The sequence below is a fragment of the Manis javanica genome, chromosome 15, assembly GCF_040802235.1.
Source record: "Manis javanica isolate MJ-LG chromosome 15, MJ_LKY, whole genome shotgun sequence".
Taxonomy (NCBI): Eukaryota; Metazoa; Chordata; class Mammalia; order Pholidota; family Manidae; genus Manis; species Manis javanica.
Window position 1 is genome coordinate 28,390,946 of NC_133170.1, and position 243,138 is coordinate 28,634,083.

The 243,138-nt window shown below is 45.4% G+C and overlaps 2 protein-coding genes and 1 long non-coding RNA gene across 9 annotated transcripts; 2 read left to right on the plus strand and 1 right to left on the minus strand.

The window, feature by feature from the left end:
* Positions 1–5,406: 5,406 nt before the first annotated feature.
* PARP11 (poly(ADP-ribose) polymerase family member 11) lies at positions 5,407–47,924 on the plus strand. Its single transcript, XM_017670488.3, is given in 11 exon segments — positions 5,407–5,591; positions 28,386–28,499; positions 30,041–30,169; positions 30,768–30,888; positions 32,694–32,737; positions 32,739–32,766; positions 33,207–33,282; positions 36,294–36,366; positions 36,447–36,577; positions 43,377–43,528; positions 45,015–47,924. Coding segments are annotated over 9 exon segments (1,068 nt in total). The 5' UTR covers positions 5,407–5,591; positions 28,386–28,499; positions 30,041–30,043; the 3' UTR covers positions 45,332–47,924.
* A 53,155-nt stretch (positions 47,925–101,079) lies between these two features.
* Positions 101,080–234,368, plus strand: CRACR2A (calcium release activated channel regulator 2A). Of its 7 annotated transcripts, none has more exons than XM_073222714.1 (19): positions 101,080–101,566; positions 117,949–118,238; positions 161,094–161,341; positions 169,143–169,254; positions 170,325–170,508; positions 173,728–173,874; positions 186,116–186,206; positions 188,265–188,360; positions 190,251–190,438; positions 195,273–195,344; positions 198,962–199,007; positions 200,991–201,097; positions 204,865–205,198; positions 208,855–208,987; positions 214,691–214,772; positions 214,861–214,975; positions 222,463–222,564; positions 224,712–224,788; positions 226,261–234,368. In XM_073222714.1, the coding sequence occupies exons 3-19, from the start codon at positions 161,126–161,128 to the stop codon at positions 226,343–226,345; spliced, it is 2,187 nt and encodes a 728-aa protein (XP_073078815.1). In that variant the 5' UTR covers positions 101,080–101,566; positions 117,949–118,238; positions 161,094–161,125; the 3' UTR covers positions 226,346–234,368. The 7 variants fall into 7 exon arrangements, 5 of the variants coding, with proteins under 5 accessions (XP_073078815.1, XP_017525981.1, XP_017525983.1 ...); XM_017670493.3 differs by lacking the exon at positions 101,080–101,566 and adding an exon at positions 117,698–117,853; XM_017670492.3 differs by lacking the exon at positions 117,949–118,238.
* On the minus strand, positions 161,381–174,511 carry LOC140846436 (uncharacterized). Its single transcript, XR_012125525.1, has 3 exons — positions 174,363–174,511; positions 166,924–166,999; positions 161,381–163,176 (listed from the first exon to the last, which is right to left on the minus strand). It is a non-coding gene; the product is annotated as an uncharacterized lncRNA (long non-coding RNA).
* Positions 234,369–243,138: the final 8,770 nt, after the last annotated feature.

Genomic DNA, 243,138 nt, shown 5'->3' on the forward strand with positions numbered 1-243,138 from the left:
TTGTTCTTCAAAAAAGAACAACATAAATTCGTCCTAGGAGAGCCCCTGAACTCCAGCCACAGTTGGGTGAGGGGGGCTGCTATCAGACGTAGATGGGTTGAGACCACACTGCGCGACAGCAGAGAAGTGAGATGGGTTGAGACCACACTGCGCGACAGCAGAGAAGTGACGAGGCTCACGGGCCCTGAAGCCAGACACCTGGGTTTAGATCTTTGGTCTCAGGTGAAGTTCATTCATCTCTCTGGGTCTTAGTTCCTCTGTATATGAAAGGGAGTAATAAGAGTACCTACTTTACAGAGTCTTTGTGACAATTACATTTGTTAACATATATAAGGAGCTTATAAGAGTGTCAGGCACATACTTAGTACCATGTATGTATTTGCTAATTGTTACACCAGGCCCCGTTCAATTTGCACATCTGCTTCCCTCCTCCCTCCCCAAACAGACATACACAAACACACTCCTTGGGAATTTTGCACCAGTTGTTTCCTCTGCACGGAACACTCTTTGCCCAGATATCCACTCAGCTTGCGCCCTGACCCCCTCTAGATTTTTCCTCAAATGTTACTTTCTCAACGAGGATCGCCCCGACTACTCTCAATACCCCTTACCCTAATCTGTTTTGTCTACAGTTCTCATCACCTTATAACGTACTGTACAATGGACTTCCTTATTCCACTATTTGTTGTATTCCTAACCCCCCAGCCCCAGGCCTGCTCGACCCCCTAGTATGTAAATTCCACAAGGGCAGAGGTTTTTTGTTTGCTGATGCACCCTAAGAGGATGGACAGTGTCTGGACCAGGCAGGGTGTTTGGTAACTATTTGCTGAATGAAGAACTGAACAGTAATTCATATTAGATAATCTGTTGTCATTTCTTGACCTCCTGGATGTGCTCATTAGGAACACGAGAGCCCCACTTTGTCTGCAATGACCTGCCAGCAGGCAGCACACCCTCCAGCTGCCCTTTCCACCACCCAAAGCTTTTACATGCCTCCCTCTCTCCTAATTTTTTAAATTATTGCTTATGGATGTGTTTTCCTGCGTTCTGCTTTTAACCTCAAAAGCTTCTCACGCTCTTTTCTAAGTCATTTCTGTTGTCTCTCTCCTGGTCATTTCCATTAAGTCCTTTTTTTTACAATGTGATGGCCAAAACCCTCATGTGGCATTCCTGGAAGGAAAGCCCAGCCAGGAATGTCACAGCTCCAGAGCCTTTTCAGAATTCTCCATCCTCTAATTAGGATGGCCGCACATCTCAGCTGCTGCTTTTGACTGCTGTTGTGAGCTGAATGTTGATGCTGATCATTGTGCCTAGATAATTTCCCTGAGCAGCTAAAACTAATAATCAGTGGTATTTTCAATAGAGTCTTTCCATTTAGTGTGGGTGAGTTATTTAGCACTTCATTTTTTCCCGTTGAATTTAATTCTTTGCCATGTTTCCTAATTAGGAAGATTTACGATTCGTTTTGATTTTCTGGAAAAATTCCTTCCCAGGGATGCTTATCTCAGCTGCAGCAAATGTTTCATCTGCTTATTTCACCTCTTAATTTCTGCTGGGGTTGTTAACGTGTCAGACTTCAACAGCAGGGCTGACTCTGGGGCTGCCTCATTGCTGGTTCTTTTTCAGACTGAGGCTGGGGCTTTATATTCGAGGCTGATGGGCACAAATGCAGCTTTTTCTCCTGTGCTCCCTCCCCTCCTGTGGCCCCTTGGCTCTCCTTTTGGGCCTTCTTCTGGTGTGTTCCCCCTTCCTGTCGAATCCTGTCTATCTTCCACATGCATGCCTAGGGCTCCCCATTTCTCGCTGTCAACATGGCCTTTAAAAATAAAAACAATTATGCTGATAACATGGAAATAATAGGTAAAACTATATTCTGCATCTCACCACTTACTTGGTTCTCTTTTCTCCTATTGTTGTTAAGTGAAATTGATTTTTTTTTCCCCACAAATTTACCTTGCTGCTCAACTACCTGTTTTCTGAATATTTTTGTGCTTCCTAGTAACAGTTCTCCTCTGTTCCCCTCAGGCATTTCCTCCCTCCCCTCTTGGCATTTAAAGATCTAATAAAACTCAACCAGGTAGGAGAGCAGGCTGCAATCCCTCAGGATCCCTGGGCTGGGATTCCCATGGCTTAAGACCTCTCTGTCCAGAAGCCACAGAGGAAACATGAAAGAAGGTCAAATGTCTTTCATTTGTTTGGTCTTCCTGGGAGAACTACTGACCCTGGTCAGGATCCATAGTTTCTACTGCTGTGGCACTTTGCCCAGAGCTATGTGCAGAGGGAAGCATTCCCAGTGCCAGACCCCTTAAGAGGGAAAATTTCAGGCATTGCATGAAGAGAGTAATCTATTGAAAGATTGTGTGTAGAGATTGAGCCCACCCTTGAGAAAGCGAGGGGAGAGTGCAATGAAGCTGTTTTCTCAGACATTTTAGAAAGTCTCAGGTCTATTACATTTCCTCAGCAAAATTCAAGGTGGGTTATCATGAGTAAAACCCAAGTGCCTTAAGAGCCCATATAAGTAACTTAAATGAGGAGGAGAGATACCAGCCTGGTAATGCAGGCAAACCTGAGAGCCCATTCCAGTGCAGAGGGATCAGCAGGCCTTTGGCCAGGTGCTGCCACAGGAGAGTACAGCGTCTGAGGGAAGCTGGAGATCCACATAATTTAATGTGAAACTTCCCAGTTTTCAAATGGTGGCCACTTATCCCAAAATTTTAATACTCTATGTGCTAAAGCTTGTTAGGCCACGGTCTGTGACCCAGGACTAAATGATCACCAAGTCTCTGCCCACCCTTGCTCTCCCAGTGGTCATAAATAAACAATAATAAGAAAAAAAGTTCTTACTAAAATCTGCACAGTTATTTTTGTTTTATGAAATATACTCTCTTCATATTACTTGGGATGTAACAGTATATTTTAAAAGCGCATTCACTTGGTATATGTCCAAATCAGTTGTATTATTCCCAGCCCATTCTCTGACCATCAGCCCAGGCAACCACAAGACTTCAAGGAAATGAAGTACAACCCAACCCCCCAAAATGTGGAGGACCTGTTCCTAATCTTTTCAGTTAAACTTGCTTTGTAAAAAATGCACTCCATCTTTAAGGAAGAGATAATTTCTAAAATAACTTAAACTGCTACTGTTCACTTAGCAAAAGTTGTTAAAGAAAATCACAAAAACACAAGTAACAATGGACTGATTTCATTAATCCTAAATATAAAAGCATCAGTGTATTCAAAGACTTGAATACATGATGAAGCAGATGTAAGGGGGTGTTGAACATTAAGACATATATTAGTAAAGTTTATTTTTCAGTAAGTCAGAGTGAAAATAAATACAGTAATAGAGCTTAAGAGACAGTTGATAAAATTTAACATCTTTTCTCAATTAAAATCTCATGGTAAATGAGGAATAGAAGGAAATTTCTTTAAAGATGATGGTGTATTAAAGAATATCAAGTACAAAGGCAAATTCTTGTCTTACTGCATTAAAGACTAAATGCCCATTATCTTTTCCTGCATTCTTCAAAAATTTTCTGAGGCTTTGACCATTGCAACAGGAAGAGACAAAACTGCATTATTTGTAGGTGATATGATTATCGACATAAAAATTCAAAGATCAGTTGACAAGCTATTAGAACTAATAAGACATTTTCACAGTGTAGTAGGATACAAGAGAAATACACAAAAATCAATAGTTTTCCTAACTTACAGCAAGGAAATATATCTCATTCACAATAATAACAAAATATTACAAAAACAATAATAACAAAAATATGTAGGAACAAATTTCACAAAAATTGTGCAAATATTTGTGGAAAAAATTTATGTACTTAAAAAGATAAAATTCATGAAGAGTGTGTTCGTGAATAGTAAGACTCGTGATTTGGAAAATATTGAAAAAGAAGAGAATTAGGAGATGAATTACTTTGAGAGAGCAAATACATTACAAAGCTATACTTAGTGTGCCAGAGCACAGGAATAAAGAGATAGCTAATAGAATAGACAAGAATGTTCAGCAACAGACACACACACACACCAATTTAGTTTGTGATTAATGGTGGCACTTCAGAGTAATGGGGAGAAGAATGGATTATTCAATATGATATTGGAATAACTGGTTAACCACTTGGCAAAAAGTAAGTGAAAAATAAAAGTGAAGATCCCTGTCTCAATCCATGTACAAGGATAAATTAGAGACTGCAAACTTAAATACTACTTGTGAGTGCTGTTTGGTAATTTGTATTAAAAATTGAAATTCCAGAATCTCCTGAACATTTCCATTTCTAGGAACTAATTCCAAGGAGGTAGACAGACAGATGTACAGAAATGTCTGCACAAGAATGTTTATCGCTGCATCTTTTTTGGAGGGGGAATAGTAAAAAATACAAAACCCCTTACATGTCTAGGTATCACAATGGATAATTTCGTGTGTGTTGTATGTGTGTGTGACATACACACAAACCATGGAATGCCATAAGTCTACTTCAAAATGATGAAATAGATTTATATGTATTAGAATGAAGGATATCCACATCATATTAAGTGAAAAACTCAGGTTCTAAGTCTGTAGGTATTCTTTGATAAATTTTCTTAAATGTGTGGAGGTATATAACAAACTACTTTTTAATTTTTTTTCATTTCTCATAGGTACATTATGCTTTTGTCTAGAAGATTCTTTCCCTCTCTAAATTCTCTTTACTTAGGTAACTTCAATATGAGTACATCCTTGACGTCTTAGCTTAAGCCTCTTAAAGGGGACAGGGAAAGCAGATACTCTCTCCTAGGTAAGCATGCTCTCAGGGAACCCTGTACTTGCCACGCTACCTATAAACCATACTGTTCTTTTTCATTTATCTAAATTCCTTTTTTTGTCGTTGTTTTCTCTCAAGCCTCTAAGCTCCGTGAAGGCATATGAGTGTCTTGTTCACTCCAAAACCCAGCACAGTGTCTGGCAGGTAACTGTCACTTATTGAGCTCTTACTGTATGCAAAATACTGTGCTAAGTGCTTTCAATAACCTCACTACACCCCTGGATAGCTGCTATTATGATCTCCATTCTGAGGATGAGAAAACTGAAAGTCAGATTGTGAAATTTGTCCCAAGTGCTGTCGGCCCCGCTGGGATTAATTCCCAAGTCTGCCGCTCTTGGCCACTACACTCACCATATGGTGATCGGTATATCGGAGGAAATCCTCCCAGCCATGGGTGGGGATGCTGCACTGGGGGTTGAGCACTGGAAGGGCCTTTGAACCGTAGGCCCTTTAAACTCCATTGTAACAGCAAGCCCCGCCCATTGCGAGCCTCCCGCGGAGCACGTTAGGGAGCGACAGAGGCGGGGCGAGCTTCCGGGGAGGGGCGGGGCCAGCGCTGGTTGGCTGGTTTCGAGCGGAAGTCGTGAGGTTCGGTGGTCCGAAGACGCTGGCTTGTGACCGGGAGGGGGAGAAGGAAGGCCAGCGTAAAGGTTGCCGCTCCATCCGATTTCTCCTGCGACCATCGAGAAAAAAACCAGCACCTCGGCCCAGCGGTTAGCCCCTTCCCCCAGGCTCTCTCCGCCCGATTTCACCACCGTTATGTGGGAAGCGAATCCAGTGAGTAGCCGGGCGGGACGGGGCGGACCCAATGGGCGGGGCCGGTGGGAGAGGGGGTTCCCGCGAACTGCTCCCACTCACCCGCGCTAGGCTGGGTGTTGAGTTCCGGGAGCCTGAAGATCCAGCCCTTGAGGCTTTTACAGTCTCTGGCTTTTTGCGTGTTGGAGATGGCTCGATTCGGTATTGCTTTCCTATTACAATTGTTATTATTTTACTTGATGTGGTTTCTCCGCCGGCCTCCCTTCACCGTTTTTTTTTTTAATTTTGTGTTTTGCTTTCTAATTGGAGTCACTGGGCTTTGAACCTGTACTCTTCTTTTGCCTCCGGTGTACTTGCCAGTCCGCCCCATCTGAAGCTTGGGGATTCGACCCCTGTGTCTTGAATGGGCCTCGGAGGAACCGTCATTACTCCTTGTCCCTCCCTGGTGGACAGCCATTTAATACTTGGGAGACCAGGTGTATATTCGAAGCCTTTAGATCGTGAAGTTCTTAGAATTTCTTTTTCCAGTGGACAGAACTGATGACCTGGAACGTTTCAGCTGCGTCTTGTTTCCCTCGTTTGTCTTCTGTATTCGCATTCTGTCTGCATGTATTTTGTCTGCTATGCTTTTATACATTTGTTTATTTCATGTGCAGCCTTCTCACGGTGGAATCTACTTGCCAAGAGTATTCCACTCATCTCTTACCAGAGTTGAAATCGCCTGGTAACAGGGCAGATGTACACTGTTTACACCTTGTGAGTTGACTGAAAATAATGGCAGAATCATATTTCAGCAAATTGACTAAATAGAGGAAACTACCCCATACGCAGAGATCACTGCCTACATTTACTTCATGACCCTGTTTCCCACTTGCAACCACTCCTTTGCTGTAATCAGTGCTGCTTTTCTTTTTTCCCTCCCCGGAATACATTTCCAGTGAACTGATAAAAGAGCTTATCAGTTTATTCTGTTACATTTTCAGTTTTCATCCAGTGGAAACAAGGCCGTTAATCTGCATTTGTTGGTCGCACATTGTGGTTCCATCCCAGTCCACCATGTACTGATGGTCATTGTCTAGGGTTTGTTTTTGTTGTTTTTTATTCAAACATGAATACTGTAATATCAGGCCACATCAGAGGAAAGTAAGTAATTGCTGGTATTTGATTTTGTCAAAAATAATTTTGAGTTATGAGAATGTGCTCTCTGCTTATATATTCAGACTGTCATCACAGTCTTCCTTTTATATCATTATATATGTGTATGTATCAATTTTTATTAGCAGTCCTTTTCATCTTGATTTCTCCAAAACAAACCTTTTAGTCACCCAAGTACATGTCGTGCTCTAAATCACATGTTTTAAGTTTTTTACTATGTTGTACGCTCCATATGGGCAGGGATTTTTGTCTGTTGTTTATTATGGCAGACTAGAGAACAAACAGCACATGGTACATAGTAGGCACTCAGTAAATATTTTTGAATTAACAAAGGTGATTGGATTAGTACTAGAGAGAGTCCTTTGCACCAATGCTCATCTCCCTTTGGTGTCACATACACATCAGCATTTGCTATTGTATCATATGTATGTTTGTGAGGGTTATAAAGTCATTAATGACTCATATATTTGGTTTGTTACATTGTTATCTCATTTCTTTATAAGAAATGCTGTTTTCTCTGAAGTTTTTCTAACAATGTTGCTTGATTTCAGTGGAGCAGACTGACTGACTTTTCTTGGTAGTGCTGAAGCTTCCACATAAAAATCCCATATTCTTCTTTCAACCCTTATTCTCCTGCCACCCTAATGTGTCTCAGTGCTGTGTTTTCTTACTGATACTGTTTTTCTTCCTATGAGCCTATGAATCCTGTCAATATGGACAGTTTAATTTTTTAAAATACTGTGACATTCTTCATGTAGGTTTCTCCATTGACCTGTTAGTTTCTTTTAATAGAGGAGACATCTGGATAGTCCAGCTGTGCTCATGGAATAAGTCAATTTTTGTTACCCTAAGCCAAACAAAATTGGGAAGATTTAAAAACAAAAATCCACAATGCATCCTGAAGATAAATGCAGGTGACTTTTGCATTACCCACCAATTTAAATAATTATTCACCATTTCTTTCCATTGAATGAGAGAATAAGTTCTGCATTGTGAAGGAAGGGCATTCTGAGCCGCTTTAATTAAAGATTTCTGCCTAGCTTCTCCCTATTTCTGGTAGCATTCATGACCTTAATATGCCACCTATAATCTGCAAATATACCTCCTATTGCAATATACCTTCTGTGTGATACTGTATCCCCTTCACAAGTATTTTGAGGAATTAGCACATTGAAGCTGGGCCTGGCTGTACTCAGAAGCAGCTTCCCCTTCCAAGTGAAAGTGTCCATGACATGATTTGGTGTGGAAAATCACCACTGAGCTTGCAACATTGCTTTGTGGGAGCAGAGGTGACCCAAAACGGGATAACCAAGGAGTTATAAATAAATTTTATCTCAGTACACAGTTTTATTATATTTTTCAAGACAGTCATGAAATCAGTGATGATTCTGCTCAAGGTTTTCACTGGCTAGGCATGTTGGGGTAAGCATAATGTCCCTGCCAAGGCAGCCCAGACTGACAGAAGCACCAGGCACCTTCAGTTCTGATATGGGCAGTTCTCCATCCACCTGCGGGACGCAGCCCTTGTCTGACCTTTCCCCAGTTTAAGAAAATGGCAAAGTCTGTAGAAAGGAGTTGTGCGGGCTACCATTGCTGCCTTGACTGTGTACCCTGCCTTTATCTTGCCTTTTCCTGTCTCTCTGTTGTCTCATCCCTCTTTGCTGGGATTGGAATAAGTAGATCATTATTACCCATCTGTTTGAGATCACAAACCATCTATTGCAGTAACATGACCTTACTTTCCATGATGAACTCTTCCATAGTTCCTTTCCATTTATTAACTCAAACCATTAGAATAATCTGAAGAGTTACTAAAGGAGGAGAAAATGCTTTTCCCAATGTCACGTAGGTGAGTCAGCAACAGGATTCTATTAGCTCCTGAGTCCTCTTTCAGACCCTTCTGTTGCTTGGTGGTCCAGTGGTAACATTTATATATTGGCACCATGCTTGACCTGCTGAGCCACCCTGTCCTCTGTTACTCTGTATTCACAGCTGCCTCCAGGCTCCCTTGGCACAGTGATTCTCTTTTTTCCTGTTAACCTTCTTGGAAGATTAGTCTACACTTTCGCATTCTTACTCATACCTCACTCCTTCAACTCCACTTCTGTGCCTGACACCTTACTTACTAGCTGATCACCAAGAACTTTCAACTCACCATTTGCAATGACAACCTTTACACCTCTTATGTCTTTCTATAACATTGATGCCATTAGCAGTGTTTCACAAATCTCTTTTTTCATTTTCCTGAGACTGTACTCCTTTGGATTTCTTTCCATGGTTTATCTTTGGATCATAATCTCGACTTAGCTTCACTGCCTTCTTCTACCCCTGAAATGTTGTACATCTTTTCTTGATGAGCTCCAACGCTTCAGATATCACTGAAGTGTAGTGAATATGCCTGCCAAATGTACACCTTTAGTCCTGAACCCTTCTCTGAGTTGGGTGATCAGCAACTGATTGTTGCTCTGATAGTTCAAAGTTAGTAGGTCTAAGCCAAACTCAGTCATAATTCAGCCAACGAATAATTAGTATCTGCTGCATGAAACACCACTCTAGACAGTAGGGCGGAGACGGGGGACACTGCGAACATGGATCAAATCAGCCTGGCCCTCAGAGGCCTTGCCATATAGTTTGGGGGGAGAAAGTGATACCAGTGGGTATCGGGGGTTTGTGGGTTTGTTGAAGTCAGGTGTTTGAGCTACAGACATGGTCTGGGGAAGTCTAAGGAAGCAAAATGGCCAAAGTCCCCAGAAGTGAAGGAGCGGCAAGCGCAGATGGGACAGAGGAGTGAAGCGGAGAAGGCGCTTATTGCTGTACAAAGTCTCAGTGTGTTCTCAGCACCTTCCGAGATGAGGGCGGAGGGGTTGTAGGCGGTGGTGACCGGTGTCTATGTAATCTCTCTGCTGAGTCAGGTGGTGTCTGTTATCGACACCCTCAGGCTTCCGGGAGGATGGAGGTAGGACGTGTTCCCAGAAATAAAACATCTGTAAGAGCTTGATGTCTGTGGAGATGTGTTCCTAGGGTCAGCACAGAATCCGGGGTTCACATACTGATGCCTTCATTGTCTTGGCATTCTTTGTAGAACAATAAAATTGTTCTAACAGTGGAGTTAGTAAAGCGCGTGACGTGCCAGTGTTTGGTGGCTGGGACGGTCCTAACAGAGTATGCCCACACTTGGGATATCTAATACCTCTGTGAGGTAGGAATTAATACATTACTATCCTCTTTTTTTATTTTTTTAGTGATGTTACTAAAGCTAAAAGTTTGGTGAACTTTCTAAATAAGGATGGAACCAGATTTAAGTGTAGATCTTTGTGGCTCAGGATATATGCTCTTTCCAGTCTAACTTAGGATATAGGATTTAAAATGAGTAGAAAAAGACCTGTGAAGAAAGGCACAGGGAGTCAGAGAAAAGGAAGGATTCCCGAGTTGTAGGAAATCATGACCTTTGTGTGACACCAACTCCCTTGATTTTAGAACTTTTTCTAGTGGTGCAACACCTGAGCAAGAGTAGAGAAGCAATCCTCCACAGGACTGGCATGGCAGACGCAGCGTCAGGACAAGGAAATGAGTCTGATGGGTTTCAGTATCAGGGAGAAAAACCGGGTTCGAGGTACAGGGTGGAGGCATATGTTTGTAACAGAGGTCTGAAGGATGGGTTGAGATCAGATGCTTAGGGTGACCTACCTGGCCTAAAATGCACAATCAGAATGGTTAGAGGTCTTTAGCTTATGCAACTTACCTGCCAACAGTTAGACCTGTGTTTGAAATAATGTCTGATGGCAGTCATTTATTTATTAAGCACCACTGTAAGCCAGTCGGTGCTAAGTCCCAGGGCTTACAGTGGCCCCTGCCCTTGTGGGCTTGCAGACTGTACAGGGAGGCCAACATTAAGCCAGTAATTACACAGATAACATTTAACTCCAATTGTAGTAACAGCTCGGAAAGGAAAGAGTGCAGTGACAGCATATAATAGGAGGAGCTAGGCCTAGACTGGGAAATCAGGTAAGGCCACCACTTTTACAGAGTCACTTTTACACAGGTCTGAAGGATTGAGTGAGAGTTGGCCAGGTTGAGGTTGGATGGGAGGCAAGGAGGGCTGATCAGGCAGCAGAAGCCATATGAGTGGAGACCCCACGGCATAAAGGAGCGTGGTGTTGGAGGAACAGAGAGAAGCCATGTGTGGCTGGAACACAGTGAACCAGAAGATGAGGCCAGTAGGTAGGTAGAAACCGCCATGCATGGCTTTGTGGCACATGTTTAAGATTTTGAACTTCATCTTTTGAGGAGCGGAAAGCCATTGAAGGATTTTATATAGGAAGTGATGTGAACATTTGCGTTTTAAAAATGACCACTCCAGCTGCTGTGTGGAAAATGAGCCGTTTTAGAGAGTGCAGTTGGCAGAACCATGGCTTCCAGAGATACCCACATCCTAGTGCCCAGAAACTGTGAATCAGTGTGGTGTTACATAGTAAAGGGGAATTGAGGTAGCTAACCAGCTGACCTTGAACTAGGGAGAGTATCTTGGATTATCCAGTTGGACCTAGTATCACGAGGTACTTAATCACGAGGGTACTTAAAAGTGGAAGGAGACCAAAGAAGTGGGTCAAAGGGAGCGGACTAAGGAACAGTAGTTGAAGAGATACAGTACTGCAGGCTTTGGTGATGAAGTAAGGGGCCCCGAGGCAGGATGTGGGCAGCTTCCAGAAGCTGGAAAGGCCAAGGAAGGAGATCCCCCAATAGTCTTGAGAAAGAAATCAACCCCAGCTTGATTTCCGCACAGTGAGACCCATGTCAGACTTAAACAGAACTATTGGATAATAAATTTGTACTGTTTTAAGCCACTAAGTTTGTGGTAATTTGTTCCAGCAGCAATTGAAAACTGATACAGAAGGGCATCAGAAGGGCTGTTGGAAGACCACTTGGAAGTTCTAGGTAGCCCAGGGGGAGGTAGAGGTGACTTGGACTAAGTGGGTACTAGCGGAGAGAGGTGGATCAGTTCAAAATGCACTTTGGTGAATGCTAGGTTTCTGACAAGGGCAACCGGGAGAAGACATCTCCACTGAGATGGGAAGATCGGGAAAGGGGAAGACATTAAAGATTAGAAGTTTGGTTTGGGGCCTATTACAGGTCTAATGTGTCTATGAAACAGTCAAGTAATAAATTCAAAGAGGAATTGAATAGGGAAATCTGGAGCACAGAGAAGGCTGGGCCGGAAATTGTAGTTTCAGCCTCAGCCTGTATAGATGGCTTTTAAAATTGTGGGAGGGAGTGAGATCCCTAGGACAGAGTTTCTTAAACTTTCAGCACCCATGCAGATTGCCATTTTGTACTATTTAAAAGGATATTTTTATATCTATCTAACTTGTTGATAAATAGCTTGAGATGTAACTTAGAGCCAGGTGCTTTTTTTTTACTTTACATTTCTATTGAAGTAGGAAATCCCATGCTATAATTATAGATTGTCAAGATTTGCAACTGGTGTTTGCTGGCTCTCTCAAGTGTTTCAGAATACCAAGGATCAAACACAGACTGAGAAGTTATAAGAAGATTTCTCTCTAAAGACTATTCCTAGTGTTCTATCAGTTGCCAAATTGACACACTTACAATGCTAAATAATATGGGAGCAAATGTTTCAACCAGACTGCATGTTTAGAAGGTAGCAGCAAATGGATTGGTAGTCATTCTTCGATTGCTTCAGTCTCTGGAAAGTATCTGTTCATGTTTTGTTGTAACATTTGCATGTGTTCTTTGTATATCTACAGTAATAACATCAGTGTCACTCTCTGAGGAGTAAAGAAAACCATCAGATTCTCGGGAGGAATCACATCCTAGCAACTAAGCCATTTGCAGCATAGTTTGATAACTGGAAACTCTCATATCTTACTATCAGTATTAAAAATTAGAGTATTTTGGCTTTGAAGTAGTAGGTTCAGGTTATTTAAGATTCTGAATATATTTCAGGTCTGCGCTTACACGGGCCTCTTTAAATCCTGAATGACTATTGATATTATCAGCCTCATGAAGGAATGTTTTTATTTCATTCCTCCTTTCAGAAACTCCTGTCAGCACTTTTTTCCTTGGCACCCAATAAACCTGAATGGAAGGAGTGATCTTGCAAACCCTGCCATTTCTTCCCACAACAGCTGAAAGCACATACTCTGAGTAGTCAAGATTTGCTGATGCTCAATTTTCATTCTTTCCTTCAACACTCAGCCGCAATCAGGAGGCATATTGTTGGCTTTTAACTGTTCCATATGTTTAAAATATCTTTTAGTAATACAGCAACACCTTTTTTTGCTATATGTGCAGCTTGTGCTAGTCAGTTTTGAATGTGTCATACCTTTTCAACCTATGTCACAGCTTGCAAAAGTACCATTGTCTAAATGAAAACTGTCATCCCTTGTACTATGAGTTTCATTGAGAAGCAGAACCAGAAGTTGAGTACTTCTACCTCATTACATAGTATATATACTGTAAGAACTAATTCATGTATTTTATCCACAAGTAATTTGTTCAATTTTAAAACAAAATATATGCTGAAAAACTCACGTGATAATAATTGCTCTTCCGTACATGTGCCATTAGTATTATGTGACTTCCAACAGAGTCATTGAATAAAGACATTTTGTTAATAGCTTGTTTTTTCTCACAATTAAATTGGGCATTAAATTCAGATTGAGAGCTCTCAGCAGTATTGAGACGTTTATAGTTGTTACAGCTGAAGAATGCCTCTTTAGTCTTGGTCTCTTCTGTATGCCTATCAACAAAGCAAATTGATTTGAGGCTTTGAAAATTTACGTGGCTTTACACCATCTAATTTGCTGAACACTAGCTGATAGGAACTGATCAACACAGATTGAACATAATGAGATATTATAGCAAGTTGGTAACTTTAAAGAAAATAAAGGGATTTTCATGTGAATCATTATTACTCTTAAATTTCAACTTTGCAGAATGTGTATGAACAAATTTCTTTCATTACTTTTTCCTGTGAAAATGCCTGTGATCTACTTCATAATTCTTGAGGACCATGTTTTGAAGATGCTGAGAAGGACAGGAAAAGGGGCTAGGACTGCACGTAAGAGTCCCTAAAAGTTACAGGCTGAATGGAAGTCAGGGTGCAAAAACGTTTGAGAATTTATAGCCAATAATCTAAAATAGTTTGGAGGGTATGATTTCATAGAAACCAAGAAAAGAGATTCAGGACCAATAGTAAACTGTGGAATGTTACTGAGAGGTCAAGTAAGATGAAGACTGCTAAAAGTGCGTAGGATTTAGCAATGTGGAATTCACTGGATATCCTAGCAAGGGCTCCCCTCTTTTTTTTTTGGTGATGAAACAGGAGATACTGTGCCAGAAGCTAGAAAAGCTAAATTAGAGTGGGTTTTAGAGTACATAGGAAATGAAGAAATAAACGTAGTATGTGTGGACAAAGAATTACATACAGTTAGTAAACCACCAAAGGAGAAAAAATGGAACCCTGAAAGTATTCAATCCAAAAGGGAACAAATAACAGTTGGGACAAGTAAAAAGATAAGATGATAAACTTAAACCTAACCATGTCAATAATCAACCAAAATAAATATTCCAAACACCCCAATTAGAAGGCAGATTGTCAGATTGGCTTAAAAAGCAAGACCCAACTGTAGGTTGTCTGCAAGAAATGCACTTTGAATGTAAAGACACAAATAGGATGAAATTAAATGAAAAGAGATAGACAGTGCTAACACTTATCAAGAGAAAGCTTAAGTGGTATATTAATATTAAAGTAGATTTGCGAGATAATGATATTACCAGGATAAAGGATATCATTTCTTAATGATAAAGATGTTAGTTAATCAGTAATAATCCTAAACATTGATATGCCAAATAATAGAGCTTCAAAATACATGAAGCAAAACTAATAGAACTGTAAGGAGGAATAGACAAATCCCATTATAGTTGGAGATTTTAATATTCCTGTCTAAATAATTGACAGAATAAGTAGATAGAAATGACCAAGGACATAGAAGACTTGTACAAACAACACTGTCAACCAACTTGACCTAATTCACATTTATTGACCATTACACCCAACAACAACTGAATACAATTTTTTTCCGACTACACAGAGATTAACATTTAACAGGATGGGTCAAGTCCAGGGCCATAAAATAAGTCTCAATATATTTCCAAGAATTTAAGTCATCTAAAGTATGTTATCTGATCAAAATGGAATTAAATTAAAATTCAATTTAATTTAAATTGACATCTGAAAAATCCTCAAGCATTTGATAAATAAATAATGATTATAAAATAACTCATTGGTCAAAGAAAAAGGGAAAATAGAGAGTATGAAAATACATGAATTTGTGGTATGCTGCTAAAACATTACTTGGGAATTTGTGAATCGATGCCTGTATTAGAAAAGAAGAAATGTCACAAATCAGTGAGCACAGCTTCCTCTTTACAAAACTAGAAAAAGAAGAGCATATTAAACTCAAGCAGAAACAAGGAAATAAAGTTTCGAGTGGAAATCACTAAATGGAAACAGATAATCAATTAAACCAAACATTGAATTTTTTGGGAAATATCAGTACAATCAATAAACCTCTAGCCAGACAGATCAGGAGAAAAAGAAAATATAAATGACCGATATTGAGAATGAGAGACAAAATGTCACTACATATTTGGCAAACATTTAAGAATAAAGGAATGTTATGAATAACTGTCAATCAATTTGAGAACCTAGATGAAACGGACGTCTTCTCTCTAAGACAAACTCTCAAAGCTCCCTCAAGAAGAAATAACAGCCCAATATCTATCAAATAATTTAAATTTGTAGAAAAAGCCTTACTGACAGAAAATCCAGGTTCATATGTTTTACTCATGAATTCTAACAAACATTTAAGGAAGAAATGTTCTGCACAGTCTTTCAGGAAATTGAAGAAAAGGTAAAAATTTAAAGAGAGGGTACTACTACACAACTCATTTTGTGAGGCTGTCATTTCCCAGATAGCAAAAACAGTCAGAGATGTTACAAGAAAACTATAGCCCAATATCTCTAATGGACAGAGATGCAAAAATTCTTAACAAATTTTAGCAAATTGAATCTAACAATATATAAGAAGATTAATGCATCATTACCAGATGATGTTTACCCTCAAAAGTCAAGGTTAGTTTAATATTTGAACTATCTATACAATTTACTTATAAACTAAAATGAAAACCATATGATCATTTCAGTGCATGCAGAAAAACTCTTTGAAAAAATCCAGTATTTAGTCCTGATAAAAACACAGCAACCTAGAAAAAGAAGAGAACTTGCTTAATTGATAAGGGATATGTGGAAAGGGGTTAGCCCAGTAGGCCTGGGTTGCTCAAGCCATGTATATTCTCAAGAAAGGCCTGTTTCCAAGGATGTACTTTGCCTAATTCCAGAGAACTGAGCTCTTAGAATGGGTTTATTTGCATGTTTGAAATCTGGAGCTATGCTATACTAGTTGTCCAGTTATGTTATACTAGCAGTGTGATTTATGGTGAACACTTGCTTCCCCTCTGGAGGTCTGGAATTTAGCAACTGATGTTTAGTCATACAGATGTTATATGCTTCCATGACTAGATCCCAATAAAACCCTGAACACCTGGGCTCAGGTGAGCATCCCTGGTTTGCAACATTTTTCAGTTGTTGCCACACATGGTTGCTGGGAGAATTAAATGTGTCCTCTGTGACTTCACTGGGAAAAGACATTTGGAGGCTTGCACATGGTTTTCTCCAGACTTTATCCCATGTGCTTTATTTTGTTTACTTTTATTTTATTCCCTTTATTCTGTATGTTTTTACTGTAATAAACTGTAATCATGAGTAGAACAACTTTTGAATCCTGTGAGTCCTTCTCTTGTGAGTCTGAGGGTGATCTTGGGGACCTCTGACAAGGGGCATCTACAAAATACCTACACCTTACATCAAACTTAAAAGCAAAAGACTGGAGACTTTCTCACCAACATTAGGAACAAGGAATTGATGTCCGTTCTTTATTCAATATTGTATTAGAGATTATAACCAGTGCAATAAGGCAAGAAAAAGAAGGCATGGAAAATAAAGAAAGGGCATCTATGTGCTAGAAAAAAGAAATAAAGCCATCTATCTATCTATCTGTCTGTCTATCTTATTTATCTATCTAATGCCTATATAGAAAATCTGGTGGAATGGCCAAAAACTCATAGAAATAATTAGTTTAGTAAGGTTGCTGAATACAGGATCCATATACAAAAGTCAAGTATTTCTAAACTATTGGCAATAGGCAATCAAACTGAAATTAAAATGGAATTCCATTTACAATTGTATCAGAAAGGGGACTGCTTACGACAAACAACAACAAATGTTGGGGAGGTTGTGGAGAAAGGGGAACCCTCCTACACTGTTGGTGGGAATGTAAATTAGTTCAACCATTGTGGAAAACAGTATGGAGGTTCCTCAAAAAGCTCAAAATAGAAATATAATTTGACCCAGGAATTCCACTTCTAGGAATTTACCCTAAGGATGCAGCAGCCCAGTTTGAAAAGGACAGATGCTCTCCTATGTTTATCGCAGCACTATTTACAATAGCCAAGAAATGGAAGCAACCTAAGTGTCCATCAGTAGATGAATGGATAAAGAAGATGTGGGACATACACACAATGGAATATTATTCAGCCATAAAAAGAAAACAAATCCCACCATTTGCAACAACATGGACCGAGCTAGAGGGTTTTATGCTCAGTGAAATAAGCCAGGTGGAGAAAGACAAGTACCAAATGATTTCACTCATCTGTGGAGTATAAGAACAAAGAAAAACTGAAGGAACAAAACAGCAGCAGAATCAGAGAACCCACAAATGGACTAACAGTTACCAAAGGGAAAGTGTCTGGGGAGGATGGGTGGGAAGGGAGGGATAAGGGTGGGGGAAAAGAAAGGAGGCATTACGATTAGCATGTATAATGTGGAGGGGGGCACAAAGGGAGGGCTGTGCAACACAGAGAAGACAAGTAGTGATTCTGCAGCATCTTACTACACTGATGGACAGTGACTGTAATGGGGTTTGTGGGGGGGATTTGGTGAAGGGGGGAGTCTAATAAAAAAAGTGGACTGCTTAGGCAAGAATCTTGCATAAATTATGTGTAAGATCTGTACGCTGAAAACTATAAAACATTACTGAAAAAAAGATAGTGATCAAAACAGTGTAGTAGATAGAGAAAATAATTATTAGAAGAGAATAGAGTCCAGAAATAGACCCACAAACATATTGACAACTGTCTTGTTTTGTTCTGTTTTGTTTTGCTTTTATAAAAGTAAGATTCGTGGAGAAAGGGGACATTTTCAGTTGTTTGTTTATTGTTCAGTCATTGTTTGGTCAGAGGTTGTGTTTGAGCCCTTTGTGCCAGTGAGGCCTTGATGGATCTTATGCAGCTTAGGAAATGTTTTAAAGTCTGCCCCATGACCAGCTCTGTTCATTTCTGGGCAGATACAGCCTAGTGCTGGTGAACAGCTTTCCTGACTCCCATGGTTGACCATAATACCAGGAGGGCTCTTCTTGGCTGTCCTAGTTCTCTGTATGAAATTCCTCCCTACTCTGCCATTCTGCTTGTGTTCAGAGCTTTGAGCCTTTTCTTAATTGCTTTTCATCAATATTTCCATTTTCTTGTTTAATGTTCTTAAGCATGAGGTTCTCTACTTTCTGTTCCAAATAAAGTCAGTTCCTTCAGGCAGAGATGTAGAGCTCTTTGTCTTTATGGTGTATCTTTCCCCTGCTGTAAAACTCCTGTGCTACTGCACCTGGGGCTGGGGATGGGAGCCCACTTTTCTCAGAGTGACACCCACTCTTTAAGTGGGCACTGGGTGGGAGGGGTGGTGGCACAAGTCTTCTTGACTTACTCCTCCTAACATGAAACTTCTACTCTCTGAGCAAACTTGGGTTGTAGCAATCAGGGCCTTTATTCTTAGCCTTTGGGGCCTGGAGTAGAGCTTCTACCAAATGAGTGGGGAGGAATGGAAACCAATCCTTTATGTTGCTGGCCCAGAATAGACCTTCTGCATCTCTAGGATAAACGGGATGAGCGCATCAGCTGCCCACCCTTACCAGAGTGACACTAGCCCCAAACTGGGAGATGAGGGAAAGGGAAACCCTGTTGTCTTGTCTACATATGCCTGAAGTAGAGCTTCTAGAACACAGAGCTGGCAGAATTGGGGTAATGGAGCAGATCCTGGCTGAAATGCTGCACGCTCTTGCCTATTCTGAGATTTAGTAGATTTTCTTGGATAAATGTTTCTCCATTTGTTGTATGCCCTTAGGACAATTTCCAGAAACTTTAAATGTAATTTTTTGGTTTTGTTTTGTTTTTTAAAATGATCTTCACTTGTTAAAATGTGGTTTTGCTGGTGAGAAGTTCCACTGAGTTCCTTACTCTGTCATTCCTGCAATTCCACCCTATTTCTAAACTTTTAATATTAGGTTGTAGATCTTTTTATAAAAGACAAGGAAGTTTTCATTACCAAATATGATTTCCTCAAGGTAATTATGTTTATACTAATAAAAGATATATTTTGGGGGGCGGAGCCAGGATGGCGGCGTGAGTAGAGCAGTGGAAATCTCCTCCCAAAAACACATAGAGCTATGAAAATATAACAAAGAAAAATCTTCCTAAAATAGAGACACAGGACAACATCCAGACCACATCCACACCTGCAAGAACCCAGCGCCTTGCGAAGGGGAGTGCTTTTTGGAAGTCTTAAAGGGGCAGGACAGGTCACTTAGACCAGAGGCAGGGAATCTGGGGATCTCTGGGCCCTCTAAACCCCTGGGCAGCAGGGAGCACAGAGGCCCCTTACAGAGATAAATAGCCTCCTGGCCGCTCTCCCTCCAACAGGGCTCCACCATTTTGGAGGAACAGCCCCAGCCAGGCCAAGCCCACAGCAACAGCGGAGATAAACCCCAAAGCAACTGGGCAGGAAGCAGAAGCCCTGTCTGTGCACAGCTGCCCAGCACAAGCAACTAGAGGTCGCTATTCTCCCAGGAAAAGGCTACAATCCAACAAGAAGGGAAGCTCTTCCAGCGGTCACTTGTACCACCAGCTCTGCAAACTATCTCTATCACCATGAAAAGGCAAAACTACAGGCAGACAAAGATCACAGAGACAACACCTGAGAAGGAGACAGACCTAACTAGTCCTCCTGAAAAAGAATTCAAAATAAAAATCATGAACATGCAGACAGAGATGCAGAGAAAAATGCAAGAGCAATGGGATGAGATGCAGAGAAAAATGCAAGAGCAGTGGGATGAAGTCCGGAAGGAGATCACAGATGTCAGGAAAGAGATCACAGAAGTGAAACAATCCCTGGAAGGATTTATAAGCAGAATGGATAAGATGCAAGAGGCCATTGAAGGAATAGAAGCCAGAGAACAGGAACGTATAGAAGCTGACATAGAGAGAGATAAAAGGATCTCCAGGAATGAAACAACACTAAGAGAAATATGTGACCAATACAAAAGGAATAACATTCATATTATAGGGATACCAGAAGAGGAAGAAAGAGGAAAAGGGATAGAAAGTGTCTTTGAAGAAATAATTGCTGAAAACTTCCCCAAACTGGGGGAGGAAATAATCGAACAGACCATGGAATTACACAGAACCCCCAACAGAAAGGATCCAAGGAGGACAACACCAAGACACATAGTAATTAAAATGGCAAGGATCAAGGACAAGGAAAGAGTTTTAAAGGCAGCTAGAGAGAAAAAGGTCACCTATAAAGGAAAACCAATCAGGCTAACATCAGACTTCTCAACAGAAACCCTACAGGCCAGAAGAGAATGGCATGATATACTTAATGCAATGAAACAGAAGGGCCTTGAACCAAGGATACTGTATCCAACACGACTATCATTTAAATATGATGGTGGGATCAAACAATTCCCAGACAAGCAAAAGCTGAGGGAATTTGCTTCCCACAAACCACCTCTACAGGGCATCCTACAGGGACTGCTCTAGATGGGAGCACCCCTAAAAAGAGCACAGAACAAAACACACAACATATGAAGAATGGAGGAGGAGGAATAAGAAGGGAGAGAAGAAAAGAATCTCCAGACAGTGTATATAACAGCTCAATAAGCGAGCTAAGTTAGGCGGTAAGATACTAAAGAAGCTAACCTTGAACCTTTGGTAACCACGAATCTAAAGCCTGAAATGGCAATAAGTACATATCTCTCAATAGTCACCCTAAATGTAAATGCACTTAATGCACCAATCAAAAGACATAGAGTAATAGAATGGATAAAAAAGCAAGACTCATCTATATGCTGCTTACAAGAAACTCACCTTAAACCCAAAGATAAGCATAGACTAAAAGTCAAGGGATGGAAAAACATATTTCAGGCAAACAACAGTGAGAAGAAAGCAGGGGTTGCAGTACTAATATCAGACAAAATAGACTTCAAAACAAAGAAAGTAACAAGAGATAAAGAAGGCCACTACATAATGATAAAGGGCTCAGTCCAACAAGAGGATATAACCATTCTAAATATATATGCACCCAATACAGGAGCACCAGCATATGTGAAGCAAATACTAACAGAACTAAAGAGGGAAATAGACTGCAATGCATTCATTCTAGGAGACTTCAACACACCACTCACCCCAAAGGATAGATTTACCGGGCAGAAAATAAGTAAGGACACACAGGCACTGAACAACACACTAGAACAGATGGACCTAATAGACATCTATAGAACTCTACATCCAAAAGCAACAGGATATACATTCTTCTCAAGTGCACATGGAACATTCTCCAGAATAGACCACATACTAACTCACAAAAAGAGCCTCAGTAAATTCCAAAATATTGAAATTCTACCAACCAATTTTTCAGACCACAAAGGTATAAAACTAGAAATAAATTCTACAAAGAAAACAAAAAGGCTCACAAACACATGGAGGCTTAACAACATGCTACTAAATAATCAATGGATCAATGAACAAATCAAAATAGAGATCAAGGAATATATAGAAACAAATGACAGCAACAACACTAAGCCCCAACTTCTGTGGGACGCAGCGAAAGCAGTCTTAAGAGGAAAGTATATAGCAATCCAGGCACAGTTGAAGAAGGAAGAACAATCCCAAATGAATAGTCTAACATCACAGTTATCAAAACTGGAAAAAGAAGAACAAATGAGGCCTAAAGTCAGCAGAAGGAGGGACATAACAAAGATCAGAGAAGAAATAAACAAAATTGAGAAGAATAAAACAATAGCAAAAATCAATGAAACCAAGAGCTGGTTCTTCGAGAAAATAAACAAAATAGATAAGCCTCTAGCCCAACTTATTAAGAGAAAAAGAGAATCAACACAAATCAACATAATCAGAAATGAGAATGGAAAAATCACGACAGACTCCACAGAAATACAAAGAATTATTAAAGACTACTATGAAAACCTATATGCCAACAAGCTGGAAAACCTAGAAGAAATGGACAACTTCCTAGAAAAATACAACCTCCCAAGACTGACCAAGGAAGAAACACAAAAGTTAAACAAACCAATTACGAGCAAAGAAATTGAAACGGTAATCAAAAAACTACCCAAGAACAAAACCCCGGGGCCAGACGGATTTACCTCGGAATTTTATCAGACACACAGAGAAGACATAATACCCATTCTCCTTAAAGTGTTCCAAAAAATAGAAGAAGAGGGAATACTCCCAAACTCATTCTATGAAGCCAACATCACCCTAATACCAAAAACAGGCAAAGACCCCACCAAAAAAGAAAATTACAGACCAATATCCCTGATGAATGTAGATGCAAAAATACTCAATAAAATATTAGCAAACAGAATTCAACAGTGTATCAAAAGGATCATACACCATGATCAAGTGGGATTCATCCCAGGGATGCAAGGATGGTACAACATTAAAAAATCCATCAACATCATCCACCACATCAACAAAAAGAAAGACAAAAACCACATGATCATCTCCATAGATGCTGAAAAAGCATTTGACAAAATTCAACATCCATTCATGATAAAAACTCTCAGCAAAATGGGAATAGAGGGCAAGTACCTCAACATAATAAAGGCCATATATGATAAACCCACAGCCAGCATTATACTGAACAGCGAGAAGCTGAAAGCATTTCCTCTGAGATCGGGAACCAGACAGGGATGTCCACTCTCCCCACTATTATTTAACATAGTACTGGAGGTCCTAGCCATGGCAATCAGAGAAAACAAAGAAATACAAGGAATCCAGATTGGTAAAGAAGAAGTTAAACTGTCACTATTTGCAGATGATATGATACTGTACATAAGAAACACTAAAGACTCCACTCCAAAACTACTAGAACTGATATCGGAATACAGCAAAGTTGCAGGATACAAAATTAACACACAGAAATCTGTAGCTTTCCTATACACTAACAATGAATCAATAGAAAGAGAAATCAGGAAAACAATTCCATTCACCATTGCATCAAAAAGAATAAAATACCTAGGAATAAACCTAACCAAAGAAGTGAAAGACTTATACTCTGAAAACTGCAAGTCACTCTTAAGAGAAATTAAAGGGGACACTAATAAATGGAAACTCATCCCATGCGCATGGCTAGGAAGAATTAATATCGTCAAAATGGCCATCCTGCCCAAAGCAATATACAGATTTGATGCAATCCCTCTCAAATTACCAGCAACATTCTTCAATGAGTTGGAACAAATAATTCAAAAATTCATATGGAAACACCAAAGACCCCGAATAGCCAAAGCAATCCTGAAAAAGAAGAATAAAGTAGGGGGGATCTCACTCCCCAACTTCAAGCTCTACTACAAAGCCATAGTAATCAAGACAATTGGGTACTGGCACAAGAACAGAGCCACAGACCAGTGGAACAGATTAGAGACCCCAGAAATTAACCCAAACATATATGGTCAATTAATATTTGATAAAGGAGCCATGGACATACAATGGCAAAATGACAGTCTCTTCAACAGATGGTGCTGGCAAAACTGGACAGCTACATGTAGCAGAATGAAACTGGACCATTGTCTAACCCCATATACAAAGGTAAACTCAAAATGGATCAAAGACCTGAATGTAAGTCATGAAACCATTAAACTCTTGGAAAAAAACATAGGCAAAAACCTCTTAGACATAAACATGAGTGATCTCTTCTTGAACATATCTCCCCGGGCAAGGAAAACAACAGCAAAAATGAGCAAGTGGGACTACATTAAGCTGAAAAGCTTCTGTACAGCGAAAGACACCATCAATAGAACAAAAAGGAACCCTACAGTATGGGAGAATATATTTGAAAATGACAGATCCGATAAAGGCTTGACGTCCAGAATATATAAAGAGCTCACACGCCTCAACAAACAAAGAACAAATAACCCAATTAAAAAATGGGCAGAGGAACTGAACAGACAGTTCTCCAAAAAAGAAATACAGATGGCCAAGAGACACATGAAAAGATGCTCCACATCGCTAATTATCAGAGAAATGCAAATTAAAACTACAATGAGGTATCACCTCACACCAGTAAGGATAGCTGCCATCCAAAAGACAAACAACAACAAATGTTGGCGAGGCTGTGGAGAAAGGGGAACCCTCCTACACTGCTGGTGGGAATGTAAATTAGTTCAACCATTGTGGAAAGCAGTATGGAGGTGCATCAAAATGCTCAAAACAGACCTACCATTTGACCCAGGAATTCCACTCCTAGGAATTTACCCTAAGAACGCAGCAATCAAGTTTGAGAAAGACAGATGCACTCCTATGTTTATCGCAGCACTATTTACAATAGCCAAGAATTGGAAGCAACCTAAATGTCCATCGGTAGATGAATGGATAAAGAAGATGTGGTACATATACACAATGGAATACTACTCAGCCATAAGAAGTGGAAAAATCCAACCATTTGCAGCAACATGGATGGAGCTGGAGAGTTATGCTCAGTGAAATAAGCCAAGCGGAGAAAGAGAAATACCAAATGATTTCACTCATCTGAGGAGTATAGGAACAAAGGAAAAACTGAAGGAACAAAACAGCAGCAGAATTACAGAACCCAAAAATGGACTAACAGGTACCAAAGGGAAAGGAACTGGGGAGGATGGGTGGGCAGGGAGGGATAAGGGGGGGGGGAAGAAGAAGGGGGGTATTAAGATTAGCATGCATGGGGGGAGGGAGAAAGGGGAGGGTGGGCTGCACAACACAGAGAGGACAAGTAGTGACTCTACAACATTTTGCTAAGCTGAGGGACAATAACTGTAATGTGGTTGTTAGGGGGGACCTGATATAGGGGAGAGCATAGTAAACATAGTATTCTTCATGTAAGTGTAGATTAAAAATTAAAAAAAAAAAAAAAAAGAAAGAAAGAAAAGGGGGATTACTCCTTAACAGGATAAAACTATTGGTAAATCAAAGATCAACGCATGCTTTAAATATCGTTAATGTTGATCACTTAAAGGGTGTCAGATGATCAGCTATGGAGGTACTCTTTTCTGATAATATTCCTTTCTCTTAATTAAAAAAAAAAAAAAAAAAAAAGCAGTTACTGTGTGCTGACCTCCAAAGAGTTCTGCACAGTGGTATAGAGGGCATGTCAAAGTGTGGGCAAAGGGTCTGTTTGTTTCTATGCAGAAGATCAAGGCCTAGCTTGGATACCCAGAAAATGAACTAAGATAGGATATGAGGAGGAGCTTCCGGCATCAGCACTCTCTGGAGGACTTGTGCCGGGGGATGATCATCAAAAAGCCTCCACAGGGATCCGGACGATGCTGCGGTTGTGGCTGCATCCAGCCCACCGTCTCCTGGACTTGCCATAAGAATGAAGAGGGAGATGTCTAGGCTGGCATGTGCATACAGTGAGACAACGAATTTGACCGGATCTGTACTGTTGGAACTCAACCAGGAGTTGGGAGGGGTGCAAGTTGTAGCACTCCAAAATCTCATGACTATAGACTATCTATGGTTAAAAGAACATATGGGATGTGAACAGATCCCAGAAATGGGCTGCTTTAATTTGTCTGATGGTTCAAGTACAGTTGGACAATATCCATCATATCATAGATAAATTTTCACAAATGCCTAGGGTGCCTAAATGGTTTTCTTGGCTTCACTGGAGATGGATGGTAATTATAGATTTGCTTTGTTTATGTCACCGTATTCCTATTATGTTAATATGTGTGTGCAAATTAGTTAGTAGTTTAAAACCTATACATACTTAAGGTACTCTACAAGAAGATATGTCAAAGAAATAATCAATCCTCCCATGTTTCCTTCATATGCTACATCTATAGCTTTTCTTCTTCCTTCCTAATTACAACCCTTAAATAGAATTCGTGCCTCATATATAATTTACCAAGTATCATAATTCCTCCAGGTGGTAAAGATACCTCGAGACAAGTGCTGGGCATAGAAGCCACAGGGCATAAATCTGCAAAGAAGTAAAAAGCTAACCTTTGCAAACAATATGGCTTCTCTCTCACTTACCAACTTTACATTTCCCTGTATGGCCCCGGAAGATGACTGGTTAGCCAGAGTCGGGTAAGATTCCTCAAGGGAGGAACAACCTAAGACAGGCACAGTCGCAGGGGGGCCATCAGGTGAGAATTTGGGGATCAACAGAGGTGAGGCTCAGAACCTCACCCCCCCTGCTTTGAGAGAAATCTTCTGCATCCGTGTATGTCTTGCTGCCCTTGTCTAGCCTGGATTAATACTTAGTCCATAGGCACACACCTGATCATCTGATCATCTACATTTGCCTTCTTACAGCACTAAACTATGTTTTCTACCTTTATCTTGCATCTACCTACCACTTCAGCATTTTATTAAAAATAAAAATAATAATAATAATAGGAGAAATGTGGGATCAACATATAAATCAAGTACAAAAATCAAACGAACATTCATATTTGACCTGATTGTTTATAGGTCATAATGCGTGATCAAAACCGAAAGTTTCTGTGATGAATGCCCTTGTACTGTTCACCATGTAAGAATTTATTCACTATGTAAGAATTCATTCACCATGTAAGAACTTGTTCGTTATGCTTCAGAAGATTGGAGACTGACGAGAATTAGGCTTGAGATGGATTAATGATTGTACATTGAGCGTTGACCCCCCTATACTGAACTTTATTGTTGTTAACAACCATTTGATCAATAAATATGAGAGATGCCCTCTCAAAAAAAAAAAAAAGATATATTTTGTTTATTGTAAAAAACTTATCAGAAGGCTTTAGCCAATTTGGAAGGCAGCATTATTTTTCTCCTATAGACTAAAATTTTGACATTAAACTCACTTTCCACATAGGCTTTCAGTTTGATGATCTGGACTAACTTGTTCCCAGGCCCTGTAAGTAAATATTCCCTTTAGAATGGATAGAATTAAGGACAGGTTCCATCAGTATATCCACTGCACTTGAAAATTTACAAAATGCTTTTCCACTTTATACTAGCTTTTTCTCTTTACAGCCTGATCTACAGGAAGAATCCTTATCTGCCAGTTGAAAACTGGAAACTCAAGGCAGAGCAGTGTGACTGTAATTCATGTAGCTAACATTTATTAATTGCCTTCTCTATGAGAATCAAGTTGAACACATTCATCTTATTGCCCATAAATGTGCTCTTACCTAGGTCCATTATTGTTATAGTGTTTTTAAGTTATTAAATTTAAGTTGGACTTATTCTTTGAGGCTAATTATACAGAATAGCCCTTTCTTTGGATGGAAAACTTATGGTGGGAAGGTGTAAGATTTCCTTTTATCATTTGAGTCATTTGGAGAAAACCTATAGCATCTGTGAAGCAAAACAATCAAAGAAAGCTTTTGCAACAGGAGAGAAGGAGCAACTTTCTCCATTTGAGAATGAGGCAGTGGGGTCAGCAGCTTAGGGAAGAACTGACACTCGTGGGGCTTTGGGTGTTTCTTAAACTTTGTACAGCTAACTCTGTTCTAGACAAAATAATGGTATTTTCTGTGCTTTGGTTTTTTTCTGGAGAAGAACAAGTTCTTCTGCACCTTGGGTTATGAAGAAAATAATGTAAAGTGACAAAGAATTTTACAAAATTGGAAGTGGCGTAGGAATGTTCACTGCAGTGGTCCCTGTGTATCGTGCTCTCAAATAGGGATGAGTGTGAGTCTGTCTGAGGTTCCACCCAGGGCTTGCTATGACAGGAAGTTCAGGAAGGACTTTGGTAAAGCACTTTCACTTACAGCCTGGCTGAAAGTATGATTGTAGGGATGGTGTGATGGAGCAAAGCACGCATGGACATGTGCCGTACAAAGGGTACTTGTCTATTTCTCATCCCCCTTTGTAAAAATTCTCTCTTCTAGTAGAGAAAATATAGAACACATAAGCCAAATATTTATCTTAACTATTACCTTCAAACTCATCCTTTCAAATTTTTCTGGTTATTTTCAGAAGAAAAACTAAATTTAGTTCATTCATGCTTGCTTTCTCTCTCATGTTAAAATGGACAAATGATATGAGCAATAGAAGGAAGAGCAATAATTGTGAATAGTTAACCTGTATAACTGATTTTCAACTTTATATCTTTGCCTTTATTATCTGGATAAAATATATCAGGTAAATAGTGGGTCCTATATCTGAAGCTCCTGATCCTAGGGTGTTCTATTTTTCATTTCTCAGCAGCCGGTCAACTTTAAAACATGAAGGAAAAAAATCTGAAAATAATCACAGCATTCCTTGGAGAGAGTTTCCAAACATCAATAAAAAATAACAAGCCCCCTTCATTGAGCTCAGGTATTGTATTTGGTACTTTACTCCCTTACTTCATTTGTCTAACAACAACCCAGTGAAGAAGGAGCCTTCAATTTCCATTTTGTGAAGAGAAAACTGTTACCTAGACAGGGTAATAGAAACTCATCCCAGATTAAACAGCCCCTGGAAACAGGATGGGCATTTTAAATAGTGAAATTAAAAATGATTTATTTTCTAAATTACCCAAGTAGTACATACATATATTTTTTAAATCAGATCTATTGGAAGTAAAATTTTTAATGAATCACCAATAACCAAATATAGTTCGTATGTGCATATTTACATTAAATATTAAACACAAAAGTCTGAAAGTTGCACAGTAAGTTGATAGCATAGGTTAGCCCTGGAGAAAGGAGGTGGGAAGATACCAGCAACAGAGGTAATGTCTGAAAAGTCTTCAGTTTTATCTCGAATGTTCAGATGTTTTTGCAAGAATATTTTCAAATCCAAATTAATAATGGAAAAAAAAAACCTTAAAGAATAAGGACAAGTTACATTCCAGATAAAGTTTAATCTTTTTTGACTAACTTCTTTGCCCTTTTTCTGGTGACCTAATTTTCATCATAGTCTCCATCCAAGAATATTCAAAATATTTTAGAGATAATGTGTACAGTAGCTACTTGATATAGTTAAGATTACAAAATCATTGATAATGAAGTATAAGGCAGTACACCATAGTGGTGAAGTGCATAGACCCCAGATCCAGACTGACTGGGTCTGAATTCTGGCTTTCCCATTGTATGACCTCTCTGTGCTCCAGTTTCCTCATTTACAAATTTGGGATAATAATAGTACCAGTCTTACAGGGTTGTTGTGAGACCTAAATGAGTTACTATCTGTACAGTACTTAGAACAACGCATGGCACATCACAAGAGTCATATTAGGGCTACTATTATTAATATTCTAACGCTCAAGAGAAAACTGTGATGAACTGAAGTATGTTCATCCAGACTATGTATGTACATACATACATATGCATACATTCATGGGTAAACATGTAGATGTATTTTTTCTTAAAATTGGATCATACTATTTGTGTTTATTGTAACCTTTTGTACTCAGTATTATATATTGTAAACATTTTTCCATGCCACTAAGTAAAATAATTAATGCATAAAACCAAACTCAGATGTCTCTTATCTTAGTGATAGCATAGATCCTTTTGACCAAATACATGAACATGTGATAAGACAGAATTGTTTAAAAAAAAGAGCTGTCTTGGCACTATACTGAGGACCCACATGCTTGTATGTGTTGGTATAGCTTACTTAAATGGTTGAATGGACATTGATACATTCTACCTAAGTGTGTTATTATTTGTCTTAATTGTTGAACAATGTTATTCAAGGCTTTTTAAATGTGTATCTTCAGAGCCAACATACAAGACAGAAGGCTATTTTTAAAATGTCACTGTGGGAAAGACAATTGGAATGCAGCTCTTTGTAGAAGAAAAATGATGTGTCAAAATAACCTTGGTTACAAAGAGAACTATTTCTTCCTCTGCCTCTTTCTGGTTTTTCAGGAGATGTTTCACAAAGCAGAAGAATTCTTACCCAAAACGACAGATAGTGATATGGATGAAATGGACACGTCAGATACCCAGTGGGGCTGGTTTTACTTGGCGGAGTGTGGGAAGTGGCACATGTTCCAGGTATCTCCTTTCCCTTTCCAGGATGTGGCAGAAGGGATTTAGATCACTTAGCATTATTCTGCTGATGTAAAAAATGAGGACCTATAAGAAACCAAACCCTAAGGAAATCAGATAGCTTAACTGAAAAATTAGAAATTCTTCTAGTCCTTTTCCTTTTCCTTCCACCCCCATCACCCCTGGATTTTCACATTAAGTTGTTTAGAAGGAACAGTAAGTTTTCTGTGTGTGCAGAGGGCGAATGTGACTGACAGTCGCATGGTATCAGTACGTCTCAGCAACTTCAAGTTTGAGATGGTGGACAAAGAGAAAGGGAAGAGAATAAGCCCATATCAAAGACCTTGAATATGCCAGGTATTATGTTAGGTTTTGTAGATATATATTCTCCTTTGTTCTCACAATAAATGAAGCAGATGTTAAAGAAAGTCAGACTCAGAAAAGTTAATGTACTTTGTCCAGAGTGGCTTAGCTGTGGTTCTCCCTGTGTGTTGGGAACTAGAACAGGTTATTAGTGTGTTTCCCTCATCCATCCATTCTCTGTCTGTGGCCAAGCCATTAATATGAACAGCTGGTAAATGAAACTTTCTGGTTTGTCTTAAAGCCGGACACCAACATTCAGTGTTCAGTTAGCAGTGAAGATATCGAGAAAAGCTTCAAAGCAAACCCTTGTGGCTCCATTTCTTTTACCACTTTCAAATTCAGCTACAAGATAGACTTTGCAGGTATGTTTTTTTTCCCTAATAGTTGTGTTGTTTTCAATATACTGATATGGTAAAACTACAGTTCTGAAGATCAGGATTAGTTAATATTTGTAAATAGTGAAGTAAATCCTCTTTGTAATATGCAAAAATACCTCTAAAAATCTAAAGATTTAAAATCTTCTTGAGTGACATTCCCTTTTATAAAGGAGTATTTATATGCTCATAGGTACTAAAATATGTGCAAATTGTCATATATTTTGAGCTTATGTGATACATCTTTTCTAAGGAGCACAAAAGACTTTTTAGCTCTTGTTTTATTTGTCATCCCATCAGTTGTCAGAAATAGGTAGGAACCTGTTTCTTTTGAGGATCAATCTGAGAGGTTAAGTGACAAAGTGTCAGGTGGCTGGTAATCGTTTCAAGACCCAAAGTCCAGCAGAATGACCCATCTCTTGGTGTCTGTGCTGGAAAAGTATTTCTTTAACGGACATTTTCCTTCTGCCATTTTCTGACTTGATTGGCTCTTTTACAGGTTAGCCAGCTAATTTGGAAACTAGCTCTATTTGGGCTTTCACTCATGATACATGGGCTTTTTAGGTACCCCATGAAAAACCTGTTGGATTCCATCCCTTCATTTTCAAGCTGCTGCTTCCGCTATTTGTTGCCCAAAGGCAAACAAGATCTGAAACAGGGAGGCTTTCTTAATAAAAGTGCCTTTTGGTTGCCATCCAGCAGAGCTCTCCAGCTGCCCTTTCCCAGGTCCTGTGAGCAGCGTCTGTAGGAGAGCGCTAGTAGTGTGCTGTGAGGGCCAGGGCTGGGGGACCTTAGGAAGTCCCTCTGGACGAACCCGGCCCAGGAATGGTGATGGGGATTTGTCCAGTAAGAGGTTGATGCATCCAGATCTGTAATGATTCTTTTTTTCTCAAAGTTTTTTTTTAATTATCGAGAGTTAAAACCATTAGATTCTTACTCCTGACTAACTGTAACTTCTCTTTTATGACATTAGGCAAACAGGCTGCCTGTAAGGGGGCCCTGCCATTTGTGTTCTATAATCTAGACGGAAGGTGTCTGTTAGATCTTTTAGTCTTGTGCACAAGTGCCAGTACTGAAGCATTACTGAGACATCATGATATGAACAGACATCAGGCTTCATGTCAAGGGTGAAGTATTTGGTAGATAATTCAGCAGGCCACGTTTCTGCAAGAATATTAAATAGTAAGCTGTATATTTGGAGAAGCTTTCTCTCAGACAGTGTAGTTTATTTTAAAAAAATCTTTATCAAAGAAAAGGAGTCTCATATAATAACTCAAGTTTCCTAACCCTTTATATAATGGTACTGTTTCAAAGGCATAGGTACTAACATTTCACATGTGCTATTTGCAAAATTAGTTCCAACCATCCTGCCACAAGGCAACTCAGGTTCTCTCTAAAAAAATGGTGAAAAGTAACCTTAAAATGAGGTGGTGTAAGAAGACACTACAGATGTTGCTCCATGTGCTGGACAATCCTGCTTTTCCCCTGAACAGTGATAACACCTGTGTGTGCACAGCCTAGGCAAACACAGGGCAGAACATTCTTGATCATAGCATTTGGTTGAATGGGTATGGAATGGAATGATGCCAACTAGAAAAGATGAACTGACTAGCATCTCACATTAAGACCCCTTAATTTTGTGGGAATGAAGAAATGGACCTGGTAAATACTGCCACAACTGAGGCATAGAAGAAAGAAGAAAATGGTACCTTTGGTTAATTAGTCTTTTATCACTGGAATCTTTTATATAAGTATGTATTGAGTCTAGCTAGGTTTTCTATTTTTTGGTTTAGGTATTCAATTTAAAGAGAAGGCAAGAAATGTACAAATTTTTGAAATTCTGTGAATTGTGCAAGTTTTATAATGGTAATGTATCTTTTTTATCATTTCCAAAATCTGTGGAGAAGTCAAAGTACATCTTCCACTTAGTAAACCAACCTGAAAACTCAGTACTATAATATCTTTCTCTTTCTAGCACTCTAAATTTTCCTAAGTTTTGAAACTTTTCTATTTTAGTGTCAGTTTAACCTAAGTACGATACAGCAAAGAAAGGACCCTGCATACAGAGTGGTGTGTGAAGTTAGTATCCTTACATGTGACCTTAGATCAAGCAATGTGCCACCTGAATAGCACTTCTATACCATGATAAATAGTTGTATGGTAGAGTGTCTTTAATGTACTATGCTTGTCAGTTACCCACAAAGCTCCTTGATTCCTGACCATCACGTAGTGTGGCTACAAATCTTTGTGACTGTGTGAGCTGTGTGTGTCTGTGACCTTTCTAATATCTTCCTCTTTGTATACAGAAATGAAGCAAATGAATCTCACCACTGGAAAGCAGCGCCTAATAAAAAGAGCCCCCTTTTCAATCAGTGCTTTCAGGTATTGTAAAAAAGAAGAGGAGTAGAAAAAATGGCCTTTTCTTCTCTCTCCTCTTTCTTAATATTTGACAGAGGAACAAATATTTTGGTAGGTTCTTTAATGGTAGGTTAATCATATCCATCTTTTCATTATTGAATTTCATATTAGTTGATGAAAAAGCAGTATTATTATTTTCTGCCAGTGTTTCCTTTCCTGTTATCCTTTTTACTTCCTCTTACATATTTATGTTTTTCAGTTCTTCAGAACAGTTTGTGTGTTAGTTACAAAATGCTTTTTGGTCTCTGCTATAAACCCTTACAGTACCTACTGAGGTAAATGGAATTAATTTGGAAATCCTCTCATGGAACCATCCAGTTATTTGGTAGTTGCCCACTTTGTCTCTACCTCCACTGATCCCCATTGGGCAACTCCTTGGGTAAATTCCAACCTGCTGTGACTAGAGGAGGCCTCAGGAAACTGGCAACGTGGTGGATAGCGGCAGAGAGTGGCCAGCTGCCAGGGGCTGGGTCCCCGCTGCAGGCATCCCCTTTTGCTGTCTCCTCCTGGGTATAGCCTGAAAAGACAGGTATAAAGGCCAGAAGGAAATAAATATTTGTTATTCATGTGAATGAAATTGAAGGGAGATTCTCAGAGCATGTCTGGAGTGATTCCCCAAGCAAATTATGAAATTTCTGCCATTCAGAGAACTTAAAATGAAACAGAAAAAACTAACGCTTGCCTACAGGTTGTAGGGGATACCTATTTGCTCCTTCCAAGGAGATATTTTGAAAGGATTAGAGTAAGGAAGGAAATGTTTCAGTTTCTATCAATATGTTTCTTAAGACTTTTGGCTTATATTTTAGCATTATGATTTAAAAATAATTCAAGTATTTATATAATGAATGTTCTAGTATTTCTGAGGGATTTAGAGAATATTATTTTCTTGTAAGATCTATCATAATCCGTCTTAAGTACAAGGCATATAATAAAGGAATGACTTATCTTGAAAGAGTATATAATCTGGGAGAAAAATAAGACATAATAATGGCAAATGTTATTGTAACCATTTCTTTCTATGTCTGGTGTACTTTGGCTGGGAGAGGAGGCACATGATAGGGTCAGGCACTTTGTTCTCTCACAGACTATACAAACCATAGAACAAAGGCAGGAGAAGGGGGAAGTAATCAGAATGGAGGGCAATAAGCAAGATAATAAAAAGGGGAACAGTTAGGTAGGACTGTTCTACAGTGAAGGTAAGTAGGTATTGATATAGACATGTCTGTTTATAATTACAGGAATAGATTGAGGATTTATTACATGCAATGTGAACAGTACATGTTTCCTGTTGCAAGGAATTTACAATTAATTAAGGCAATGGGCTACGTAAAAATAAAAATAAGATCTTCTCCATAACTAAAAGATATTTCAGGCAAAGTTAAAAAATACTGGGACAATTATTGTTACTCATTATGACAGTCAAAGGTTCATGTGTGTGGTTCACATCTGTAGTATATGAAATACTTCTAGGAATCTCTGAATAGAAGACCAACAACCTATTAGAAAAAGGAGCTAAGATTTTGAATAGTTCCTACAGACTCCCTCATAATAAAAGACATACATGTTATACCAGACTACTTTCTACTATCAGATTGGCAAAAACTCAAAAGTTTGATAAAACACCTTTTTGGAAAGGTTGTTGGAAAATTGTCGTTCTCTACATATCTGGTGGGAATGTCAACGAGTACAGCCTTCAAAGAAGGTATTTGGACATATCTGTCAAAATCTTAAATAAATATATTCTTTGGCCCAGAAATTCCATTTCAAAGATGTTATCTTACAGGTAGACTAATGGACATGTAACATGACAAATGAACAGACTTCTTCATTGCACATTCTTGACGATAGCCAAAAGTTGAAGACCAGCTAGATACCAGCAGTGAGGGGCTATAAAATAAATAGTGGTGTTCCCATGCAACAGAACTCCATGATTCTGTGCAGTAGAATGCACCCGCTCATCGGCCAGTGTTTACTGAGTGCCCACCTGTGCCGAGCTCTGTGGTAGGATGAGAATGAGGATACTTTCCACCTGCTGACATGGAACAATCTCTGAGTACATATTAAGTGAACATACTGAGTACATATTGTATGAGTGAAAAGTAGACTCATGCTATCCTAAGGAAGTTCTGGAAGGCTACCCAAAAGACGGAGGACAGTGATTGCTTGCAGGGGGGTAAGAGGTGTGAACCAGACAGACCGTGCACTGGAGTGGGAAGGAGACTATTTGCTGCTCAGTGCTTTATAGTTCTTAATCCTTACATCGTGATTGTATGGTCTTTCAAAAATTAAAACTATCTTTAAAGAATTAAGCTAAAGATAGCCTTGAAATTTGTGAATTTCCAAAGTAACTGGCAACCCGAGAAGATCAGCACGGCAATTTCAGCCTTTTGCCATTCAGCCCCCCCCAACTTGCTGTCTTTCCCTGTGTTCTCATCTGGTGCCTTAAACACAGTAGACAGTGTTTTTCGAAGTTTTGCTGACTGTACTAGATTAATTCATGTGGGCCACGTAGGGGAATAGTAGGCAGTGCACAGAGAAAGGTTTAGGTTTGAGTTAGTTATTGAAGACCTCTGAATTTGTGGCTGAGGGGTTTGGATTTTATTCATAGGCAGTGTAAGTATATTAAAGAGTTTCTTTTTAAAATCAGAACCGTGATTCTCTGCTGGGAAATTCCTTTTCTTTATCTAAAATCTTCCTTAAATTTTAAAGAAATACTGGCAATTTTATAAAAACATGGCAAACAAATTTTTTTGAAATATTGATGTTATGTAGGTTTGGATGTTTTCAAAATCCTCAGTTCAACACCTAAAAAGTAGCGCACAGTAGATATTTTAAAATGCAAACAAGAGCTACACTTAATTGTATTTTTCACAATACCCCAAACATGAAAATTCGGCTTTGGAGAAAAGGCTAAATCATTGGCAATAATTACAGTCAGCTTCTAATACTTTTGTTTTGTCTCTTGCTGTTTAAAGTTATATCTGTGAAAATGAGGCTATCCCCATGCCCTCGCACTGGGAGAACGTGAATACTGACTTACCCTACCAGGTAAGTGTATAATTGATTAACCATACTGTATGAGAGACTGGAAAGGACCCCAATAAAATGATGCAAACTTCTTTTTCCAGCTTATTCCTTTGCACAATCAAACACATGAATATAATGAAGTTGCTAGTCTCTTTGGGAAAACAATGGATCGCAACAGAATTAAAAGAATTCAGAGAATTCAAAACCTAGACTTGTGGGAGTTCTTTTGCAGGTGAGACAGTTTCTAATCTGAACCCTCTCCTTGGCCTCTAAGACTTTCACAGTCTTAGAGATAGTGAAGCACAAATGTTTAATTCTGTTACTTTTCAGTGGCGTCACATGAACTGGGCAGATGCGCTGTATTTGTCTCTTGCCGTGTTTTGACCTGCTCTCTTAGCTCTCCAGCGTTCTTAGGGAGGAAGGGAAAAGTAGCCTTCTAAGTAAATGCCAGGCATTGTTCTCAGCATGCCCCTAGAAGCTCTCCTCCCTTTCAAGGTTTAGAGCTGGGCATCTTGGCTGAAGTCAGCATTACAGGGGAATCTGGGCACCTGTTTAGTTTTGCTGATAAGACTTTGTTGCCTCAGACTTTTATGCTGCATTAGAAGTCTCTGGTTTGAAGGATACTGTAAAACATAACTTCAAATTCCCTGCTAAGCCCAGAGTTTTTGTTGCAGATTTTAAAATCTCAATTCATTACTCAGTTTAGGTTGAAAATGACCCATTGGATTGCGTAGTGTGCACTTAACCTAAGAATAAATCCCATTGCAGAAAAAATAAGGTATTGAAGTATATAATCACATTTTTGATATTCTGGAAAATTTCAAATAACAAAGTCTGATATAATGAATCCCAATGTATTGTATTCATCATCCTGATTTAACATTTATCAAGATTTATCACATATAATGGATCTCCTTTTTTTCTATTATTGCTGTTGCTGGAATATTTTAAAGCAAATTGCAGGCCTAAACTCATTCTCATATGCTGGAAATTGGGCTGCCTTTTGTTTGATAGTGATACGTGGAGTTGTGTCATCCTTCTGGTCAGTCAGTCATAGGGCCTGAGTACTTTCCAGGTTTTACTCTCTAGGAGTTTATGAAAAATAAGGGGCTTAATTTGTTCTTTGTAATATTGAGTCTTTGTATTGAGCCAACCTCTACTCCTGACAATACTGAGTTTTTTGAGTTTAGAAGGTTTTATTCAGTTTTGTTTAGATGATTCTAAGATAGAAGACTTTATCCCCCTTAATTTTCTTCTGTCAGTGAATAAAGTAAGTTTTTCTAAAATGGTCTAATGAAAAAATTCATTATTCTTACCCAGGCCTCTGAAGTGGAATTCAGTTAGTTTCCCTTATAATTTGAGTTCTCAATTAAATCCTAGTGGTAAAAATGTACCAGTTAACCCCAAAACATGTTATACTAAGAATTTCACTGGAGTGGTTTTACTCTGTCAGTACCCTTCATTACTTTATGTAATGCAGCCTATTGAAATCTGGGGTGGTAAATGAGCCTGCCACCTGCTCTGACAATAGAAAATACTGAGTCTCATGTTAGGACAAGCTGTCATTTTGATAGCTCTCTGAATACTAAAATAACCTAGTAAATCTCATTGTCACATAACCTCTGACTCACTAGAGAGGCAGTGAGGTGCATGTGAGCCCATCAGGCATCAGTTTGCATGTTGCCCAGGCCTTTCTATTTGCCTCCCTTCTTCCAGCTAGTATGTCTGAGCACCTGTTTTGTGGCAGGCACTGTTCTAAGCACACTTGGAATGTAACATTATGCAGGACCATAGCTTAGACAAAGAGCCAGGTTATTACACCACAAAATGTAGGAAGGAGCACAGGGCATCTGAGAGCAAAATGAGGGTGTCACCCTTGTGTTCACCCTGGCCAAGAAAAGCAGGGTCAGTGCTGTGGGGTGGGGACTTGCTGAAGCCAGTATCATTTAAGCTACACGCAGGGAGGTGAGGAGGGCATCCTGGCTCTGCAAGCAGTGTGGGCCAATGTTCAGATACGGGAGGAAACACAAGATACTGTGAGAATTTCAAATAGAACAGAAAATTAGGATGCATTGTTAGAAAGGTGGTCATGAGGCAGAGCATGAGGAGTTTGTAGAACTGGGTGGTTGTGTGATTTTTTTTCAGTGGCTTTACTTGAGTTGGACTGATCCAGAGTTGAAATCAGAGAGTAGGAGGCCCGGTCAGGCATGACTTTACCAGCTGAGGGGTTTGGATCTTTTTCCTGAGACAGTGGAAAGCCATTGTAGGGCTTTAAGCAAGAGAGTGATCCATCTGATCGGCCCCTAGAAAAGTAGTTCATCAGGCTGTACTGTGGAAAGGGATTTAAAGGTGATATCTGCTACTTTGGAATGAAGAGGACAGTGTTGAGATATTAAGGATACAGGATAATATTGCTTGGTGCTCAGCTTAATGTATGCAAAGGGGTGGGTAAGAGAGAGGGGAAAGGTAATAATAACTCCAGAGTTTCTGACTTGTTTAAGTGACTAAGGGAATGTGAGTAAGAACAGATTTTTGCCTTTGTATTTAGTGAGGATGTGGAGTGAGTAGCAGTTGGTATATGGGCCTGGAGCACAGGAGAGCAATGTAAAGTAGAGATAAAGGTTTTGGAGTTGTTAGAAAATGTTGGGTAATAGAAGCCATCAGAATTGGTGTGCTGACCAGGGAGGGTATGTGGATCGAGAAGAGGGCTAAGGACAGAACTCTGGAAGGGATGCAAAGGGGAGAGAAAGCCCAAGGGGCACCTGAGGGGCAATGACCACAGAAAGTAGAAGAAAACCCTTAGAATTTGGCGTCACAGGAGCCAAAGAAAGACAGTGGTTTACAGGAGCAGGTGTCATTCTCAGGGTCACGTACAGAAGAGAAGCCAAGTAAGATAAAAATTGAAAATGTCCTTGGGATTTTTGCAGCAAAAAGGTCATTGGTACCCTTGATGAGAGCTGTATTGGTAGATGTCATGTTGTATTAAGCAAATGTTGGCAACTCTTTCAGAAAGCATGGCGTGAAGAGCATGAGGGTTGTGAGCAGATGAGTCACGTGGAGTGGGAAGGGCGTTTCTGCTTAATTTTATTACTAATTTAAGGGTGGGAGAGACCCAAGCATGTTTACATTATAATAGGAAAAAAACCTATGAGAGGGAGAGTTTAAAGAGGAGAAGGAGAAAGGTGCGATTGGGTGGAATTCAGAGACTGTGAGGGAGACAGACCAGGTGGCCCAAGCGTGTGTACAGGTAGGGGGTGAAGCTAGGGGGTTCCTGCCTGACACTTTCAATTTCCATGGTGGAATAAGAAGTGAGGACCCCTGCAGAGAAGGAAGTGTTGGGAGGTGTGGATAAAGGGGGAGATAAAGGAAAAGGGGAGATTTGAAGTGGCCACTGTGGAAAATGGGGGAGAAAGAGCTAACTTGGGAACCGTAGGAGTTTCATCAGCGCTGTGAACTTGTAATGGGCACTGTGGGGTGGTGTACGGGTTCCTTCAGACGTGCAAGTTTAAGGACAGAGGGGAGGTGGTTAGGTTAGTCTGGGACTGATGAGGATAAGGCAGCAGGAAAGTAAGAGCAGTGAAAGCTGCCTTCTTAAGAATGTGGGTTCAGAGCGGAGATCCCCAGGCCTGGTGGCATTTCAGAACCACCTGTGGGCTCGTTAACCCCACAGGGGCAGGTGTCTGGCACCCAGATTGAGATCTACTGATCACAGCTTCTGCCTGCTGACTTTTTTTTTTTTTTTAGGAATGGTACTGTAATAATACTATAGGTAGGACCCACTTGAAGAAAATGTACTTCAATAATGGATAGGAATTTTTTCCCCTTATCCAACTGACAAAGATGTGAAGACAAAAAACTTAGGTTGAAAAAGATGTAAGTAAATGGGTACTTGGCCTACATGCTGGTGGCAATGTAAGTGATTATACCTGCTGACATTGTGATCTTTAAAAAGTTCTGCAGGTCATTCTGATGTTCGGCCAGGGTGGACAGCCACTAGTCTAAACCTAGGCAGGCTTATTTCCAGAGCATAGAGGTATTCCTGCTGCAGGACTGAGTATGTGGTGTACACAGCTTAGTTCCTGAGAGGGCAGGTAATTTTAAAACATTTTCTAAGTTATTTCTACTAAGTTCAGCAATGAATGTAGGTTTGGGTAAAGGTGGGCAGGGTTTTGAAGAACTTAGTGTAGTTTGTATCCTGTGACTTGCCCCAAAGGTTTACCTGCAGCCCAGGAGGCCCTGAAGCTCCGCATTAGCTTTGCTGGAATATCCAGAATGTGAGTCTCCCATTTTATGGGTGCCAGAGTAGTGGGCACTCAATAAACCATGCTGTGTGGATGCAAAGCTTTGAGCACCCCATCCCACTCTGCCTTCCACTGGTAGATATGCCATATATAGTCCGGTGATGGGGCACATTTGCAATGCCCACACTCTGGGCAGTTCATTTATAATATCTAAGAGAGACGAGTGAATTTTCAAACCAAAATTCATTCTAATGTGTACCTGACAAGTAGTGACGAGTGTGTATCCTGATTTGAGAGTGGATTCTAGTCATTACAGATAATGAAGCTTGACATTAGAAGGATGGATGTTCAACAAATGTTTACTTAAAAAAAAACAGTATGGATTCACTAATGCCTGAGTAACTGAGTGGATTTCTGCAGTGGTAGATGGCTGAATCCCTTAGAGAGTATAATCTGATTTCTACAGAATGGTTAAGAAAGGTTCTTATAATGGAGTCAAGGTCAGAGAAATGTATGCCTGCTGACAGTACAAAAAGAAAAATTAATACCCAGTTAAAAGTCTTATGCCAAGAGTACCTTGAATAGCATACATGCTTCCTTCTTGAGCCCTTCAACATTTTTATCAGGAATTTAGGTGAAAACGTAAAAGGCTTGCTTATCACGCTTGTGAAAGATTAGAAACTAGAAGGGGTAGCTAATTTTTTGTACAAATGAATCAGGAGACAGAAAGACCTTGAAAGATTGAAACAGTGAGTCAAAACAAATATTACCATTTTTAAAAAAAGATTTTTTTCCTTCTTAGACAATCAACAAATGTATACTGTAAAGAAAAAAATCCATAGATGTATAAAAAAGAAGATTGGCATAATTTGTTCTTAGTGAAAACATGCCTTTTCTGAAATAAATACTGTTTAATACACATCCTTCTAAGGTCATGCTTACTGGTCTGAGAAGCCTGTCACCAATAGATCAAAGCATATACATTTAAATTTTGATACATATTACCAAATAGACTCTTAGGGAAGACCATACATACTTCCATTTCTCCCATTGTTTAAATGCAAACATCATAACCCCAGATAGTCACTAAGCTGCATACTGTTTATGAATTCTGTAGTTTTTAAATGACTCAATCAAGATAAAACTTAATTGAAATAAATCTGTTGTTTTAGCTTTATAAATCAATTGTACAAATATCGCCAGCCCAGAGAGGTCTGGTTTGAGAAAGTCCTGGAAACTTTAATTGACTATTGACTACAAACTTGTGTAAGTTAGCAGTCTTAGGCCCCTGCTACAAAATGAACTCAGTGGTGTGCTGGGAGAGTCATTTCTGGCCAGTGATACCTGGGCAAGGTTTCCATTTTTTACCAAAATTTATAAACTAGAAGGTATCCAGTAGAATCTTCTCAACTAAAGGCTGTTGAAGACAGAAAGGCCTGGGGGCTATGCTGTGTGAGGAATAGTTGAGGAAATAGTGTATATTTAACCTACAGAAGTAAGCCTAGATAGGTGTGTGTAGTTATTTTTGGATATTTGCAGAGTTGTTTTATGTGAGGGTGATTTGAACTGTTCTGAGTTCAGAAGAGAACTCAGTGGAACCTGTCAGTTGAAGTAACAGGAGGGCAGATTTCGGTTCCATGTCGCAGTGGATGCCCTTTCTAAGTTAGCCCTCATCACAGAGAGATTATGCTGCCTTGCAGAGCAGTGAGCACTTGACACTGGAAGGAATAGAAGCAGGCATTAAATAGCTGCCTGTCAGAGATAAGGGGAGAGGAGTCTTTTTAATTTGTAAACATCTTTTTGCTATGGAACACTAAATACTTTTAAGAAATGAAAATGCAGCAGGTAGTTCCAGACATCTATTACCTGCCAATCAGATTTAACATTTTAGTATTTGCCACATTGTCTTCATCTTTGTATCTGGATTTTTAAAAAAAGATGAAAAGTATTATAGGTGCAGGTGAAGTATTGGCCCCTCCCCATCCTGTTCTTTCCTCCTGAGGTTGATGTGATGCCTTCCTGTCCCTGCTCTTACATTTTTACTGCCCATATATGTATACCTGTACAATGTGCATTATTATCTATAAACAATATAAACATATCTCTTTCTGCAACATTCTTTCTACATTCAACATTATTTTTCAAGTTAATCTATAACTTTCATATATAAATATATATAATTGTTAATTCACTTTTCTATGAAAGAATTTTAGGCTCTTTCCATTTTGTTTATTTTTTACTATTACAGTTCATTCTGCATTGAATATCTTTTGATATGTTAAGGGAGATCTGTCCATTGGGAAGGGGGTTGAACCAGATGAATTAATGTCCCTCAGATTCAAGATTCATTTCAGTTCAACATTTTCTACTCATTGGGGGAAAATAGATCAAGGCATAGCCTCTGCTGAAAGCATTCACTGTTTAAAGACTCTGTGAACTTTGTATTTTTTAATTGTTTGCAGTGTCATTTTTAGGTATTTGTAAAGTTTGGCTGGTTTAGACAATCAGTTACCTTTGCTTTGATGGGCATGCTCTGGGATATCAATAGTTTTGGGTATCATTTTCAATCTTTGGTCTCAATGTTCACTACGAATTTTTGGTAAGGTGATTATGTGTCCAAGAGCATTCAGGGTGGTTCCATTTCCAGAGCTGCTTTGCCCATTTATAGTTTATGATGAAAAAGTGTTTTCTGTTTCATTCTTTCCTTCGAAGTTCGCTCTTTGAAAACTTAATACATGCCACTGATGGTCTCTTTCTGCGTGTTTGTGTCTGTGTTTCTTGTGTTTTTAGGAAAAAGGCTCAGCTCAAGAAAAAACGAGGTGTGCCTCAGATTAATGAACAAATGCTATTTCACGGCACCAGCAGTGAATTTGTGGAAGCAATCTGCATTCACAACTTTGACTGGAGAATCAATGGCATACATGGTGCGCTCTTTGGAAAAGGTAATTACCCGAATTCAAGGTCCAGTTTGAGTCCTAGGAGAGTATCTTCTCTCTTTAAAGATAATTGTTTTGCATTCAGGGATTTGATAGTCATAAATGAGAAGTTACTGTACAAGGTCCCTGGCACACCTTCAGTTTCTGAGCCACTGAAAAGCCACTTCCTGCATATACAAGGTGTAGGAAAGACTTTTAAACCTCTGTGGGATTCAGTTGCTCACCCAGTCCCGGTCATTCAGATGGGGTAGGCATCACATCCATGTCAGTTGATTTTTGCATTTTATTTAATTTTCACGTATGGGTCCTTTCCATAGAAAAGTCTATACAGTAAATTGTTTTATGTCAGACTTATGGAGAGCTATAAAATGCATTAGTTATGTTGTGCACAGGTCTAGGTACTAGTTTGCTTTGTTCTGTTTTTAGAAAATGGTAGGTGACACTATTAATGAGCAATAAGGAATAATGGGGGAATTCTTCACCTTTTTTCTAATATTGTGATGGTCTAAGTCTTCCAATTTATGCCCACTACTCAAGCAAATTACGGAGAGAAATGAAGGGAAAAGGTAAGGGTTAGACTTTCTTTTCTGGTCCTTACTTTGTACCTTACCTCCAGCAAGAGGACTGGCTGCCACTTAGTATCAGGATGTGCTGCATTCTAAGAAAGTCAATGTATTTTTAAAATAAGTACTAGAAAGGCCGTTTACTTAACTGTCAGAGGATCAGGAAGGTGTTCCATAAATCCCACCAGTATTGGAGAATAGGAGACTTTGCAATTTGTCTCCAAAATTTTTTAGAGGAAGTACTCCATTGGTGGTGTCAGTCCCCAGGCCTCCTGTTTCCAAAGGGTTGGGTGCTTTAGTGAGTTTTCATCCTTAGTGAGCCAGGGAAATTGTTTTTTTAGAATGCTTAGGTGTGAACAGCATTGCACTCTTTTCAGAAATCTTTTCCTGGGTATGGGAGTGTATTATCTCCAGAAATATTACTGAATGGTTACCCTGTATCACGGAAATGTGGTCTCTGGGGTTTGAAGTAATCTTGATAGACCGGTAGTTTGCACTATCCCGTCCAGAGCTTCCATGGGTGCTGGACAAGCGAGCAGGTGAGGAAAGTGATAGGAGGAAAGAGAAAGGAGAGGAGGGCCAACCAATTTAAAAGTCAGGTCCTACCACACCTTTAATCACAGAAAGTTTTATCTGGATTTCTTTGTAGGATTTCTTTTGAAAACAGAAGTCCAGTAACTGTTGGGCAGGGTGGGAGATGGTGGTGATGGTGGGGACGGTTCTGTGGTGGCACACCTCTCCCCTCGGCAGTCCCTATCTCAGCTGTCTACAACAGACGCATTTCTGTATGAGCGCCAGATGGGAAGTCCACACTTACCTTTGTTATATGATTCCATGTGTCTGTTGCCCTACTGCCTGAGTGTTTTGTTTGTGTTCCATACATTCTGCAGAGTAATCTTGGCTTTCATTGTTGTTCCCTTTTGTCTAAGGAACCTATTTTGCTAGAGATGCCGCTTACTCCAGCCGCTTCTGCAAAGATGACATAAAGCATGGAAACACGTTCCAAATTCACGGTGTAAGCATGCAACAGCGGCATCTGTTTAGAACATACAAATCTATGTTTCTTGCTCGAGTGCTAATTGGAGATTACATAAACGGAGACTCCAAATACATGCGGCCTCCTTCCAAAGACGGGAGCTATGTGAACTTATATGACAGCTGTGTGGATGACACCTGGAATCCAAAGATCTTTGTGGTGTTTGATGCCAACCAGATCTATCCTGAGTACTTGATAGACTTTCACTGACTTCACTCCCAAATCTTGGTGGTCAAGGAAGTTTTGTTCTTTCTTGCAGGAAGATTTTCTCTCCTGTCATTCAGCCACTAAAATTTAATTATCTGATACTTTTGAACCAGATAGGAAAAAAAAACGGTCTCCACATAAAAAGACATACTGACTTTAAGGTTGGTTTTAAGTTATTTCGTTTTTGTCCGTTGCTCAGAGTCTTATTTGTTAAAGACTGATACTATGTTCATTTTATTAACATATAGGGGTGAAATAGAACACTCAAAATTGAATCAGTTGAGTCTCAATTAACATGGTCATTCGGATCCTTTAAAGTTTATGTGCATCTGATCAGGATACATGTTTCAGTTTAATAGACTAAGTCATATAAATGTTGAAAAAAAAATATAGGCATAAATGTGTTCCTTCAAAGGAAATGGTCCTTTGTAAATTGCATCCTGATATTGTTGTCCACCAATCAAAATGTTGCCTTGTTGGTCTCCTGAAGTGGGAATTTAAAAACTGGAAGCAGTCTGAGTACCATAAGAGAAATCAGAAGTCAGAAAATTGTTTACAGTGCTGCCAAACGGCAGAGGAGAAAATCAAGGCCAGAAACCCTGCCTCCAGTTGCCTTAGGATGGCAGGCAGCTGGCTCAGCTGCACCCGTGGCCTTCTGGTCTCCCACATCTGAACTGACCAGTGCTGCGGACCGTAAGTAGCCTGCAAGTCATCCACTGGGGTTCTTGAAGTCTTATACCAAGACTTGCTGCACACAGTGTTTATTGCATCTTCAAAATGAAACTTTTATTTATTATTTAAAACATTTATTTCCCCTTTGTGTTGGGGCTTCCTTCAAGGATTACCTTAAGGTATTTTAATCTACTCCTCCCACACACACAGCTTTTCAACAATGATTTATAAAATTCACATTTCTAAGTTGTATTTCCCCATTGTGAATCATTGCAGAAAGCATGGGATGCTTGGAGCAAATCTGGTTTAGTCTTCTGAATGGCAGTTGACAATAAATTAAGTCTCTTGAAAAGTTCGATACAGTTCATAATCACGTTTAATAGTAGTTGTCTGCCTCTTCCCTCTGTTTTGCTGTTCTGTTCTGAGGAGAATAAGTAATGCTGGCATACTGCCTGCCCCTAAATGTAGTCTAGCAGAGACTAGATAACGAGTGGGCAGAAATGTTATAGAGGAGTTGAGGTAACAGATCAGGGTTGGCCACATGATTGTTGAGTTTTTCCAACTTTGATTTTTTCCATGATTCTACTTGGGAAAAAAAAAGAAAGACTTCTATAAAGCTTGTCCAGAATACCTTTTTCTAACTCAGTCTAATACTGAATTCTCTCTCCAATTCTCATCCAGTTTTGGCTGAGAGGTGGTGAACATGCTTTCACTTCTCAAGAAAAATCCACTAAGCATTCATTCCACTGTTGTTCAGTTCAATCAGTTTGGACTGTGAAGGCATCTAGAAATAATGAAAGTAGGGAGTATAGAACAAGATTGAATATGCTAAGTCTTCAACTACATATATTCCCAGATTTTTATTATAGCCCAGAATACATGTAATTGTGCAAGCGAAAGTAAGTTACACAGGAAATTGCACGCACAGTACTTTAAAACCAAGTAACAACAAAGATGTCCTAGCTCAGATGTGCAGACTAACAGCCAGTTTAGATGGAGTGTTGTGAATAATTAGAACATGTTTCAGAAACATGGAAATAACTGGAGGAAAAGTCGCTAGGCTGCTTATGAGAGAGAGCACACCCCTGCTCTAAACTCATTTACAAAAAGCTTTAGGGACACTAGAAATTCAGACTCTGAAAATCTTTGTTTTACTTGTTATTTGCATACAAAAAAGGTTCAAATAGACCCCCCTGTAACATGGCTATCTTCTTTCAATGTTACCTGGTTGCCTCTCCCATCGCTTGAATGGAAAACCTGTTGTCGCATTTGGTGGGTGGTATTCTCATAGCTCAAGGCACCCAGGAGCCCAGAGCTGAGATTTGCAACTTGATCTGTTCAAACTGCGAGCCCCGCTGGCCGGCTCCTGTGTAATGAGTAGAGTGACTGTGGTAGAACTTTGTGAAAAGAACTGTCCTGTTGTCCTTGTGTGAGAATGTGCTGCCGCCTCTCCTTTTATAAGAAAGAGCTGATTTTGGTAAACTTAAATGTGATAGTGTAGAGTTAATTGTGTTAAAATTCTATCTCTTTGTTTTGATCAGAAGATTGAGTTGAGAATCACATAATCAGTATATACTAAGACTGGATACAACCCTTTTGCCCTCTTCTCTTATCACGCAGTATGGGTGGGGAGAGTGAAGAGAAGCCACCCCAGATTAATGAATAGAAGATTTTTAACATATATTGAATAAAGTCCAGCTGATAGTGACTTTTCTTTCTGACTTTGGTGATACCAGCCTCAGGGTAAAAAAAAAATGTGTTTATAAGAAACAGTTTCATAAACCTTGCAGTTATGAACAGGAGGGTTTTGTATTAGTGCAACTTGAATTGCTAGACTTATAGTGATGATAAAGACTTTGGAGCCATTTTTGATATATGAATATGTTGTATTTACATGTGGTGATTAAAGCTTTCTGTAGCAGGTCTTGGTTGTCTGTCTATGCCATAGATTTGTTTCTATGATTTCCATGTCCCACCCCCACCTTCTATTACTTAAACCTAAACAGCTCAAACTTAACGGGCCCTCAAGAAGTGTGTTGTTGCCTGTAACTAACGTAACCCACTCAGATGGGGGATGTCTCTTACTCTCCCTTTTGAATAGTCCTGAGCAACAGCGAATTGGGTAACCTGTGGGAAAACTCTTTGCTATTGAAAATTCAAAAGGGGTGAAGGCCTCCTGCCTCAGGCTCAGAGGAGTGGTGCTGGAGGGTGTGTCCACATTTACCCGCAGGGTGCTGCCTGCAGACCACCCACCCCCCAGCCGTGCCCTCTGTGTCAACAGTAATTCCTTTGGAAGCAAGGTAGATGTTTCGTTAATCCTGAAGCTTCTGCTGGCAAAAAAGGTTATCAAAAGAGACACTAATTTTAGCTCTGAGAGAAATGAAAGACAGAACGATCAAAGCTTACCTGTGAAAACAGTCACTAAAATCCTGTCCCAGATGAGGATGAAGGCATATTGTAATGAAAATTCAACTGATGTAGAAATGGGACATCTTGACAGATTTTGTTCCAAGGCCATTAGGTATTTGAGGTCACCTCCCAGGTCGCCAGGACTGACACTAAAAACAGTCTTACAGTGAGCCTCATTAAGCTTCAAGCCCAGATTGTCCATTCTCCCTGGGCAAGGCGGTTTTGTTTACATTTTATTTACTTAAAACAGATAGCCCATTTCTAGATGAAGTTATACATTCTGTGTTTGTAAAACAAAAATAAAAGGTATTGAAAAAATAGGGGAACAAAAAACAAGTTTTTGTCAAAAATGATTTTGATTAGAAACTTTAGCAAGGTGATTTTACTTGTTTTTACCCTTTTACACTCTGCAGGAAGAGGTTTGGTGAAACAAGCTGCCTGCCTCACTTCCTATGAATAACTTCATGATGTTGCCTGGGGCAACACTGATGGAAGAAATGAATATTTCAAAGAAACATGAAGTAGGTGATAATTTGGGGGCTGCCTGGTTAGTGTAGTATTTACACATAGGAGAGGTGAGCCTGGAACATCTATGGAAGATGTTTGGAGTTCACCTACTGTGACAGGGACCGTGGGTGTAGTCAGAGTAGGGTGAGGGCCTCTAGAAAAAGCAAGGCAGGATATTTGCAGTGAGAGCAATGTAACTACATGCAAGGAAACCCCTACTAAAACTCTGTCATTCAGGTCTAGAGTCATTCTTCCGTGAGATCAGTTAAAGGTCAAAAGGCCAGGAGCAACTTGGCCTGCAATGTTTGAGTGTTCCCCAAGGGTATCTGAGCAGAACCGGTGACTTCACTGTAAACAGCCCTAGCAAACAGACAACAACCCAGCCCACCTTGAGGGCAGGACAGGTGGTACAAGTCCACACCCCAAGCCCTCAGTTCCCAAGTCTTCAACTGCCTGTAAATCCCCTAGACAACGCACCACCCGAGGTCTCTTGCCCTTGAGCTCTTCTCTCTTTTTATTTCTAAATAAAAGCTTCTATCATGGCTCTCCTACCTTGGGTGTTTGCCAAGTTCATTCTTCCACTCTGCAAACAAGGACCCCGGCGTCACTACTAACCTTTTTTGCAGAGGTAGTTTACTTCTCGTGTTTTCAGAGACTAGGCTACATGGTGGTTTGAGAACTTCTGTAGCCTGTTGCCCACCCCCTTCCTGTACTGAACTGTACCTGATACATCCCTGGTACAGAGCTATCTTAGTTGTTGCTCTTACTGGTCTAAGTCTCCTGCTGTAGGATGATAGACTCCATTTTCTCAGCTCTAATTGCCTGGCTTTCATTCTTCAACATGCAAGCTAAGAACTTGGCTTTTACTTGAACTTTCTCTGTGGCTATGTATCTAAGAATTTAGCACTGGTCTTACTAATTTTTAAGTGGCTTCTCATGAGATTGGAACATGGGGTTATGCCAAAGGCATTTGTTTTCTGCAGCTTTTTAGCTTCACTGTACCCTCTACCACAAGGTTACATGGGAAACTGGTTCTGACTCCTTAGCTTATGCCGAATTCACTGTGGTAAGCCAGCTTAGGAGAGTCACAGTCTAGAATTTGATTCAATTATTTTTGCAATAATCATTACAAATCCAGATTATATTTCTTGTATTTCCCTGGTCCTTTTTTAAAAATGCCTTTCCCTGAAGGGTTCTTTAGGCTGTGATGCCTCCTAGATAACAAGTGGAGGATGCAGGCAGTTTAAGTCCCAATCAGAGGAACTTCCCGAGAGAATCTGTTTGAGCCCACCTCCTCCTCCTCATTCCGTAGAGATCACCATCCTGGGAGCTGCTGATCTGAGTTTTCTTTCTAGCTTGACTCCGTGTGACCTTGAATAACTCACCAGAGAGGGAAGATTCACTTCAGGTGAAGTTTATGAAGGACTGATCAGACTCTAGTTAAAAGAAGAAGACCTCATGAAGCATGGCTAGACTTCTCTAGGCCGCATCCGACCTGCTGGAGGATGATTTTTGAGTTTTGAGTCAAGAAAATACAGCTGCAGGGACCCTGATGCCTTTTGAAGCAAGAGTCAAGAAGAGGGAGAGTAAGTGACCTGGTTCTCAGGATGAGGGGAGAATCTGTGCCTGTCAGGCCCCCGTTCCCTTTATGGTTCCCACCTCTAAGTTCCTGCAGTGGGCCAGGCAGACAAGGAAAACACGGCCTCTGCCCTCATGAGACTTAACATCTAGCAGTGCGGACATGTACTGAACTGTGACAAGTGGCAAGCTTACCAAAGAGAGGTGCCAGCCACCAACAGCCTGTGACAGAAGAGTCTGACCTATCCTGGGGAATTGGGGAAGTCTTCCCTAAGAAGTGACATTCATGTGAAGACCTGAAATGAGTGGGTGTTAATTAGGCGAAGGTCCTAGTCTCCCTGGCCTACATCACACACAGGCCCACCTGTGTCACATCAGGTTTGGGGAGGATGAGAAAAGAAAGTGTGATGTGGAGGCAGATTGGAGCATTTTTTATCATTAAAATTTAAGTGGCAGAATCAAAGTCACTTAAAGAATCAGAATGTGTTGCTCCCAACTCCAGCACCTGGCCGTCGGAGTCGGCCTTAAGGGGACTGATGCCGGGGTTCTTGTTCACGAAGCCGAAGAATGAGCTTCACAAACACCCAAGGTAGGAGAGCCAAGGAGAGGCTTTTATTTAGAAATAGAGTGAGAAGAAAGAGCTCCTGGCTCACGCCAGGAGGGGACAGGTGGTGCGTTGTCTAGGGGATTTACAGGCAGTCTAGGACTTTTGGGAACTGAGGGCTTGGGGTGTGGACTTGAACCACCTGCCCTGCCCTCAGGGTGGGCTGGCTGGGTTGTCTGTTTGCTAGGGCTGTTTACAGTGAAGTCAGGGTTATGCTCAGATACCCTTGCGGAACACTCAAACATTCCAGGCCAAGTTGCTCCTGGCCTTTTGACTTTTAATTGATCTCACTGAAGATGTCTATATTCCTAGTCTAGTATCTTTACTCTAGAGAATTAGTGTGACCTTGACTTTGCATACTCCTGAACACAGAGTTTTGATAGGGACTTTACATTGATTGTTACATTGCTTTGACTGTAAATATCTTGCCTTGCTTTTCCCGGAGGCCCTCGCCCTTCTCTGTCTCATCCCATGTCCCTGTCTCATTCCCCCCTCTACAGGTAGAGACCCTAGCTGCTGCTAGGGAAAGGGGGTGATGACTGCTCTGGCTGCTTCATGCTGAGAAAGGGGCGCAGTAAAGGGTGCAGTTAGGTCTCCATCAGTGGTCAGTTGAGAGGTCCTCGGAAGATGGGCACTTCTATTCCAGGTTCCATTTCTGTTACTGTTTGCAGTTTTGTCGCCTCTGGGCAAGATAGACCCAATGGCGTTATTAGGTTCAGTAGCAACATCTGCAGTTGGATTTTCCATTCTGGAAGGACAAACTTGATGAGATTAAGAATGCATGGTTGAATATGAGAACTAGAAATAGTAAAACCTTAATTGAAATGATGGGAAAAAACTAACATATCTGGAGAATTATAGCCAGATATTCTGGGGTATCTAGAATTCTGAATTCAGTTTATGTCCCAATGACTAGTACTAGGATTTAGTATAGATAAAGGCTGCATTATTCAAACAGTACTTTCCTCTAGAAAATAATTAACACTTGGCTTGATTATTTGCATAAGTGCATCAAGAAGAGCAAGTGATTACATAGGCTTTTTAAAATCTGCTTTGCTGGTACTTTTTATAAGGAATTTCAGATTGGACTTTTAAAGGCCTCTCGAGACCAGACAGCCAAGCCAGACTTGCTATCAGGTTGTGCCTGCAGTACCTGTAGATTTGGGTGAATTCCTCTCTTCTCGAGGTCCCCAAGACATCCTGAGGTTCCTGCATCTGCCAGGAAGTGACCTTCTTTACTCACCTGGTAAGGCTGCTGGGAACCCTGTAAGCAAGGTACCAGGCCAGTTCTTCTAAGGGGCTTCGTTGACTTTATAAAGTCAACCTTAGTTCCTTAAAGCTGCCTGTTCATATCTGAGTTTACACACATGTCTCTCAGGTATGACGTTCCAGTCAAAGCCTTGGTAATATAACCAGTGTTTTTTAATTCATCCTCTTACAAGGAAAGTAGATTTACTGAATTTATGCAAATAAACATACTGCCATGAAATATAAAAATAGTCACTGAGAGTTTTTAAATTCTGGAGGGATCAGGTAGAGAGAAAGATAAATGTTTCAATTCTGCTTATAAAGATAGTCATCAGTTACTAAACTGTTGTCAGCTTAAGAGAAAAAGCTTAAAACACTATCAGCAACATTTGAAACAAAAAGCCACAAAATCATCTTAGTTTACTTAATCCTATGTAACCAATACCTGTTCTGCTGAAATCTAGTTCTTTTCTAGTTTAGGAGTAATAAAACAGTGACTATAAATGACAAAAGACTTACAAATGACAATGGTTAAAGATCTGATGAGAGCTTACTGTAAGACAGTTGACATAAGGAAATTTGGATATTTTTATAACACAAAATGTTCAGTAACAAAGTTTAGCATCATTCCCTTTGACAGTGCTTTCCAGGTAAATATGTATCAGATAAATAAGCCAAATTAGCCAAATATTTTCCCCTATGAGGAGAAAATATTCTTCTGACATGTTCCAGGGGCCCTCTGGAAAATATCAGAGTTAACTAGAGGTAAAAGCACCTTTTTGAATTTGATTCTGGGATGCTGTCAGAAGAAAGTTTCTTTGGCACTTGCTTAAATAAGATTATGGGTTGTCACGAAGCAATACTTATCCATTTAACCAGAATGACAACAAAATACCTCAAAGGCAAATACAGGTTACACAGTCATTAGCAAAGTTTAGCTTTTAGTCCTTTTAATATTAATATCTCATTTTCTTAAATACACAGACAACTCATTGAGACTTCAAGCATGAGAAACTGCTTTGATAAAACAAGTAGAAAACCTTTTGCAATCTTTCAACATTAAGAGCAGACTAACAGTTTAAGAAAAGTTTGTCTTTTTAACTGAAAACAAAATTCTAATTTTGCTGTGTACTTGATATCAAGACTCATTTGCTTTAATTTCACACAGAATGACTAAATTTTTCCACAAGCTTTCTTGACTATATCAATTGATTGACTATATCAATTTTTCTACAACTTTCCTTTTGCATTCAGTGTTCTCTCTCTTTAAATAAACAGCTGTACTTTAGAACAAAGTTACTTTCTTTTATCAAAAGACATTTTTTAGCATGCAGAAATGTTTTCCTTATTACTTCAAGTAGTTTTAATTAAAATTTAAAATCATTAGGAACTTTAATTTTTAATGAACACTAAGAAGTAGGCTTTTTGTAAACTGTTACACTAGCATTCTTCAGATTGACAAATTTATAAACACATTTTATAATTTCTGTAATCGGGTGCTTTACAGCACAATCTCACGAAGCCCAAAATATGTCTAAACTTAGCAAAACTAAGATTTTAGGTTACTACAAAAATTCTCAGGCTGTAGGTAGGTATACACACTGTAACACACAATTATTAAGATATTCACTTGCTACACTTAGTTTACTCATTCTTAACAACTATGCTAGACTACTTAAAAAACCTTTACTGAATATTAGACAAAGTCAAGCCTCTAAGCATTTTATTCTTGAAAGATTTAACAAATAACATCAACTTAAATTACTTTAGGTAAACTTAGGCAGTTGATAACCATAAGGACATGTCCGTTTCAGTTCAACTTAAATTGCATTAATGCTTAATATTTTCTATTAGAATTTTCTGGAAGTTTTAGAATGCCCAATTCTCACAAGTGCTTGTCTTTAAATCAATTAATACCATCTGGAGGTAGAAAATATTTCTCATTTACACAGACACACAAACATACAGATGGAGATGTAATGACTACAGTAAGCAATACTTTTCATAAAAGAACATATACACAGACAGATAAACTGATACAAAGATTTTAGTTACTAATATCCAATTACCTTCTTTCCTTTTAGCTTATTTGACTAAAAGTATCTCAGTTTTCAAGAATACACTCTAATGGTGAGCAATTTACATAACTGGGTTAAGATTTCGATGGCCCCAGACTAACAGGGCTGATGAAGGCTCTGAACTGATAGGGACTGTGTGTGTCCAGGGGGCTGGAAATAAAATTCAAGTACAATTCTAGCACCAGTCATTTAAAGTCAGGCTGTATTGCAGAAGATAAATTTCTTCTGTTTCAAGGAGTAGTTTAAAACCTCCCAATTTTTGAAGATAATGAACTCAGTAAGTAGAATAGATTTTCAAAAAATTTTAGAAAACTAGTCCCATATTGTAATAGTTCACAGGACTTTTGACTATTTTCTTTCCTTGCATTAAAATAAATTTGACTGCATAACCTTATTATATTGTATACTTCTCTCAGGGGCCAAGCCTCTCCATTAGAGAGTTCGTATTGAAGCCAGGCTTATGTGCAGAAGTTAAGACACTTGTTCTTTTTCAACGTCTGGGAATCAGAATTGCTCCCAGTTCGATAGAATGCAAACCAGAGGCATGTCTGGCTTTAAACTTGAAGAGAAAGCTCCCACCTGGAAGAGAGAAAGACAGGTGTGCAACACCTGGTCGGCCTTTTCTCTGTGTGAGGGCATCCCCTCGCCTTGGAGCCTGGGTGACAGTGGTCAGTCACCTCTGCCAGGCCTACTGGACTTGACCACTCCTTACCAGCGTGGCCTGCACCTTACCTTGATTCCCCTCTTGCCTTCCCACCCAGCAAGAGTCACCTGGGAGCTCTGGATTTAGTGGGGATCTTACCAGTGTGCTCCTACTTTACGCCTTCTGGGAGTTTTCCTAGTTTTCTCTGCACAAGCTTTAGTCATTTCTTGAGAGCCCCCTGCCTGTCCGATAAGTGCAGGGACTGTGTAACCTCTGGCTGCCAGAGCCTTGGTCAGAGCCACAAGCCTGTTTCGCTACCCTGGGGCCGCAGAAAAGGAAATGCCATAGCCCCAGGACGACTTCCTCTAAGGATAGGAGATCAATAGAATAGAGTCATTTACATGTTGGTCTCAGGTTTCAGCTTGATTACTTCAGACTTCATTTACATTACACAGGAGAAAGTGGCGCAGGCCTAAGAGGACTGCTTTGAATGAGGAGCAGGGGAACTTTTTCCAAGGCCAGAGATAAAATTCAAGGGCTGCCACGGACATTTATGGGGGTGCGGTGGGGTGGTCTATACTCTTAAACACCAGTTTCTGCCACTGCCTGGTGATTATCCTGCTAGTCACTGTAAGAAATCTGACCTGTGAGACAAGAGGTCAGGTGTCACCTGCGACTCGCATAGGCAACAGCCTAGCCGGAGGTTCACTCAGCGCAGTCAGATCAATCGGCCAGAGCCGAGATGCAAGAACCACTGTCTACTAGTCCGGTCTGCCCTTGGAGTCTGCAGATTAGGAGAGGAAAGTAGGAAATCGGCTCAGCCACCCCGCCGACATTCCTGTCCATCTGGAGGCGGGGGTCAAGGAGCGGCAGACACCGGGAAACCTTTCCCCAGAGACTTAAGACTGGTAGCCAATGCTAATCATCTTTTAAGTGGCTAATGGGTGCCCAGACAAATTTTATGAGATAAAGAGTGCAGCATTAAGTCAGGAATAAGAGTGAAGCGTAATCTACCTTGCGGTGGTGAGCATCGGGTTCCATGAAATTGATGAAGTTAAGAGAGAGGTAGGGACGCCCCCCCCGACCCCTGCCTCACTCAGAGAGGCCAAGGCGGCCTGAAGAAGCAGGCTGGAAGTCAGAGAAAGACAGAGAGATGCTCCTCACGGATCCCCAGTCGAGCTGTCGGGGCCTGATTCCAGACACGCGGGCCTTTGAGAAGCCTCAGCCTAGACTCTCACAGGTACCCACAGCCTTCCTCATCCGAGGAGATTCCTCTGAAAGGGAATCCTGGCCTCCACTCAGCTGACATTGCCGGCTCCCAAGGGAGACGGGGGATCCACCGAGGGAGACGCAGGGGAACCTGTCGCTCGAGACTTTGAGATCGGCAGCCGGGCTTGTCCCATTTAAGTGGCTGACGAGCGCCCAATGCTGTGTGCCACAGACGGCTTCCTTATGTAAGGGCAGTGAAAGAAAAGGCAGGCTTGGATGCCGATACTCACCTCCGAAGTCATCCCGGACGAGCCCCCAAAGATAATGCCAGGGTTCTTGTTCACGAAGCCAAAGAATGAGCTTCGCACCCAAGGTAGGAGAGCAAGGTACAGGCTTTTATTTAGAGATAAAGTGAGAAGACACAGCTCCCGGCTCACGCCAGGAGGGGACAAGAGATCCCAGGGTGGTGAGTTGTCTAGGGGACTTACAGGCAGTTGAGGATTTTTGAGAATTGAGGGCTTAGGGTGTGGACTTGTACCACCTGCCCTGCCCTCAGAGTGGGCTGGGTTGTTGTCTGTGTGCTAGGGCTGACAGCAGAGTCATGGGTTATGCTGATACCCTTGTGGAACATTCAAACATTCCAGGCAGAGTTACTTCTGGCCTTTTGACCTTTAACTGATCTCACTTAAGATGTCTATATTCTTAGTCTGGTATCTTTTCTCTAGAGAATTAGTGTGACCTTGACTTTGCATAATGCTTAAGAGAGTTTCAATGGGGACTTCTTTGCCCATTGTTACATTGCTCTGACTGTAAATATTCTGCCTGCCTTTCCCAGAGGCCCTCACCCTACTCTGACTACACCCACGGTCCCTGTCTCAGGACTAGGTAGGGCCAGTGCTAAGCTGTACATGGAGAGAGGGGCAAGGGTTTTACAGATTTATACATGATTTACTAGGTGCATCAAAATATTTGTTAGGGAGAGTTGTTCATTCTTGCCTTGTGTCTGTGCTCACATGTTGCTTCCTCCCCCAGAACACATACTCAGATACCCACTTCCACCTTCAGAGGCTTATTCATCTGAAGCGTGGGCTCTGGGGGCAGATAACCAAGCTGAACCTTAGCTTTACCAGTCGCTGGCTGTGTGACCTTGGGGAAGTCACTTAGCTCCTCTGTGCTTCAGTTTCCTCTTTGGTAAATAGGGCAATAATAATGTTACCTCATGTGAGGAAATACTGCCTGTAAAGTGCTTAGGATAATGGTTGGCATATAGTGAGCCTCAGTAAATGTTAGTGGGCACTAATACATAATACCCTTCTCCTTTCAGGAGGTGTCTCTACTGATACAACCTCCACAGATCTGAGATTCTGACAGAATTGCACTGCACCTGGAGTTAGGGCTGTTCTTTTTTCTTAGCGTTTGTTGGTCAACACCCTTCAGCTAAAGCCCACCAGAAGCAGCCCTGTAGTTAAACACGGGTCACAGCAAGGGAGGACTCAGACCATGGGAGACTGTGGGATGGGCCAGCCAGAGAGGGCTCAGAAGAATTTATAGGAGTTGGGCTTGCTTTGGATGATTTGAGGGGACACCTAAGACATGGGGCTTTGCCCTAGATTAGAAACTCAGAAAGCAGTGCAAGTCTGTGATTGGGTATCTCAATAAATCTTATCAACTGGGGGGAAGACTAGCCTGAGGAGAAGCTGTAATTTATAAAGCAGCAACAGTCACTCATTCTGCCTAAGCGATGAGGTGTTTGGTATTCTGCGGGTGGTGCTGTGGCCTTATTGTGTCATGCTTAGATAAAATTAGGAAGTGGCCTGTCGCTTTCTCATTTTATCATGGTCTCCAAGAAACTTTGTGCGAGGTTGGTATTCTGTGAGATAGTTTATGTTCAGCATGATGATGTGAGTGCCAGGCCAGTTTCTGAATGTCAGGAGTCACTCTTTTTTTCTTTCTCATCTTGTGAAGTAACTGTTTTATCTGAGTTAGTTTTCTTCCTCCAGGGAAATTATAAGTGAATATATTCATGCATTCAGCAAAACACTGGGTGTACCTCCTACATAACGGCACTGTGCTAACACAGGATATGATGGTAAACCCCTGCCTTTGAGGAGCTCATTGTCTAGCAGAACAGACTTAATGATTTCCTGCTTCAGTCAACCATTTCAGTGGTTTAAATGCCTTTGTCACCTTTCCCACAAAGTATTACAGCCTATGTCTGAACACTCCAAGTGACAATAAACACCTGTTCCCACTAGACGATACTAGAATTTCAATGCTTGTTAGAAAAACTTACCTTGATCTGTAGTCTCCGGTCCATACCTCCCACCACTTGGACCTATGTCAGCCCTTAGGGGCACACAGAACAAGTTATCTGCATGTTCCCTGGGGCATCTCTTCATAGCCAACACATGGAAGGTGTAAGAAACTGGATTCTCACATCTCAATGCTGTCCTATACTGACTACCCATATTTTCCCAGAAGAATATTTTCATTCAACAAATAATTTAATGTCAATTCTGTTTCCTGAATGACTTTGCACATTAGGTCTATACAGACAAACTACCTTACTGGGGATTCCTAACTGGATCCGTGTACAAGCAGTTAGATGCCAGAGAGAGTGAGAGCAACGAACACTAGATGGCAGCACCTCCCTTCACTGGCGCCGCAAAGCCCGGGGCCTCAGTTCCTATCCCTAAATTTTAGAGAACAGGGACCCTCCAGAAATTATCTAGTCTCCTCCTCTACCACTAGGTGGGACAGCGCCTGGTATGTCAAATCTACCTGGGTATGTATTTATCCCATTCGTAATAACTGCTAGGAAAAACAGGCCCTCCCCAAAAGTAATGTCTTGCAGTATTTTAGACTCTCCCCTTTGTGCAGGTTCTTCCTGAACAACCTTTTCATATACTGTCATTTAACCTTATTTATTTAATCCAGCAAATAATTACTGGGTACTTTCTGGGTCAATAAAAACAACGATGTTTACTCTTCAAATCTAACCTCCTTGGCATAAAATAAAATAATAAAAGAAAAATAAGTACAGTAAAATAAAATAGAAAGGTAAAAAATAATAAAATTATAAAAGGCACTCGGCCTGTAACTTCTTTCTTGCCCAACCCTCCAGCTCTTGATCTGCCCGTGATGCCCTCTCCTGGGGAGGCTCTGGTTCATTCGCACACTAAGGAGGCCCCAGGTTTCAACACCCTCCTTGGCACAGATCAGATACTCAGTTTCTTACCATAGTCAAGTTAACACCCCAGGACATAATATGCGCATTCTATGCTCTTTACAAAATGTGTCAGAAAGGATGGGCCATAAACTTAGCTTAAAATTGGAATGTATGACATAACAGTGCACATTTCTGAAACACTTCTCTCAAAGTCTGAGAAGCTGAACTTGGTATGCCACAGATTTTTTTAAAGGTGTGATTTCATACTGTTCCTATGAAACTGGTGGGGTCAGATAATAACTTGTCACTGTGGAGGACACAAGAACTGACTCCCTGATCTCATCTGTCAGTGTCAGCCTTGATGTAGACCCAAGTCACAGGCATTGGGATTACCACCAGTCCAGGATGTATCTTTTACTGTAACTTTGTTGCAATATAGCTATACTTGCCTGATCTTACCACTGATACCCTTCATTTTAGAAATATGTGCATTATTATGTCACCATTTAAAAGACCTATGTCATGGGTTTAGTACTGTGTGTTTGAACGGCAATGTGCTATAATGAGAAACAGGCATTAGGGCCAGACCACCCTATGTTGCAGACCCAGCTTTGCCACTTGCTAACCACACAGCCTTGGAGAAGTTGCCCAGCTTTTCTGGATGACTGTCCCCTGGTCTTCTAGTGTTGTTGTGAGGACTGCCTGAGACCATGAGTATGGAAAGCACTTGGCACATTGTCTGGCCCATGCTAGTTGCTCAACACTGAGATACAATTTACTTCTAGTTGAGTTGTTCCAGGAGAAGGGGATCTGTGAGGCCATAAGGAGGGGCCCAGAAGTCTGGGAGCAGCCAGGTCTGTGTCAGATCTCAACAAACCCCTCACCTCTCAGGAGCACAAGAAACATGGGCTAAAGGAGAGAAACACCTAGGCACAGGGAGGCCAAGCACCATCACTCAGAAAAGGTCTATGATTTAGATTCCTTACTGTCCAGCCCCTGGCTGCAGAGAGATCTGTGTCCCATCCATTCTAGTGGGCTGGGAGTAAAGAGCGAGGTCAGTTTGTAGATCCCTCCCAGTCTGAGGACTTTCTGTTGTGAATCCTGTATGCATTTGCATTGTCAACAATAGCAAGAATAGAACCTAAGGCTTCAGCTGTATCTAGATTATCATGGACCATCACTGACTGCCCAGTCCTCAGGGCCAGAGCGTAATTTCTTGTCTTTGCTGCTGGCAGCATCTAGCTCAATGCCTGGAATACCCACATTTGTATTGTTGGCTTTCTAATTAATTGCATTAAGCTGAATCCAGTCTTGGCTCTTCCACCAACCTGGCAAGTCACTGCCTCCTCCTGGGCCTCAGTTCCACATCTGTAAAGTGAAGGGATGGCCTGAGGGCCCTTGTAGTTCTCATTTCCTGTGATACACAGCTTTCACTCCCTCAAAGCTGCCAACAATTAAAATAAGATCAATTCTGGAAATCAATTTATGTTCACGGTTTTCCCAGCTTAGATTCAGACTTAGACTGTAGACTAGAGGGTAGACAGAAAAGTAAATCATGAGCAAAGTATCCTAAAATAAAGGATAAAGTAGCAGTGATTGAAGGTATTTTTCTGTGTGGCCAGAGATGTTTCAGAGGAAGCTGATTCTCTTGTCAGATGACCTCTGAGCATCCAAGCCATTTTAATAAGAAGCATCATACCCCTGGGGACCGTGAGATCCAGCACGTCACTTCCCAGGTGTTCTGCCTACCTTAGGTGACATCCACAGACAGGAAAAATCCTCATACGTAACATAGATTGTGAAGAATTCCCCCAAACATTTGGGTAATGCAATATAAGTTCTCACTGGCACAACTCTGAGTGGTAGGCTGCCCCCTGTAACAGAGAGAATACTCTGGGCTTATAGGAGGCAGCCAGCTGTGCATGATGCTTCACCCCCACAGTGGGGAGCGCAGTGCAGCGGGAGGGGAAGGGACCGTCAGGAGTGACTAACGCATGTCCAAAGTTGCATCGCTCGCAAATAAAAGCTCTCTTAGTAATACCAATTATTAACAACCTCACAACTGCCTGGAATCTTTAGTGTTGAAATACATTCATGTAGGGAAAAGGCATCAGGACTGAGAAATAAGTACTTCAATTGTAGCTGGTAGCCGACTCCACCGCACCTCATTCGTTCGCCCGCCAGGGATGCAGTCTACAGTTTGGAACCCAGGGAGGATAAGATCTATTTACAGTTTGGATTAATATGACAGTGAAAAGCTGCAGAAGTGTATATGACAGGATAGGGTGGTGGGTATTGAAATAGCATTTGTCAAGTTTGAATGAAGTATTTTGGATGGAAATAATGAAACCAAATTAACCCACTCATTGACCTTTAAGTCACTCATTTCCTAAAGAAAAAAAAAAACCTTAGTTTTGGTAATTATGTGGTTTCAGTCATTAAAACTACTGAATGAATTCTGAAAATTAGAAAATGTTCACTGTTGCTTTAATCATTAAAAATTTATTGAGCATCGTCTATGTGCCAGATGACTGCCATTCCCTCACCAGGTCCTTGGCTGGGACTGACTTCAAAGATGGGTAACATTTGGTCCTTGCTCTCCGAGAGCCTGTGGCTTAGTGAGGAGACAAATATGTAAACAAATAAATGATAATTCCTTGCAACAAGTCCTGGCCAGAGATAGGACTTCACGTGTCCTGAAGTACAAAAGGATCAGAGATTCCTGGAGAGTAAGGTAGGCTTAGCCTCAGGGTAAGAGCAAGTTACACTTAAGCCTCAAAGGGAAATGCCAGGTGACAGAGTGACAAAGGACAGCCCAGTCCCAGCCGAGAGATGAGCATGGGTGGGTGGGGCTGTGGGAGGGGGGCAGGACTGATGGAGAAAAGGCTGCCGGGGACCCATGCGGGAGGGGATTGCCAAGTTTTGAAGGAGCTGAGGTCCAGTTTGTAAGATTGGATAGGCAGAGATGTGGTTGGTAGAGGTTAAGAATATGGAGGGCAGGGCAGTGGAGGGCAGGGCAGTGAGAGCTCATGTTCTGTCCACCGGCCACTGTTTGTACTTCCTGGGACAGCAGACGCACCTCTCCTCCCTTGCCCCACTTGCGTACATGAGCCTGTCGAGAGCTGTCTTTTTTTTAATACGACCCGTCTCCTTAGCTATAATGATTATCCCAGGGGTGGACACCAGATACAAGCTGGTCCAGTCGCACTATCTTATTCTCCCCACCCTGTCCTGAGGGCTTGGCCAACGTCTAGGCATGTAGCCCAGTCTTAGACCTTCCCTGACAATTGTGAATTGGCACCACGGGAAAAGGGCCTTTCCTTTGAAGATGAATCTGTAAAGTTGCAAATGCATAGATGCTAGTGGTTCTGTCTCTCAGATGTGGAAAAAGCTGATCGTCAGTAGAGAGAAACTGAAGCTAACGTGTACAGGAGCAGAGAAGAGACAGAAGGAAAGTGGCTTCCGGTGCCGTTTGGGCCCTGGTTCTAGGGACCCCTGAAGCAAGTTTAATCCAACCTTTCCTACTATTTGGTTAACATGAACCAATGAACTACCCTTTTTGGATAAGGTAGTTACTGTTGGTTTCTGACACTTGCAACCAAGAGTCTGGACTAATGAAACCAGAAAGAAAACTCTGATCTTGATGCATCACAACTTAGAAGACTCTTCTGTAGATGGCCGTGGAGCTCAAGAGAAAGGTCAGGGCTAGAGATACAGGTTTGAAGGTCATGTTTGGATAAGGGGTTGCTGGAGCCATGGAGATGGCTGAGCTTCCCCACAGTAAGTGTAGAAAGTGATTAGAGGCCAAGGATGGAACCTCGAAGAATGCCAACATCCAAGAGGGGACAGAGGCGGGAGCAGCTGTTTCCCGCTGAGGTCACTCCCACTCCTGACTGCACCCAGCTCCTCCAGTCTCACGGCCGCCCGTGGGAGAGGGCCATCTGTTCACGTCCCTGGGGGGCTCACTAGCTTTCTTGTTCTTTTTCTTTTTGCTGCTCTAGGCCACATCTGGTGAAATCTGCTTCTTACAGCTTTCAGACATTAGAGTAACTAGTTAATTTTCCCCAAAATGCTCTTTCCAAATTTGAAATCTGTGATCTCAAAACCTTACGTCTTCTCTTCCTCAGGGTTAAAACTCTCGCTTTTTTCAGCCATTACTCATGTGATAACCATCAGATTTTACTGAACTCTCCTAAATGTCTGTCTGTGCTGCTCGGGAAGGGAGATTCTGGAACAGACACCGTAACGCAGATACGATGTGGCTCACCCAGGGCAGGGGAACCGGCGTCTCTCTGATCTCAACACCATACTGGCAGCGCTGTTGCCCTTGCAAACAATCAGTACATTTTAGGTCTTTTTTTTTCTTTTGTAGAAATTACTGGGAAACCAGAAAAATAGAATCTATCATTTCGTGATTGCAGTTGAGCCTTAACAGAGGTCTTCACCTTTGTGCCTGTTAAATTATTTTTAATACGAAAAGATGATCATTTTAACATTATTTATAAGATCAAATAATTGGAAACAATATACCTGGTCATAAAGAGGGGAATTTTAAATATATTAGAGTATATATATAAGATGGGAAATCATGTGTCTGAAAATGATCTTTCTGAAGCATACTTAATGCCATAGGAAAGTGTTTATGACATACGTTAAGGAAAATGCAGGCTTTAAACCCTAATTGTTGAAAGTTCTTTCACTGGGAAAGGGACTGGGACTGGGGGAAAGGGAGGATTGCCCCTGTTCAGTTTAATCTTACTGGAATTAATCCACTTGTTTTGCTTCAGGAAATATTTTTGATCCTAATTCTGTTGCACAACAGTTTTTGTCATCCAAAATTTGATCTGTCAGATACGAGATCAAGGTGTTCATACTGCTGGGCTAGAACAGAGGTCTACAGCAAACATCCAGGAATGCACCGAATTTTTTAATCATAGTAACGCAGACCTACCTGGGTAGATGATGTAATCATTATATTAATTTCTAGGACTGTATTATTAGAAAACACATTCAGGCTGAAAGGCTGACTTAGAGTGGACATACAATATTATATTGATTTCAGGTGTACAACATAGTGATTTGACAATTATATACATTACAAAATGCTCTCCACAGTAGGTTGCCATACAAAGATATTATAATATTATTGATAACATGCCCTGTGCTATTTTTAATCACTGTGTGTTTATAATTACATCCCTGGTATTTTTAATCACCGTGATATATTTGTTTTATAACTGGAAGTTTGTGTCTCTCCCCTTCACCTGTTTGCCATCCCCCCACCTCCTCCCCATGTCAACTATCAGTTTATGTTTATGAGTCTAGTTCTGTTGTGTTTGTTTGTTTTATTTTTTTAGATTCCACATGTAAGTGAAATCATATGTTGTCTGTCTTTCTCTGTCTGACTCACTTCACTAGGATTCCCACTGGTTGCCTATAAGTCAAAAGTCCTGAATTCAGTTTGTGCTTCAGTCTATGACTTTGGCCAAAACACTTAACTAAGAGGTTCCCTTGCCCTGTCTGCAAAATGGGGCTTAGCTCATGGGAAGGTCCTCCTGTTAGTCTAGTCTCTGGGGACAAGATGCAATGCAAACAAGGGCTGTTGGAGAAGCAGCAGGAGAAGAAGCTGTCATGTGCAGCAGAAGGACAATAGATTAGAACAAAGGTGTTTCACCCTGAAGAACTACAGGGGGACATCAAGGAGCACTGGCCGCACAGACTGAAAAGTGGAAGGGGAAAGATGACAGCTCTGACAAAGACATCAAGATGCATGTCCATGGATGTTTTTATCTTGATGGTAGCAAAATGACACATTTGTATACCATGCAAATGCCATGTGTACTTTGCAAAAGCTTGGTTTCCATTCACAGGGCTCTTGAAGGAAAGGAGATGCGTCTATCTCAACACCATCAGGCAGGGGAATGACTAATGAGCTACCTCTGGACACTTCTTCAATTCTGTGTCCATAAAGGACTTGAACTACCAGGAGAGAAGAAGCACAAAACGCAGGGAATCCCCGAGGTTAGGGCAGGGTGGGGAGAGCCACTTTCCCTCTCACTTAACAAGCTCTTGGTTGGGAAATTTGCTAATATGTATGCCTCATGTATCCATGGAAGATATGCAGGGGAAAATGAGTGTCTGCCTGCAGTGGCTTGGACTTCAGGCTTAAATAAATTCTTAACAGGGCAAGCAGGAGAGGGATTAGGCCTCCCGGGGGATTGTGAATGATTTTTGGAAAGATAACTGGGCACTTAGAAGAACAGATGGGGACCGCGGTAGTTGTGACACTGTGTCTGGGTGTGGTGTTGACCTTTAGTCTCCACTCCTGTGACAAGAGTCAATCTTCCCTGGCTGATGAAACTCCCAGGGATGTGTGACAGTTCAGTTCCCTTTGGAGGCTCAGTCTTTGGGCAGATGGGGGAGCTCAGAAAGCCTCTCCCAGCATTTGCTGTATTTCAAGGGCCAGCAGCTCAAAACCATCAACGAACCAAAGCAGCATATTTGGGGGTGGCGGGGCCTGTCCCGAACTCCTACAGCCATATTCTGGGGTGGCTCACTCATTGGCTCTCCTTCCAATATTTGCAAATAGCACAGGAGTTCTTGGATTAGAAGTTTTCACTTCAGCAATGGGCATTAGTACCCCAATATTCAGTACTTTGTGGTTTCAAATCACCACCATTTGAGGCATATTTTCTGAGGATTTGAGAGGTAATAATCATCTTTTTTTTTAATTTTTTATTTATGTTTACTAGGCTCTCCCCTACCCCAAGCCCCCCCCCACAAACCCCATTACAGTCACTGTCCATCAGCATAGTAAGATGTTCTAGAATCACTACTTGTCTTCTCTGTGTTGCAAAGCCCTCCCCTTTCCACTCCCCCCCCACATTATACATTCTAATCATAATACCCCCTTTCTTCTTCCCCGCCCTTACATCTTTTCTTTTTTAAACGACTGTTAGTACACCAGCAAATTAGGATCAAACTAAGACATCATACTGATTTCTCTTTAATCCTTATTTCACCACCTGCTTCTCCTTTCGAAGGTGACTGGATGGGAGCAAACGTCCGTTGTCTCCGGGATGAACTTCTGTGGGCTCTGATGGGATGGTGTGCTCCCAGGGCGCACCATAACCTGTTTATCGTCCCTGGAAGAAAATCCCTGGCCACCTGGGAGCCACCTGCCTCCACATCTTGTCTGCGGACAAAGGCAACCTACACTGTCCTCTGTGTCACTCAGTTCCCATAGAAACTCATTTGTCATGAAAATGAAGTACAGTGTCTGCATCCTGGTATCTTAGTTAGTCCACAGTGGACGATCATACCTCCAGCCCAAAGGGGACTTGGTAGCAGTCTCCAGTCCCCTAAAGGGTTTTTGTGCAGAGGATGGTGGCCAGCTGCTCCATCTTCTCTGAGAACAGACTGGAGGGATCAGATTTATCTACAGCACAAGATGTTCCAGTTAGACACCAAGAATCGCCTGTTAACTGTTTTAAGACACAGAATTGGCGACCAACAGCAGCTATGGAAGTTCTTGCCTTGGGGATCTTTAGTATCAGGAAAGACAGGCAGATGGACTTAGGCAACTTGCCGGAGAGATGTCAGCATCACTGATCTCCCTCTAGGCAGACATGCGCTTGTCCTCAGGGCTGATTGGAAGGTGGGGTCATACCTTATCTCCCCTCCTAAATTCTAAAGGTATTTAGGGCAATGCTAATGTCTGGCATGGCACCTTGTACATAGCAGACACTCAAGAAAGATTTTTGGAGTGAATGAGTTAAATTCAGATGGAATTTGTCTTTGGAATTCCTCACTTCCTCACTTCTAGCCCAGATGTAGTAGTCTGGGTTTATTCTACCATTTCACCTTCTTTGGAAACATAGATCTTGTAAGTCATACCTGAATACAAATTCCTTACTACAGGATAATAGCTTCCAATTATACACATTATTTCAATTGGTCCTCACTGTTCTATGGACTAGGCAACATCATCCCAGTTTTACAAATAAGCAAACTGCAACTTGGAGAGATTGTGACATGTCCAAGGTCGAATGGTTAACAAGGATGTAAACTAACATGTGTCTGAGACCTAAGCCCAGCACTTAAACACAAGGCCACACGAGCTCTCTCAGGCAGGAATATACCTAACAAATATACCTGCTCAAAGACTTTGGTCTCCAGTGGTGGGTTAGCAAATTGCGTTCAGGGTGACGGAAACACAGATTGAACCATGTGAGGAACTAAATCTCTTACCTACATTCAAGAGCACTCCTACCCAGCCCTCCACCAGCCACTACACTACTTCATGCCTGCAAAAAGCAGGCAGGTCCCCCGTTGTCTCCTGGGACGGGGGTCTCCAGGTACCAGAGGCTACAGAGGAGCTTAGTGCTAGTGTTTGGATTTTTGGTACTGCCTTGAAGTCTTGGGACCCTATAGCATTTCATTCACCTCGCAGAGTTAATTTTCAACCCTCCCTTTCTGGCATCTGAACCACTGGAAATAGGATCTCTCTCAACAGTGCAATTTGACAGTTTATTTTTCACTCCTTCAGTTGCATTTTATTCTCATCTTGAATCATTAATCCACTGTGGGGGGACTTCTGGTCAGACTTGGCTCACAGAGTTCCCAGGCATCTGTATCAGAAATAGCAAATACAGACACGTGTCATGCACACTGCCCACAGGCCTTGTGCATTGAGTTCTCCCAATGAATTTTAGGCTTTCTTGCCCAAATATGTTGATCTTCCCACACTCCCTTATTTTAATCTGTATGTAATTTTCTTGGATTGAGTAAATCACCCTTTAGCAATTATCTAGTGAAGTTTTGTTATTCCATAGCCAGAGAAGACTTCCAATTATCATTTAGAGAGGGGCTTGGCCTGTTCATGGTGAGAGGCAGGAAGGAAATGCAGGCTTATTTTTAGTGGCACTCGTCTTGCTTTCCAACAACGGCTGACTTCTGTGCTTAAGAGATGGGAGGGCAGGAGGAGCTGGAACTTGGAGTCCCCATTTGGAAAGGATAATAAACTCTGGGTATACACCCACTAAACTTTTAAATTCTCTGAGGATAAGGCCAATGCCCTACATTCAGCACGGTGTAGTGATTAGGAGTAGGGACTCCAAAGCCATACAGCCTGTGTTCAGATCCTGCCATGAGAACTAGTAGAGTATATGATCCTTCTGGGCTACAGTTTCCTCACTGCTAAAACAGTACCTGTCTCCCAGGGCTGTTGTGATGGTTAAATAACCTAAGTCTTTAGGACACAGCCTGGAAGGTAGTAAGTGCAAATATCTAGCACAATGCCTCGTACCTGGTAGGCTCAATAAACGTTGAGAATCAAAAGCAGTATCATTACCTCTGCCTGGTATCATAGCTGCCGGATCAGAAAGGAAAATCGTGACTAGTTGGAATGACTGATGAAGGAGGGAGTGAATTATCATTCTTTCTTATAACAATATTGACTCTCCTCAGTCAAGGATTCCTGTGCAGTCCTGCATATTTACAAGGAGTAGAGGCCTGGGAAAGAAAAGGGCACTGTGAATTTTGCAAACAGGAGTGACAGTTGTCCTCTGCTCACATTACATCACACTCATCCCTCCTGCAAACAAGCCACTGAGATCCATCGGAGGGCACACTGCAGTCCCACACCCTGAGCCAGTAAATGCTCAGCACCTTCCCGGCGGGTTTGTAGAGCTGCGCGCATCCAGGGAGCCTTCTAGCTGGATTTCTCAAGTACGTTCTTGGCCTCTGTTGCGTTTTTCCTCCTGGTGCCTTACACTACCAGTTCCCCACATGCCATCGTATTTTGCCCTCTTTCTTGGGAACCCAAGCCTCTGGTTAAAAACTATGTAACATCTATTCCAGTATGTTGATATGAAAACATGACTCTGTGGTCCGTCAGAGAGGCGTTGTCTTGGGTAGCCATTAGAGCTGTGGCAGAAGCACTTAGCTCCAGGATGTCTTTAATAAATGTGTTTGTATGCATGGATATGTATGCACATATACACACATGCATGTAATTCATAAGCAATTAAACATATATACACCTAAAAAATATGTCTATGCTCATCTTGCCCTGAACTATAAAATCCCTTACTTGTGCTGCTGCCTGAGGCTTTCTGCTTTCTGTGTGCCTTCTACCTCTCCTGATTGTGAGCTCCAGAACTCACATTACATCAAATATTGGGTGTAGTTCAACACCTAAAACTGAAAGAAAAGCAAAGGAAAAAAATTTCCCATCTCAGACTTTACTAGTATGAGAATGCTTTGCATTTTCAAAAAAGATTAACTTTACCAGCAAATTAACTTGTAATTCCTGCCAAGTATGTTATTTAACCATATTCTATACCCTCAGTTTTGACATTCCTGAGCAGTACATTGTCCCTCATCTCCACGTAAGTCCTCCCTGCCTTCCTATCCTGCAGGAGATGGTGCTTCTCTGTATCCCCACCTTCCCAAACAGCACCCAAAATATAACAGTTTATTAAATGAAGTAGTGATGTTCCTTTACTTGACTGATGTGTGTGTGTGTGTGTGTGTGTGTATGCGGGCTGTCTGCAAAGAACAGAAACTCGGTTCTTTCTCAAGGGGAAAAGGGAGGATATTGTAGGATTGCATGATAACTGGAACCAGAAAATAACAGGATTTCAGGAGTTCTGAGACACTGCCCTCTTTCTCTCTGCTTCAAAGTCTCCCTCATGACCCATTTCCTCATTTCTGCATAACTGCTCTTTTTCCCTTTGGTCTTCTCCATCCACACTCTCCAGACTCAGTTCCAATGAGCGGAGCTCCTCTACTGGACCGCACCTGTTGTGCACACAACCTCATGGATGGATGTGCAGTCGTGACCGGGATACCTTAGGTCAGATGCACACTCTGATCTAATCAGCAGCTACTCCTCCCCAAAGCCCTCCTGGCCTCGCTTCTTTGAAGGATGGAAGGTGGGGGGCTGTGGGCAATAAGCGAAGCATGAACATTACAATTCACAGCAGAGTAGCCCCGGAAAAGAGTGCCAGTACTGTATCAAATAAGCAAAAGGGTGACTAGCTACTGGGTGATTGCTCTGTGCCAGGTTTATTCCAAACCCTTCACACATAATCACTCATTTGAGCTTGTATGTTGTAGCATGAGGGCCCAGATTTAGCAAACAAAAATACAGGGTGGATGACCATGCAATATTGAGACATACTGTTCTTAGAAATTGTTGCCTATCTGACATTCAAATTTAGCTGGCCCTATTGTATTTCACCTGGCAACCCTGTGTATCCTATTTTACAGATGAGGACAGTGAGGCACAAAGTGAGAATTTGCTCAAGGATGCATGGCCAGGAAGTGGCAATGCTAATGTAGCTTCAGATCCCATGCTTTTAATCACTTTACCTTTATAATGGCAAGCACGTGCACACACACATACCTTAATTAAAGAGTCATATTTCAAAAATAAAGATCAAACACCAAATCATCCTTATATGGTGTATTAATCAGGGTCCAGGCAAGAGGCAGAAATCACAGGAGAAATCTGAACAAAGAAAATTTAATATAAAGTCTTGTTTACTGTATAAAGTTGTGTTAACTGCTGAGAACAAGGACCACAAAGGGGTGGAGAGGCAGTAACTGCAGGGTGCAGCTGCTACTCCACTGACAAGGGAAAGCGAACAAGGAAAAAATGCAAGAACTTAGAGAGTGGAGCCCTGTGAGGCTGAATTCAGACCCGGAAGGAAGGCACGGGGGCCTGCTGCCTGCAGCGTGGGAGGAACAATCTGAACTGCCAAGGGCAGCCTGCGCTGCTCTGCAGCCCCACTGGGACTCCTGCCCTTGCTGCGCTGGGAAACAGAGCCCTGGGAGGAGGAGGAGGGGGCCTCTTTCTCTTCCAGCCATGCATTGTCCCTCCTACACCCCTGTTGTCAAAACCTAACATTCAGCCAGCTGGCAAAAGAGAAATATAGCCAGTAGAGTCCAGCTCCAGTATTACAAAGCAGGATAACGAAGGTGGGTTTGGAGCCGAAAGACATTAAATAACGGGCACAGATGGTAAGTACATTTTTCATCCCAAGGATGGAAAAAGGCCCAAAACATCATCTCACAAAAGGAAGACAGATGGGCTAAGTGAGGTATTTGCACCTAAAAAACTGAAGGTTTGCATGAAAACATCTCTTGGAGTACAGCTGTAAAATGTAGTCTCTTGCCAAAGTATTGGGTAAGCAAGACAAGGTGTTATAAAACCTATTGTGGAAAAATAGGCAGAATGCTGAGAGCTTTTTCAACTGAGCAAATGCCTGGTACAGAGTTCATATAGCTGATAAATTCATTCTATAAGAAACTGAGTTAAAAAATCAATCAGAGGATAGATCACTCTTTAGGGAGCCTCCTTCAGAAGGATGGTCATAAACATTTACTATGCAAAACAGCATTTACTCGCTGAACTCTTGGTATTTCTGGAAAGTCTAAGACTGATGTTTGTAGAGGCAGGGGCATAGACCTGATGAACTGTGAAGACCCTATTTGCTGCCAGAAGGGAATAAGTCTGATGATGATGAGAAGAGACAGTTCTCTCTATGTGAAGGGAGTAAGTCAGGCATGGTCTGATTACCTTTAGTTGTGAAACAGTAACCATTCTATAGAGTCAGCAGCTACTTCTTTTTCTATAGAACCCTGACTTTCCTGCTGCCATAGCAGCTTCTCTAATTGCAAAGTGTTCTCTCTGATTTGCTCTCTACACAATCATGTCTGTCTTGCAAAGTGCTGACTCTCAGCCCTCCTGGGCAAATTGAACACATCATTCTCTGAAACGCCGATGTTGCCAAGGTCAGTCCAAGGGGCATTCTTCTATATTGGAAGCATGCTTCACCCTCCTGCCTACTCTAGCAGTGATGTCTCTTAGTATTTATGGAACATCCACCCCACCCCAGCTGCATCTGGTCCACCCTGATTGAGTCAAGCCCCAGTCATTCTGTACTCATGAAAATACCTCCTACGTATAGCCCATGCTTTGCATTCATCCTCTTTTTTAAATTTGAGATCAAGGCTACATTATAATCTTTTTCAAAAATCTAAGGGTGCTTTAGAGACTTTTATATTTTTAATACTTCCTTGACAAGCAATATAATTTAGTGCTTAAAAGCATGGGCCAGACTTCCTGGGTTCAAATCCTATGTCTAACCTTTACCAGAAATATGAGTTTGGATGAGATCTTAAATTCTTCTAGGCCTAGTTTCCTAATCTATAAAATGAGTGCAATAATAATTGTATATATTTCAGAAGTCTCTTAGGAGAATTTATGCACATATAAGAGAGTTAGGGTAGGATCACCTACTTTGTGAACTTCCCACCTGCCCTAAAGAATTAGAAGGCCTTGGGCAACAGGGAGCACAGGACTGTGATCCCTGGAAGAAGAGAAATGAGGTGAGCCCTGTGATTGCCCAGCTTACTAACTGGAAGCAGTTTACAAGCTACAGCACAGATCAAGGGAATCCAAAGGCAGCCCTGCCATCTCATCACACTAATCAGAAGTCAGAGTTTGTGGAGACCCAGCCAGCTCAGGTTTGCAGTGCAGAGAAGCCCTAGACAGCTGCAGAGGGGTCCCCTCAAGTCTTTGGCTAATATTTTGCATTTATTCCATAAGGCTGAGATAATAGCCACCAGAAAGCAGCAGGCCAAGCAATTCCTCAAGCTCACACAAAGCTAGGGACAGTTACCATCCCACAGACCAGAATGAAGAAAAACTGTAACAGAGGACACGGGGTAAAGTTCTTAGAGGGGACATCTTTATAGTAGAGCTTTGCCTTTAACCCACTTTATCAAGCTTAAAAGTAAGCCACTAAAGGAACAAACACATCTGCTACTAACTGGATCATATTCCAGGACAAAATCCAGTATTCATTAAAGGAATCTAAGAAAATTCAGCACTCAACATCGCAGAATTCACAATGTTTGTTATACAATAAGAAATTACCAGGCATCCAAAAAGGCAGGAAAATATGACCCACAGCCAGAAGAAAAACAAGTCAACAGAAATTAATAGTAAAGCAAACCAATAGAACTAGATTTTTAAAAGCGAGGATAATGTAATTAGCAGATATGGATCTTGAATTATAAATGTGCTAAAAGATGAAAAGGAGAACATTAACATAATGAAGAGGAAAATGGAATATATAATTGTGATATTATGAGTCATACGAAATACATACTTGGTTGTTCAGGTGGCCAAATATACATGTCCCAGGTATACTTGGTCTTCATCCTCAGTTCCTGAAAACACTGCAGTCTTAAAGGTGAAACAGGTATTTTGTCATGTTAATGAGAGACTTTGGGCCCCCACCCAAGGGCAGGGTCTGGAGGCTGAATCAGCCAACAGCATCTCAACAAACCCAGTTTTGTCCGTCAGGACTGTGCCATGAAGCCCTCACAAAAAGCCCCGGGGAGAGCTCACCACTCTGCTCCGCTAGGTCGGCTCCTGCTTTCTAGCCGGAGGGAGCTTCTGTGCTTGGGGAACCAGAACGCCTCCGTGTGCCACGGAGCCAGGCCCCAGCTCCACGAGAACAGAAGCTCTTTTATTTGGGACCTTGCCCTCTGTCTCTCTTCATCTGGCTCTTAACTTGTATCCTTTACTATATTCTTGATTAAACTGGTAAACAAGTGTTTTCCTGAGTTCTGTGAGCCACTCTAGTAAATTATTTGAACCTAAGGGGGAGGTTGTAGGAACCTCCAATCTGTAGCCAGTTGGTTGGAAGCACAGGGAACAGCCTGGGACTTGCCGCCGGGCACCTGGAGTGGGCAGTGGAGGGCTGTCTAGTAAGAGGGAGCCCTTAGCCTGGGGGAAATCTGATGCTGTCTCCGGGCAGATAGCGTCAGAATTGAGCCGACCACCTGGACACCCTGCAGGTGTTCAAGAATTGCTTGGTGTCAGTATGTGTGGGCAGACCCCCTCCCACACACTTACAGACACTGGAGTCAGGTCCTAGAACCCAAATGGAGTTACACTACTATTACTGCTGGGTATGATATTGTTATTGTTATATACATATATGTAGGAAAAGAATTCACCGTAACAACAATAAAGACCCAAGTAGAACCTCTGGAGATGAAAAATCATATCAGAAAAGAAAAATGTACTGAATAAGATTGGAAATTGCTGAAGGCAAAGAAGAATGAAAGTGAAGGCATAAAAATAGAAACTACCCATATTAAACACAGAGAGAAAAAAAAATGACCAAAAACCTGAGGAACTATAGGACAATATCAAACATATCTATGAGCTGGAGGGCAGTATCAGTATAAGTATATATAACTAGCATCCAAAAAAGGAGGGAGGGGAAAAAACTACTTGGAGATATAAGAGCCCCAAATTTTACACTATAAATCCACTGACCCCGGCTTCTCACCAAACCTCAATCAGTGTAAACATAAGAAAAAACGGCACCCAGACCTTTATATCAAACTTCCCCAAATAGGTGTAGAATGAAAAGATCTTAAGGTAGCCAGGAAAAGAACAAAAAGGACATGTTAGTTTGGCGCACAAAGGAAGAATGACAGAAGACCTCTCGCCGCGCGGTACTGGAGCCAGAAGACAGAGCAGCAGCATCTTTAAAGTGGCAAGAGGATTATGAGTCAATCCTGCTTTATACAGCCAAGGAAGACATCTTCCAAAAATGAAGGCAAAAGAAAGCCTTTTTTGCATATGATTAAAAGTGAAGAGACCCCATCACCAGGGGCCTGCATTAAAAGAAATCTTAAATGAAGTTCTTGAGGTAAAAGGAAAGGGATAACAATAGAAATTTGGATCAATAAAAAGCGGAGAACATGGAAGATGACAAATGTGTAGGTAAATATGAAAGATGTGTTTCATTACATTCTTCAATCTCTGTAAGATAATTGACAGCTTAAAGCAAAATTCAAAACAGTTGTGGAATTAATAAAATTTGGAACAATAAAATGCATGACAACAATAACACAAAGGTAAGGGATAAGTGGAAGCATTATGTATTTTACACTATAGGTGAAAAAAGTCTAAGATTGTATGACAGTAGATTGTGATAAATTGAAGACTGATGTTGTAAATTCTGGAGCCATTCCTTAAAACAAAAGAGGGATCATTAATAATCTAATGATAAAAATAAAATATGATTATGAAAGCTAATTAATTAAAAATAAGACTAGAAAAGAGGAAAAGGGAACACGGAAAAGATAAGGCAAATAGAAACTGGTAACAAAATGACAAATTGAAACCTCAAAAAACTTAAATAAAATATTAATGTCTGTACAGCTGTTTTAAAAGCCCGAGACTATCATATTGGATAAAAAAGCAAGCCCCAGCTATATGCTGTATACAAGAAACCTACTTTATATACAAAGACACAGATAGATTAAAAATAATAAGGTTGGAAAAAGATGGACTATGGAGACACTAATTAAAATAAAGCTGGAATGGCTATATTAATAACAGACAAAGTTGATTTCAGAGTGAAAATATTATCAAAGATAAAAAGGGACATTTCATAGTGATAAAGAGGTGAATTCACCAAGAAGACAAAACAGTTCTAAGTGTATATGCACCTGTTAATAGAGATTCAGAATACATGAGTAGTATCTGATGAACTGAAAGGAGAAATTGGCAAATACACATTTACAGTTGGAAATTTCAACACTCCTCTCTCAATAATTGATGAAAAAGTAGAAAAAATAATCAGTAAGTCTACAGAAAATTCAAAAAAATCTTGTCACCCAGTGTGGCCTGATACTGAACATTCCACATAGCCAGGGTGCCATACACATTTTTTTGAAGTCCAATGGAACATCCATCACAACAGACAATATACTGGTCCATTAAATTAGCCTCAATAAATTTAAAATAATTAAAACCATACAGAGTATGTTATTTGCCCACAACAAAAATATTAATGTAAATATATCAAGGAAATTCCCCAATAGTTGGAAATTAACACACTTCCAAACAACCCCTGGTCAAAAAGAAAATTAAAAAATATTTTAAGCTGAATGAAAATGAAAATATGAATATTAAAATTTGTGAGATGCCACTAAAAGAGTGCTTAGGGGAAGATGTATTGCATCAAATGATAATATCAGAAAACTTAAAAGGTCTTAAGTTAATAATCCTATCTTCCACTTTACAAAACTATGGAAAGAAGAGCAAGTGAAACCTGAAGTAAGCTGAAGGAAGGACATAATAAGGGTAAAAGAATAAACCAAGGGAGAAAATCAATGAAACCAAAAGCAGTTTCGTTAAAAAAAAAATCAATAAAATCAGTAAATCTTTAGCCAACCTGATCAGTAAAGGGTAAAAGGCACAAATGACCAGTATCAGGAATAAAAAAGGGAACATGATTACAAATTCTACATACATTAAAAAAATAATCAGATGTTTCTTCATACAAATACAACAATAGTGTATTACTGTGGTAATGGCAGTACTTTTCGGGTTCACCAGCAGGTTGTCTGAGAACTAAGCTCAGTGCCGACACTTTCTGCTGGAAAATAGCACCAGATTCCCCCCAGGTTACCGGCTCGGTCCTGCAAGGCTGCCCTCCACCAGCCACTCCAGATGCTGGTCACAGGCCCCAGGCACTTCCCTGGGCTTCTAACCAACTGGCTGCAGAATGGAGGTTCCCACCACCTCCCCATTAGGTTCTATTAATTTGCTAGGGCAGCTCATAGAACTCAGGGACACACTTAACGTTTACCAGTTTAATAAGGGATACAAATGAGCAGCCAGATGAAGAGAGACAGAGGGCAAGGTCCCAAATAAAGGAGCTTCTCTCCTGGTGGAGCTTGGGGCCTGGCTCAGTGGCACATGGATGCGTTTCAGTTCCCCAAGCCTGGAAGCTCCCTCTGACAGAGAAGCAGGATCCGAGAGAGCAATGAGCTCTTCTCAGGGGTTTCTGTGAGGGCTTCAGTGCATAGTGATAATTGACTAAATTATTGGCCATTGGCTGACTCAGCCTCCAACCCCCGCTCCTGGGTGGGGTCCAAAAGTCTCATCAGCAGGACAAGATGCCCATCCCACCTTTAAGACTGCAGTATCTTCTGGAGCTGTGCATGTATTTCCTATGACTCATATTGCCTCAGGGAATGATCAGAGAATATTACGAATATATTTATGCCAATATATTTGACAACATCAATGAAATGAAAAACTTCTGGACGAGCACAAGCTTACAAAACGCATTCAAGAAGAAAATAGATAAACTGGAATTGAGGTTTCTATCTAAAGTTTTGAATATGTAATTTAAAACCTGCCCACAAACTTCAGGCACAAATTGTCTCGCTGGCGAACTCTATCACATATTTAAGGAAGAAACCATACCAATTCGACAAAAATACTTTTGTAAAGTAAAAAATAAGGAACACTTCCTAACTCATGAGTTCACCATTATTCTGATGCTAAAACCAGACAGTTATTACTCCAAAACTACAGACCAATGCTCCTAATGAACATAAATGCAGGTTTCCTTTACAGAATATTAGGAAATTAAATCCAGCAACATATAAAAGGAAGAAACATAATGGTAAAGTGGAGGTTTATCCCAGGAGTGAAACACTTATTTAATCTATGAAAATCAAGCAATGTAATTCATCACATTAAAAGACAAAAAGGAGAACCACATGATCAACTCAATAGATGCAGAAAAAGGACTTGAGAAAATTCAAAACTCATTCATGATGAAAACTCTCAGAAAATTAGGACTAGAATGGAACTTCCCCAAACTAATGAATGGAGTCTGAGAAGCCAACAGTTGATGTCATATATGTCAATGAGCAACTGTAGGCTTCCTCCTTAGGACTGGGAAGTAGTCAAGCATGTCTGCCGTCTTCACTTCTACTCAACATTATACCAAAGTTCTTTGCAATGCAGGAAGGTAAGAAAAAGAAACCAAAGGAAGTAAATTGGAAAGGAAGAGATAAAACAATCTTTGTTTGTAGTTGACATGATCTTGTATGTACCAAAAAGTGAGTCTACAAAAAAAGTGAATAGAACTAATAAGACTTTAGCAAGAGTACACAACCCAAGGAAATCACACAACACATCCATTGTATTTCTATATATAAGCAACGAATAATTGGAAAGTGGAATAAAAACAATCTACTTACAATAGCGTCAAACAACATGAAAGACTTAGAAATGCTAAGGTTACCATGTTTATTTCTAAAATACTTAGAAATACTAAGTTTACAAAGATCCACGCAAGACTTTTACACTACAAACTATACGCTTATGGATCAGAGAACTCATTATTGTTAAGATGTCAGTTGTTCTCAAATTGTTCTATGGATTCAACACAATATCAAGCTATTTCTTAAATTTAAATGGAAAATCAAAGGTCTTAGAATAGTCAAGACAATTTGGAAAAAGAAGAAAATTCGCCTGAGCTTCACTGTTGGATTTCAAGACATGTTAAAAGTAGTAAAGTATAATATCAGAATAAAGCTGGATAGGAAAAACAAATAGACCATGCATGTATGATTGATTGATTTTTGTCAAAGCTGCCAATCCAATGGGAGAAATGATGGATTTTTTTAGCAGGGAATGATTAGATAGCCACATGGGGAAAAAATGAACATTGACTTATGTTCCACCATACATAAAAAAAACAACTCACAATACTGTATACCTAAATAAAGTGCTAAAATTTTTTAAAATTTAAGAGAAACCAGAGGAGAAAAATCTTGTGACCTTGGATAAGCAAAGATAGGACATAAGAAAGCACAAAGCAAAAGTTCGGATGAATTAAACTTCATCAAAATTTAAAACTTCTGCTCTTGAAAAGGCGGCAAACCACAGGTCAGATAAAAATCTTTACAAACCATGCCTTTCATAAAGAACTTGTATCCAGAATAAAAAGAACTCTCAGAATTAAGTTATACAAAGACAAATGACTCAATTAAAAAATACGAAAGATTAAGTAGCCACCATCAAAGAAAATACATGAATGGTAAATAAATAAACACATGAAAAGATGCTCAACATTGTTTACTCATTAGGGAAATGCAGGTTAAAGCCACAGTAAGATACAAATACACACCCCCTGGCATGGCCAAAATTAGAAAGACTGGTAATATGGAGTGTTGACAAGGATGGGGAACAACTGGAGCTTTCATTCATTGTTGGTGAGAGCGCAAAAACCAGACAGCCACTTTGGAAAACAGTTTGGCAGTTTTTTACAATGTTACTGTGAGATTCAACAATGCCACTCTTACCTATTTAGCCAACATAAATTTGAAAATATATGTTTACAACAAAACCTATACCTGAATTTTCTTAGTTTTATTCCTAATAGCCCCACATAGTAGAAACAACTCAAGTGTCCATTAGTTAGTTAATGAGTAAACAAATTGCGATCTACACACTCATTGGAACATGCAAAAATATGCATAAATTCAGAAACATTGTGGTAAATAAAAGCAGACACAAAAGACTACACAGTGTGTGATTCCATTTACATGAAAAAATAGAAAAGCTAAAGTGATCATGATAAAAGACAGAGCAGGAGTGCCTAGGGCCATGGGTGGGAAAAGGACCGATGGGAAAGGGGCAAGGGGCAAGAGGGAATTTTGGAGGTGATGGAAACATTGTGTCTTGCCTTTAGTGGTGGTCAGAGGGCAGATGCCTTTGTCAAAATTCATCATGAAATAGAGAATGAATCAATAATGGAATATTACTCAGGAATAAAAAGGTGCAAATGACAGAGACATGCAACAACGTGGATATAACTCAGACATTATGCCGAGTGAAAGGAACCAGATGCATAAGAACACACAGTATATTATTCTCTGTATTTGAACTTCTAGAATAGGCAAACGTCATTTATAGTGAAAAAATAATCAAAGATGTGGTTGCATCTGAAGCAGGGGCTGAGGTGTGTTGGCTGAGAAGAGACCAGAGTAATTTGGGGGGGATGAGGTAATATTCTATATTTTGATTGAAGTGTGGGCCACACAGGTGTATTTACTTGTCACAACTTACTGAAATGCACCGCTTAAGATCTGTGCATAATTTAGGCCTCCATAAAATTTTCTTAAAAATAAAAATGTTTTCATATGCATTATTTCATTTGTTCTTCACAACAACCGGAAAGAGGAATGCAGTGAAAATTCTCCCCATTTCACATTTCAGAAATCCAATGTTCAAACAAGAAATTATATGACGTGCCTGAGATCGCACAGCTGGGATAAGAATTAGGTCTTTTCGTGCCTGTTCCACTCTTCTTTCTCTACATGTGCTGTTTAGTGGTTTTAACTGAACCCATGCTTTTATAAATAAGCGCATGGAATGTGATGCTCCATTGCCAAACCAAACATGTATGTTTGCTGAAACATAGGGCTCAAATACAAACAGGAACACAAGAAAGTCCTCTGTAGTGATATTTCACGTGGGCACAGTACAGCATTTAATTTGCAATCCACATTCCATCATTTTCCCCACCCTTTGTTACATTGTAAAACAATCTCTGAAACAGTAGCAGATAGCAATTGCTGGTTGACAATATACAGAGGAGCTGATTGCTGCAATTACCCACGTGGGCTTGCCATCAAGTTCAGACGTGTGTGAAGCTCTGGCACACCAGCCACCCGTTTTTACAGGAGCCGTAATGCTCACGGTGGCGCCTCTTTCCTTCCCTGCGGGTGTTTCTCCTGCTCCAAGCAGAGAAGCATCAGTTTATTACTGAAATGATATGAAATGAGCTAAAATGTCCTAGTAAATTTTCAAGGTCACAAATGAAGCCACAAATATTTGTGGCTGCACTGTCAAAGAGGAGCAGCAATTTCTACCTTCTAAGTTCAGCCATAAGGTGACTCAATGGTTTTTCATTCTGATTTGCCCATGAAAAAATTGAGAGATACTTTTTGTTGTTAACTGATTTGTAGATTTTGTTACCATTAGTTGGCTTTTTCAAAAGGTTACTTTGGTCTAAGTTTCAGCTTTGCCTGGTCAGTGGTTTCTATTTTGGGACAACTTCGAAATGGGTTCATTCCTGCATCTTTCTACCGCTAGATGGGGCTCTTCTCATTCCATCCCAGATTTCATCATCTCCAGCAAAACGCCAGGGAAGAAAATGGCCCAGACACTGACCTGTGGTGGTCTTTTCTTGAGGGTTCTCACACATAGTACTCCTCCCTCTGCTGCCTCTCTGCCTCCCTCATCCATCCTTCTTTCCTTCCTTCCTCTTTTTCCACAAACGTTATTGAGAACCTACTACGTGCCAGGCATTGAAAATGCAAAGTTGATCACGACGTATCCTAAGTTACAGCTAGTAACAGAGTCAGGCGTGTAGTCTGCGAGTCAGACCACACTTCAAAGTGCTGGGATGAAGGGGGCAAGGAGCCGGGGAAAGAAAGTCAGGTCTAGACTGTGAAGGGGTGTGTGGGGTGCCCAAGGCACCCGGAATTCTGGAGAGGGCTCTGGAGGGCCTCAGAGTGCCCTGAGCAGGGAGGGGGCACTGTCAGACCTGGGTTCCCAAGGAGGGCTCTGCCCCGATGGGAGGGTGCACCAGGGCTGCGAGGATCAGAGCCCGTGGGGCTTGCCCTCCTTCTCCGGACCTCAGTCACTGCAGGGTCTCAGGACTCAGGCCTGGGGCTTCCCTTTTCTCCCCTTCTCTTCTCTTCCTTCTCTAGCTTTTCCGTGCTTCCCCGGGTTCCACTGCTTTCAGCTGGATCGAGTGAGTGACAGCTCCCAGTTTGATGTCTCGAATCCAGATCTCCCTCCTGACCTACAGCACTCTCCATCCAAAGGCCTTTGCGACCTCCACTTGGCTGTATGAAACCTATTCTTTCCCTCATCTTTCCCAGCAAAGAAAATATCCAGTTAGTGACCCAAGCACTCCCCGTTAGACAGCTAGCTTCCTTTTCCTTGACGCTCCGACACCAGTCCATCAAGTCTGGGCTGTTGCCAAATAGATGCCAGGTCCCCCAGCTCTCTCCCTCTGCTCCACCATCCCTCTGGCCTCAGCCGCTGTGAGCCTCACTGGCACCAAGGAAGCAGCTTCCTGTTTGCTCTCTCTGCCCCTTCCTCCCGCCGCCTGTCCACCTACCACACACCGACCTCAGTGATTTCATAGGCCAGATGACATCACTCCATGACCGTCACTGCCCAGGTCATTGAGAGAGAGCAACCAGCTCCAATCTGAGGTCAAAGGCCTTCCGCTGTCTGGTCTGCAGCCTCACCCTGGGGGCCACCCTACCACCTCCCTGCCCCTTCAGTCCCACCCTGGCACCAACCCTTCCTGCGCTGCCCTGGGCGAGGCGGGCTCCTCCTCCCTTGCACTCAGCTCCCATGTCTCTGTGGCACCCCCTGTCCTGGGTCTGTCTCATCATTCTGCTTATGTTCTTCCTAGAACCACTGTCATTTATAATCATCTGATGAAGTGTTTGATTGTCTGACTCTCCCACCAGAAGAGAAGCTCTGTGAGCCTAGGGACTCTGTCTTACTCGCCTCTTGTCCTCAGGGCCCACGCAAGGGCCAAATACAATCCTGGTTCCTGTGGGGGCTCTGGCAACAGTTCAGCTGGGCAGTTTTGAGGGCTTGGACTAAATCAGTAAATGTCAGGGTGGGAATCAGGGGAGGCTTCAGGCAAGGTGTATGTGGAAGCCACCCTCCACATCAGAAGGACTTGAGAGTGTGAGCAGGTGAGGAAGAGGTGAAAGACCTTTCTTGGCAGGGTGGATAATGATGCTATTGACATGATGCAACATTCAGCAAGAGGAGCGAGAATGAACAGGGCGTGTGTGGGAGCTGCGAGGCCGGCAAGGACTCAGTCAGTAACTTGCTCTGGAGCGTCGGCGGGGGTTCTCAGAAAACTTTACAAGTAGAATTAGATTGTAGAACTTTTCATTTGAAATCTAGGCTGTGCAGTTTAGGCATGTTAGTGAGAGAGTATTTCTGCATCAACTTCCTTTCTCGACATCTATTTCTAATTCTTTGTCTTCTCTTCTACCTTCAGATTGGCCTTTTTTGTGATCCAAAGAAAATGCCAGAAAGTGCATATCCCAGTTTAATTGATCAAGATTCTGCAATTTTCTCATTTTTAATATAAAATTTTCTGTTTTCAAAACATTAAAAATCTCCCGAACCACTTGACTTGTTCAGATCCTTAATATACCTCGAGCCCAGGTAGTGAAATTCAGACTCAAAGAAAGGCAGAGTTTCAAAGGTAGATGGGGCTTCAGAGGTCATCCACTTCCATCGAAGGAAAAAAAAAAATGCCCGAGTTAAATATAGCTTTTGAGGTGGCTGAACTAGGAAAAGAACCCAGGGAACTTTAGTTAAATCCACTGAACAGCCCCGAATCTGAACTCAGCCCCAGATCGTGACAGAGAACGCCTTCAGAACACCGGTGGCCGCATCAGTTTCCATTTCAGGGGTGTTCTGGGTGCTGTTGTGGGATTTGTGGAGAGGTTCCTGCCTTTTCCAAAATGTGCGTTTGGGTTTTTCTTAATGACACTGCTGTAGCCTCCTCCCACCTACGTCCTACCTGAGAGTCTTTAAAGTCAGTCGTCTGCCTGACAGCGTCTCGCACATCTCCTCCTCGGCTGTGAGCCCCGTCTCCCTCCTCCAGGCGGCTCCCAAAGGGCAGGCCTCAGCGGGTGTAGGGTATTCAACGCACCACCAGCCCAAGCAGTTTAGTAAACCCATTGGAAAGAGAACTGATACAGATTTTGCTTGTCAGCCTTCTCCAACTCTTCTGACAGTCTGCCTGGGGCTTCACGGGGTATTACTTAATAACCTTTAGTCTGCACGCTGGATTAAATAGTGATAATAAATAGATCCTGAAACAGCCTGCTTGCACACCTCCTGTTTGCCTGTCATACTGGCAGTGGTGACCAGCCCATCTGGCATTTGAAACACGAGGCAGAACCACCCTCCTGAAGGGGCCATGCATTATGCAAAGGTCATCCTCACTTTCTAAGCTTCCAGGGAGAGACTGACTGCTGAGCAATCCATGCCCTTGGCCCATCTCTGGGAGGCCAGATCCCCCGGGCGCCACATATACCTCTGGCCACACAGGGCATCAAAAGCCAAGAGTTCACTTTCTGTCCATGGCCTCCCAGAGACACTAGCTTTTGTAGTTTCAGACTGGGTGGGGCCTACAGGTCATCCAATAAAACCATATTTTTGTGATCATATTGGAAAGTTCTCCAGATGTACCTTAAGGATCTTGTCGGCATAGAGCCACAGTCTGTGCCTCCATTATTTAAATGACTTTTGAGTCCTTTGAGTCTTCTAGGCACATGTCCATTTTTTCATGTATTTCCCACATTCCTTCAACTATGCCAAAGTTCAATCCCTCCTTAAGGCCTGATTTCAGTAAGACTATCTCTGTAAAAGATTTGCCTTATTGTTCTAGCTAAAAGCCTTCTCTTCTTCAAAACTCTGATAGCTCAGTTTGTAGCTCTGTTAACACGTTACCTAATTAGTTATTTGTGTACACACCTTATCTACCCCCTGTTTTAATTAGACTGTAAACTATTCAAGGGCTGGATGATAGTTCGCCATCTCTGTATCCCCCAGAGCATCTAAGACAGCCTTTTGCACTTAATAGGAGCCCAATAAACATCTGTTTTGAATTGAATGAAAATCAAGAAATAAGTAGTTAAGGAAATATGAAATGAGTAGTTAAGGAATTTTGGAGCCCTGAAAATCTCAGCTGGTGATGGGGGCCGGGCTAAATGAGAAAGACAAGAGCAGGGATTGTGCCGGCCTGGCCTCTCCGGAGGGGCAGTCAGCTGCAGCCCCAAAGACATCCTTCCCTTGAAAAAAAATAGGAAATCAAAACCAGCAAACAGACTTGGCAGAGGAAGCGATGATGTCAACCTCCCATTCCTTCACAGATGTGTCACTCAAGTAAAAGTCACAAGCTCAGATGCTAAATTATGGCATCCTCACCACCCATCCCCCTCCCAGATTTTCTGGAACACACACACACACACACGCACACACACACACACACACACACACACACACACACTGCAAGACAAAATCCAGTATGTTTTGGAAGTTTATCAAGTACTCTTGGTGAGGCAGCAAGTTTCATCCAGCATATGTGTATATACTATCCATTTCAATTCTTTGTATTTTTCTGCAAAGGCCAAGATTGTAGATAATTTATTTTCTAGTATACATGCAATATTACTGGTATCAGCAGTGTCTCCGTATCATGATGTGGAAAAGTATTGAGCAATTGGCTGGGATCCCGGCACACTGTCCCCGAGATCCTGGCAGTGAAACCTGAGAGCCTGTGGGATAATAGACAGCTGGAAAGAGCAGGACCTGGAGGGGGCTGGCTTTGGCTTGGGCCACAGCCAGGAGGAGGAAGAGAGAGCTTATGTCTCAGCAGGATGTCCTTGTCTACACAGATGAGGAGCTTGTCACTCTGGGCTTTGATCTTCCAGAGGTCACATCTGCCTGCTGAATCGGTACTGAGCATCCAATTTTTTTTTAACAGACTTATTGAGGCATCATTTACATACCTTAAATTCACCTATTGCAAGTGTACAATTTAATTATTTTTTATAATTTTTAGAATCACCCAGCCATCATTCCTCTTTTAGACCATTGCTATCACCCTGAAAATTCTATTAAGCTCATTTGCAATCAGTGAATTCCAGCCCTGTCCTCGAAGTTACTGATCTGCTTTCTGTCTCTATAATTTGTCTTTTGGGACACTTACTATAAATGGAATATATAATATATGTAATCTTTGCATTTGGCTTCTTTAAGCATAAATATTGTCTTAGGCTCATCCATGTTGTGACATGTGCTGGCGTTTTGTTCCTTACTACTGCTGAATAGTATTCTATCATACAGATATGCCACAGTGGGTTTCTCTATTCTCCAGCCAGTAGACCTTTGTATTGTTTCTGATTGGGAGCTATAGTGAATGATGCTAACATGGACACTCACTCTCACCTCTTGTGTGGACATGTCTTTGTTTATCTTGGGTAGATTCTTTAGAATGAAATTGCTAGATTCTAGGTAAGTTTATGTTTAATTTAAAGGAACAACTATAAACAGTCTTGCAAAGTAGATGTCCCATTTTCAAACCTGCCAGGAATGTGTGGGGGTCCCTGTTTCTCCATATCCCCATCAGTACTGTCCTTTTGAATATAGCACTCTAGTGAGGATGTAATGGTAGTGCATTATGATTTTAATTTGCATTTCCTAATGATATCGTTTGTTGAGCATCTTTTCATGTATCTGTTAGCTATTCATATGTCTTCCTGGGTGAAATGTTTATTCAAGCTTTTTTTATTCCCAATTTTTATTTGTGTGGTTTGCCTTCTTATTGAGTTAAGTTATTTTGATATTCTGGATATAAGTCCCTTATCAGACACATATTTTGTAAATATTATATCCCAGTCTGTGGCTGGTCTTTTTATTTGTAAGGCTGTTTCTTAAGGGACAAAGCTTTTTAATTTAAATGGAGTACAATTTATATCCCTTTTATTAATGGCTCTGGTTTTGGAGCCTTAAAGACTTTCACAAGGTTTCTCAAAGATTTTTCTCCTAAAACTTTCATAGTTTTAGCACTTATACTTAGAACTATGATCCATTTTGAATTAATTTTTATGTGTGATGTGAGGGATCTATGTTCATTTGATTGTACATGAATAGCCCCTATATCAGCCCTTGTTGTTACAAAGATAGTCAGATCTCCATCAAATTGTCTTGCTACTTTAGTTGACATTCAATTGACCATGAAGGTAAGGTTTTATTTAGGGATTTCCAATTCTGTTCCCATAACCTTTATGCCCATCTTGATGCCAGGACCTCATTGCCTTGATCACCAAAGATTTCTAGGAAGTTATATATAACCATATGATGTAAATTCTCCAACCTTTTTCTTCTTTTACAAAATTGTCTTGGCTACAGTAGGTCCTTTGTGTAGACATATAAATTTTAGGATCAAGTTGTCATTTCTACGATTTTAGTAAGGTGATCCTGTAAGTCTATTTAGGTAGAATGGACATCTTAACAATATTGAGTCTTCCAATCCATGAACATTTCATCTTAATTTATTAAGATCTTACTTTAGATTTAATTTTTTCTTTTTCTAGTTTCCTGGGGTGGACACTCGATGAATGATTTTAGATCTTTTTTCTGTTCTAATATATGCAATTCAGTGTCAGAATTTCCCTCTGAGCACTGCTTTCATGGCGTTCCACAAATTTTGATAAGTAGTATTTCATTTTCATTTAATTAAAAATATTTTTAATTTTTCTTACAACTTCTTTCACTCATGTGCTATTTAGAAATGCATGGTTTAATCTCCAGATATTTGGGGATTTTCCATCTCTACTTCTGTTATTGGTTTCTAGGTTAATTTCGTTGTGGTAAGAGCATGCTTTGTATGATTTCTTTTCTTTTAAATTTGTTAAAGATTGTTTAGTGGTCCAGAATTCAATATGTTGTTGAATATTCCATGTGAGTTTGAGAAGAATATGTATTCTTTTTTTGTTGATCAAGTATTATAGAATGTCAGTTAGATCCAGTTGCTTAATTGTGCTTTTCAGTTCAATCATATCCTTACTGATTTTCTGCCTTCTGACTCCATCAGTTACCGAAGGGGTTTGAAGCCTCCAGCTACAGCAGTGGACTTGTATATGTCTCCTTGCAGTTCTGTTTAACCTCACATATTTTGGCAGTGTTGCTAGGTACATGTACATTAAGGATTGTGTCTTCTTGGAGAACTGACCCCTCTATCACTATGTAATGCCTTTCTTCATCCTTGATAATCTGTTGTTCTGTAGTCTTCTCTGTCTGAAATTAACATAACCACTACAGCTTTCTTTTGATTAGTGTTAACATGGTATCTCTCTCTCCACTCCTTTAATTTAATCTATCTCTGTCTTTATATTTAAAGTGGGAGTCTTACAGACAACAAATAGTTGGGTCTTGTGTTTTCATCCCTTGTGACAATCTTTGTCTTTTAATTTCTGTATTCCACATTTTAAGTGATGTTTTTATAGTTGGATTATATCTACTGCATTTATAACTGTCTTATATTTACTGCACTTGTTCTTCATTTCTTTTCTAATCTTCCCATTTCTCTGCCATTTTCCTTTTATTGAGCATTTTTTATGATTCCATTTCTCCTCTCTAAATATCAATTATACTTAAAAAAATATTTTAGTGGTCTTCCCAGAGTTTACAATATATGTTTACAACTAATCTGCACCCACTTTCAAATATGTCTACATTCATAATTTTCAGTTCCTTCCTCCTGTCCCTTATAATTGCTGTCATTCACTTATTCATATGCTATAATCACTCAAGATATTGTTACTATTATCACTTTGAACAAATAGTTATTCATTAGATCAATTAAGAAAATAATTAAGAATAAGAAAAGTAAAGGGTTTTATTATACTTCACTTATTCCTTCTCTGATGTTTTTCCTCTGATTACATAGACATAAGTTTCTGACCTATACATTTCATTTTCCTTCTTTTTAAAAGAAGGGCTTCTTTTAAAACATTTCTTGCAGGGCAGGTGTACTGGTGATAAGTTCCCTCACTGTTTGTCTAAGAAAGTCTTTATTTCTTCTACACTATTGAAGGAAACTTTTGTGGGATAGAGAATTGTAGACTGGTGTTCTTTTTTCTTTCAACAGTTAAATTATTTCACTCCATTGTCTTGCTTGCATCTTTTCTGATGAAAGAGAGAGATCCAATATGATTTTTATCCTTGTTCCTCTATAGTTAATGTGCCCCTATGCCATCCTGCCCTTATTTCTTTCAAGACTTCCCTTACCTTTGGTTTTCTAAGTTTAAATGTGATATGCCTAGGTATAGGACTTTTTGTTTTGTTTTGTTTTGTTTTTTTGAATTGATCCAGTTTCTCTGAGCTTCTGGTAGTTTAGTGTCTGTCATTAGTTTTGGAAAATTCTCCAACATTATTACTCTAATTTCTTCTGCTCCTTTACCTCTTTCTTCTCCTTCTGGTATTCCCATCATATATATGTTATACCTTTTGTAATCGTCCCACAGTTCTTGTATATTCTCTTCTGTTTTTATCTTTTTTTTTCCTCTTTGTATTTCAGTTTGGGAAGCTTCTATTGACATATCTTCATTCCACTGATGCTTTCCTCAGCTGTGTCCAATCTATTCATGAGTTCATCAAAGGCATCCTTTATATATGCTGTAGTATATTTGATTCCTAGCATTTTTTAAATTCTTTCTTAGGAATTTCCCTCTTTCTTCTCACATTACCTATTGGTTTCTGTATGTTCTCTACTTTTTTATTAGAGTTCTTAACATAATAATCAGTTATCTTTAATTCCCTATCTCAGAATTTCAATATCTGTGTTACATCTAAGTCTGTTTCTGATGCTTACTTTGTCTTGTCACACTGTTTCTTCTTGCCTCTTAGCATGCCTTGTAAGTTTTTGTTGAAAGCAGACATAGTGTATTAGGCAATAGGAACTGAGGAGACTAGGCCTTTAATGTGAGGTTTTGTGTTAATCTGGACAGGAGCTGGGCTCTGTGTAATATTTACGGCAGCTGCCAGAGGCTTCAGTTAAATGTAGGGTCCTTACGTTTCTCAGTTCTCTCAGCTCGCTCAGTTCTGTTATCCTGGAGCCCTGTTGACGTGCTGCTAGGGTGTTGGGGAGGGGAAGCATTCTATAATCTCATGACTGAATCTCAGTCTTCAGCATCCCTGAGTTCCTGGGATGTGACCTTCAGAAGTTTTCTCTGCCTTTTTGTGCTTTCTTTAGGTGAGATAGAAAGGTTGCAGGGAGATGGACTTGGCTAATGCCCTTCCCCGAGATAGGTAAGACTCAGTAAAAGTTGGTTCCTTGGAGAGCAGACCTTTGTTACGGAGAACATTTGGGGCATATATAAAAGTGGGTACTTTTACCCTCTGGTAAAAGTTTTTGTTTGGTCTTCACCTTGAGAATCTGGTAGGGTTCTTGAAGGTAAAGCCCATGCAGGTGTAGGATCATCCCCCAAACCGCACGTCCAGGAGTTTCTCACTTGCAAGCAAATCCATACCCAGCCTCCATCAGCTCATCAATATGATCATTTGAGTGTTCCTACCATTTTATGGCACAGCAGCTTCTCCTCAAGGTAAGCTAACCAAGGCTGTGATTCTCTGAATTCACCTGTCTCTCTAGCTTTCAAGATGGCACTTTTCTCCATGACGTCAATTTTCTAGTGGATCTAACAAAATTCATTTATTTTCAGTTTGTTCAACTTTTACTTTCTTGTAAGGATGGAAGGGATGATTCCAAGCTATTTACATTTTGTAATTAAAATTGGAATCCTCTGTTCTTTTAATCTCTTTGGTTCTTTGAATCTAAGCAGCTCTTCTTGTGGACAGCATGCAGCTTGATCTTACTTTTTTTTAATTCAGTGACAATGTGTGTTTTTTAAGTAGAATGTTTAGTTACACTTCTGCATTCAGTTCTGATATGTGGGATTTCCCCCCATACCGCCAAGCAGTTCTCTGACATAAGCTAGAGATAGCATGAGATTCTACAGGTTAAGGGCTCAGATCCACAAGATTAGAGAATGTAAATTAGTGCAACCACTATGGAAGACAATATAGAGATACCCCAAAAAATTAAAAATAGAGCTAAAATTAAAAAAATTAAAAATCTAGCAGTTCTACTACTGGTTATCTATCCAAAGAGAACAAAATCACTAATTAAAAATGATATAGGCACCTTTATATTCACTGCAGCATTATTTACTACAGCTAAGATATGGAAACAACCTGTGCCCAATGATGGATGAGTGGATAAAGAAGATGTGATATATTTATTCAGTGGAATACTATTCAGCTATAAAAACAAAGGAAGGAAATCCTGCTATTTGCAAAAACATGGATGAAACTTAAGGGTATTATGTTAAGTTAAAAAAAAAGTCATAGAGAGAGACAAATACCATATGGTTTCACATATATGTGCAATCTAAAAAACAAAACAAAACAAAACCTGGACACATAGTTACAGAGAACAGACTGACAGTGGCCAGAGGAGTGTGGGGGGTGGAGGGGGTTCATGCACGGTGGGGAGCCAGATGGGTGAGGGGATCCAAAAGTACAAACTTTCAGTTATAAAATAAATAAGACATGGGGATGTAAATGTACAGCATGGGGAATATATTGTATTGACTCCGTATGGTGACAGATGGTAAGTAGACTTACTGTGGTGATCATTTTGCAATGCATATAAATGTTGAATCACTATGTTGTGCACCTCAAACTAGTATAATATTGTGTGTCAATTGTACCTCAATAAAAAATGATAGTATCACTGTCACCATTTACATTTAGTGTAATTAATGATATGGCTGGATTTATACCTGCCATTTTGCTATTTGTGTTCTATTTTTCTCATTTTTAAAAAATTCCTTTCCTCTTCCCTTACTTTCTTCTGAGTTAAATATTTTTAGTGTGTCATTCTAATTCTTCTATGACCTTTTTGGTATATGTTTAAGGTATTTTTTTTTTTAGTGATTGCTCTAGGTACTACAATATGTATCTCAACTTATCAGAATCTAATTCAGAATAACACCAAATTAATTCCAGAAATTTTCTTAGAATATACATTTTTTTTCCCCTCTCCTCTTCCATTCCATTATCATCATAGGTATTTCTATATATGTTATACTGAAAAACACAGTGTTAAAATTTTTGCTTTATACAGTTTGTCTTTTAAAGAAATTAGGAGAAGAAATGAGAAAATATATTTATAAAGTCTTTTAAATTTACCCACATTTTTATCATTTCTAGAACTCTTCATTCTTGCTGTGCATTTCAGCATCATCTATCACTTCTTTTTTGCTTAAAGGACTTCCTTTAGTATTTCTTAGAAGGTGGGTCTGCTAGCAAAACATTTTCTTGGTCTTTGGTTATCTGGAAATATCTTTACTTTGCCTGTATTTATGATAAATGGTTTTGCAGAATATAGAATTCTTGGTTGACAGATATTTTCCAGTATTTTGAATATCCTATAGCTTTGTGGCCTCCACTGTTTCCAAACTGATTCATTTGTGTAATTTTTTTAGATGTTTTTATTCCTTGATCATTGTTTTCATACTTTCCTTAAATTTTTGAACAGTTTCTTTTAATTCCTTAAACATTTATAATAGCTGCTTTAAAGACTTAGTTTAACAAACCCATCATCTTAAGTATACACAGAGATAGTTTCTGTTGACTGCTTCCCCCCCTTCTTTCTTGTTCCTTTTCCTGTCGTAATTTTTTTTGTTGAACACCAGATATTTTACATTGCATATTTTAGCAACTGTGTATTCCAGTTTCCCCTTGAGTGTTGTTGTTTTTTGTGCTTGTTTAATAACTTGCTTGGACTGAATCTGTGAAGTCCGCCTCCTCTGCATGTGCATCCATCAATGTCTCTGCTGTTCTGTTTTTCTTGTTTTTTATCCCAAAGCCTAGCTCCCTGTAGCCATCCTGTATTTGCCTAGATGAGCATTCAGCCAAAGACTGTCCAGAGGTTGTGCTCAAATATGCTGAGCCAGTAAGGCCTCTGCTCTCTGCTGATAAATCTGTGAATAAGCCGGAGAGCGTTCGAATGTGCTTTTGTTTCAAAACAAAGCTTTGTTTTGTTTTTGGCTCCCAAGTCTGCCCAGGCTTCCACCTTCCACTGGACCCTTGCATCTCCCCTGTGCATGTGGTAGGTTCCACTGGCTGGGGATGTCTGGGTGGCTCGGGCTGCTTTTGTCTCTGCACCACAGGTGTACAGCCTTGGTCAGCCCCTGGTACCTGCAGAGCTGCTCAATCTCCCCACGACGGCTTCACTTCCCTCAATTCCTTGTTAAGTCCCCTGGTCATCTGTCCAGTTTTTGCTCTGCAATTTCAGACCAGCAGAGCTTCTGATCCTCTCTGCATGCTTGCTACTGAGATCACCATTTAAAGCGATAGTGCTCCACTAAATGAGATGGCTCTGAGAGCAGCAAAAGCATGCCAGTTTTTACAACCTTCTCCTACTGACCTACCCGACAGCAGAGAGGTGGGGGTGGGAACAGCCAAGCAAGAACGCTGTAGAGTCATGCTGACCTTATTCAAACTTCAGGAACAAACATGTCTCATGTCTTCAGTCAGTTTTCTGTAGTGTTGAAGTGATTGTTTATGACAGTGTAGCCAAACATTATAGTGGCTTTTTGGAGAAATGATTGATCAAGCTCTTCATATTCTCCTGCTGGAAGTTATTCTCTGAGCGTGAGTTTATAGTCTTTCCTGAGCCTAGAGAAGTGATGTGCAAGGAGGGTGGGAGCTCTAGGCTGAAAGCCTTCCAGCCTGTAGGCCGTTTCCCCAGCAGACCAATGATAGGTGGACACAATGATTTCTACAGTTCCTTCCATTTTGGAAATGTTATGTTTCTGACAGAATCCAGCTAATACACTTGCATAGTGGACCTAAAAAGATTGATTTCATCCATTCCATGATCTCAATTTTTCTGTAAAATTTGTCTCCAAGGAAGGTTATGTGTATGTGTTCCACCCAACAAGAGGCCGTGGTCCTTTGGCTCCAAGAGAAAGGGAAGGCAATTGATTTATTTTTCTCCCTTTCCTTCTGTTCTCAGTCTTTCTCTGTCTTTCCTCTCTTCTCCTGCCCTCTCTCTCATACATTCTTCCATTCTAACACTGTGAGTCCTGACTTAGCACTAGGCACTGTACTAAGTGCTTCCTTTCTTCTAATTTATTTTTTATTTTTTTATTAAGGTATCATTGATATACACTCTCATGAAGGTTTCACAAGAAAAACAATGTAGTTATTACATTCACCGTTATTATCGAGTCCCCCTCCCGTACCCCAATGCAGTCACTGCCTATCAGTGTAGTAAGATGCCACAGAGTCCCTGTTTGTCTTCTCTGAGCTACACCGTCTTCCCTGTGACACCACACACACCATGTGAACTGATCATGATACCCTGCAATCTCCTTTTCTCTCCCTCTCCACCCACTCTTCCCCATCCCTCCCCTTTGGTAACCACTAGTCCCTTCTTAGAGTCTATGAGTCTGCTGCTATTTTGTTTCTTCAGTTTTGCTTCGCTGTTATACTCCACAAATGAATGAAATCATTTGGTATTTGTCTTTCTCCATCTGGCTTATTTCACTAAGCATAATACCCTCCAGCTCCTTCCATGTTGTTGCAAATGGTAGGATTTGTTTCTTTCTTATGGCTGAATAGTATTCCATTGTGTATATGTACCACATCTTCTTTATCCATTCATCTACTGATGGACACTTAGGTTGCTTCCATATCTTGGTTATTGTAAATGCTCCTGCAATAAACATAGGGGTGCATATGTCTTTTTAAATCTGAGAAGTTGTTTTCTTTGGGTAAATTCCTAGAAGTGGAATTCCTCGGTCAAATGGTATTTCTATTTTTAGTTTTTTGAGGAACCTCCATATTGCTTTCCACAATGGTTGAACTAGCTTACATTCCCACCAGCAGTGTAGGAGGGTTCCCTTTTCTCCACATCCTCGCCAACACTTGTACTCAGTCTTTTCGATGCTGGCCATCCTTACTGGTGTGAGGTGATATCTCACTGTGGTTTTAATTTGCATCTCCCTGATGATTAGTGATGTGGAGCATCTTTTCACATGTCTGTTGGCCATCGGAATTTCTTCTCTGGAGAATTATCTCTTCACATCCTCCACCCATTTTTTAATCGGGTTATTTGCTTTTTGGGTGTTGAGGCGTATGAGTTCTTTATATATTTTGGATGTTAACCCCTTGTCGGATATGTCATTTACAAATATATTCTCCCTTACTGTAGGATGCCTTTTTGTTCTGCTGACGGTGTCCTTTGCTGTATGTACTAAGTGTTTTTTAAATGAATGATCCCATTTACTTCTCACAACCACCTCATCAGTTAGGCCCTGTCCCAGCTACACTGTATAGATAAGGAGACTGAAGGTCAGAGAAACTTCTTGGCTTGCTGGAAGCTGGTTAGTTTCTCTCTCTCCATCCCCTCCCACCCCTCAACACCAACACCACAAATAAATTAGATGTAAGTGGCAATATGATTGTGATGAGGTGTCCAAGTGGTGCCTAAGAGGTGACATGACACTAAGAGGTGTCTCTAAGGGGTCAGGAGGTGAGGTGAGAGGAAGCCCCTCCTGGCTGTGCACTATGGATGATGTCTCCCTGCAGTGGGCCGTGTGGGCTGGATCTGGCCCTTAGGACGGAATGGCGGGGGGCCCTTCAGGCAACAAAAACAAAGTTAGCAAGACATTGCTTTTAGAAAGTTAACATGGGGCTCTTCCCAGCCTATCAGTGGGTGAGTAGCAAGAAGCAAGCTTGGAGGTGGGTGAGGGCTTTGGAGGCCCACCTAAAGATTTTTGGATTTTATTTCAGAAAACACAGGAGGGGTGTTCATGGAGGGTTTTTTTGGTGGTCTGTGCAGGAAAGGACATGTCTAGAAGCTTTGCTTTCCATATATATATCATCATCTGGAAGTCGTGTAGGGTGCATTGGACTGAGGAGGGTCTAAAAGTAGAAAGTCAAGGTAATGATCCAGAAAGTGCAGTTAAACCTGAGCTAAGGTGATGACTCAGGAAAGGATACCAGGGGGAGGCAAACAGCAGTGCAGAGAAACTCCCCAGGACTTGGGACTTTTAACTGTGTGAATCAGCAGCAAAGTTCTATTAAAATTCTGATATTTCATTTTAATCTAGTTAGCTATTTATAGCCTCTGTGTTCTTTGTCCTAGAAATAATATTAAGCAGTTGTTTTAATTATTTCTGTTTTCTAATGAGTCAAGAGGTAACTATATTTTTTAAATAGGTCATTTAACTTATGTTTTCTGAAATTCCCAAATGCCAGCTAGTGTAATTTTTGATGTCCCAAATCTATTATTGGTTAAGAGCACCAGCTTAGAAAATCCAAGCCTTTTTTGTCTTTTACCAAAGCAAAACCTCTTCCCCCAATGGTGATGTGCCTCACACACTTTTGTTGAGGAAAGAATTAGGTAATCAGGAGCCACTCCATATGTAAATAGCAGCGGCCTTTGTCCTCACTGTTCTAAGGGGCTAGCTGGCTCCACTAAACCCTAGGCCTGAAAACATTCCTTGGCTTACAGCACCCCCGTTTTACTTTCCTGTTTCTTATTTCCTTATTTATAACATTAACAACCAGGAGACGGTGGTTAGGGTTTTGCACGTGTATGCATGCATGAAAAAGTAAAATTATGGGGACAAAGAGCTGTACCTTCCTTTCTCAAAAATTCTACAAGTAGCAAAATAGTAGCTATAAAACATTGATTTCATCACTCCCAGAGGAGCTAATTCTATCTCTGTTTTCCTGTACTTTTTGGCCAACCTATTACTCATTATAGAGTCTTTAAATTTTTTTTAGCAGAAGTAATGCTATGGTTTCTACTGTCCAGTAAGGGACATCCTTGATTATATAATGTATGATTATATGATATTTTTCTTCCCTGCTCTGTAAACATGGGGTTCAGAAATTCCTGACAGAAAAAACAATATCCGACACAAGGTGGCATCAGGAACTCCGTCTCTCAGAGGCCACCTGTAGGGGAGATGGAAGGAAACCCCACATCTGTCACCACTCCTGCTGGCCAAGTCTCCCGCACCCTGGTCAGCTCACCTGTAATACGTGGGATTGGCTCCCTGACTTTTGGTTCTCTTCCGGCTCTGTGACTATGATCCCATCGGAATGATGAAGTCCATTCTTGCAGCTGGAGAGAAATAGAAAGTTATGCTCATCTCTTGCCCTGCTTCTGAGGAACTCCAGACCTGTGAATTCCATAGGGGGAGTCCATGGATTTCATATATACCCTCAAGAAGGCCTATTTTTCTTATAGTCCAGCCTTCTTTTTCAATAACAGCAATGAGCATGTAGACACAACTGGCCCCTGCAATCTCATGGAAGGATGTCTCCTTCCCACCGAAGCCCAATGTCTAAGGAGAGGAAAGTGGGAGGTGTGGATGCAGACAATCTCCCAGTGGTGTCTGCCTGCTCCAGGAGAGCCAGAACCCTCTAAGCCTGGGCTGCTGGTGGACTTGGCTTTTGCTGGGGCTGCTCTGGGAGGTGGGGTAGGTGTTGCTGCTCTGCATGGAGCCTGAAGAGTCAATATTAAAAGGTTTGTTTGTTTTTTTGGCCTCCACCTGTTGGGAACTGTAATCGTAGACATTCATGATAAGGAAGAGGGGACAGTAAGGGAAGTCCTGTACTGGCACAGTGAATGTTTCCACTGTTCCCCAGGGAGGATCAAGCCAGCTGAGCTGGCCTTCAGTTACAGTGGAGCGCAGCACCTGAGCAGGACAACAGAAACGCCAGCAGGAAGGGTGCCATGAAGCTCAAAGGGGTCCCAGGAGGCAGCCCTCTCTGGGTTCCTGTGCTCTCCAAGTCACTTGCTGCTCTCTCCTATTGGGTCCCCCACCATTGAGAAACCAGCAACTCACAGCATGAGTGTCTAAATGCTGCCTGCCCCCCTGGTCCACCCAGACCCTCCAGCCATTACCTCTTCTCCGCATCACAGAGAAAACAGGGCGTTTGCCCAGGAGCTCCACCCACGGTCCTGCCAGGCCTTGCTCCCCATCCTCACCCATCTTCATCTCCCTTGTCCTGTTTCTGAGACCTGGGGGCTGAAGTGGAGACTTAAGGGACTTAGGGGCCAGGGCCTGTAGCTCCAAATAGCTGCTGCAGTCCCTAGTCCCTTCTTGAACCAGGGCCTTTGCCTGCCTCTTTCCCCATCCCTACTTTGTCATCGGGTCCTTGACCTCAATCTTCAGATATTCAAGTCTCCTCTGCGTTTCTCCCACACTGTCCCCTTCCTTCTCCTGGCAGCTCCCTGAGAACAGTCCATCCTTCCTTGCCCATCTTCTTTCTTCTCAAGGCTCCCAAACCACTGGGTCAAGGCCTCTGGCACTCTTCCAAAAAACAAATTAAACAAAACACAACAAAAAGCCCGGGTTCGTGGGCCAGTGAACTGTGACTTACCTCTTCTAGGCTTTGGCATATGCATTTGTCCTTCATTCTCAACTATGGTGAATCAGATGTCTGTTACATGTCAGGCATGTCAGTCTGAGGGATACACAAATATCCCTAATAAAACCCAGTAGTCCTTTGGATGCACGGCTCATTTGGTTTTAACTGCCACTTGCTTTTCAGTGGGGGTGACTTTCTCTACCCTTTTCCTGAAGGTAGGCAGAGGGAACCAGAGGCCAGTGGAAATCTGAGTGAAAGGTGAGGGGTGGGTGGAGGACACGAGGAAGGCTTGGGGCTCCAACACGTTTCCTGGAATTGTCAGGAATATTAGGATGGTGGGGTCTGCTGCAGCTATTTGGGGCTACAGGCCCTGGCCCCTAACCAAGGCCACTCTCCCAGCAAAGAGGATCAAGGCCAGCAGCTGGCGGCTGGGCAGGCAGCTGGGGAAGGTGGCCTGAGTAAGCCAAAGACTGGCTGAGTCCCTGTCTTGGACCCCAGAGCTCCCCTGCCTCTGCACAGCCTCTTCCCCACACCACTGCATCTGTCAGTCACCTAGTGACTCCTGCAAACTGAGATACTCCAGGGAAGGGCCTAGGTCCAGACTGGCCATGCAATTTACAGGGTCCAGTGCAAAATTAAAATGCTGGGCTCCTTGTTCAAGACTTACTAAGAAATTTCGAGAAGGTGACAGTTGAACGTGGAACACCAAGCATGAGGCCTTTTTCAGGGAGCAGTTTCATGGGACACATGACCCTGAGGTTGGCCCTGCCTAGCTTTTTACTCATCACCTCAGAGCTGCACAATAAATGCTCTTTAAATGAAGGAGTTTGGGTTTCTCCTGCAGCACGGGGTTAGGAGCCATGTGCCCTGGGGAAAGAGGAAGTAGGGCTCCTATGCTTCCTGAGCTCCAGGCTGGCTGCACAGCCTGAGGTCAATCAGTGAATGCCTGCTGTGCCTGTTTCCTATATCCACTCATGAGGAGAGTCCCCTTTGCCTGCCTCTCCTCTGCTGTGCACAAGCTGACCTCTCAGCTCTCACTTGCCATGCTTCTGTGACTCTGAAGGAAGCCGCAGGGGCAGTGCTCGATGAAGGCAAGTGCCTGGCAACCAGACATCACCATCAACCCAGAGGTGGGGTTAGTGTTTGTACCACGAGACGTCTAGGTGTGCTGAGAGGGGCTAGTTGTTTTTTGCTCTGTGAGATGGACCTGGACACATGTGGGGTGGTTTTCCATCTCATGATGGGATCCGACAGGAAGCAGAATGGTGTCAGATGGAAAAAGCAAACTCACACCCACTAGCAACAATCCCGTGGGCGAGTCTCAGCCTTCGGGTAACCCTCAGTTACTTCACCTGTGAAATAAGATAATTATTTTTATATATAATTAATACAATTAAATTAATATATAATTTAAGATAATATAATTCATAATAATAGAAATATCAGTAAGGGCAAACACCTGGTGTTCATGTACCAGCTACTGTTTTAAACCCTTTAAAGACACACACTTGTTTAAATTGTTAGAACAGCCGATGCTGCAGGAACTGGAACCATCCACATTTCACTGATGAAGGGAAGTTTGGTGACTCGCCAGGGCCATGGCCAACAGGCTGGGGCACCGTGGCGCAAGCCCAGACCTTTGGGCTCCAAAATGAGTGGCTCCCCACTGCTGTGTTAGTGCCTCGTGGGACATGGCAACTCTCGGAGTCCCTCTGGAAGTGAAAGACAATCTAAGCCTGCAGGGCCACGGCTTTCATAACATTTAACGACACCCAGGACAATGGTGGACGCCTCTGAGGCCGCTTCACCTCTCCGGCCTCCGTTTTCTCCTCTATAAAATGGGGTGGTTAGGCTTTGCCTCAGTAATCTCTAAAGACTCTTCCATTTCTCAGATTCTAATAAGGAAAGTTCCTTCTTTCCTCAAGCAGCAGGGAGAGAAGGGCCAGGCACCCAGGGCAACCTGTTTTGTTACTGAAGTTGTACACTTGAGCAGCAGCAAGATTCAGAATGAGAAGGCAACCCACTCTGACCTTGGAGCTGACACAAACACACCCCAGAACAGGAAGGGAAAAGACCAGCGCACAGGGCCTGGCACACCAGAAGGAGGGCTGGGGAGGTGGCCTGACAGCCTCCTGACTGGTGCAGAGGGGGTCTGGAACAGCCCTTCCACTTGGGTGGGTGAAGGGAGGTTACCAGCTAGTGGCTAACTGAGCTTCAAGGGAGGCGAGGACACCACGGGGCAGTTTGTAACAGCTGCTCAGGTCCATGCCTTCCTGTCCCGGAACAGGGCTTAGCGTGGAGGGAGGAGCCAGCGAGGAGGAGGGAGAGCAGGATGCTAACATGTATGTCCACCTGCGATCCATGGTCTTACCAACAGGGGGCTGTGTGTTCTGGTGGGGCCAGTGTCTGGGTGAGGATGCACCCAGAAGGGGACATTTCAGTGGGGTCTGGATGCCAAGCAGGATTTCACCAGGGAAAGTAGGAAAGCAAGAGCTCCCAGCAGCTTGTGTTTGACTCCAGCCTGTGTGCCTGGAGAAGGGGTGCATGTGTGTGTTTGGGGGAGAAGGGGTGAGGCTGGAAATTTAGCTGGTGCCCACAAAGTGTGTGTAGAAAGCCCTGAGGGTTATTCTTCAACCTGGAAGCCATGGCAGAACTTTGGAGATTTATGTAATGCTTTATTAATAAATATGTATCAGATGGTTTTATTGCACAAACATTCATGCGCACAGTAGAGTATCGAGAAGAGAAAGAACGGTAAAGAGGACTGAATCTCCAGAGACAGCAGCTGGCGTGGACCTGGGTGCCCACACTGATGCTCCAGGTTTCCAGAAATGTCGGGCACGTTGCACTGTTTGCATCCAGGGCAAGGGGACAAGGGGACTCGGGAGCAGAGGGGCCCAGGAGGCCGACCAGTCAGGCAGGCTAGGTCAGCAACAGCCCCGCCCTCGCCACCCGGGCTCCCAGGCAGTCTGAGGTCCCTCCCGCCGGCCTAGACCCCACCGCAAGGCGCGCACATCCCGGAGGGCGCCCAGGAGGCGGCGGCCCGGCAGCGGGGCCTCCACAGCCTTCCCCTGTGCTGCCGGGGCTGGCCCAGCTCGCCCGGGGTCTGGCGGAGAGCGGCGGGCGAAGCAGCCGGCCGGCAGTCGGCTGTGAGCGGAGTCGGCGGCGCAAGGGAAGGCGGCGCCTCCCAAGGTACGTGGAGGAGCGGGCGGCGGGGCGGGAGTGAGCAGACGTGCGCGCGGCGCGGGAGTTCCAGGGCCGGAGGCTGCGCGGGAACAGCTGGCCCCACCCCGCCCGGCCTGCCGGGGCTCTGCTCCCTCGTTGCTCCCGGGGGAGGCCGGGGCGCCGGGGCTGAGCTCAGGAAGCGACCCTTCTGCCCCGCCCGGACGCTTCGTTCCACAGAAGAGGAAGCAGAGGCTCTGAGGGGTGAAGTGACTTGCCCAGGACCTCAGTCTAGAACCCAGCTCCCTTCTTGCAAGGCAGCGCTGCCGGGGGCCCTTGCCACGTGAGCCAGGACAGAGGGGCCTGTCGCCCTGTGTAGAAACAAAGAACTGGGAGAGACAGAGAGTCATAAATACAGAAAGATAACCTCCCAGAGCAAAGGAAGGAGGTCAGGAAGTGAGCTGCCCCGGGGTGCACTTCCTCACTTCCTCCCTGGCCCCATCTGTGGTGTGGTGTGCTGGGTGACTCAGCTGGCTGTGCTGACCCTGGCCCAGGTGTGTGTGTGTGTGTGTGTGTGTGTGTGTGTGTGTGTGTGTGTGTGTACGCACGTGCGGACATGCAGGTGGATATGTGTGACTGTATGTGTGTATATGTACGTACACATGTGTGTGCAGGTGTGTATGTGTGCCTCTGTGTGTGTGCGCAAAGGTGGTTATGTGTGACTGTGTGCACGTGCGTGCACAGGAGTGTGGTGGATATACCCGAGCATGCAGGAGAGCCCTCTGAATCCATGTACTTGCCCCCTTACACACCCTGAACTTGTCCTGCCCCTGCCCTGTGTTTGGCTCTGAGGAGGGTATCAGGAATCCCAACGGCATTAGTTCTGTGCAATAGATTCCAGAGGGCAGAAAGGGCCATGGGAGGAAGGACCTTACTCCTGAGTCAGTGAGTTTCCTGATGGGAAGACACCTACATGTCCCAAAGAATTGTTATCAAGGATGGGGGCCGAGGGGCCTGAAACTAGTAGCTTACTCAATGTAGAAGAGCACTTTAGTTTGAGCACCCAGGGTTCCTGTCCCTTTTTTAGGTGAAATTAACATGCATGACCTCATTGGGTTTGTGTGGACCACTAAATGCTGCTCTGGGTACATTTCTTGAATGATGAATGAGAGGCTTCATGTATGAGAGATGCCTTCATCTCTCAGGACTAAATGCCGGGAGTCCAGGGGAGTGTGGAGGAGGGAGTCACTCTGTAAGGAGCAGACTGGGAGGGCATTCTGGAAGTGGCACTAGGCTGGGACCTGAGGAGGCAGGCCTGGGCGGTCCAGGGGGAGGGACACCTGAGCAGAGTTGTGGCAGTGGGGTGTGTCTGGGGCCACAGGTAAGCGTTGTAGACGCCGTGCTGAGGAATGTCAGTGTGATCGATGGTGGGAGGCCTGGTGTGCTGGGCGAGGGAGCCTGAACTTTATTATTAGGCCTGGGATATTTTGACAGGTCCTGAGAAGGGGAATGGCGGTGCTGGAGCTGGGTTCAGAAGAACTTTTCATTTGGCAGCAGTGTCTGGGATGCATGACAGGGAAGGAAGGTGCAGGAGGACAACTGGGAAGCCGAAGATTGCAGTGGCCATGTGGGGGCCTTTGGGGACAGAGAGGAGGGCTCTACCCCAGCCATTTCTACGAGGGGTGGGGCGAGGGTTGGGGGATAGTCCGCTAACAGCCAGGGCCCGTGGTGGGCATCTCCACACAATATCTCATTAGATCCTCCCAACAGCCTGATGAGATTATTACTACTGTCCCCATTTTGTAGAGGAGGAAACCAAGAACCAGAGAGGTTAAACAACTTGTCTAGCATTACACAGCACATAAGAGCTGGGTTAGGGATTAGAACCCAGAGAAAGATGGAATAGATCCAGTCAGGTCGTTGAATAAAGTTCAGAGGCCAGAGCAGAGAAAGATACTGTGATGGCGGTGACTCCAGTTCCAGGGCTGGGCAGGGGCCCCTAGGGGCAGGGACAGGGTGGAGGATGCTGGGAGATATGTGAGCCTCTGGTGGTGCCTGGCACTGGCTCAGGGGCTGTCGTGGCCCCCAGCTCTCCAGCCTCCTGCTGGGAATTCTCTGAGCCTGCCTGGGGAAAGAGGGGTGGAGCCTGAGGGCTGCTGGGGTGCTGGGAGGGAAGGGAGAAATGGCCCAGGAGTTGGTGGGGCTTCCCCAGGGATCTGCCATGTCAGCCACTGGGTTCACGGCCCTCCTTCTCCCTTGCTTTTCTTCCACACAGAACAATTGCATATTTGGTCTCCATGCACAGGAGGCTCAGGCATCTGCCATGACCCTTGGGTGAGACTTAGTTCGGGCTCTATTGTCCCAGGTCTTGTTCCCTCCTGTGTTACAGCTGTAAGGAAGGATAGGCCGTCCCAAAGATGTGGTTGCAGAATTTGCGGGGATTTCACAAGTGCCATTGTGGATTCTAAGAATAGGGCCAGGACATCTTGCAATGTTTAGCATCTGGGTGGTCCAGGGACAGTGTGCCCTATTTTACAAATGGGCATACTAAGGCTTCAGAGAATCATGGTCCTGTGCCAGTGGTTAGTGGGTGGCAGAGAGAGGTCAGGGATCCTGACTCTCAGTTTTCTCTCTCCGCTGCCACATGGGGAGACTGCTGCTCAGAGAGCAGCCTCCAGGCTCTCCCCTAAAATAGCCTTTGGGGTGGTTTTTATAGACAGGCTCCAGCACTGATAGACCATTTCAAGCTGTTCTTCTCTTTTTCCTCTTAAATCATACACACACACACACACACAAGCTGCTCTTCTCTTTTTCCTCTTAAATCACACACACACACACACACATGCACAAACACAATGGCACGTTATGTCCACTCATCATCTAGTGGGCAAATAATTACCTGAACATCTCAAATTGTTTCCTTTCCTCTAACAGAAATTTGGTAAGGCATAGTTTAGGTACAGCCAGAAAGTGTCCAATCCGAATGTGCAGGGTTAGGGGGAGCCCTCAGGGAAGTCAGGAAAGCACTAACAGGGAAGAAGCAGGAAGGAGGGGATGGCTGTGGAGAGGGGAGGAAGAGGAGGACGGAAGAGAACAAGGAAAAGCAGGGTTTGTGACCCAAACAACTCGAGGGCCCAGCAGAGCTGTATTTGGGGACCAACACTTTGGGAACTGGGGTCCCCAGTACTCAGGCAGCATAAGTCAGGAAGATAAACAGCTCGGCAGCCTTGTGATTTATTGCAACCTGCTCCCTTTGGGGAGTGAAAAAGAGAGAATTAATAATGACATAATGCAGGATGTCCAGGGCAAACCGGTCATCATCGGGACAGAGTAGGCACTACTGTCATTCCCATTTTTAGGAAAGGTAACTGTGGATCAGAGGGGCAGAGTGCCATGCCTGTGGTCACACAACCAGTAAGTGGCAGGACTTGAACCTGGGCAGTTTGGCTGACCCAGAGTGGGGCCTTCAGCATCACATCACACTGGCCCCCACTCACCAACAGCATCAAGACAGGGAGACAGCCCTACCACTTCCAGGACCCAGCACAGGGCCTCTGGGGCCCTTGTTTGCCCTTCACAGCTGTGCTCAACGGTCAGCTCAGCCTGACAGCATCTGATGACAAAACCGGTTTGTGGCCGAGGCTGCGGGAGAGATGAAGTACCTGCTAGCTCTGGCCCCAGAAGTTTTGTCTCCTTTACAGTGTGGCCTGGCACGCGTCTCTGTGCTCCAGTCCATCCTGGTCTTGTGGCCACTCTGCCCTTTTGGATGAACCCACCAGCTGGGTCAGAACTAGAATGACACTTTTGAAGGCCAGTGCTGGGAAGGGACTCCTGAAGGCCCTCGTCTGCTGGGGCAGCCAAGGGGGTCACTGTCCGATGAACAAAGTTCCATTCAGGGGCCTCTCCCAGCGTGAGGATGTAACATTTTCTTTTGTGACAGATTGTTCTGGAAACAGTGCATGCCCTTCATCAGTTTGCTGTGGCTCCACCTTCTCTGAATGTCAGCAGGTTTTTTCTTTGTGGCCTGTTTGTTGACACATCCTGGATGGGCTGGCCAGGGGAGGCATTCCCTGGGGCAGCAGACATCTGGCCACCTGGCACTGCCTGACCCTGGGGACAGCTCCAGGCATTTCTAGGAGGTGCAGGGAGGTGGGAGCAGGTCACTTCCCACGCTCAGATTCCAAGGGCCTCTGTCCCACTGAGCCTGTGCTGAAGACCCCTTATTCACACACATGGCTGCCCTGCCCTGAGAAACTGTGGGAGGTGGGATCACTGCCGAGGCGAGGGAGCTCCAGCAGCGAGGAGGGGTTGGCTTAGCATCCAGCCCTCTGCTCCTCGTGCTCCCCCTGTCTGGGTAGTTCTCTGCCCTGCTGAGCTCAACGGAAAGGTGACGGGAGACAGCATGCCTGCTGTGGGTGTGCCAAGACCTACAGGATGAGCAGGTCGTGCCCTCCCGCTCCCCAGAGCCTCCATTTGCGTTTCTGGCCAGGCAGCTGCCTGAACTCCTGGTTTAACCCACAACAGCACAAGGGAAAGTGGGAGGCTGGCTGCAAGGGCTTAATTCCCAGTGCGGACGATAGGAAAGTCTCCTCTTACCTGGGCAATTGGCTGATTTTCACTTGATTTATGTCAGAGTGAGCTCAGTGCTGAGCTCCAGGATTTTCAGGTGCCTGAGCTCTGGTAAGTGGCTGGTGCTGTGCCGCGTTGTATCCACACAACCACAGGCCTGCGGGCTGGGATGGGTGGTTGGATTGGCACTGCGGTGGGAGGGAGAGGGACTTCCTGCGGCCCCGCCCTGATCAATATGAACTTCGGGGCCCCTTTACCCCCTGCACCTTGGGGCCAGATGCACAAATACGCCAGGCATGGCTGAGAACTTGGCACAAATGGACCCACCCATTCGATCCTTACCTCAGACTCAGGAGACAGGCATTCTTCCCATTTCACAGACAAGGAAGCCAAGGCTCCAAAGAGGCCATTCAGCTAATGAGAAGCCAAACTGGTATTTGAAACCCAGCAGCCTGGTTCCAGAGCCAGTCCTCGACCATTCCTTAGCCTGCCTTTCAAAATGCCGAGTCGGGGGGTCCAGTTCCACTCTAACCAGTCACTGTCCTCAGGATGCACCCTCTACACCTGAGTATCTTGCCTGCCCGTGCCTCTCGGGTGAACTAATGGGTGTGAAGAGGCACCGCGCAGTGGTGAGGGCTTCCCCGGGGTGCACTGGCTCTGGTGACTTTGCATGTTGAGAGTTTGCACTGAGTTCTGTTGGCTGGGGGTCCCCCTCCCCTGGTTGGTCCTTGATAGCGTGAAGTTCCCCAGAGGGCAGGGGCAGAATCTCTCTCCTAATTAACACTTCTGCTTACCAATCCCCCTCCTGTGCAAGCTAAGGGCCCCCAGGGAATCTGGCTGAGGAGCAGAGGGCACAGACCCTTCAATCAGCTTTCACAGTCGCCTTGGAGGGCTGATCTAGAGAGAACGGATGCTGGTCATTTGTAGGCAAGCCACGTCAAGCATATTCCTGTGGCTTCACCAAGGAAGTGAGACTGGAGCTGGACCTGGGAGAATGGGCTGACTTCTTCCAGGCAGAGAGGAAAGCGGCAGGCCCTGGAGGCAGGGCGCCTGGGCAAAGGCGTGCTGGTGATGGCGAGAGGGGTCTGTGCCACCAAGTCACCCCATCCAGCCTGCAGTGGAACTCCCCACTAGAGACCTGCCCCTGGGGCTTTTTGCAACTGGAAAGTAGGGGGATGGCTGCTGGGAAATGTGGCCAGGCCCAGGCTGCGGGGCATTTGCTGCAGCCATTCCCTGAGGCACAGGGACAGCCCATGGTGGTGCCAGGTGAGCATGCCCTTCTGGGGACATGAAAGAGGTCAGAGGGCTCATGTCAAAGGTCACAGAGATGCTGGCCAGAGAGACTACACCTGTCTTAGTCGAGGGTTTGTTTTTCTGTGGGGAAGAAGGAGGTGGTTTATCAAAGTTACTCTTTGTACAACCTGAGCAGAATGGAAAGTCAGAGGCTTCTTCCCAAAGGCAGGGGTTTTCTGAACCAGACGGCAACAGCCTTGCCCCTAGGTGAGAGCAGAGTAGGGAAGGAGAGGACATCCTTGAGGTTTCATTCTGTTTTGTCTGCATTACGGCCAGAAATTACTCTGAGGGAGATGCTGTCAGGAAAGACAGACTGCTCTGCGTAAGAAGCTCTCTAGCTCTTTCTCTGGCGCCATGTTCTGTGGTGGCTTTGGGTTTCCAAGCTTTTGGGACGTGTGGATGGAACAGACACGCCTGGGAAGGACTGGCTCTGGGTGATGGAGATTGTGACTCAAGGAGCCTTCGTCGTGGTGTCCGGACGCACGGACGCCGCCTTCCCTGCTGACACCCCCAGGAGAAGACCACCCCAGCTCTCCTTTATGCTACTTGAGTTTCAGTGTCTTCAGTGGGCTGGGAATTGGGTGTTAAACATTGTTTTGTTTTTTAATTTTTTTTTTTTGGTAACTTGTCTTTTTTATTGGAGTAAAATATATGTAACATAAAATTTACCATTTTAGCCATTTTTAAGTGTACAGTTCAGTGGCATTAAGAACACTGACAGTGTTGTGCAGCCGCATCCACTGTCACCGGAACTTTCCCATCTTCCCAGCTGATAGGGTTTGGGACCAGCCCCGGCTCCAGCGCTGTCGCCTAGCTGCCTCAGCCTCCCCCGCACAGTGGCCTTGCCCTCAGGGTCCTCTTCCCTTGGCCAGTCTTCCTGCTGTGTTTCTTTGACTTTTCTGGCTTTTAATTCTCCGGTTCAGACAAACGAGCTTCAGTGAGTCTGCCCTGCTTTGGGCTGGGCTCTGTGATCAGCACTTCATGCAGTGCTTTGAATATTCCTCCCAGTGGTGTGATCCGGTGGCTGTTATCGTCCACCTTTCCAGATGAGGAAGCAGCCTCAGAGATGTCATGTACCCAAGGCCGTAGTCATTTCAGAGCCAGGCTTTGACTCAGGACTCTCTGGCCCATCTCCTTCATCATATAGAACTAGCATGGCCAGCCCTCCCTCACCCATGAGTGTTCATCCTAGAGGGTGGCTAGGATCTGTATGGATTTCGGTAGGTCTCATATGAACCATCTTTCATTAGGATTCTTAACTGGAGCCTTTAGCCAAAAAGGATTTGCTTGAAAATAGCGTAATTGCATACCATAGATAAACTGCTAATGGAATTCAGCAAACTGCTAAATTAAGCTTTTCAACTCATTACAAACATACTATGAAAGTGTGAGTTTAGCTCTGACCACGGCTCTGGCCAGCACGGGGCTCGGTCACCATGTCAGTTTGTTCCTGATGGTGCTCCGTCGTGCTTTTCCATCCCCTCTGGTGTCTTGCTGTGGCTTGACCCTGCATTTACTCAGGGCAAGGTAGTTTATTCCTGGGGTGTGGTTGTGCTGTCTGCAGACATGGCTGGGTGTATTTCTTATTTCTCCAGCAGGCATTCTTTCTAGCATTTCTGTCTTCGGTGATGTGTCTCTTTGGCACATTTCTTGCATGTCATTACCTCCTCTGAGGACTGCGTTCACTGCTGTTATGTTCTCCCTGCACTCAGAAATTTGGGGTTTGTCTCTGCTCAGGGCCCAGGGTTCTGCTTCGGTAGATGTTGCTTAATGCTGGGAATGAAGTCAGCTGGAAAAGAAGCAAAAGGCACAGGCAGACCTTCGCAGGGACCTCTGCAGAATCAGGTCATTTACTGAGTGCCTACCATGTGCCAGACACTCTCTAATCTAAGACCTTGAATCCCATTTTTTGGAGGAACTGAGGCTCAGAGAAATTTAATAATGTGCTTGGGTTCACAGATCTTGTTCTGGGGTAGCACCTACACCATGGCCTCTTCACTCATGCTGTCCATCCCTTTGCACCAGACTGGCTCCGTACAAAGGGCTGACCTCTGGGTTGTGGTTCTGCTTGATTTCAGAGCTCTGTTAACACACCTGTAAAATGGGAGCAGGATCCCCTGACTCCTCACTAGTGAGCTGCCCCAGGCGCAGGCCAGTCTGGAACAGAGAGATGGGGAAGGCCAGTTAAAGAGCCTTCTTCATTAAGAAGCTTCTAGAGCTGCTTCTTGGCGAATGCGATGTTAATACATTGAAGCACAGCTTGAATCAGAAACAAAGGCAGAAAAGGAAATGCTAAGTGAAATGAATGTTAATGAAAAAAAAATTACGAGGCCTCCGTTATGTAATCACACATTGCAAACTAAAAATATTTTTTTGAACACACAAGCCCTATTTACTGGAGTTAGAAATAGAATAAAAAGCTCTAATTTGTGCTGAATAGCAATCACATCATACCACATACCACATTTGAATTTTCTGACATTTTGAGAGCTAAATCAATGTGGTGTTATTGAATGTAATGTCAAAAACCAAAGCCAGAACAGACTGACAGATGCTTATTGAGCACCTACTGAATACAGTGCATCGTACCGGAAGGAAAACAAAGGCCGTAATACTTCTTCTGACAGCACGTGCACGTGTGACTCTTGCCAAGGGAGCAGGGCAGACTGCGTGCTCTAGGAGGAAGCGGGCTTAACTCGGTAGTGAGAACTGGGCTGGGCCTTCAAGGCTGGCAGAATTCAGCAGACAGGTGGCGTTGGGGAGTCCTCGCGGGGGAAGGTTGCATGAGGGTCCTTTACTCCGTTCTCATTACCAATGTCTGAGAGCTATTCTGCATGGAAATTAAACCAGTGAAGTCCTGTCCAGGCCATAAGACATTCCTTAACCTTCCCAGCTTTTCTGAGGGCTGCCTCCTCCTTCTGCTGGTCTTCATGGATGCAGCTTACCATCTGAAAGGTGTGAGGGGCCAGGATGTGATTCTGATCCTTCCATTTTATGTAGACAGTGATGTCCTATAGAATGAAGCATGGCTGGCCCTGCCTGGGTACATGAGTGTCTGCTCTGGGAGGTTTCTAGAATCTACATGGGTGTGTGTGTGTTATAGGGACCGAGCTCCATTAGGATGGAGGTGGTGTTCAGGCCCCTGCAGAAGGTGATGGGGCTGTGGAGTGGAAGTAGGTGGGGCTGTGCTCCAAGATTCAGCCTCTTTGTACAAAGCTACCCCCCAGGAAAGCCAGCTGAAGCAGACAGTGAGGAGACGGCAGGTCTTAACAATAGGCTTCCTACTGAATTCCTTTGTGTCTGCTGCCTAATTTCTCTCCCGCTCTGGTTGTAAGGACAAAGGCAGCTTTTCTCAGTTTGCCACATCTGCTGCCTGGTAACGGTGTCTCTACCCCTGCCTGCCTGGGTCCCTGACTTGTTCACTGCCACGCAGCCCTGCCATGCTCTGTCTACAGCCTGCAGTCTCCCGGGCTGGGCCGTCCCAGAGGCACTTTAGAAAGACGCTCGTAAGCGCAATGACAGTCACGGCTGACAGCTTTGCTCTCACCCCGAGAAACTCCAGGCTGCTGAGCTTAATTAGTGCCCCTGAGTGTGTTTTCCTTTTCTGGACTGACACAAGCTGAGTGACTAGGCCGTGCCTCCTGCTCTGCCCACCTAAACACAGATGCCAGTCTGATGCCAGTCCTGGCGTGGCCCTCTCAGGATACAGTTTTCCAAGGACTCCGTCCCCGAAGCTGGAGCAGGGAGGCAGATCAGCCAGAAAGCTCGGGCCGAGCAGACTCATGGCAGGAAGAGCTTTGCCACTTGCTCGTGCCCAATTGCCACGAATAAAATCACTGCCCTTCATCTCTCTTAAGCATTTAAACAGGTTGCTCTTAGTTTTTGCAGTCAAGTAGTTTCCGTCCATTCATCAGATTGGGTGAAATGAACTTTTTGCTCCATTGGTCACTAAAATATGTCCATGTGGAGTTGGCCCAGGCCTCAGTGCCTTTCCCAGTGGGGTGAGCTGCACATGCAGGGAGGGCTGGAGACTCAGCTGGTGTCCCAGGATGCTGAGCCTTCCAGCCAGCGAGAGAAAGTGGGGAGGGTCCAAGCTGATGGAGCCATGGCTGAACCTGGGCTCTGTTTCCATCAAAACACCATGGAGACCCCCCAACAAGCAGACTGGGAATCTGAGGCTTTGCCATCTTCTAGAGACAATCCACATATCCTGTGGATTGTGTCCTGATATCTAGAACGTCAGCCCGCCTTTTGCAAATATTTGCCCAGAGGTGTGGAGAGTTAGAGGTGACCACCCAGAGGGTAGGACGGAGGACAGTGGCTGTCCTCCAGAGCTGGCGTGTGTGGCCAGACACCTGCTGGCTTAACCTGTGTAGGTTCAACTGAACTTCCGTTCACTGAGTGCCTCCCCTGGGCAAAGCCCCGAGCTACAAGGCAGGAGTATTATCCTCCTTAATGCGGAGGGCAGGAGCTTAGAAGTTAAACCACTTGCTCAAGGTCACACAGCTGATAAGTGTGTCATCAGATTTCAAGGGCAGACCCTGGCACTGCAGAGCCCCCTCCTAACAGGGTCAGTTATAGGGCCTAGTGGTGACTCCTCATGTTGTTGGAGCTCTCTGCAGGTTCCACACCATCCCCAACCCTGCTCCTCAGCCCTTAAAGCAACATAGTGAGGTGAGGGTTATGCGGGGTATTAGGGACCCAACTGAGCATATAGATGAACTCTCAGGTATGGAAACAGTCAACTGTAAAATGCTCTATAAATATGATATAATATTTGCCTCCAATTTACAGGTGGTGAAAATAAAATCAAAGTAGTTAAGTGGCTTGCCTAAGGACACATAGGTACCAAATGGCAGAGTGGATGCCATGCTGTGTCTTAGAACTTCAGATCTAGTGCTATTTGTATCCTTCACACCATCAAGGGAAGGTTGGTTCTGCATTTATCTGTCCCCTCCCTTCCCCTGCCCTTCCCCCCAGGTCCCTGCCACCTGCCAACTGAAAATTAGGCAGAAAGCCTGAAGGAGACTAAGGTTACTTTTTGAACAGTTGGGAGAATGTTTTCAGCATACGGGATGGGGTGCAGGAGCTGTGGCAAAGGGTTGTCCGTGAGCTGCTCTCTCCTGTTTGGCAGAAGAACTCCAGGGAAGGGAGTGGGCAGGAGAGGACCTTTTGCTCTGTGGATGGGCCAACACTTATTTTATGACCTCATAAAACTGAGTTACTTTAAATCTGTGAGTTAAACTGGAATCCAGGGTATATCCCTGGGGCTTGTGTGTATTCATGCAGTATTTTTAAAATAAAGAGATCATAAATATTTTGTTTGGAAGATCTTAGGCTCAATACTGAAAAGATGAAAAGGGAAACACTGCTAAACATCAGCTCTGTTGTGTAGATTCATACAACATGGAAAAGCGCCAGAATTTTACCTCCCACCTGAAGCAGAGGGAGTAATCCTTTGTTGTGAACAATGTCTTACTTACTTGTTTATTTGTTACTTTTTGCAGGGATAAGAAATTAACATTTCTTTCATACATTGGAGATGCATAAGCTGTGTTGGGAGCATTTATATGTGTTTGCTTATTTATTCTTCACAAAAACCTTGCCTGAGTGGCATTATTACATGAATTTTTAAGATGAGCATTCAGTTTCCCAGATAGTAAGAAGTAACAGCAAGATATGAATACCTGATCCCAACCTGTATTATTTGCTGAACAACAGACTGAGAAAATCCATTTTCATTCTTTTTGTTCTTCATTCCATCTTTGATCTCAGATCTTCCATCTATGACTCTTTCCTCCTGACTGAAATCCACCTTTGAAAAATGTCCTTTAGTGAGGGTCTGCTTGGGGTAAACTAGTTTTCTTTATTGGTTGCCTTCATTTCTCTTATTCTTAAAGGATATTTTCTTTTAAGTGTAGAATTCTCAGATGACAGTCACTTTTTTTAGCACGTTGAAGGCATTCTGCTTGTAATCCTTGAAAGATAACCCATCCTTTTTCACTGGCTGCTTTTAAGATACTCTCTTTGACTTTGGTGTTCTGCAGTCTCACTGAGATGTAACTGGTTGTGGATTTCTTTTTATTTATTCTTCTTGGAGTTCACTGGCATTGTTGTATCTTTCCTCACTTTTGGAAAATATGCATCTATTTGTTCAAATGCTTTCTCTCTCTCGGAGGCTCCAAATAGGCACATGTTAGATTCTATTTTTCATGTCCCTTTTGTTTTTTGTACTTTTTGAGTCTTGGTCTTTCTGTGCTGCATTTTGGCCAATTTATTTTGACCTAGTGTCTAGTTCAGTACTTCTTTCTTCAACTGTATCCAATATGCAGTTAAGTCTATCCACGTTTGTAATTTCAGTTATTTAATTTTTATTTCCAAAAATTCTCTTTGGTCCATTTTTTTTTTCAGGTTTTCTCAGTTATTTCTCATCATTTTTTTTGTTCCTTGTACATATTTGCAAGCTTGTCTTTAATTTCTTTAATTACATTATCATAATTTTAGTGAGGACTACAGTGAGGATATTCCATTATTTGAAGAAGTCCCTGGCCAATGAATTCCCTACTTTCTTGCCAGTTCATTGACACTTTTACAAACATTGTTTTGTTTTGTTTTTTAATTTTATGCAAGATTTTCAGTTGTTTGCAGAGGAAGGGTTAATCTAAGCACTTAGCCAACCATAGTGCCAGAAGTAGAAGTCTTACATATTTATTTAAAATTGACAGAATTTTGAGAGGGAAAAGTGACCCAAGAGAGGCTGGCCTACAAGACCTATAATTTCCCACACTGTACTGAACGCATTTTATGAACACCCTGAACAGTGCATGAGGCGCCTTCATCAGAAGCCAATCATCGCGTGGCTTTCCCAGCCAACGTGCCAGAAGGATGGAGACCTGTTCTGCTCCTCACTCCATCCCCAGAGGACTTGGCACAGAAGAAGCACTTTCAGACTTCCTATCAGAAGCAATAGCTTGATCTCTAAGGGGTTGGAGGCCCTCTTAGGAGAGGAAGACTTGGCGATCATCCTGCAGTGGCTACTGTGAGCCCTGCAGAGCCACTGGGACTTGGCCTTACCTTTGCCTGGAATTCTGGGGTCATGTGTTCTTCCATCCCAGTGGGCCTTCAGGAGTAACCAGAATGGGTGTAGAGGGACCACAGAGCCCAAGCTGGTCTCAACCTCTCCCTCTCCCCACTCAGCACATCCAGGCCCTCAGTGCTCTTGATCCCACCTTCTACGTGGTCTAGAATCTGCTCGACACCTCCTCATCTGCCCCCACTCTGGTCTAAGGCCACCACCTCCTGCCTGGACTGTAGTATTTCCCTGACTGGTCTCGATGTATCACCCCCTGTTCTTCCCCTCCCCTCCCAAATTCATTCCACAAAAGTAGCCAAAGCCATCTTTTATAAAATGCTGATCAGATCACATCTCTCCCAACCTTTTGGGTTTAACTTCAGGGCTTTCCTACAGCTGCTTGGGGGAAGCCCCACATCTCTAACCTGGCCTGCCAAGCCCTGTCCTGTAACCTCGTCTCTAGCCACTCCCTGCTATGTTAAGATTGTTCTGGCCACCGTGGTTCCTTCCCACCTCCTGAGCAAAAAGAACCTCATTCCCCCTGGGGATGTTGACACCTGCTGTTCCTCTCCCCGGAAGCTCTCCGTCCCCTTGCCTGGCACACTCCTACTCATCTTCTGGGACCCACCTTAAGTGTGCCTTCCTCTGCCTCATATCCCATCTGTGTTAGTCCTGTTGCTCTGCATTCCCCACAGCAGGCTTTCTGTATGCCCCCATTTCTTCATCAGGGCACATATCTCAACTTGATCTCATGATTATTTTGTAATTTCTGTTTATTGCATGTCTTCCTCCAGTACTTGGTAGGAACTGGAGTCATGTGGGTCTTGTGCATCACTGTATCTCCAACACAAAGCACAAAGGCTGGCACCTGGTAGGTGTTGCTCATCTAAGAATAAATCTATGAATGAACCTAGCTTCCCATCCATCCCTCAATGGAACTACTCCTACTGAGTTCTCCTGTGACCTCCTCATTGCTAAATCCACCATTTCCTCACAGTCCTAATTCTTGGCACCTCTACATGTGGAGCCATTGTCAGCCGTCTATTTCTGGAACATTCTCCACCTTTCCTTATCCTTTGACTCTGAGACAACATTCTTTCCTTTGCTTGCTTCTAGCTCTCTGAGCTCTTTCTCTGCGCCTCCTTTGCTGTCCTGCTTTAGGTGTACCTGAGGTGTGAGCATCTTGTTTGATTCCAGCCCTTCTACACAGTCTGTGAGCAGCCTTCACTTTATCTATGGCTTCAACCATCACATTTATGCTGGTGAACCCCAAGCCCCCGATCCTGCCCATGAGCTGCAGATTCTTCTTTCTCACTGCGTTCTGAAATTCCTTCACCCTGATGTGCCATGGACACCACAGTCTCACAGTTTCCAACTGGGGCTAATTATGTTCCTCACCAACTTGTTCTTCTTCCAACATTTCCACTCTGGCTAGCTACTTTCACCACCAACCTAGCCTTGAAACTAAAAGCCATGGAGTCACCCTGGATATCTCTGCCAGCTCTGTATCCTATGTCCAGCTGCTGTCACAGTCTCTCCGTGGAGTCTGTCTCTATCCGACCTCTCTCTGCACTGCCACCCCTGCTAAAGTGCGGCCCCTGCTGTTGCTTTCCTGAACCATCACTTCCCGCCTTACTGGGTCCCTCATTCTGGCCTCTTCTCTCTTCAGTCCATTCCTAGCATTAATGCCAGAGATCTCACCCCAAAGAACAAAGCCTGATCATGCCATTCCCCTGCTTCAGTGCCCACCTTCCTCCCCAGTGCCCGTACAGTGAAGCCCATTCTCCTTAGGCTTTGTTCTTCACTATTTGCCCCATCTTGCTGACTTTTGCTTCTCTTGCCACCATTCATACCCTCTGAATATGTCACCCCTTCTCATTATGTGTTAAATGTGTCAAGCAGGGGTTCCCAAGTCTTAACGGGCATCAAGTCATGTAGAAGTCTTGTTAAAACAGAAAGCTAGAGCCTAACCCCTGGGGCTCAGTCCCTCTGAGATGAGGCCCAAGATCTGATTCTGTAACAGCTGCCAGGGCTGCTGGACTGGTTCTGCGAACACTGTGGGAACCACTGGTGTAGACTCACAAAGAGCATGAGCCCAGGAGCACGGCTGCCGGGGTCCAGTCCTGCTCTGCCACTCACTTCTGGAACCGCTGGACCTCTGCATGCCTCAGTTTGCTTTCCCATATAATGGGCTAACAGTATGAGCTACCCTCTAGGCTTCTGGGGAGGATTAAATGAGTCAATACTCAGAAAGCGCTAACTCAGTGGCTGGTTCACTGTAAGTACCCAGGAAATGTCAGCCGCCACCATTGTTTATTATGATTTTTATCATTATTAATGTTCTTGGCTGTGAATGTCTGCCTTCCTCCCTTCTCCTGCTCACAATCTTCTACTCTTCAGGATTTTCTTTTCTGAGGTGTTTTGCTAACATTCCCCCGGACCCCAGATCTCCCTGGGCCTCCCCTCTGGGAGCTCACAGGCCAGTATACACAACCTGGGCACTTGCCACATGGCTGTGCCCTCCCTCTAGCAGTGGGCTTCACCCACTGGGCTCTTCAAGGCTTCATTTTTTAGTCCCCACCTGGTACATTATAAGACTCAAAAATGTTTAATTAATTAAATGACTGAGTTGGCATGTTGTAGAATTGATTACTGTATTGAAAATATGATGACATGTGTCAAGTCGGAGAAAAGACTGAATACCAAGAAAAGGTGGGGAGAAAAGAATGATGTGGAAGTTTGGGGGTGTTGCGGCCTCTGTGGTGAGCTTATGCTTCAGGATTATGGTCCTGTGGTCTTGGGAGCATCTAAATGCACATCGCTTCAGATAATCGTAGCTGCAGATAGAAAAAAACGAACTCATGGACATAAACATAAAGATATTTATTATTTGTGTAATAAGAAGTGTAGAAGAAGGTTGACACCAGTGTTGTTCAGCCCAGTGGCTCACTGATGTCTGCAAGGGCTCAGGTTATTTCTGTCTTGCTCTGCTTTTCCCTTATGCTTCCCCTCATGGTCACAATGTGGCTGCAGAAGGTCACAATGTGACTGGACAAGACAAAATCCAGACAAGGAAGAGGTTCCTGCATCCCCCTTTTTAAGAGCCAGGAGAACAAGTCCGGAAACAGTCCCAAGAGGCTCCCAATGTCTCAATGGCTAGAGATTGGTGGGCAGCCACCCCTACCTTACCCATTGGCAAAGGGTCTATGTTTGTTTTGACTGGAACAGGCCCCTGAGCTGTGCATAATGAAGTCACTTGCTCAGAATGGTGAACAGAATTGGAGTTCTCTTAGAAAGGAGGGAGAACAGGAAGGATCAATGTCTGCTTCAAAGCCTGACCCAGCCCGCAGCTCGGATTTATTTGGAAAGTCACAGGATGAAAAGTAAGTGGCTTCTAAGGTCTTTTCTACCCCAAGAATCTAAGGAATTACATGAAGTCAAAGTAAGGAGACCTTTCCTCTGTCGGTACCACCTGCAGGTCATGTCCTGACCACCGCCGCCCATCAGGAGACTGGCCTGGAGCCACAGTCAGGTCATCGGGCTGCTTGTCAAGGGTGGAGCAGCCGCGACTTCTTCCTCATGTGCCCAGCCCGGTCTCTGCCTGGCACTCGGCACAGCCACGTCTCTTCCCAAGGAGGAGCCGCATGAGGAAGCCTGGGCAGCCAGACCCCAGGGACCGGGATACAGAGGGTGCTCCAGGAGAGTTCAAGCAAAGTGTGCCACCTCCCTCAGCCCCAGATGTGTGACTGGACGTGAGGCTTGCTTATGGTAAGAATCAAAGGCTCCTAGTGGCAGGGTTGAGCGGCAGCACCCACCTGCAAGAAGGCTGGGCCAAAAAAGCGGATGATTTGAACAGTGTTACGGGAAACAGTATCTCTGCTAGGGGTCTCTGGTTTTCTGTACCTCTCAAAAACTCTGCTAGTCAACTTACCAAAGTGGACTCCCTGGATCACACATTTTCAGGATATCAGATTCTTGGAGAGCTATAGAATAGGCTCATTGTCCCTCCAGGATCTGCTTCTCTGAATAGGAAAGAGAGCTGCTGGGAGAGTCTTGGACCAAGGGTAGCAGATAGTGATCGTGGACAGCAGTGGGCATCCGCGGGAGCGAGAAGCTTGGCTTCCAGCCAGGAGCAGTGGTGGCAGCTTCTAGAGACTGCCTACCTGCCTGACACTCTGAAGTTTTCCCAGTTGTTCCAAACACACGTATCAGAAGCAGCTAAAATGGAATAAATACACTAGAAGATGGAGTCCAGCAATACAGTGGGATTTAGTTACAGGTAACTTCTGTGGCATCCACGTGTGTGTGTGTGTGTGTGTGTGTGTGTGTGTGTGTGTGTGTGTGTGTGAAGTAATGCGTACTTGGCCACTATGATATGTAATGTTATATTTTATGTGTCTGTCTTAAATCTTCAATCAGACTGTCAACTCCTTGAGAGCAGTCATGCAATACTTTTTCTTATATTCTTCACAAGGTCAGTACTCAGTAATGATTTTATTGCCTGGTTTTTATGACATACCTGTCCAATAACACTTGACCAGCCCTGGTCCTAGAATATTTGTCCATTAGGGCAGAGGGGTCATCGGTGCCTCCAGAGTACCTACCTTTGCCACTTGAGGTGCCAGTGTGTGCATTTCCGAGGGCCGCCATACAAAGTGCCCAAACTGGGTGACTTAAAACAACAGGAATTGACTGACTCACAGCTCTGGAGGATAGAAGTCCAAAGTCAAGGCGTCAGCAGCGCCGTGCTCCCCTCTAGCCTGTAGGGAACCCTTCCTTGGCTCTTCCTGGCCTCTGGTGGTGTTCAGCGACCCTCACTGTTTCTTCGCCTGCAACTCCAAGCTCTGCCTTCCTCCCCACAGGCGTTCTCCCTGTGGGTCTTAGTCTTCATGGGACTGTCTTCTTATGAGGACCCCCGTCATATTGGCTTTGGGATCTTAACTAGTTACATCTGCAGTGACCCCATTTCCAAATAAGATCACATCCTGTGGTCCTGGGGGCTAGGGCTTCAACATGTCTTTATTTAGAGATCACAGTTCAACCCAGAACACCAAGTGAGCTCGTTCAGAGTGTGGGGCAGGACACACAGAGGGCTGGGAGTGAATATTCGGTGACCCTCGGTGCTGACTGGGACAAGCAGGGGCGTCAGCATGTCAGCCTTTCCCTCAGCGTTCTCCAGGGAAGCTGGCTGGAACCCAGATGGACACCCTACACCCCTGCACTCCCGCAGAGGGGCTCCACCCTCCTAACGGTACTTTTTACAGGACAAGTCAGGGAGCAGCCTCGACAGAGGGGAGCAGACCACTGGGGTTCCAGGCAGCCTTAATTTTTGAGGGAAGTGGAGGGGTCCCAGCTCAGCCATGGAAGTCGCTTCCCCTCCCCGGGGAGAAGGGCTGCCAGACCCCACCAACCCGTGGCCAGGCAATTCAGAGGGACTCCCCCATTTAGGCCCCTAAAATTAGGACTAGTCTGCTCCCTTCTGGCATTGAATGTTTTCCTATTCAGATAACAGATATTAAACAGCCTGCTTATCTCCAAACCTTTGGCTGCCAACTTTCCTGTCTCCTCCATTTAGGACCCCTTAGTGCAGAGGCTATAAACCCGAGGACCACAGGCCATTTGTAGCCTGAAGATGGGCTTTGTTCACAGTGGCTGAAGTTCACAATGTTTTTATATTATTTTTGAATAGACAATATAGTCACATAGCTCAAAAATAAAATTATCATAGTAAGATAACTAATGAACTCTTACCCTCGCCTCCATCGCCTGTCCCACCTCCTCCTGGGACAGTAACCACTTTCATGAGTGTTTTGTATGGCTTCCTAGGTTTGCAAATACAGAAGTCAGTATAGTTGTATATTCTATTTCCATCCAAGTATTTCTTACGGAGTTAATAGTATATTATACGTGCTTTAGTTTTACCTGTTTGTTTTTTTTTTACTTAATTTACCTTGTTCTTTCCCAGTGAGTATGTTGAGAGCTTTTTAATTCTTTCTGGTGAAGACAATTCTTTCTTGCATGGACACACCAGAACTTATTCAGCCAGTTCCCTGTGATGGACACAGGGTGTTTGTAGTCATTTGCGTTTATCACAAGTAATGCTGCAGTAAATATGGCTGCCATTTTCTATCATACCTCAATGTGTGTAACACTTAAGAATTCTGAGATATCTTTGCATTATCAAAAGGACTGAAAACAGTGGGTTCTAATAACTCTATGTCGGCAGCTGGTTGGGTGGAGTAACAACTGACTCTAAGGGTCCCTAAAATCAGGACTCGGCATCTCCCTCCACTTCTCACCCTCTCTCTTCCATTAAGGCTGCATGCTGGCTGCCACCGATCAGCATGACTGTGCTGTTTTTCTGGTAGTAGATTAAGAAGGAGAAGGAAATTGCTCTTGTACTCATGTCTCTTCCAGTTGAAAAAGGAGAGCCAGGAGATCATTTTCAAGAAGAAAAGGAGAGGGCAGATTTCCACGTGCATGTGTCTCTGCTTCCTTTGCACTGGACGAACTGGCCCCTCTGTGCTGTCCGGGCACGCAGGTGCAGCCCGGCCTCATCCTGTCTGTGCCTTTCTTAGCTCAGAGTGGAAGGGAAGGCACTCTGCCCACTGGCTGCTCTAGCAATGCCTGGGCAGCTGGCTGGGGACAGCAGTAAAAATGAACAAGACAGAAGTACTGTTCTATTGAGTGTATTGTCTCACCGAAGCCCCAAGAGGAAGTGGTTCTCCTAAGTCTCATTTCACAGACAAGAGTGAAGTCACTTGGCCAAGATTCGTAACTCATTACACGGCAGAACTAGAGTCTAAACCCAAGGATTTCTGGTTCTAGAAGCAGATACTTGAAGTGATATACTGCACTGCCTCCAAAGTCTTTAAAAAAGGAGTCGCTCACAGTGACACCTCTCGCCTTTGAAGTTTGCTGTCTGTGGTGGCCTGGTGACAATGGCTGGGACAGAGCTGAGAGAGCCTCTCTGAAAATGGGTGGGATGGTGACTGTCCCGAAGGAGGCAAGTAATGAGGATGTGTTTTTGTTCTCTTAACAAAGGTGGAGGCTCACCCTTTATGGTCTGTCACACTGCGTAAAGTAGAATTGGCTCCATTACCTCCTTTGCTCCTTCAGTCCCCAAACACTAATGCAGCAGCTTCTGAATGCAGGGCACTGTGCCAAGTGTGAGAGAGAAGGTGATGGAGCCACACCCCAGTCCTTGGAGCCTGTCAGCAGAACGCCACTGTGCCAACATGATAGACGTGGTACTGGGATGATACGGATGGGCAGGGCCGGGTCCTGAATGCCACAGAAGCATGAATCCACTGTGGAGTATTAGGGTGGGTGATTTCCAGCTGTCTTGGGTCTTCCTCATCGCTTGATGCAGGAAGGAAATGAGGGCCCAGAAGCGGAGGTTGCTGGCGGAGGTGTTGAGCCACGGAGGTGTCGAGCCACGCTGCTCCCGCAGCCAGGGGGAAGCTGACAGTGCCTGCCGCTCTGGACGCTGTGAGCTTTATCTCCATGGGCTGGGTCAGAGTTGAAAGGTGGGCTGAAGCAAACCTCCTTTCCCCCTTGCTGCTCCCAGCTCAGCTTTTCTCATTCCTGGTCATTTATTTAGTGGTGGCCGAACTGGGGTGCCTGCCTGTGGGGCACTCACCCTGGGTGTTAGTGCTCCACTAGAGGGACAAACTCCTCTTCTCCAGTGAAGAACCACTAAGCCCAGCCAGCTGAGGCAGCAGAGGACAAGCTCAGGAGGCCACAGGTCGTAGATCACCAAATTTGACCTTTGAAATCAACCTCAGTGAAAGGATCCGCAGGCAGGGGCTTCTTGTCGCAGGGTTTTTATTGTTGCCGTTTATCTTTCTCCCCAGGTTTGCATGCAACAGCATCTGTCATCTCTGTGGCAACCTTAGAAGAACTGGGGCTTTTGCATTCTGTTTATTCTCTCTCTGAGTGTGTGCTAACCACAGCAGCCTGCAGGCACAGGGCGTGGGGAGGGAGCTGGTTGCTCTTCGTTTAGACACTGTGGTCTTTGGGGCAGATGGAGCTCACGATGAAATTTACAAAACAGAAGTGTGGAAAACCTGTCCAAGTGGCTGCTGGGGATCGGGTGTTTGTGATTCTGTGGATGTGTAATGGAAACGGAACAGGAGATTCAGTCCTGATGGAAGGCAGACAACATGCATTTCTAGGGCCACAGCTATGTGCACTCTGGGCTGGCAGCTGTGTGGCAGTGCCCGAATCCCATACCCTACTTGTCCTCTAGTAACTTAGTGACAAGAAGATAAGCAAAATACATAGTTGGCTTCCCTCTTGGGCCTGTTTCCTCATTCAAGAAGTGAATGAGTTGGGTTTGGACTTGGTCAGTACTCCTAATGGGTATACTGCCTCCAGGAATAGTGACTCACAAACGTTAAGGGTGTGTAGGAGTCCCCCAGGGGTCCTATTGAAAAGTACATTCCCTCCAGGTAGGTCTAGTCCAGGGCTTAAGATTCTGCACTTCTAACACATGCCCAGGTGCTGCTGCCCCAGGGGCCATAGTGCTTTGAGCACTGGAGCCCAGGAGGGCATTTTGGAATATGTGGGGTGGCTTTGAGTGGCCACACCACCACCCAAGAGAAGCCCCAGGCATTTGCTGAGTGTGAGCTAAGGATGCTAGTTGTGATTCCATGTGCCAATCAGCCCCTCAGCAAGGAGCTGTAACCTGCTCTGCCAAACCCAACCCAGGAGCATCCAAGTCAGTAATTCCTTCCCACAGAGTAATACTGACAGGTTCCAGAGAAGGTAGGGCAAAAGCCCTGTCATTTAGGGACAGTTGGTCCGGGAAGAGATTCTTAAATGGAATCAAGAGAAAGTCTTGAAATGATTGGATAATTTCCCCGCACCACGCATTCGGTCTAGATGAGAGCGTTTGCAAACATACCTCTCACTGGAAAGAGATTCAGCGCAAAATGTAGTTAATGCGAAAGCTAGGAAACCACTTGCAGATTTGTGACGGGAGATTGGAGATTTTTATCTCGCAGACAGAGACGTAGGACAACACATTATGAAATTAGCTGAGGTATATGAAATGTCACCATCTCAAGAAAGCTCTTGAATAAAGGCTGTTTTAAAAATAGTCTATAGTCTAATGCATGCTTATATAATTGCAGTACAATGAAAATAAATCTCTTGCAAAACTGAGATAGTACAAGGGTTTACTTTGGGGCTGCCTTTATTTATCATTCTTACTCTGATGTCTCCTTGGAGACCTACCAAGTAACCTCCAGTCCCTCCTCCTCCCCCACTGCCTAAATGAAGAGGATATTGTGTCAAAGGCCTTAATGCTGTAGGCTGAACATAAGCCTCCGCTCTACAGGTGGCATTTCCAGATTGGAGACATGTTTTCCACGATCATTTGTCACCGCCCTGTCCCATATCTCAGCACAATAAATTATGATGACACTGTAGTTATATATAAGGCTTAGCTCATGATTCCCAAGAAAAATACACTTGTTTGTTTTCCTACTTCCACGTTAGTAATTTAATTTGCCCTGTTATCCCTGCCCCAGTGAGGCTTATTCCTCTCCCTGTGATCACATGCAGACAGGTAAGTGGGGTGGTATTTCTCATCGTGACATTTTTCCTTCTGCTGTCCTCTCCTCTTTTACTTCCTGGTACTCCTTATGCAGAGGGTTAAATCTAGTTTCATCTTTTCCAAGTAGGCTCAGTATGGACTGCTGCCTTAGTGTTCCAGGACTATCATGTATGAGCACTTACATATTGCAACATTTATTATTTTGTTACAAATTGCTTTCCTTTTCCTTATTTATATTATAATTACAGCTAAATTATGCATATGGTTCCACCAATTTGTCTAGAAATTTCATTTCATGTAGTAAAAAGGGCATTTCCAAATATTTGGTGTAAAAATGGGCCTTTAGTTTGGAGAGGGTGGAACTCCAGTGGTTACAGGACTCTTAAGATCTCTGACTTTCTTGGGGGTGACAATTAAAAAATGGTAGATGATGGTCTGGTTTGTGACTACACTGAAAATAATCCTGGTGGGGAAAGCACTCCGTGAAAGCTGGTATTGACCATAGTGCCTGCCTGGAGGTGACCTGCGTGAATTTCTCCCTAGGCCGTACTGTAGAGACCTGGAAACTTAAAAACAAAAACCAGCCAATCAACCCTCTCACATACCTCACACCTCGACCCACCCAGGATCACTGGAAACTGAATCTCTGCATCGAAGTCCAGCCATCAAGGATCTAAAAATCTATACACACACACACACACACACACACACACACACCACACCAAAAACCAGATGATTATAATGAATTGTGGCTGTGGAGAATCACAGCCCCGGTGGGGGGAATGGTGAGAAGATCCACTCTAACTCCCAGCACAATGGGCGAGACCCTATCAGAAAAGGGTCTTGGCCGATGTACTGGAGTTGCAGGTCTCCAGATGGGATCACGCTGGCCATCCAGGTGGGCCCTGCATCCAAAGACAAGCGTCTTTATAAGAGGAACACAGAGGGGAGACACAGGGACCCATCACACAGAGACGGCGACGGAGCCATGGCCTGGGAATGCCTGGAGGTGCCCGAAGTTGGAAGAAGTAAGGGATGGATTCCTCCCCAGAGCCTTGGGAGGGAGTACAGCCCTGTGGACACCTTGATTCCAGACTTCTGGCCTCTAGAACAGCTAGAGTATAAATCCCCGTTGTTTTAAGTCACCTAGTTTCTGTATCAGGAAACTGACACACTGCCTAAAGGGTGGGTAAATTTTGGTGACAAGGAAGGAATATAGGAGTTCTTCAGATATGGAAACGAAATGAAAGAAAGCTGGTAGGCATGGCTGGAGGGAGAATGTTGGGGGGACAGTGGGAGGCAGCTCTCTCAGAGGAGAGGGAACTAAGTCTGTGGGGATCCCTGGGTGTGCATGGTTCCTTTTCCTAGAAAACATGCTTCCTGTCTGTTCTGTCCTTTGTATTTTGGGGACTAGTGTTTGCCACACCTCCTTAGGCCACAAAAGGCCAAGAAACAGGAAGTGAGTTTGCACTTCATTCCACAAGCCCCGGAGCCACTGATGGTGCTGGGGAGGGAGTGGTATCCGCTCCTGGTCTGGGGTTGCGTGTCTGAACACCTGGCAGCAGTGCTGAATCACGTGACTGGTCCCTGAAGCCATTCTGCTCTCTGTTTCCCCTCCTACGGCCCCAGCCTGGCTCTCATCAGCTCTCCTGCCTCCAGAAGTAGCTTCATGAGTGTGAGCAGATTCACAGGATTCCCAGTCCCAAAGTCTGGGTACTGGTGCTCTGTTACTGGGTGGATCTTCCCATGTCTCAGCTGTTGATCCCCAAAGGAAATCACATTGTTCCTATGAACTCCAGAGAGACCGTCCTCAGCCCACCGCGATGGATAGGAGCAGACAGCCTCAAGCATGTACAGTGCCAACTGCCCTTCCTTACTAAGCAGCCAGGGACCTTGTGGAGGCACCTCGCAGGCCCTGCACCATGCCCTTCTTTCCACACACTAAGCAAGGGAAGTTTTCATTAACAATGGCCCTGCAACCGAGTCCTTCCTGACTCCCGGCACACAGCAGGAGCTGAGGGTGAGAGTGCCTGTACGTGAACTCACTAATCCAGCTGCTGGGTCTTGTGTGTGCATTTCCCAGGCATTGTTTGCAACAGCAAACAGGACCAGGATTGTGGGAGCAGACAGGTCACCTTGAGAACGATTGCCTTGAGGGTGGAGGAGCAATCAAATGTTGCCTAGCAAGAACCATGGCGGGGACTGCAGTGTGCAGAGCTGGGGGCGAGGGTGGGACCCTGGCTTGGATGCTGAGATAAGAGGGTTCAGAGGGGAGCAACCGATTTGTGGTTATTCCTAGTCTTCAGCTGTCTGCTGCATTGAGGATGTAATGTTATCAAAGCTGAAGAAACGTCACAGGAGGTCTTTCATTTCATTTTCTGGGAATACATGTCTGCAGAGGAAGGATGTCTCTTCCTTCCATGGACACCATGCTCTGACGCTCTCTGGTCACTCTTCTAATGTTGTGGGAGAGGCTGCAGAAAGCCAGGTGCAGGTCAGAATGGAGCTGTTGGCCTCAAGGAGTAATTTTGGGATCCCTTGGATAGGATGCCCTGATGGAGGTCATTCTGGGCATCCTCCTGCGTTCCTGGAACCCCAGCATGGATTGTGAAGGAGGATGGCATCTTCATGTGACGTGGGGCTGAAGTTGGGGAGCAGGGACGGAGGGGCATGGCTCGTGTGGAGTCTCAGCAGGGACTTAGCTGCCCCTTCTGGGTCTCAATCCCACTGCGCCCTTGAGGCAGAGGACCAGGGAAGGGCTCCCAGCGCAGCAGCAGAGCATTCTGGATGCAAACAGTTTCCAACTTCCACCACTGACCTCCTATTTGCAAGAAAGCCTGAGGGATTTCCCCAGGGTGGATGGTAGGGGAGTGAATAAACCTGACACTAACTGTCCACCTGAACTGAGGGGAGAAACAGCAGAGTCCAGAGCAAGCAGGAGATCGGCTGCTTCCGGCACCAGGAAAGGGCATGCCCGAGGCCAGCCATCCTCCCTTGCAGCATTTGACTGCTGCTTCGTGCTCAGCACTGAAGATGAGCACTGGGAATACTGCTGGAAACAAGATGATGCCCCAGCCTCAGGGAGCCTGCAGCCCAGAAGCAGAAAGCGATGCTGACTAATGGCACACACAGTACTCACTACATGGGACATGGATGCAAGGGAGGGGTACAAAGTCCATGAGAACACACAATAGTGAACCCTGTCTGGAGGCACTTGCAGGTCATCTTGTCCAGCCCACTCAATTTACAGATGAGGAAACTGAGGCCAACAGAGGGGAAGGAAATAGAGATGTCCTTGTGAGTGATCAGGGTGGGGCTGGACCCTGCTGCCGGCGCCGGGGGCCAGGAAGGCGACTCACCTTGTGGTCAGGGCCAGTTGTCAACGTTTTCCTAAGAATATCCAACTTCAGAAGCTTGTACAGAAATGCAGTGGATGGGAGAGTGACAGGGGCTGCCAGCAGCCTGGGGAGGAGCTCTTTCCACAAGTCCTCCCTCTGATAGGCAGGAGCTTTTCCAAGGACGGGGCGAATCCCAGTGAGAGCTGCTTGTCCCTAGGCTGACATCAGAAATACTGTATATGCTGGGGGAGGTCAGTCGTCAGGAATCAGCACCACCTCCCCCCTGCCCTCCTGTCCTTGTCCACAGCCCCTTCTCTGTGCTAGGCTGAGGCTCTGCAGCTGCAGCTGCTCCCTGGTCTACTCTCCCTATTTCTGTGATGTCCTGGCTTCTCTGAGCCTTGTGTGTCAACGAGGTTATAGGTAGAGTCAGTTAAGACAATGCTATTTTGCACCTGGCATCACGCCTGGCACGTATTAACTGCCTAAAGTTTTGCGGGGCATGGACATGAATAGCAACCAGTACAATGCAGTGTGGTGCATAGTGTCCTAGCACCGAATGCAAAGAGTTGTAGGGACACAGAAAATAAGCCACTGAGTGCACTCGGTCTGGCATTTGAGGCCCCCGGGCCCCTAGCCCTACCTCTCCCTGTGGGAGTTTCCATGCATATGTCCTCTTGCATTTTTCCAAGTCTCCCCTTCCCGTTGTCACCCTGGCCTCTCCTCTTCTCTGCCCAGTGCCACCTTCCCACAGGGCCATGCTCCACAAAATCTTAATTTATCACCCAAATTATGGTCCTTATAATTTGGTGAATTTTCTTGAAAAACATTTTATTGTATAAGTAATATATGTTTATCATAACAAGAAATATCAGAGAATATAGCAAGTAGTAAAGAAGAGAAAAGGACCAATAAACATTAAGGTTTATTTTCTTCCCACCTTTTTTTGGTGCACCCACTCTCACACACAGACATACACTTTTACACCCACACACACTCGTGCACGCACACTCATGCAGTAACACACAGTCTCACACACTCTCCCACACACATACACACGCACACTCACACTCTCACACACACTCATGTACTCACACATTTCTTGCCTTTCCTCATTCTGCCTTACATTCCAGACTGTCACGTGCATCTGTCTCCATTAGACTGCAAGCTATCTGCGGGCATGCATGATGTGTCCCTCACTTTTTACCCCTGTTGCCCAACACAGTATCTTGCACTCGGAGCCCCTCTGCAAGTGCTGGCCGAAGAGAACTGCTAGGTAACTGGCTTTGGAAGGCTGCCCAGCAGTGTTTTGAGGAAGTGATTTGCTGTCCTGGTTCTTGCAGCTTGTTTAAGTCTCGTGTGCCTTTCTCAGGCACCAGTCACTGCTGGCCAGTCCCCCGCTCTGCCGGCTGGCAGGGGAGAGGAGTAAAAATCCATGACGATTCAACACGGGGCTGAGACACAGGCAGGTGATCGAGTGTGCTCTGCCTCTTGTGAAGAAGGCTGGAAAGCACTTCTACCCCATCAATTGACTGCGGCCTCTCTTCTGCTAGAAGGACACAGTTTTTCTGGGAAATCCTTATCCTTTCTGATCAAAAATAGTACTGCGTTTCACCAGGCGGGGAGGTGGGTGAGATTTACTTCTGCAGGAAATCAGTTCTGGCTCTGAAATCCTCTTTGCCTAGATTAAAATTCGAGAGACTTTTGAGCTGGGACTGGAAGTGGAAATTATAGAGGCTCTTTTCCTGAAAGCTCAGTGTAGGGGGCCTGGGACCAAGTCAGGAGGGGAATTCACTCTGCAGATCACAGGTGAAAGAAAGCCGAGCACACAGGAACGTTTACGAGGAGTAAAAATGACAGAAAATATTCACACCAGGATCACAGCGTCAGGGTCCTTTTAAGGCATCTGTTGAAAACATGAGAGGCTGGTGGTATATTGGGTATCTTCCTTTTTTGGAACAAAATGTAGAGAATTCATTGGTATTGATGGCAACAGAACAGTAAGAACAGATATAAGGGAGACAAGCCCATTTGCCTTCTGAGATTTCTATTGGAATATGGCAGGATGTTTGTTATTTAGATGTCTTTTTTCCTTAAAGGATATGTGGCATAGCAGAAGCTCTTTCTAGAATTAAATATCTCTAAGGGAATTTCATTACAGCATCAAGGAGAAAGTCTGCAAGATATTGGCTTCTGATGAAAAGCATCTAAAATCAAAGAAAGCCCTTCAACAACCAAATTGTTGATTTGGGTGATGTGGAGAAATCTTGGGTGGAGAGCCTCTTTCGGAGCCAAAGAACAGAGAGGAGAGTAAGAGGGGACATTTAGGGCTCAGCCTTTGAGCTGACCTTCTGGGACGGGATTTCCCCTCTATGTACACCAGGAAAAAGAAACGAAATTGATGCAATCTGGTGGTTTACATAGAGCAGAGGAGAGGAGGAACCTGGGCCCCAGGAGGCCAAGCCACTCACTTCTAGGGCATCGGTGGTAATGCGAGGGAATATGCTTTAGAAAACAAAGTCCCAAGTCTAGTTTCCTTTCTGCAAATCTACATTGCTGGTGTAGGTAAAGGGATTTTAGTAGGAAGAACATAGGTTTGGGAGGCACTTGGTTTGAATCTGGCGAGTTTTGGACAAGTTGTTAGTAATTTTTCCATGCTCAGTTTACTCATCTGTATACACCCAGACTGCCCCAGGACTGTCCACGCTTTCTCAGGCATGACTGTCAGCTCTTGAAATCTCCCTTCCAGGCCTCACCCACTCACTGGCTCGTCTTTTGTTCAGGGGCTGATCTGGGTGCTGGGACACAGCAGTGAACCAAAGTGACACAGCCACGGCCTCCATGCAGCTCACATTCCAGACCAGCACTGTGCAGGAGAAATAAAATGTGAGCCACATGTGCACTTTTCAATATTCTAGTAGACACATCAGAAAAAGTAAACAGGCAAACTTAATTTTATTAATGTTTTCTTAAAACTAATATGCCCCAGATATTATTATTTCAGTATGTAGTCAAACCTAAAACTGTATTCACTGAATATTTTACATTCCTTTTTTAAGGACTAGGTTATTTTTATAGCACATCTTGATGTGGACTGACCACTTTTGAAATGGTCGATAGTCTCGTGTGGCTTGTGGCTCCTGTACTGGACAGAGTACCTCTAGGGCTCAGGAGTAAGACTCCACCATATGCCCAGCGATGAAAGGTAAGGGCAGTGCCTGGCTGTGCCTGGACTTGCCTCTCTTTGTCCACAAAGGTGCCTTCTCCCCAGTGCTGTTCCACCCTGCCAGAGCATGCTGATCCATGCAGAGAGACAGAGAACACGCACACCACAGAGTCCTGTCCTTGTCTGAGGGTTCAGGAGAGGAATGACGTGGTGCTATTTTCTATGTGACAACTACCACCGCAAGGACTACAATAATACAGTTAGTACTTGATGAGCACTAAGTATGGGCTAAGCATTCATGCAATTTTTATCTTATTCTCTTCATAACTTAACAAAAGAAAAATTAATATTACCCACATTTAACAGAGGAAGAAAGTGGCTCAGAGAAGTTAGATAACTTGCAAAGGGTCACACATGTAGTGACAGAACTGACACTTGGACCCAGGGCTGTCTAAAGACAAGCCTTGTGTTCTTAAAACAAGAGAAAGCACAGAATGATACCTAGGATGACCACAGGTCCCCTGGGCCTTCATCTGAGGCTCTCCTCCTCTGCTCACTGGCCACTCTGCCAAGTCAAAATGTTTTGGAGGTGAAGGTGTCCCTGATGAGTTGGTGTCACACAGAGAGGTATATATGAGATGTGCAACGTCCCAAGGCTCAGCCTCTCACCAGCTGGTGTCTGGGGGCCACAACTCTGGGATGTTCCTTTACAAATACGACTGCACAGCCTTTGAAAACCAGGTAGAAATGTATGTGTATAGCACAAGATATTAACTTATAGGTGGAGATCACAAAAATTTCTGTTGACTGTGAAGCGCCAAGTGAGAGTTTGCGGTCATTATGAAATGGTTATTACTATTGTTACCATTTACTGGAAGGTATATCCAGGGCACCCACCCATAGCCGGGGCACCACAGTGGTGCTGTGACGTCACCTGGCAACTGAGAACGTAACCCAACTTGAATATTCTGTCCCCAGTGGGTCCCAGTACTTGGAAGTTTTTGAGCTTAGCTTGCGGATATATTGCAGGAAAACCCAATGTGCCAATGAGCTAATTAGCCAGGTGTTTCACCATTTACCAGCTCGCCTGGTGCTGGAATCAGTCTTTATGTTCAGCCTTGGGTGGCCAGCAGGACTCCTGGCTCTTCCGAGATAGGAAGACGCTTGGAAACTCTCAGGCATGATGGAGGGGCCCTAGGCCTCTTCACTCAAACCCCAGGCCAGCTGAGAGGCCAGGAAGCCACCATCAGTGCCAAGGAGAGAGCGCCCATAACGGTGCTGCAGTTTCCTGGGCATCTTCATGGCCACACTAAATGGGTCCCCTCTGAAGAACCCCCAAACCCCCTTCACTCTCTGAAGCCCATGCTACGTCCATGTCCTCCATGGAAGCCTGGCCTGGCATGTCAGCCCTGCAGGCCTCTCCCATGTCGAGCATCCTACGGTCTTGAATGCCTGTGCCACTCAGATACTGAAGCCCTGCCTCGTACTGTTATACGTATTTCTGTATGGTAGCATCCTTTCCTTCCCATTCCCAGACTTCTGTGAGTGACCTCTGACCCAGCACAATCATATGTGGACTTGTGACATCTCTGATAACCTGGCTGGCAAACTCCAGAGAGTTTGCAGGGAGGGCTTAAGGGGCTGTCTCATTATTGTAAGCATGCAAGATGTCCGTATTTAATGCTTGGCTGTGCTCGCGGCCTCCCTGAGCAGAACATGCACCCTTTGAGAACTGGGCACTTGCAGTCTTGGCATCCAACTAGAAGAGCTGCCTGACTTACCCTGGGGACTCCGACAATGTGTGGCCTGTGCCCTGGTCCAAACCAGCTCCTTCTGATGCTAGTCATTTGCATAATGTCCTTTACTTTTATTTCACAGCAGTTACCATGATTTGTGTTATACGGTTGTTAATTTGTTAAAGCCTCTCCCCTGCACTAGGAGACCTTTTTGGTTCTCAGCCATATCCTGAGCACCTAGCATAATGCCTAGAACGTGGCAGAGCTCGGTAAAGACTAGTTCAATAAATGCACGTATGAACACAGCGTGGTCACTGTAGGAGAGGGCACAGTGGAGAGAGGTGGGACCTGGCACTCAGTGGCTTTCTGATGTCTGCAGCTCGAAAGAGAGGTGAGGGCAGCTACAGTACAGCATGTGGAATAATGGAAAACGCATTGGCCGAGAAGTTGGACCTGAGGGTCAGGTGTGTTCCTGCACTAAGGTTGATTTTCTACGTAACTCTGAAAAAGTCTAGTGAGGGTAGAAGGAGGTAGTGCCTCCTCCCCTGGCCTCCCTCTGCACTGGCTCTGCTAAGGCACTGCTGGGACACCACTGGGGGGAGCCTCCCCTGCTGGTTGCTTGCAGCATCCTCAGCAGCAACGCTGGAGTACTGCCAGCCAGGGGACTGAGAGGTGACTTAGGGGGCCATCACCTCCCAGCACCCTCTGCTATCTGAAAGTACTCACTGGGCTTATGTATTTATTGTCTCTGCCCACTGGAATATAAGCTTCATGAGGTCAGAAGCTTGCTAGATTTTCTTACTGATGCCTCTTGGCACCTAAAACTACCTACCCATGGTAAATATTCACTGAATGAATGCATGAACACCTGACATTTTTTATTTAACCTCATATTACATAGGAAGCATTTGCTTCAGATGAACTGTGCCTATGAGCTGTGCAGAAGCATGAGTTATTGATAGTATATCTCTGGTCTGTGTGTGTATCTAGCTGTAGTTGGAGAGCTGGCCTTAGTGGAGGTATGACAGGTAATCCCAACTGTCTTTTCTGTCACCACTGCTCCCCCCAGTAGCAGGCATTTCAAGCATGTGGCCAAAACATCCTGCAAGGTTCCTCTCCGGGTTCCCGACTTAACATCTCCAAAGCGCCCTAAGGCAAGGAGACCCACCCTCTCCTTGCTCCAAAGCGTGTTACTTCTCCAGCCCTTTTCGGCTTGCTCTCCCTAGAGGGCCCTTTGGCTTTTCTCAGAAATAAAAATACCACTACACTGCTTTCTTAGGCAGTGCCTTTGCCCACAATTCAGCATCTCTGTCGTCAGGGTGAACCCAGTGGTGCAGACAGCATTTGTGGATTGGATGCTGTCTTGCCTGAGGGTTTCAGCCAAGAGCAAGTTCACTATGGATTCAGTGAGACCAGGAATTACAGTGGAACGTTCTTGGGGTAAAAGGGCTTATGCCCAGCTTTAGTCTTCCAGCAGTAGGTCGAGCACTAGAACCACTTCTGCATCCAGCAGTCTGCAGATCTGTAATCCTCCGTCTCTGCCTCCTCCTAGAGCAGTGGGCAGAGCTCAGTCAATAATAGCTCATTGCCTACAGGTGTGGAAGCAGTAGCCTAGCAGGAGGCCAATGACATCATCAAGTAGATTAGGGTCAGGTGAGGATCCTGGCCAGAGGAACTTCAATTTTCCCCAGAGGTGCAAGGACCTTAAGAGCACTGTTAAGAGCTGGGGCTTCTGAGAAGGGGATCCACTTAGCCCTGAGGCTACACCCTCCTCATGCACAGGGAGGGTCTCCCCCAACCAGGCTGGACACAGTGTCCAGTTGTGGCCACTAAGCAAACTTCCCACTACTCCCTCCTCCTCTCCACAACCTGAAAGAAGATGGGACTAGTCCTGTTTCCTACTGGATCATTGCAGTCCTGCTGGGAGGGATGTTTCCCCAGTTTCCCTCAAATTAGCTTAAAACCCTTTGTGCCTGTGGCCACCAGTGGAACATAAAGTGTAATTCATCTCTGGGTGCTTCCTGGGTGGGATTCAACTCATGGTAGCAAAGTGTCCCCCAGATGTGGCGAGTCACCCATCCTCTGTGAGGTGAGGCAGAGAGGCTACTACCCCCCACAGGCCCATGAACGCAGGCCCTGTGTGTGCCAGAGCTGCTGCTTTTAATGTTCATTAGGATCATCTGCAGGTGCTAAGATCTTAGGAACTGAGTTCATCAGACTGGCCACTACTCCCAGGCTTTCTTGAGGACAGTTTCTGTCTTTTTTTCCATTTTTATTGAGATATATTGACATGAGACATTGTATAATTTTTAAGATGTACAACATAATGATTTGATGTATGTATATATTACAAAATGCTCATCACACTTAGCTTCATTAATATCCGTCAACCTACATAGTTACAACTTTTTCTTTTGTGGTGAGCACTTTTAGATCTGGTCTCTTAGCAACTTTCAAATATACAATACAGTGTTGTTAACTATAGTCACATTCATCCATGGAACTTATTTATCTAGTCACTGGAAGTCTGTGCCTTTGGACCACCTTCACTCAGTTTTCCTCCCTGTCTTGCCAGTGGGTCTCAGTCCTGGACAAGTTCACTATGGATTGAATGTGAGAAAGTGGAACATTCTTGGGTTGAAAGGGTTCATATCCAACTTCATTCCCACAGTGGCAGGTCAGTCACTAGAATCCCATCCACTCAGAGTGAGTCTGCATGCAGCAAGCCAGTCGCTGCCTCTGGGCCTCTCGCCCCCTGCAGCTGTCTCAGTCTCTGTCCTGGGTGCTGCCACCACTCCAGCCTCTGCTCTCCTGCAGCTGTGTAGCAGCCCAGAGCACTGGGTGGAGCTCTTTATATAGAGTCAATAACAATGTACTGCCCACACGTGTGTAGCAAGCAAGCCAACCAGGGCCAGGTGAGAATGCTGGCCATAGGAACCTTCACTTTCTCCATACCCCATTCCCCCTCCACCTCTGCCAACCACCAATCTGGGTTTTTACATTAGACATATAAGTAAAGCAGTATAGTATTTGTCTTTCTCTGTCTGACTGACTTCACTCAGCTTAATACCCTCAAGTTTTACCCTTAAGGAAATCCATATGGCAGGATTTCCTTCCTTTTCAATGGCTGAATAATATTCCTCTGTGTGCATATGTTACATTTTCTTTATGCATTCATCCATTGATGATAATAGTTGCTTCAATGCTTGACTATTGTGAATAATTCTGCAATGGACATGGGGATGCAGATATCTCTTTGAGATAATGATTTCATTTCCTTTGGCTATATACCCAGAAATGAATTTGCTGGATCATATAGTATTTCTATTTTTAATTTTTTTAGTAACCTCCATACTGTTTTCCATGGTGGCTATACCAACTTATGTACCCCTACCAGTACATAAGGATTCCCTTTTCTCTACATCCTTGCCAGCATTTGCTGTCTCCTGTCTTTTTGATGCTAGCCATTCTAACAGGTGAGAGGTGATATCTCACTGTGGTTTTGATTTGCATTTTTCTGATAATTATGATGTTGAGCTCCTTTTCATGGACTTGTTGATCATTTGAATGAGCATCTTCTTTGGAAAAATGTCTATTCAGGTCCTTTATTCATTTTTAATTGGATTATTTATGTGTGTGTGTGTTTTTTTTTTTGCTGTTGAGGTATATAATTTCCTTATATATTTTGGATATCAATCTCTTATCAAATATGTGGTTTGCAAATATTTTCTTCTACTCTGTAGGTTGCCTTCTCATTTTGTTGATTGTTTCTTTTGCTGTGTAGAAGTGTTTTCATTGGATGTTGTCTCATTTATTTTTGCTCTTGCTCCTTGGGTTTTTGATGTCATACCCCCAAAATTATTGTCAAGGCCAATGTCAAGGAGCTTTTCCCCTGTGTTTTCTTCCAGGAGTTTTATGGTTTCAGGTCTTACATTAAAGTATTTAATCCATTTCGAGTTAATTTTTGTGAATGATGTAAGATATGGGCCCAGCTTCATTCTTTTGCATGTGGTCATCCAATTTTCCCAGCACCATTTGTTGAAGAGACTCTCTTGACAATGGGGTCTGGGGCACAACAAGAGTGTAGACTGCGGAAGGAATCCAGACTAGAGCTTTGATGGGAATAGGTTGGGAACTGTTGGCCAAGATGTCAATTGGGGTTATCTCTGCTGGTTGGGTACACTGTTGTTCTTATTCTCATTTTCTACCAACCACTAAAACTCATGATAAGAATATGCTATCCAAACTCATAGTGATCTCAGTAACACTGTGACTTGGGAGAAAATGTTTGAATTTAGCCCTTGAGTGGTCTCTGCCACACTTAGCACCTTGTACACTAAACAGTGGTTCTTGTTCTGCTTCAACTTGAATCAGAAAAGAGAAATGGACTTGCATACATTTTTAAATCATTCTTTATATATGTTGATTTATTTAGCATCATCAATGAGCCAGATATTTTGCTAAGTGCGGAGAATGAGATATGGTCCTTTCTCTCAAGGCATCTGCAGGGAACATAGACAAGTACATTTGTGTGTGTATGAGTGAGATGAAGAGCATAGACAAGTACATTTTTACCATAAATAATTTCTACAGCAGACATAAGTCCAGGAGGCTATGGAAGCCCTAAGAAAGAGCATGTAGGTCAGACTGTGCTGAGGTCAGAATGACTTCTCGGAGAGAGTGCCCCTTGAATGGAATTTGTAAGTGTTCATAGGACTCAGCATAGACAGAAGGGCATGCCAGGTGAGTGAATGGTATGTTTGAAGATGCCAAGGCATTAAAGAGCTCAGAAAATAGAAAATAATTTGGAAGGAAGAGAATGTGGTGGAGGAGGTGGGAGAAGACTGTACACAGATGGTGGTAGTCTTGCATATTTAAGGTTTATCCTGAAAGCAACGGGGAAGCATGACCGGGCTTAGATAGGTTCCCTTGGTGGTGCTGTCGTGGACCTGTTTAACTATGTTTTTGGAAAGCACTTTGGTGACATGTATTAAGAGCCTTTAAAATGTGCATATAAAATACCCTTTGTATCAATATCATTACCTCTAGGATTAGTAGTACTGATCATCTAATGTAGTACCTATTGTACTAGATATTTTTGATATGCTGTGTATATTTTATTTAATCCTGATAATAGTTCTGCAAAGTGAGAACCATTGGTCCTATTTTACAGATAAAGAAACTGAGGTTTTAAAGGGTCAGGCAGGCTTAGGATGAATCCACACTGTCACTTAATTAGCTGTTTTCCTGGGACAAATTACTTAACCTCTCCAAGGCTGTTTCCTGAGGTGCTAATATTAAAAAAATAATGAAGCAAACCAGGATTAGATACAAGCTGCTCTCCTCTGGATTATCTCTGCTAGAACTGGCCTCCACTCTCTTAAACATTTAAGATTAAGTAAATGAGCCAGAATCAAATGATGTGGAGCATTGTGACCTGTGGCTTTACTTTGGGGACCATTCTTAGAGGTCTTTGCTCCTGCAGTTCTCCTTGTGGGCACACACACGGCTCTTATCACATCCTCTGGCTCCTTATCTGTGTCTTGTCCCCCTGGAGATTGTAAGTTCATTGAAGAAGGAAACCGCCTTAAATGCTTCTTTGTATTTCCCAGGGCATCTGCCTGCTTCAGTGCCTTCCATATGCCAGGGGGACCCCAAGGAATAGCTTTTCCAGAAGCAGTTGGAACATCATGATGCAAGGGAAAGTACGGGCTTTGAGCATAAAGAGCTGAGAGTCAGGGGCCCAGGGGCAGACCCAGGAAAGATAGATATTTAGCTTGGAGACTTGGAAAGGAAGGTTTGAAACTGAGGGATAAGGAAGAACATGCTGGTTAGAGAACATGCAGACAATCTCACTAGTACTGAGTGGAGACAGCTATCTTAGGTGGGCCCCCCCCCGCAGAAGCAGATCCTGAGAAAGGGGTCCATGTGAAGTGACTTAGTAAGGAAATGCTGCCAGGAGGGCCAGGAACGGAGTGGGAAGCAGGGCAGGAGAGGGGAGGAAGCCAGCGTGTGACGTCAGGCGGGGTTGCCGCCTCAGCCCGGTCCTGCAAACATGTTCTAACATGTATATGGCACCTCGGAGTTTGTCCCTGCTGGACAAGGGAACTGGGCTTTCACACTTCCACACACTGATGCTTAGCTTGAGGGGCTCTGTCCTGTAGACAAACCACTCCCGCAGCCCCAGGGCCAGGGCCTTAGAAGCAAAGGCACACAAAAGCCAGGGAGCGCGGGGGCACAAATATCTGAGGGGATGTGGGTGGGGTGTTGATAGTGTCACCTTCGTAGCTGCAGGCTTCACTATGTCCGGCTGCATCACACTCACTCATGACTCTGTCTCTCACACCCACTTTGTGGTTTCCTCCTCTGCAAGGCCAGGATAGTGTTTATTTCCTTGCTTATATCACAGGATGATAGCAACAACAAAATGAAAAGAGACATGGTACACAGAATCAGGCTGACAACAATAAGACATAGACGAAGCAGGTGTTAGCGCGTCTCTCTTCCCAGCCCAGAGGATGTATGAGCTCTTGGTCTTCTCCCGGGTGGTTTGTCTTGCCCGCATCAGTACTGATAGCCTTTGAAAAGTGCTTGTTCGCATTGGGAAGAAAGCAGGCACTTGTTTAATGTTGTTAAATTTTGCAGCAGTTTCTTTAATATATACCAGCTCCCTTGAAATACATCTAATTAACCACCAGATATCATGCTGCGGCTGTGTTTGGCTTTGATGTGCCCGGCAGCAGCAAGGAGATATTGGAGAGCTAGTCATAATAGGACTTAGCTCTTATAAAATGCCTTTTATCTTCAAAGTGGTTTCAACCACTAATTATTAGAGAAATCAGGGTGAACAGCAGCCATCTCCCAGAGACCTCGGATGGTCATCAAGGGCCTTTAATGTATCTTGTCGTTGAACAAGAGAAGTGTGAGGGGGATGTTAATAACAGCTGTCTGCCGGGGAAGAGTTATTTTATAGAGGTAGGAAGCCGCTGTTGCTTTTCTTCCTTGAGGCTGGAACAAGGAAATTGGACCAAATTTGAGGAAAAGGAGGCAGGCTGTAGCAGCGTATAAATGACAGCAGGCTGCAGAACAGTAAGGGTGCCCTTCCAGCAGCACTTCCACACACCTGATGCTTTATATGGGCCGGTGGGGCAGGCGGTCCTTGCAGTGGCTGGGGGTGGGTGATGTCCCATCCAGCTGGGGGAGTCAGTGGTAGATTTAGGAGCTTCCTGACTATATCTCTTTATGTAGTTATTTTTTGTGTGTTGTTGCTTTTTGGTTAGAATTTTAACTGGGGTGGAGAAACCAGTATGAACTCCATAATAGTGGGAATAATAGCAGCTAACACACGGAAGGGGCTGTCTCCCGCCTTCATTCTGCAGTTGAACACAGTGAGGCTGCAGCGCTTCAGGAACCTGCCTGTGGCCGTACTGCTAGCGCCTCAGGCGGTCTGGCTGTGGCATTCATGTTCTTATGCACTCCTCTGTCAGGGAAGGGGTGGGGTTTGCCCAAAGCACCCCTGCGCTATGTGTCAAAGAAGTAAATAACAATTGCATTCAGAACAAGGAGAGTCTCCCTTCCAGACAGGTTCCGTTCCTGTGTAAATGCTTTCATCCTGAGCAGGAGGCCATGAAAGGGGCCCCGTGAAGAAGCAGCTTGGCATCTTTGTCCATCGCTAAAAGGACCCATTCATCTGCCTTACTGTCGGGTCTTAGGAGAGGGTCTGCCCAGGTGGCAGGGAGCAGAGGAGGGGCTCAGCGTGAATGGTGGGTAGACCACCCGTGAAACCCTGAGGTGTGGTTAAAGCAGTTTCCTCCTAGTGCTAAGATGGGCTGAAACGGTCCCTGCCCCATAAATCTGGGGTGGAGGTGGATAGAATCTAACAAGGAATCCGCTTCAATCACCTGTGCAGACAGCCTTTAAATGCAGAGATTGCCTTCTAGGGACACCCTGGGCAGAAACGTCAGCCTCACTACGATTTCTCCCCCCAGGAGAGCTGATGTTGGCAGCTTGATGCTGCCCCTGGTCGGAATTCTGACACCACAGAGACAGCAGATGCTACAAATCAGGGTGCTCCCCACCTCACCCTGGATAACTGGTTTCTAAGTATTGCAGTATCTTTTTTACCAACACCAATTCTGACACAAATATGTTTCCTATGACCTCCAACGCAATCCTGATGCCAACTACCCAGAGTTAGTACAGACCCCACAGTTAAGAACTCGGCCCCACAAAACTGTCCCAGACAGATGCCAGTTGCAAGTCCCAGGGTGTCATCCATATGGACTGGCTCTACATCCTGGGCTTCCCATGTCTCCCTCCTCAGGTTCGATAATTCACTAGGACGACTCACGGAACTTAGGGAAGCATGTTATATTTATATTTACTCATCTACTATAAACACTTGAGGAACAGCCACATGGGGGAGATGGACAGGGCAAGGGAAAGGGGGTGTCAATGCGGGTGTGGTTGAGAGGGGCTCATGGTAAATAACAAAAGATACTCCTCTCACCCAGGAAATTCCAGGGCTTTTAGGAGCTCTATGCAGGAACCAGGGACAAAAACCAAATGTATATTTTTTGGTTCACCACAAATATTTACCTCTCTCAGACCTCACTCCTGATGATCAGTAAAGAAGCCACCACACATTTACCGAGCACCTGTTACATGCAAAGTACCAGGCTAGGAACTGGTGGGACGTCTGTTCATTTAAATGTTCAAATATCAATGTCATTCTGAGATTTGTTGAGTTGGGCCTTCTGCCTTCACATACACTTGAAAATCTAGCTAAACAGGCTCATGCATAAAGCATGAAGGAGTCAGCAGATACTCAGAGGGACAGAGGCCAAAGCAGCCCAGACTGAGTGGTCAGGGAAGACTTCTCAGTGCAGACGGACTCAGAATGGGCCCTAAAGATGTGCACAATACTGAGGGCTGGTGCAGCACCATAGGCTGTTACTACAAGAGAGAGAGGGAGCTCACAGTCTCCCTATGTTTTACAGAAAACAGGTGCAGCCCCATCACACACCTGCTCTTTTCCTCTTCACTCTCAGTGGTGGCAAGTTCAAATCCCAGCCCTCCTCATGACCCCACACAGGTCACTTAGCCTCTTGGAGACTGAGATTCTCAGGAACAAAAGGGGGTAGAGACAGCCAGTCCTGACAGCACCGCGGGATCACTATGGAAATGAGAAATAGAAGTGAAAGTTCCTTTTAAACGGCAAAGGGTGATTAGTGTGGTTATGGTTTATATGTCTTTCGTCATTTCATCACCTCCCAAGGAGTCATCATACTATAAGAAGTTCTAACTGAAATCCCATAGAAGTGATCGTAAGAGCTAACATTTAGCGATGACTTATTATGGGCCAGGCAGTTTCTAAGTGTTTTATATGTTTTAAGTTGCCTAGTCCTCAGATGAAGTAGGCACTGCATGTGCATTTGACAGATGGGGGAAATGAGTCCAGGAGAGGTTAATGACAAGGTCATACAGCTGGAAAGAAGCAGAGGCAGGACTGGAACCTAGGGAAATTTGGCTGTAGCCATTCTGCTGTAAGCCCTCATGCAGCTCCAGGCTGTGGGATTCCTCTTTTCCATTGCCAGGAGGAGGAGGCCTGTTGTCCTCTGAAGGTCCTCTCTGCTCAGTTCCCAGGTCCTGCTCAGTGCTCACCTCATCCTCACACTCTCTCCCTAGCAAAAGGCAGGGTTGGGCCTGTCTAGGTGGCCATGTGGATGGCCCAGAGCCTCCCTTACCCCCACCGTGCCCCCAGCAGCAGGTGCTGTCAGGGCTGTGCCCACAGCACAGGGCAGGGCCTTCCAGCTGCCAGGGTCTGCCTCTGCCTGGGGGCTTTCTACAGAGCCCCACATACATGCCCTCTGGAGTGCTGGGAATAACCACCCCCATAGCAGCCTTCACCCAGGGACTGGTAGGGGTTGATATGTAAATACCCCAGCACCTTTGCCCCTGGTGTTGGAGAACAGACATGTGGTCCACACCGAGTTGCAGGGTCCCCATAGACACAGAACGCGGGTAACCCGCATCCCATGGTTGGCTGGATAAGGCTCCCTGGATTGATGCCACCCCTTCCCAAACAAATCACTTTCTCTCAAATCTTTGTCTTGGGGTCTTCTTGGACACTATTGTGGGTTTAATTGTATCCTCCAAAAAGATATGTTGAATTCTGTAGAGAAAATGAAAGTTCTTATGGCCAGGATTCTCACCTGGCCCTGGGCGACTTGCTCACTGCACATGTGTGGGCAATGCGTCATTACCGACTCTACATGAAGACCTCCCACCATGGGAATATGTTGGGTATAAACCCTTTCACCCCAGGAATGCTCCACTGTCACTTTTCAGTCTCACCGAATCAAGAGTGAACCTGCCTGGGGCTGAAACCTACTGACTGGCAAGATAAATTCCTACCCCCAATATCTTAGAATGTGACCTTATTTGGAAATGGGGTCACTGTAAATGTAATTAGTCAAGTTCTGATGAGGCCATTAAGGTGGGCCATTAATCCAATATGCCTGTTGTTCTTAAAAGAGGGGAAGATACAGAGACAGAGGCACAGGAGGGGAGAAGACTGCCAGGACAAGGAGGCTGGAAGGACGCGGCTGCAAGCCAGCAACTGCCAAGGACTGCCAGCCCCCGGAAGCCAAGCTAGAGGAGAGGAAAGATTCTGTGCAGAGTCTCGGAGGGCCCTCGGCCCTGCTGACACCCTTTCGGGCCTCCAGGGCTGAGAGAGAGCATATTTCTGTTGTTTTAAGCTCCCCAGTTTACGGTCCTTTGTTACAGCAGCCCAGGAACTCATGCACCTCCCATCTGAAGCCTTGATTCTTCCTAATTGCTCCTTCCCAGGGGCCCACACTGCACCTGTTTCTCTCCCGAGTCTCCGCTGTGGAGCATTTTTTTGAAATCCTTTGTTCAGTAACCCTCCTGTCCCCTCTGCAGTTCCACAAGACCTGCCTGTCTCTGCCTCCCTGAATGTGGCCGCTCCCAGCTCCCAGCTGAGACTCCGGTACTGCCCCATACAGAGTATTCGTCCCGGGGAGCCTGGGGAATTAAGGAGATTTGGACAGATCCTGAAGATGCTTTTAGGACTTTGATTTCCTAACTGTCTGCTGCTAGGAGAGTTTCGAGGGAGATCAGGGTGTTTGCAACTGATGTGGAGTTGGGGGGAGGTACCAGCTGTTTCCCATCTCTATGGAGCCCGAGGGAAGAGGGGAACTTAGCTGAGAACCTTAAGGAGGGATTTAGATTTGATCTGTGAACTTTCTGATTGCAGCAGTCATTAAGCTCCTCGAATTACTTCGGAAGTCTGGGAAATGTTCCTGGAAATGTGTGATGGCTGGATAATCCCCATCGGTGCTGAGGGCTTTTATGGAACCATTCTGTAGGGAGAGCACCGGTCTGCAGCGCTGATGGAGGCAGGCATATAAAAGTCGTTTCACTTCTCTTACGACGGGACGGCCTTTCCCCCCTGCCTCGGGAATATTCCCCACTGCTTTCCCTTTTATGGGTGCACTGTCTGTTGGTCTGAGCCCCCTTAGAGACAGAAAGCTGTGTCCAGCCCCATGCCCAGGACAGCCTGGGCTTTGTCCAAATGTGAGATAGCTGAGCCCATCCCAGGGCTTCCATTTCGTTTTGAAATGAAAGTAGAAGCACTTCTGTTGTTTTGTCTTCTATTCTTGGAAAACCCACAGATGTTGTACAGAGATTTCAGGCCAACCCAGCAGAAAAGGCCTAAGAGAAAGGAGTCAGAACTTGGGGTAGGCGGACAGTCTTCGGGAGGGGCTCTGCCCGCTCCCTCGTTTCCAGACCTCATTTTGCTCCTTACACTAAGGGAATGGAGGTTTCCACAGGGAAATTACTTAATTTTCAGCCATTTCCTGTGTGCCTGAGTTGACTGTAAAGGAAGAATCTGGCTCCTGGGGATAGATAAGATGGGCAGGGCTAGATTTGCAAGTCCTGCAGGACTGGAAAAAGGTTATATCCTGGACCTTTTTTTTCTTCATAGATCTGTTGAGCTGTTGACACACAATAAACCGTACATATTTAAAGTGCAATGTGATAAGTTTTCAAATTTAACTTCTCTACCCTCTCTTATCTCTTTTCTGTCACTATAGTTTATTTTTCATTTTTAAACATTTTATGTAAGTGGAATCAAATACTATGTACTTTATTTGTCTGGCTTCTTTCACTCATATGATTATATTGAGAGTTATCCATTTTGTTGCTGTAGAGAAAATGAAAGTTCCTATGGCCAGGATTCTCACCTGACTGTGGTCGGCTTGCTCACTGCACACATGTGGGCAATACATCATTACTGACTCTATATAAAGAGCTCCGCCCAGTCCTCTGGGCGACACAGGGGCACAGCTGCAAGGCTGCAGGAGAGCAGAGACCAGACAGTGGTGGCAGCTCCGAGGACAGACTGAGACAGGTGCGGGGACAGAGAGGCCCAGAGGCAGGGACTGGCTTGCTTCATGCAGACTTGCTCTGAGTGGACGGGATTCTAGCGCCTGACCTGCCACCATGGGAATAAAGTTGGGCATGAACCCTTTCACCCCAAGAATGCTCCATTGTCATTTTTCCATCTCACCGAATCAAGAGTGAACTCGCCCAGGGCTGAAACCCACTGGGAAGACTGCAGCAAGCCGATCCCTGGGGTCCCTGCCTCTGGGCTTCTCTGCCCCTGCTGCCATCACAGTCTCTGTCCTCGGCGCTGCCACCACTCCAACCTCTGCCACCTGCAGCCATGTAACCATGCCACTGTGTCACCCAGAGCACTGAGCGGAGCTCTTTATATAGAGTCAATAGCAACATCTTGCCCACACGTGTGCAGTGAGCAAGCTGACCAGGGCCAGGTGAGAATCCCGGCCATAGGAACCTTCACTTCATCCACACTTGGATCAATAGTTTATTCTGTTTAATGCAGAGTAGCATTCCACTGTATGTACATATGGCAGTGCTTACCCATTTGCCCTTGTTGAACATTTATGGTGTTTTTGACTACTACAGATAAAGCTTCTATGAACATGCATGTACAAGTCTTTGTATGGACATATGCTTTTATTCTGTTGGTAAAGATTTAGGAGTGGAATGGCTGGCTCATACAGTAGAAGTTGGTTTGAGTGTCCATCAGTAGATGAATGGATAAAGAAGATGTGGTACATATACACAATGGAATATTATTCAGCCATAAGAAGAAAACAATCCTACCATTTGCAACAACATGGATGGAGCCAGAGGGTATTATGCTCAGTGAAATAAGCCAGGCAGAGAAAGACAAGTACCAAATGATTTCACTCATCTGTGGAATGTAAGAACAAAGAAAAACTGAAGGAACAAAACAGCAGAATCACAGAACCCAAGAATGGACTAACAGTTAACAAAGGGAAAGGGACTGGGGAGGATGGGTGGGAAGGGAGGGATAAGGGTGGGGAAAAAGAAAGGGGGCATTATGATTAGCATGTATAATGTGTTGGGGGGGCATGGGGAGGGCTGTGCAACACAGAAGACAAGTAGTGACTCTACAGCATCTTACTACGCTGATGGACAGTGACTGTAATGGAGTGTGGGGGGGACTTGGGGAAGGGGGGAGCCTAGTAAATATAATGTTCTTTATGTAATTGTAGATTAATGATAACAAAATTTTAAAAAAAAAGAAAGAAACCTCCACATGTTTTCAAAAGGGTTTGTACCATTTTACATTCCCACTTTATGTAAGCAATTTATAAGAATTCCATCCAGTTGCTCTACATCTTTGCCAAGACTTGATATGTTGATTTCTACCATTTTAGCCATTCTAATGAGTGTTTAGTGGTGTTTCACTGTGTTTTTAAGTTGCATTTCCCTTATGACTAAAGATGTTGAACATTTTCATTGAGTTATTTGATAGCCATATATTTTATCTGATGAAATGCCTATTCAAATGTTTTGCCCATTTGAAAAATTGAGTTGTTTCTTTTCTTATTAATGAGTTTTGAGAGGTCATTATAGATTCTAGATTAAAATCTTCTATCAGATATGTGTCTTTCAAGTATTTTTTCCTCAAATCTGTGGCTTAAATGGTGTCTTTCAAAAAGCAGAAATTTTAAATTTTGTAAAAGTCCAATTTATCAGATTTTTTTACTAGGTATTATGCTATTTTACCTATGAAATCTTTGCCTAACCCAAGGTCATAAAGATGTTTTCTTCTTGAAGTTTTATATTTTTAGACTTTATATTTAGGCCTATGATCCATTTTAAGTCAATTTTTGTATATGGCATAAGGTATGAATTGAAATTCTCTTTGTGAATAGATATCCTATTATTCCAGTACCGTTTGCTGAAAAGATTATTCTTTCTCCACTGGATTGCCTTTGAAACTGTCAAAAATCAGTTATAAATTAGGGTCTATTTCTGAATTCTCTTTTCATTATTCTGTTCCATTTACCTATTTTTTCTGTCTTTATACCAGTACCACACTGTCTTGATTGTTATAGGTTTATAATAAGTCTTGAAATCACGTAGCATTAATGTTCCAATTTTGTTCTTCTTTTCAAAGTTTTTTTGCCTATTCTCGATCTTTTGCATTTCCATATGAATTTTAGATAGGTTTGTCATTTCTACAAGAAAGCCTGCTGGGATTTTGTTTAAGATTGAGATGAATCTATAGATGAATTTAGGAAGAAATGACATATTTATAGTATTGTAGAATCTTCCATCCACAAACATGGATATCTCTCTATCTATTTTGGTCTCTAATTTTTCTCATCAGTAGTTTGTAGCTTTCAGTGTACATAGATATTACACATTTTTTTTGGTCAAATATATTCCTAAGTACTTCATATTTTTGATACATTGTAAATGATACTTTTATTTCAATTTCAACTTTTTGTTGTTGGTATACAGAAACACAATTAATTTTTAGAGATAGAGATTGTATCCTTTAACCTTGTCAAACTCACTTATTAGTAAGTTCTAGTAGCTTTTTGTGAATTCCATCACATTTTCTGCATTAATAATCATGTTGCCTGGAAATAAAACCAGCTTTGCTTCTTCCTTTCCAATCTGATGTCTTTTCTTGCCTCATTGAAGTAACTAGAACCCGCAACAAAGTGTTGATGGAAATGGCAGGAGCAGACAGATTGCCTTTCTCTTGATCATACAAGGAAAGCATTTGTTTTTTCACCATTAAATATGATATTAGCTATTGGTATTTTGTAGCTACCCTTTTCCAGGTTGGGCAAACTCCTTTCTGTTCCCAGTTTTCTGAGAGTTTTTTCATTTGGAGTGGATGTTGACTTTTGTCAGATGTTTTTCTGCATCTGCTGAGATGATCATGAAGTTTGTCTTTTTTAATTTGTTAATATGATGAATTATGTTGATTTTCAAATGTGAAACCATTCGTGCATTCCTAGAATAAAATCCCACTTAGTCATGATATATTATTCTTTTTATATGTAGTGTTGGATTAAATCTACTAAAATTTCCTAAAGAACTTTTGCATCTATATTCATGAGTTTATTGGCTTATATTTTTCTTTTTCTTGTAATATCTTTCTTTGTCCTGTTTTTGGTACAGAGTAATTCTGGCCTCATAAAATATTTTAGGAAATATTTCATATTCTTCAATTTTCTGGAAGAGATTGCATAGGGTTGGTATTAGTTTCTCTTTAAATATTTGTAGAATTAATCAATGTAGCCATCTGGGCCTAGAGCTTTCTTCCAGGAAGATTCTTCAGTGTCAGTTCAATTTCTTTACTAGACACAGTGTTATTCATGTTATCTATTTTTTTCTTGATTGAGCTTTAATATTTACTGCTTTTTAAGGCATATGTCTATCTCATCTAAATTATCAATTTATTGGCATAAATTTATTCATAACATTCCCTTATGAGCCTTTTAATGTTTGTAGAAGTTATAATGTGTCATCTTTCAAATTCCTAATATTATTTGTATCTTCCCTATTAATCTTCTTAAAGAACCAGCTTTTAGTTTTGTTAATTTTCTCTATTATTTTTCTGTTTTCTAGTTCATTAGTTTTTGCTCTGACATAATTATTTTTTCTCCTTGTTTTGGGCTTAATTTGCTTTTCTTTTTCTAATTTCTTAAGGTAGAAGCTGAAGTCATGGATTTGAGACCTTTCTTTTCTAATGTTTGTGTTTATTGCTATAATTTCTTTTTTACTGAGTACTGCTTCCGTAATATCCTACAATATATGACATATTGTGCTTTTATTTTCATTTACTTCAAAATGCTTCTTAATTTGCCTTTTCATTTCTTCTTTGGACCATGGGTTATTTAGAAGTACATTACATAGTTTCTACATATTGGGAATTTTTCAGAGGTCTTTCTATTATAGGTACTAATGTAATTCTGTTGTGGTTAGAATACATACTTTGTATGTCTAGAATGCTTTTAAATTAATTTAAGCTTGTTTTATGGACCTGAATATGAACTGCCTTAGTAAATATTCCATGCGCATTTGAAAAAAATCTATTCAGCTTTTGTTGGTGGACTATTCTATAAATATTAATTAGATCAAGATAGTTGATGTTGTACAAGACTTCTGTATCCTTGCTGATTTCTATCTACTTGTTTTATTAATATTGATAGAGGGATATTGAAATCTTCGAATATGATTGTGGATTTATCTGTTTTTCCTTGCATTCTATCAGTGTTTCCTTCATGCATTTTAAAACCCTTATACCAGGTGCACAGCGTTGAGGATTGTTATATCCTATTGATGAATTGACTTCTTTATCATTAGGAATGACTTTCTTTTTTGCAATATTCTTGTTCTAGAATCAATTTTGCCTGATAGTAATATTCAGCTTTCTCTTGACTAGTGTTAACATGGTATATGTTTTTCTAACCTTTTACTTTTAGCCTGTTTGTGTCTTTATGTTTAAACTATGTTTCATGTTGTGTTTCCTTAACTTGGGGAGTATGCCGGCTCCCCCTGGATCTCCCTTCCTATACCATGACCTAAAAGCTCTTTAGACAAAAATGGGGCTCATTTTGTTTGTTTCCCATCTCTCAGGAACAGGCCTTGGACTCGGGTGAAGTAAGGCTCCCAGGGTACAAATTTAAGAAGGTAATCACTGTCAGACACACAGCTCTGAGAATGGATTCCTCTCTAAATTGTGTTCCCTAGGCACCTCACTCTTAAGAAGACACTGACTCTTGAAGCTGTGCAAGTGTAGGATTAGCACTGAGAGTAAATACCTCCTTTAATACAAGCGCCTCACTCAGCTCACCCGACTCGCAGCCATGCTGAAGGACCACTGTCCTTCACTGCTTGATGTTCAATGTCTTGAAAACAATTTTTTTTTTTTTTTTTTTTGAGAGGGCATCTCTCATATTTATTGATCAAATGGTTGTTAACAACAATAAAATTCAGTATAGGGGGGTCAATGCTCAATGTACAATCATTAATCCATCTCAAGCCTAATTCTCGTCAGTCTCCAATCTTCTGAAGCATAACGAACAAGTTCTTACATGGTGAACGAATTCTTACAGAGTGAATAAATTCTTACATGGTGAACAGTACAAGGGCAGTCATCACAGAAACTTTCGGTTTTGATCATGCAATATGACCTATAAACCATCAGGTCAAATATGAATATTCATTTGATTTTTGTACTTGATTTATATGTTGATCCCACATTTCTCCTATTATTATTATTATTTTTATTTTTAATAAAATGCTGAAGTGGTAGGTAGATGCAAGATAAAGGTAGAAAACATAGTTTAGTGCTGTAAGAAGGCAAATATAGATGATCAGATGATCAGGTGTGTGCCTATGGACTAAGTATTAATCCAGGCTAGACAAGGGCAGCAAGACATCCACGGATGCAGAAGATTTCTCTCAAAGCAGGGGGGGTGAGGTTCTGAGCCTCACCTCTGTTGATCCCCAAATTCTCACCTGATGGCCCCCCTGCGACTGTGCCTGTCTTAGGTTGTTCCTCCCTTGAGGAATCTTACCCGTCTCTGGCTAACCAGTCATCTTCCGGGGCCATACAGGGAAATGTAAAGTTGGTAAGTGAGAGAGAAGCCATATTGTTTGCAAAGGTTAGCTTTTTACTTCTTTGCAGATTTATGCCCTGTGGCTTCTATGCCCAGCACTTGTCTCGAGGTATCTTTACCACCTGGAGGAATTATGATACTCGGTAAATTCGATATGAGGCACGAATTCTATTTAAGGTTTGTAATTAGGAAGGAAGAAGAAAAGCTATAGATGTAGCATATGAAGGAAACTTGGGAGGATTGATTATTTCTTTGACATATCTTCTTGTATAATAGGAATACGGTGACATAAACAAAGCAAATCTATAATTACCAGCCATCTCCAGTGAAGCCAAGAAAACCATTTAGGCACCCTAGGCATTTGTGAAAATTTATCTATGATATGATGGATATTGTCCAACTGTACTTGAACCATCAGACAAATTAAAGCAGCCCATTTCTGGGATCTGTTCACATCCCATATGTTCTTTTAACCATAGATAGTCTATAGTCATGAGATTTTGGGGTGCTACAACTTGCACCCCTCCCAACTCCTGGTTGAGTTCCAACAGTACAGATCCAGTCAAATTCGTTGTCTCACTGTATGCACATGCCAGCCTAGACATCTCCCTCCTCCTTCTTATGGCAAGTCCAGGAGACGGTGGGCTGGATGCAGCCACAACCGCAGCATCGTCCGGATCCCTGTGGAGGCTTTTTGATGATCATCCCCCGGCACGAGTCCTCCAGAGAGTGCTGATGCCGGAAGCTCCTCCTCATATCGTATCTTAGTTCATTTTCTGGGTATCCAAGCTAGGCCTTGATCTTCTGCGTAGAAACAAACAGACCCTTTGCCCACACTTTGACATGCCCTCTATACCACTGTGCAGAACTCATTGGAGGTCAGCACACAGTAACTGCTTTTTTTTTTTTTTTTAAATTAAGAGAAAGGAATATTATCAGAAAAGAGTACCTCCATAGCTGATCATCTGACACCCTTTAAGTGATCAACATTAAGGATATTTAAAGCATGCGTTGATCTTTGATTTACCAATAGTTTTATCCTGTTAAGGAGTAATCCCCCTTTTCTTTCTTTCTTTCTTTTTTTTTTTTTTAAATTTTTAATCTACACTTACCTGAAGAATACTATGTTTACTATGCTCTCCCCTATATCAGGTCCCCCCTAACAACCACATTACGGTTACTGTCCATCAGCTTAGCAAAATGTGGTAGAGTCACTACTTGTCTTCTCTGTGTTGTGCAGCCCACCCTCCCCTTTCTCCCTCCCCCCATGCATGCTAATCTTAATACCCCCTTCTTCTTCCCCCCCCTTATCCCTCCCTGCCCACCCATCCTCCCCAGTTCCTTTCCCTTTGGTACCTGTTAGTCCATTTTTGGGTTCTGTAATTCTGCTGCTGTTTTGTTCCTTCAGTTTTTCCTTTGTTCCTATACTCCTCAGATGAGTGAAATCATTTGGTATTTCTCTTTCTCCGCTTGGCTTATTTCACTGAGCATAATACTCTCCAGCTCCATCCATGTTGCTGCAAATGGTTGGATTTTTCCACTTCTTATGGCTGAGTAGTATTCCATTGTGTATATGTACCACATCTTCTTTATCCATTCATCTACAGATGGACATTTAGGTTGCTTCCAATTCTTGGCTATTGTAAATAGTGCTGCGATAAACATAGGAGTGCATCTGTCTTTCTCAAACTTGATTGCTGCGTTCTTAGGGTAAATTCCTAGGAGTGGAATTCCTGGGTCAAATGGTAGGTCTGTTTTGAGCATTTTGATGCACCTCCATACTGCTTTCCACAATGGTTGAACTAATTTACATTCCCACCAGCAGTGTAGGAGGGTTCCCCTTTCTCCACAGCCTTGCCAACATTTGTTGTTGTTTGTCTTTTGGATGGCAGCTATCCTTACTGGTGTGAGGTGATACCTCATTGTAGTTTTAATTTGCATTTCTCTGATAATTAGCGATGTGGAGCATCTTTTCATGTGTCTCTTGGCCATCTGTATTTCTTTTTTGGAGAACTGTCTGTTCAGTTCCTCTGCCCATTTTTTAATTGGGTTATTTGTTTTTTGTTTGTTGAGGCGTGTGAGCTCTTTATATATTCTGGACGTCAAGCCTTTATCAGATCTGTCATTTTCAAATATATTCTCCCATACTGTAGGGTTCCTTTTTGTTCTATTGATGGTGTCTTTCGCTGTACAGAAGCTTTTCAGCTTAATGTAGTCCCACTTGCTCATTTTTGCTGTTGTTTTCCTTGCCCGGGGAGATATGTTCAAGAAGAGATCACTCATGTTTATATCTAAGAGGTTTTTGCCTATGTTTTTTTCCAAGAGTTTAATGGTTTCGTGACTTACATTCAGGTCTTTGATCCATTTTGAGTTTACCTTTGTATATGGGGTTAGACAATGGTCCAGTTTCATTCTCCTACATGTAGCTGTCCAGTTTTGCCAGCACCATCTGTTGAAGAGACTGTCATTTTGCCATTGTATGTCCATGGCTCCTTTATCAAATATTAATTGACCATATATGTTTGGGTTAATTTCTGGGGTCTCTAATCTGTTCCACTGGTCTGTGGCTCTGTTCTTGTGCCAGTACCAAACTGTCTTGATTACTATGGCTTTGTAGTAGAGCTTGAAGTTGGGGAGTGAGATCCCCCCTACTTTATTCTTCTTTTTTAGGATTGCTTTTGCTATTCGGGGTCTTTGGTGTTTCCATATGAATTTTTGAATTATTTGTTCCAATTCATTGAAGAATGTTGCTGGTAATTTGAGAGGGATTGCATCAAATTTGTATATTGCTTTCGGCAGGATGGCCATTTTGACGATATTAATTCTTCCTAGCCATGAGCATGGGATGAGTTTCCATTTATTAGTGTCCCCTTTAATTTCTCTTAAGAGTGACTTGTAGTTTTCAGAGTATAAGTCTTTCACTTCCTTGGTTAGGTTTATTCCTAGGTATTTTATTCTTTTTGATGCAATGGTGAATGGAATTGTTTTCCTGATTTCTCTTTCTATTGATTCATTGTTAGTGTATAGGAAAGCTACAGATTTCTGTGTGTTGATTTTGTATCCTGCAACTTTGCTGTATTCCGATATCAGTTCTAGTAGTTTTGGAGTGGAGTCTTTAGGGTTTTTAATGTACAGTATCATATCATCTGCAAATAGTGACAGTTTAACTTCTTCTTTACCAATCTGGATTCCTTGTATTTCTTTGTTTTGTCTGATTGCCGTGGCTAGGACCTCCAGTACTATGTTAAATAACAGTGGGGAGAGTGGGCATCCCTGTCTGGTTCCCGATCTCAGTGGAAATGCTTTCAGCTTCTCGCTGTTCAGTATAATGCTGGCTGTGGGTTTATCATATATGGCCTTTATTATGTTGAGGTACTTGCCCTCTATTCCCATTTTGCTGAGAGTTTTTATCATGAATGGATGTTGAATTTTGTCAAATGCTTTTTCAGCATCTATGGAGATGATCATGTGGTTTTTGTCTTTCTTTTTGTTGATGTGGTGGATGATGTTGATGGATTTTCGAATGTTGTACCATCCTTGCATCCCTGGGATGAACCCCACTTGGTCATGGTGTATGATCCTTTTGATATACTGTTGAATTCTGTTTGCTAATATTTTATTGAGTATTTTTGCATCTACATTCATCAGGGATATTGGTCTGTAATTTTCTTTTTTGGTGGGGTCTTTTCCTGGTTTTGGTATTAGGGTGATGTTGGCTTCATAGAATGAGTTTGGGAGTATTCCCTCTTCTTCTATTTTGTGGAACACTTTAAGGAGAATGGGTATTATGTCTTCTCTGTGTGTCTGATAAAATTCCGAGGTAAATCCGTCCGGCCCCGGGGTTTTGTTCTTGGGTAGTTTTTTGATTACTGTTTCAATTTCTTTGCTTGTAATTGGTTTGTTTAACTTTTGTGTTTCTTCCTTGGTCAGTCTTGGGAGGTTGTATTTTTCTAGGAAGTTGTCCATTTCTTCTAGGTTTTCCAGCTTGTTGGCATATAGGTTTTCATAGTAGTCTTTAATAATTCTTTGTATTTCTGTGGAGTCTGTCGTGATTTTTCCATTCTCATTTCTGATTATGTTGATTTGTGTTGACTCTCTTTTTCTCTTAATAAGTTGGGCTAGAGGCTTATCTATTTTGTTTATTTTCTCAAAGAACCAGCTCTTGGTTTCGTTGATTTTTGCTATTGTTTTATTCTTCTCAATTTTGTTTATTTCTTCTCTGATCTTTATTATGTCCCTCCTTCTGCTGACTTTAGGCCTCATTTGTTCTTCTTTTTCCAGTTTCGATAGTTGTGCTGTTAGACTATTCATTTGGGATTGTTCTTCCTTCTTCAAGTGTGCCTGGATTGCTATATACTTTCCTCTTAAGACTGCTTTCGCTGCATCCCACAGAAGTTGGGGCTTAGTGTTGTTGTTGTCATTTGTTTCTATATATTCCTTGATCTCTATTTTGATTTGTTCATTGATCCATTGATTATTTAGTAGCATGTTGTTAAGCCTCCATGTGTTTGTGAGCCTTTTTGTTTTCTTTGTAGAATTTATTTCTACTTTCATACCTTTGTGGTCTGAAAAATTGGTTGGTAGAATTTCAATATTGTGGAATTTACTGAGGCTCTTTTTGTGAGCTAGTATGTGGTCTATTCTGGAGAATGTTCCATGTGCACTTGAGAAGAATGTATATCCTGTTGCTTTTGGATGTAAAGTTCTATAGATGTCTATTAGGTCCATCTGTTCTAGTGTGTTGTTCAGTGCCTGTGTGTCTTTACTTATTTTCTGCCCGGTGGATCTATCCTTTGGGGTGAGTGGTGTGTTGAAGTCTCCTACAATGAATGCATTGCAGTCTATTTCCCTCTTTAGTTCTGTTAGTATTTGCTTCACATATGCTGGTGCTCCTGTATTGGGTGCATATATATTTAGAATGGTTATATCCTCTTGTTGGACTGAGCCCTTTATCATTATGTAGTATCCTTCTTTATCTCTTGTTACTTTCTTTGTTTTGAAGTCTATTTTGTCTGATATTAGTACTGCAACCCCTGCTTTCTTCTCACTGTTGTTTGCCTGAAATATGTTTTTCCATCCCTTGACTTTTAGTCTATGCTTATCTTTGGGTTTAAGGTGAGTTTCTTGTAAGCAGCATATAGATGGGTCTTGCTTTTTTATCCATTCTATTACTCTATGTCTTTTGATTGGTGCATTAAGTCCATTTACATTTAGGGTGACTATTGAAAGATATGTACTTATTGCCATTGCAGGCTTTAGATTCGTGGTTACCAAAGGTTCAAGGTTAGCTTCTTTAGTATCTTTCTGCCTAACTTAGCTCGCTTATTGAGCTTTTATATACACTGTCTGGAGATTCTTTTCTTCTCTCCCTTCTTATTCCTCCTCCTCCATTCTTCATATGTTGTGTGTTTTGTTCTGTGCTCTTTTTAGGGGTGCTCCCATCTAGAGCAGTCCCTGTAGGATGCCCTGTAGAGGTGGTTTGTGGGAAGCAAATTCCCTCAGCTTTTGCTTGTCTGGGAATTGTTTGATCCCACCATCATATTTAAATGATAGTCGTGCTGGATACAGTATCCTTGGTTCAAGGCCCTTCTGTTTCATTGCATTAAGTATATCATGCCATTCTCTTCTGGCCTGTAGGGTTTCTGTTGAGAAGTCTGATGTTAGCCTGATTGGTTTTCCTTTATAGGTGACCTTTTTCTCTCTAGCTGCCTTTAAAACTCTTTCCTTGTCCTTGATCCTTGCCATTTTAATTATTATGTGTCTTGGTGTTGTCCTCCTTGGATCCTTTCTGTTGGGGGTTCTGTATAATTCCATGGTCTGTTCGATTATTTCCTCCCCCAGTTTGGGGAAGTTTTCAGCAATTATTTCTTCAAAGACACTTTCTATCCCTTTTCCTCTTTCTTCCTCTTCTGGTATCCCTATAATACGAATGTTTTTCCTTTTGTATTGGTCACATATTTCTCTTAGTGTTGTTTCATTCCTAGAGATCCTTTTATCTCTCTCTATGTCAGCTTCTATACGTTCCTGTTCTCTGGCTTCTATTCCTTCAATGGCCTCTTGCATCTTATCCATTCTGCTTATAAATCCTTCCAGGGATTGTTTCACTTCTGTGATCTCTTTCCTGACATCTGTGATCTCCTTCCGGACTTCATCCCACTGCTCTTGCATTTTTCTCTGCATCTCATCCCATTGCTCTTGCATTTTTTTCTGCATCTCTGTCAGCATGTTCATGATTTTTATTTTGAATTCTTTTTCAGGAAGACTAGTTAGGTCTGTCTCCTTCTCAGGTGTTGTCTCTGTGATCTTTGTCTGCCTGTAGTTTTGCCTTTTCATGGTGATAGAGATAGTTTGCTGAGCTGGTACAAGTGACCGCTGGAAGAGCTTCCCTTCTTGTTGGTTTGTAGCCTTTTCCTGGGAGAATAGCGACCTCTAGTGGCTTGTGCTGGGCAGCTGTGCGCAGACAGGGCTTCTGCTTCCTGCCCAGTTGCTTTGGGGTTTATCTCCGCTGTTGCTGTGGGCTTGGCCTGGCTGGGGCTGTTCCTCCAAAATGGTGGAGCCCCATTGGAGGGGGAGCAGCCAGGAGACTATTTATCTCCGTAAGGGGCCTCTGTGCTCCCTGCTGCCCAGGGGGTTAGAGTGCCCAGAGATCCCCAGATTCCCTGCTTCTGGTCTAAGTGACCTGTCCTGCCCCTTTAAGATTTCCAAAAAGCACTCTCCAAACCAAAACAGCAGCAGCAACAATGAGAGAGGGAACAGAAACAAAGAGAAAAAAAAAAGGAAAAAAAAAGGAAAAAACAAGCGATTTTTTTTTTTTTTTTTTTTTTTTTTTTTGTCCTCAGGTGCCGGTCCCAGGCACCCGCTCACTGGTCCTGCTGCCCTGTCTCCCTAGCACCAGGGTCCCTGTCCTTTCAAGGCTTCCAAAAAGCACCCACCCACCGGTCCCGCAGGGAAGGAACGCTCAATATTCTTTGTCCTCAGGCACTGGTCCCACGCACCCGCTCAACAGTCCCGCCGCCCTGCCTCCCTAGCACCGGGGTCCCTGTCCCTTCAAGGCTTCCAAAAAGCACTCGGCAAAAAGAGAGAAAAAAAAGGGGAAAAACGCGCAATTTCTTCCGTCCTCAGGTGCTGGTCTCAGGCACCCACCCACCGGTCCCACAGGGAAAAATGCGGGATATTCTTTGTCCTCAGGTGCCGGTCCCAGGCACCCGCTCACCAGTCCCGCCGCCCTGCCTCCCTAGCACCGGGGTCCCTGTCCCTTTTAGGCTTCCAAAAAGCACTCGCAGAAAAGAGAAAAAAAAAAGGGGAAAAACGCGCGATTTCCTCTGTCCTCAAGTGCTGGTCTCAGGCACCCGCCCACCGGTCCCGCAGGGAAAAACGGGGGATATTCTTTGTCCTCAGGCACCGGTCCCAGCCACCCGCTCACCAGTCCCGCCACCGTGCCTCCCTAGCACTGGGGTCCCCGTCCCTTCAAGGCTTCCAAAAAGCGCTCGCCAAAAAGAGAAAAAAAAAAAGGGGAAAAACGCGCGACCTCCTCCGTCCTCAGGCACCGGTCTCAGGCACCCGCCCCCAGGTCTCGCAGGGAGAAACGCGGGATATTCTTTGTCCTCCGGCGCCGTTCCCAGGCACCTCCTCACCGGTCCCTCCACCCTGCCTCCCCAGCAACGGGGGCCCGTCCCTCTAAGGCTTCCAAAAAGCGCTCGCCAAAAAAAAAAAAAAAAAAAACCGCTCCGGTTTCTCTCCACCCGCTGGGAGCCGGGGGGAGGGGCACTCGGGTCCCGCCGGGCTGGGGCTTGTATCTTACCCCCTTCACAAGGCGCTGGGTTCTTGCAGGTGTGGATGTGGTCTGGATGTTGTCCTGTGTCCTGTGGTCTCTATTTTAGGAAGATTTTTCTTTGTTATATTTTCATAGCTCTATGTGTTTTTGGGAGGAAATTTCCACTGCTCTACTCACGCCGCCATCTTGGCTCCGCCTCTTGAAAACAATTTTAAAATACATATTTTGTCTGGATTTTTGATTAGTCTACTGGGAGGTGAATGCAGTCCCTGTCACTCCATCTTTTCTGGAAATGGAAGTCTAGGCTTATTCGTTATGAGCTAAACATCCCATATACAGAGGTATCTGGTTCAAATGCAAATGTTTTCAGGCCTTTTTGCAAAGAATTCAGCAAGACTGTCTTCCTTTATTCAATCAACTATCAATGAGCAATGACTATATCCCATATTCTGGGCTAGGAACTGAGGTTAAAACCAAGTAAGGCCTGGTACCTGTTCCCCAGTTGCTTGTAGCTGGCTTCTTTAGAATGATTAGGTCCCCTCTTTCATACCATGTGCCATCTGTGACATGGGCCAGGCAAGGCAGAGAGCCAGAGGGAGTCAGACCTGGAACTGAGAGGTCATCTCTCCTAATTCCTAGGCCCAGAATGGCTCACAGGTGCATGTAAGCTCACACAGCTGGTCAGCAGTAGCTGATTGCTATGCAGTCTGTTGGAGGGATATGGAGGAGGGACCCAACCCAAAATACTGTCCATCACTGCCAGTTGCCATGATTGAGATCCTGCCAGCAGAGGTTTATTTATTAAGAGCAGGGACCGTGTCTTATTCATGTTTGTGTTTCTCAGTGTTAGCAGCTCAGAGCCTGCTGCCCGGTAATCAGTATGAGAATGAATGGATGAATGAAAGATAAATGTTAAAAGGATAAATATGCCTCTAGGAAGTGACTTGGTTATTATCAGTTGAGAGTGAGTAGACCCTCCAGAACAAGCCCACAGCTGGGACCCATGACTGGAAGCAGTGCAGTGCAGTTACATGACATCTCTGTGCTGGACTTGGACCCAGGTCACTGAACGTCTCCCCAACCCAGTGTCCTTATCTGTATGATGCGAATCCTAATCACACTTACCTTGTAGAGGGATGTCAGGTCCCAATAGGATGAAATATGCTAGGGGCCTGGCAATAGAAAACCCTCAAGGAATGACATGGTAGTAGTCCAGTCTACTGGGAACAGCAGGTGGGAAGGGGGTAGAGGCTGCTGGATGACCCCCGCCTTGAGACAATCCTGGCCAGGTAGCAGGAAGACAGCAGGCTGTCTGCTCATGTTGTATATTTACAGAAGCTCAGATTTTACCACTATTATCCAAAAACCCTTCCTCAGCTCAGCATTGCACACAGATGTGCTGGGCAGTGTGCATCAACCACGCAGACACAGCCCTGCTCCCTCAGGACCTTATGTCCAATGCCCTCTGGGGAAGACAGAATAAAATGTTAAGTCTGCCTATGCCGAGATGACGGCCAGTTCACACCAGGTAGGAATGAAGAGGAACCAGTTCCTGGGTGTGGGGGCTGGTCCTGGGGGTCGGGTGGGAGTTTCCTGTCCAGCCCACATGGCGTGAGAAGGTGCAGTCAGCTCTGTCTTGTCCAAGCTCTATTCATGGAGTTCATTCTGGGGCCAGAGGTGGTCTTCAAGCTCATGACAAATCTGGTAGGTGGAACTTGTGCAGTAAAACCATGGATTACTCTGGAGTCATGGCGTGGTTGAGCCTAACCCCAGGCTCTGATAATCTCAGAAGCCCACCAGGTAATACAGTGATTGCCCACTTTTGTTCTGACCGTGGACACAGGAGATATGATTTAGGAATTTACTTTCTGCCACTCCCCATAAAATGTATTACAGTGTATCTATATTTTTAAATTCAAACATTAGCATATAGTTAAAATTTGGTCCTAGCCTACCTCTAAAACGTCTCAGATGGAAAAATCCAAGGATATTGATATTTCCTTTTATCCATTAACACAATTCTTCATGAATAACATTTTATTATGTTGAAATTTCACTTACAGATTGCCAGAGCTAGAAGGGACAAATAGGTCCAATCCTCTCATTGTACAGATGAAGAAATTGAGACCCAGAAGGTGCCAACTTGCTCATTGTCATTTACGTAGCAGCAGTGTCTAGATGAGAAGCCAGGTTTCTGCATGCCGTCCTTCACGACATTACATTGCATTGCATCTGCTGAAAAAACACTCTGAGGGGCTTATGAATCTGATCTAGATGTATAATCTGTGGTTCTGAATTGGCTGAAGACAACTTTGGGTGTCCCCAAACCAGACCTGGCAAGTCCAGCAGCAGAGGAAGCTCCTTCAGGACACGACACCCTTTCTCATCCATGAACTGCAGTGCTCACTGGCTCCCGGAGGTCTGCAGGATGGGCTGAGAGCTCACCAGGAATTTGATTGTGAGGGATGCAGGAGACAGTGCATCTGAGTGAGAGGAGTCCTCTGCCCTTGGCAGAGCTGGGAAGTCAGGACAGTGTGGGCTTAAGGTCAAGTACACGTTAGATGAGCTTGGAATTAAATCTCAGTTTTTGCAGTAACTTGCTGTGTGGCCTTGATTAACTTAATGTCTCTGAGCACCAATAACATGGAGATGATACTTATTTCAGAGGGATGTGAGAAATAAATGAGGAAACAGAAACCAAGTCATGGTGCTTGTCTCCCAGTAAATGGTAGTTGGTCTATCAGGATCTGTCTTGTTTGTTTAAATTGGGAGAACTGTTTACAGGCCTTTTCACTCTGCTCACGACCTTTCAGTCTGGAAATGTCTGTTTTCTTCTCTTCTCTGTTTGATGGGATGGCTGATCTATTAGCGACTGTGGCACATTTCCCCTTGTCCTGAGTGTCTGCTGATTACGAGGTGGTTGCTAAGAGATGCCAGGGTACTCTGGTGACTGGTTCTCCTCTTCCCTTTCATCTTCCGTCATTTCTTTTCAGCCCCCCTCCATCCCCACCTCACTCACTTCTCTCTCTCTTCCATGTTCAGGTTCTGAAACTGGAAGAAACTGGCACGCCTGGATGGCTACCCCTGACAGGAGAGCCGTCTCTAGACCCCAGAGACCCAGCCCCAGGCCAAAGGGGAGTGGGGCCCGCCTGAGTCTCCTGGACAACCTGGAGTGTAAGGAGACCCAGGAGCCGGCGCCTGCAGAGCTGGCTGTGCTGAGGAAGGCACAGGAATTTTTCCAGGCCTGTGATGCAGAGGGCAAGGGCTTCATCGCCAGGAGGGACATGCAGGTAAGGGGCTGGGTTCCCAGCCCACCCACCCATCTGGAATGACCAATGGCATGAGCTCCCTGTCTTGGGTTAGGGCCTGCCCTGCTGGGGGTGACGTCTTCAACAGAAAAGATGCCGTCAGCGCAGACGCTATGGGAGCCGAACCCCGGCTCATTCTTTCCCTGGCCTTCACTTGCTGTCAGACGTGGGGGTTGTTCCCCCTCTGGCTCAGTGACTCTCCAGGATCATGGGGAGAATGGTGACGGCAACATAAAGACTTGAGCAAGACACGGTGAAGAACCTTCTGAAGCAAAGTGACAAGGTGCCAACTCGTTGCTTTTCTGCGGAGCCCTGAGCTGCTCCAGAGTCATTCCTGGGAGACGCTGCCTGGGCTCAGGAGCAGGGGCGGTGTCAGGCGTCACTGCCTGTAGGGGGGCCTTGCTGGGCTGATCTGACCTGCCCTTCACCCCCAAACCCGACCTCCCTTGGCCCCCTCATAAGCATGTCCAGGGAGAGACGCCACACAGCCTCGGCACACACCATTCCCTGGCGCAGGGCTCAGCAAACGTTCTCCGTGAAGGGTCAGAGATTATTTCAGGCTCTGTGGGCCATGCGGTCCCACTATGCCTGTGTCATGAGCAGCCACAGGCAGTGTGCGGACAGATGAGCATGGCCCTGCTCCAATCAAATTTTATTTATGGACACTGAAATTTGAATTTTATATAATTTTCACACATCACCAAATATCATTCTTCTTTTGACTTTTTTTTCAACCATTTAAAAAATGTAAAAGTCATTCTTTGCTCACCAGCAGTGCCAAAACAGGCGAGGGCTCTGATTCACGGCAGGGGTGCACTTGCCCACGCCCGCTCCAGCGCCAGTCCACTGCGTGTCTGAGGCTCTTCTCGGTGTCTCACCCACCTTATGCTGGGTCATGATTTCAGTCTGATCGAGGAAATGAAATGGCCACACATCCATCCTCTTAGAGAGAGCTGTGTGAGGGTCAGGTTTTAATCTAGTTTTTCAGACTACACTGAAGTTGGGCAATGAAGCTCAGATCCCCCACTAGTGTCAGCACCACCTCTGCTTGCAGGTGGGAGGTGGGAGGCATGGAGGCTAAGAAATGAGCCTCGTCACCTGGATGAAGGGCAACAGGCCCTTCTCTCCCTGGCCACACTGTCCTGTGGGGTTTTCCTCAGGCTTTTCCTGGAGCTTCCACCCACCCCAAGGTTGCCCAGACTGAGGGACACGAACTGGAAAAGGAGCCGGCTTCACCCCCATGGGGGCCCAGACCACCCTCGTTTTCAGTGGTTGCCCCTTCAATGAATTCCTGTCGCTGAGACTCATTCCCAGACCTCGCCCCACATGGATGGCCAGATACAGCGTGTTTTGAGGAAACCTTTGACAAATTCCTGTCTGTGAACTTGATCATTGTCCCTTGCAGGTCGGCGGTGGTGCTGGTGGTGGTGGTTTTAACAGCATGCTAACTTTTGAGTATCCCCTCTAGAAAGAAAGCAAAGGGAACTCACATTTATTAAAGGTCAACTCTGGGTCACATGTGTGGTGCACCTCAGCACACCGCCCCTCTGTCTCCCACTTAACCTCCACGGAAGCCCACTTGACTGGAGGAAAGCCATGGTGGATTTAAATGTACATCATTAAAGAAATCCCTGGCATTTGACTTGGAATGGGATCAGAAGCATGGGGTCCCAGAGATACCATCTCGGCCCCATTCCTCCTCAGACTTCCTGGCCCAGGCAGGAGGAAAGGTGGGGAGACAGCCTTCGTAGCCGACTCTTGTGCATCCGTGGCCTCTCTTTCTGCCAGTGACTTTGTTCTCTGAAGTTTCTGGGTGCCTGTGGACAAGGAAGCATTTGCATTTCAGCTCTCTAGGCTAAAGAAGTGCTATTGAGAGAGAACAAAGCCTGTCACTTAAGCACCATCTCTATCACTTTCACTGGCAGGTTGGGGGAAGATGGGCCTGAAGGAGATATGTGAACTCTGACCTTCTCTAGTCAATCCTGGGCTCTCTGTGGAGAGCCCATGTGCCCTTGGCCTTCCCGGTAGAGTCTAGGCTTTGCCTGTTGCTTGTCCTCCCCACATAGCTGCTTTGCCAGGTGGTCACCCCCTTGTGCATGGTGGTCAGCTCCTTGGACCCAGCCTCTGTGCCTTTCTGACCATCCCACATAGCTTCACGGGCACTGGGAGGAGGAGAGCTCAGAGTATGCGTGCACACACAAATTTGGCACTAGGAAAGGCCCTTTAAAGCAAGAATGGCTCCCGAGGAAGAGGCCACAGGCCACATAGGAGGGGAACCGGTGGGCTGGAGGAGGCGCGTGAAGCAGCAGGCCTGGAGCAAAGCTTGCTGTCCTTCTGAAAAGGGACCCGGAGAGGTAAGCTCTCCCCAAGTGCCAGTGCTTCCATTCTTCTTGCTCCCAGCTGACGAAAGTCCATCTGCAGAGGGGGGATGGACTTCACAGTCGGAGGAATTCTAGAGCCCGGGAAACCCTGTTTCCCTAAGTGTTTAGAGCAGTAAAATGATTACCTACCAATGCCAAGTGCCCACCTCCTAACACTTCCTAGAATTTCTTGACTCACCAGACTGTTAGGAATCAGCCAGGTATTTCAAGCCGATCCAATCTGGCGCTACCTGTGTGTGAAGGTTCGTTGGAACACAGCCATGCTCACTCATGCTTGTCCATACAGTCCGTGGCAGCTTTCACTCCACATCCAGGGTTGAGTTGCCATGACAACAACCAACTGGCCTGCAAAGCCTAAAATATGTCCTGTCCGGCCCTTTACAGAAAAAGAGAGCCAATTCCTAATTTACGTTAATGAGAAGACTTTTAAAGATTTTTGCAGTAAAACTGAAGGAACAAATAGCAGCAGACTCAGAGACTCCAAGAAGGAACTAGTGGTTACCAAAGGGGAGGGGTTGGGAGGGCGGGTGGGGAGGGAGGGAGAAGGGGACTGAGGGGTATTATGTTTAGTACACGTGGTGTGGGGGGATCACAGGGAGACAGTGTAGCACAGAGAAGGGACATAGTGGATCTCTGGCAACTTGCTGCATTGATGGACAGTGACTGCAGTGGGGTCTGGGTGGGGACTTGATAACATGGGTAAATGTGGTAACCACATTGTTTTTCTTGTGAAAACTTCATCAATCATACCTTAATTAAAAATTTTAAAAAAAGATTTTTGCAGTAAATTGGCCTGAGTTTTAATCCTGAATCTGCAATTTACTGGCTGGCTGAGTTTGTGTGAGGGTCTTTGCTCCTCCAGGCCATCCTTCTGCCTCTTGGCATCAGAAGGGAATTAGGTGAGTGTATTCATGTAGCGCCCTCAGCCTGATACTAGGACTGGAGGTCCCTCCATAAATGCCCTTGTAAAGGGTTGAGGGGGGGTGTACCCCATGTCTTCTCTGTCCCTGGTGTCCTCCACACTGTGAGTTTTAGAAATTGTGATAAAATGCACATAACATAAAACTTAGCCTCTTAACCATTCCTGTGTACAGCTCAGGGGTGCTGATTGCATTCGCACTTCTGTGCAGCCATCACCCCCATCCATCCCCAGACCTCTTTTCATCTTGCAAAATAGAAACTCTGTCCCCATTTAATGCTAACTCCCCATGCCCCTCCCTGCATGCCCTGGCAACCACTGTACTTTCTGTCTCTCTGGGTAGGACTGCACTAGGGAACATGTATAACTGGACCCAGACAGCATTTGTCCTTTTGTGCTCAGTTTATGTCACTTAGCATGACCTTAGTTTTCAAGATTCACCCATGTAATAGCATGAATCAGAATTCCTTCTTTTTAAGCCTGAATAATATTCCATTGTAACCATGTACCACATTTTGTTTATCTTGTCATCCATGAGTGGACACTTGGATGTGAATAACGCTGCTATGAACAGGGATGTATAATTGTTCTTTAAGTCCCTACTTTCAGTTCTTTTGGATATACACCTAGAAGTACAATTGATGGATCATATGGTAGTTCTATTATTAATTTCTTGAGGAAACACAATATGGATTTCCTTAGTGGCTGTATCATCACACTGTGATTTTAAGTACATCATTGGAACTGCCTCAGAGATGAAGAAAGGGCATTTCTGCTGATGGGGGCACCTTCCCCACACATCCAGCTCATGCTACTCCTGCCTGCCTGCAGTCTATATGAGTGGGAGTGGTTTTGCTTCTTAGAGGACATGTAGTAATGCCTGGAGACATTTTTGATGGAAACACTTGGAGAAGGAAGTGCTACTGGTGTCTACTGGGTATTGCCCAGGGATGTTGCTGAACATCTCAAGCATACCAGGATGTCAGCAATGCAGAGGTGGAGGAGCCCTTGTCTGTGCCAAATAGTCAGCCCAAACCAAGCCCATCAAGGCAAGCAGCAGAATAAAGCAGGACCCCTCCCAGACCTCGCCTTCTCATCCTGAAGCTATTTGGTGCGTCTGCACCATACCACAGGGAAGAGAGGGATGGTGCTGGAATAGAGGTCTGAACAGGATGCTGTGGAAGCTCCAAAAGGAGGGAGATCTTAATCCTGGCCATAAAGATAGAACTTTTCTAATGAGAGTTTCCCCTGGGCATGTTTGAAGCTGTGCAACCACTCACTTTAAGCTCCGAGAGGCATGGTACCAGGCTGGTGACCAGGAAGGTGGAGGGGTCTGGCTGGAGCATGCAGAAGACAGCACTTTTCTGAGGCTCTGGGAGCCTGAGTCCTTAGCACTGCTGCTGAAAGACAGCTTCCAGCCCCAGGTCCTGGAAAATATCCAATTTCTAAGACCTTACCAAGAGTCAGTGGTAATGTTGTTCAGGATGGGTAATGTGGGAGGTCTAGACCAGCGCCCCCTAATAGGAGTTCAGGATCCCCTGCCACCATTCTTAGCCACTCATTCGTTCATTCATTCATTCATTCAACAAGTATCTAAATACTCTGTGTTGGTTAGGATTGAGCTAGATTCTGGGACACAAAAGTATATAAAGATTAGTGGGGTTCTTGTCCTAGAGCTTCTAGTCCACCAAGGGAGTAGACATTCATCAATGAATTGCATCCATCAGTATATAAAATACAACTGGAATGAGGCTAACGGGAGGGGGAAATGTGTTCTGGGGACCCACACAACCTGGCCCGACCTGGGGAACTGCAGAAAGTCCAGAGTAAAGCAGGAATTGAAGTTGACTTGAAGGCGGTGGACGGAGTCCAGGGTTTAAAGGAGCCACAGGGTTCCAGAGAGCTACATGGGCCATGGGCAGTGTGAGCGGGGCAGCTGATGTTCCCCCATTTCTCTTGGATCCTCTGCCTGCTCTTCTAGATGGAAAGGAAGTGAACCAGGACGTACAAGTGATCCAGGATCTCAGGATCACTTGGTGCTACTGGCAAGAGAGACTTTTGGTGTTTGGTGTGGAATGGCAGTGCCGGCCAGGGAACTCTAGAAAGAATGCATCAGAGAACCCTCTGACTAGCTGAAGCCCTGAATGGGAACTGGTTCTTTAATCCCAGCCCCAGTATATGCTGCAATTTGAGGCAAACCTCAGAGCCTTGCAGGCTTTCTGCACAATGGAATGAATAATGGTGTCCCTTTCCACCTTGCATACCTCACAAGGTTAAAAATGTAGACAGCTCCAGGTGCACAAAACCAGAATAAGTTGGCTCTATGTGGCTCTGCAGGCCCTGAGAAGAAAGATAAATAAGAGATAATTATGGTCATTAAGACTAAAGGATTTTTTGAGTGGGGTCAATAACACGAGATTAAAGAATCTGGCGTGGTGCGGACTGCAGAGAAGGCCAGAGAAGCTTGAGGACTAATTTGCCAGGATGTGAAGAGCAGGAATTACTTGCAGGATATAATATTCTTTCCCCATCTTCACTGACGACGGAAAGAGAAAATCAGCCTGCGATGTAGACAAGGCTGCCTGGGATTGGATGAAGTGCTGGTAGACTCAGAATGGTCGCTGTGGTGGGCACGACATAGCTTTTCTGACCCACGCTCATAGGGTATGTGCTGCCCGTGTGGGGGCTGGTTTGGGTGAAAGGCAATGTGAGGGTCCCACCAGCCTCTGCCGGGTCCTGCCAGCCCATGGGTAGCTCCAGCATGGCATGTGCTATCACATTTTAGATCAGACCCTGCAGTCCTAGGCTGAGGGTTGGGAGGGAGGAAGGATTGCCCCAAGGAAACAGCTGGAATCTGGGTGTTTTTCCACCCACCTCCAGTGTGTAGCCCTTGGTTTCAAATAGAGCTAATAAACCTCCTGCTTGCAAAACTGAGTCCCTCCCCACCCCACGTTCTCTGACTGTGGCTTTTGAAACAGCTGATTTATGGGCTGTTGATAAGCCAGACATTCTGCTGTAGGCTAAGCAAATGCACACATTCTCACTCCCCTTCCTTTTTCAAATAATTCATTCATATTTAATTCAGTTCTTCTAAGTGGCTTCCATATCATCCTATCTTCCCACTCTGTAATGCAGCACAGTCTCCCTTAATGCACATACCTGCCAAATTAAACTTTGTATCTTACCAGCTAGAAGATTACCATAGCATCAAGCCAAGTGTTCCTGTAAGTTACGTTGTGGGCTTTCAAACCTGCCAGCTCTTATTGTTCAGGTGGGAATATACCTTTCTTCCTACAGCCCTGTGCTCATTGTCTTCAGCTGTCAGTCACATCTACACCGGCAATTTTGTGCAGCTGTCCCTCGGGTAACTGGCAGGAAGGGGGGTCAGCTGGGCTATAACGAACTCCCTTGGGGGAACCCTCATTTGGAGACTGAGATTGTCAGGGTGTAAGAGCACACACACTTGCTTCAGCTCTGCAAATCAGCCCTGGCTTGGGGTCGCCACATCAGACAGGCCAGCCAGTCTGTCCCTCAGCCTCTCTGCTCCTCATCTCATTGGTTTCTGTCCCCCCATCCTTGTGGGTGCAAATCAGCCTGGACTCAGGCCCAGTATTTGTTTATGACCTTGTTCAGTTCCCCTAGAAACACAAATACTCTTGGGAGTTGACACCTTAAGGCAGTGGCAGTTAACATCTCTTCAGGAACTAGTTGAGAACCAGCAGGGAGCAGGGACCGGGAGGGCACAGCAGCCACCCCTAAATGCTGCAGGACCAAAATGCGCCACAGAAACTTACACATGCAGAGCTGGGCCCTGGGACATGCAGCCTCCCTCAGGGCAGGCCTCACAGGCATCTCAACAGGGGAGCAGCGCGACAGGACAGGGGGCTCTGCTCACTCACCCAGTGGCCCTGGGAGTCACAGGTCCCCCACCCTGCCTGCCTGCTACTTCTTGCTGAATGCTTCCCCTGGGCCGGGCACTGAGCCCTGCTCTTTACAGGTTACCTCATTTACCCCGGCAGCCCCTCGGCAGGCAGGTGCTATCCTACTACGGATTCAGTCGCTTATACTGTTGACCCTTTACTGTTGTGAAGAGTCGGCCTTGGAGTCAGACTGGACTTGGTTCCTGGCAAGGTCATTCATTGGCTAGGCAACCTTGGGACAGGTGATTTAACCTCACCCTTCATTTATAAAATGGGGCTAGTAATGCCTACCTCAAAGAACCATTTTGATAATTCAATGCAGATATATAAATATATTGATAAATAAATATGTAAAGCATATATACTTATATAAAAAAATCACCTAGCAAATTGCCTAGCACATTGGTAGGCAACCCAGTGAATGGTCAGTGTTATAATATTCAGAGGAGGAGGAGGATGCTAACGTGACATTGGTGGGACGGGGCCAGCAGCAAGCTCTGTAGTCACCCAGCAGCCCTCTGGGCTGTTGGAGTGTTAACCAGTGTGGTCTGGATTGCTTTCAGAGACTCCATAAGGAGTTGCCCCTCAGCCTGGAGGAGCTGGAGGATGTGTTCGATGCCCTGGATGCTGATGGCAATGGCTTTCTGACCCCAGAGGAGTTCACCACTGGATTTAGTAAGTTCTGAGGATGCCGGGGCCCTGGGCATGGGTCTACCTGAAGCTCTGAAGATGGACCCTTTCCTATGCTACCTGAACTGAGGGTCCATAGAGCATGAGCCTTCCTGCCTGCTGAAGCATCCAGGCCTCGGCCGCTCACACCACCCTCTCTCCTGGCCCAGGTACCGTTGCTGCTGGGCCCCTCCCACTGGAGAATGGCACGGGGGATGCAGGACGTTCTGGCAGGAGGCTTGACATAAGACCAGGAGCTGAGATGAGATTTCCAGCCTCTTTTCGGCCTTGATCCTAGTGTACAGCAGAGATGACTCATTCCAACCCGAGTCTGGCTGAGGCTCCCAGACTCTTCCTAATGTTCCTACCAGCTGTCAGGAGAATTTCTAGGAGGAACAGGCCCAGTCCTTCCCAAAGTAACCAGGAGGGAGGAGAACTGAGATCCACAAACCAGATACAGCAACCAGATACACCATCAGATCAGATTGATCAGAGTAGGTACTGTCAGAGAAATCAGCAGGCATGTTTTTACTGTGCATCTGCCTCATACAATGTGCTGTGTACTTTGCCTAGAAGAACCTGATGCCTTTCCTGACCCCCAGGAGCTTATAACTGGCATGTAGGATATGACAGATTGTGTGAGACTAGGCAGGATGAGAGTGGAGGAAGAGCACACGAAGCTGTCAAGTAGCTTGTAAATGTGAAGTGCTGTGAGGCCCATGGTAAGGATGCCTGGATAATAGTGTGGCGCATAGGCAGTCAGGCTGCTGGGTTGTAAGCAGAGAAGAAATCACTGAAGAGAAGGGTACCAAGCCAGACTTTTAAGGACTGAGAACCACAGCAGGCCTTAGTACCTGGCATGCATTCTGCCTTTCCTGGGTACCAGCATCTCTGGCACGATCCCGTGGAGGAAGGACAGACGTAAAACTTGGAACGTGGTGTCCAAGAATCTGGCCATAGGATGTTTCCCTTTTCTTCTCTCACATGAACCTCAGATGATTCCTGGCAACTGAGAAAGCCAGGGTCTTCCTGGGTAAGTATTGCCTCATTCAGGTGCTTGTGCCTGCGTCCCCCAGGTCACTTCTTCTTCGGCCAGAGTAAACCAAAGCAGGAAGATACAGGAGAAGAGGTGGCCCAGCTCCAGGAAGAGAAGGTGTATCAGTCCCGAGGGGAAGAGGATCTGAGTGGCATGGATGAAGATGAGGAAGCCCAGTTCCAAATGCTGATGGACAAACTTGGAGCCCAAAAGATGTTAGAGGAGTAAGTGGGGACAGTGACCGGGGTAAGGGTCCCAGCCCGGAGCAACCTCTTCCTCTGCCCCCTTCAACCATAACTTTTTTTGCTAAGGACTCAACCAGGCGCTGGCCTTGTGCTGCCATCTAAGAGATTTGCCTCGGCCTTGGCACTGGCCTGCCTCTGTGTTATGGTCTAGGGGATCTGCCTGCTTTTTACATTTTTTGTTCCCCTGTCTCCCACTCTCCTCACTTCCTACTGCAATTGTCCCTTGGCCCAGCAGAGAGTGTCCCACATCAGGGGGCAGTGCCAGGCCTCAAGGGCCTCTCAGGGAGATTTGCCTAAGGCTTCCCATCACCATCAGCTCACCAGCTTTCCCAGCCCTGTCGGAGCCAACCCTGGGTCTCTGGGCCGCTGTGCATCCCAGCCCAGTGGGCTCCTGTCAGAGGCCCCTCTGTGGGGCATTTACCCACTGTGTCCCTGAGCCAGGCCAACCCTGCCAGGAAGCCGGGGCAAGAAATTAACCAGTTTTCACCAGCCCACCACTTAGGGAATCACTAGCTCAGCAGAAGGGTTTGGATGGCTGGAACTTCAAATACAACATTCTACTGGCCCCTTCTGGGGGCAAAAATTTCTTCAGAATAGACATATATATCCAAGCCCTGACATTGAAAATGAAGTGACGTGAAATATAAAATAAAATAATAAAATAAATAAATACATAAAATAAGTTAAAATAAAAGGGATGCCGTAGCAAGTGGAAAGCCGACAGGGGCCTGAGTAACACGGAATCCCTCCTCCTCCTCCTCCTCCTCCTCCTCTTCACTGCATTTTGCTTTTTCATTTTGGGTACCTAGGTCTTGAGTGAGTCAGGAGGGGCAGAAAGGACCTAATGATTGGAGCTGGTGTCCCCTGAGTTTGGGAGGAGAAGGGACTGGTGAAAATGATGAAAGCAAGCAGGAGAGAAGGGCCTGCATATTGTGTGCAGGCTGGAGCAAGTGTCTGCAGCCCAGTGCATTTCTTAGCAAAGCATCTGATGTGCATGGCATGACTGCGTCAGAGTTGAGGAAGGCTGGCCAAAGCCTGTGCCAAGCAGGAAGGGGACAGGCAGTGACCTAGGAGAGCCTGGGAGGTGGCCTAGATGGGAAGGAGCAGCAGGAGCTCTGGCTGCAGGGTCAGGAGGGGCGGGACATGCCAATCTGCAGAGCGTGGTGGGGCAGGCTGGGACACCAGGGTACAGGTGGGTGGAAGCTTGTTAGACATCTGCCTGTTTCTCCAAGACAAGAGGCCAGAGCACGGTGAGCACTGCCGGTGACCCTGAGGCGCCTCCTCCTGGAGGAGGGGAAGGAGAGGGCCATGGGCGGGCCTGGGCACCAGAACGAGAGGTGCTTCTTTGTTCACCCATCGCTTCCCGGCAGGGCTCTCGAATCAGAGTTCACCAGATGTTCCTCTGAGGCCTGACGTCCAAGGCCTGCACAGAGCTGAGCAACGTGAGCTAGGAGAGGAGATGCTCTGGAGAAGGTTTCTGGAGTGGCCGCAAAAACTGATATGCAGAAGATGGTGACCAGCAATTTCTATCCTCACTGAAGTTAAAGAAGGAAGTGGGCTTATGTGGCAGCACGAGGGGAAGGGCCAAGACTGCGGGACCCCAGATGGGGAAGCAGGAGGTGTGAGGACTTCAGGCATCTTTGAAGATGCCCCTCCCCACTGTGGTTTGTGCCGTTCGGGAAGCAGGGAGACAGACGGACTGGGAGGCATCCCGGGAGCCCTGCTGACCTGAACCTTCATGTCCTTTCTCAAGGAGGCGGCTCCATGTGGCCCAGGTCTGGTAAATGGGACATGTGCCCTCCCCGACTCAGATGTGGCAACTTGTTTTCCATCAAGGGTGGAAAGACGTGTCCCTTTCCCAGGAGGCTGGGTGAGGCGATGTGACCGTGACTGAACAGTCCAGAGAGCTTTAAAGTGGGTCAGGCGGGCCTGCCACTCCCTGCAGGCTCCAGCCCGGCTGGCCGCTCTGCCATGCTCCAGGGGAAGCAAGGGGCCGAGGCTACAAGGTGGCACTTGATCCATGCCTACGTCCTGGAGGGAGCGACCTGCCACTGTGATGGGGGTCCCTGTGGTATCTCCCTGAGCCCCTGTATCTCTAGGGCCTTTGCGCCTCACCAGTTTATCAACAGTACAGTGAAGTGAGCAGCCTCGGCACATTCTGTGTGTGGAGCTTGGAGCTCATTCTGGAAACAGGATGACCCCTCACCTCCCCTTCCCAGGTCCCTTCACGTCATCTCCGTGCCAGGTTTTCAACAGAGAGTAAATATTGGCAGGGTCTAGATGCACACCTGGACGGGATGGAGCAGGGGGCGGGAGGGTAGAAGGGAGATTGGCTGGAGGATCAGATAAGGGGACCCACTGAGGGACAGGATCATCTCTCAGCAGGCCCTGTGCGCCTCTCTTGCTGTGTGCCACTCACATGCCCAGTGTGCCTGTTTGCAGGGAAGGCAGGGCACGGGAGGGGTTCAAGCACATCACTCTGTGCCTTTGTCTGTCTGCCTGCCTCTGTCCCTCCCAACTTTCTGTTTGTCTTTCCATGTGTGCACAAGCATCTTTCAGACCTGCTCCTTCCCATCCTCTTGCCTGTCAGTCATTCCCAGTGCCCCAGGCCCCAGTGGGGTGCTGCGCATCCTCCTTCTTTCTCTGCAGGGACAGTTGCTTTCTGCCATCCATCAGATGGCACGTCTTTACCTCTCAGCTGTGAGAACCGTCCTTCCTGCTGCGACAAACTCTCTCCTTCAGCTCCACAGTGTCTGTCCTCATACGTGCAGGGATCCATCCTCCTCTCTGGCCTTCTGAGATGCTCCCAGCACGTGGCGGTGCACACCCAGGGCCAGCAGCCCATCAGGTAGACAGGAGAGTGGCAGCGGGCAAGCGCAGGGTTAAGGGGGCCAACAAGGAGCCAGCCCACCCCAAGTTGGACTCCTGACTCCACCTTTTACCCTCTGAGCAACCTGAGACAGCACACATCACCTCCCGTCACCTGCTCCTCCTCTGGGGGTGTTGGTAGCCGTACCTGCCTTATGGGTTCCTGTGAGGAGTAAACAAGCCAACATGCACAAAGCACCTAGCATACAGCCAGCGCTCAATAAATGCTAGCCACTGTCCTCCTGCTGCTGCTGCTGGTGTGCTGGCTGTCAGCGTCGCATCGGGGGACCCGTTTCCACAGTCCACGTTAATGCCCCTTTCCTATTGCAGTGAAAGCGATGTTAAACAGCTCTGGCTGCAGCTCAAGAAGGATGAACCTCATTTACTGTCCAGCTTTGAGGACTTCCTGACCAGAATCTTCTCCCAGCTCCAGGAAGCCCAGGATGAGAAGACGGAGCTGGAGTGCGCCCTGAAAAAGTGGGTACCCAGCTTCGGCTACCCTCTGTGCACGTGTGTGAAAGACAAACCCGAGGCGTGCTCTCTCTCTTGTTCCTGTATTCTGTGCCGCCTCCCTGTCGCTGTCTGTCTGAGGAGCCTGGCCTGTGGCTCTCATAAAATGTGTGTTGTTAAGCACTTGCTCGCCTGTACCAGGCCCTCACCACATGTGAGGCACTGTTTTAAATATTTTGTATACATTAGCTTATCTTGATTCTTTCCTATTATCCACACATTGCAGCTGAAGACATGGAGATACTGAAAGGTTAACTAACATGCCCCAGAACACACAGCTTGTGAGTGGCACGGCCAGGTTCAGGGACATAGCCTGGCAGCGGAGCCTAGCTGGAAAACCACCTTACCTGCCTCCAGGCAGTGAGGCCCGACTACAGGACCTGCCCCCAGCTCCTGGTGGCCCTTAGCCCACTGCATTTGCCCCCCCTCGATGGTCCCTCCCACTGTGCTCTCACCTCTCTTCCGCTGCCCTCTCGGCCCCCAGAGCCTCTCCAGGCACGTGGCAAGTTGAACACCCATCCTGATGAGGCTGTTGAGGGACGGGACTAGAGTGGGAATGAGAGCACCATGTGCTCTGTGCTTGTCCACAGCCGTCAAGTGCATACAAAAGCAGTGAGCTCACACTTGTGGTGTCACTAATGATGGTTCCTAATTCTGAGGTGCAGCCAAAACACAGGGCTGGGTCCCTAGCATTTTGGGGAGGAGCTCCCAGGGCTCAGGTGAGGAAGGAATGGGTATATATGTCTCTACAGCCTTTAGACAGATCTGAAGGTCTGGGGCAGAATCTCAGACTTTGCCCAAGCCCTAATGAATCTGCATTTCAACAAGATGTCCAGGTGATTCGTGGGTAGATCTGAAAAGCAGGGGGTTGGGAGTAAGGAGCCCTTCATTCGAGTCCTGTGCGGCCCTCCAGCCAGCTAGCTCTGTGACCTTGCTCAAGTCCCTCGGCCTCTCTGAGCCTTGGATTCCCCACCTATAAAACAAGGAGGCTGGATTAGTTTCTGACCCTCACTGTACCCCCATTTTCCTCTGACTCCAACATTGGACACCCTGAGGAGCCACAGAAGAAGTCAGGTGGCACCTCCCAGAGAGGAGGGTACTCTTTTTCTCTAAGGAAGGTGAGCATAAGTGCAGCCTGAACGGGCAGGCAATGGCCCAGCTCATGGCCTGGAATTTTAGCTGCAGCCTCCACCCCTGCAGGGAGAGACCAGTGCTCCTGACCTGCTGCAAAGCCTCTTAGTCATCCATCATAAAGTGGCCTCTTTTGCCCCAATTTAATCATTGCTTAGAAAGTTCTTGAGATTAAAGTCAAGGTCTTTCTTGGCTGCATGTGCAAAACTAGCTCCACCAGAGGTTCCAGCCTTCTGTGCCCATCCTGTCACCTCCCTGCCAGCAACACCTGCCTTGGGCTCAGGTGATGAGGGCCCCTCCTAGCTGGGGAGCACTGGTGGAATTGGGTATTCAGGGGTTCAGAACAAAGAACTATAGGCTGCAGTGAGCAGGGCCCTGAGATAGGAGACAGGGAAGCCTGTGTGCTTGCCTGGTGTTGCCCCTCACCAGCTGCGTGACCTCGGGTCATGTGCCCTGAGGTCACACAGCATGCCTCACCTCTCTGTGCTGCAGTTCCCGTGTTGGCAACATGAGTGAGTGGGACTGGTGTTTTTCAAACTTTCTGTGGTTGTGACTCACAGGAAGAAACGCATTTGACTTTGCGACTCCCATACACTTACGTGGGTGTAACTGAAACAAAAGTCTCAGGAAACTGTGCTCATTCTTTTCCCACGTGACACATTCTGCTATCTTCCACTATACCTCCTTTTATTCTCTTTTGTTAAAGAAAGAAAAGGGTTGGTCACATCCAGCTTCTGAGTTATGACTGAACCAGATTATCAATAAAGGTCCTTATAGCTCAGAAGTCAAATAAAAAACTGGAAACCCCCATAGGGTATAGAAATTTAAATGGGATTCTTCACAAATAACCCCGGGTGAGGTTAAGTGAGTCTGGGACAACTAGAGGATGAGTTTGAAAGTCAAGATGGTATGTGGTAGGGCGAATCCAGGCATTTGTGAGGGAAGAGAAAAGGGCTGGGGGATGCCCCATCCAGGCTGGAGTCGGGACTCCTGGGAGCTGTCAGCGGGCCTCTGCCTCCACACAAGCTGGCTCTTCAGTGCAGAGCACAGCCTAGCACTTCAACGCCGCCTGGAAAGCGAGAGCCTGCCCCAGACATGGCTGTGACAGCTCGGGTCATTTCTGCTGTGCATCCAGCGCAGGGCTGGGCACCAGGGGCCCCAAGCCACGTGGTATTGGTGGCTTGCATGTAATGAGCACTTTCTCTGAGCCAGGCTCTGAGTGAAGCAAACAGAACACAGAGTCCCCATCTTTGAGGAGCTTAAGGTCCCATTGGCAAGCAGAGTTATTCCCATACACTTTTTGCCCCGAAGCTGAGCAGAACATCCCCGCACTGTCAAAACCCCCGACAGCATTCACACAGGCAGCAGTGTCTGTCCCCTGCTTCCCCGTCTTTTTCCAGACCGCACACTTCCTTTCTTCTGCCCCAGAGCCCAGAGAAAAGGGGGCTGACCTCGAGGGGAGTCCTGTCGCCACTCCCCAAGGCTGGGCCATGTCCCTCAGGGTGATGATTTTGCTGCAGTGAGTGAAACAGGCCTGCCTCCAGGGTCTGGAAGGATGCAGTGGGCTGGGTGCTCAGGAAAGGTCTTGATGGTTGATGTCAGGAGACCCAGCCTCTGCGCCACGGTCAGAAATAACCCCAGGGCCCTCCTTACCTCACTGCCACGGGTTTTATGTTCTCTAACTGCGTGTTGGGATAGGAGAAGGAGGCAAGTCCGGGAGCATTCAATTTCCCACTCCCTTGTCCTTTGGGTGGGAGGCTGGGGGAATCTCAGGCTTGAATTGGAATCCTAGGTACAATGTTTGACTCTGTTGCGTGTCCACTGGGAAGTAGCCACAATCCCACAGGGCAAAGTGGGGGATGAAGCCAGATGCAGGAACGTCAGGCTGATGCCCAGTTCCACGGCTGGACTTGCAGAGTGAGGTATGCCCTTCCATGCCTCAGCTGCTGTCTGAGGAAGTGGGGACTGTATCAATCACAGCAGAGCTGTGCAGAGGCTCAGAGAACTTTACATTGTAGCATGAGGGATACAGTTTAGATTTAGGAAGAACTTCTGGCCGTCAGAATTACAAATTCCTTTGACATGGAAGGCATCATTCCCAATACCCTTTCCTAGAAAAAAATGAACAAACAGAAACCCTGGAGCTCTCCAGGGAACAGTGCTGTCTGCAGGCAGCCATACATTCAGAGCTTTCACAGAATCACTAGGAGAGGCCAAGGCCCCACCCCAGGAGAACCCAGTTCACTTGGTCAGGGGTGGGGAATCAAAGTCTGCATTTATAAAATATCCTGAGGGATTCTGACTTTGACCAGAGATGGACTCTGCTGGACAAGTTGATCTGGTTCCTTACCAGGATCTAACCCCAGGGCACGGAGTGAGGATGAATTAGGTGAGTTTGGGGATTCCTTTGAGCTTGGAAGAAAAATTGCTTTCTAGATTAAAGGTAGGCCCCAGACAATGCTGTGCATGCAGCGCAGCAGCCTGGGAACCCCACCCCACCTGCCTGCTGCACTTCGTGGGTGGACCACCCTCGGCCTTGACAAGCTTTAGCAACGCTCCCCGTGCCCACGCGGGAACCGGTTCCTCATCTGCAGTCTTTCCTTGTCCAACTGAGTCAGGCTTCAGACATTTTGGGGAGTGTGGGGGCCCTTGCCCAGCCCCTGCCTAGCCCCTGCCCAGGACCTTTCTGTCTGCAGTGATCTCCCTGGGCTCTGGGATGTGTCCAGACCAGGAAGGGGTGTGTCTTACAGCCTGACAGGCAGCCCTAACTATGATGCCTGGAACCCTGACACAGCCTGAGAATGGGTATTCTGAGATGTGGCACTTCAGGGGCGTGAGAATCTTTGGGGAACAGTGTCATCATTTCCTTGGGCTTGCCTCCAGGTAGGGCTGCAAATAAAGGATTGTACATATGGCCAGTGGACTTCATGTTCCGCCTCTGAAGGACCTGAGCCGTGTGGTTCTCCAATGTTAGCTTGCTTCAGAATTACCAGAGAATCTTGATTAAAAGGTAGGTTCCTAGTCCCTCCCCAAGGTTAAATCAGCATGTCTTGGGGAGGGGGCCCAGGAACATACATCTTGGCATGTATCTCAGGTGGTTCTGATGCATCAGGCCACGCTGAGAAATGCCACGCTAGCCTGTCTTTCCAGAATGTCCCAAATGTTGCAAAAGGTGCTCCAGCGTGCCCTTTCGGTCTGCCATTTGGAAAAAAAGTAAGAAGCTCTCAGTGAGAGCTCTGGATGGTGAGGCAGCGGCCTGAGCAGGCACATGGGTTTGTTGGCCTATTATTATCTGAGGCAGACGCACGTTCACGTTGCCCTCAGAGCACATTGAAAGGTGAGGACTCTGTGCTCTGTGACCCCACAGGCAAGATTTGTAAACCTGGCTAACAAAAGATGGCTTGTTTTATCGGAAGGGATAAAGCTGCAAAGTTAGTTTATATAAGGCTGCGGAATCTAATTAGGGAGAAACCATCCATCTTGAAAATCCAATTGACGATTTCACAACCTTTGCAGAACATTCTATAAACTTAGCTTTCCTTCCCTTCAGCCGTACTCCAGGAATGCGTGCGTGCATGTGTGTGTGTGAGACAGACAGACAGACAGAGAAGGGATAGGGAGGCAATTAGAGAGACTGATTTCAGGAGAACCAGAAAACCCAAAGCAGATTTTTATAGAAAGCCTTTTTTCTCTTCCCAGAGACTGCAGCTGCCTGAAGAAGGTGGCAGAGGGCAGCAGTGAGTCCGAATCCCTCACAGACCTTCTCACTCCAATCCCAAAGCTGGCTGAGGCTGGCTGAACTTGCCTCCATTTTCTTCTCTGCAAATAGCAGACTCCTTGAGACTTTCCCAGGCCAGGGTCCTCCTCTGACCAGTGCGGGGTGGGGGACCCGGGCGAGGGCTCCAGGCTCCTCCTAGGACCTTGTTCCTCTCCAGCTCTGCAGCTCAGTCAGTCACCCCCCTTCTGTACTGCAGTTCATGCTCACTCCACCACTGACAGACTCCAGAGGGGATCTGATGGTCAGCAATCATGGACATAAGCATGTGGAGTTGTCAGTTTGAAAACTTAGGATGCTTGAGAGGACAGTGTGGTGTAGTGCCTGGAATATGGGACTGGGAGTTGAGACCTGGCATCTCCCTACTGGGACCCTGGAGCCTGGTGACCACAGGCTGGTCATTCGCCTCATTTTCTTCACATGAACCACCAGGAAGGTGGGAATAGATGATCTCACAGGCTGTGATGGAGAAAGGGGTCCTTCCTCTCTTCACATCTCTCTTTCATCAGACTCTGCAAACCAGGGGACACGCTGATCAGACCACGGCCCCCCCCATACGGAAAATGCCAAGACCAGAATGATTGTGCCCCAAGGACAGTGGCCATTTCTGAAGCTCTGCCTTGAGTTCAAGCTCCTGAAATGTATTCAAGTTGCAGAGAAATACCATTTGTTCTGGCCAAGGCCAAAGACTACACCTTCATCTAGGGAAGGAAAATGTTGCTTTTTTTCTGGAATGATTTCAGCACATCCTTGCCTAGAACATCCAAGGTGGACCAGATGACTGTCTGAAATGACTGCAATCTGAACAAATTTTGTTTTAAGTGAAGGCAAAATGGAGAGAGGGAAAAGGAGGGAAATACTTTGACCCAGCAATGTCTATAGCAGGAAGGCCTCGGCTGTGTGTCTTTAGGAGGAACCCCAGTGGTGCTAAGTATGCTTTCCTCCAGTGTGGTACCTTAATTCTTGGTGTGCAAAGCTCTTTGTGAGGTTAATTAATTTTCACAGTCCCTGTGGGAGGCTGGCAGGGTAAGTTATTGCTAACTACATCTCACCTTCCACTTCCCTGCAAATTATCTGGAGAGGCTTCTCAGAACCTAAGCCATGTATTTACTTGAGAATCACTATTACCCTACCTGCTACGTCCTTCCCATACAGTCAGTCTTAGATCTCTAATACCCCAATACCTGGCGTGTGTAGATGTGCGTATGCACGCGCGCACACTCATACTTACGGTCCTTCCTTGGGTGGGGCATCTGCTCATTCAACACCCTGGCTGACATCCTGTCCTCTAAGCTGGACCTGGGCTTTGCATCCTGGCTGTCAGCAGGACTCGGTGTTTCTGATCCATCATGGCTCTTAACGCATCTTCAGGAGAGAGCAGTTGCTCCTTGCCTCCCTGTGGAAAATCTCCCTTTTCTGGATCAGCCTTTCTTAACTGTTCCCTGAGGGCTCTACTGTCCTCCCACCACCAGACCAGGGAGCTTTCTGCGCTTCCCTCCAGGCAGGGCTCTGCAGTCACAGAATCACAGCCACCTGGGGAGGCCCTGTGGGACAGCATCTACTCCATGGAGGTGGCTTCTGCGGCTCCTCTCCTCTATGCACCACTAGCATTGGACGTGGCATTCTAGGCGCTAAATTCCTGGTGTGCAGAGACCATTCCATAATCTAACTGTTTTACCCAGAGTAGTCCTTTATGAAGGCTTTGAGTAATAGCGTTGTGCTGATGTTACAGATTTCTCTTTTCACACTTAGTCTTCCCTGCTGGGCCATCCAGGTTGTGCCCTTCCCCATGTCATCTTTTCCCCTAATACTTCCCCATTCCCACACACGTCTTCATACCACATACACCAAGCTGCTGCATGATTCCCTTTCCATTTTTACAGGCCTCATAACTGAAATCTGATGAAATTACAAAGGAAAAACTCCCGAAATAGGTCCCCTGGCCTCTGGAGAGTTCAAGAACTCATCTAATTAGAATTTCTTAGCATTCTATCTGCTACCTATTGGACTAGGCACTTCCACATGCATTGTCTTATTTAATCCTCATAACTGCTTTCTAAAGTAAACATTTCCATCTGATGATCCAGATATAGAAAACTTCAGGTTCACTGAAGTAATATGACTTGTCCAAAGCTAAAACTAGGTCTTTTAACTCTGAGTCTAATGAAATCTGAGCCAACCAGACCTGTTCGCAAGTTTTATCACCTAGACTGTCCTAGAATGTACCGAAGGAGCTATCCAGCCATCGTAAAGAGCAGGGAAGAGAAGGTAAAAATATTAGTAATCATGACTATTGCCAACTCTGGCTGGCTCCTCCACACCTTCATCCCTCTGTGTCACTGAGAACTCATGTCTCTTTCCCTCCCTTCTCTCTCATCTACCTCTTTTCCATCTTCTCCACCTGTAGCTCAAAATGACTAGGCACAGATAGCAGAGAATGGGATGATTAAATGAACACTGCCCTGAGTTGGGGAGAGTGTTTTGAGAATGGTTAATAGAAGATATGTATTTTTGCTCACATATTATTAATTATTAGCTCAGAGAACTTGATTGCAGATTGCTGTCCTTCTCTAAGGCATGAATTAAGGGTGATAGGGAGACATATTTTGTGCTAATAAAAAAAGTTCCGTCTGTAAAGAAAATACAACAGATAAAAACCTTTATACACCAAACAACATAGAAGCAAGACACATAAGGCAGAAAAGAAACTTTTAGAAAAACAAAAGAAAATTTGATAAAAACAAGACTTTCGGAGATTTAACCCATTAGGCAAAAAAGTACATTAACTGTGTAAAATATTTGAAGCCATCAAGCAGCAAGCTCAATTTAAGAGATGAATGTAGAGTTGTGTGCCCTATAATAGGATACACATTCTTCTCAATGGAGTTATGCAAAAAATAATAGTGATTTTGATTATAAAGGCAAGGTTAATAGATTCCAAAAAGTAAATATCTTACCAATATATTCTCTTACTGTCACACAATCAACCAGAAACCTATAGTTTATATATTTTCTTTAAAGAAACAGTCCTCTGAATAACTTTCAGGTGAATTAAATAATCAAAACCAGCATTATGGATTATTTAGCTTACATTATGATTGAAAATTTAAAATATCAAAAAAGCTTAGAAAGGCATTGGCTGCCTTACATGACCAGATGGGATCCATTAAGGTAATGACAGGCTGGAAAGATGGACTGAATCTAAAAAACATGAAATCTAACAGAATTACATTTTAGATTTTGCTCTATGTCCAAAAAGCCAATGATGAGCACACGGTGGAAGAGATATGCTTCAGTAGCACCATCTTTAAAAGAAAAACAATCGCACAGATGTAAGATTTGGATGTTTTACTTGACAGAGGGGTTCAGCTCTCATCAAGTAGGATGTGGCTGCCAAGAAAAGTTAATGTGATCTTAGGCTGCACGAATAGATACACGGTGTCCGGAGCAAGAGAGGCCCTTGTCCAACTCTAACCTAAGCTGATCAGACCTCATACACTGGGCACTCAGTTTAGGGCTCCATGGCTTGAAAAAGTTAAATGCAAGCCCATTCAGGGAAGAGTAGAGGAAGTGATGAGGGGACTTAGTGAAAAAATCCACATGAGACATGGCTGGACGAAGGGGAGAGGCATGGCCTGAACCCAAGGCAACTTCCTGAAATCCTAATACTGTTTTCAAATATATGAAGGGCTTTTATGCACAGGAAGGATAAGGTCATAGAAAGACATATTTCTGTGGGCCAGAATGTTCCAAAAATGAAAGAGCTGCTCAGAGATCCAGCAAGATCCCTCTCGCCAGAGGTGTTCTAACCTAGTTTAGGTAAATACTTGCTGGGGATGTTGTGGCAAAGATTTCAACACTGGAAAAATAGGTCGTTGGATGAGACAAATCTTCCAACTCTGAATTTTCCAATTCCCCTGGAATCTGCTATTCCCCCCATATGGTCCTCCCATGGGCTTCTGAGGTAGGTTTCCAAAGTGTTATATTGATTTCTTACAGGTTTTCAGCATTAACGTTTTGAGCACAGGCCCTGTGGGTAACATAAATGTGTGAGTGCTCATAACCCAGATGAGACAGCATAAGCTCAACTGAATGGTTGTTCAGGGCTTTAAAATTAAATGTTCAAGTAAACACATTTACTGCCCTAAGGGTTCAGAGGTCAGTGAGGGTTGGAACAGTTGGGGAAATCCTGTGTTTTTGTGCATCAGGCAACCTGAGTGGTTTTTGAAACCATGGCAGCAAAGATACAAGCAGACATGATCAGTTGCCTCTTCCCTTTAATGGCAGAATACAGTGCTTGCCACATGCCGTATGCACAGACCTTTCAGATGGTCTAGCCATTATTGCTGTCACAGTCACTGTGGAGCTAGACGCAGGCATTTGGCTCTGCAGCTCCTGTGCACACCCAGCCTGCATCTCTCACGGACTGGGCTGACAGGAGTTTTTATTGACTAAGCCTTCTGTTCTTCATCTTCCTGATGGCCTCTGACCCTTTCCAAACCCAGCCGCCCTTTATCCTTGACACTAAGACTCTCCTTCCCGTGGAGAGCCCTGGCCCCTGCCCTCCACAGCCCATGATAATAATTACAGTCATAAATAGTCCCTTACATTTTTGGGGGGATCTTTGCAGTTCTAAATGCTTTTCACACGTGCTGTCATGTTTGTTCATTGTGGCATTGCTGGAAGGAACTGGGGCTGGTACTCTTCTAGGTGGTGAGGAGGTCAGAGTGCCTGCCCAAAGGCACTGAGCCTGTGAGTTGGTTCTGAGATCAGAACCCAAGTTTTCTGACCCCTGAGCTAGTTTAATGATGCAAATGGTGTGAGTAACACCTTCATGTTCCCCCTTCCTGGGGCTCCTGTGTCTGACCCAGGAGGTCATGAGCCAGTCAGTCCCTCTGGGACTTGTGCTCTGAAGTTATTTCAGCCTGGGCAGTCTTCCTGGAGGCCAGCTTTATTCAAAAGCATTTCTAAAGGTCTGATGCCATGTATACGTTTGGCTGGGCCCAACATCACTGATGCCCACCTGGATTCTCAGGGCTTCTTTGCAGTGGCCCCTGCCTTTGTGGGTGAGGCTTACAAGTCAGTACCATTCAAAGGCTACATCTGCTGCCACTCCACTTGTTTTTAGCAGTTTGCAAAATCACTTACTCTGTGACCAGGAAACTGACAAGAGAGCATGGAAAACATAGAGTTTATTAATTTAATCAAACAAAACTCAGAGGAAAGTTAATATAATGCATTTAATGATAGTGTAGAATTTATGCCCTGCATAGTTATTAGGCATAAATGGTAAACAGCTTATATGAATGAGTATAATTAGTATTGCTTTACCAGAGCAAATCAATTTTTAAGTTTCTCTCATCTCCCTTTATTAGTTCTCCAGTATTTGTATGTGGTTGGAATCACTGTGTAAAGTCTTCCTTGATACTATTTACCATCTAGCATCTGAATTTCTTTAAACAGAGAAGGTAATTCCAGGGGCAAGAGAAGACCATTTTTTTCCTGGAAGTTCCTTCAAGCTATATTCATTTCTGTCCCCAAGGAGTCCCTATTCAACAGCAGGTGTCTTTTCTCCTTATTTTTCTCTAAGATTTTCTTCTAATTGTTATGGGTTAGCTGAGAACAAAAGCAACAATCCAAAACATCTGTCATTTGCCAAGAAGAGGTTTCTCACTCTGAGCCAAAAAGACATTGGCCACACCCAGGACGCTGAGCACCATAACCCAGGGCTCCGCTCGTGGGAGTCTCAGAGACCTGTGACCTTTTGCTCAGCATTTCCGGGGGCTATTGCCATACCCGCTCTAAGTCAGGTCTCTGGCTTTGGGGTACAGCCAAGGGAGGGGACTCGGAGGCTGGTGCCCTGTACAAATGGCCTGGGCCACAAAGGCTCTCTCCACTCCCGTTGTCTGGATGGGTCCAGTGGTTTCTATAGAAGTGCCAGCATGCCCACCAGAACGGCTGCTTGGTCCTTGCTCGATCTGTGCTTGTGTACACATTCCCCGACCGGTAGCAAGTGAGGCCGGGCGGTGAGTGGGCGGTGGTACAGCCTGTGGTGGTAGGGAAGGCCTGGCTCTGGATGTGAGTCCCCAGGGGATGGAGGGACACAGGGAATTTGGGGTTAAAAGGACGGAAGGCTCGGGGGAATGAATGCATTCCCATCCTTAATGTTTCGTTCAGAAATTTCCCCAGTACCTCTTAGAACTGACACTGGGGCTATTTCCTCAACTCTTAAAGTTTCCTCTAATAGGGAAGAGCGGGCTTGCCACTGTGTGAGTTTAGAACGGCAAGGGCCAGCACTCGCAGTGTGTATATGTGGGCCTGTCACTGCAGGTCAGAGGACGGGTACAACATGCAGTTCCTTGGGGGATGCTAATGCTTGGGTGGGAGAGCGTCCAGCCTCAGTTCAAACACTGACACCTGATTCTTCCCGTCTGAAGTTGGGGAGCATCCACAGGAGAGTCTACTGCTTGGAGAGAAAGAGCAGCAACCCCAGCATGAGCCCCTAGCCTTGCCCTATGGCCATATTTGTCTTGGTCTCTGTGTAAGAGCAGAGTACCAGGTACTCACTTCCTGTCCCATGGGCCTCACCAGGGGAGGGAGGGAATCCGAGAGTGGAGAACAGGCCATCTCATTATCACTGCCAGCCTCTCTCCAGCCTCACCCTTCTCGTCCTGGCTGCCTGTGGCCCTGGGCCCATGTCACGTGGGCACTGGGACAGATATAGAGCATGTGGGTTGCAGACTACCCCAGCGACCATGTGTGGGGTGTGAGGTGTGGGGGTGGCGTCATCATGGAAGCTTCCGGGATCTTTTGAGATCACGCAGACATAAGCACACCATTTCAGGAGAGCCCTCTGGTGATGCCGTTCAGACAGCGCTCACGTAGCCAGAGAGCATCCAAGGTGGGAAGGAGATGGATCACGAAGCCAAGCAGGAAAGAAGCCCACACAATGTGACTTTGTGCTGTCTGCAAGCATGGGGTCAGCAGGCAGGAGGGGGGCTGTCTAGCGGAGCCCGGGGGCTTGCTGTGGACATCAGGCCGAGTAAAGGAGGGAGGAGCCAGAGAAGCTTCGCCAAGGTGCATGTGGACCATCCAGGAGGATGGCCACGAGATGGGAGAAGGAGAGGGGCCTCCTGGGCCTCATGGAGCTGATTCTGCAGCTTTGGTGACCTGACCAGGCAGCTCCCCCAGTACCCACAGCTTCAGACAGGCTTCCGGTGCCCAAGCTCCGAGACTTGCCCCCGTGGGGAAAAGGACTCTGGATGTAGACCTCATCAGACTCTCCTTTTGCCACCTCTGCAGGAAAATAACTGCTTATGATGAAGAAATCCAGCATCTCTATGAGGAGATGGAACAACAAATCAAAAGTGAGAAGGAGCAGTTTCTCCTAAAAGTAAGAGTCCACTCCTGGGATGGGGCTCAGGGGGTCAGGCTGACGTACCGCCTGCCTTGACTACCTCTCCCCAATTTAAGATCGCAATGCCCCCACCATGGCGTTAATTGATTCCCTGTTTCTCTGCTTCATTTATTTTTTTCCAAGACATTTGTCATCCTCAAACATGGTACATAATTTACTTGTTCATTTTTATTGATGATATTCTGTCTCCTCCTACTAATATGTAAGCTCAAGAGGGGGGAACTTTGTCTCTTTCTTACTAATGTGTCCTTTGCACCTCAACCATGCCTAGAATGTAGCAGTGCTCAACAAATACTTGTCAAATGAATGATTGAATGAACAAGTGAACAAATGGATGAGTAAATGAAAGGATGAAGGCCCATGCTTTACCAGTTAAAGCAGCCTGGAGACTGGCTCTGACATAGGCTGGTCCCCAGCCTATAAGACAGGCCCACCCAAATGCACCAGCCTGTTCACTCCATGCCCAGAAGCATCCTGGGGGCACCATCACTAAAGCCTATGCTTCCCATCCTTTCCCCTGGGTCACCTAGAATGTTATACCCAAGACAAATCAGATTCCACTCCCCTCAGATTCCAACAGGAGAAAATTTAAAGCTCATATCCTCTGTTCCTCGTCTGGCACTTAGCCTCCTACCAAGCCCTCCTCTTCCCACTGTCTTGGGAGGTTAGAACTGGTGAAATCCCTTCTTTTCCAGCTAAGCAGGATATTTTTTGAAACAAAAAAAGGATATTGATAAAACAAAGCTACCAGATTCTCTATTACTCATGTTTGGATTATCCATTTGGCATGTTCTCAGCAGAAAAGTCTTTGATCTTAAATGGTGACCTCCTGTCTTATTTCAAGCTGCTATTACAAAAATACCATACACTGGGCAGCTTGTAAACAACAAACATTTGTTTCTCACGGTTCTGGAGGCTACAAATCTAAGAATGGAGTGCCAGGTGGTTAGGCTCTGGCGAGAGCCCTGCTGTGGGGTGCAGACCGCAGACCTCTCTTTGTATCCTCACGTGGTGGAAGGGCAAGCAGGCTCTCTGGGGTCTCTTTGATAAGGGCACTAATCCCATTCCTGCAGGTTCTGCCCTCCTGATTCAATCACCTCCCCAAGGCCCCACCTCTTTGGGGCCATCACCTTGAGGTTCAGTTTCAGCATGTGAGTTTGGGGGTACGCAACATAGAGACACTATCCCCTACCTCTCAGCACCGAGCCAGGCTGTTGTCACGACCCCAGCCCTCCTCCTCAGTGCAGGCTGGTTTGAACCAATTTTGAGCTTCATGCTGCCTTGAATCATCCACACCACAGCTCCATTTATTATCACAGATGTCGCTCAAACTGAGAGAGTCTGAATGCCTTCCAGAAAAAGCGGGTCATGTTCTCCAACTGGAGCCCTCCGGAGGCTTGGCAGGATTTCCAGACCACCCCCTATTCTTGTTTAGAGCTTTAAAACATTCTGGCTGTCCTCAGCCTTCAGCAGAGTCGGATGAGTGTATGACAGACAGAACTCATACACTCCTTACCTAGCAGACCCTAAAATAGTTTTCTGAGAATAGAAGCCTTTTTTTCTCCTGTAATAGGAGAGCCACTCCCTTCACCTGAAATGACCTACTGCACAGAGGGGCCAAGCTCTGGGGCATTTACCCCCTCTGCCAGGGTCATGACTACATGTCAAAGGTCTGAGCTAAAGAGACAGGCATGCTTCTAGAAGCAAAAGATGGAGTGGAGCAGAATGTCCCAGTTAGATGACCTTGCATTGCCCCCAGTTCACAGGTGAGGAAACTGAGGCCTGAGAGTCAAGCTCCCGTACTACCCAACACCGCCTCTCTTTTTTGGGGCAGTGCACAGTCATCGGTTATGTTCACACTTGGTGGGAGTTTGAATCATGCCTGACTGGGCAATTGGGTCACTGAAGACCCAGAATACTGTGGGAAGGACCACAAAGTCCAAAAGGATGGGTGGGCCCAGCTGTCAGGCAGTTGGGAAAAAAATCTCCATCCCAGGTGATTTGGGCCTCACATGTCCCTCTTCCCCATGGCAGGACACAGAGAGGTTTCAGGCCCGCAGTCAGGAGCTGGAGCAGAAGCTGTTCTCTAAGGAGCAGGAACTGGAGCAGCTGGTCCAGAAGCAGCAGCGGGTATGCTTCCCAGTGTCCTCAGCGTGCCTAGCTCGCCACTCTGTCCTCTCCCCCAGCTCTTGCCTACTTCACTTGCCATTCACTTAAGGAATTTAAAAAAATCTTAGAAGAACCACTTAGCTGTATAAAAGAGCATTTGAAATCACAGCTGACTCAAGATAAAGCCGTACTTCTCCAATGCCAGGTATTTAACTTGAAAATTTGCCAGGAATCCCCCCACAAGTTGTCTTCAGGTTGATATATAATTATGCCCAGGGGCCACCAGAATGTCAAGATGTGAATTTGTTTGCTACATCCTGTATAAGAGATGGGGGAATGCTGAGGACAAGGGACATAGTCCCTGATACTCTGGGGAGGCTGCAGACATCAATGTCTTCCTACCAGGATGGCCGTGGATGCCTCCAGGTGGAAGAGGCTCTTCAAAGGTCCATTTGTCCATCCCCTGTTTTCCCATGTGCCTGGACAAGGTCTGTCAGCCTCTTTTGTGACCATTCTCATCACCCCACAGGATGGACGCAGACATTAGACATGCCTCTGATGCACTGGAGCACCACCAGGCAGGCTGGGTGGTGCACTGAGCAGGGCAGTGCTATGGCTGGGAACCTGGCTAATGACCCCAGGAAGATTGACGACCTAGACAAACCTCATACTTGCAGCCTTCTCTGCAAAGCAGGGGCTCATAGGGGAGAGAGGCCAGGGTGCCACTTGGCCTCCTGCTTTCTTTTCCCTGGTGCTGGAAGGACTCCAGCCCTGGACAGACCCAGACACATGACTTCCATTTGAATAGAGAGGGTTATTTTTAGTAACACATGAAACTATGCTTGAAGCTACCCCACGCTAAGGATGGAGACTGTTCCACCTATGGATCTGGGTTCCCTTCTCCTGCAGCAAGATGACTTCAACTCCAGGAACTGCCAGCTGCCGTCCCATCCCTTTCCACAGCTATACCTTTCTGCTTCTACTCTTTCTCCGCCTCACTTTTATGCCTTAAGTTCTTGCCAATTAAATTTATCCCTCGACTGAATGATTGCCACCCGATTTAATTACTGCGTGCTTGCCTGATTACACAGAAGCCTCTTGAAAATAACACAAAATTCTTTGTTCCTGCTTCCTCCTCCCCTTACTGGCCACGTTCATTAAACCAAATTTATTATGATACGTTTGCCTGGGTTTGATTCTTCCTCTGGTGAGCAGGTTGGAAACTCTGCAAAGCATAATCACCAGCCAAGTAAAGCTGAAGTTATATAAATGCAGGGTTTTTAGTTGCTTGAAGGGGCACAGGAAAAGGTAGACCTTCAGTTTGACCTGTTTTAGCTGTTTCCTAAAATTCCCAGGGTTTCTGCTACCATCCAAAGCTTCTCCAGATTAAAGGAATTGGACTTACTTAGCTGAGAGAAGAAAAGGGAATAAATAGATTTACTCTTGGTATTTGAAATTGGGAAAGATGGTTTTATAAGAATGACAGTTAGCTGTTCTCCGTGTCCATCGAGGTCCAAGAAAAATAAGTTTGGCTTAAAGGACAAGAGGGATTAAGGTTAGATCTCAAAACCATTGATGACGTGACAGTTATGAGGCCATTGATAAGACGATGGGATGGGGACACAGATAGAATGTGGGATCTCCTTCTGTAGTGGCCTTCTTGAATGGAGCAGTTCCTCAGGATGTTCTGGTAGCTCTGGGGAGACGGGAGAGAGGAGATGTGCTCTGAAAGTCCCTTCCTGCCTCCAGAAGTGTGTGCGTATGAATTAAGGAGTGGGACAAAGCCTCTGGAGAGCAGTGAGGGGTAGCAGTAAGGCCCCTGCCCATTGAGCGGAAAAAAGGCAGGTGAGGCCGGGCGGGGCAGCCCGCCATGGGGGCTGTTTCACCCCTCCCCCAACCCCTCCTTTCCAGCTGGAAGGCCAGTGTGCGACCCTGCATACTGACCAGCATGAGACCAGGGCTGAGAACACCAAGCTGAAACTCACGAACCAGGAGCTGACTCGCGAGCTGGAGCAGGCCTCCCGGGAGCTGCAGGGTGCCCAGCGGCAGCTGGAAAGCCTTCAGCAAGAGGCCTGCAAGCTGCACCAGGAGAAGGAGATGTGAGTCTGGCCTATGGCTACCTCTGTCGCTGCTCTCCCACCCGCCCCCTGCTCGGAGCTTGTTAGCCCCTCTCTGAGACCCCTGCCTCTTTGACTTTCAGATGGGGGTTGGGACTCCTTGGTCCCTGAAATCTCCACTGGGATTCTCTTCGTGGATTGAGTCCTGTGCCAAACATTACCTAGGATTGATAAGCAATATACATCCCTCTTCTCTGAACATGTTATCCATCCAACATATAAAAGGCAATCTGAGAAAATGCTGAGTGAGCAGACAGACCAAACATGATTGTGCAGGTTAGAAATGTGGGGGACACAAGGGTGACTTCCCAGATCAACACATAATGTGATGGGGCATGGGGCAGTGTCCTGGGACCTTCAGTCCTGCTCCACCCCCCAGTTTTTTCCACTAGTGTTCCTCTGTGGGCCTGGCAGGAGGATCCCACGTCTCCCAGGGTCTGGTTTATAAGGGGCCTGCCCTTGGTGCCTTTGGCATCCAGCTGCTGGGTTCAGCCTACCAAGCAGGGCACCCCCCAGGAGGAATCGGAGGTTGTGGAGTGTCTGCAGTAAGCTAGAAGAGCTGCTGAGGAATGTCATTTATGTTATCTTGGGGTGTTAGGTTTTGAGAACAAATGCACTATGAAGCCCAGGGAAAGAAATCTCACTTGTTTATCTGTTCATTCATTTATCCATATATTCATTTCCTTATTCATATGACAAACATGTATTGAAAACTGCCCTGTGCCAGGTACTACACTGGGCATTCCCATCTCACTTATGTTGACCGTTCAACACTATTTCATTTGACCTTTATAGCGTCCTGATGTGGCCAGTACTGTTGTTATCAACTCTAATTTATGAGTGAGGAAACTGAGGCTCAGTTACTAAGGAACTGTCACAAGATGCCAAGTGTGAGACATCTCTCCCCGACTCCCCCAGGGAATCACGAGCCAGCCAGAAAATATGGACCCAGGGGTAGCACTGGCCATCTGACACTCACTGGTTCCTTTGAGTACTGTGCCACGCATTACCTAGGATTGGCCAGAAATATGTATCCCTCTTCTCTGAACATTTATGTTGTGATTAAAAGAATAAGTTATCCAAGCAGCAGATTCATTCATTCCATTCATTCATTCTATAAAAGGTAACTGTGGGCCTGGTCGTGCGTGAGGTATTACAGGAAGTCTGACTTCAGAGTAAAGGGCAGTGGCACTTACCAGGCTTGGTGTTTCCCAGTTGTTGTCTCTCCTTGTTCAGTTCAGAGTGTTCTTCACTCTGCTGGCAAAATTCTGATCCATCAGCCTAAATCAAATTGTTCTACTGTCTCTCTCCTTTGTGGTATCCTGTACCATTTGGGTCTGATTGCCTAGGATGAGAGGGAGGAAATGTGTTTGGATTTGAAATTTTACTCTAGAAAGAAAAAATATATATATATATATATATATATTCCCAATATATAAGCCTACTTAAAACAAACTCATACATTCCAATTCTTGGATGACCAGTAGCAGGCAACTGTATTTCATTGCAAACAAGCAAAATCAGTTCCTCCTCATTGAGAACAGGCCAGCAAGGCACCAGCATTTAACTTTACAAACTGAATTAAGGATTCGGGCTCTTAAAATTCAATCAAGTCCTAAAAGCCACAAACATTTGAAGGCACACACGTTAAAACTGCAAAGGAAAATAAGCAGCCAGTGCCGGAGTATCAAATCACAGCTCGAGAATGAAAATCTTTCGGAAGACCTTATCTTAATTAACCAAGCCAGAGACACAATCTCCCGAGGCTGGGAATTGAAAGAGAGGGAAGGAGGTTTAGAAGGGAGAGATCAATGATTCCAGAAACTTCAAGACTTGTTTTCAGTAAGCTTGCAATGATGCAGCCAGAAGGCAGGCTGCAGCCCAAAAGAGCATGTCCTATCCGGAGGTCAGAACAGAAGGGCAGTGCGAGCCTTTTGCTTGTTCTCAGTAGAACAGGAGCCCTGACCAACAGTACCATTAGGACTGCAGGGATCTTATCCACCTGTTCATTTTATAAGTGAAGAAACTGAGGCTCAGGGAGGTGCAGTGACTGACTCAAAGCCACGCGGCTAGTTACTGCCAGAAAACAGGGACAGAGGTTAGATCCCCTGATATCCTGGGCTTCTCCTGACATTGTCTTGCTGTTGTTGTTCTGCAGCAGCTGGGAGGGAGAGGATGGAGTTCGGAGATAAAACGACTTAGTCATTTATCAGCCAGAATTCAGAATGGGCAAAATTAATTTTCCTGTTCTCTATAGATACCCAAGAAAAGAGACCAGATTTTAAAGTAAGATAAAGAAAGAACAATCAAGCAAGGGAGATAATACAAAGCTGAAGGTCAGCTGAAAAGCAACAGCCCTTTGTTTATTTGGTTAATTAACTTTTACTGGGAGTAGGTAGTTTATGATAAGATACACAATTCAAAAAGCACGAAAATACAGTCAAAGAGAGGCGTGCCCCCTCCACCCCATGACTCCCAACCTGCAGTCCCCTGGAGCTACCAGTATGGTTTCTTGCAGGTCTTTCTGGAATATTCTAGGCATATGCAAGCATGCGTACACATGTCCACGCGCGCACACACGCACACACACAGCTTTCCTTTACAAAGTCGGTAGCACACTTCTGCATTTGCCTACATTTTTCACTTGAGATTGTATTTTGGAGGTGCTCCATATCTCATCACTCTCCTAAGAACAAAGCCAACAGTAGTTCCCTAAAGGCAACTATCAACCTCTCACAAATCACTCCTATGAAAAATGGCAAGTTCTTTCCCTTTCAGTTCATGTATTATCTAATATAAACTTTTAGAATAGAATGTCTACGTTAGAAAAACTTGAAAGGTCATTTAGTGAAATACACAAGTGTCTTTTTTTTTTTCAGAAATGCCTTTCTTTTTGTTAACACAAAAAAATTTGAGTTCATCTATGTGTGTATATGTATCCAGATGTATGTTTATTAGACAAATAGGCGTATCTTTGCATTGATGTGTAATGTGCACCTACGTGTGTGTGTTTGCATTGGGCCAAAAGTCAACTGTGCTGTGGAAAGGCCAGAGAAGACCTGGAATACCTTGTTTTTTAGGAACTGGTTCCTCAGTCAAACACTCTGTGAGAACCCAGACCTTAGATCTCCAGTAAGAGATCCTCCGTAGCAGAGGAAAGGCTGTTTGCTCTGGCTTCCTCTAGAGAGAAGCAGGACTCAGAATGGGTTTCAGGGAGCTACACAGCTGGGCACAGGCTTGGCCCCAAGAGCACAGAGGCAGCAAACAGGCAGGTGGGCTCACGTGGTGCTGATCAGAGCAGAATCCCAGACAGGGGCTTGGGAGACCCAGTTTGGATAATGGGAAATTCATTGTTTTCCCTAGAGTTGAAATGAAATAAAATCGGTAATAAAATGTTAGGAATTTGCAGCTCTGCAGGAGTCACAGAAGTTTTGTTGCTTAATTAGGATTGTTTGAGGTGAACTTAGATTTTGTTCAGTCTGTTATTGTTGTAAATCGACTTTATACTTATTCTATAAAAGGAGGAAAGCCCACAGATACCTCTTCAGGAATCAGGTTATTGCCAGCTTAGCAGGAATCTTATCGACCCAGCAAGGTGGTGCTGTTTCTCCAGCTCCGTAATGACATCAGTGGGGTGTCAGAGGGCTGCCTGTCCCTGCCCAGGCCGCATGTGCACGAGCCAGGTGGCCCCATCAGCCCAGGAACATGGCACACTGACAAGGCTACACGATGCTCCCGACACTAAAAGCCATGCTGCGGTTAGCAGTGTGGGACTTTGGCCCCCTTGCAGTAAGCTTGGGGGCGATTTAAAGATTTTTGAACCACGGTGCAGAGCACTGAGGAAAGGATGGAGGTAAAACTGTGAAGTTAGGAAGGTTTATTTTCCAGTGTTACCCGATTTTGCTTAATTTTTTTCCCTTTCTTCCCTGAGCGGTGCTGAATACTTCCCCGGCTCCCCCTTCTTCCCCGTCCTCTCTTCCTCCCTGACTCCTGCCTTCTCTTCCCTCTGCCCCTCCCGGCCACCCTCTCTCCTTTCTACCTCCCACTGTTTGCTGACCACACCTCCAGGCCCAGCGCTGGGCTGAATATACAGGTGTAAACAAACACAGCCTCTTCCTCTGCAGCTAAGTTGCTCTCCAGCCCCCCCTGCACAGCTTCTCTGTCCTCTCCCTCAGAACTCCTGGGTGGCTGATACATTCACACTACGATATGAAGGACTGATCATAGTGGGTACATTTAATCTCTGCTTTATAGCCAGAGAATAAGAAATCCTAAGGAAAGAAATGAATGGCCAAGAGTGGAAATTCCAGATATTTGGAAACAGATTGGAGACTCTGGGGGGGGAAGGGAAGAGGAACTGATTCGTCGAGATCTGAAAATAAACTAAGCCAGCATCCAGGGGAGAAACGCAGATTCTGCTCTCACCATGCCAGATTGGACTGGAGGAGAATATGGATTTGAATTCCCTGATTTCTGGGAGGACAGGACCGCTTGGAGCCTGGGAAAACGGTGCGGTTCTCACGCAGCCGTGCTGGGAGGTTGGGAGCAGGAGGTCTAGATCGGGACCCCGCTCAGTCATGGACTATCTGTGTGGCCTGGCAAGCGAGCTTCCTTGATGGTCAGTGTCTGTAAATGGGAACCATTTCCCCTTCCAAGTAGGGTGTCTGATGATTAACTGAGGTCATGGCAGCTGGTCTCCAGGCCGCACTCCTCTAAGCCCCTCTGTCCCCAGGGTCCCAGCAGGTGGGGTCCTGGGCACCTTGGGGAACTCGCCTCCCAGAAAGGCCGCTCCTCAACTCCGTTTGCCTCTCCCCAGGGAAGTGTACCGCGTGACGGAGAGTCTGCAGCGGGAGAAGTCGGGGCTACTGAAGCAGCTGGATTTCCTGAGGTGCGTCAGGCCTGGGTGTGTCCTGAGGGTCCTCTCGGATGCCTCCACTCGGTCGGAAAGGCCAGAGCTGCTGAGAGGGCGCCCTCATTCCCCTGGCCCACGACAGCTGAGTACCACCCCCTCCATATGTCTGATTCATTTACACACATGCCCACATCCCCCATCCAGTTTATGTCTCAGCAGGTAGCCTCTACCTCGTTCTTTGGTGGGATGGGGGGGGGTGTCCTCTCACCGTACCTTGCAGGGTTTTGCTCAAGTAGGAGGGGAACTGAATTTATTGAGCGTCTCCTTTATGACACATATAGTATTTCATCCTCAACAAAGCTTGGGAAAGGAGGGCAATTGTTAATACGGGAATTAACTATTGAGGAAACTGATATTACGGAAATGACATATTTACCAGAAGAGACATAGTCACGCCCCCATGGAGCCAGAGCCAAGACCCATGTTCTGCCCTTTTCTGTTAATGTTTGTTGAATGAATAAATGCCTCACACCCAGAGAGCCAAGAAAGGAGGTGAGGAGTTCCTCAGCCTGCTGAAGCTCGTTGTAGATTCAAAGCTTGTTGGTCTGGAATGTGCCCTGGTCTGGAATGTGGCTGAAACAAAACAAAACAAAACAAAACCTCTGTGGGGAAAGATGGAATTTTCAGTTTTGCTTGAGAGGTTTGTAAGTTACCATACCTGCTGCCTGCCAAGTCCTCTTGGGGATGGTGATGAAGCAGAAGGACTTGGGTTCTGACTTTTAAAGTGCAAGTATTTTGAATCAGGGACACTCTGACTTTTTTTGAAAACAAGGTAAAGTCTCCATGTCTGTCATTTATGATGCGGCCAAATATAAAAGTGATTCAAACTGAATGCACTGCAGATGTACTTCACTCAATACATGATTGAAACGGGCCTCCAAAGGCTGGGGAGATGGAAGGGGGCTCTTAGCTGGCCACATTTTAATCCATTTGAGAGAAGGCTTTGATTCTTGGGAAGGCTTTAGTGAAAGGAGAGAACAAGATGTACAAGGACTAGTTTTTGTTTGTTTGGTTTCTTTCCTTTCTTCTGTGGTACTTAAGGGGGAAAAGGCAGATTGAAAGCACATTAGCAGGGGAGAATGACAAGGTGGCACCCCGCACGGCCCTCTGGGGCTTTCTGACGGAGACTAGCGTTTGTGCAGAATCACACGCTGAAGACTTCCTGTGCATTTGTATGGTTACCCAGCTGACCCTGCCAGCCGGTGAGAGCCACACTGTGAGGGAAGCCCCCGTGGCAGATTTTCCTCCACAGTGAAGCCTCCAGGTAGTGACCGAGAGCGTGGAAACGCTGGAGGGGCTGGGGTGAGAGGGGTGCCGGGCTCCGGGAGGATGGGGTAGCATCAGAACAATGGCCGGGCTGTGGCAGGGTGACGGGTGGGGCAGGAGGGGGCTGTTCTCCTAAGGCAAATGGAGCAACTGGAAGCAGCTGCAGGGCACTCATTAGGAACATGTGCTCTGGGGCTGGGGATGGTTCATGACCCAGCATTGACCCTTAGTACCTGTGTGACCACAAGCAATTGGGTAACCTGTTCTCATGCCTACTTCCCAGGCTTCCTTTGAGAATTAGATAATACATGTGAGTGACAGTCTCCACAGGGCAGTGTATGCATGAAAGCAGGCACAATTGAAGAGCATAGCATTTCTTTAAATCCTGAAGCTTCAGCATGCAGATGACTACAAATCAGGAAACCACATAGCATGTGCCCCATAACAATGTGGCTTTCCAGGTTCCCCAGGGCCTCACCCAGGGGCCACTGCCCAGGCAGAGTGAGGGTCCTCACAGGAGAGACTCACTTTGCCATTCTCGGGGCTTATAGAACATCCTCCTCAACCCTCCCAACTTGTTCTGAGGGTCCTGGTGTGTGCCCACTTGCTCGCCATTTGCATATAACTGGCACAAAACAACCCTGATGTGTTCCTGGTGTTTTCTGCCAGCCCAGGGGAGCTGAGGCCATTATTCCAGCTTGCCCCAAATCTGTGCTCACAGCGTGCAGCACACTGAGCAGAGCATCTGCCCACAGTAGGTGCCCTGCAAATGGCTGCATTACAATGATGAGGGCAAATGGGCTGATCATTCAGGGGCCACTGGCTAGAAGAGTCAGAGAAACTCAGAACTGGAGCTCACTTTGGGGTCACCAGGCCTACCCTCTCAACCTCTTGCTTTAGTCAGCAGACAAAAGTCCCAGCCATTAACTTCAAGTGCATTCTGTGGTCATACTACATCGCCAAGCCCACTTTTTTCCCACTCTACCCTTCCATTAAGCCTCCAGCATCCCCTTCCCCATCCTCATGCTTGGACTCCTTCATCACAAAGGCATCCAGAACCTACCACGGCCAGATTTCTGTTGTGCCATCCCCATCCACACCCCTGCCTTCTCTGTTATGGCAAAGAAGCTCCCCAGGCACCTAGTAAAGGTGAGCCCCACTACCAGCTCATGCTCCAGAATTGGATCCTGTCTTCCTCAAAGACCGTTCCAGAATGTTCTCTCTCTCCCCCACTGTCAGAGACTGACAAATGCACTATATCTCTTATCTAACATCACTTGTGCCCACTTCCCCACCTAGTACTTTCCAGTTCTTGAATTGCTTCCAACAAAACTTTCAAGAGAATTGTTCACATTCACATTTAAGTCTCCATTTCCTTTCCTCACATTCTCAGCCCTCCAGTCTGACTTTTTCTGCAAGTGGAACCAGTGCCTTCCACGTTCCTTAAAATCGTGGCCAGTTCTCAGGACCCCATACTTGTCCCCAGCCATCTAGTCTTAGCACAGTATTTCGAGGGCTCCTTTTAAACCTTGAGTCAGATGAGGACACACCCCTGCCTCCCCTCACCCTCATGGCTTCCTATTTCACTTGGAGTAAATATTGAAGTTCTTACAATGGCCCACAAGGCCTTGAGTGGGCGGGTCCCCATTCCACCCCGCCTTCTCTCTGACCTCATCTCCCATCGCTCTGCCTCTAGCACCCCGCTGCCCTCCTTTCTATTCTTCACACCAGGTGGATCCCAGCTCCAGGCTTTGCCCTTCCCATCTCCTGAGCCTGTGACTCCATTCCCCACACACCTGCCCAGCTGTCCCAAGATGCCACCTCCTCAGTGGGGCCTTTCCTGACCACCCTACAGAAATGCCACTGCACCCTCTGTTCCTTTTCCCCACAGCTACTGTCCCCGCAATAAAATGCAAATTCCCTGAGGGTAGGAACTTTCCCTTATGCCCACTGGTGTAACCTTGATAACTTGAACTATTCAGGGCATGTAGCCGGTGCTCAGGAGGTGTTTGCACATGTGTGAATGAATGGCTCAGGAGAGCTCCACCTTCTGGGGGAGCTCCCCAAGTGCTAGGATAGACCAGTGCATGACCCTCAAGGGTGTGGGTGGCATAGGCCATTCTTTCTAGCTCTTGCCTCCTAGCTGATCTGCACATAGACCATCCTCTGCTCTTAATCACAGTCTCTAAGGAAAGAGACCCCCATGTTCCCTGGGCCTCCCATACCAAGCCCTCCTCTGCGGCCATCTGCCCAGCAATGGGCTGCTCTGGATCTGTTGACTCCAAGCTCCAGGTTTGAACAGATTCCCTCCCCTTTTCTGTCCACAGGGAAAGGAACAAGTACCTTCGGGATGAACGGGACATATGTTTCCAGGTAATTGGCCTATGCTACCTTCTCCTTGGGAAGCCAGTGATTGTGGTCCAGTGGCAGCCAGAACCTTGCTGGGACAGGTCGGGGGATGCCTCCCAGATCCCGCTGACCCATTCTGTGTCGGCAGGATGATGGCATAAGGTATTTTGAAAATAATAAAAATGTAGGGCGGCCTACTGGGTAACAATGTACGAATTTTCCACCAAGCAACACACTCTCCTCCTGGCATAAAAAGACTCAAATATTTGGGAGGGTCACACATTTCTCAGATGCAGAAATGATCGTTCTATCCATGAGAGGGCGCAGTTGAAGTGTCATCACTTTTAAACCAACATGCTCATGGATTTTTTTCTTCATTCCAATTTTTCTCTCTTGGTGAAAAGTTTACATTTTTACACAGTCGCAGAACAAATTAAAAATGTGTATTTCACAATTTACATAGTTAATGTTAAGAACACATTTTTTACCCTATGGGGACCCTTGCTTCTCCATGTCTGAGCACCACACTTACACGTGCTTCCAAAACGGCACTAAATCCTGTATTTACTTGGAGATCTTCACTTGGGGCTGCATTAAGCAAAATCTAGCATTCCGTGTTCCCCTGCTCACCTTTCCCTTTAGACAGTAGCCACTGGATGCTCTGCAGGGAAGCAAAAGGGTGCAGATTAATTGATACAATTTCTAACTATCAGGATTTATTATGCCATGATGTTCATGTGTGTCCTGGGTATATCAGTAGTCTCCTTGGACCATGGCTCCAGCTATCACATTAGAAAAGAGAATTCCTAGCTTTTCCCCCATTTTATAGAGAATTTTGAGAAGAGCTCTTGGACAGAGGAGGAGGATGTGCACTGGGTCTTTACCCAAAGACTGGCCTAAATTTGGTTAGGGTAAGGCAGCAGTTTGCCCTGAATTAGATCCAACCTGGTTTATAACTGCAAACCCCTGAGGGTCCTTGTTACTCCACTATTTCTTTTCCATCACAGACTGAGAGCAAGTATTATTAGAGCAGGATTTCAGCCCACACTTGTTTGTTTGATGGCGGTAATGGTTATAATTCTTTACGAAGTAACACTGTATTCAGTTTAAAACTTCCAGCCAAACATCACCCTAATCCTTTGACCTCACTTCCTTTTACCTGCCAAACTCATTTGGCTTTGAAAGGGAATGGAATTAAGAACCCTAGGGGGAATAGAAGAAAGAGGGATAAAATCATGTTCCTGCTGAATAATAATCAAGGATTAATTTGAAATCATTATAGCCATACCTCGGGGGGCCCTGGGGGCACTACCGCGCCTCCTCTCATTAAGGGTCACTGGGAGTCCCTGGATGGCTGATTAATGAGAGATTCTGCCTTGATCTACCTTCCCTCATCTCAGAAGACAGCTGTTAGGAAACACTGGCAAAGAGGGCTTAACCCCCCACTCCACCCAGGTTCTCTGTTAGGATGTGTGAGCAATCTATCTACACCCAGCCTACTTCCACAAAAGACCTGAAATACCTCATGCTGGCTTAGCAGCTGTGGACAGGGCACTGGGCTAACTGATCCTTCAGGCTGGTCCCTTCATCAGATTTGGGGCTTTTGAAACGAAGAGGAACTGGAGCCACCCAGAAGAGTGTGATTTAAAGATGCACAGTCTTTCCTGCCCATAAATACTTTCCCTATGTGTTCCACATTCACCTCTTTGTATGTCTCCTCTAGCAAGTTATCAGTGCTCCTTTGAAGGGTAACATCATGAACCCCAGGCTCTGAGCTGTGTATTGGCTCATTTGACTAGATTATCAGACAAGAGATGGAGGGATTCTGGTAGAGATGATGGCAGAAGGAAAGAGGGGTGAATGCTAACAGAGAGACAGGAACATGGCTTGCTTCCTTCAGAGTTTTAATTAGAGCCTGACGCATGAGGTGGGAAAGTTGAGCCCTTTCTGCTAGACCATTGGACCCATCAGCAGGCATGGATCTATGGGCATTTTGTGTTTCTACAGAAAGATAAGGCAGCCAAGACAAACACAGCTGCTTCCAAGGCAGGCTGGAAACAGCGATCAGGCTCTGTGATTGGCAAATATATGGATGCCCAAGGGATTCTTAGGAGGTAAGTCAGCCTCTATTTGTTCATTATCTGCTTACTTATCTTGCACTCATTGGGAACAGCACTGAGCCCATGCTGAGTGTAGACTGGCCGTCAGGAAATAAGCCTGGTGGGGGCTCCTGAAGTCGGCTATACTCACTCCCCTTGAATCTCGGAGGACATGTTCCTTTCTGTTCTGACATCCGAGTGGGAGGTGAACTGTGCAGAGCAGGCCCTTAGGACAGGACACTGTCTTCTGGGGCCACCCACCCAGCGTGTGTCTGCAAAGAGGGACTGCAGGGGTGCTGCAGATCAGCAGAGGCAAGAGAGCGAGCAGGAGAGGGGTCAAGGAGAGAGGTGAGAATGTGGCTGGACAATGCTCTGCTGTCTGTTGAGCAGAATGGATGCACTTGGCTCTTCAGAGACATGACTGTTCTTCCTCTAAAGAATTAAAGTTAGTATGGAATCTTCAGTGGTTGAGCTCCCTTATAGACAAGAATGGGGCCTGTGCTTGACAGATTCATCTCAGTGATTTGTATTAACTCAAAGGTAGCATGTTTTGCTGCTGTCGGACAGCTCATGATGAGTTTGAGTCCCCAGAGGGGGAACTTGTTGCTCATTGAAAGAGACCAAGCCCTTCCTCTGCCCTCTCTTCCTTTTGGCCTGGTGATGCCGGGGTTCTTGTTTGCAGAGTCAAAGAATGAACTTAGCAAACACCCAAGGTAGGAGAGCCAGGGAGAGACTTTTATTGAGAGATACAGTGAGAGGACAGAGCTCCTGGCTCAGGCCAGGAGGGGACAAGAGAACCTGTGGTGGTACGTTGTCTAGGGGATTTATAGGCGGTTGAGAGACAAAGGGCTAGGGATGCAGACCCACTAAATGGTCCCCAAATGCTTATCTTTGAAGAGACACTAAGTTTCTTATCAGTCTTTTGGATTATTTTGCAGAGTTAACACAAGAAATTTACTGCTCTGACTCTTTCCCAGAATAGCAACTTCTTGGTTTGGGAGCACATTAATCAAGATGGCCTGTCCTGCTCCCAAGGTGGGCTGGGTTATTGTCTGTTATGTTAAGAAAACTATTTTTTCTTTTTGGGTTTTAAAATGCAATCTTTAAGATGGGACCTTTCTTGTTTTTACTATGTTGTTTATGACTGGGCTTGCTTGCTATATTAATTGCCCAGTTTGCAAATCACCTCATCAGGTCTGAAGAAGAAAAGACAGCACATAGGCCTAGGCCTTTTGGCATGCTAAAGTGAATCTTACACATGATTACAAATGATTAGCATACTGAAAACATGGGCTACTTTCCTTTATCTGGGGAATATTAACTGATCTCACTAAAAATTGACTCTAGAGTTTAATGGTTAACACAGAGTTTTGATAGGGGGTTTCCTTGCATTGTAGTTACATTGCTGTGATGGTAAATATCCTGCCTTGCTTTTCTCCAGAGGCCCTCACCCTACTCTGACTACACCCACGCTCCCTGTCCCAATGGGCTCCATCCACATAGATGGCTTCAGAGAAGCAGAGGCCACCGGATCCCTGCATATCAAAGCCAGATAGAAAGTGAATGAATTTGCTTCTCCAGGAGACCCTGAGCACACCCAGCCTGAAATAACAGATGCAAATGGGGAGGGGACAGGGGATGTCAATCAGCTGATAGTCAAGTCCTTGGAATTGATCACCATGAATTCCTTTTAATAGCTGCACGGTGAGATACAATTTGGGAGCCAAATTTCTGTGGTAATAGTTGACCTGTTAGTTCCTCTGAACTCAATGTATTCATTCAACAAGCATTTACTGATTGCTTATGCTGTACCAGTCATTATTTGAGCTCTGTGAAGATTCCAAAGATAAATTAGACATGAGTTCTGCCATTGCTATCATTATTGAGTGCTACTATGTATTAGCAATATACTGTGCTACGTGCTGGGTATACAGTGGTGTGCAAAACAGACCCTAGTCTGCTTTCATGGAGCATATAACTGAGTGGAGGAAAGAGATAACGCTTGAGCAAAGGACAACTTGTGAGCTCTGGTTTCCAGTACAGACATCAGCAGAGCTGACTGCTTGTCTGCTGCTGACACATAGCATTTGAGGGCAAAACCAAAAGTGAGCCTAGTCATGCATGCTAAGCTGAAGGCATCAGAGAACATCAACAGTGCTGGAAAATTTCATGCATAAAAAGCTTTTTCCAAGAAATGCTTCATTTTAGGGCCATTTCTGTGGCCATTCCTTTTCTGGCTACAAGACCTTTAGAAAACCATGCTGTGTGTGTGCACACTTGCTCACCCACACACACACACTTGTGCATACCTCTCTGTGTAGGCAGAGTGAAAGTGGTTGGGAATGCTCATGTGTTCTGAAGTGCATAATCAGGTAGTAGACTTGTTGGAATAGAGAAGAAATCTGTGGGAAGGAAGACAATCTGCTTCTATTAAAAACTGTGGTTTTATAAATAAGTGGAAAGGTCCTTGAATTGCTACAAATCCTTTATTTAATTTCAAGGGACCCACACTAAGTCACCATTTTTGTGACCAAGCACTTTATTTTACTTTATCTTTCAGAATTTGCACTTAACTTCACAACTATGACCCTTGCATTTTTTCTTTTCCTTCCTATTTTTGGTCCTTAGGAGTAATAAATATGACAAGCCAGGGGCACACAGGCACCTTCCCTGTTCTGTGTATTCTCTGTCCTTTGCCTGCCGTCTTTATCCCTTCGCCCATGTCTCCTCACCACTTCATCTCCATTCCATTTTCTTTTCTAATCATTGCGTGTGTGTGTGTGTGTGTGTGTGTACATGAGTGTGTGTTTCAGTTCTGGACTCAAGGTCCTCCCTGTCAAACTTCCATCCCCTTTAAAACACGTCTCAGCTTCCATTGTTAACAAAGGCCGGAGTGGCCTCCTGTGCTGGGAAGGAGCTGTGACGCCATTGCGCCCAGACCTTCTGTGCGCTGACCCCCATCTGGTTTCCCAGTTCTTCTGTCTCTCACTGTTCCTACTGTTCCTGATGCTCAGATGCTTCTGGAAGCCATTCTGCCCTTTGGCCTTTTACTCCCTTTTTTCACGGACTGAAAGAGAAAGAGGAGGAGGGGAGGGTGGAGACGCCTGCCTGGCTCCATTCTGAGAGGAGCCCATTCTGCTCTGAGCCAGTAGCTGTCTGCTCGGGGGCTCCTCTCAGAGTGCCCCTCACTCACATTCCAAGGGTTGTTTTGTGAACATGTATATTTTTATGCATTTTCTTATTTGTGAGGTAGGCAGGGCAGTCGGGCCACGTTTCACGGTGCAGAAACGAGGATACACAGTCAGTGAGGGCTGGCCCTGGGACCGGGGGCCATGTCTGCCCAATTGTTGCCCCAGGGTGCTTTATTTCCAGGCCTGTTATGCTTCTTTCTTCACACCATTTACTTTTGCCTCGTAGCAAACAAACTCACAGCATATGAAAGTGTATTTAGTTGTGTCGTTATTGCTTTGGCCCCCAGGGGGGCGAGCATTCCACAAGGACAGGGGCTGTCCATCTGCTCAGGATGGTGTCATTGGCTTATAGCACCCCTAGCTGTCAACACCACCACCTTCATCTTCATTGCTGCCGTCCCCTGGCACTTCGGTGTCTGCCTGAGTAAGTGAGCCGCAGCGAGCTGGGTCTGGCTCTTGCCCCGGCCTGGAGCTCTCTGTCCCCGAGGCTTGGTGCTCTTCAGTAAAGGCTGTCAGGCATCCCTCCAGCTTCTATACTGATATATCTTACAGTACTTTCCCCATCCTTCTTCCCTCCCCACCCCAAAATAGCCAGTCAGAGGAGGAAGAAGATGTGTTTGGTGTCCCGAGGAGGAGAAGCTCCATAGGCCTGAGTGGATATCCCCTTACCGAAGAGGAGCCAGGACCCAGGGACGCAGGGGCAGGGGGTCCACCCCCCCGGGCACTCCGCAGAATCATCTCCATTGAAGAAGACCCCCTGCCCCATTTCCTGGATGGAGGCTTTGAGCGACCACTGAGCAAATGCCCGGAAGAGGAGGAGGTCTTCCCCGCCAGGGTGGAAGGACAGACCCAGCAAGCCCACCCACCGGAGCTCACGCCCCCATCTCCCCGAGGGCAGCCTGTAGGAAAAGAAGCCCTATCTAAGGTAAGGGCACATCCCGCCTCGGATCGGTGATGTGACTCGTAGGCCTTGTCCTTTGCATCAACACAAGGTCCTCAAAGGCAGCTTGGGAAATCGGATGCAGCTGGTCTGTGATTCACCTTCACCGCCCACCCCCGCTTGGCTGAGTGTGACAGGGGAGACCCAGGGGACCTGGCAAATTCTCCTTGTAACTTCTTTGTTTTCCCCAGTGCCTGCCCTGTGCTCTCTTTTCTGATTCAGATTCAGAAGCATTTATTGAGCCTCCTTAAGATAGACCATGTGCTGGGCTCTTAGCATCAAGTATCACATACTTAGACAATTGCCCATTTTCTCTTAACATTTTGTAACTACCCTCAACAAGGCCAATAGCTGCCTGGGAAAGTTTGTCTCCCGTGGTTTTTCTAAGTTCTTTCATTCGCTGATGCCCTGCCCACTCCCCCACCCCCCCACAGTGGGACCCTCCCCTCATCCCTCCCACACTCCTCTCCACGCCTTCCCGACAGTCTGCAGGGAGAAGGAGCCCCATCAGCCATCCTCCTCTGGCTTGTGGTGATGCTCCTCTCCCTGATCCTGACCCAGGCCTAGGAACAGGCTCCTCCCACGCTCCACCCTCCGTTGACCCTCTAAGTCAGCTTTAGAAATGTCTGGGCCGAAGTGAAAGATACGCCTCCCTGCACACCAGGGCAGCCCTTGGGAACGGAGCCCTCTCCACCTTGAGCATTTCCCAAGGCTGCATCAGCATGTGAGCCAGGCAGCCTCCTCTGGCCACTGTCAGGGGCTTCTTGATGCTGGTTGTCATTCTTGGGCCAGGATTAAGATTCATGCCACACAGTTCTCCTCGGAGGGGCCCAGACCAGGAGGGAGTGGAAAACCACATGGCACCGAGGTGGCGGGTGGGAGCACCTCTGTCCTGCTTGTCCACCACAGCCTCTTCCATGCACAGACCTCCACTTGCTAGGTGGGCACATTATGGTTTTAAACCCCCCAAGATATCTCCCCGAAAAATGAACAGTGTCAAGAGGTTAGTAAGAGACAGGCGTAAAGGAAAAACTCTATGATTCACATCTGCCACAGCATTCGGCCTCATGCTTGTCTGACTAGGCGCTTCACGTCCCCAGTAGATGGGGACGGAGAAGCCCAGGGCAGCCCTGGCCCGGCGCCCCCATGACAAGAGCCTGAGCTCCTCTCTATGTGCCCTTATATCCATGCTCACTCCACCAGGCTGGGCTGGCACTCAGCTGGGGATGGAAACGACAGCAGAGAGGAAATGTGGTCTGGAAGTCTTGACAGCTCCCAAAGAGTCTGCTCTCTAGAAGTGTTCTTTGAGGCAGGCCCTCCCATGCTAGGCTGCTGAGGCTTAAATTGGTCCAAACTTTCTGGAAAGCAGTTTTTGATAATAGGAGACAGAACTTAAAAATTCCACGTCCTTTGATCCAGCACTTCTACTTTGAACCATCTTTCCTAAGAAAATAACCAAAGTCAGACAAAGATGTGACACAAGATTGTGTTACGTATAATAGCAAACAACTGAAAAAAGGCCCAATGACAGGGACATAAATTTAAGTGTATTAATTCAATAGAATATTGTACCACTGTCAAAATCTCACATTTTCAAAATACTTTAGTGGGTCAGAGAAGTATTTACAATTCAACAATGTATGAGAAAATTAGATAAAATTACATATACTACCTCTTTAAATAGATAATAAATAAATATCTTTAAATAAAGAGATAAATAATTCAATAATATATGAGAAAATTGGATAAAATTATATATACTATCTCTTTAAATAAAACATACTCATTCATTTATGCAGAAAAAATCTTGGAAGAAATGCATCAAAATATGAAGTGACCACTTCTGGGTGGTAGTATAGATTATGAACAATTACTACTTTCTTCTCTACTTTTCTGTATTCCTAATTTTTAAAATTAGCATGTATTCACTTTATTTTTTAAAACCTTACTTTTTTTTAAGTGGTGGGAAGGAGGATGAGAACAGATCTTTCTCCAGTCCTCGCCCCCTGTTGTCTCACTGTGGATTTTCCCCCAGAGGGGACACAAATTAAGTGCATGAACATGAGTAGCAGTTCACTGTACCTGTGAGGTGGGTCCTGTCTGGACCTAAACTGTCAAAGTGTTTATCTTCTTTACCTACAAAAAAAATTGCTGTCCCTGGAGGAGCCCGGGGATGTGGGGAGCATAGGGCTGAGGGTCAGGCCCTGTCTCTGCAGCCAGGACAATCTGCTCCCAATCGGAGCTTCACATTCCCCACTGTACCTTTGCCTGGGGATAGACAGGCTGCTGCTCTGAGCTTTAGTCTCAAGCAAATGACCAATGGGGACGCAGAGGCTAAGCAGAGACCAGCAGAGGCATGCCCGTGTGCATTGCAAGAATAAAGAACATGGTGGGTGTTGGGGGGCTGGTTTTGAGTGTGTGTGTGTGTGTGTGTGTGTGTGTGTGTGTGTGTGTGTGTGTGTGTGTGTTTAAATTGAGTTTAATTCCTGTAATTGACCTTGAATTCACTCCTAAGTACTGCATGGAATTGATTTTTCCCCAAAAGGCTGTTAATGGCTTTTCTCTGAAACTTAAGTACTACTAATATCTACTGCCACTCCATTATAGTATTTGCTCAATGAGAGGAGCTAATTCCCCTAAATCTGCTTCTAAGCAGATTCAAAAGAGCCTCCTCACTTGGCCAAGCAGCTGGGTCTGAAGGCAGCAGCTGGGTGAGCAAGGAGCTGGCGGGACAAGCAAGCCACTGTGGAAGGAAAGACCTTTCTGTGCACAGAACCCTGGGCTGGAAAGCAGTCGGTGCCTGTCCCTGGCCCAGTGCCCTACAGCAAGTCCACCCTGCTGAGCTTTGGCATCCCAGACAAATGGTCAAGCTGGCTCCCAGTGTCCCTGTGCTGGGCGGGGGAGGAGGAGCAGCTGTGACTGGTTGACTCTGAGAAGCTCTGCCCGGTGGCCTGGCACTGTGGGTTTCTGAACCCACGAGGTGGAGAGTGTCTTGCCTTAGTCCCCAGGGCAGATGGGCAGAGGGCATTCCAGCATTCCAGAGGGAAGCTGATAAGATAGGACAGGTGAACAAAGTACATGGAGGCCCGAGGGTCCTCCCTTCAGTCCAGGCTTTCAAGGAAGGACAGAAGGACAGCCGCTGCCCCAGCCTAGGGTGTCTGCCCCTGTGACTTGGATGAGTCTTCTTTCTGTCTCCCCTTCTCCCTGCAAACACCTACCTTGTCCCCTGCCCCATGGAGAATTACCACCTCCTCTTTAGGCCTGGCTCAGAGTCCTCCTGGGTGGCTCCCTGACTCCTCCTTGGTGCTCCAGGGCCCTGTGATCATTGTGCGGGGATGATCTGCTTACCTGCCTCCTCACTCCACCGTAAACCAGGCCTGCCTCCTGGTCGTCCAGCACAGGGCCGGCAGCACAGTGGGCAGATGAATGTTGGAGAATGAAGCATTGAATGTCTGTCATCTCTCTTGCCTGTTTGCCTGAGCTCAAAGTTCCCCGTGACTGAGGCTGCAGTGGCCTCCCTGGTGCGGGTCTGGAGGCCGGATCCCCACCCCTGGGCACAGTGGGGATGGTTGGATGCAGGCTGTGGCAGAACGATGGCTGGTGACCATCTTAGCAGCTGGCAGACTGTCTGCCGTCCACAGGAGGAAGGCTGTCCCCTGACCCCAGACCGGCTCTTCAAGGTTGTGTTTGTGGGTGACTCTGCAGTAGGGAAGACGTCCTTTCTCAGGAGGTTCTGCGAGGACCGCTTCTCCCTGGGCATGACGGCCACTGTAGGTGAGTTCCCCAAGCTGGGCCCAGCCCACCTCTGCAAGGGGAGGCTGTGAGGAGGGTCCAGGGCAGGGCTCGGAGCCCAGAGGGCGGGGCTGGGGCCTGGCTGGCAGGGGCAGGTCCACCTGTGCCACAGGGAGGCTGAGAGGAACAAGTGAGGTCTGCCTTCCACCAGTCCTGGCCGCCAAGCTCACTGCATGTGGAGGGGACACTGAATGCTCCCTACATCCAGCCTGAGTGGAACTGAAGTTGGCCAAGATGGACTCGGGGGGCCCTTAGCCCCTCTCTGAACCCGTCTTTCCTGTATCATTCCTCCCCCACTTTTCCCAGGGCCCTGAGTCATCCCACTCCTCCAGGGTGCATACCCGCTCCTGCAGTCCTGCCTCCCCGGTGGGTCAGCTGCTTCCTGGCCCTGCCCTTCCTGTGCATGGGTGTAGCTGCTAGACTGGAGGACAGTGCCCATGGCTGCTGTACCCCCACATCTTACCTGATCCACATCCCGGGCCTGCTGGGTAATGGCTGGAGTTCACTGGGGTTGCTCATTAGGCCCAGCTATTAATGGATGAACATGGCTAAATGTGTTCCCACTCTTGGGTGATATTTTATTTAGAGAGAGGACTTTGCCCCAAGTTAATCATTGCATTGGAATATGTGACAAGACCCAAAGGCATATTTTAGCTCCTACCAAGCTGAATCACTCTAGCCAAAAATAAATCCATTCAGTGCCTACTATGTACCATTTACCTGTGCTGAGAAGTCAACTGTATTTGAAAACATATTGAAATGACCTGAATTTACTATGGGCTTTAATATTCATCATTTTAACCTATCTTCACACAACTCTGGAAGGCAGGTATTCTTATCAGCCCAATTGATCAGGAAGCTGAGGCCCAGAAGGATTAAGATTCTTATCAGCTGGTTGGTGCTGACATTGGCCCCATTCCTCCCCACACACCCCTCTGTTACATTCCAAAGTATCCCTACTGACATAAAGTGGTGCGTGCTCAACACCCAGTGAGTGGCTAGGACAGCTCCCTGCCCCAGGAGGTCGGCAGGCTGGGGCAGGCAGGGGAGGCTCCTGAGGTCCAGGGGGCATCAGAAGTCCTGGGTCTTCATCTCGGCCCTGCCACTGGCCAGCTATGTGGCCTCAGAAGGACCTGTCCCCACCTTGGGCTTCAGTTTTTCCTCATCTGAAGAATGAGAGATTTGAACTGGAGCACCCAGGTTTGCTTCCAAGCCTGGTTCTCTGTCCAGCTCATCTCTGGTTCTTGGCTGCCTGAAAAGCTGGCTCTACACACACTTTCCCCATCTTCTTCCTTTTATCCTGACTGGCTTTTCCTTCCTTCTAACTTTTCTCCCACAGATGGGCCTCTCCCATGGGTCTCAGGTTCCCATTCTTACTGCCTGCTGAACCTTTGTCTCCACTGTTATCACATCTGGAACATTCTCCTCCCCTCCCTTCTGCCCCACTCTGCCCAGACTGGGAACATCCCAAGATGAAGAATCAGGACCCTAAGAGGAGAAGGGCCTGTGGACCACACCCAGTGGAGTCCGGCCTGGGGGTGAGCCAAGTGCCCTGCGCATGGTGACACTGACAGCAACATCCATGGGCGCTGGGCTCGCCGTCCCTGGAGGGCACTTAGTGGGGTCGGCTCACACAGGCCCCCGGGGGCAGTGGGATGGGTGCCAAGGCCTTGGGCCTCAAAGGAATCTCCCAGAGCTGTACACAGTGTACCTCTCCCATTGCTGAAATCAGGGAATCAGGGTCCCTTTACATTTCCAGCTTGTGCCCCTGAGATAGAAATGCTCTGAAAAAGAGAAAATCAGACTAATTTGCACTTCCCAGGAGGCCAATTATGGAAACACCTACAATTTAGGACAGGAAAAATATCAAAGTTTCCAAATCAGGAATGCCCTTCATCACACCGCACAGAACATGCTGGAGCAGCAGCTCAAATTAGTCTCCCTGCCATGCAACGTGCCTTGCTCTGGCGCGCGTCAGTAAGCAGATGTCACACCAGCCACCTGAAAGATGCTCCCTTTAAAGAGACAGAGGAGGCCAGAGTCCTGGTCCTCTAGGGCCAAGGCAGCCTCAGGGTCACCACCAGTGGCATCAGCACAGTGTCGACAGGGACTCGGCAGTGTCTTAGAGCTTACCTCCATCATCAAGGGGACTTCCTGGCCTCCCACTCCCACAGAGGAACATGATTTGTACTTGACTCTTGGCCTGTGCATGATGTAAGTTCTACCATATAGCATGTGATGTGGGGCGCCCTGCCTGCCCCACTTTAGGACCAGCCCATTCCTTCCAAAGCTGGGTGCTTAGGCCCTGTGGGTGTCCTGGGGATGTCAAATGATGGTTTTTGTAGAACTTTGGAGCTCATTTTGTAAAATAAAGAGACTGACAATTAGAGACAGAAGCTCCCTAGAACTCAGGACTCTGAATCCTGCACTGTTTCCACTGTCCACGTTGGTTGTCAGTCCCCTGCTTTAGATCACAGGCCACAACCCCTGGGGTTTCTTCCACAAGCTTTTCCCAGAAGAATGTACTGAGCCCCCTCCTGGCCACCAGTCCAGTTTCTACCCCACTCCCCATCTCTAAGAGGAATCCTGAAAGTTTTCCTACGTGACGCCGTGCAGGCACTCTGCACTCCCACATTCCTCCTGCTCTAAATGACTGCTGGCGCCTGTCTTGTCCAGAAAGATGAGCATCCCCTTTCTGGAGTCCATCAGCCCAGTTCTAATGGTCACCACCCCACAGCACAATCAGGAATGCCCTTCACTGAACGCCCTTCGAAGCACCGTTTGCTGTGTCCCTGGTTATCCGCGGTGGGGGCAGCTGGCCCGTGAGCTCCCAGCTTTATTCAGGAAGACATGACTTTTGGAGTTCGGTCTGGAATGTGGATTCAAGTTGTTGTGGCACCAAAGTGGTTGTGTTTCCTGAGAGATTGTGTCTGAAATTGAAGAATCTTGAGATTAGCAGGCTGTCAGTGCAGATGGTAGAGATCCTACTGGGGAAGAAAAGCAGAAGTGGTGTCTGGAAAAAACAGCAGAGAGATGGCTGGGCTTTGAGACAGTAGTTGCACCACTTTTGTGCAGTGGTGATGGGGTCTCCTGCCATCATTCAGAAGACACACTGGGGGTCACCTCCCCATGGTCTCTGAGTGCTACGGCTGAACTTAAAGACTGTTAACACCCGACTCACCCCCCGCCCACCATCCATTATACCTCAGTTTACAGATGAGGAGAGTGAAGTCCCACCACAGTGAGATGAAGCAATGCCATCCAGGCCACATGCAGGCCAAAGGCAGAGCTGAGACAAGAGCACAAAGCATGGGGTATCTGGCCCCTGGAATGTTAGAACTGCCAGTGGTCTTAGAATTCACAGTGGTCCAGGCCCTCTGGTGCCATGTTACTGTTGCCTCTTCTGTCGGATTCGGATTCCTCGTGTGGCCTACCACCCCCACCACCCCACCCCTGTGGGCCTATCTGACGGGACCGTCTGTCCAGGCTGCAGAAAGAATGTCATATACCAGGAGAAGACTCACCAAGCTCCCCATGGCTCAGAACCTGCTTTTCCAGGGCTCCTTGGTCCACCTCGCTCCCTGCAAGACAAGCGCCCTGTCCTCCAGCCAAATAATTAGCCAGTGAGGTTGAGTGGAACTAAGAAAGCACCAAGACTCAGCTGCCCCAGGCTGCACCACCTGCCTCTCTGCCTGCCTGTCTTTCTATTAAGTAAAGAGCTCTGTCCCTGGGGGCTTCAGTCCCATGGGCTGGTTTCAGATCAGGCCCTGCAGATCAGTGACCCTGGTTGGCCTTTTCCTGAGTTGGTATCAGAAAGCAGGCAGACCCTCAGTCTCCCAGAGCACAGCCTGGGGAAGCCCTTCTACTTTTAGCTTAGATGAGAACTCTCCCTTGGATTCAGCTCCTAGCCAGTTGTGATCTGTTTTGATGGGGGCACTTAGCCCTGGATTTTCTAGGTGAAATAAAGCTGCCAAGTGTCCAGGTGCCCAGGGCACAGCCATCAAAGGAAGAATGAGCCTCAGAGCTGGGCTTGCAGTTCTGCAGCTGCTGATCCACTTGGGCAAGGCTCACTGTCTGGACTCCCGCTTCCTCACCTGTCAGTCGTGTCGGGGGGCAGGGGCCCACATGTGCACAAATGTGTGCATGTGTGTGCATGTACATGTGTGTATGCATGCATGTGCATGAGTGTATAGCTGTGTGCATGTACATGCATGATTGTGTATCATCTGTGTGCATAGGTATGTGCACGTGCATATATGTGCACGAGTGTGCATGTATGTGTGCATGTACATGTGTGCCATCGGTGTGCAGGTATGTGCACAAGAGTGTGCGTGGATATGTGCGCATGCTTGTGTGTGCATGTGCATATATGTGCATGTGTGTGTGCATGCAGATAATAGCTCTCACAGGGATGTCACAGTAGGAGCTCACTGAGATAGCATATGAAAACTAGAAATATCAAGCACTCTGCCAATGGGACAAATCACTCTCTCTCCACCCAGACAACTGCACTCCTCTCTCTGGCCTGCAGCTGTGAAGCACAGGGCCTGTAGAGTCCCTGCTGGTCCTGACATTCTAGGAGTGGATGGCCCTCCTGCCTGCTGCCACTCCTGGGCCCTTAATGTACCAGCCTTTGCCTAGAGACAATGGCTGAGATTACCTTTTCCACTTACTGCCTCTTTGTTGTCTGTTTTGTCTCCTCTGTCTCTGTCTGTCCACACTGTTGCTCCCCCTCCTTGAGCCACCCAGGTTAAGGACTCAGAGACTAAGCTTTTTTGAAGGTGGCTGGGATGCCCTCTGGTTCTGAGAGCTGATATCTTAAGGGTGAAAGACTCTGAACATCGTTAAGCATTTGTGAACATCCTTCCATGAAGTAGGAGAGAGGAATATGCTATCAGAGAACCTGCACTAAGGTCCTCATCTCTGAGAGCAGCTGTCGGTCATTTCTCTGACTTTGTCCCCTCTCTCCACAGAGAGGAGCCCCTGACTCCAGCCTCCAGGAGATGATTTCCAATGACCCAGTGGCTGGAATCAGGCACTCTGAACCCACTTCAAGGGGGACAATTGACCTGGATTCCTTCCTCCACCCCTTTTCTTCTTCTCTTGTGGTCCCTCCCTCTAACTGCCTCCTCTTCCCCCAGACACACAGCTGCTCTTCACTCACCTTTGCCTCGGCTGATGGAAGTATGGTGCATGGCCCATCTCCCCAAGGATATTGGAATTTTATTAGGGAACTTTGAAAAGGACTTTAGGGAGAAAGAAAAGGGGTGGGGAGGGAAGGAGGGAAGGATAAAGAATTTTGAAGGCAGTCTTCTCTTCTCCACCTTTGCAATGAAGGAGTAATTCATGAATAACAATTATCTTTGCACTGGGGTATGGTTTCCATATGTGAGCACATCTGCACCTTATTGGAGTATCCCTGGGAGGGTATGGATGCCGGCACAGCGAGGAGCCTGCAGTTCAGAGAAGTTAAGTAAGTGGTCTGATCAAGGTCCCAAGCTAAGTGGCAGAGACAGGATTAGAACTCAAGTCCCCTGCCTCCCTGTCCAGAGCTCTGTCCATTTCCCCACATCACCTCCAGGAACTGTACAGGAAGGGCTGCCACCCTTGGCCTGACGTGATTCCAGACATACTGGGGGAATCATCTTCTGATTTCGAAGTGACAGGCCCGTTTGCACCTTGCAGGCATTGATTACCGCGTGAAGTCAGTGTGTGTGGATGGCTCTTGGGTGGCCCTGCAGCTGTGGGACACGGCCGGGCAGGAAAGGTGAGGAGCCACCCCTGACATGACCCTGCCTCCCCGACTCTTGCTAGTGTGGGGGCCCCTGACCCTTGACCATGGCCCTTGGTGGCAGGTATCGCTGCATCACCCAACAGTTCTTCAGGAAGGCTGACGGCGTCATCGTTATGTATGACCTCACCGCCAAGCAGTCCTTCCTGTCGGTGCGGCACTGGCTGAGCAGCCTGGAGGTGAGCTGGTGACCTTCTCGGAGCCCCAGCCTTGACTCCTGCCTCCCCTGCATCTGTGCCCTCCTCCCTCCCAGCCCTCTGCACTTTCTAAGCTGATTCACAGCCCATCTTCTCCGTGATCGAACCGATTCACATGTGCATACCCCTGTCCAGCCCAGCGCCCAGGACCAGGCTAATCACTGGGGATTCAAAAGTGAACAAGACAGACACAAGTCCCTGCCCCCATTGAGGGGGTCATGAAAAACACCGATTACACCAATGTTTGTGCCATCATGCTGACAATAAGTGTCAGGAGTGAATGGGATAGGACTGGGGGAGGGGGGCGCAGAGTGGAGGGTCATTGGGGGTTTAACAGAGAAATCAGAGTTTTGGCTGAGTCCCAACCCCCTCTTCTCCCCACACCCCCTGCTCCGCTCAAGCTCCAGAGGCCTGGTGGCATCCAGCCCAGAAGCCCAGTGCTGAGGGGCCTCAGGCCTAACCCTTCACATGAAGGGAGATTGAGCTACAACGTGAGGGCCCAGGCTCCCCCCAAACCACCCTAGGTGGGGCCCAGGAGCAAAGCGCTCTCTTTGAATCCCAGATTACCTGTGAGACTCCCCTTTCCTGACATATACTCTGGACATGTTGCTCTGTCGGGCTCTTTACTCCCTGACTATCTGCACGTTCTTCCTCTACCACTCATGCAAACCTCTCAAGGCCAAGGGCAGTGTGGAAGAGGGACTTATTTTTTTGTCCCCGGCCTCAGCTGATTCATTCACAAAACAGTCAAATAGAATGGCCCAACTCCTACCACCAGCAGGATCCATGCTTCATTCATTTATTTGTTCAAAACACTTCCAGGCACTGTTCTAGAGTCTGGGAATTATAGCAGCGGATGAGAGAGACCAGGCTCCTGTCCCCGTGGATCTTGTGTTCAGCCCTGTCCTCAAGCCCGTAAGCCCGTGCAAAGCCTGCTTACCCGCTTGTCACACCGCCACGCTGCCACACGGCTGTAAAGGCCACGGATCCCAGCCTAGATCCCTGAAGCCCTCTGTGCATCCTGAGAACTGAAACCCCACTTTGTCATTGTGACCACGTGCTTGGCATGGGGCCCCACAGAACTAGGGCTCAACAGGTGCAGGGTGTATGGGTGGTGGCTGCATTACCGTGCAGGCCGAGTGCTGGAGCTCTTTGCTTTGTGCACCCTCTTGGCCCTAAGATCCATAGTTCCTCCCACCAAAGTCTGTTTCTCCCACAGTTTGGACTGACTGGGCCCCTCCCTTCTCTGCTGCTCATCCACATCCTTCTCATTACCGAGAAAAATAAGGAAAGAGAGTGGAAGCCAGACTCAAGGGTTTCTCAGAAATGTGCTTAATATGAATTATTTCTCAAAATTATGGTGCCTACAATGTCTACAATAGAGAAAATGTACCTTTTCAAATACACTGATAGCTCTACACCGAGCTAACAGTGGAAGCAAATGGTATGGGTAATCTGAAGTGACTCCTATTTAAACTTTGGAATTTATGACATGATTTATTTTGACAATGCCAGCAGATTTATCTTCCCCACAGAAGTTAAGCACCAGGAGAGACTTTAGAGATTATCTACGGCAGTGGTTTTCAATCATCCTTCCTCGGAGCCCTGGAATCAGCCTGATATTCCCCAGGGCCTGGGAAGGGCGGGGCAGGCCCGATGGTCACAGTTATGGGACCCCTTCTCTCCCCTCGGCCCCGTCTCAGTCAGGTCACTCCTCTCGGCTTTGTGTATCGGAGGTCCAGGGATAATTGTGTGAACTACTGTATTTTCTAGGGTTTCCCTTTGAAAGTCACTGATCTAATACACCATCTCACTCTCAAAGGAAGAAACTGAGGTACAGATTTCTTCAAAGTCACCCATTCTTTTCCCAACCACGAAATTTGATTTTCCCCAATATCTAAATTTTTATATATAGGAGAGCCTGGCAGAGGCCTTTCCAATAGTCTGGGATTAACAGGAATGGGTGGAGACAAATTTACAGAACCGTGCTCTCTGCCATCATTAGGGGGCGTAGTTTCTAAGGCTCCTGTTTTGCAGAGAGCCTGGGAATCTAGCAAGAGAGGTGGAATGTCAGGTTGGACTTGTTGGTAAAGAAATAGCAGAGGGCCGTCATCACAGCTTGAACACGAGTTCAGTTACTGCCTCGAAAACTGCCAAGCCCTGGATAGGCCACAAAGCATGTCACCGGGCACCCAGCAAGAGTCCCCAAGGAACAATCTATGTGGGCTTGGGGCTTTTCTGTACCATTTGTAGTTTGAGTTTTCCTTCTTTAAAATTTTAGCAGAAGGTACAGGTAAACTCCAAATGACGATTCCAAGCCTGGATGAATCAGAATTACCTTTGGAGCTTACAAACAGACACAACAGATGCCAGGGCCTGTGCTCCCAAATAGAGAAATTCAGGGCCTAGACATTTAAAAGTAAATAAATAAAAAAGCACGAGTTCCCCAGTTGGGTTTGATTCTCAGCTGCCATGGTTCCCAGCCCTAAACAAGTGCTTCTCCAAATCGATGCACAGAAAGCTCCTGAGAATCTTGTTGAAATACAGAATCTGATTCGGCAGGTCTGGGCTGGGGCCTGGGACTCTGCACGTCTAATGAGTTCTCAGTTGAGGCTGGTGCTGCTGGTCCAGGGACCACACTTTGAGAGGCAAGGTTCCAAGTCATTTTCAAAGATGTCTGAGCTCCTTCAGTAAGAATTTGCCAAGTACGTCCCACGTGTCCTGCTCCCCGGAGGCATTCCCCGTGTGACGGATCCAGATGAGTGGCCCAGGTTTCATGAGCAAGGGCAGGAGCTGTGTCAGATGGCAGAGTGTGTGTGGCAGGTGGAACAGCGGCATCTTGAATGCAGTTCTCAAGACTCTTCCAAAGCTAAGTCATTCTGCCTTGGCAACCAGCAATCAGAGGTGTCAGGTGACAGATTAAAACTTGACACCTAATTTGATCAGAGGGGAGCTGAAAATAATAAGTGCTTGATATTTGTGGAGCACCTTATTTTTCCATAGAGCTCTAAGCACTTTGCCAACTCCCTCGCCTGGAGAAGGGAGGGTGGAGGGGGAGCTGTAATAGCAGGCTTCGGGTTCTGAAGCCTTATTATTAAGTGAATGCTGGCCATCTGTTCCCAGCGCCCCTTCCCCCTGAAACCTGAAAGTGGTGCAAGAAGAAAGGGCTTAAAGTGCTGCAGATTATACGTGGCAAAGGCTTACTCTTGGAAGAAGTTGTGTGAGGCATGAACAAATGCTTGGGGGAGGTATGGAGTTCCCCGCAAAGGATGGTCTTACAGTCCCTGCTCAGCCATCTCCTGACCATGAAACTCTGGCCAGTCACCAATGACAGAGTGGACCCTGTGACAGGAGGCTCTGGAAGGACCTCCAAGACCCCACATTCTACCAGCTAGGGCACTGGACTTTCAGGGGGGCCAGGATACAGCAGGAGTAAGTGGGTGGGTGAGAAGAACCTGGGGGATCATTCCTGACAACTCAGCCTTCCCAGCCTTCCCCTGCCTCCCCTCATCTCTCTGGGTGGGCCTGATTTAACCAGTCCAATGTCAAGAAGAAACTGGTTCTGCCCTAAGGGCCCCATATTTAGACCATGGCACAAACTGGGCATCTGAAGACCTTGGGAACTGTATCAGGAAGAGAATATAGGATTTGGTACCAGCCTGAAGGGGCCAGTGTTTCCTCCAAGTCCAGATGGCTGGTCCTGGTATGTGAACCTCTCACTGAGATCTTTTTGCTTCCTGGTGTCACTGTGGCTAGCCCTACCAATCAAGGAAGCAGAATATGACTGGCATCATTAAGCCATCAACCCCAGTGTCTTGAAACTGGAAAAAAACACCATGGAGATTAATCTAATGCAGCTATGGTTTTATAGACAAGAAGTTCTGAGGCCCAGAGGGAGTAAGTAACTTGTCCAAAGGCTCCAGAGCACGTTGGATGGCACAGCCAGAACTTGAACCCAGGGATTTACCACTGCATCATGCTTCCCTCTCAACTCATGGCCCAGGTAGAAATCTGCTTCTGAAAAATAGGTGTTCACTTCCTTTTCAGACCTTCTTACATCTGTCTCAAAGCAGGACAGGTCTTCAGCTCAAAGGGGATGGGCCCCCTCCCCTCTTCCCCCGTGGACTGCCGGCTGATTCTCATTCTGTGATTTTGTCATCAGTGATGATGTTCAGTACAGAGCAAAAAATAGCAGTTTGATTTTTCCCCCCCACGTTCCAAGTTGAGCTTGAAGTGCTGGCAGTTTAAAACGACTACACAAATAAATCTTGTTTTGACTCATAGTCCAGGGGGTAGATAAATATGGAAACCCCCAAGATATAATTTTGCAGTCATTTTTTTCTTAGCATAACAGCATACTTTAATGTGCTGAGAAATTTTTTGTTCTGGCTCCAGAGAAATAGCAGTGATCCCGGCTAAGTGCTTTTTCTTGCCTCCCAGCAAATAGATATTAAAACACACACGCACGCACATGCATACACACAAAAAACACCAACCAAACCTGGCAGCTGCACTTTCCGAGCTGAATGCCAGTCCTTTCCTCCAAGCTGACAGCTCATGTTATTTAAAGTCAGAGGTGGGTAATCTTCTGAATTTCAAGTCTGTCTTCCAACAAGCTCAGGTTCAGAGAAAGGCAACTAAAAAGATCAAAGGTATAAAGAGGCTTCTGGGTCAAAGAGTCAGAGGACAGAAACTGCCTTCAGAGGCCTATGTCATAGCTCAGAGAACAGAGTCCCACAGAGAGGGCAGCAGAGCCAGGACAGAGCCCAGGACCCCCACAGAGAGACTGGGCTGGCTAAGAAGCTTCAGTGCCTTCCTCTGACCAGGCCTGCCCAGGGGGATTTAACAAGATCTCTAGAAATGTGAGCAGAGAGTGGGTAGACCTTAGGCTTATTGGCCATATGAGGTGTGCTTTGGGCTTTTAAAAGGAAGTATCGCTGCATCTAGTGGATAATTATGAACATCTTTGTGCCAAGCAGTGTACAGGCTGAAAAACTAATTAAGAATGTGTAAAGGTACAAAGTTTAGGCGGACAGCTCAACACTTGAGGTGCAAGTCAGAGAGGACCGTGAGACACCCAATTCCCCCACCAACCCCTCCCCATGGCCCGGCATCAGATATTGACTGGGGCCCGGGGATGGATGACCAGCTGCCATGATGGACAGCAAGTTTTCTAGCCTTGACGGTGTTCTCATTTACTTTTGCCATATCTTTGCTCATAGGCCTAATCCTCCTTTATCAGAGGCAGGCCAGGCCCCATGGAGGGGAAGCACATGGTCCAGAGTGTTCACGTAAGAGGAGAACCATGCACAGAGCAGAAACCATGGCTCCAGCTAAGGGCTTGGCTTTTTTTCCTGCTCCTTCTAAGCTTGTTTATTTTTATACCCAGGAATTGTTTTAAAAAACAGACTGCCCCTCCTTTTCCCAGGAAGCAGCACTGCTGTTTGCATTGCACAGGGCACAGATCCTGGGCTTATGACTATCTCCTACCTCATCCTGTTTGGTCATCACAACCTGTAAGGTGATGAGGCCCTCTGAGGTGAGGAGGCCCAAGCCATCACCCATTCCAAAGATACCAGAATCCAGGTTTGATTTCTGCCCTGGGATTTCACATCTGATATTTTCAGAGAGTTTCCATATCAAGAAATCCCACAAGCCTTAGTCATTCCTCACACATAAATCTACAAATATCTCTCATGTGCTCCAAACAGCAAGCCTTTTGGCCCATTTCCCTGCTTTCTCCTCTTCTCTTCCTTTTCTGTAAGAAACTCTTCACACACGTTTCTGTGGCGCAGCACAGTCAGAGAATGGGGTATTCCCACTGACCGACCCTCTGCGGCCACAGGGAGCCATAGCGCTCTCTATATGCCATCAGTGGGTCACTCACGTGCCAATGATCATAATATAGTACAATCCACCTAACACATCAGCTACAGTGCACATAATTTAATCTATTTCTGTAGGGGCAGAAGACAACCGTAAGATCTTGTGATACCTTTGAGTCATCATTATCAACGTTAATTACATCTTACTGTGAGTTTGTGGAAATACCGCTTTCAGGGACCTCTAGTTAATAAGACACTAAATAGCAGAGTTCATTGGAAATCAGAATTTAGAGGAAAACACTAGAGAATCGTGGACCCCTATACTAAAGGATCCTCATAACCCAGTGACTTTGTTCTAGAATGTTCTTTCAGATTCTCTGAGCCGAACGTTCTCATGTGCTAAATGAGAACATTTTTCTCTACTGATTTATTATAAATGTGAACATGTAGATTAAGGGACCACTGAGGCTCAATTTCAAATGTAATTAGATTTAAACTTGAAATAGGTGTACCCATCAGACGGTCTTTGGACATTTACTTGAAATGGTATGGAAAAGTAGCTGTACTGTTGGCAAAACTGTAAGTGCTTGTTAGCGTCTGTTACCCCACAGCCCTCTTTATTTAGTAAAACATTTAGCTACAATGAATAACTATTCGTTACCAAATTATGATTAAAAGCCCCTAATTACATATCTCACAAAGTAAAAATAACAACCTGCTAAAGTGTGAATATTACCATATTTACTATCTCAAATAGCTCTGTGCTGGGGCCCTAGATCACCCTCATGAGAGGCACATATTGCACACCCATTTCCTAAGAGGGACAGCCTGGGGAGCGGACCCCAGGGTACAGGACCCCTGACTGATATGGCACAGCTGTGGAGGACTACCTAGGGTGGGTCCACTGAATAAACCTGTTACTTCCGGCCTGAGAAGTGCGGCTGCTGTGACCACAGGTTGTTCTCTGTGCAGGGCTTCGGTCAGGGCCAGCGCACCCAGTGGCAGGATCTGCAGTGCCCCATGCAGTGGCCTCCAGTTGGGTACACAACAGCCATTTATTGTGCACGGTGGACCCCATACCATGCATCTGTTGTAGACCCAGCCCTCAGGGAGCTTGTGTGCCCAATATGAGATTCCCTGGAGATGCCACTTGTAGTCAAAGCAGCCCTAAAACAGCTCTACGCCACGTTGTATTAATTCCTTTGGTTCATTCTAGTCATTTAGACCAAGTCTGGTTACTTGGGCGGGCACCCCCAGGGCACTGTAAGCCCTGGGAAAGGACACATAGTCATTGATGTCAACTGTCCCCTCATTCTGCTACCCACTCCCAGCATGGCTGAGGGGCCGTGTGCTCCATTCAGCGCCCAGGGAGGGTGATGAAGGGGGGTGTCTGCACAGACAGGGGCCGGGGGGGCACCCAGAGGCAGGCCTCAGGCCCCTTGCGGAGTTCTTGTCAGCTGAGGCTCTCAGAGCAGGCGGCTCTCCCTCTCAGCTTGCGGGATGGTTCTGTTATTGCTCTGCCCGTTGTGGCAGCAGGGCATTCACAAGCCAGACTGTTTTTTTCCAGCCAGCATTTTAAGGCCACCCTTCTTGGTTCTCTCCTTATGGATGCTTCTCTCAGTTGTGGAATTATCTGTTCTGCAGGAAGCCGTGGGAGACTGCATTCCTGTTCTTCTGCTGGGTAATAAAGTTGACAACGAAAAAGAGCGGGAAGTTCCCCAGGGCCTTGGCGAGCAGCTTGCCAAGGTAAAGAGCATTTCCATCTCTGGGAAGGGTAGGACCCTGAGGGCACTGGACACGTACCCGGGAGACTTGGTGGAGGCCTTCTCTGGAAGCCCCCTGGGAGGAAGCAAGTCCAGGCCCCTGTCCTGTGGGACCAGACCAGCTCCAGTGCCCTTGGGACTTGCCATGGAAAGCCACGGACTGCAGGATGGGGCTGACTAGGGATGACCAGGCTGTGGGGAATTGTCCCAAACTCTCGTCCCTGGAACTCAGAATAATAAATTCTTAGACTGTAAGAGGTTACTTATTTCCATGTCCCATCTGATACTTGAATCCCATCATCTGTGTTTCCACTGGATCACCTTTGGGGATGAACACTCACTACCTGTAAGGCAGCGTGTTCTTTGGACAGCTGTTAGTTCATCCATTCTATCAAAACTGAGCCTCAAAGCTGTGAACTCAAGATAAATTCAGGGCATGCACTGGGAAACCTACCATTGAAATAAGGAGCAGTCCTCTGGCTTGATGATGACATATGATGTGCTAACGCTTGATGGAAATCAGGCCGCAGAGCCAACAGTGCTCTCGCTGCTGCTGCTGCCTGGGAGCGGTCTGCAGGGAACTGTGAGTCTGGGAGGGGGACTTTCTAGACCCGGGATTCCACAGTTCTTAGGGTGCTTGTTCTTAACAGAGGCTGGGAAAATGGGCACAGACAGTAAGATTCAAGGAGAAAGCAGGAAGAACGGCCGGCAGATGTCCTGAGGAAGGTCACCCGGCAGCTACATGCCCACAGTCCCTCTTCCTCAATTCCAAAATCCAAAGAGCCCCGAGAACAGAAAGGTTTCTGCATTTCATCTGGTGGAAAAATCTGACCAGAGGCGACATGAGGCTATTTAAGGTCAAAACCTCACTTTGAATGAATATGCAAATGTTTCGCTGAAGAAACATTAATATGTGTGATTGCAGGGTGCTGTCCTAGACACACTGGGGGTATTATAAAATGTCCACTACATACATGTTTTATCTTTCTGAAACTCAAAATTTCTAGGTTCCAAAATATATCTGGGCCCAAAGCTTTGATCAAGGAACAGCAGGCCTGTGTTTTTGTCATCCCACTTTCTTTTCTTTGGTCTTTATTTGGTCAGTGAAAAAAGGACAAGGTTCAAAGATGTTAAGTGATTCATTCATATTATAACTTCGCAGTGGGGGGCAGGACTTGGAGCTGGAGGGCAAACCTGTGTCTCCCCTGCGTCATTCTCCCCACACCCGCCATGGACTGACCTGAGTCAGGCTCAGACAGGGGTGTGCGTGGGCCTGGTGAACAGGACCAAGGGTGGACCTGGCCCACGGGGTGTGGATCAGGAAAGCTCAAAGGGGACCCAGTGTTGACAGGGCCTCCTGATTGCAGCCACAGAGGAGGTGTCCTCTCACCTGCCCGTGACCCCAGAGAGAATCCACCTCCATGGCTGGATGCCGTTAGCATTGTCATAAGGAAACAGAAAATCTACTCATGGGAATTATGAATGGAATATGAAGGGCCCTGGCCGCAGGCCCCACCACGCACGCAGCACAGCCTCTGCCCGGTGAAGTGATGAGCAGCTGTCCTGCGGCCCCAGTGCTGCCAGCCCGGCAGCTGGGAGGGAGGATTCCGCTAGGAGTGTCCCGTGACGGCTGCCCCAAGGCTCTCAGGATGCCAGAGTGCTGGGAAAGTGTGCTGCCTGACGGGAGCCCTGCCATGCATTGAACATGTGCCCTGGTCATACGCCCCTTTTATGCCTTCTCCAGCCTGGTGTCCTGGCTTGTGAGGCAGGAGGAATGTGGCCCCCGAGCCATGTCGCCTTTGTGTCTTTGCCACATCACAGGCTGGTGTGGAAAGGAAATGAGCACACGCAAACGTGGAAGCGGTGTGCACAAATATAAAGCACTGAGGCAGCACACAGTTCTGTTGTTTTACAATTGTTATGGCTCACCTGGGAGATGCATCAGTTGGAGAGTCCCAGGAGTCAGAAATCAACCCAGCACAGAGTGGGGAGGCAGCTGGGCAATCAAAGGGGGCTGCAGGAGGCAGCGAGGGACGTGGGTAGATGCATTCAGGGCGTCCTCCCCCCTACCCACCCCACGGTTCCCTCTAGTCCCCAATACTCTCCTTTTACTCTGCTTTATGATTCCAGGAGAACAATCTTATCTTCTATGAATGCAGTGCCTGTTCCGGTCAGAACACCAAGGAGTCCCTGCTCCACCTAGCCAGGTAAAGAGAGGCCACCCAGCAGAGGGTGGCCCTGGTGTGTCGGGTCCCGTGGGAAGAGTCACCTCTGCCTGAGTGCCCCTCAGGGCCTATGCTTCTGTCTGCTGGGCCCTCTGAGTAAGGGAGCTGGACGCCTAGGCTCTTGTGTGGGTTCCAGGGCTCAGGGACAGCCCTCTGAAACAGTAATGATGAAAAGAATGCCTCCCTGCCTGTCACCCTGCTGAAATCTCCTGCTGAGTCTAAAGGCTGCCTTCCTCCCAGGGATCCTCTTTTTAAATGCAAATGCTTCTGGGAAAGGGCACATCTAGGTCCCCCAACACTGGCTCCTACCTTAGCAGGGATCAGTGGGTAGCCAGCTGGGGGCAAGAATGGTCATAATACAGGTTCCTGAGGTAGGGGAGGAGAAGCTGGGGAGATGAGAGGCTGTTTCGGGAGTCAGATACACCCAAAGTGACCACGCTTACAGCACTGGTCCTGTGGCAAGACTGGCTTCTGGAAGCCTCTGCCTACACCAAAATGGGGAAAACAAAGCTACACAGGGCTCCATTTTCAATACTTGGGCATTCATTCATTTATTCATCTAGGCATTCGTTTCATTCCATCCCCCCAGCCATCCCCCCAGCCATCTGCGCATCTATCCATCCAGTCGTCTATCCATCCAATCATCCATCCACCCATCCACTCAACAAGTATTTAACAGTGCCCATTTTGTGCTCAGTACACATTATGGGGAATTAAAAAAAACTTTTTTTGAGTAATTGAGAACCCAGAACAGCCCCTTCTATGCATCAGAGAGGTTGTAGAAATCCACGAGGAGGTGTAAGCTTTTCTCTGCCAGGGTAAGTTACACTACCTCTCTGAGCTTTGCCCCTGACACAAGAACATCAGTCACACCTCCCTGCTCACACCTCCTGTGAGAATCAAGAGATGCTTAAGGTGAAAGTACTTTGAGTATAAAGCAGGGATAAAATACTGCTATTGCTAATCCTTCACCTCCTGTATTTAATCTGGAGCTGTGGTCACATGGGACAGCTCTTCCATAGACTCAATAACCAGTAAGCATATTTTTTGAGCCTCACTGCGTGCTGGGTACTGTGATAGGCTGCAGTGACACAGAGACAAAATAAACAGCCTCTGTCTGCGAGCAGCTTTCTCAGCTCAGGGAGCCAGCCTAGGAAGCAGTGCTCTAGGACACCAGGCAATGTGGTTCTCACAGAGGAAGTCATAGTGTCATCAGGGGCAGGAACACCACCTATAGAATCAAGAGAGGCTTCCTGGAAGAGGTGTTGTGAAGGATCCATATTAACGAAACTATGTCTTTACAAATTATAATCATGCACTGTACTCCCCGGGGGAGACTCTGATACTCTCTCTGGGGCTCTGGTGAGGTTGCCTGCTACTCCGTTACCTGATGGCCTGTAATCCAAGGGCCTAGTAGCTCCCCACTTCTGACACTGTACCTTCCCTTCTCCCAGGGTCCTCAAGGAGCATGAAGACACAGTGAGGGAGGACACCATACAGGTTCACTGTGCTGCCAAGAAGAAATCCTGCTGTGGCTGAGAGGAGCTGGCCTGGGACTGCTGCACCCAGGCCCAAGGCCACAGGGCCTTCCCGGTCCTGCATGCGGGCTCCAGGGTGCCTGCTCCTGCCACGGCCCAGACCTCTGTCCTAGCCAGTGGGCTGCCTTCTCCTGAGAGGAAGGGGAAACACTGGGGGAAGCTGCACCCAGACCCTTGGGAGTCTTCCCTCCCTTCTCGCTCTGCGCCCCACATGCCCATTTCTTTTCTATTCCCAGCTTGGTTTCCTGGGGGAAAGAAACAGGTGGGCTTTTCAGGAAAAGCCACCACGTGCCTTCTCCCGCTCCCTTCTCCCCTCACCCTTAGGAGCCTCAGTGCAGCAGTTGCCTTGGCAATGTTCAGGGTGGGCTTGCCGCTTCCTGTGGGCCGAAGACACAACTTGGGCAATGCCAGGGAGGCTGGCCTTCCTTTGGCCCCTAGTCTCTGGACAACGATGGAATTCTCTTGGCATATGCTTCCTGGATCTTGGGGCGCCCACATGGGGTTGTGAGAAGCAAACCAGGGTGCCCTCGTTCAGTTCCACAGCCTGTCCCCAGGGGTCCTGCTCCTTGCCAGGCTTCAGGGCCCAGCCTCTCAGCAGCCACTGTGCCCACGGTATTTGCCCCCTTGGGGTCTCTGGAATGGTGCATTACAAAGAACCCTCAGCCCTTCCTCTCCACCGCCCACCCACAACCCTGGCTGTAAGGTAGACTGTGGGTGATAAATTCATGCCTGGGGCTAAGGAGGGGGCTTCCTTCTACTTTGACTAAGAATTGCAAAGAATACCAGGGGGAAAAGCCAGCAGTTGCTGGAGGGTATAAGTAACGTAGCTGTGTAAAAGCCATGTTCTAAATGTTTCACAAAATAGCTCTGAAAAATCGTACATGACAATTAACAGGGTAGATTAATGTGCAGCCAGTGCAGCCCAGCACCAGGTCCATAGTTACTGACTTCCTCTTATTTTATTTTACTTTTTTCTAGAAGGCTGTATTTAAAAAAAAATGTGCAGCTCTGCTGTGGACACTTTGCTGGGGTCTGAGAAGTGAACAGAGAGTAGCTGCAGGCTTCTGCACCCCCTGGCGCCCCCTCACCCATCCCTGGGATCAGGGGCACTATCCGGGCTGGGGGGTGGTGAGTCCCAGCCCCTGGCAGGGGGCCAGCATCACGGACTGGCTGTCGGGGGGCTGGGGAGGGCATTCTTGCCCTGAGTGGGAGTTTGGATGAAAGACCATAAAAATCACTGCCTATTACCATTCTAGGGCTACAGATTCAGGCCTCCACAGAAAAAGTGGGTGGTGTCCACACGTACATGGCACATGCAGGAAGGAAGGGGGCAGAAAGTGTCCACAGGCCTCCAGGAAGATGATTCAAGACATCTGTATGTAGCCAGCCAAGTCTGAGAGAAGCCACTGGCCAGAGTTCCTAAGGGTTTTCCCTGCAGTCTCCCACCTAGACTCCCCAAAGTGTCAGAACCCCATGCGTCACCAGGCAAGCGCCTGCTCCCTTTGTGCAGACTTCTCTCTCTCATCCAGGGCTTGTAGGTATCAGGGAGGGCATGAAGGGTGCAGAACAAAAACCAGCCCTGAGTACCAGGAGGCGTCCCGTGACTTTGGCCAAGACAGCACCCTCCCTGGGCCCCCATCTCATCAGTAAAATGAAGGGTGGGCTCTCCAATGCTTTGGGCTCTTCCGGCTCAGTGCTTATGACAACACATCCATTTTTCAGCATAGTCTGGCCCTGTCCAGTTTGAAGGGAACACACAGGAAACTCCTTCCCCTAAGAGGCGGCCCTGGTGGTAGTCTCAATGCAGGGTATGCGGGCTCACCCAGAAGCAGCCCTCCAATATCTGTGTGGGCGTGTGCTGCTGTGTGAGGGTGTGATGGTGTGTGTGCAGGGCAAGTAGAAGGACGGGACAGCCATGGAGAAAGTGAACCAATTCCCCTGCTTCTGTCCAAAAACAGAGATGGCAATTGGAATTTATGGGGTAAGCAGGCTATATGTGGGGTTTCCCAAGCCCACAGATGCCTTTATCCCCAAATGCCTAGTGCCCGGCTTGGACTAGGTATTTTCCATTTAGGAAAAGTGCATTGAGGACTTAATGCAGGGTGGGATGACCTTAGTGCCTGGCCTTCCAGCATGTAGGGTAAACCCCACAAATCTGCAAAGGTACAGGCAGGGGGTGCAGGCCTCTGCTGTTCCTTTCTCCAACCCCACTTGAAGCAAGTATGGAGGATGGGACATTATAGGGACTCTGAGAATCCCTCTGTCCCCAGGTCTCAGCCTCCCCTTCTTTGCCTGTTGCTTTTAAGCAACCATGGTGATCAAAGCCACCCCTGTGGCTGTCAGCCTGGCTCAGGGCCTGGCAGAGTGCTGTCAGAAAACCCTTCTGGGTTCCAGCCCATTTACATTGCTGTAATGATCTTAAGCAAGTCGCTTAACCAGGTTTCATGTTCATCTGTAGCCTGGAGGTTTCAGTGTCTACCTCACAGGGAAGTTTTAAGTATTAAATGAGGCAATGTATATGAAGAACTTAGCACAGGTCCCCATACATAATAGGTGCTAACAAGTAGGGGCATTACTGATATAAACATCCAGTTACTTTCATGACTACTGGTGTCGCTTCAGTTTCAGATTTAGAACTAACACTCACTAAGCATCTACGCATAAGTGGGCAACCCCACAGACACTACCTCCTTTGAGTGCCCAGTTGCCCAACCTATTTGCCTGGCATGAGAGGTCATTTCAGCATTACCTCTTGGTCTTGCTCTCCTTTGTTCTTATAGACTTCCCACTTTTCCAGCTGGTACCAAGGTCCTACCAGTGTCTGGCTACAGCCCACAATACAGCCTCCCTGTCTGCCTATGGTTCTCAAGGACTCAAGACAGTGGCTCAGACCTGGTGCCAGCTCCTCAGTGTTTACCTAGGAATGGCATCCTTGGACACACACTTGCTTCCTTATTCTGAACTCCTTGTGCTTCTCAGGGGTCTGCTACTGCCCTCAGCCCTGAGTTGCCAAACCAAGAGTTCTAGCACCAAATCAAAGCCCTAGTTGCTTTGCTTCTTGTCTAACATTTATATCCCTTCACAGCTTCTTTGGGGTCTTTTCTGTTCCTTGGTGATATCCTAGCTTTCTCCTACCTCTCCCCATCCTGTACTCTTTCTCTGTTCTTAATATCTCTACCCAGTCTTCCCTGCTCTGTCCCTGGGCTCACTCCAGGCCATACTTGTATATTCAAACCTTTGTCTTAGTTACTAAGAGTCATTGCTCTAAAGGATCTTAAATCAATTTCAGCTAAGGTGTTAATGCAAATGACTTAAGGGCTATATTTATATTTTAATGAAGAACTCTAAGGGAGGAAAATTTTAACCCAAAAGAATGAATATTTAGTAGTCATAGGGGTCAAATATTTAAAACAGAGCTGCCTTCCATATTATGCTTAAAGACCTCAGTTTGCTTCAGGTACTTGGGGACTCTTATTTTTATATCAATATCTGTTTATAATTATTATGTCTCCTTTATGAACTGACTCTTTATCATTATAAAGTATTCTTGTCTATAGTAATAATTTTTTTTTAAAGTCTGCTTTGTCTGATATTAGTATACCCACTCCAGCTCTCTTTTGGCTGCTGTTTGCATGGTATCTTTTTCTATCTTTTTACTTTCCAGCTATTTACTGCCTTTGAATTTATAGTAAGTCCCTTGTAGACAGCATATAGTTGGATCATATATTTAAATCTGTTATTCCAATCCCTGCCTTTTAAGTGGAAAGCTCAGTCTGTTTACATTTAGTGTAATGGGTAAAGTACAATTTCTGTCTGCCACTTTGTTATTTCTCTTATATATTTCATGTCTTTTTTGTTCCTCTATTCTTCTATTACTGCCTTCTTTTATGTTAAATAATTATCTTCTAGTGTACTATTTTAATTATCTTGTTATTTCATTTACTACATATCTTTTAACTTATTTTCTTGGTAGTTACCCTGGGGGCAGTGTGTGTATGGGGGCTACTATTAATATCTCAGTTTATAACAGTGTAGTTTGGATTAATACCAACTTAATTTCAATAGTACACAAAAGTCCCCCTCCCTTATGTTCTTATAGTCACAAATTATATCTTTATGCATTTTGTTCCCATCAACATAGATTTATGCTTTATAGAGTTGTCTGAATCAGATAGAAAAAAAGGAGTTACAAATAAAAAATACATACATTTATACAATCTTCTATGTTTAATTCTGTAATTGATTTTACCAGTGCTCTTTATTTCTTCATGTTGATTCAACTTACTACCTAGTCTTTTCATTTCAGCAGTAGTTCTTACAAGTCTGCTAGAGACCAAATGTCTCTGTTTTCTTTATTTGGAAATGCCTCAATTTATCCTTCATTTCTGAAAGATAGTTTTGCCAGATATAGAACATTTGGTTGACAGGGTTTTTTCCCCCTCTCTTTCTCTTACTACTTTGAATGTACCATCTCACTGGCCCCCATGGTTTCTGATGAGAAACCAGCTATTAATCTTACTGAGGATCCTCTGTATGTAATTAATTGTTTCTCTTTTGCTGCTTTCAAAATTCTTTGGCTCTCAACAGTTTGATTTTGATGTGTCTAGCTCCAGAGCTCATTGAGTTTATCCTACTTGGAGTTAATGGAGCTTCTTGGATATGCAGAGTAATGGATTTCATCAAATTTGGGAAATTTTTGATTACTACCTCCTTAAATATTCTTTCTGACCCTTCCTCTATTTCCTTTTCTTCTAAAGCTCCTGTTATGCATGTGCTGGCATGTAGAATGGTGTCCCACACATTTCCAAAGCTCTGTTCTTTTTTTTCTTTTTCTCTTCTCTGTGTTCCTTATATTAGATAACCGCAGTTGCCCTGTCTTCAAGTCCACTGATCCTTTCTTCTGCCTACTCATATATGCTGTTGGGATCCTCTAGAGAATTTTTTTCATTTCCATGATTGTACTTCTCAACTATAGAATTTCTGTTTGGTCCCTTTTTATAATTTCTATTTATTGATATTCTCTTTTTGATGAGAAATTATTCTCATAATTTCCTTTAGTTCTTTAGACATGGTTTCCCTTAGGCCTTTGAACATATTTGGAATGGCTGCTTTAAAGTTTCAAAGACCTCATGTTGATTGCCATCTCCCCTGTGACTAATCAAGCTCTGCTTACCAGCCCCTGCTTCCTTCCTCACACACTCCAAAAATATACCCAGGATTCTGGTTTCATTCCATCGTCTCACCTCTAACCTTCTTCCCAAAATCTTTCCTCTCTCTGGATTGGAAGAGGAGCATGAAACTCAGAAGTCCTTCTAATCTGGGAACACCTCTCTCCACCTTGAGCTTCTGGGTGTCTTGCTGGAGAAGAGATGACCAAAGAAGTGTCCAGACCCTTGAGGAAGTAAAGGGAGGCCAGAAATTCTTGGGCAGTATTCGCACTCCAGCCAAAAATCCAGACATTCCACAAAGCTTCACTCAAAAGGGATAGGTGGGGAAGACTACTAATTAGAAGCTTTTTTAAAAAAGTTTAATTACTGCAAATATTGAAAGCATAGTATATAATATGCAAAAACAAAGACATTAGTGGCCTTTTGCTGACTGTCCCTTGTAGTAGTACTGCCAGCTCTCCTCCCATCATCTGGGGAAAAGAAATTGGCTACAGAAAGTACAACCAAGTTCAATCAAAATCTATAGGATTTTATTTTATTACTTATTTCCTCCCTTCTTATCCTGGGATGTGTGTTTCAGGGTGAGGGGTGGGAATGATGGAGGTTGACAGGATATAGTACCTTTCTAAACCTCCCTCACTTCCTAACTCTCTTAATGGTTCTACTAATACACAGGTTAATTACCAGCAGTAGCAGTAACAAAGAACATCATAGCTCCACCTTTCATACAATTCAGTGGATCCAAATTAATCAAAGTGCCCTACTTAGGAAGGGTCTTGCTAGAAATGATGGGGGTTGGGAAACCATATAGTGCCTGGCAGAGGACCTGAAATGAATGTGGAAACTGGGGGCATTGGCAAGGCTGTGTCATTTATCATCCTGGGGCAGGACTGAGTCAGGTCCAAGAACTGCCCCTCTCTCAGGGCTAGGGCTTCATCAAGGCTTTGGCTTGGATTCAGAAGTGGTATTTGCAAGCGCTTGTCATGTCACCAGGAGACTCCTCTCCCAACGAATGAGGACTCCTAGGCCCATAAGGCCTGTGCTATCATAATGAATCATGACTGGATCTGTCTGACCTATAAAAATAAATACTACCCATAAAACACTGCATTACTAAGCAAAAATGCTCAAAGAACATTAACAAAGAAAAGGGTTTTTCTTTTTTTTTTTTTAGCTTGGGAACAGGGATTGAAACACGTAGAGCTCAGGGGGCCTCAGAATGCATTTGAGCAATGTGAACTGGAATTCACTGAGCTTGTATAGCCCTAGATCAAGGGTAAAGTGTCAGGGTGTGATCCTGCACCCAGTCCATAGGCTCCACAGGCCATTCTGTAGTGATGGTGTGCAGTGCTTATTTATACACACTGCCCACAGGGCTCTAATGAGCAAAATACACTGGGCCAAGCTCCTGAAGGCAAAAGCATTCATCTCTGCTACCTTATACTTGGCACAGTGTCTGGCAAACTACATTTGCCTGATAGGAGCAAGTAAGAGCAGAGCATCATTTCTCAAGAATGAGGCCACCATTTGGTGAGCTACTCTTCTAAAGCCCTGGGTCCCAGGGGCTGGACAACTGGCCCTCCACACCCTGGTAGACCTGTGGGGTTTGCCTTGCTGGTTCTAATGAGGTGCTCCTTCTGGCTTTTAAAACAAAGTACTAAGAAGCGTTCCAGCTGCTGTGATTCAATTGCCTTTCTGACAGTGTGATGCCCATCAAAGCCTTCCATCTCATCACCCTGCAACCTCCCCAGTTGCTGCCAGTAGCAATCCATTACCCGCAGGCAACTTGACAACTCAATTTAACTTAAGCTCCGTGCCTCTGTGCATAAGAGATGCTTCCTCGCTCAGTTCTCTCCTTCCTGATGTTGAACCAGCCATCTTTACACAGGCTGTGCCTCTCCCACATGCTTTCCCTAGCTTCTAAAGATCTGCTCAAAATAAGAACCTGCCCACAAGTGGTGTGACTTGGGCAAAATCTGGACCTGCTTGATGCTATGAGCCCCAGTTTCCAAATCTGCAAAGAGTGCTTCCAAATCTGCCCTATTGCCCAGTAGCATGAAGGTCACATGAGAACTCTGGGGAAAGGGTGTAGTCAACTGAAAGGCTCTGGACAAATGTTATGACATCATCTCTGACCATGCAAGAGATCAAAACAAAGCAATAAGAAAATCCCATGCTTTTTGGTAATTGGGAGAAGCTGGGGCTTCAGGGAAGAGAACCTGCCATTTCCCTGGGCTAGCCGAATAGGAAGGCTTATAGTCCTGGAGTGTCAAAATGGGTGACTTTTGTCTAAGAATGTTGTCTTGCCAATGGGTTTCAGCCCCGGGCAAGTTCACTATGGATTCAATGTGACCAAAGAAATAACAGTAGAACGTTCTTGGGGTCAAAGGGTTATACCCAACTTTATTTCCACAGCAGCAGGTCAATCACTAAAATCCTGTCAACTCAGAGTGAGTCTGCATGCAGCAAGCCCGTCTCTGCCTCTGGGCCTCTCTGCCCTGCAGTAGTCTCAGTCTCTGTCCTCAGCACGACTGCCACTCCAGTCTCTGTTCTACAGCTGTGCAGCCATGCAGTCATGCCACCATGTCACCCAGAACACTGGGCAGAGTTCTTCATATAGAGTCAATAGCGATGTATTGCCTACACGTGTGTAGTGAGCCAGCCATCACCTGGCCGTAGGAAACTTCACTTTATCCACACCCAGTCAAGACTTAAGATAGCACATTGAATTGAGCCACCTTTACACATGTGCTTTACAAAACACTTTCACTTTGGGATGATGAGAAAGTTCTGGGTTTCCAAGGTAGCGATGGTTGCACATGATATTGTGAATGTATTTAATGCCACTGAGTTGTATGTTTTTAAATGGTTAAAATTGTAAATTTTATGTTATGTATTTTGACCATAATACTTATTTTCCAAAAAACCACTTTTGCAAACATTTATATTCCATGAATGAATGACAGATTGATTCTCTTCAACAACTGAGGCTCTGAGATGCCCACTGTTTGTCTCAGGTTATACCCAGAGATAAGGAGCTGGAAAGGAAGACAAGCCCACTTAAGGCTCTTGGAGCTTCAGTGTACTTGAGGGGAGGAAACACTTAGAAACCTATAGGAATACAGGGGTACTAGGGTGGAAGAGAGGCCTGAACGCTGCGTTCAAGGATGAAGGGCTTACGGTTCCACTCGTTAGATTAGAAGAGTCAGTGCAGAACACGGGGATTGCCATATATCCCAAGGACATGTGTCCCAGTGAGCAATGCCCAGCACTGCCCAGAGCTCTCCAGGGAGCGAGCTCTCTGACACTAGAGGTATTCAAGCAGATGTTGAGCACTCTGCTCTTAGGAATGTCGATGAGAAACTAGATACAATGAATTACAAGGCCCCCACCTCTGCCCCACCAGCCTTGAGAGTCTAGGATTCTCTTCACTGAGATTGACATGCAAGTTGGTACTGTAAAGCATGAGGGGAGTCAGGCTGGGTGTCTTGCCAATGGGTTTCAGCCCCGGGCAAGTTCACTATGGATTCAATGTGACCAAAGAAATCGACAGCAAAATGTTCTTGGGGTAAAAGGGTTATACCCAACTTTATTTCCAGGTGGCAGGTCAGTCACTAGAATCATGTTCACTCAGAGCAAGTCTGCAGGCAGGAAGCCAGTCTCTGCCTCTGGGCCCCTCTGTCTGTACAGCTGTCCTCTGGGCCTCTGTCCTCAGTGCTGCCACCACTCCAGCCTCTGCTCTGCTCTCCTGCAGCCTTGCAGCCCTGCCACCGTGTCGCACCCAGAGCACTGGGCGGAGCTCTTTATATAGCGTCAACAGACATGTACTGCCCACAAGTGTGCAGTGAGCTAGTCAACCAGGGCTAGGTGAGAATCCTGGCCACAGGAATTCTCATTTTATCCACACTGGGTTAAACCCAGAAGCTTCCCAGGACAAGGAAAATGGTGGGCTCATTCATTTCTCTAGTTCAGGTTTCCACTAAGCCTCATCCACTTCCTCTTCTGCCCTTCCTCCCTTGATGTGTCCCCTCCCTTTCTTCTTTCTGTTTATCTTTCTCTTTCCTCCATCCCTCCCCTCCCCTCCCCTCAGCCAGTGCTCTCACAGTCAGGGAGTGGAAAGCACCTGGCCCCAAAGTCTGCCAGGGAGATTCGTGCTTCAGCACCTTCCCTGGTGTGGGGAGAGGTGCTGAATCTTCGCCAGCGTCCTGCCAGCTCCTCTATTGTGGCAAGTGAAATTATCAGTTTCACACTGTGGGTCTATTTAAATCAGCTTTTCATGTCTGATGGATTTAAAAATATGCTAGAAGTCAGCATCTTAAATACAAGACACACAAACAAGCAGATGAGGCTGTGTTTTCCTCTCTGTGGGCCCACCCCACCCTCTTTCCTTCCTTCCCCTCTCCTGCCCCCACCCAAAGCAGTGCTCATTCATGCAGCCCATCTCCCCTCCTCTCCATACTCCTCCCCTTCTCTCAGTGAAGGGGAGTCTACAGCCTCAACAGTGGCTGGAGGCCCCCTGAGGTCTGGGTTCCCTCCTCAACTCTTCTGGAAGACAAGTAAGACCACCAGCTTGAATGCTGGGTGTCCTGGTGTGGTCTCACTCCCTGCACAGCCAATGGGTCTGCACTGACTGTTGTGTGCAAATGCAGCCTGGACTGCTCATCAGGCCCCCTCCTGTCACTGATGAGGAGACTATAGCCCAGGAGGAGCAACCGACCAGCTGGGTGGTCAGTGAGCGGCTGTGCTGGCCCCTGGCCCACTGCCCTGACGGTCCACAGCCAGCCTGGCCCACCTGCACCTTTGTGTTCAGTTTCCCTGGAGGCCATTCGCTAGCCCTGAACCATCCCTCCTCCATCACCAATAATACATCCACCTGGAGAGTGCCACAGGATCCTATTCCAGCTGTCCCCAGTCTGCCCCCAGATATTTATGGGGAACTCTTGGTCTACTTTGGTTGATCTAACCCATTTTATCCTGCTGTAATTTAAGTCATATTCCCTCCAATCCCTGAGTGTCATCTCTTTGAGACTTGATAAGTGGGCCCTGCAGCACATCCTCCATCTGTGGGCAGGCGGCCAGCTGCCGGACTGCAGTACTGAAATCAGGGGAGCCGCCTCACCTGGCCATTTCCTCCAAGCCCGTGAAGAACCAAAGCTCGCTGCAGTTTGTGGGCTTGAGGGAAGAACAGAAAACCTGCAGCCTGGCTAATGAGCAGGACCCTTAAGGGCAGGGCCAGAGTCACAGCATTTAGATGTGGACACATATTTTGCCCTCAACTTCCATCTACTGGTCAGCCTTCCAGGCCTCCCCTGCCCAGCCCTACTGCCCGCCTCCCATCACTTTCCTCGGAAGCCCATGTCTCTGAAGGCCGGCTCACTAGAAACACTTAGAGAGGGCACAACAAAGGCAATGTAATCAGCGATAATCGAAGGGCAGTATTAGCAGAGCCAAATTCACTCCCCGCATGGGAGAGAGTCACCCAGTCACGGCCAGCCAGCAGCCAGGATCCTTAATTTCATTTCCTCTCAGTTATTAAAATGATTTTCCAAGAGATAGTCCCATCCCAGCAGAGCCACAAGATAGTGGCTGCGGTCAAGCACCTGGAGCAGCCGACCCCTCCCGCCTCCTCCCACTTCCTCTGGCTTCTCGGGATGTTCTTCTGCAATCCTGGCAGGATCTTCATTTGCCCCTTGAGTCTTCATTTCTCACACTGACCCCCCCAAAAGCCCAGCCGCCCTTCTACCACCCCCAAATTGAAATGTTTATGAGGCCAGATCTTCCTGGAAAGCTCTGAGCCCAGAGTCAGAAAATAACAGTGTAGCCACAGAATCAGTGAATCAGAGACTCTCCAGGAGGAGGGGGGGGGAGGGCGACTGCAGGCCCTTCTAGTCTGACACCTTCTTTTATAAATGAGAACAGTGAGGCCCAGGGGGGACGGCGCCCCCCTCAGGCCACATGGCAGGTTCTCAGAGTAGGGGTTGTGGGTGTTTGGCTGCTGACAGGAGTGTCAGTGCGAGCCATCCCCTGTTCGTTTGGCAAATACTGAACACCTATGACTGTGATGGGCAGGGGACCGTCCTTGAAGCTGAAGTACAGACGTACATGGGAGGCAGAGCCGTTCCTTTAGACCACAGTCCATGGGCGGGTGGGGCAGGGACAGACATAAAATCCCATGCTGCTAACCCAGCATGATGAGTGTGGGCACAGAAATTCGCCCAGAGACAGAGTCGCCAAGTGGTGAGGCTCAGAGGGGCCGATGCACCCAAGTCCTGGAGGTGGTCAAAGCCTGGGGTAAGTCAGAGCCGTAATAATAGCTAATACACATAATGCCTCCATGTCCCAGGCACCATTCCCATTAAACCCTGACTGCCTCCCCCAAGGAAGACAACAGGATTATCACCAGCTTACACATAAAGGAAACTGGGGCAGAGAGAAGTGAACTGACTTGCTCAAGGCCACACAGCTGGGAGAGGAAGAATTGGGGTTCCTTCGTGGTCCTCCTGTCCCAGGGCCCACAGTCCACCAGGCCCCGTGCTCCTCTGAGCCCAGGTGGCCTAGGATCTTCAGGCCCAGCACCACAGGAGCCTCCTGCCACCGTGGCCAGGCCTGAGCTCCCGCCCAACTCTGCACCTCATGGCAGGTCATGTTTAATGACCTGAGGTCCCCCAGGCCCCAGCCCTATCCTGATCTCCCAGGGTGTCTCTAATCCAGGCATCTCCAAGGCCACTTTGAGAATCATTTCCCAGCAGCAGAGAATCACGTACATTTTCTCTTCCACCCCGAGAGGAGGCAGAGACTCTTCTTGGAGCTATTGCTCTCTCCCTCCCTGAGAGAGCCCAGAGGCACCTGCTCATTCCTGTCTAGGGCCCTCAGTTCCAAGACAAGGAGCCACCATCTGTAAGCAACTGCCTTAGGCCGCACACTGCCCAGGGCGCATCCCAGGCCGTCTCAGACCATTTCATCCATCGGACATTCACTATAACCCCAGGAGAAATGTGCTATTCTCATCCCCACTTAACAGAGAAAGAATTCACACAGGAACAGGGGATTCCAGGAACTCGCTGCAGGTCTCAGAGCCATTGGCTGGAGAAGTCAGGCTTTAAACCCAGGTCTGTTTACCAAAAGGCTGGCTGGAGTTCCAGGCATTATCCGCAACCATGAAACTGAGCTAACCAACCAGGGCCAGGATGCAATCATCACAATATCAGAAACCCATTATGACCCACGGAGCCTCTGAAAGATGCTTCAAGAATACATTCTGTGAGTTGAAAGCAATGCCAAGCATTATGCTCCCCTGGAAACAGCCGCCTGGGGCTTGAAGACAGAACATCCCGAAAGGCAGACCCAGCCTCGCACAGACTCTACCAACCACCTTCCACCTCCCAGACAATTACATCCTCCGAGCCGAGAGGACTCCGTTCTTCTGGGAAGAACAGTGTGACATGACACCAGAAAGCATAATGCAAATCATCTCAGAGTTGCACAAATTGCCCCTTTGCTGGTTCCCTATTGGTGAACAAGGCAATCCTACAACGAAGCGATCAGTATTCAAGCCATTTTCCACAACAGCAACCCAAAGAAGCCTCCACTTGGGGTTCTGCTGGTTTTGTATTTACCTTGTCTGGGGTTGATTATCTGAAGTAGGCAATGGGTTAAGTCTATTACCATTTTGCAGGGGAAACAACTGCCAAATTTAGCTCATTAGATTGTGAGCATGTGTGGCATGCAAATCTTGTCCTGTCACTTTCCTGATTAAAACCCTTCAGTGTCTCTGCCCAGGGAAAAGTCTCCTGGACACGTGGTTCATAAGGCTCTTGACTGTAGACTCTGGCCGCATCCTGAGCGTCCCTCTCCGTGCTCTCCCCTGGTCCTTACCTGTTCTTTTCTCTGCTCTTCTTTTTCACATGTGCTTCTCTCTCCCCCGCCTTCAGGCGGGGCCTCCTGAGGGCGTGTCATTGCCACTGAGTGCTTCCCCTTCCTGCCCGCCCTCTGCCCTCCCCTCCTCTTCTGCTTTCTTAGGTGTCCGCCTCAAGTCCTCCCTTCAGAGAGGCTCTCTTGATCTCCTGAGTCCTTCCTCCCACAGCCTCTGCATTTCCTCTTCCGTAATGTTTATCTTTCGCTGCTCCTCCAGCAGCCTGTAATTCCAGGGAGGCAAGCTGTTTTGGTCACTGCTGTATTCCCTGCACCCAGTGTGGTCTGCCACACAGAAGGGACCTGAAAATATTTATGGGCTGGAGGAAGTTCAGAGAGGCTACTCCCTTAGCTGTCCTAGTTACAACAGGGACAGGAACTGGATCATTGTGCTGAGGATGAAAAGCACCCGGTGCTTAACCTTGTTCATGGAATCCTGCCTCCAGATGACAGGTAATGAGTGTTTCTCCCTCCTGCCCCCAAATAGGTCTTCCATGTTTTGTGGGGACATTATTCCTAGACCACGTAGCCATGTGTACAGCAGAATATTCGACATCTCTAAGTTTTGCTTCTTCTTCCTGCACAGATGTTCTCTTGGACGGCTCAATCCTTGCCCTGGGCACAGAGAAGGATTCCCATTGTTCTGTCCTTCTAAAGCCTCTGATTCAAAATGTCATAGAGGTGTGTGGCTCTGTCACATTAACAACAATTTATGATAGTGGAGAGTTGGCTGGTTATTTCCTAGTAAATGTACAGACATCTCTCAAGCATTTATGTGGCTGTTACTGCAGCCAAAATGGTCTCAGCCTGGTCCCCACCTCATCTTTCTTGCCTGTCTCCAGAATGTGTTTCCAAGCCACTAACTCTGGCCAAAGGGAATAGGCACTCTGGGTATGCAAACCCAGTATTTTATTGACCATAGCCAAATATGACAAGGACATTCTCCTGGGAAAGGCAGCATGTGTTGGATTCCAAAGTAAAGGTTACTCCTGCCCTTTTCCATGGGCTGCAAACCAGGCATCAGATATACATACTAGGCTCAGGTTCAAGGTCACCAGGAGGTCCTTGTGGTCAGAAATGTAAGTGGAGAGAGGCGAGTCCCTGCCAGGCACCTCAGGTAGGGCTGTGGCATCTTGATGACTGAGGATCTTTTGGGTCCAATGGAAAGACACATGTCTATTGATGCCAGTCAGTTGCCACCTGTGGAGGGCTGGGAGATGGACTCTGAGACCTCTACCAGCCACTAGAAAAGCCTTTAAAAAGCTAATGAACCAGAGCCACAGCACAGGACACTTCTGCCTAGGGCTTTTGGCAAAAACTGCACACATGCATCACCTACATTGCTGCCCCAACCTCTGGGCAGAAGCCTGCTGCCCTGGGAGCTGGCCAGTGGCTGACTGCTGCCCTGATGGCAGTGCCACTGCCCCCAGGTAACTTCCTGGCCCATGGGCCTCCAGCTCTGGTGTCCCAGTATGCTTCTCAATGATGGGGTGGAGTACAGGGCAGGGTATTATTAAATAGCAGTTATAACTGGCATTTCCATTGTACTTCACAGTTCCCAAACTCATTTTATAGCTGCTTCATTTTCTGGGTCTTCTCCTTTGCACTTCATGGATATGTAGTGACTCAGTCCTTTGGCTCCAAGCCTCATGTCATGTGGCAGAGCTGTCCAGTAACTGACACTTGCCTGTGGAGGTGGGGACCAGGAGTCCTGGGCCAAGTGACCCACCATCCCGGAGCTTTCCCTGCCCAGTCAGCCCCAGCTGAGGTGTTAGCCACAGCCTAGTGTTGGTAAAGACCTTTTTCACTTCTGCCATGAAGAAGGACCCATCTCTAGGATAAAAGAGGTCTTGGGTCTCCTTGAGTACTGTCTATCTCTGAAAATGACAGGCTGGTGCTTCTGTGGGATTCACAGATGGTAGGGGAATTCAGGCACTGCCTTCTTCTCTTCCACAGAGTTAATGGCTGTGAGCAGCTAGGTATCTCATCTCTATCCTGACACGGCTTGTGTCCCTGAGCGAAACCAAGGCTGTGGGTGGCTCACTGGGTAAGGTGGGGTAGAGCAGGGGTCAGGGAGGATGGCCAAGGGCCCACATTGCTCAGTATTTGGGCAAGAGCAGGCCCAGCCTGGCCAGAGACTGACAACCAGAGAGTGTGAGCTGGGAAGGCATGGTGCCTGCTGCCACTGCCACCTCTGCTGTATGCCAGGGACTAGCTCAGAGCCTGGAGCCCTTTAAGTTTCCGATAAATGTTTCTTGGCTGAACTTCTGATCACTGAACATGTTGTGTCTTGTTGAGCCTTGGCTGGATATGGGCTAATTGCTTCCAACAGGATGGGGGCAGGCAGCCTGGGAGGCTCCAGGTAGGAGTGGAGCACATCCACTGTGGTTCGACAGAGTGAGGAGCTCTCCAGGCCTCAGGAAGCCACAGGACGACAGGCCAAGGCTTCGTGCACGACATGCCACAGCCCAGGGGTCTAAGACAAACTGGGGTGCCTCACGGGCACAGCTGCCTGCAGAAAGCAGGTAGGCAAGGCGGTGCCACTCAAGACTCCAGTCAGGAAGCAGGGATCCACAAAAGTCTGCCTTCAGCAAGAGGGCTCCAGAAACCAGGCTGAGAGCTTCCATGTAGTTGAGGCAGGGTTGCAAGAACAAGACAGAGCTCCCTCCCATTATAAGTGGAACCCGTGGATTAAAGATAGGAGATCAAGGGGGCAGATACCCAGTGTTCACAACTGGCTTCTAGGCCAGTGACAGGATCTTGGTCCTGTCTGATGCAAGGCCCAGGGATGAGCTGAGGTGTCTGGCTCAGTTTCATTCTGTTACTGAGGCCTGGAGCCAGGCTGGGCCTCGAGGTGGGTGTCAAGAAGGGAGAAAGGCTGCAGAGGCAAAGACCAGGTAGGGCCTGGCAAAGGGGAGACAGTGCCCATGGGTGGCTTCTAGGAGAGTAAAGAAAATGCCCACATCTCCTGAGGGACACAGACAGAAGGGACAGCGGCCTGGTAGCCTAGAGAGGCCCCTGGGCACATTCCATATAGTCAAATTAGTCAGCTGTCTTCCTGCCACCTCCCACCTGCACCCCACTTTGCTCAGGGGGAAACACAGGCAGAGAGAGGCAGATCCCTGACCTTGGAGCTTGTGTTCTGAGGCAAAGAGAGGCCATGCTTGCAATGGACGTCAGAGCAGGCACAGAGGGACCCAAGTGCAAACAAGCGCACAGAAACCACAAAAGAGGTCGCTTGGCTTTGGGCCTGGGGACGTGGGCTGGGAATGGAAGCAAGAAGGTCCCAAGGGAAAGGAGAGTGACAGGAGAGAAAGTCAGTAATGGGTTTTGTATAGTTTCCAAAAAAACAAATAAGGAAAGGTGGAGTTGGGTTAAGAACAGATTTCCTGAGTGAAGTCGTCTTTATGGCATCTTATTGTCACACTGAGACCTCATCTTATATACTGGCTTCTATTCAGATCATGCTGAAGCTGATATTGCTTATTTTCCACAGAACCAGAGGGAAATTACAGTTCCTAGCAGAACACACTTGTGGGCAGGAGGGGGAGGGCTGACGTGACGTTGCTCTTTCATGGCACCCCAACTTCTCTTCTGCAGCCCCGGAGCAGAGGGATTGGTGATGGCATAGCAGGGGCCGAAGACCAGGGGCAGGGCACACGGGGTGACCCTCATTCCTCTGGATGCCACAGAGGCCAGGAAGTCAGATGGGTCT

Coding starts and splice junctions, on each gene's coding strand:
- CRACR2A (XM_073222714.1), top strand. CDS start 161,126: ATGGCTACCCCTGACAGGAGAGCCGTCTCTAGACCCCAGAGACCCAGC. Junction 169,255..170,324: donor GGAGTTCACCACTGGATTTA/GTAAGTTCTGAG, acceptor TGCGTCCCCCAG/GTCACTTCTTCTTCGGCCAG. Junction 205,199..208,854: donor GAAAAGAAGCCCTATCTAAG/GTAAGGGCACAT, acceptor TGCCGTCCACAG/GAGGAAGGCTGTCCCCTGAC.